Here is a 208,834-nt window from a genome sequence, read left to right on the forward strand (position 1 = left end):
GAAAACACTGAAGGAGTACACAGAGACTTTTCCTATATTTAGTTAAATGAGAAAAATCCTAACTCCTGTTACAAGTGCTTGCTTTCTTACTTCCTTTTCTCTTTTTCTAATGTGTAATCTCTCAGCCCAGACAGTAAATTGTTTGAAGAAATTACAATCTCTGATAGAAGGCCCCTCTTCTAATTTCAGAGTTACTAAGTAAATAATCTAGAAAAAAGAATTTATATAGCAATATACTAACAGAAAATGCAGCAGAAACACTAGCATAAAAAAGTTATTGATAGGATATGCAATGTTATAGCCAACTTCAGCTCTATTTTATTTTATTTTATTTGCACATAGGGTCATGAATTCAACACAAGCATTCATGCTACTTATAAAGGGGATATTTCAGAATGTTTCAAATTAAGGGAGGAACATCTTCATTACTTTCAAAATCATCAGAGCTCTTCTTAACATCAGTAATCTTCTGTGGCTGGAGCTTTATAGGTCCCTGTCCAGTTCGTTCCTTTTCTTGGATTATCTTTGTCACATCAGGGAATGAATATTTACTGGGATCCACTTCCAGCTTCTCAACTTGTCCACTCCTGAGACAAGAGGGGAAAAAATGGAAAAAACATAACTTCAGTGTCAAATAGAACAGAACTGTTTGAATTTATGATGTGATTCTCTGGTTCTATTTTGGGTGCCTGCCTATAAACACATGGTATGAGGATTGTTACTGAGTCCAATTAAACCAGGGTTAAGAGTTCTTGTAACTTGAGAATTGATTGCTAAATAAAAACCCTAAGTGCAAACACATGAAAGTAATACAAAATCTCTAGGATTTTTTTACAAAAGAATCCCTAGTCTCCAACTTCAAAAGTTAATTTTAGATCGCTGTAATTCCCTTTATATCAGAACATGGTGACTGCTGGTATCACAGTACAAATCGTTGGCTTTTGATGTAAGATTTTTTTTTAATCAATTTTTTTTTTTTTAATTCCTTTTTACACAGTTCCTTTCCACTTACTGTCTATTAACTTCTAGGTGACAGGTCCATCTTTGGAAAACAGAAATACTTTCATTTATAGAGAAAATACAATTGTAGGAACTTGTCTGCCTTGATCAGCTAATTTTTATATTTTGGCAACATGAATACTCACCATGTTTTTATTATAAAAAAATAAATTATAAGAAAAGTCAGAGTTTTAACACTATTTTCATATTCTACTGCTATTAAGGATACTCTTTCAGATGACACTTAGAAACATGTACTGGCCACTCATTAAAGTAACCTATCCACATCACATGATGATCAAAGCTTTGAAACATACTCTCTGTCTTGCAGCATTTAATCTCATTGTTTATTTCTAAAAGAGGAGCTCAATGATTAAATGGAAAAAAATCTAATCTGCTTTCATGCAATTTGTAACTGTTTACATGAAAAAATAGCAAAATGGAAATTTAATTGTACAATTATGTGTAATTTCTTCAAATTACAACATGATTTGTATATCTTCATACTCCATTTTATACCGAGTCACAGTTCCCAGCTCAGCGTTAGAAAAGACAGTGCCTCACCCTTCAGAGATGGGAGAAAACTGTTTACTCAGGAGATCAGAAAAGCTCCTTAGAAATAGAACAAACAAGGGGGGGAGGCAAAGTCACTGCGTGAAAGAATGCATTTTATGGATGACAACAAAGGCGATAAAAAGCTGAATATAAAGTAGAGTAAAAGATTTTAAATTGAAAATACACAATCTTTATTTGTTAAAACAGGGAGTTTTACAGGGCAGCTTCCAGATTCTGCCAATGCTTCTCCATCAAGGCTCTGGGAGATGAGAGCAGGCATCCCAGCCCTCACTAGTGCAGGATCTCTGTCCCATGGAAGGAGAGATGCATAGGGGCTTATGGGAGGGCTCCTCCTCTTCTCCTGTGACATGCTGAGGAAAGCAGGAGCTCCAGAAGAGGCAGTCACCAGCCTAACCACCTCTTCCAGCTCTATGCCACTAGATTTTTCTTGTACTAAAAGAATAATTTGATAATTTTTTTCTGAGCAGAAAACAGCCAGAGAAGCTAGCTGCTTTAATAACCTGCATAAATCTTTACCAAATAGTGGCATAAGCAAAAATTACTCTGAGTAGAATTTTATGGGTAATGAAAACAAATACAAGAAAATTCTTATTTCTTTACTCTGAACATTCTTCAATTTATAAAGCTAGATTTTTTTTTCCTAATATTGCACTATACTATTAAATGAAACAAAAAGTGTTCATTTGTGGCAATACTCTGAAAAATGTTCATCCCCAAAAGTAAAGGGCAATTTCGTTTCCTGCGTAACTTACAAAATGTGCTGTGACCTGGAATCAGATCACAGCACAATTATCAGTAGCTGTTGGTGAGATCACAAAGAGAGCAGACCCTTAAACTAATCATTTACCACTAATCTGAGGCACCTCAGAAAAAGCTAAAAAGCATAAACATGAGAATAAATTAGGCTCAGCTTGTGACTCCCTCACATGCTAGAAAAGAATTTCCTTCATTTGAAGTATTTCAATTAGCAGTGGTATCTCGCATTTGTTCAACAGCTCTAAAATTGTACAAATTGTCATTAATGAAAACACAGTAATGCAGTTTGAATATCTTATTGCTTAGTAGCAGAATAAACTTCAGCATTCCATAACTGAATTAACAGTGAGTGTCATAAGTAACAATCCTCATTAACAAGCTATGACAAGGTTATTGCATCAGCCATTCTCAAAATTGCAACAACGCAAGTAATCTCAAAGTACGTCAGCAACAGGCAACAGGTAAGACTGAGAATCAAGCACAGTGAATTTTTCCAGAAAGGAAGTGGTTTTCATGTACTTACATGAACATATCAAACATTCTATACTTGTTTAGTAAAGCTCCACAGTGCTATCCCAGCTACCTCAATACAGTAACTGGCTGACAGCAAGACTGCTAGGCTGAAACCAGTGCAGCTACAACACAGATCTACTGCTCTCATCAGGCAATCTATGCAAAAGAGGCTGGGTATTGATGAGGTCAAAGATAACCACCTAAACATTTTTTGAAGAAAGAACAAGTTTTCCTATGTAATTAATAGAATAAAAATCATCTTGTTGCTGAAGCTCTTCCATGAACAATGGTAAAACAGCTGTTATGGAAACAAAAATACTCTGTGAAGGACCAGCTAGAGAACATACCTGAAAATCTCAGTGTTCACAAACTATTTCAAGTTCAGGTCTAAAAACAGATGAAGTTCACAATTTTTGGCACTGCTACCTGCTGCTGAGTGTTCTCTACCTAAAAAATTATGTTCATACACTAGGGCTCCACACAAAAACAAATTAAATCCTTTATTTCCTCCTGATATTTTTTTCCCTTTGAAAGGCTATTTCTACCTCCATACAGTTTGATTAGGCTTTTAAAGAATAAAATTAGAAGACTCCACAAAAAAGAAAGTTTTGCATAACTATAGCAGCCTGCTGAACAATCTGGTGTGTGACATACGGCATATCTGATAATTTGGTATTTCTTGATAATTTACACTTTTATTTACACAGTCTTTAATCCCCATACTTGATATTTAAATGATTTGACAGTTATGTTTCCCTGTGTCAACTTATGAATTTCAATAAAATTTACTTTGCTAGAGATTTCTTGTATCTTTGATCCAGAATACATGGCTATTGATATGTGGCTGAAAGTTTCCTTTCTGGTATCAGAATATAAAGATATTTTGGAGTCACAACCAACTGCTTTGAAGAGGCAAATCTTTTTTTTTTTCCAAATCTTTTACACTGTGAATGAAACAGGACAAAAATCATTATCATCCTAGACAAAGTACTAATTAATCCTTTTCTTGAATAAGAAAATAGAGTGATTCCAGTATATGGAATGGCATCTTGTTTGAGAGCTTAGAGAAAGACGATTATTATTAATTTAGTTAGCTGTGTTAAAAACTGATGGTGAACATAGGACTTGTCATACTCTGGTCTCAATTTTTGAAATTGTAAGCTTAGAAAAAATCTGCTGGGTAATCTAAGCAAATAATTATGATTTTTAAATACCTGGAAAATTAATTCCTCTTTCATTGTTTAAGAGACCTTTTAAGTCTCCATATATGTGTGTAATCTGGAATGAAGCTGTCACTGGAGTCTTCAGAATCAGTGGGAAGACATGAAATACTGGTAGAACCAAATGCATCTCTCAGGGACAAAACAACAGTGAAGAATAACTAACAAATCAGTGGTAAATGTTCTGATAAAAAAAAGGCTGATGATATCTAGGCCATTCTGTTCTAAAAGACAAATATATTTCACGAATAGGATTCATCAGACTGAGAATATATGTATTACTAATGTCCATGTTTCTTAGAGTTAGAAAATCATAGCCACTGTGACATTTTCAACTTCACTGTTCCATCCCTTTCCTTCTTTTGAATAATCACTTCAAGATACTAAATTTTAAACTGACCTTGTCTGCAAGCAAGAAGTATGCTCCAATACCTGCAATATGCAAGTTGACTCTGAATTTCTATATGTGGCTATAATATCACCTTATTTTCTCTCCTTTCACTGTTAAATTTGTCAGCCAAACTTGGAACCCTTAAACATTTGGGAAACATATACTGAAAACACACTTTATTCTAACAATGTTTTTTCAGAGTTATGGAATGTTAAAAAGCAACTTTTAAGTCCATTTCTGCCCTCAGACTTTTGTCCTTGTCCCCTCTACAAAGATAACTTCAGACTGCAGTGATCAGGAACTAACTGAAGTGTTCTCTTGAGAATGCTTTCTCCACAAGGGCACGTTTCTGAAGCCTTTTCACCTTTATTATAGTTAAGGATTATCAGATGCCAGTGTGCAAATTAGTTTTCAAATCACTTCTGAGGAACCCCACCTCTTGTTCTCCTAATTAGTCAAATGATGGAGATGTACACCCTCTACTTTGATTAGCTCCAGGCCTCTATGAGAATGCAAATGACTCCAGTACTTCAAGATTAATTTGAGTAAAAAAACATTTTTAATATGTTGCTTAGTCATATCTGACTACAGTTTCTGGTTAAGAAGTCAATTGAATTACAGTTCCTATGATTCCTCCTTTCCCATATAATATTACTTGCATTTTAAAAGTTCTCAATGTCTTCATGACAGCTTGCAAGCTTCATTACCAGAAAATACTAATTCTGCAAATTATTGAGCTCTCAAGATTTGTGATCTAATCCCAGGTATTTATCAAAAGCTTTATATCTCAATAGAACTGATAACTGACTTGTCATTTGTGATCTTTGCACATATTTACTTATCTATCATTCAGGCCACTCTTGAGATGTACTTGTCTTTATTCACATTGAAATGTCTGTCCTTGGTTTAGACACTGAGAATTTGGGTTCTGAAAGATCACATAAATCCTCTTGCAGCTCTTTCAGATCACTTTATCTGCAACACCATTCAGTTTCTGACCTCACCTTACCTCCCCTTCCCAGTCCTGAGGAAATGACTCATTTTGTTCTACTGTATTTCTCTTCACAACAGAGTTCTCTCCCTTCCAACCCATCACACCCCTCTGTGAAAGCTGTAGGAATTTAAGACTGGGAGACATTTTCAGCCATTCATTTTGTGGAAAGGCAGTATTCTGACACTTCACAAGGACTGCTTCAAGAATTCAAATTAGAACTTCTCACTCTCAAAGAAAGATTCTTACTCTTAGATCTACAATTTTTCACAAATTTTTTTTCTTTGCCTCTTCTCCACTAAAATGAACCAAGCTCAATCAGGGTCATCCAGTAAAACAGAGCTTTGCAATATGTTTCATCTTCAGCAACACTTATATCTCAAGTGAGATGGCTGTGGAGAATTTTTGAAATAATCAGTCTTTTATTCTTTATTTGTTAATAAGCAAAGAAAAGCTCAACTAAAACCAAAGAGTTCTCCAAGAAAACTAAAGAAATGCTTGTTTATCATTGAAACTGCAAACCATAAAAAAAGTTCTGTTCATGAGTCTTATCGTTACGTGTTTTCTAGCATGTCTTATCATGCTAGAAAAAGACTGGAATTAAAATCCAATACAGTAATTAAAAACATTCAATTTTTCTCAGTCTCAAGTTCAATATAAATTACAAGGAATTTTATATATTTTATGTCTCTCACAATTAGTGATATTTCGTTGAAACTGGAAAACCTGTTCAAAGGCATTTATGGGTTCACCAGCTGATAGAGGTGGACAATCCAGCAGCATTTTTTTTTCCCTCTTTAAGAATCCAGATGAAAAAAAACCCAAACCAAACTAAACAAAACAAAAACAAAACGAAAAATTGCCAAAAGCCAAACAGTATTCACTGCCACTAAAACTGATGCCAGCAGAAGGTAAGTCAGATTTCCAACCTAATATATTACATGGTATTCTCTAGAGCATGTGGTGGCTTGCACCCAGTGCACTCCTGCAAAGCTAAGAGGGGAAAAGACACTTAAGGCAGTCAGATCTGCAATGCTGAACTACTAAGATAGGAATCACCTCTACCTTACATTCCGTATTTTAGTATAAAAGGTATGTATAGATTAGAACTTGCTGATTAGTTTTTAATTCTGCAGAAGCTCTGGCTACATTTCTCAACCTCTCTGTATATAAAGATCTACAGTAATAAAAACCAAAAGCTAAACAAGAAGACTCAAAAAATGAAAGAAAATGGCTGTATTTTCCTATGAATACTTCATTACTGGAGGAACTCAAATGTGTGTATATTTATATTTAGAGACATTTTGTGTTTAATTTTTTTCTTGCCAACACACTAAAGGAAGAATAGTCTAAAGCTGAAGGTATGAGACAAGGATTGTTGACTTCATGTAACTATTACTCTTAAGATTTCCAGTACAACTTCAGAAAAGTCAATTTCTATATACCTCTGAATTTCCTCTATGCAGCTGTGGAGAACTCAACTTTGGTATCTTACAGCTGAACTGTGAGGCCAGTTCCAGTAAGGAGTGGCACACTCAGCTACTGCATTTATAGAGGCTTTGTAAATATAATGGCTCAGTCCATTATTTTTATATTAGTCTGAATATTACAGACCAGTTTAATTCCTTCCACAGAAACTTGCCTCTTTGAAGGCTCCAAACACAGTTTTGTATACAGTCACAGAAGAAATCTCTCATACATGGCAGAAGTAATGACAGTATCATCATGTAATCTAGCTAACAAGAGTTAAAGAGATTTAGAGTTCTGCATTACAGTTTGGCAGATTATATGTCTGACAGCATTTAGCTAAGACATCTGTAGCTGTCAAGTATAATCACTGTAATGAATGTTCTTCTGTAATCTAAGAGACAACTATTCAGCAAATTTTTAACATCTGGCTAGTCAGCGACTTTTCAGCTAAAGAGGTCAAAACATACATATTTTTAGAAAGAACTGTAATTCAAAGACTCTCTACTTTTGTGGTATATATTCCTGTAATATTTTAGCCCTCAAAATCTGCAGGAAGCATATTATTAAAACTGCAAAGAAATCAAACAAAAATTTTTGGAATTTCACTATGCCACAGAATATCTTTAGTTCATCAGCTGTCAGGAAAGGGCATCATTTCACATTACTACCTCCATGCTCCCATTATTATTTAAATGTTTACTATGCAGCCAAAACGAAAGGCAGAGGGTTCTAAGGAACCTAGAACCCTAGAACCATTTTCCTAATCCACAAGTTGCTTCTTTAACTTATTTTCTTGTCATGCATTTAAAGATTTAGCTGCATTTCTGTGGAAAAGCACTCTTCCTTTTGGAAAGAAGAGTCATAGACTAGACTCACAGAACGGTTTGGTTGCAAGGGGAAATTCACAGGTCATCCAGTCCAACCCCTCTGCAATGAGCAAGGCACATCCTTAAGTAAATCAGGTAGCTCAGAGTCCCATTCAACTTGACATTGAATGTTTATAGGGGTGGGGCCTACATCTGGGCAGCTGGTGCCGGTGTTTCACCACCCTCATAACACAACAATTCTTTCTTATATATTTCACCTCTTTTACTTTAAAACAATTATGCCTCAAAATCTGTCCCCATCTTCTCTACAAGATTCTTTTTAGTGTGAAAGGCTGCTAGAAGGTCTCCCTGAAGCCTTATCTTTTCCAGACTGAAGAACACAGGGTCTCTCAGTATTTCCTCATACGAGAGATACTCCAGCCCTCTGATAATTTTTGTGGCCTTTGTCTGGACTGGCTCCAGCAGATCCATGTCTTTCCTGTACTAGGGATCCCAGAGGTGGATGCAGAACTCCAGGTGGGGTCTTGGTAGAGCAGAGCAGAGCAGAGAGGCAGAATCCCCTCCCTCAGCCTGCTGTCCATGCTGCTTTTGATGCCACCCAGGACATGGCTGGCTTTCTGGCCTGCAAGTGCACACTGCCTGCTCCTGTCCAGTTTTTCATTTACCAGTATCCTCAAGTTCTTCTCAGGGCTGCTCTCAATCCCTTCTGTTCTCAGTCTTTATTTATACCAGGGGCTGTCCTGGTCCATATATACCACCTTGCATTTCTAGTGAATTGGGACACATTGCAAAAGCAGTTGATGTTTTTATACTCCATTAAACAGAGCAGAGCTGATTAAATATATTTGACCTTGTTCAACCCAATGACATTCATGTGAACCCACTCCTCAAGCTCGTCCACATCCCTTTGGATGGCATCCCACCTTCTGGCATGGGAACTGCACCACCCAGCTTGGAGTCACCCACAAACTTGCTGAGTGTGCTTGACATGGAAATGTACTGATCCCAGTATGGGCCCCTGAGGGACACCACTTGTCAGTGATCTCCATCCAGAGATTGAGTCATTGCCTACTCTCCTCTGGATACAACATCCTCCCAATTCCTGATCCACTGAACCGTCCATCCATCAAATCCACATCTTACCAAGTTAGAGAGAAGGATGTTGGGGGGGGAGGGTACCATGACCAAGGCCTTACAGAAGACAAGATGACAGCTATAACTGTTCTCTTGTTCACTGATAAAGTCATTGGATCACAGAAGGCCACTAGGTTGGCCTTACCCTTGGTGGAGCTATGCTGGCTGTCCTGACTCACCCCTCTGTCCTCTGTGTGCCTCAACATAGCTTCTAGGAGGATCTGTTCCATGATTCCCAGGTACAGTAGAAACCCCAAAGGTGAGGATGATATTCTGTCAGCTTACAAGTTCCTAGTATCCTTCTTTCTACTATTTTAAAAACGGGTGCAATATTTCCATTTTTCCAGTCACCAGGGTCTTCACCTTATTTCTATAACTTTACAAATATAATGGAGAGTAAGTATCCTCCACTTGACCTAGACCTTCTAAAAATATTTTAAAAACTCTGTAATCAGAGTGATGCACTGGTGTCATGACTGCTGCTTAAGGAAAGGGTACAGTCCTTGGGGCTCACTTGTAACCTCAATAAATTCTTGCAGGTGCCCACTCATCTTCTCATAAGGCAGATCATCAAGAAAAGAAGTTAATGACTGATTTTTCTTAGAAATAAGAATTTAAAAGTAGAATTAATTACAACTGACTCTTGCAGAATAATTTTGCCAGTGTCCTGAATATTGAGACCAAGAACAGCCACAATCCAAAATGCCATTTTTTACTAACTGCTTAGCCTTTTTAACAAGATTCAACACAATAAAATCAAACAAAGAAACAAGTGCACCACTTCAAATATAAATGGATAAACAGCTTAAGGGACTTTGCTGTTACAATATATTATTCTGGTATGAATACCTTTGGCTGTAGCAAAAGGAAAAGGAAAGATTAAAACATGTATCATGGTATTTGTACTTAGGCCAAGTGTTCATGAACCCCACAGTCTATCTACAGTAGCACTTGCTAAGGGTAAAATCAGAAAATAGTGCATCACCGATATTCACTTGCTTTGTGCAGTCATTAATTACAAGAGCTGGAGTTGACATCACATTTAATAGGATGGATTTGTGTTACAAAACCTTGCAGAATTGTTTTTTGAACCTATTTACTAGAGCAGTAGATCAACCTGTATAACAGTAAGAAAATACATTCATGAGAGAGATTCAAAATAATTGCTTTCTACAAGGCTTCCAGAGTTGGGTTCCATAGCAAGGAGCTCTGCAGAGGCCATTCTCAGTAGGTGATTTTGTTTTAGTATATACCAGTTAACAACCTGAATGAGCTGATGGAAAAAAACTGATAGGCAAAATTAAGTGGATTTTTGGCTCTGCTATTAAAGGAGATGACTTTTTAATAAACAGCACCAGACATGTTATTTGTTCTAAAGTTTTCAGACATACTTTTACTCTACACTAATCAATATTTTTATATTTTCAGCAATAACATAAAAGAAGTACATACTCTGGCATGTGAATAACACACTCATAAAAATAAAACTGACGCAGAAAAAGGAATTACCTTCTTGTGGTTTTTTGCTGTGTATTGCAGTCAGAATGTTTAATTGAAGCTGAAACTTTTTGCTTAGCCAGGATTATTTCTTTAGCCTAAAATAAAAATAGACAAAACATAATTCTCATAAAAGTTGACACTTTTGCTTGCAAGCATTTAAATAATCTTTCAAAAATAGAAAATTGTGAGTGTCTGCATAAATTTTCTCTTGTGACATTTACTCTTTCTGTTACATTTTAACACTCTTCACTCAGCATGAAATACTGATATAAGGCAAGTTAAACCAAATTATCTGAATGGAAATATAGTCAAACATTTATAAAATTATATGTAAAAGAGTCTTTAAATATATACATCTACTTGTGTTTAAATATATACCATCTCATTTGGCACCATGTTAATAATGCACATTACTGATTACACTGTGGTTCTGGTGTCCAAGTACTTTTTCTGACATTTTTATTAAAAAATCAGATGCAATCTGGACTTCTCCTCACTCAAACAACAAGTGACCACAAACTCCCTCAGCTCCTTTGGCTAAAAAAGAAACTTAGGTTCAAAGTCCAGAGGAATTCCCCTTCTCAAAGAAAACACATCCACCATGATTTTTTGGAAGATGTGTTATTGACAAAAGGATATCTCATTGCAAAAGGATCTCTTTCCCTTCATAACAACAGCATGGGAGAGGGATCCCTTAAGCATCTGAAAGGAGGAAGAACAAGAACTACACCAAATAGTTCATGTTATTGACTGTTTCATAGTCCAGCTGATTGGAGGGCAGTCTGTTCCAGAAGCCCTGTGAATTTAGTCTCCACTCTGAACCCCAAATTATATAAAGACAGAGTCTGTAGCTTCAGTCATCTGTTTCTGGAAATCAGTGTGAAGAGGCTGAACCCCTCTGGTTCTGTATATGCTCTGATGACAGAAAGAAAGCCTTGTTTCTTTCTACCTTCCCTCTTTCCCAGTGTTTTGTTTTTTTTTTTTTTAAACAGAAATTCATTCTGCTGATCCCCTTGAGACTGTACTTCTTACTTTGTCCTCAGAGCACACCATCAATGATGGTGGAGAAACATAAACATGCTGATTCTGTACTCCTAAGAAAATACATCCTTGACAAGAACTGACCTTGGCACTTAGGGAAGGGTTTGCCTACTTTGGGCTCATTGGTAAGATAACAGTGTGAAATTTGAAGCCTGTGGTATATAAGAAAATGGACTAAATTAATACAATGAAGCTTTCTGAAAGTTATTCTATGATACTAATATTTATTATACTAATACTCTGATTTCTAATATTTACAATTTTGTGTACAGTTTTGGGCACCACAATATAAAACGACATGAAGCTATGAGAGAGCATGCAAAGGAGAAGCCGTAGGAGGAGTGGCTGAGATCACTTGGTCTCTTCAGCCTGCAGGAGATGGAGGGGAGGCTTCATTGAGGTCCTCAGCATCCTCATGAGAGGAAGAGGACAGGCAGGCAGTGATCTCTTCTATCAGGTGACCAGTGACAGGACCCAAAGGAATGCCTGGAATTGTGTCAAGGGAGGTTTAGGATTGACATTAGGAAAAGGTTCTTCACAGGTGTTTGGACAGTGGAGCAGGCTCCCCAGGGAAGTGGTCACAGCACCACACCTGAAAGAGTTCAAGAAGCACTTTGACAATGCTCTCATGCACATGGTGTGACTCTTGGGGTGTCCTGTGCAGGGCCAAGAGTTGGATTTGATGATCCTGATGGGTTCCATCCAACCCAGCATATCCTATGATTCTATGATTAATCAGAAAACAGAAAATGCAGCCCTTTTAAGATCATTATCAAAGGATTCTAAATACAGATGTTTTAAACAAATCTGGAGTATATTTGCAAAAGCCATATTTTTATTCATATTTTCAGTCTATCTTTTTCTTCCTACAATGGCTTTCTTATTCTTCAATGGAAATTCCTTTGAGTAAGAGATTTTCCCTGAAACACATTTATGGTGAAGAATTATTAGATTTCTTGGGTTCCAGAGCTGTGTCTCCACATGCCTTTGATAGTAATGAAATATTACAACATTTACCATGCCTAGATAAGTAAGAATTATATAAAGTAATTCTATCAAATAACACTGACATGCACAATACACACCACTCCTAACTTTAGATTAATTAAGGAATCTAACTCTCATTGATCTTTAAATTTCTAATCTCTTTTGAAATCCCAGGCAATAAAAAGCTGTCAGCATTCATTTGTGGCTGGTAATATAATAAAGAATTAATCAAAAGTCCAAATTTTACTCTCTGACTCACTAAACTAAGAAAAAGTAAGTTTTAAAACATGACAGAGAATGTCACAGAACCCTAAATAAAACCTGCTTGTTAATAACACTGGGGTTTGATGCTTTTACTGAGGCAGCAATTAAAATGCTGGTGCAATCTACTGATGAGATTTTATGAAATAATTTATTTAATATGCCAATTTTAGTCAAATTCTATTAAAGAATCTCCCAGTTTTTCATTTGCCTGCATCATCTGCAAAGATGATGCTGCCAGGGCATAGATGTTAGAAATCTGAGAAGCTTCATGTCACAAATATTTTTCCCAGAACACAAGGCATGTACAATGTAGTCACTGTTACCTTATTCATGTAAAATCTCCATACAAAGGATTCTTGCAGTATGAATACTACACTTTAAAAGTGTCACTATATTATTTCATTGAACATTGTGTCCTTCAGTGTCTTTTGATGACCTAACAAAAAATGTTGGTAAACACTGCCTTAGAAAGGCACCCATTCTGTGGTGATTTGCTCTGTAGCAAGTAATATGGTTAAAAATATGTTTCCAGAAATGAATGTAAAATTTATTCCTTTCTTTTACTTCATGTGGAATTTACTATCTCCAACATCTGTGATGTGAAAAGCTCATCAGAGAGGCAAGGAAAGAGGCTTTGGTTTTGTTTTTAAAGACTAGGGAACTATAAACAGGCTGGAAGATGAATGGTGAAAGGTTTATTAACCTGATCAGAAGCTCCCTAAAACAAGTGAAAAGAACTTAGAATTCAGATAGATTTCTATTGTGTTACTGAGAAGAGAGAGATATTTCTAGGATACTATTGCATGAAGCTTATTATAGGAGACTATTTTTAGATTAGTGGACAACATTTCAGTTATGTAAGGAATGTGCTAGGCCGTTTATCTCGCTGCAAAAAAAATTATTTTGATAACTGTTTTTTAGAAACAAAAGAATAAAACACAGTGTAATATAGTCATTAAACTTGTCTTGTCACTGATACAGCCTGAAAGAAATTTAATATATTCTGGTCTTCCTATGAACTTACTAAGAGAAATTCCCATTAAGTTGCACTGATCTCAAACTAGGATTCTCAAACATTGATAAAATCAGCCACAGTATTCTGCAAGAAAAGTATCTCTTGGCCTTCCTGTTGTCAATCATTATTCATTTACCTTTCTTCCTATATTGCATCCCATTAATCATAATGATAAAATTTGTATGGTTTGAGATCATTTGAAGAGGATCTATACCCCAAAAATTTCAAATGAGCACTCTATTTCAGTCCTAGGGGAAGAGAACAGACTCTGTGACTGTAAAAAGAACAGTAAACAATAGGTTAGTATCCTAGTATACACATGCAATTGCAGTGAAGTAACACAGATCCATCTTTGGTCAGCAAATCCATGAAGGTCACAGGATCACAGAATGCTGGAGGTTGGCAAGGACCTGTCATCTAATCCGAGCCCCCTGCTCAAGCCACTTGAGCCAGTTGCCCAGGACCATGTCCAGACACCTTTAGAACAAACATCTCCAGGGATGGAGGATTCACAACCTCCCTGGGTGACCTGAGCAGACACCTGGTCACCCTCACAGTCAGAGTCTCCTGGTCTTCAGAAGGAACTCCTGCATTTCAGTCTGTGTCCACTGTCTCTGCTACTGTCACTGGGCACCATGAAAAGAGCCCGGCTCTACTCTTTTCACCCTTCCTTTAGGTATTTCTGGGTATTGATAAGAACCCCTTGAGCCTTCTCTCCTCCAAGCTGGACAGTCCCAGCTCTCTCAGCCTTTCCTCACAGGAGAGGTGCTCCAGTTCCTTGATCCTTTTTGTGGCCCTTTGCTGGATTCTCTCCAGCAGGTCCATGTCTCCCACCAATCCTGAACAGAGGGGGAAGATGGCCTCCCTCCACCGGCTGGCAATGCTCCTAAGCTGCTCAGGACACAGCTGGTGTTCTTTGACAGAAGAGGGTATTGCTGACTCATGCTCAACTACATGGCAACCAAGACTCCCAGGTGCTTTTCTGCAAAGCTGCTTCCCAGAATCCACTGACAACAAAGACACCATGCAGCATTCCATTCGTGCATCCCTTGCTCTGTCCAAGCTACTCAAGCAGTTTTAATCAAACCAAGATAAGCTGAGAACATGTACCCAGTTACTCTATAGGGCTTCTCTCTCCTCATGTTTTACAAATATCTGAGAATCACAAATTCTGAGATGAAGTATGCTGCAGAGCCTCAGGCTAGGCAAAATATGTAGGTGTAGCTAAAATATCAAGGTAGGTTAAATATAAAGTTAATAATGGAATAAAGGCAGTTCTCAATCACAGTATGAAGAGAGAATATTCATTTTGCTGATTTAGGTATGATTTTATGGGTAGGCAGCAGAGTTAATATATATCCAGAAACACTTAGAAATATTTACATTTTCTAAGGCATTGATTATCCGCAAAGGGACTAGCAAGATGTGTGAGTATTAAAAGCAGGGTATGGGACAGAAAACTGCCAAGACAAGTAACTATTAAATAAAAATAAATCATATACATTTGAAAATTACACTATTCAAAATGACAAGTATCAAGGCTGCATTTTCAAACACATTTATGGAAATATAAATTTGAACATTCAGAAAACCTTAACCAAATAAGTACAATTTTCAGTATTCTTACAGTTTTTGGCAAAAATGCATGTTTGGTGCTAGAGTGACAGTTTATGATTCAATGAGGGGCTGTACACATAGGGACAGACAGATGGTATGGGATTGGAGTGTGGAAGGGAACATTGAAGGTAACAGCCACAAAAGTTATAGCCAAAAGTTATAGCCACTAGATGCATAGTCTTAGAATTAAATCAGAGCACAAAGAGAAAAAAATGACCCCATATAGCAGGTGAAGCTATTTCAGCTAAATAGTTTCTTCCTTCAGAAGGAAATGCTGCATTTGATATACTCTGGTGGACTCACACATATCCCCTGCCCTTACACAACAGAGAAATTTCCTTAAGTCCAGAAGAGTAAGGCTAGAGTAACAAGAGATTGCTTTTTTACTGTAACTATTCCTGGGCAGGATTCTGTATTCCAGAAGCCAGAAGTATAAGATATCCTACAGGGGCCTTAAAAGCAACCCAGCCCTCCCAAGGAAACAGCAGAAGATGCTGCAGTTGATTAATTTCTCCCTCAGCATCCAGAAACCCACCATACAATCCATTCTCATCTCTGGAACTCCACCTCCCTAGAACTTCCAGCTCCCTGTCTGCTTCAAGCAGTTTCAGTTGAAACACCATGTTGCCACAACCTTCTTGCTCTATGGTCACACTAGTTTGTACAGCTGGTCAGGGGATCCTTTCCAGCCAGGCAGAGCATGAAGGGTAAAATGAATTAAGCAACTCTTTTTCCAAACCCATGAGATAGGAGAGTAGTGCATCATCCCTTTATGTGAACAAATATGTAACCTTCATACATATGTGTGCCACACAAATTTTGATAAACTGATTTGTTCTTATTATTTCACAAGTGGAAAAAGAAAGCAGGCACGTGTTTATTTTCATTATTTAAAAAACCTATCTTCTTGGACATTTGCATAATACTGCATGTTTTGCCAAGTCTATTTTAGCACACAAAAAGCTGATCTTGTTTAAAGCAAAGGAAATACTAACTTCTATTAATACTGATGTTCATTATGCTCCTTTAGAGGGATTTAAATACTAAGGCTTGGCTCTGCAATTAAATTGTCTTCATGCAATGTTCCTTTTTTCGGAAAATATGCCCTGATGGGAAAGGCTAGAGCTGCATATCTTTAGCAAGCCAGATGTTACCTGTAACTCAGAGACATTCCCAAAGTACTCACAACATTTAAGGGCTTTTGTGTGATGTCTCCTATTTTACATACCTTTGGCATGGTGACAACTAAATGGCCAGTTGTTTGTGATCTTTTAGCAGAGCTGCTGTCTGGCTTTACTTCCTCAGGGAGCACAAGCTGAAAAGGCTACAAAACAAAGTGAAATTGAAGTATATCATGCTAAAATATTTTTTCTTTCTTTTACATGGACAAAACAAATACAAAGCCACCATTATCACATCCTTTGATTTTAAAGACACTGAAGGTCTCAATGCTTTCACTTTATGTATGGTATTACTAAACCTAATAAATTATGCTAAATAGCTTTTGCTTACAAGTACAGTCAGATGTATGTTCCTGAATTGCTGCCATTCCTGAAGTGGCATTTTTAAAGAAGGCTATAAATGATGCTTGACTTATATTAGCAATTAAATGAGAAAGATTATCCAGTCTATTTCAACATAAATCAATTCTCAAGTTGTGTGTATGCAGTTGGCTCAGTTAAAAATAGGGATTTTGGTTTACTGTGGAAGTACTTTGAATTTTTTTTTTTCCCTAAATGATGATAACATTAATATCACTGAGAAGAGAGAAAACTGGAATGACATTTTAAATGCCCTTCCAAAAGAATATACGTCCACTGGTTTCTGTCAGCTATAAATTCCAGATTGTGAAATTGCTAAATTCTAGCCTAGGGCAACTAGGAAGCTCTCTTCTAAAGTGAATTACAGTACACTGTGTGGGGAGAACAAAAAGAGAGGAGAGAAGGAAAGTGAAATTTTATTTCAGGCTTCGTACATCTTCTGGTTAGGACTTCCACAGTTTATGTGGTTTAAAATAATGCTGGTATTGAAAGAACATTCTCCCTGCATAGATGCAAATGATGGGTAACTTACAGAAGTCAGATCCAGAGTCCACTGAATAACTATGGCAAACATTAACTCTTGATTTGAAATGAATGTATAAGAAATCACAAACCTTTCCCTTCACCAGTACTCGTATGTAAGTTGGCTGCACATCAACATCAAGTAAAGAAGTGTCCAAATGTCTTCAGAATGAAATATAAATAAATGAATTAATCTACAATAGACAATACAGCTCTTTCAAAATTTCACAGTTTATAAAGCACAAACTTAAATTTCAGTTATTAAATTTTCAAAAATACTATTAGGATTTAATGTTTTGGGGGAAAACACCCCATGATCTTGTGAATGTCATCTATAATAATGTCTAAATTCTATCAAGTCCATGATATCAGCTATTGTATAACTGCAAGAATTCAAAATCCTTGAGGAAAACAAAAAGATCTTTCATCTCTTAGTTCAGTGCTTTACATTAATACAAAAATTAATCTACGTACTATTTAAAATTGTGAAAATAATTTGCTACTTTTCCTTCTGAAGGTTTTATTACTAAAATTATAACAGAAATTCCCTTTTTTTTGTACAAAATTTGCTGAAAAACAATGAAAATATATACTTTCCATTCCCAGAAAACACAGCAATTTTAAATCTTTCAAACAAAATTTGTGGCCATAAAAGCTCCACTTTTACGTCTGCTCTTCACTATGTGACAACTGATGTGACTCATGGAAACACACAAGTATGTATTTCCCATTTCCCTTCTTTTACAACATTACTTTACAGTAATTTTACAAATGTTTACTTACAGGAATTTTTCAAATGTTTTAGTCTGCATTCCTTACAAGTGAGCACAGACTATTAAAATATGGACTACCCAGGGTCCCAAAGTGTTCAAGAAATGACTGTATGTGGCACTTAGTGCCATGGTGTAGTTCACAAGGTCATGATGGTTCAAAGGTTGGACTTAATGTTCTTGAAGGTCTTTTCCAACCTAAATGATTCTGTGATTCTGCAGTACATCCAACAATTTATTGCACCTGAATGGATTTTCTGAGGTTTCAGAAAAAATTCTGAACCTTCTAGGTCAGAAACATAAAGCAAACCTCTTTTGAGGAAAATTAATGACTTTCAAAGGAAGCACACCTGGCATGAATAATATTTTTGTGTTATAAAACTAGTTCAAGTTTTATGTAACAAGTTTCTATTATGGATAGATAAACATGTGGGTTTCCAGCCCCTTCCTGAAGAATGGAAAAGGTCATTGTAATGCTTAGCAGTATATGTACTACTTCCTTGTCATATTTTACCTGGTTCAACCAAATTTCTTCCAAGAAATGCTCTAGTACATTTCAAGAATAGGCATGAGCTATGGACTCTTCTCACTAACCAAGGAAAATAAGACAAGTCTACTCTACTCTGTCTCAGGGAGAAGAATTTACTTAGAAGCACATGAATGGTACTGAAGCACTTCTAGGGCCAAAGCATGAGCAAAAAACCCACTCCCTACAGCCCTTATCTGCAAAGGAAGAATGGAAAAGATTTTACATATCTGTAAGAGAACAGGTGTGGAAGACACCTGCCTGTGGGCTGCAGAAAACATCAGTTCCCAGAAGGACTATTAGACACAGTGTCCATTCAGGATTAACAGAACAGTCTAAAGGGCCTTTGGCTTATTCAGCTTCACTTCTCTGGCACAGGTTTTGAGATTGGTTCCATTATCCACTACATTATTTGTTTTCTTCTTGAAAAATCCCCATTACAGAGAGCAGTATCATTGAAACACTGTGTATTTCATCTTATGAGGGGCAAAAATTATTGGGAAAAAAGAACTGACCTGTAAACAGCAAGATCCAAGATGATCTGGTTTTTTTCTTCATCATCTTTCAGAGAGAAATGAAGCCTAGTAATAATGACAAGAAACACCTCCAGGATAAATACTGCTGGAGTGAATAAGCAAACATTACAGCATAGTTCAAATGTTAGCAATTTTAGAATAATACAAACACTATTTAGACAATATGCCATGTGATCATTTAGACACAGTTGCAATTTGCCCCATGAACAGAAAAAAATACTGGCATTTGAGCCAAGGTCATTCTGTTATTTTTTTTTTGATCTCCCTACTCAAACCACAAGAAAAAGAAAAAAATCCTCTGCTGAAGGTCAGTTAAAATTAAGCTCATTCTGACAATGCAGAACGAGAGACATCTGCTGGTGAAACCTGTCTGCTCTATTACATCTTCATAGAAAAAACCAGTTCCAAAATGCATGAAAACCACTGAACTTTGTAATTCTAATCTTACTGTATGTTCAAAAAACACACACTTTTTTTCATAGTAATTAATTTGCCCCAAGTATAAAAATCTGTCTGTGCATTTCCAAAGTAAAACGTGATTTGCATAATATCCTTGATTCTATAAGCTTTATATTTGCTGAAAATGAGCCTGTAGGTTTATTAGCTCTGTGTTTGTGATCTGTTGGCTGTCTTCTTAAAATTGAGAATGAATCTTACCAGTTATAAATTGATGCCATCTATTACTACAACTGTAAGGAGATCTAGTGTAGACTTACAAGTTCTGCTCATATGCTCAAACATTTCCCATGCATGAAAGCAGAGGAAAAAAGAGAATGAAATTACCTACAAATTAGAAGCATTTGATAAATTATTTATTCGTATTATATGAAGGGATTTTGCTTAGTATAATTTATCTGGGCTATTTCAGTGACACTAAAATACTTAGGTAACATGGGTTCAGGTAATGGAAAGATGCTCAAATGCTAACAGAGTAGATGATAAATTTTTTAGCAATAAAAATATTTGGCAGATATACTTTTCACTCTTTGCTCTCCTATATTCTGGGACAGTCAATGTGAAAGGAATTTTACAGGTTGTAGTTTACGAGTATTTTTTATTGGAAAAGTGCAAAGAATACAAAACAGTTTTATTTCCTGTCTTACTGCATCAATGATCTTGAGAATCCACTAAAACATTAAGGGTGAACAAGAGGACAGAATTATAAAATTTTCCAGGAGGAATCTTAATTAGAACTGAAGTACAGAAACAGTCTGTCCTCGGCAGCAAGCAGCCATTCCTCTTGCTAACTTTCCAAAAGAACATCAGAGAAGTTTGGACATTTTTATGGACATGAGACTTCCACGTTGAAGCAAAAACTTTGGAGAACGCCATCTGCTTACTTGTATCTCTTTCTTTATGTCTTTCCAATACCCTGCCAGATTGCATTGAACAGCTGTGACATTCTTGTTGAAGTCATGACAAAAAATGCTCATTGGTCTGGCTTTATGTGGGCACATCCAGAGACTAAATTCAGAAAACTCGGGTGACACAAACAGGGATGCTACTAACAGTGAACTCTGTTTCTTCTAAAAAAGATAGCTAGAGATTTAGTCTAAATGCCTCTGCTTTTTAGAGGCACAAGCAACTTCTATTAACACAAGATTTAAATTATTTTAGGCTTGTCTTTTTGGCTTAGAAAATGACACAATTTGTTTTTTTAGTCAACACATTTTTACTGAAAAAAAGTACATCAATACAATGGAAAGTATCTCCTGCTATAGACAGACTAAACATGGCTCTACATGACACTAAACTCTTGCACTACCTTTAATTCTCTCTGTTCTACTGAAAAGTGTGCACTCCATATAATTTCTTGAATTTGCAAGGATTTCTATATTTCCAAGATTTAGAAAGCAGTCTTCATGCTAATGATAAGCATGTTCATAGATTTGGCTTTGCAGAGGTAAGTGGCAACTTTCTCATCCCACTCTGCTGCAGGAGGCCCTATAGGGAGTTGTTTATAAGGAATAATGTTTGCCTTCAGTCCTCTGCTTTCCCTAAGAAAATGAAGGTTTGATTCAAGTAAAATCAATGGCTGATATCCCTGGAAACTCATTCCAAAACACCTGAAAACCCAAGTGCCTTTGTCAATGGCAAAACACAAGACACTCCTCTGTATGCCCATCCTCTGTTGCTGGAGTCCTCACTCGGGGCCACAAGGCCTCTTGCCACAGGAGCTGATTATCCTTCCCAATTCTGCCAGTTTTACACCTGTCATCAGAGGACAGAATGATTTTGTCCAGAAATATTACTGAAAATTATTTTTTCACATTTAAAGTGGCTTCTCATACACACTTATCTTCAACAGTTAAAACTTTTTACACTATTAGCAAGATGCTCCAAGAAAGAGCCTTACTATAGCAGGAAAAAGGCTAAAATATCTTATATCTTTTACAGAAAACAAGTTTTTCAATCTTTAAAGACAAAGATGTTAAATTAAACAATCTTCAACACAACACAATGACAACTGATTATTTTTTCAGCATCAGAATATAAATTTAGAATCCAGTTTTCCCGCAAGGAATATAATACTGCAACAAGAATTTCTCAGCCCTCTTATTTTTGGATTGTCACATATGTTGAAATAGTTGCCCAAATCAGCTACAGAGAGATTAGACTGCTTAACCTCTTAATCTTACATACTTAGGCACATTCACATTCAGAACTTTTCCTTCTGCAGTGACCAATGTCCAAGCAGTCTTCTCTCTCTTTTTCGATTCCCTTAATAAAAAAAGAAAGAAAAATTGTTTATGGCTAATCATTAAAAAGCTGCATTATTATGTAAAACAGCAAAAATAAAGAAGAGGATGTCAAGAGGTAAAAATTATCTGGTATTTGATATTAAGGCTACAATTTAGATCAGGAATAAAACAGATTGCATCATGAGTCCAATTGCACACTGAGAATGTCTAAAGATGAGCAAATAATTTATAATGTCAAGACTTACATGGACAGTGACTTCTTCTGCATGTCACCATGTCCATTATCAAACAGAAATATATCAAATTATCTGGTATACCATAAGAAAACCATGGATGGGTTAAATGTATGAAATGGGCCAGTTTTCTATTTCATTTTTCTAGTTAGGAATGGTCAAACTCAACATGAGGTGTTGCCACTGATAACTGGTTTGATGTATGGGAAAGCAATTCTAAAGAATTTTTATTCATGCTCACTTGATTACTCCTACTGAACAAATGCTTGGCCTGCCTTCAAACAGCACCTGTCTCTCAATCACTATTTTGCTCTAGCAAAAAGAATTTTAATGGTCAAAAGATTGAAAGCAGCATTAAATAGGATACAGTAGGACCAAAGGGCAGACATAGAGATTATTTGTTGATGTATATATTACATTTTTTGTTATGTTCTTTGTTCAAAAAATGCAATACATATTCCTGATTTATTGATGATGTACTGATATATTACTTTAATATTCACTATCCATTCCCAGGTATTAGCAATTAAACTATATCTGACTTTCCTTTAGTACAATAAACCAGTCATGATAAATTTATCTGCCCAAACAAAGCAGATCACAGTAAGATCATTAAGACTTGTAATACTGGTATTTTCCTGTGTAAATGTTTACATTATGAGCAAGGGAAGGAAGAGTAAGGAATCATAGTAACATGAAAAAGAAAAGTCTGCTCATACTGAAGTAAAAATATGGGGTTTTCTTTAAAAATACAGCACTGTAATTGTCACGTTGTATTCATCCAGTCTTCAGCTGGTCCATATAGTGGGTATGACCACTTTAGTCAGCATATTCAAAGGGAAAACATTTCTCAAAAAAACCCCAACAACAATGCATTGCTTCTTTTCTGTTCCTGAACGTATTTCTTACTATAAATTCAAGATTAGGAGCGTGTTAAAGGTAAATCACTAATGATAGATATAAAATATTATAGATTTAGAACACCTTGAGGGAAAAAACCAATAAAAATAGATTTGGTCTATAAATACAACGAATTTGAAGAAGAAATAAAAACACTTAAACAGACCTACTGGAACAACTACATAAAACCAATTTCTGTTTAAGAACAACAACTATCCAAGTGTTAAATACTATTCTATAATATAAATAAGATTTTATGTGGGATTTGTGGGCTGCCAGTCTTCACACCTGAATTCCTAGACTTGACACTTAAATGCAAAGTGAATGAACCACCACTCTGTTCAAAAGATGTTCTCAGAAACACCTCACAAATTCTATTCTACCACCTGTTAGCCTTTAATAATCTGCTCCCAGATGAAACTGCCTGTTCATGTGAACCATTTTAAGGAGATGCTGCGAAACTTTCTCAACACCAAATCAAAATTCCCATGAAAGGATTTTTAAACTCTTTAAATGCCTTGGAAATTTAGAAAAAAATCAGAAATTATTCTATCTTTATTATAACACTGTTTTTTACTGTCCTTGAATCTTTAAAGGGAAGCATTTGGAACACATTTGCTTTTGACTAGAGCAAGGCATTTTCAAACACAGCAAAACTCAAACTGGCTAGAAACTGAGTTTCAAAGAAGTTCTTCCAGGAAAGAAGTTCCTCCACTTCTAGAACTTGAATTAATAATAGCAACAAGTTATGCCCATTTCCAGATTTCCTGGAGAATTCCCTAGGACTGAAATTCCCTAGGACTGACTTTTTCAATACTTAGCCTTGACAAAAATTTTAAAAAGCAGGCCCTTAAAAAAGAACAGCTAAAAAATTCTCCAGCACAAAGTATGTTATATAAGTAGAAGACAGAGAAAAAAGAAAAAAAAGAACACATTGTAAACAAAAATACACTGTTTATGTCTGTGGAACTGATAAGCCAGCAGCAATAAAATACTAGGGTTTTTTGCTAGTATCTGCATATATTTTGCATGTTCAGCAAAACAAGTAACAAATTTATAAAGTTTTAAAGGCTTTTCAGATTTCTTCAGATTCACCATGTCAAATAGCACAGATAAAAGAATCTCATGACTTGTGACAAATATCTTTGATAAAGTATGGGAAAAAAATTTCCCAGTTACATGGAAAAAGTGCCTGAAATGCCACTTGGGCAAAAAAAGTGTAGCATGGCCTGCTTTACCTAATGAAATCTGCAGTATGGATAAATGTTTTTGGCAGAATGTTAAATGTTGAACTACACAAAACAGTTAGCTGACAGAAAAGTGGAACTTCTAAACCCCATAAAAAGAAGTTGGAAAAAAATTTTATTTAAAAACTCTGAGGAAAAATAAAATGAGTACCTAAATGAAGTTTAGAAAACAAAAGAAAACAAAATCAACAATCTGAATATTTAGTTAAGATTGTATAAGCCTATTTTAACAGGGATTTAAGCTGTCAGTTGTCAGTAATATTTAATGTCAGGCAATCATCTGCCTGTTCTCTGCACCTTTGAAAATTTCTCCTCCAATTCATCAAAGATATTAAAACAAAGAAGTACCTTACATTGTCTTTAGCTCTCCGTTTTTCTTCCATGTATCTGTGAGTTTCTAATCTAGATTCTGGAGTGTATGGTGTAGGCTCCTCCCAAAATTTTCTGTCTTCATCATCATCATTTTCAACTGTTCTGCATCTTTCCCACTCTCCACCTCCTTCTCCGTGATTGGTTTTTTCCTGTGGGGAGTCTGGGCTATAAAAGATCACTGAAATATTATCCCAATGAAATGAAGGAAGAGTAACTTGTTAATAAATTACTGCAATAATATTTTTTCAATCCAATAATAACTGTACAATTCCTACCAAGAATGGTATCTTATGTATTTGGAGAACATTCTCTGCTCTGCTTCTTTTGTCAATCAACAAAGCATATTTTGACATAATGTTTTTCTTTTACCTGACTATAAAGTGATAGTATGGCTATACCTAATCCCCTGAAAACTCTGATAAATAGTTCAACAGATTTAATTTCAGAAAAAGAATGTTCAGATTCACCCTCACAACTTTCAGGTGAGAAAAAACCTTCACTTCATGTGTGTTTAAGAATTCCCAATATTAGGCAGCAACAGATTAGAAATTTATAACGTAGCAATGAGCATCCCCTCAAATGCCTGAATAATTTTTTCTCCATAGCTCTAAGCTTCTGTAAATCTCCATGAATAGAGAGAGAAAACTAAATTTATGATACAGGTGTGATCTATGAGGACAAGTTCTGCAGGCAGCTTCATGAAACAGTTTCTATGGGATTAAAAATAAAATGGGTAGCAAGAGCAATAGAAGATGACCCCAGACAAAAATCCTGCTGCTGTCTAGATAATGTCAGTGACGTGAAGTGGAAGAAGGAGGAAAATCAACACCAAAGGCCTGCAATACTCCATTTCAGTCTTCAGATGCTGAAGATAATGCTAATGCAAAAGCAATTATAGATGAACAGCTGCTTTCTCTGGAACCCCTGCTTCACCTTAAACAACAATTTCCAGCTGTTCTCCTGAAAGAAACTATTAATTACACTATTTTGGCACCCAGACAACTTAGCTTGGAGTTTTGGGAGAAAAAATTCTATTGAACTGTGTCTGCTGGCCAATAATAAGCTATGTTTGTAACTAATTATATTGTTCATTAGAGGTAACGTGCATGAGGAGAAATAACTCTGCTTGAATCAACAATAATGATGAACAAAAATATTTAAGTGGAATTATATAAAATCTTTAATGGAAAAAGCCAAACTTGTGAATAAAGAAAGAATTATGTTTCCTCACAAACTGTTGTTGTTCACTGTTACCTGTCACATCCAAGCTTAGAGTCCATCTGTTTCTGTTTCTCATCCTTTCTTTCTTGCATCCTTCTTTGAGCCTCTTCCTTTTCTCTGGCCCTTTTGAGAAGATAAGCTTCTTCTTGTTCTCTGATTTTCCATTTCACTTCTGGATAGTTTTGAAGTGCTTTAATCCTCTCTGAACGTTCTATTTCTTTACTATCCAAATACTTCCCAAAGAGGAAAAAAATCAATATAAATATATGAGAAATTATAAGCATATTCAAATCAATAAATCTATTCAATTGTAGTTTAATTTGGATAATTAAGTTCTGTCTATAATTAGAAATGCATCTTTCACATATCAATAGCACTATGTGAGTTATACTTTATTACAAAGAATTAACAATAACTTGCTATTCAGATCTGAAAATGGTTTTGTGTTTCCAAGATCTGCTTTTAGCATTTTCCAGGAATTTTAATTAGTCTTACTAGACTATACAGTAGAGAAGTACCTTCAGCCATTTCTGTTCTTTGTCTGATTTTGATTCAAAATTATTTCTTTTGATGTCTAAGTTTATTGCCAACTGAGGAAGCTGAATTTACTCTTAATAAGTTAAACAGTGCCTGTGCTTCTCTGAGGAAAATTGTGAGAACATCTTTCAGGCCTGAGACTGCTTCATTGACAGAAATCATTACCTCAGTTCAGTTACAGCAGAAAACCACAATCTCAAAGTGTCTATTTCCAGCCAATGCAATGTAGTGCAATTTTACACCAACTTGGATCCTTTTACTGTCTCACACTGCAGGTTTAGTACATGTTGGAATGGTACCAACAACCCACTAACTTTATGCAATCTTGCTAATAATTTAAAAATACATGGTATATAACAACCATGAGGAAAAAACTGCCAGAACTGTACAATAAACTCATGTGAAAAAAAAAAAAACCTGAAAAAACTTTTGTTTAAGAATCTCCAATAATGATGACAGAAAAGTTAATGAATAATTGTGATTCCATCAGAATAGAACCAGTTATTATCATATTATTTATTGTAGTAATTTCTTCTTGGGAATAGAATTTCCTGTGAGCATTAAGAAAAAGTCTATTAGCTTTCCAAATAAGGTGTTTATTTTGTTTAGAATAAGTATGTTCAGTCAACAGTACTCATGTTTTATTTGGATTTAAGTTTTAAAATCTTACTTTTAATTGCTGAAGAGTTGCCACTACAAATGGTCTATATCCTTCAAATTCAGTACATGGGTTACCCATTAGAAACAGTTCCTTCAGATGAATATTGCATTTTAGGGATTCAATGCTGGAGAGTTCACCAATGAAATTTGCTGTCAGGTCAAGTTTCTTTAATTCTTCACAGCCTGTTTGAAAGAAACCTTAATTCAATTTGTCCATAACATAACGGTACACAAGATGTACATACACACACACAGACACAATTGGATATAAAACTGTCTCCATTTGTGTTCTGAAAACTGGTTTCATTCTATCATCTTTTCCAAGACTCTTTCTCAGAGAGAGTGACTCACAGCTAAAGTTTATGAGCTTACAATATTTACAGGAATTAAAAAAACTCAATAAAACACAAAATACCATAACATTATTTGCTTTATCAGTATCAAAACTTTGCGGACATTCATGGACGAGCTATTTAATTTTCAGATAAGCTGGATTTCATTTTTAACAGTCTGATTGCCTTGATACCCCTTCTCAGCTAAGTCTTGATCATATGGCTAAAATACAATCCAATTGCTTAAAGACAGCAGGGTCAATTATGAGTTTTAGTTCTGAGTGTGGTTTATCTCTGGTAATATTATTCAAGTACAAAGATAAGAATTCCCAAAAACTCACTGCAAGTTAGGTTTCCCACTCTGTGGACTCAGCTGTCATTGTAAATACTTTATCGCTGGTTAAATTGCAAATACTGGAGAAAGTGTTTGTACTAAAACAATTCATTACAAACAGATACTATAAATTACATAACAAAATGTTCTAGAAAATCTGATTTTTAAATTTATTAGCCTTTCCTTTTAGCATAATGTGTCCATGAATCATAAACTTGACTCTAAGAATAAAAAGTTTAGCTGAGAGCAAGCTCAGCTTTGATTCACATCACTGTAATCACTTTCCTTTCCTAGTCTATCTGCTAATTTGTATGCACAGTTGAGCTGTAAGAAAATAAACAAAGTAGAACAATTTATTAGGGGATTTAAATAACCCAAATTTACACAAGGACCAATCCCAAAGGCTGTAACTCCTAAGTAAATGACAAATCACAGTAATAAGTAATACAGACTGACAGATGAATTTAAAATTTAGTGGCATGAAAATAAATGCAAATTTCTCAGCAAATTCCCAAATATGTACTACACTACCTACTTCTTCACCATTTTCAAATTTGTGTTTAGTCTATTTGCTTGGTTTTTATTTAAGCCATCCCCTTGAATCAGCTTGCAGACTAAAAAACACAAAGTAAACCAAGCAACCACCCAACTAAACCAACAAAAGAAAAACAAACCAAAACCAAAACCCACACACACATACAAATAACCAACCAACCAACCAACCAACCAACCAACCAACCAACCAACCAACCAATCAGTTTGTTTGTTGTTTTTTTTTTTTAACTGTTCCTTTGTCAAGATGGATATATTAAAGATTCTGGCCTAATCAGAACTGAGAAACAGAAAAAATCAAGTCATATACTATTCAAGTAATATGGAATGTGTTTATGGGTTGCTCCAAGTCTTAGATTTTAATCTTGGAAAATGCCATACTTTGCACATGAAATGTGGAAAAGTGACAGGATAAAGGATTAAACACAGATAAAACAGACATGATGTCAAGCAATGAAAGAGAAAAAAAATCCTCTGAAAACCTCTTTTAAAAAACCTCAGACCCTCAGTGCAACCTGTGCTGAGCACAAAACCTTCTTGTGTGTGACATTTGATTCCTGAAGATGAAACATGACCAGGAGACATTTAGGAAACTTCAAAGAGAAAAATTCAGCAGTAGAAAGTGCTTCTACAAAGAAGAACTTAACCCTGCACCCAAGGATCCTCTACAGATCCACAAAATACCCCCACAGGTGGGCACGCTTAATGGCTTCCACTCTCTTTTACACCAAGACACAACTTCAGTGTTCTAATATGAAAAGGCAAAATGGCTTTTTTCAAAATCTGACCTTCCAGATTTTCAATTCTTTCAATGTTGTTCAAAGCTACATTTAAATATTCCAGCTTCTTTAGTTTGCTCACATTTTCTGTAACAAAATATAGATGGATTATTTCAGTTTTCAGCACTGGAAAGTATGATGGTTTCACTTGCTTACTTTACTTTAAAGCAACAATGAAGCAAAAAAATTAGGAAAGGACAAATCAGAATATGTACCACATTACTGGACATTAATATTTTAATGTTAATAAAAAGACAAAGAAGTTTTCTGAAAACACAAAATAAAAAAGCAAAAACAATAAGGAAAGTTATAAACACATTTTTTATCACAAATCCATAAAACACATATCTAATTCAAGAGAAATGGCTCAAAAAGCATAGTGAGACATTCCATCTTGGTAACTGTGAGATATCTACAAATTCAGTGACATGAATCCTACCACAGTTCACTAAGAACTTGGAGAGGTATTTTCTACATAATTCACAAACAAATGGTGATGTCAATTTCTCAGCAAAAACTTGTGCAGCTTAGTTTGGATGTTTGTTTTTGTTGCAATATTTCTGTAAAGAAATGAACATTTCTGTATTTCTGTATGATGTGAGAGCTGTGTTGAAGCCAGTGGCACCACTCACACTCAGGGGATGCCTGAGAAGCCCCTCCCTGCTCATGAGGCAGGGCTGATCTTGAGGTTTGCTTTAAGAAGAGAAATGAAACAGCCCAACAGGGCCAATATAAACCATTTCTCTGTGATATTCAGAAGCATGCTTGGAACTGCTGTGTCCTCTGCAAGGAGATGTTGGTATCCACTGGGAAGAAAAACTTATCAACTTCAGTACTTTGTAACATAGCCCCTGTTGAGAAAGTTTTTGGCCACTACTATAGTGTGGAGAGGAGTTGGTGGTGCTTGTTTTGGTTGTTTTTTGGTTTGGGGTTGTTGGGTTTTTTTTATTTGTTATTAAGAAAGCTGTCATATTTTACAAGAATATATGAATCAGCAAGTTGCATACTTTTTCAACTCCTACAGTTAGATTATGGTAACATAAAAATTGCTAGTCTCAAAAATGAAATTGCTGAAAAAAATTTGTGTTCAAAAAGCAACAATCTGAATGTGATATCCTGTGCTAACCTGAAGGAGGCCCGAGTGTTTACCACAAGATGAAATCTTGTGCCTTATTAACGACTCATTAACAGAGAGAAAACCAACTTTTTTTACCCCTTCTTTTGATGGAGCAAAGAAGAACAAAGCAGCTTAAAAAAACTTGTACTCTCTGGGAGAAGATTCCTCCACTTTAGGAAATGCTAAATCTAAATCTCTCACTTGAAAGATTAAGTGTTCTCAAGGGACTCATCAGGAAACTCTAAGGATTTGCCTACGAGTTCTGAACACAGAACTTCCTCCCAAAACCTTAGTGTATTTGTCTTCCTCTTAAGGAACTTCAATGAGATATTCTAATATAATTTCTGAACACTTCCAACTTTTTGTTGTTCATCTACACAATATGTGTAGACTCTAAGCTTTTCCAGCCCAAGGCTTGATGTCACATCTTCCAATATGGAACAAAAGCAGACCATATGAAATTATATCTTGTCCTGTGGTGCAGGAAGACCATTAAGGCTTTGTTGAAGAAAGTTAGGTTCATGCTAATGCAGACAAGCAAATATTTTATCTCAATAAAATTGTTTCAATATTAACAAAAAAAAAAAAAGATTTGCATGAAAATGAATTTTTAAAAAGAGCCTGAAAGAGCTAATCCTGTGATATCAAAGTCCATGGTATATGCCAAACTCTTTTGACTCTCTGCTACAAGATGGGATATTTAAACTATATCCTGATTTTTGAAATTTTAAGGTGTTTAAAAGGTGTTTCACACTCATTTTCTAGTGACTTGTATCTCAGTAGTATATTTTTAATTTTAAATTTCCCTTGAAAATTCCTGAGCTTCTTAGAAATTTCATAAAGAAACCAGGAAAGCAACTCTTGTTAGGAGCCCATTCCCTTAAGTATAACAGGATACTTTTTTTTTCTGATTTCAAAATTATGCGTGTGAATACATTTTAGAAGAATCATACTGACAAGAGACTTACCAATTTTTGGAATTAGGTTATTCTGAAGATAGAGAATTTTTAAATCTCGACACCATTTGTCAAGATGCTCTAGCTTTTCTATTTCCTGCTGATGTAAAGAGATTTCTTCCAGTGAAAAAATTTCACAGTTGTTATGTTCTGCACGTCTTCTAACAAGATCCTCAGTGACTGAAAGAAACATTAGATGTCATATTTCCCTTTAATCATTTTCTGCCATCTGACTTATGAGCAAATTATAAAATCATTAAAATATTTTGTTCTGCCATACCAAATAGCCCAGTAGAAATGACAACAAAAATAAAATCTGCCAGGAAAGATATCAAGATATCAAGTAGCTTCGACCCACTCTGCCACAGTAAACATCTTTTGTGAAACACAGTCACGTCACCTGTAACATTTGGAAAGATCCATATGAAAACTGCTGAGTCTTCCATAAGAATGTGATACAACCCTTGCAGAAATTAATCCAGCAGCCACTATTTTCAGCATAGCTTGGGTTGCAGATTGATTCATGTAGACAAGTAGTGGAGTGTTTTATGCTGTTTTATTTCCAGATGCCAGATGTTCACATCCCAGACAGCAATGGGGGGTGGGGGGGGAAGCAAACTACAGTGTGTCATCATATTCTTCCAGCAGCACAGGGTGAACAGAAATAAGCATGATAAATGCTGAAAGTGGGCAGATATTTTTTATGCCATAACTAACTCCTGTTTATGAATGTTTATGTTAGAATGAAATGTATACCTGGTATTTTTAGGCACTACCAGCTCATCAGAGCCAGCAAAGGAGTTAGAGTGGCTGAAAAACACCAGAGACCTGGGTTCAGTTATCATGTTGTAATATTTAATGCCAGGCAGTCTCTCAAACTGTGAAAGGCTCTGTATAATGAAGGTAAAGAAATTCTACAAGAACCAGTGCTCACTCCTGAGCTAGATAACAGAACTTTGTTTCCAGCACACTGGACCAAAAAGTGCCAGCATTTTCCTCTCCTTGACAAGCATTGGACTATAGTGAAGTCCTGAGGAAAACCACAGGGTTTTATCAAGTTAGCATAGGTATTTTCATGATTTTTAATGATGAAAAAAAAAAAAGACAAAATGCCTTACAAAAAAGATCTGAAGAACTCAAGTAAGCTAAAAGTATATAAAGAACAGTGAAAACAAACTTCCTACCATGCATTAATTAAAAGTACTCTTTCTCTTTACTTCTTTGTCTCAGGGAGGTTTTGTGAAATCATCCAGCTTTATTAGAGGTCCTGGAATGGCTGCACACATTCCCATGGACCAACAAACTATGTACCAATACAGCCCAAACTCTCATGTGCCTGTACAGCTCCTCTATCTGCAGTCTTCAGGAAAGGGTGAAACTGGTTGTATTTATATTATTTATAAATGTCCAGGCTTAAATCTCCCTTCTGCTCAAAAGAGATTCACCTGACAGAATTAATTTACAGAATTAAATGTGGAGATACAGATACTGGTTGAAGGGGGAACCTATCTGCACATAAATGATATTGGAAAAGGTGTCTTTATCTCTTTTAAGCACATTGAGCAGGTTTATTGCATCTGAACAATAATCTTCCCTTCACTTGAACTTGATTAAAGTAACAGAGAAAAGAGGAAAAAGAAGTCAATAATTGTGACCAAATACTTCAGTATTCACAGTAAATATGAAAAAAACACTGACATTTTATTAACTTACTTGGCAAATCTGCTAGAAATTGAAAGAAAAAAAAATCTGCTTACTACTGTGTTTGGCTGCAGATTTTTCAGTGCCACTACTACCAGGTAATTTTGAGCAGGAAAACAATACTCCCCAATCTGCATATGTACACACTGGTGTTGTGAAAAATGCATTTCTGATTGGCTTTTCTCAAATATTAAAAGAATATTATTAATTTTCTTAAGTAATGTGTTAAATATCGTTCTAGGTTATAACATATTGTTAAAATAAAAACTATGCTATGTAAAATACTTTTTTCAAAGAGAACACTCGCACTGAGAGAGCAGCCACAGGGCACCTAAATCTTTCAGAGAAAGAGAATTTATTGCTCCATTATCAGAAGAAATTAACTTCTTCCTGCCTCGCTCAGCCATGAATACGCTGTTAGGATTAAGAGGAAGAAGCTTGCACTGACCAGACAGAATCCTTTGTTTGAATGGAATTTATGCATCATGCAGGAGGTGTATGAATATGCAACAGGCTGTTGTTTTTAAGGGTTAATCCTCTGTTATGATGCCCAGAAAAAGGTATCCTTAACTCTTTGTTTTTATTGTGTCATATTGTCCTAAATCCTGATTGTCCAAATTTTCATTACTCTAACTATATTACTATTTTTAAAACTATTTTATTACTATTAAACTTTTAAAATTTTAAAAACAAGTGACAGGCGTTTTTCACAGGTGGCAATATTATGCTCTATATCCTTTATACAAAAAGAAGTCATACAAACTATTCTTGAAAGTTAATTACAGCCCAATTTCCATTTGGTGATGAAAATTGAAATTATTTTTGCAGCAATTCTCCAACAATGTCCACTTTCATTAACAGATGATTTGCAAAGCAGAGACAGTCTTTCACAATAGAAGCTACAGTGAAGCTTTAGAAACCTAATTTGACATCCTGTTGTAGGGAACTGCCTGACTATTTGACATTTTTTGTAAGATCTAGTTCATTTAAGAGGAATGAGGAAAACAAGCTTGCAAGAGAAAACAAATTTTAAATAAAACTTAAATAACAGCATCTCCGGGACACTGACAAACACACTGAACTCACTAAAAAGTTCATTATCCAGATTTTCTGGTGTTGTGTGCAGTAATAGGAGACTGGAGCAGCAACCTGAGAGTTCACAGCTACTCTCAGGCTCCCATGAACACAGGAGGAAATGAGGGATGGCATCAATCAAGTAGAGAGAACAGATCTTGAAGTTCTAATGCCTGGGCTTCCAAAACTTACATGCTTTACTCGAAAAACAAAGCAGAAATGAAGGATAACATTAAAGAAATTGAAAGAATAAGCAGATGGACAGCTACAGGTGTATCAGGAGGTGGTGGGGGAAGCTGCATTTCAGAAAAGTGAAGTATGCCACCATTACTTTTAACTCAAATTCGTGCTGCGCTGTTCAGGAGGTAAAGTCATTCTCTTTCAGGCAGTGCCTGCTCCAAGAAGGCATCTGCCAGCTCCCTGCAGGGAGAAGCAGCTCCTGTCCAAAGCACTGTTTGAGCTCAGCATGGGACTGACAGTCCAGTGATAATATACAATCAAAACAGATTGCAAGAAAAATCACAGAGGAAGGGAACTCCTTTTTCATGAATAAAAGGTGTGAGCACTCAGCCTTTTGGGTCATACTGCTGTACCTGTAAAAGATGATCAATTCCTAAGTTACAGTATGGAGTGTTTTACCTCCCTTTGGGGTTTTTCCACATCTGACAGAGCTGGGCTCTGACATAAGCCATCCTATCCAGCATCCCCCCTTCAGGGGCTGCCCACCAAGGAGGGGTCCCCACCTGGGCCACCCCAGTCCCCTCTCAGAACTGCTTTGGGAGGCAAGGAACCCCTGTGCTTCACGTGGTGAGATAAAATGGGGGTTATTGCCAGGGAGGAGGAAAATCTGACAATTATCCAAGGGAGGCAGGAGGGCAAGGGGCTGCCAGGGGACTGTGGGGATGGTGGGGAAGGGAGACAACTGTGGCGCGAGGGAACGTGAACCAGAGAATTGTTTAGATTGGAAAACACCTTTATGATCACCTAGTACAACCCAGCACTGCCAAATCCACCACGAAAACACGTCCCTAAATATCACATCTACATGAGTTTTAAATAACTCTAGGTGTATTGACTCCACCAGTTCCCCGCTCAGCCTGCTCCAGTGCTTGAAAACCCCTTCCATCAACATTTTTTTCCCAACATCTAAGCTACACCTCCCCTGCCACAACTTGAGGCCATCTCTTGCCCTGTCGCACGGGAGAAGAGGGCAGCCGCCCCCTGGCCACAGCCTCCTTTCAGGGAGCTGTAGGACGCAATGAGGTCTCCCCCGAGCACCCCAGCTCCCTCAGCCGCTCCTCATCACACTTGTGCTCCAGCCCCTTCCCCAGCTTTGTCGCCCTTCTGCGAACATGAAGGAGGCGCGCAGGGCGCGGGGCCCGTCGCGGAGAGGAGGGCAGGGCCCGGGGAGGGGAGGGAAGCGGCGCTCTCCGACACTCACTGCGCACCATGGCCGCCCTCGGCAGCCGCCGCCGTGCCCGGCCGCGCCGCGCTGCCACAGCAACGGCCCCGGCCGGCGGCGCCGAGGGCGGCGCCGGGGCCTCGCTGGAGCCCCGGGCGGAGCTGCAGCGCCCAGGAGATGCCGGCCCTGCCCTCTCTCGGCAGGCACAGTGTCTTTTCCTCAGGCATAAATTTCCCGTCTCGTACTTTGCATGACACTTCTGTCCTCCTGCTGCGTATCCGTCAGCTAGTTTGCCTCACACATTTTGGGCGGAAAGCTTGTTTTCCGTGGTTTGTGAAAGCAGCCTGTTCCAGTGATTTACAGTCTTGTAGAATTTTAGAATCGTAGAACAGTTTGGGTTGGAAAAGGCCTGTAAGATCACCAAGCACACCCGTTAATTTGACACAGCCAAGTCACCCCTAAACAATGTCCCCCCAATGCCAGGTCTGCACCTCTTCCAAATCTTTCCAGGGATGGCGACTCCACCACTTTCCTGCACAGCCTGTTCAATTCTGGATCACAACCAGCATCGGGTCAAAGTGGTGACATCAGGAAAGTCATTCTGTATTTCTTACCTGTCTTCATTAACCTAAAGGTCTAATCAAACCAAAGGGTCATCTTCTACTAACAGGAAATTCACCCATACATTTAAATAAGGCAGTAGGAATTGTTATAAAGGTCAAATTCATTTATTAAGCCATTTACCTCTGATGTGAATGCAGCTCCCCACAGCCACTCAGCATCTTTCTATCCATATTGCTGATTAGAGGAGTATGAAGGTGCCATTGAGTAAGGCTCCTGAGATTTGTGGAGATGATGAGACACAAAGAAGCAGGAGTGGTTTATGCACTTTGACTCCGTTGTATTTGTCCTGGCCTATCTGACTGGGTAAGTAACAACTCCACTCCGAGGTTTAAACAGATGGTTAGATGTGGCCCACGGCCCCTGCACAGAATCACAGACATTAAAGAAGGGCCTACACATTTACCTACACATTTATATCAAATTGCAGGCCTTTTCAAAAAATAATTATTTGCTAGTAATTTTTTTTTTTTGGGAACAGAACTCACAACCAAATTACTAATTTCAAACAAGGAAAAAATCTTGTTTTCGCTGTGTACAGTATTTTAAACCCTGTGTTTATGTTGTGTAACATTGAAATGCCTATGGTATTTGGTGTAGCTAAAATCAAGGGGTGAAAGTGTTCTTCCTTTTTTCAGGTATCGTGGATGATAATTCTAAAGAAAGGAATATAAAATCTGCAATTAATTAAATTGCCAAATCAGTGAGTTGACTTGATGAGTGGGTTGACTTGGCAGAATGCCAGGTGCCCACCAGCTTTTTTTTTTTTTTCCTCACTTCCCAGCCTCAACGAAAGATGGGGAGAAAATACGATAAGAAGCTCATGGATTGAGATAAGGGCAGGGACATTAAACAATTACCATCAGGGACAAAACTGAATAAATTTGGGGAAATTAATTTAACTTTTTGCCAATTAAATAGAGTAGGATAGAGAGACATAATGACAAATCTAAATCTACCCTCCTTTTATTTCTCCCTTCTCCCCAGCTCAACTTCACTCCAAACTCTTGTAGCTCTATGTCCTTAGTTAAGCCACAGTTTGTTTTAATCAGTATGTACATAGGTCCTGTGTGACAAATCTAGTTCAGCTGCAGGACTTCTTCTTCAAGCAGGTAACTTCTCACTTGTGATGAGCACAAAAGTAGAATTATCTGTACACCATTAACTGAAGAGCTCTCAGAATATGTTTGATTTTCTCTTGTGAAGAACAGGGTTTTTTCTGACTCAGAGCTAAATTACTCAGGAAGACAGTAAGCAGCACTTTGGACAAAGGACAAAGCTAGGTGCTGAAGTATGTTATTTGCTGTGTACTTTATTTTCACACAGTTGTTGTTTTTTTTTTCTTTTTTAAATTATGTACCAAGAGTTTAGCAGCACAAGCCTGAAATCCTGGCGTGAAGCAATGTACATGCCAGAGATAATGTAAAGAACCATATTACAAACAGGACATTGAAGATGAGAAGAAAAAGTCACCTCTGCATGTCTGTCATGAAGAAATTCAGTTTATCATTTTAATATATTACAACTTTATTTGTTACATGTGTAAAACAATGCAATATGTATATCTATGTAATGACAAAAACAAACTTTATAGCATTATTATTCCAATGCTAGCATTTATAGCATTATTAATACAGAAGTATTTTGGAAATATCTTGACTTTGTCCATACATACAATCATGTAAGGTGCTCCAGCTCCAGAAAATTGATATACATGGACAAAGCTGTTGAAATGCTGCAGCTTAGAGTCTTGGCTGGTGTAAATCAGCTGATTGATACCCACTCAGAATTTAAACCTATCTATTTTTATTTATTTCCTATTGAATTACTGTTTTTTCAAATATTATTTTTTATTTTATTTTTCTGTGGTGCTAAGTAATGTAGTCACCAGTACAAAACAAGGCTTTATGTTTGCACTAAAGTACTAAAAAACCCTCCCTCAAAGAGCACACAATCTGCAGGGCAGGACATGAACTCAGAAATAAGAAATTCACTGAAACATATACAATTTCTAATAAAAACAATCTTCATTACTGAAAAACACTCTCAAATACAAGAAGAAATAAAAACAGGAAGAACTTTACTGATATAGAAATACCAGAGATAGGGGGGGGGAAAAGCAGCATGAGAAACCATAAAAATGGAAACAGCATAAATGAAGTAACAGTCTTGTTGGGTGTATATAGAAACGTGCAGAGGTTTACAAAATAGTGCAGCCAGTTCATAAAAATGTACATCAAAAAGAAGATGTTGCAGAACTGGACTAAGTGGTCATAACCTGTATTCTGTACCGTGCAGTTTATTCCATATAACTTAAATAAAAGATGGTAATCTTTGTATGGTTTGGCTTCATGAGTAATGCTTTCAGGATAACTACAAACCAGACTTGCTCACAGACCAGGAACATTAAAAATTAAGGAATGGCATCGATATTATCATCTTCCACATGACCATTCCCCCTATAAAGCACTACATGATATATACTCAGGAATGACCCAGAAATTCACCTGAACACAGCTGAAGTAAGAGTAGAAGACAAGGTATAATGATAACTATCATATATATTAAAAAAAGCAATAAATTGTAAAAAAAAATGCACGGGTGGGTTTAAATCTACATCTCAGCCCTTCTATTTGATTCTTTTCTCTAAATAAGGTGCTATGTTAAAGGGGAGTAAACGTTTAATCACTGGAGACAAAAAAACCCATAAAATTCTAGTTGTTTTCCTTGTTAGTATATGTGTCAGTTAATCACCAATCAATAAATGGGTTTACTGTGAGAGAATTATATTCCACAATTATCCTAGGCTTGATACTGTAGTTACCAGAAGCTGCAAATACTCATTACCTCTGAAAGTCTAGATTTACATGTTTAGGTTGGAAATTTTTTTTCAGTTTTTCATCAAAAAAATCCTGGCTTCAATTTTTTTATCCAACAGGAAGAATCATATGATTGTGCTTCTTTTCAGAGAAAAAAGATCAGGCCTGTTTTTATGTCCATAGGAGTATACAGAAGGGAACTGCCAAAGCCAACCAGTCTGGTATCAGACAAGAACTTTGTTAATTCAACATCCATGAATATCAGGGAAGGCAGATCTTAATAGATCCTGAGCACTTTATTTTTAGCCCTTGAACTCCAATTGAGAAATTGTCCCAGGAGTTCCCTCACTCCAGATCAGAACAATTCTGATTTACAGTTTGTATTTATTAATAAACCAATTATAGGAATTTATTGTAGACTTTTTTTTTTTCAATCTCAATCAGATTTTTCTTTGATAGTTTACAGTGAACTAAAGAGTTTACAGTGAACTCTTCTTTTCTAGTTTTCAGCATAATTGCTTTGATGATTGCAGGGTAATTACAGTCAGACTTTTCTCTCAGAATGGGATTTAAATTTCCAGATTATTATTTCAAGAGATTATTTAAACACTAAAAATCTTTATAATCCTTTAATTTTAAAATTATTTTAGTAATGAACTTTTTACAATAGGCATAAAATAGATAACAAAATATTTACATGTTTTACAGAGTGATATTTACTCTCAGTTGTCTATGTATTTTAAAGAGGAAATATTTAACCCAATATTATTCAAGTGTACTAATTACAAGTAAATATGAGGATGAGTATATTAAATACGGTTTTAGTTACATAGTAGATCAGTTATCACAAGTATTCAGCCACTGTCCAAATCCATTATCTTTGATAGCATGTTGTAACAAGAAATTAATACATAAAATATGACATCATTTTTATTAAAAAAAATATTTCATGGGAATTACGAAACACTTTTCATTATCTAGGCAAGATACTACAGATATAGCATTTCTTTTTGTGAGTTCTTTCAGGTAGTCACCAAGAACTAAGGCCTCACTCACATTTGACCAGAAGAAAAATAAAGCTAAAATTAATTGTGTTTTGGAGGGAGAATACTATCAAATCTGTTTTATTTTTTTTTCCCACAGGAACATGTAACCATGGCCATAAGGAGGTATCCCGGAGTTTGGTGCTGAAGAGCTGATGAAAATAAATTGGAGGAGGAGGAAAAATGAAAACTGTTATTGAACTCATTTCAAAATGCACAGAAGTAACAACTCTGCTTTTAAGTTTTTACAAAGTACAAGATACAAGCATGTTTTTAACTGTAGAAGGTCCTGTCTTGCAGTAACCTGTGCCAGTCTGTGTTTAGTTTAGTCCTGCCATACAACAAGTGCCAAGTTCTCTACTCCATCTTGTTGCACGTGCTTTGGTTAACACTGACAGTGGCTTTCAAAACCAGAGTGAGCTTTCAAGCTCTGGTGTTTCAGCCCTTACATAGACAGTTCCACTGACTTTAAGAAGTGCCTTATGTGGCATCCCCAGCTTGGCATGCTGTGAGTAGGACATTTTGTCACCATAGGCAAAGTGATCAAATGCCTGCACTCCTTTCTAAAATGCTTTGTTCTCATGATTAACATCCCCCTTCTAAGAGCTGAAAGAAAGGTTTTCCAGGTTGTATCTGCAGCTCTGCAGATGCCTTTAGATCTCAGAAGCTGAACGGCACTCAACCAGGAAACCGATGAAGAAGGCTGTTCTAGCCACTCTATAAGGAACACAAACTGGCTCCACTTGGTTCCTTCTTTTCATGTTTAACTGTACAAAGTAAAGATATAAAGGAAATAACAGAGCCAGGACTGGAATGACCAACTCCAAGTACAAATAAATCAGAGCTCTTCTTTTAAAGGTTTGAGCTGCAGCAAGGCTTAGAAATGCTTGTAAAACAGAAACTGGAGTGTGAGGATGAGGAAAGAGAATAGGGAGTAGAAGAATGTCTAAGTGTTTTTCAGATATTCTGGACCAATTCATGTTGGTGCTGCTTCACTGCTTCAGTGGAATGCAACCAGCTCAGAGCAGCACAGCACCTGGTCCTGCTGTTCAGTTCACACTTGGGAAAAGGAAGGCTTGTTTTGCCTGTTACTGAAAAACATGTTTTCTCTGGGCTGAAGCACAGCAATTGTTAACAGCTTACACTATTTAGACTGCTGCCAGACAACGGAAAGAAAATATACCATCCAAATGCAATAAAAAGGAGTTGTAGACATCAAAGTGGAGTAATTTGCAGTGAAAACTGGCAAGGGTCCTGTAGCTAGACCTTCTTTTAACGAAAAGTCCATGGAACCTTTCTGATATGTTTGGACCCTGTTCCATAATAGGACTCATCCCCAAAAATATGGAATTCCTTCTAAACTTAAACATGTACTCACCAACTGTTCTTTATTTCTTATAATTGTCTGTGGGGAAAAAAAAAAAGAATATATTTTTGTATGTCTTGATTTAAACCACAGTGTCCTATAATTATTATATATTATCAGTAGGTTCACAAATTCAGCTAAGCTGCAGGACTACTTGTTTGAGCAGGTAACTTCTCACTTGTGATGAGTATAAAAGAGGCATTCTCTGTATACCTGCTGCTGAAGAGCTCTCAGAGTGTTTTTTCTCTCGTGAAGAACAGCTTTGTTATGACTCAGGGCTAAGCTATTCAGGGAGAGGGAAAGCAGCACTTAGGGGCATGTGCTTGCAACACACTGGTCCTGACCTGGTGGCTTTGGTAAAACCAAAGTTTTAGGGACTACAGACATAGCAACAGACTGATACATCATCTGTCAAAAAGTGGGACTGTCATTGCACTGGGGCTGTCCAAGTTGTGCCTTGCTGTTTCTGACTTCCAATGTACCCAATTCAAAGGCTGAGGTCTGCCAGATTGTCTTGGTGCCCTTGGCATACACTGATCTCCTGAACCCTGACAGCTTCAGAAACAAAAAAGCTCCTCTTGAGCTTCACTTTCAGCCCATAAAAATTCAGATGAGCCCAAACTTTTTAGTATTAGAAGCATTTTGTATTTTAGACATTTAGAATTTTGTGGTGCAAAAAAAGGTGAAAGAATGGTAATTCATAAATCCAGCACATCCATACTTGCTTTCAGCGTGAAGGCCTATGTGTGAGCTAATGGTGCATTGGGTTAGAGAGGCCAAATTATATCAGTTCTGTAGTCCCTGGAAGTTGGTGATGTGGCAAGCATCACAATTAGCTGGTTTTATTTTTTCCAGTTAAAAAAAAAGGCTAGGTCTGGTGGCCTGGGGGTGGACTTCAGTGCAAGGCTTGAAAGTACACCTCTAGAATCTTAAATTACACTGCTTGAACTGTGTCTGCATCATGTCAAGGCATATTACGTTTGCCTCCCTTTTCTGCTACAACATTTATTGCACATCATGAAAAGGCAGGTTTTTGAATTAACAGAAAGTTTCTGTGAATCCAAATCAGTAACTGGAAAAGCCAAATGCTCCATCAGTAAATTTAGATCCCACCTTCTGTCTTCTGACATGAAAACAACAGGAGGAATCTCCTTCCTCTTCTTATTATAAAATGTCTAAATTCCTCTGTTCATCACATGGCACTGGAACCACTTACCAAAACTTAGTTGTTTTGAAAACTGTATCGAGACTGAAGAAAGATGACACAGCAGCATCTTGGGACAAAAGAACTGTAAAATTAAAATGCAAAGTGCTGTAATGGATTGAAGTCTACATTTGTCCCCATTTGACCAAATAATGCTCTTATTAGGATCAGTAAGACCCGTGGATATACATTCAAGGAAAGAATTTGTTCCTCAGATGTGACTTAGTAAAAAAAAATATATGTTGGAAATAAAGAAATTCTATACTTACAAACTAGAATCATCAGCAACAAAGTGGCAGACAGTCCTCCCAGAAAATATCTGACAACATAACAATACCCAGAAAGGTTAGAAAAAGCCAAGAGATGCATATTGGGTTAAAAGAGGTGAAGCCTGCGTGGGAGGAGGAGGAAGGGTTCTTGCAAATGAACCCTCTGAACTCTGGTAGGTGAACTGTAATTTGAAACTTTCAATTATGTAAACTATCAAAGATAATCTCCTGGAAAGAAAGACCTCAGCATTCAGACTGAGAGAAAAACTCACTTAGAAAGACATGGATCCATTCTGATTCTTCTCAGCCTGCCAAAACCCCTGTCAAAGCACACTTGGCAAAGTAGCTTTCATATCTGCATACATATTTCTTATTTTGGTGCATATCTATATAGCTCAGATATTTGCCTGCATTGACTATTATGTGAAAATACATTTTCACAGTGAGACACATATAACTTTGAAAATGTGATCCTTAATTTAAGTTTTATTCACCAGTTGAAATGAAGCAAGTACTCATGTCAGAAACAGAAAATAAAAGAAATAAAAATTACCTTGTACATACTGAAATGATTAAACACATGATCAGTGCAACCATCTGAGAAATGACATTTTGCACTGTCCTGGATTCTAAAATAGAAATCAGAAAAATAATAGGTTTTAATGAAAGTAAATATTTTACAGGAGGTGTTTGCAAAGGCTACCTTCAGCCTGTGAGACCAGTCTCTTCAGTTGCTTTCAAAGAGAACTTGCTTGGAGTGATTCAAAGCAGAAACCTAATTTTCATGCTCTGGGTGTCTCTCAGGAGTCTTTTTCCCCCACAACTACAGAAACACTGTGCCCTCCATGCTCTTAGAAAACAAGCCTTTCTGCATAATTGCCTGTTTTAGTTTTTGCTCACATGCCCTTTCCTCCATTTTCCTCTTCATTCCTCTTTTTTTTCTGAAAAACGGGTGAGGAAAAGATGTGAGCAGGGGGTAGTAATCAAATACCATTTTTATGATTTTGTTATTTTTAATCATTCATTTAAAATATATGTTTTGGTAAACAGATTCTATTCTGCAAGGGGCCAGATCCATATTTTTAATGTATTTTCACTTCACTCTAGAAATAAGGCATGCCAGAATAAGAACATAACATACCTGCATTGCTCCAATTCTCTTCATTTGCATTTATCATAAATGAAGAGCAGGATTTTGAAGCACAAAATGGTTCCTCAAAATGAAGAAAGTCATCATCTTTGGTGAGAAATGCTCCATTAGGTGCTGGAATTTGCCTTTGCGACACATGGTTATTATATTCAGAAGAAAAGTCTGAATCACCTACAAGAAATGCATGTATAACTGAGATTGCACAGAGGAAGAGCTCTGAGACTCTGTATTAATGAATTTAGGAATTAATTACTGAATCACAGGAGAGGTTGCAAATTGTTATGGGTAGGGAATCGGTGGGTTCAAATGCATGCAGGAGGAAATATGCAAAATAAAGACAAAACTGCATAGGGCATAACAGATTAAGTTATTGAAAAAGCCAGGTCAAAGCAGACAGTGCCAGGTGTTAATTACACCAGAATAAACATTCCTGGTGATGACTTTGCATTCAAAGTCAGTAAAAAAATTACTTTTTGGCACAGAGGTCTTTGCAGAGTCATACTTAGTTTTAATGCCAGAAGCTTTATTTATCCCTTAGAATTCTGTACTTCATTCTATCCTTTACCTGCACACCTTGGCAGACAACACCTGCATAACTTCCAGAAAGAGATACCCAGTTCACACTAAACACAGACTGCAATGCTGTATCTTGATTACCAGGTACCTGATCAGGGCTTACCAATATCACTGTGACTGGCTTCTAGTTTACTGCCTCCATCAGGCCAAGGATCCTCTACATGGGAGAAATCCATCCTGCTGGGAATGGTGGAGCTGAGCCATGAGCTGGAGGCACTGAGATTGAACAAGCTGTCAAGAGAGCGACGGATTTTCTTCCTTCGCCTGAATACCCTAGAAAGAAAGGATATGTTGCCAAGGAATAGAGTTAATTATTCCTGTTGAGCTGGGACAGAGCTCTAAAGCTTGCAGGAATGACATGAAAGAACAAGGTTCTGGGTCCTGCTCCCAGTCCTGTTCTTGACCCTGGGCATGTCACCAGGAATGGCTACTGCACACCACAATGTGTCAGGGAATGTATTAACAGCAGGGCTGATCATGCTGTCATGATACTGGGTACTGTGGTACCAAATGATACCACAGCTACTGCTCTCTGATAGTACTGTGAGTGCTACCTGTGATTTTCACTGATGTATCTGATTTGGGGTAGTCTAAATCCACTGAATTCAAGGTTTTTTGAACTACATTTTACATGCCTTTCTAAATTGTTGTTCTTCTGAATCATGAAATGTTTTTGCTTGAGTAAGAATTCCAGGACCAGACCTTTTTATTTTTATTTATGTGTGTGTATGTGTTTTAGATAAAGATACTTATATATATATATATATATATATACACACATTTTTTTCTTAGTCCTTATCAGAGTAACACCCCATTGGCAAAATGAGCTGCAGCTCTCTCCTTTTCCTTTATTGGACACAACTTCAATTATAGCAACAACTCTGCACTAAAGAGTTTTTATGTAGTAAGATGTGACTGAAAATCAGGTCATTTCATTCACTGCGCTCTCTAAACAATTGAGATGTTCCCAATCAGAAGTAATGCTGGTCTTATGCCGAGCAAAATATAGACAGATGCAAAGACACCTCCAGATACAGCTCTAGATAAGGCCAGAGATGTGGAGGCAATCACCAACGTGGAGTAAAATCTGCACATAGTTCACTTACCGAACTAAATTCTCTTTATATGTAACACTGGTGTGGGATGGTGTCAGTGTTATGTTGCCTTCATCAGACAAAAAACTGTCTTCTGTCAAAACATAATAACCGTTAGAAAGCAGTCGAGGGCTGCGGCGGCATGTAGGAACGGAGCCTGACAGAGGGTTTGTGGAGCACTCGTAGGCAGGATCGTCATCCAAAAAGGCACAAGCATGACTGAAAAGGAGAAATGAAAGCCTCTAATTTAGAGAAGGTCTGGACAGAGCAAACCCATGATTTAATAGTAATGATTTTACATTTCAAACTGATGGGGACTGGTAATGACACAGATTTAAAATACGCAGATGTAATGATATTAGTCCATACTGGGGGTTTCAGCCAGCTGACGTGTGCATCACAGGTTCCAGAACTTCAGATTACAGGAGGGATACGTGCCAGGGGAGCATTTCCTGAAGCCAGTTTGAGCTCAGAAGTGCTTGGTGTGTTTCTGTGGCAGTGCTCTTGGCCAAGGAGCCCTGCTGGACCTACACTGGAGCCATCAGAGGTATTCCAATATTTGGCATCTCTGAGTACCTCTACATGGCAGAATCTGGGTGCCCCTGAGCCAGGCAGGATTTACTTGCTTTTTTATAAACTAGCCATACTTGGTGAAGATTTAAGAATACAAGACTTCTAATTCTCACAGATCCTAGAATGCCATGCAGCTGGAACAACATGGGATAAAGCCCACACATTGTGATAGCACATTCCATCCAGCACTGAAACACAATTGATTTTGGGATTAAATACAGCACAGAAAAATAAACTCTTTGGTGTTTAAAGTAGAAGGGAGTAATGACAGAGGTAAAAGGATCTAAAAGTTGTAGACATTGTACTTAGTTTGACTAAAATTTAATTTATGGTTATACCTTTCCCCTTAACACCTATGAGTTCCAAATTGCCATATAGTGACATCATGGAAAGAAAGGAAGACACTGGATTGATTTAGTGTCTGACCTGTGTTTCAGTAAGAGGTTTAACTACCCCATATGGTATGTCACAGAGAGATACCATAATTTCAGTGTAGGGAAAAGCAGATGGAAGAGAGATACTCCAAAACCCTGTAATTGCAAAGCCAGTGTTTCCAACCTCCACAGCAGTACTTCTGAACTTCCATTTAGGGCAGTAATTAAATAATTATCAGCACTACATTTCTCAGTGGCCCAAAAGGGCTTTTACAAAATCTATGCCAAAACAAAAAAAAAAAATTAAGCAAGTGTAACTTTCCTTAATACCTTGGAAAAATATGTCTTGAGAGGCTGTGTCTATGCTCTTCATTAAATGGTGTTGAACCTGCAGAGGCAAAGGTGAAATAAGAAGGAATTTTTATCATATTCACTGACAGGTAGCTTGTGCATACCAGAAAGATAATAAAAAAAGCTAAAAATGAAAAGAAAAGTAAGGGAAGAATTAGAGGAGACAAAACATATGAAGGAATTGGGGAAAGACTTAATGTTTATAGGAAGCTCATTTCAACCAGGAAAACACAGAATCAGAGCCAACAGAATTCAGATTTCTGTACTCTGCCCAGATAACAGACTTGAGAGAAATAATTATGGACACAAATTTTGCAGTAATTTTAAGGTGTTTTACCAGAAATCTGCTTCATGCTAAAGCTAGAACCTGAACTGGCACTAGATACAGCGTAGAATGGAAAGGCCACCATTACCACTACATTATATTTTTCAGATGAAAATTGTAGACATAGGCCAATGAGTGCAGGGATTGCTACAGTGACAAATATTTGACAGTAATATTGTGGCAAGAGACTAAGGAAATAGGATTTGTCTGGATTACCATGGCTCAAGTGTGAAAAGTGCTGCTGGATGTTCTGCACCTGACAGAATCAATCTTACAAAATATGAGCAAGGCCTATGCATGGGGAGAATTTATGTCTATTATTCCATAAAAAGATAAAAGATATGATCTTTCCCTATATTACCTTGTCTCTCCTGAATCTTTAGAGCTTCAGACTTACAACACCATTAGTAAATGCTCATTCTTCACCTCTGAGAGGAGATAGGGCTAAGGGAATTTTATATTTTTATGTTCAGTTATGAGCTGAGGCAAAGAAAAGACATGAAGGTCAGGGTTTCCACTTTGGTAATCTTGTTTAACCTCCTTGGGAGCTCAGTTGTCAGTCACAGACTGGGTGTGAAGGCTGACTCAGACTTGGGACCAGGCAAGGTGATGAAAGAAGAGAAGTAAAACTTTCAGGGTATTTTTCACAAATCAGTCCCATTACCTTGGTCCCATACATACTGCTTCTCCTACCATTTTGGAAAAAAGAAAATAAATCACTTTACCATGAACCATATCTTTTAAGTTATTTTGGCAGCTCTAATGGCTGCCAAAATAACTTAAAAAGGAGAAAATGGAAAGAATTTGGGGGAAGGTACAGAGAGCTCAAGAAGCATCAGTCACAATGCCACAGAGCTAGTTGTACAATGGGACCAGTGGTGTATTTCATAGTTTGACATGTACTAGAGCTATTTTTAACCTACAACTACCTCCTGAAATAATTTCTCTTATTTTAGGCAAAATAATGATTCTTAAATGTGTAAAAAATCTTATATTCAAAACCAAGAAATGCATTCAAACTTTAGAAGAAAATACAGGAAGGACTCAACAAGCAGTTGGTAGATCTGGATATAAACCAAAACCAGCAAAATCCTAAGTCTTATCAGTCAAAAAAGATCCCCTTCACAAGGGATTTATTTATATTAAAACTCTCACAAATGTATCCAAATTTATTTGTGCCTGGAGTTGATGCAATATGTTCCATACATCTTGAAAAAGACTGTTTCATACACCCTAGGATAACAGGGAATATAGATTATCTGTAAAAGAGTTTAAAAAGAAATGGAAGCATGTTTTATTTTGTCTTGTTTGAAAATCAGGATGTGTAAGATAGTATCAGCAATATCCATCACAATATTAGTTATAATGTATTCTCACTTAGGCAAAAGTAACTGTTTCTAGGGCAAATTTGTTTGAAGAGGATATATAGAAGTATATGTCAGGATCAGTTATATCTATCACAACTCTTTAATAATCTGAGAGTGAAACTTTCCAGCAACTGAAACCCACAGCACAGCTGTATTGCACACAATTCTTTCAGTTATGAAAATAAAAAATAGCAACGTCTTAAAAATAATAACTTCTAGGAGTGGCAGCTTTTCTATGGGGTGGGGCTTTCACAAACTAGAAAGTGTTGACACATGCTGATCACAGTGGCAGAACAAACCACAGTCCTTCTGTTCCTCATTTGAATTCTCTCATAACTGTGCAAGGTATGTCTCTGCAGGATGTTTGTTTGCCACCCTCCAGAGAAATAAAATTTAAGATAAAATAGAGTATATTCATCTATTTCTAAAGGAAAGTCAACAATATACATATGCAGATATACTACTGGGGAGGCAAGGCATTTCCCTCTTTTCAAGAACAGTTAATAAGCAGCTGTAACTTGCTTTTAAACTATTTTAAGCAACGATAATATCAAGCTTCTGTGAACAGTCATGGAACAGACAGTCCAACAGATTTTTTGCTGCCCGTGATCAAGAAAATTTTCGGCTCATGCATAATGAAGAGAGTTCTTGAAAATAATTCAATCAATGATGGAGAAAACATGGAAACATTATGTTGTAGACAATGCTGCACAGTGTTCTGCTTTCATTTAATATTCAGTCCTATTTCTGTTCTATTAATAGCGTGAGAAGCTGTAGTAATGACATAACAAAACAAAGCTTCTCAACCACCACTGTACAATGGAGCAGTGGTACTGTGTCTGTACTCCACGAAATAAGCCATCAACTCAACACAGCACGCCTAAACTATGGCACGAGAAAAAGCCAACAGCTCTATGAAATCTCACTTAAAAGCGAATCTGAGGTGAATGTGGCAACATTTTATGTCAAGAATCCAAATAAAAATTTAAGGCAACAACCCCCCTTGGATTTCAAAACACACAAAAGTTCATGTTGTAATATAAACAAAAAGTCATTGTGCAAACCAGTCCGTTTTAACTACCTTTCCCTCCAAAAATCAAATTAGTGTTTAAGCCAATGATGCCTTCAGCGTACAATCTAAATATTTACATTAGTACCTACCACAATATAGTGCTAACTATTCAAATAGCTGAAACCCAGGCAATCAGTTTTATTCTATTTTATCTACCAAACACAAGTGTCTACAAAGAGTTTTATTTGTTCACAAATATCAGTTGTTTTTGAAGAGCAGCTTTGTCTTTTCTCCCTGCAGGTAATGGTAGCAACATTCACAAAACCGCGAAACTTCCTGAAGAGCAGCACAGAAATTAATCCAAAGCTTAGCTATTCCTCAGCTGGCAAATATATTAAGAGATAAGTAAGTCTAAAATTCTTCAAACCTGGAAAATCCATTTCACAATTAACACATGCGTGCAAAAAATTTCTCTTCATCAGCCGGAGAGCCCGTGGGGCGGCTGGTGGAGGCTGTTCCTTGAGCAGCTTCCTGGGAGAGCTCAGCCCTGACTCTTCGCAAGGGCAGGTCTAGCAAGTCCCCTGTTTCCTTTTGAAAACAGCCCGTGCAATCAGCGGCACAGAGCCCGAGTGAGGTCACGTTTCCTGTAAAGTAGCCTCACATCAGAGGCATTCATTCTAAAGAGCAAACCGAAGATAAAGATTAGCCATGAACGCTCCTGCCGGCTGTTGCAGAAGAGAAGAAGCACTACAAATAACGTCTCGCCCCAATGATCGTACAAAGAACAAAGACAGAACATTTTCTCATCAGTGACACAGAGTTTTGTTTCAGATTTGCTTTTCCATCTCGCACAGAAAACTTTCAAGTTGTGTATAGAATCATTCCATTTGTTGAAATACTTGTGAGCCTGGCAGGCTTTGATGTAAGAAAATGATCCAGTTACCAAAAAAAAAATTCATGCATTTTGCAAAAGAACTATTGTACAGAAGATACATTTGGTCAGACTTCTGAGCTGTGTTTCACAGCTGAAAACACTACTGCAAATATATGCCATGCAATGTTAATCTAAATTCCAAAGAAAGAAGAAAGGAATAAAGCTATTTGTAAACATAGTCATTGTCGCATGCTAAATGTTTCATACTCTGTAAGGTATCCATTCATCATATCTTAAAGTATAAAAAATAAAGTCAAATCCACACAAGAGAAATGGAGCCTGAATAAGATATCCTGGCAACCAAAGGACTTGGCTACAGAACTATTACATACTAAAGTAATATAAATCAGCTGCTTGACACTGAATTGTATAGCCTTAGGGGGTAACACTTCATCTCCAAATAGATAAAATGATCTAGTAGTTTTCTTTCCTGATGTCTGTATGTATCACTGACAAAAAAATGAAACCATAAATCTAGTAAAATATGATTTATCTTATGATAGTTTGTGGGGTTTTTTCCCCTTGGAGAAGGAAAAATAGTTCCACTGATAAAAAGAATGTAAAAAGCTCACATTCCAGAAAAGGAAACAAAAATAGGAATTAGGCAATTAGGATGTTGCAAAAGATCTTCTGTTTGCGAGTTAAACTAAAATGAACAGTTTATGATCCTTTTGTTTAAACATGAAAATAGGGACATAGTCCATCTTCACATCAGTTCTTTTAATTTAGTGGAGTTATGTCAATGAGGAAATTTAGTCCAGCACTATTTCCATGGATGCATGGGCTTCATCACAGCAGCATTTCCCTGGCCACCCTGCCTCTCTACAGGCAATGAATATAAATTCCCAATGATCTTTAAAACTAGGTCACTTACAGAAGAATTTCTGTACACACAGGAATTTACTCCTTGGGCATATTTTTGGTCTCTCTTCTTATTATTCTCAACAGGAAGAAGTTAATTCCAAGCTTGAACTGCTTTTCTGAAGGACATTGGCATTTCATGTTTGTCTATATATTGTGTCTATATCATCATATTCAGGCTTGGAGGTGTTTTCTTTTTTAATCACTGCTATTTGTATCTGAAACTCACTGTTCCACAAGCTTTTGATGCATAAATTTAATGCATTGGTGAATATTTTATAGGTGAGTGCTCGACTATAGTTAATACATGCACAAACAAGGGTTTATATACAGCTTTTTTTTTCTTCACCCTGTAGCTTCTCAAATTTCCCACTCCACCAACACACCCTATCTCAACAATAACCAGGTTTCAAATTTTACAATGAGCACACAACAAGCTTACTTGCAGTAGTTTTATGCCTGTGGCATACATTACCATTCAACCCACAAAAGGAAGGAAGTTAGAAATTACAATACTAAATACCACACATCTTTGTACACTTCTCCCAGGCTCACTCTGCTTTTGATGCAACAGATAGTGCAGAGTCTGACAGTCCAAGAGAAGTGGGGCTGGGGCAGCTCCATGCCTGGGGTCCCACCAGCATTGAGCCAGTACCCCTGGGAGGGACACACACAGAGTGCATTTATAACCACGTTACACACACAGCTGGCAACACAGGCAACAGGCACAGAGAGAGCACTGCCACAGCACCAAGAGCCTCATCCTTCTCACCCCTCTGGCTGAACAGTGCAGGGGTCCTCTAGTGAGGATACACACATCTCTACATGCCCCTCCAGCAGCTGGGCTCAGGAAATCTGCCCAACAGCTGCCCTTGGATCCCAGTCTCACCAGTTGCATGTACCCGGACATTTGAGCTCTCAGCCCACTGCCCAATTGGTGGTGCAGACCATCACACACACAGGTACAGCTGGCTGGGATTGCCCAGGTCCTCAGCAACCCACAGAGAGACACCCCAGCCCACGGGTGTCCCATGCCCCAGGCAGCAGCTCCTCCCAGTCCCGAGGTGCTCTGGTGTTAACTCATCTGGGTGGGTTCCATGCCTGGCCACAAGGGCTGAGACTCCTCTGGGACAGTCCTGGGAAAGGCCCAGCAGACAAAGTGTCTCTTCCTCTGAAATCTTAATTCAGGTTCCCACCTGCCTTTGTGCTCCCAGGCTCCTCTGGCTGATCAGAAAGGCTTTTGATGGGCTGATGGCTCCTGGAATGGGAACAGCTGGGTGCAGAGAATTCTTTGGGCTCCTTCCCCCACTGCTGTGCTTCCACTCCCCCTCTTCTGTGCTCCTCTGTGGGTGTGCAGATGAGCTTTTAGCACATACTGCACCATAACTTGGCCATCTCAATGGCCCACTGCAACTCAATGCAGAGTACTGTTATGCTAAACACTCAATTTTCAGGAAGGGTATTTTCTGGTAGAGTGAATTGAGTGGCCATGGTGGAGAGAGTGGAGTGCTTATTGATTGAATGTAATTGAGAGTAATGTGATGCTTCTGTAACTCTCTTTGAACATCCTGGAAACCTGACAACCTTTAATTGTCCACCAGCTTCAGTAACCATCAAATCAGGCCATTTTTTCCTATATCACAGGTCTGTGTCAATAATGTTTATATAGTACTCAAAAGTAAAAAAAAAAAAAATTCTTCGATATCTGAAAATTAATTGAAAAAAATTTTAAAATCCAGCAGGGGAAAGGCTGGTCATGAGAATCTCTTCATTTTGACCCAGCCTCACTGGTCAAAATGAAGGTCTTGCTGCAGGGCAAACTAAGACCCATTTTCATTTACCTTTGTGAATGATAACATTTTAAGCTAAGTATATTCCTTTATGCAGCAGAAACAGTTAGCAGTATTTGAGGGACTCTAGTAATTAAGAAAAAAAAATCTCACAAAACTAGACATTTTATTTCAATTTTAATAAAAGGCTAATCCTGCATTTAGTTAGAATTTCAGTGCAGGTTATAGAATTGTCACATCATATATGATTTTAATAACCTTATCAGGTCAGCTGTATGAACAAAGATTAATTAGCCTGAACAAAGATTAATTTGCCTTGAAGTGGAACAAATCAATTTTTAATGGATTTGTTATCAGATGGAAATCCCATCACACTCTATAAGGACTTTCTGAATTTCAGGATTGATTTTTTACCCCCAAATCCATTATTTTAGCTTAATTGTTCTGCAAAACAGGCAAAAAAGGGCATTTCTTGTTTGCATGGTGGAGTACAATGAATAGACCTGTAAAATTTGGACTTAGCTCTGAGCTTGCTGATACATCCACACTACTTAGAACTCAAGAGCTTACATCCAATAATGCTACATCAGCTACCTCTATATTATACCACAGACACAGTCAAGATAGACAAAAAATGTCAAAAAGGATCTAAACCAAGTAAGCCTGTGAAGTACAATGACATCTCTCTGTACAAAGCCATGACCAGGCTGTGTCGTATCTCCTTGCTTCTTGATTATATGGTACCATGGAGAAATTTCCTCGGTATCAGAACCTGATGTAGACAAGGGAAAATGTCACATCATGATACGAGAGCAGTGTAAAAATAGGCATGGGAAAAATACAAGAAATGCTTCCATTAGAATCTGTAACTTCCCCACCCTGCTTCTGAAAATACTGCTTTAAAACCTGTTCTGTCAGAGAAAGAAAACAAAAGGAAGACGTTCAAATCCATCAGCCAAAGCAGAATTTAGTCAAGGTCTCTAATAGAACTCAGGTGAGTCCTTATTTGAGTTCTTCATAAATTTCCTCACAAGAAGATCTGACTGTTACTGAAGAAGGTAGGAACACACAAAAAAAAAAAAAAAAAACAAACGCACAGATCTATACTAAAAGCTTTCTGACTCAATTCTATAAAGGATGTCAAAAGTTTATGAGTCAGCACACTGCAGTGTCTGCTGTGGCTACAAGCAGCCAGGGCAGAGTCAGCTGTTGGCCAGTTGTGCTCCAGCAGCATCTGATTTGCAGAGAATAGAAATATTAATGCACTGATCACTGGTCTGAGCAGAGAATGAGTGGGAACAGGTTTGAGGTGATGTATGAGTGGTGTACACCCATGGTTCCTAAGCTCACAGGCCATCACACTTCCAGCACACATCTACATTTTAGGACACACAGACTGAGAGGGAAAGGACGAGGGGGGGGTAGGACAGCATGGGGACAATGCTGACTCTCAGCTCTAAATGTTAAAACCCATCACTATGTGACCAACCCAGGAATAATCCATAAGACATGGAGAAGACTCAATTGCCCATACTCCTGTCTCCCATGTCACTGTAGTTAGTGCTGGACACACCACCTGCATAGCAGCACCTGGGTGCTTAAAAGCTCAACAGGCTACATAGGTACACACAGCTTTAGGGACCTTCTCAGTGCTCTAACTAGACACATAAAATCTCCTCTTTGGTTGGGGGTTTTCTTGTGACATTCTGAGTCCCAAAATAAAAATTAATAGTCCTCTGGAGGTGGCCAGGCACTGCTGCCCACTGTACCTGGAACCTGGGTGGTTTTTGTGACAGCCCTGATGTGATCTACTTGGAACAGAGGTTCCATGTAGAACAGTACATTTTACAACAGTACATTGTACTGATGTACAGTGAAGACTTTTAGCCAACAAATGATTGTAAAGAATCATAACATGCTTTATATATACTGAAAATCTGTAGCTGACAGATGTTCGTCTCACTGGTTTCTGAGTCAACAGTAAGTGGCAAAATACTGATAATTCTGGTATCATGCTAATTTCTATAATAAATCCTACTGAGTGAGGCATAAATGAAGACTAGTAACAACTGAAGTGATACTCTAATAATGTTCTTAAAAATGCTTGTCTTTACACAGCAACCTTATCAGTTGTCTCTCTGTAGTCTGACATTGACTGAGCCCCTTTCTGCCTGTATACCAGTATTTAAAGAAAGTCTGTATTTTTGAGGCTTATACTGAGTGTCCACAGGCCTTTCTGGTATTGTTTGCAATTTTTCCAGCCTTGCCCATGCCCAACTCACATTTCCAGCTAGATCCAAAGTGATGTCCTGGACTACTTCAATGGCTAGGGAGAGGCAACAGCAGAGGCAGACTCAATATCCAGTGGAAAACCACCCAGACAGAGGCAGAGTGGTTTTACAGCCTGGATATTACCCAGCATTGCATAAAGATCAAGGATTTGAATGTGGTCTACAAGGCAATTAAGGACAGAGAGCAGAACTCTGATAGCCTTCCAGGAACCTGCCCATGTGACACCAGCACAGACCCAATGGCCAAGTACCAAGAAACAAGTGACTCCTCGTGCTCCTGTGAACAAATGCATTACAGGCATTTTACAGACAGGGCTGGGCACAAAGGGCTAATCTCACAATCAACAACCATCCTTCAACCCCTGAGGACACCCCAGTTTACATGGGACCACAGAGGAGACATATATCACACTAGTTTTACAAAGTGATTGGTATTGCCTGCTGACAGAAGTGATGTGTATTTTTCATTCTCACTCCACCAGGTTGGACATGTAATTTTTGGAATTCTGTTTTCCTTCAGCACAAGTTGCAAATTCTGCCCAGCCAGAGGTCAGCTCTTAGAAATGCAGACCATGAAAATCTTCCCACTGGGATATGTTTGTTAATCAAGTGCTCTGTTGATCCACCAGAAAGTGTATACTGCATTTCAGTCTCATATCGAAATAATCTAAGAAATCAGTGCATAGAGCAGGTATTATTACTACAGCTGTTGTTCAACACTGCTCTCATCAAGGCTTTAAAGGAAAATTCAGTAACATATTTACTGATGTATTCCAATCTACAGATTCTCCTCTAAAACCAAAACACTATCCAAGACATATGGCTGCAATATGAAAGGCAGAAGTAAGTGACACATTGCACAGCACTATTTATGAGGCAAAAGCACAATTACATCTCAAGAGGTCTAACATTCACTGCAAAACAATATTCATAGTGTGGTGAATGTTTCTTGTGCCCCCAATAAATATCAAATGATACACAGAAAGTGGTTTTGTGAGGCTGTAACATGACACAGCAGAGCTGCCTGCAATCCAAAACAGGGAGCTGCTCCCTCCCAGCCATGCAGAGCATCAGGAGGTACCACTCTAGTGAGCAGCAACTTCTGCCTCAAGGCTTTCCTTTAACCCCATCAAATGCCGGTGTTTGCTCTTTCTCCTCTTTCTTTGCGTGGATTTGGGACCTTTTCACTAATGTCAGAACTACCTACTAAATGCAAATTTCATTACCCACCTGGATTTACCAGGTCTCACTCCTTAGCACTCTCACCTTACTGTACTTCACCTTAAAATACTGCAGTATTTTAATCCAGTAGGGAATCTTACTTCTGCTTTACAGCTTCATGCCACCTCTCCAGCAATGCAGTGAAACACAGCACCTGTGGGCAAACAGGCAGTTCTCTGAGAGAAACCACTGAGAGAATTAAAGGCACTCTGCAAAGAAACAGTGAGCAATTCAGTAAAAATGTCCAGTTTCTCTGTCTTTCAAAACTAGAAAAAGATGGGGTTGACGTCCCAAACCTACAGGGTTACTATTTTGTATGGTGTCCATGGCAATGGCTGTTAGTAACTTTCTTTTTTCATACAAGGCCAGATGCTTCAAAACTCATTCACTTTAGGGTATTTCCCAGCATCTGGAAAATTTAGGGCTTTAAAAGGCAAAGAGAAGTGTTTGGTGAGATAATGGAAATCTTCACAGAAGGAGGGAGGAATTTCTGGAGAGGAAGGAGTTTCTGGGATGAAAGAAGAAGGGCAGAGAAACTGAAGAGAAGGCCATAACAGCTTGATGTCAGATATGGAGCCAAAACAGACCATGGAAGTGGCAAGAGAAGGACAGATGATGACAGAACAGAGCCAGGCCACATGCAAGCTGCCTGTGCAGATGGATAGAGCAGGGCAGAGGTGCTGCTGCACATTTGTCAGACTGAGGCTTGCAGACACCATTTGAATACAAGCACCAGCAGTAATTTTAAATATACCTCTCTATTATAATAAGGGTAAAAACAACAATGAATTTTTATTCTATTGACTGTCACCTCACAATTGCAATATCTGACACTTAAAGAAGTTATTTTATGACCTAACCCAATCGCCCACAAGAAAAAACAAGTGGCAAAATAAACAAACTGATGTCTGGGTTTCTCACCATAATATCTTTTTTTCCCCAGGTGTTTGATCATTCTCCTAGACCTTTCCTGAACCCTTCCCATTTTTGGATGGGTTTTCTGAACAGTCAGTTATTTTAATAACAACGTACTGGTGCCAAGTGCAGCAATAATGTCACCTCTCTACTCCTACTCTGTGTTTCCATGTGCATGTGCTTTGCAAAGACTGCATTAGTCTTTTCAGCATCAACAGCACATCATGAGCTCATGCTCAGCTGATTATGAAATCTTCTCTCCAAGTCTCAGTGAGTCACTGACTGGCAATATAAAATCTCCCACCCAGTTTGATTTCCAATTTATGGCCTGTATAATCATGACGAAGCTGAAGACATACTTCGTGACAAGATTGAACACCAAATTGTGTGAGGAGCAGAAATAGTGAAATCTCTTTTCCTGCATCTCTGTCTTGTCATGCTCTGGTGTCTGAAGGAAAATAGTCACTGAGTCTTTCCATCGTGGAGAGGTTGACTCAGTGACCCTCCCCTGTCCAGTTGAGCATTTTAACAGAAAAGCTGGAATAATGTGATGTGTCTCTTTCTGTGTCAAGCTTGAAGTAAGATAGAAGTTTTAGGAGTAAGTGAAGAAAGGGAAAATGGAAGGCAGACAGGCTATGCAGCCATGTAGGTCTTGTTTTTCTAGAAGACAAAACTAAATATCACATATGGTTTTGTGCTAAAAGAATATAAAAATGTCTTTACCTAAATTGCTCCTTGCTGGCTTTATGGTGGAATAGTGCAGCTGAAATGGCATCCTGGGCCATGGGCAGAGCTAGGGAGGCACTGGCATAGGCAAGTCAGGGCCAGCAGGGGCTGTGGGTGCCTGTAGGCTACAGCAGGGCAGGGATGGGTATACATGGAATGGCAGCAAAGAAATGGAGACAGTGACTGGGGCTCCTTATTCTCCTAAATGTTTTGATAATAGTGCAAGGAAATGCTGCCCTGTGCTGCTGGACTTTTGCTGTTCTGAAGGCAGTGTGGTAGGAGTCACACATGGCACCCTGCATCAAGTGTCCCTTCCTCCAAGACTTTAATTTGGTTCCCACCTGCCATTTGTCACTGTGCTCCTCTGAGCTTGAGGAAATGGGCCTTTGATGGGCTGATTGCTCCTGGGAGCTGCCAGGGCTGGGGATTATATGGGCTTGTCCTCCTGTGCTCTTCTGTGTTCACAGATCTGCTTTTAGTCCATACTAATCAATACAAGGGGCTTGCTGTACCTCTGCCATCTCCTGCCAGCTCTGCCTCCATCTCCACAGCCTCAGCAGCAAAGAAATGGGGTGCCACACACTGATCTGAGCCCATCCCATGCCATGGCATAACTCAGACTTCAGCAGTGAAGAGCATGATTCAGTGACTCCCATGTACCCAGCTCCATCCTCACGGCCTTTTATCTTCCCTCATTCCTTCTCCTTGGACAGAAGCACCTCCACTTTTCTAACTATCCTGATGCTGCACATTCTTTGCCACTCAAAGAGAGCTCATTCCTTACACAACAACCTTCACTATCCTGTGGCAAACCCTCTAAACCAAAGATTGCATGAAAACTACACCATGAGTAGTAAGAGCTGGAAAATTCAATTAAATGCAATGGCAACTCTTTTACTAAAAATAAGGAAAAAACTCCCTTCCGTGCCATGCCGGCCATGCCCGACGTACCTTCCTCCCTTCCCTTCCGGCCCTTACCGTCCCGTCCCGCCAGTGCACATGCCCGGCCCTGCCTTCCCTTCCGTTCCATGCCTCCCTCAATGTCCCTTCCAGTCCCTTCCCTTCCCTTCCCGGCCGTGCCCGGCCATTCCCTTCCCTTCCCTTCCCTTCCCTTCCCTTCCCTTCCCTTCCCTTCCCTTCCTTCCCTTCCTTCCCTTCCCTTCCCTTCCCTTCCCTTCCCTTCCCTTCCCTCTTTGTGTTCTTATTTTGTTTCCTTTGTTTTTCTTCAAGCCTCCTTCTTCCTTCAGTCTCTTCTGTTTGCCACCAACTTCCAGAAAATGGTAACAAGGGAAAATCTAAGGAGGAAAAAAAATATGATAGCAAATACTCTAAAATATCCTACTGAACATTATGTCTATAAAGACTCCTCAAGTGGGAGGCAGCCTCCTGGGGACTAAATGAAGCAGATGGATTGACCTTGAACAGCAGCCAAACACCCACACAGCCACTCGCTCACTCCCCCAGCAGTGGCATAGGGAAGAGAATGGGAAGAACAAAAGTGAGAATCATAGAATCATTAAGGTTGGAAAAGAACTCTAAGACAATTGAGTCCAACCATTAACCCTGCACCATTGTGTTCACCACTAACCCATGCCTCCCACTCCCACATCCATGTTTGTTTTTGAACACTGTGAGGAATGGTGACTCCACCACTTCCTTGTGCAGCCTTTTCCATTGCCTGATCACTCTTTCTGTAAAGAATTTTTTCCTAATATCCAATCTAAACATCCCCTGGCACACCTTGAGGCCTTTTCCAAGTCCTGTCACTTGTTGCCTGCGGAAAAGACCAATCCCACCTGGCTACAGCCTCCTTTCAGGGAGTTGTAAAGAGTGATAAGGTCCTCCTTGAGCCTCCTTTTCTCCAGGCTGAACACCCCCAGCTCTCTCAGTTGCTCCTCATCAGACCTGTCCTCCAGCCCCTTCTCCAGCTCTGCGGCCACTCTCTGGACACATTCCAGCAGCTCAATGTCTTTCTTGCAGTGAGGGGCTCAAAACTGAGCATAGGATTCAAGATACAGCCTCACCAGTGCTGAGTACTGAGGGACAATCTCATTCCCTAGTCCTGCTGGCCACATTATTTCTGATACAAGCCAGGATGCCATTGTTCTCCTTGGTACACTGCTGGCTTGTTCAGTTGCTGTCAACCAGCACCCCCAGAAATGTTTGCAGATCTGGATGAGGACAGTTTAATCAATGAAGGAAAGCAAAAACCCCTAAACTAAACAACCTAACTCAAAACAAACCCCAAGCAATTCAAAGGCAAGGAGGATGCAGCACTTCCTACCAGCAGACCTATATCCCTCTATCTCCCAGCAATGGTCACCCTGGAAGAAAATGTCCCAACAGTCTTCTTCTTCTGCCCCAGATTTTCTTGTGGAGGTCAATGTTTTATGGCATGGGATATCCCTTTGGCCAGTTTGGGTCAACTGTCCCTCCCAGTCTCTTGCCCACCCCCTGCCTGCTTCCTGGGAAGATGAGTGGGGGGAAAAAAGTGAGCCCTGACACTGTGGAAGTGTTATTCAGCAGCACCCACCACACTGGTGTGTTATCAACATCACCATCAGTCATGATCCCCCTCCTTGTCCAGTGATATACGCACAGATGTCATTCCCTTAGTCTGTGGAACATCCCCCAAACATCCATACAAGTGCAATCAATTACTTTGGTCCATGACTTGTGCTCTGCCCAGCAGCTTTCCACATCAGATGGTTTTGCACAACACAACAGGAAACATTGGTAAACAGAGCATATTGCCTTTCACTTTCTGCTGTTTATTATACTTTTGGGCCTGAGCCACCTCCTCTGATGATGCTCTGGCTCAATGATGACCTCTTTCAGCATTCTGGGGCACTGGGAGTTCCTCATCTGAGTCCACTTTGTGCTCAATGCTACCCCCTTATTCCATGTACCTTCAGTTGCATTATGTGTAGAGGTGCCCATCCCTATGAACATCTGGTACACCTCAGACCCTTTATATCCTCAGCTCCAGAATCCCAGATGTCAACCTTGGGTCTTTTGAGGTTTTCTGCCAGAGGCTCCAGGTAAGCACAGAGCAGGTTTCTCATAGCTGGTACTCTCTGGACAGGTCCAAGGGCTACCATACAAACTGTCCTGTCTGTCCTGCTGCTGTTTAGTGACCTTGTCTGGACACCAGGTGCCCACCAAAGCCACTCTGTCACTGGCCTCCCCAAATGGACAGGGGAGAGTCAATATAACAAAAGGCTTCTAGAGCAAGAGGAGAGGTCAGTCCTAAGGATCACTCCTGAGATGACTCACCAGTTACCATCCGAGGCAAAACATTGTCACTGATAGCCTGAGCATTGGCCAGGGGTGGCTCTGTCTTAGACTCAGTTGGCTTTAGCTCTGCTGGACATGGGGGAAGCTTCTGGCAGCTTTACACAGAAGCACCCTACTACCAAAGTCTTGCTACAATACACTCAAAAAAGTTCTTAAAGGTCACTTAATGGAAAGGACTCACAAGCTGACTGGGATCCAGAATGTGCAGTTTCCAGAAATACACTATGCCTTTTTATTAATTGGTGGAAACTTGACATTTACTTTACTGATCACATCCATGGGGATGTGATGATGCTGATCTTGCCATTACAAGCTTGGGAACATCTGTCCTGGAGAAGAATAGAAGGAAAGACTCCATGAGATTGTTCCCTGAGCACTGGGATGGCAGCAATGCAGGGGCCAAATGTCAGACTTGGCTCATGGTCATTGTCTTTATCATAGGTCTCTCAGGCACAGCAGAACACAGTGATAAGCAGCACAGCAGTCACCACAACACTGGGTGTCACAGGGACAGAAGTGGGCTGTTCACCAGCTGCAAGGACCCATCCAGCTCTCAGCAGCATGGGGGGAGGCTGGAATGAATAACAGCAAGAAAATCTGTGGGTCTGATGAAGCTGGTTTTATGGGTAAACAACAGAGGCAAAGACAGGCCACTGTGAAACTGCTGCTTGGCTGGGGCTGTCCTGTGGCCATCAGCCACAGGCTGTGGCACCTCCAGAACCATCTCAGTGACTGCCCTGTGTCTTTTTATCCCTGTCACAGAATTACAGAACCCAGAGTGACAGAACTGGTCAGACCGGAAGGGACAGCAGTAGGTCATTTGGTCTAACCCTCTTGCTTAAGCAGGTTCATTCTAGAACACATTGCACAGGATTGTGTCTACTTGAATTAGTGGAGAGACTCCACACCTCTTTAGGCAATGTTTCACTGTAGGGTCACTGCACACCCAAGTTCTTCCTATTCAGCTGAAACTCCCTGTGCATTCTGCCCGCTCCCTCTTGTACTCGGCACCACCGAGCAGAGCCTGATCCATCCTCTTGACCCCTCCCTTTGACACTCCTGGACGAGGTCCCCTTTCAGCCGCCTCTTCTAGGGCTGAGCAGCCTCAACTCCCTCAGCCTTTGCCGAGACAAGAAATGCTCCAGTGCCTGGATTAAACACCTTCCTTTCCCTCCGCTGGACAGCACCCTCCGCTCCCCGCTGTTTCTGTGGTGGGGGCCGGCGGTGCGAGGCTGTATCGGTGCGAGGCAGTGGCAGTGTCCCAGCGCCACCGTCCCAGGCCGGGACCGCCGCTCTTTGTCTCGCTCGTCCCCCGCCCCTGCGCAGTCACGTGCCGGGGGCGGGGCGCGTCGCGCGGCGGTGACGCGAGCGGGGCGCGGGCAGGATGGGGCGGTGAGGGGCGGCCGTGCCGGACAGCCCGCGGCAGCCGCGCCGGGCCCCGAGCGAGCCGAGCGGGCGGTAAGGGCTGGCACCGCGGGGGTAGCGAGGAGGGAATGCCGAGGGAGCGCGGGCGGCGGGGCTCCGGCGCCCCCCGCACGCTGACCGGGCCTGGCGGGGCGGTGCCCGCGGCTCTGCTCCCTCCGGGCCCCGCCCGCGGCCGGGGGTCCGGCGGGGCCTCCCCGGCTGTGCCGAGCGCTGCGGCCCCGCCGGGCCGCGGCCCTCCCGCTCCCGGGCCGGCTGCGCTGCGCCCTTCGCCTCTCCGTGCTGGCGGCGCTTGCAGGGGAGCCCCGCTGGAGAACGGGGGGCCGGGTGTCGCTCCCCCCGCACTGCGGGGCTGGGAGGCTCCGACCCCGCATCCCGGCACTCCCTCTCGGCAAGTGGGCTTGGGGTGGTGCAGGGAGCACCGCAGAAAGATAGCGACAGTAGTTGCACAGAGAGGTTTTAGGGTTTTTTTCTTTTTGGTAGTGACTGAGCTGCAAAATAAAATTAGACGCCAGTTGTGACTGAAACTCAGTGCTATGAATGCCACTATAAGTGCATAGAAATACTCAAGATGGGGTTTTGTTTATTTTTTGTTTGTGCTAATTTAATCTTACTTGTCCTTTAGGCAATGTTTATCTGTTCTTGGTAAGGTAAGTTTTTCTTGGTTTGCCTTTTCTTCTCCCGAGGAGAGTACACATGTTAGCTATAGGTAAATTAAAGTTTTGCTTAAAAATTATGTGAAGGTATTACAGTCTAGTACAGTTCCAGAGATGAGCACTAGGGTTCTTATTATTTTTTGACTTATGACAGATATTTTTGAAGGGAAAGAAATCTGAATAAAAGTATGTATTAAGGTTTTTTATGCCTTTTTTTTTTGGGCCCTGACTGTATTTCTGTAATTTAAGCAGTTAATACAAAGTCAGGATCAAAATTTTGCATCTTTTCACCCTCTTTAATATATTTGCTGTCAATGACACATTTTAAACGACATAATGTGTTTTAATACAACTTTTTTCCTTCCTTCTAAGGTGGTGAAAAAGACAATATCAAGATGAGTAAAAAGCCTCCAAATCGTCCTGGAATCACATTTGAGATTGGTGCTCGTTTGGAGGCACTGGATTATTTGCAAAAATGGTATGGAAGACACTGGGTAATGTTTGCTGAGAGCATAATTACTTTGTGCAGTTTGTGTGCTTTGATAATTGATTATTAAAAACAGTGCATCTATTAATTGACAATTTCCACACGTGAATTTTATGAATTTCCACCTAAGTCTGTTAAAAGTGTTAGCTTTTAGGAAAATATTCTCACTTCAGAAATTGAGCTAAACTTTCCTATGGGTTTGTGTTTAATTGCTCTTGGTGGCTTGTGCAGCTATAGGAAGCAAAGAGCCTTTCTGGAGTATTGTGGAATTCAGTGTCATGGCCGAGGTGATCAGTGTGTCAGTGAGGCAAACTTCATGATCAAAGACTTCTTTTGTCTTCATTTAAAGGCATGCAAGGGGAGTTGTTTTGTGTTCAGTTGTCACACTTGACAGGTTCACAAAACTGATTCTAAAAAAAAAAAACCTCAAACCCACATCCTGAATTGGAGTTCATGGGATAGGCAGATACAGTTGTGTTTTTATTAAACAGCTGGAGGAATTAAGTGCTTAAAACTGTGACTCTGCAACCACCCAGGCGTATTGTGAACTCAGAGACTATAAAATGGAAATTGTGGGCACAAGGACTGTGCTGCACAGCATGTGTATTGTGAATGGAGCTATTCTGATGAAAAAATTGTTAGTAAAAATTTTATTAAAGCAAGTGAGCTAATGTGTTGATGTGTGCTGGCCATGCTAGTTGGGTCTGAAAAATCCCTGGTTTTGTTAAAGTAGGCGACAGAAGTAATTGGTGCTTCTACTTAGATGTTTTTTCTTAGCTGCTCTCTGATTTAATAGGGCTGGGAAATGTAGAGGTGTGTAGCTGCTTTTCTGTTGCATTCCTGGAAAGCGCAGCATGTTCCTGTGAATATCTGATCCTGTTAACTCCAAGTGATGTGAGAGAGAAGTCTGTGTATTATTGACATGTCTGCTCCAGTGTTTATATGCTCTGTATAAAAAGTTGGGTCAAACTTTTTATTTGTAGAGCTTTGATTTTAATTATAGGAAGAGTGTTTGTCTTAATAAATGGACTCTAAAGACTTGGTTTATAGAACTATTCTTGTTCTTACCTGTTGCTGTAGGCTGGGTTTTCAGTATACTGATTCTGTAACTGAATGGCAGGATAAGGAAAACGTCCAAAATAGAGCAATAAAACTTTTTGTAGCATCTTCTGTGACTAGAGATAATTGGTTATATAATCAGGTAAAAAAAATCAATATGTAAAAATAGCTTATTAGTATGAAAAAAAATCACTGAATATCCAGTGTATAGTTTATGTCAGACCTGCCCAGCTTTTTCCAGGGATGGGCTGCATGTCAGTGCTGGAGTTCTTGTCTAGGTTTGGATTGTCAGGCATGGCCATGTCACGAGCTCTGCAGCTGAGTTGCTGGGCATTTTCAGGAAGAGTAGAATTTATCCTGAACTTTCCAGGATTTATTTATTATCTGTACACCAGGTAGACCCAGGTCAAGTTTAAATACATGTAAACTTTTGTGCTGCCATATACAGAAGAAAGTTAATATCAAAATTTAGCACTTACAGCAACAAGGAAAACAGGACTGTATTTCAAGTGAACTAGTAATACAAAATGAACTAATAATACAAACCCAAATACCTTGTGACAGAAAATCTACTGCTGTGCTATTATTAGGGTGTCAAGGGTTGTAATGATAGTCTATGGAATTTTTTTTAGTTGGCTTTCTCTTGCATAAGGGGGTGGTGGTGGATGTTTTTAAAATACTTTCAATATAAAATCTGTATGCATTCTGCTCATTTGCATGCAGAAATACATACTTCAAAGAAAATAAACTTGCTGAACTTACATGAAATCTCTTTATTATTTTTTAACAAAAGCTAAATTGAAGAGCATTGCTATTGCTTAGCTCAGTCTTTCTGCAAGTGATAAATTGAGAACACTTGCTGAGAAATAGCCTTTAAAAGGATTTTAATTTTTTTCTCCATTTTTCTGAAAGCTTGCTGTCATCTAATGGTCATGACTAGTTAAAATGTTAATCAAGAAAGGCTTCTAGAGGATGTAAGAAAAAATACAGTAAAGTATGTTTTGGTTTTCTGAGGTACTTTTGCAGGTCTTCAGTTTTCACCTGTGTAGTAGTTGATGAAATGGAACTCCTGGCATCTGGTGTTTCATTTATATTATGTTAAATTTTGAGACATTATCAGTGTACCTTGACTACTTATTGCTTTAAAGCCCTGTAGTTTTAAATGAAGTTTTTGCACAGGGTGTTTGGATCACTGGTGTCATTTGTCATGTACTATGACAAAGTAGAAGAAAGCCTGGTCAAACTGGTCAGCAAAGGCAGGACAGGCTGTAAATGAGCATGTTTAGTTTTGCTTTATTGCTCCTTTATCAAGTACAGCAGTTATGCTGTTGCAGGGGATCATCTTGCATAAAGAACTTGTACCACTTGTTCCATTTAAATTCACTGGAGCAAGCTATGAACTGGAGCTCTAATCAAAACTGATCATCTGTCAGCAGATAATAAATGAGATGGGATTGAAAATTACAAATAGAAAATTATTAAGTATGTGAAATTATTAGGCTGGAGGAGTGTATGACCTATAAAGAGAGAGTGAGGAAATGACTTCTTTAGCTTGGAAAAGGCTTCAGAAATCCCATTGTCAGCCTTCCAATACCTACAAGGCTGTCATGAACCAGCCTTAGCCAAACCCTACAGGTAGTTAAAGAACAGAACAACCAAGACAACAGGCACAAAGTGAAATGAGATATTCAGACTAGGTTCAAGCAGAATCTTTTTCCTGTTGGGACAGTCAGGCAGTGGATCGGGTTGCCTGAAGAGTTTGTGGAGTCTCCATCATGGGAGTTTTCCAAGACTGGGGTGGATAAAACACTGGAAAACCTGGCCTGTTGCCATAGCTGACCCTGCTTTGAGTGGGAGGTTGGACTAGAGGCTTTCTGAGGTTTCTTTCAATTTGAATTCTCCTGTGATCTCATACAAAAACCGATACATGTGCATGCACCCTCTTCTGCCTCTCTTTGCTGACAGAGCAAGTGAAAAAGTGGTAGAGCTGCACTTGCTTGCAAGTGCATGTCTATGTGTAAGACAGTTCTTCAGCTGTCCGCTCCAACAAGTAGGACACTGTCCCTGCAAAGCTGATGTATTTAAAGATGCATCTCTTCCTTTTTAAAATATTTTTGTGTGGGTTTTTTTGGCTGTAACTCTCTACTGGTTGTCCTGTAAGTAGCAGATACTGATTTGAAAAAACCCTGTTGTTTTTCTGAGACCACACTCATTAATTTGCTTGATCTAAACTCGTAAGTTAGGTAATGAAGTACAGATAGATGGCCCTTCTTTCTGGAATGGAAACAGCCCTCTAAAATAGGTTAGTTGTTGGAACAACACTACTACCTCTTGGTATATTTGATTATCTGGATAGATTTCCACCCCATACCACCCACCCCCCAGTACGGAGAAAGTTTTTTCCCTTAAAGACTTTGAGAAATCTTACTTGGTACAGGCCTTGCTTTGGATTTCAGTTGACTGGTTTACCTGGCAGGTATTTGAAAGGGAAATGAAGTCTGCTTTATATTTAATACTGGATATGTATAATGAATGTGGGGACCTAAAATGGATGTTTGCAGGTTTTGCAGACACTAGAACAATATTTTTAAGTCAGTACGGAGGGTATTTGGGTTTATATCCTCTATGAGGCAGAAGGAAGCACTTTTTAAACCAGTGTTGCAAAGGCAGGAAGTATGAGTGTGTTTGTAGACTTTGTAGGTACAACTTGGGCAAATTTAGTAATGTTATTGTATTATTTTTTGAAGTTTGAAATGCCTGTTATCCCATATCACAAGGCAATTCACCACTTTTTGGTCACTTTTGAAGGGTTGAAAGGATGATGTAAAAAAAAAAAGTGCTGTCTGTGTGGTTGTTAATGTGTGTTGAGTGCACTGGAAAAAATATTCAGTGGTTTGTTTTTTACACTGTAAAGAAGTGTAGTGGGAAGTTTTCAATTATTTTTTATTGTATAAATGTTAGAACACTGTTGTTGCCTGACCAGGGCTTCATAGTATTAGTTTTTAAGCCATATCAAATTCTGAGGCTTTCCAAAAATATTGCATAATTCTAATGGGTTGGAACTGCCAAGATTGGAACCTGAGAATGGAGGGATGCAATGTGTAAACTGGGCAGGTAAATTCAGCTAACAGCAGTTCTCTTGTTCCCTCTTGGAGAAGCAAGAACAAACCCCCCTGAAATTTGGATGAAACTTCATTTGTGATTACTATATGCTCTTTCCAACTGCTTTTTGAAAAAGCACACCCAAAATTTGCAGAATAATGTTTCTTCCCATAAAAGAAACTCATTGGTTATTGAATTTCAGTGTGCTGGTCTGAGTCTTTTTTTTTTTTTTTTTTCTTTTTCGAAACGTGAAGACTTTTCCCTCAAATTTTAGAGTCTGTTTTTCTGGTTTGTGCTGATGAAGAGTTGTCAGATCCAGTTGTATATCAGTTTCATTGTGATGACTTAATGTGGCTTACTTGCTGGGAGAATTAACCTGTCTGGAAAGTTGTTTTTGCCTTAGATATTATTCTTTGGTACTGTAAAGAATTATATTTGTGTCTCCCTTTGCAGTATTTCTTCAAATACCTACTTGTAACTTTGTGATGGAAGGAACTTCCATATAAATGTTCTGAAGTGTAAGAGGTGTAATCATCTTCATATTAATCTTTTTAATTCATGAAATGGATTCTTTTCAGTTAAAGTACAAAATCACCAGAAAGATCTTTTTGTGCAGGGGATAATTTACAAGAGTAAGTTCTGCAATACATATGTTCTGGTCTTTTCCACTGTGGGATCAGTGTTGTGAAATATTACTGTTAGTACATATTTGTGGCACAATGTGTGGCTAAGTTTAGTGGATATTGAGGATAATAGTTTGTTGCTAAATACAGAGTTGTGTTTGGGTTACCTAATAACCAATTGCATATGGCTTGGGCAGTTCCATCTCTAAGGACGTATCATGGATTTTTAGAAAGATGTTAATAGCAGAAATTGTATTTAGCAAAGAGAAATTAACCTATAAATACCTTGAGCTTCATGTCTCATCTAAAGTGATCTCTAATGAGAATCAAAATTTTGCACATCTTCTTTTATTAACTAATGCTAACTTTTTCTCTTTTGATTTTTGTATATAAATGTCTTGATTCTTGGCTTGCTGAGTTTTCTCTATAATTATCTTAATTTTAAAATACTTGTCTCTAAACTCTGCTCTGCATTTTGCTTTCCCCTCTTATGTGTTTTGCTCTTTCCATGTCAGTGCTGTATTTTCCCAATTTGTCCCTCCTGTTGTCTTCTCACTGAGTGCTTGGCATGGTGTCTTGACTGCTGCTGACCAGAGAGAGCTCCTGGCCATAGCAAGGGAACTGCTATAGGGATGCACCATAGTGGGAGCAGAGTGTTTGCATTGGAGATGTGTAGGAAAAGGAGAATTCTCTTTCAGCTGACTGGCCCTGAATTTTGTGAAACTACCATAGTTTTGCATCACTGGTGGCTGGCATTCAATAAACCTAAAATTTCAGACTGTACTAGGAAAGGGCATCACCGTTCTTGGCTTCCATTTCTGGTTGCTGCAAAATGAACTTCCTCTCCTGTTGCTTTTCTGGTGGTTTTCTTCCTTTCCCTCTGTTAAATATCTGCTGTGTCGTCCTTCTACTTGGAAGTCCTGTAGGTAACATTGTTTCTCACACACTTGCTGTTGTAACAGTAACTTTTTCCTCCACTTTGCTTCTCTTTTGGCTTATTCTTGACACTTTTAGTGTCAAGTTCTAAGTCTGAAACTGGAACTCTCCAGAAGATGAAAAAAACCTAGAAACTTTATAATAAATTTTTTTATAATAAAATTTTTAAGTGTAACAGCATATGGACTTAAAAAGAAAGTGTAATCATAAGCAGGGCTTAGAAAAACAATCTCATGGCTGACTTATTTTCTTAAATCCTTGTTCAAAGTTCAACCAGAATGTTGCTGCTGGGATGCAGGTTTGACCCGAGAGTTTTACATTCTGTTTTAATGCAGTAGATCATCAGTTTCACCTTTCTTGTTAGATTGTTATGGTCAGTCTACTGTAGAGGGGGAAGAGAGGCTGATCTTGTATCTTTGAAAGACTTGAGAAAGTGACTTGAAAAAGATTTTATTAGGGGAGTGGCAAATGAGAAGCTTCAGTTTTAGACTAAGACTTTGTGGGGTTTTTTGGAAGTTCAGCTAGAAAAATATGGGGTCTTAAAGAACGGATATAAAAGTAATTAGTGTTTCTGAAATATTTGGATGAGAGAAATGCAACAAGAGCTTGGAGTGTCTCTGAATTCTGATGTGAGGGTGAAATGTGGCTGCAGTAATAACCTAGAAAATCAGAGAGATTTTCTTAATCAGTAGCTCCAGAGATACTGGAATCTTGGGAAGCTGTATACATCACTGCAGTTGAAGAAGTAGGACAGGAGAAAAGAAGGAGCAAATTGAGATTGACATCTTTTGTTTTAATGTGCAGTCCAGTTACTAAGAAATAAGGAAGGCCTGAACTTCCTGATAAGTTATATTTTAGTCAGAACATAGTGCTAGAGACTCCTTTAAGAGCACAGTTAGTATTTTGGAGAGATTATATTCAAAATTGGTGGTGTTGTCAGGTTTCCAATATATGTCAGTTGCCTTTCTAGCTAAAGAATTTGCTGTAGGATTGGAAATTGGTTGCTCAAGCTCTTTTACTATTGGTTCACAGTAGTACTTGGTTTGAAAAACTGCTTGTTGTTGTTTTTCAGCTGAAGAAATTTAAAGGCAGCTGTCCTTTTCCTGTGGTCTTTCTTTTTCATACACATTGTTAACTTTAGAGCAGCCCTAATATAAATGCTGATAAAAAAATCTGTGATGTAATTAACTTTCTTTATTTTTTAGGAAATTCTGTGCACTTTTGAATCTCTTTCAATACTTCTCTGAAGGGCAGAAGGAGCTGAATTCTGCCCGATGCTAATTTTCAATGTTGTTTATAGATTCTTGAACTAAATGTTATCCAGTCATTTCAGTTACTTAGCCTTTTTCAGTCTTAAGAGAGTTTTCAGTACAAAATGTTAATACAACTTTCTGGAAGGTCATGTAGGCACTATTGTATTCTAAACCAAGACAGAAACCTTTAAGGCTTAGCAGTTTGTGTTTAACACTCAGGTATCCATCTCGAATTGAGAAGATAGATTATGAAGAGGGGAAGATGTTGGTGCATTTTGAACGCTGGAGCCATCGCTACGATGAGTGGATTTACTGGGACAGCAACAGGTTGAGACCTTTGGAGCGACCAGCTTTGAGGAAAGAGGGCCTGAAGGATGATGAAGAATTTGTCGTAAGTGGAACATTTATTTTGTCTTAGACTTTTGTAAACTGCTCTACTTGTTTTCCTACATTAAATCTCTCTAGCACATAATACTTAATTTTTAGGGAAAAAAATCTAAATTATTTAAATATTATTTACTAAATTTGTTTAAAATAGGATTTTAAACCTGGAGAAGAAGTCCTAGCTCGTTGGACAGACTGTCGATATTACCCTGCAAAGATTGAAGCAATTAATAAAGAGGGTATGTATTGCAATGCTCCATTGGTAAGGTCTGCTTGAAAATGCTGTGCTGTAGATTTAGTCTGCGTAAAAAAGTGATATGGCTATAAAGTTTTCCTCTCTGCCCCTATATTAAGTGAAAATGTTTTTATATATCAAATTTAGTAAAATATTTGTCTTTTATCTGTATCAAATTTGAAAACTGAAATTTCTTCCAGAAGACAAAATGCTTTTTTTAATGTTTTTACTGTTTCAGTGATCAGAAGCTCCTGTGCACAGTCTTAGGACAATTTTGTACTATTGTTGATTTGAGTTAACGTTTAATTTAAATTTTCATAATTGTTTTAGTTCTCTTTATTGAAGAAAAACGATGGAAATAGGAAAATAAAGGAGCACAGATTAAATACTTCATAATGGTGATATTTCTAATGAACATAAGAAATTGACATTTTTACTGTAGTTTGGAGCAAATAAGGACTTGTATGTAAGGTGAACTGTTTCCCTAGTGTGCCATCCTAAATATTACATTGTTATTTCAATGAATTATGAATAGAAGTGACTCAAACATAGCTTAAACATACTTGAAATTTAATATCCTAAATATTACATTGTTATTTTAATGAATTATGAATAGAAGTGACTCAAACATAGCTTAAACATACTTGAAATTGCCCAGATTTAACAGTATCAAAGCAGGGTTTCATTGAGGCTGTCATTTATGGGTTTTTTGTACTTCTCTTGATCCTGTCTAGTGGTAACACCTGATTACTCTTGTCGTACAAAGTAACATGCAAAACATAAAGCTTTCATAGTAACCAAGTGGGGTTTTTTTCTTAACTACTCATGGTGATTCCATCAATCATTTCTAGGAACATTCACAGTGCAATTCTATGATGGTGTCATTCGATGTCTTAAAAGGATGCATATCAAATCTATGCCAGAGGATGCAAAAGGGCAGGTAAGAATACTTAGAGCAATTGCTTTGTTACGTTTTGTGTAGTTGTTTGGGTTTTTATTGTTTTGTTAGTTTGTTTTTTATATCATAAGAGAGTAGAAGTGTCAGTAGCACAACTAGATTTGGATTAGTCTTTCTCTAGGCACTGCACTGCCTTGCTTCACCGGTTTATGGATTATGCCTCAGAGTGTGCTGTTAAAGTGGCCTTGCCTCACTGAAATGTCTGGCTGCTGGACACTCCATTGCCAGCTAATCTCTTCACAAAGCCTTGTCTTACAGAGTTTACAAAACCAGGGGCATCCAGTGACTTTTCCCTCTGATGTCTTTTCAGGAAAAAGCCTTAGCTTGTTAGCAGTCTGTGCTGCTGATTTTTTTAAATTTATTTTTATTCCCCCATTCCCTGCCCATGTCTTTTGTTTGCTACTATGAGAGCTTTTTGTCCACATGTTCTTACAAACATGACTTGGGGGTTTTTTTCTCCCTGTATCAGAACTTTGGGGCACTCAGACAGATAATTATTTCTTGTCTCTAATAACATCCAGTTGCTGTTAAAGAAGAGATGCTGAATAGAAGCTGAGGGAGACTATGAAGTAGAGGACATGATTTAGTCACTAGGCCTATCTTTACTTGTGAAAAGGAAACATCATTGAAAACTCTGACATGCTTTCAGTGCAAATGCCATTGCATTTATTTTGCATGGTAACTGTGTGTAATATTAAATGAGAAATTACTCCACTGAAACTATTTGAGACAAAGTCTGTGAAAACTGGTCTTTGCTCTTAGTTTTCTTCAGAATACTTCTAACTTTGCAGACTTCAAATATTTCATAATTACCATTGTAGCCATCCATGTTGTGACGAGGGCAGATGGATAATTGAGTTGGCTTGAAAGCATCTCCACATCCTGGTCTCCAGGGTAAAGGTAGCTGTATGGTAGGGTTGATCCACTATGCAAGGGACACTGGAACTTAGTGCAGACACCTCTGCATTATTTAAAAGATGTTCCCTGTAGGAGATTAAACTGAAATCTATAGTCACACTAACCCTGACTTCTTACTGCAGTCTTAGAGTAACTCTGTTGAACCAGTGTGTAGTATTTCAAGGAATACTGACAGTAAGTTAGGAAGCTTGAGTGTTCCTTTTTACTTACAAAAAGCAAAACTTGGGTAATTGGGTGATTGTGAACAAAAATAAATAAGCCTTTTGTGACAGTGGAAAGAGCTCCCTTATTCTGTCCTGTGCTTTTCCTAGGAAGCAATGTTGTGTCTAGTCTTGAGTTACTACTCTTTAGGCCACAGGCAATCTCAGCTTTAAAAAAAAATAGTAAATTCATTACTTCACAACCATTATGTTGTCCAGACTTTGTTTGATGGCAGTCCAGCTCATCTGTTATTTCTAATTTTTTTCAGTAGTTGAGAGTTATGGTGCCACTTATGCATATCAGGGGTTGAATGTAGGCTGCTTCAGTGAAATCTTGAGAGGGAATTGGGAGCACAAATTTACACTTTCTGAGATGGATTTAGAATTTTAAGTTGTCTGGATACACAAACACCTCCAACTCTGATTTCTGTAATGCTGATTGATACTAGTTGTAGCATTTAATCCTGCAAAATAAGAAATAAGCATCAAAGTCTGTAGCTTTCAAAGGCAAATATATAATTTTTCCTGCAACTTCTTTTGCATATAATGCAATGGAAAAGTGTTTTTCTAAGTGTTTTTGTTACTTCAGAATAAAAATATGAACTAAGATTTGATTAAAAATCAGTTATCTCAGACTGAGCTTTGCTTAAGCCTCAAACTCCCATGGATCTTTTTGTTCTTTTTCAATATGTATTTTGTAAGAAAATATTTACTAAAATTTTGTATAGATTACAAAAATTCCAAGACTTCAAACTGATTTGAAAAATTAAGTAGAGTTGTCAGATGCAATACTTCATGCTTCATTTAAACTTATAGCTTGTATTTTCTGTGTATCCAAAGTAAAAAATACATTTCCAGAGATGAGTGTAAGCTTAAGATACTTCAAGTTCTAGTACATCAGTAAATTTAACAAATTTTAAGATCTTCGTGGAAGGTGTGTGCTAAGCATGCAGAATTCAAATTACTTGGAGGGAGATAGAGATTAGTTAATACTTTGATTTGAGCTTAGTGTGACTTGAAGGAAAAGACTGGAGGTGCTGTAGCACTCAAGCTATTTCTGAGTTGCAGCAGATGTATGTTTTAATACAATTCAGTAATGAGGATGGAAAGGCAAAATTTTTAAAGAGTGAAAAATATTTGTCTCAGTGCAATGAGTCTTGAGGCTCAGCTGTGGTTCAGATAAGCACAAATTATTCAAAATCACACAGATCTGTGACTAACATAGTACAGAGAGGGGAAAAAGGGATATTGAGACTGCCCTTGTGAGAGCACATATGAAGTATTTGGATAACTTACTTTTTCTGTTTCATGTTTTTTGTTTTATCTTCGATGTAATCAGGCGCGCGAGAGGGAGCAGATAGCGCCGGAGCTGAGATTAGTGACGGAAATCGAACCAAAAGAAGTGAGTTTTGAGGAGGGATTTGAAGGAGAGGGAGGGGACTTGGCACACAGGAAAAGGAAGCTGAGGAAAAAGCATGGATTTGCGAATGGGCCAGAGGAAAAAAGAAGATGTGACAGGAGACAATGTGAGCCGAGATGTAGGTGGGGCAGACTGTGTAGAATTGAAAGGTGAGGGTAAGGAATCCAGGCTTGATGTGGAATCAGCCAGTCAATAGATTCATGTTTTATGTATGTGTATGTATGAACGTGTGGGAGTTGGAAGTTATGGTGTGACAGAAGAGGAAAAAGCAGCAGAATCTTTAGTACTGTGGAGAAGCAAAAAGGTGGTGGTTGTAGGCAGGTGAAGGGAGAGCGATGTATGTGTGAATTCTGCTACTGACGCAAGGGTTGGATTTTGGATATTCTTCTGGTTTTGCCTTCCCACTGTTGCAGGATTATGGTTACAAAAGGAGTATTTAAAATACAAGTTTTTTAGCCAATTGATGTGTAAGGTTGTTAAGTAATTTCTGCTGATGTATTTTTTGATCATGCAATTTCCTGTGTCTTGATTTAGTGAATCTAATTAGCATAATGACAGTTTTCCTCAGTAGTCATAAAGTAATGTTTTGTTTTCTAGCTGTTGTGGGCCATTACTATTCTCCTGTCAATTTTCTCAGCTTACTGGAAATCTGAATTTTAGTAAGAAAGAAAAAGAAGGAAATGCACATTTTGGGTGTATTTTATTTTATATTTTTTTAAAGTTACATATGTAAATGAGAAGCTCACTGAGGTGAGCTACTGAGAGAAGTGGGAAATCAGGCTGGACGATGCAGAGTAGCTGGTTTAGAGTTGCACAACTACTTCCCATAGAGAGACAATGTCAGGAAATGAAAGAAAAGTAGGGAAAACTTCTCTTAGAAGGATTTTGCTTTTACTCTATTAATTTCAAATGTGTTCATATTTGGGCCCTTGGCTTTGTATGATCTGGGAAATTGTCCTACTATTAAAATTTGTCGCTAGTTTCTGTGATATTTATGATATTTAGTGTCCTGCTATTATGGTTGATAGAATAGATTACATACTATTAACCTCAGGCAGACTTCAGAATTTATTGTTTTAGGATCTATTATTCTTCAATTGTTTTGTTAATTTCTTGGTAAAAATTCTGAAAAAAACACAAATGTATCCTTTTGAAGGAGGAATTCCTGTGCTCTACAAAAGAAATATAGTCACCTTAGCATCTTAGATGCTAAATAATTCTCACTTGTCAAGAGCTGTGTTGCTGAGCAGTCACTCAGCAGTAATTCAAGGTTTAAAAGCAGGCATTAACTGTCACTTTAGTGCCTGTGTGTTTACTCCAGAGCCAAAACAAAAATGGTCCCACTGAATCACAAAATTGTTTTAAATTGGAAGGAATCTCTTGTCATAATCTTGTCCATCCCAGCTGCTTCAAGTTCTCTTCACTGAGTTTTAATTTACATGTTAATCTTGGAAAAGAGTATAACTGTCACCATAATGAATGTGTCTCTTCTCTGGTTTCTGAGTGTTCAACCTTTGTTTGCTTCATTGTTATATGTCCTGCTACTGTAAGCTCTGTGTTGTAAGAACAGTATCCAAACAGTGAAATGAAATACAAAGAAAACCACAAATCTCCTTTCCATGTAGCACCAGCTGCACTTGGACCAGGATACTTGGCTCAGCATCAACTTTTGAAGCTTGGTATCTTCTGAAAGCTTTTGATTCCAGGGTGCTTAGCTTGACTGAAAATTAGGATGCTCTTTAGAAGCTGTTTTGACACAGGCTGCACTACTTCCCCTTCCCACTTTTATCATGAGATCTAATCTCCAGCCATGTTACTGATCCTCTTCATCCCTTAGCCAGGGTACAGTGTAAGACTTCTACTCTCAGGTCTCCTAATTCCTCACCACCACAAATAGCTCAGTCCTTTTTTTTTGTCCTGGTGGATAGGCAAGGCTCTGGACAGACTGGAGCTAGTAGGTGTGCTCATTTTGGCCGGCCAAAAGAGAGGTTTTTGTGCTTTTGACTGACTATGCAGCTGGCAGTTAGACACGCTCATTTGTGCTGGCATGTTACCAAGTGGCCTCGGTAGTTGCCTGTTGTGTGAGCATTGCCAAAGTGCTTCCAAACTTTGCTGCTGGCTAGTGTGTCTGCATCTTGCACTGACAGTATGGACATGGAACACTTTATCTTAGAGGAATCAAAACTTTCTAAGTACCTAAGTTGGTGCAAAGAAGAAGCATAACCCGTGTAAAGCAGTAATTTAAAAGTGTTGAACTATGGAAAAGGAAAAGCATAATGCAAGGAGAATTAACTCTGTATTTGTGTTATGATTTCCTCATATGTCAAAGAAGGCAAAGAAACCCTAAACAGAACAGAAACTTGCAAGGCTTATAATATGTAACGAGTGGGGAAAAGGTTGCATTGAAACAAGATCTGTAAAATCAAGCTACTTTAGGTATCTTGTCTGATGACATAACAACAAGGAGATATTCCAGAATAAAATAGTCTGTATACAGTTGGGAAAAAAAAGTACTATTTGTAAAGCACTCATGGGTAACTAGACATAAAGTCTTTTTCATATTTTTTTGTGTATGGTAGTACTTGTAATTCAGAGCACTCAGATGCTTCATTCTGACTGGTTGATAATTTCTACTGCCTTCTATATTGCACAACTTCTCCATGGAAGAATTTTGTACCTCAGTGTTATAGAAAATTCAAAAAAATACTTCCGTCAAAAGGATCAAGCTACAGTTTTGGCAGTCAGATTGAACCCTGACATTCAGGAGACTTAAGGCTGGAGTCTCATTGCTCTAAACTAGTGGAAAAAGCTTGGCTCAGCCTAGGAAGTTCTCTCCATTGCCATGTAGGGTGGCTTGACTTGGTTTAAATGCCAAAAAGTAGATTAGAGTGGGATGTATTGTTCACCCCTTGAATGTTTCTGTATGGTACAAATAAGTAATTATGCAAAATGACAGTTAGTTACCTTAAATATAGATGGTGAAATTCAGTCATATTGAAGAGTACTTATTGAAGTTAATGAGGGAAACCTGTAATATGTAATACAAAAAGAGCCAAAGAGTCTGTAGCTGCTCTAGAAGCAAAGGTGTAATGAGATAGGAGTTATCCCTGGTTTATCAATGTAGTTCAGGAGGAATTGCATGCAGCTGGACACTGCTTTGAGGCAGTTGTAGCTTTGCATAATAGGTCAACAGCTATGGAATTGTGTGTTTCAGAGCCAGAAGGGTAAGGAAAATGTCAGTCTTCTGGGACTGGGAGCTCCTTGGTTTCTAAAGCAATGACACAAAAAGTAATTTAACAGGGAATGTGTACAGCCAGATTTCTGTATACAGTGGGTTTTTTGGGAAGATTTTTTTCTTTTTAGCCACATGGCATACTGATAATGCTTCAAGTTTATTTGGAAATTTGGGAAGGTCAATTTTACCACTCTGAGTAGTAACCATAAAAATAAATTGAATTTCATTTGAACGTTTCTAGATAAAGTTCACTGGGTTTACGAGTATTTTCTGTTTGAGTCTTAGGCACTTTATAATACTTACTCACCATTTTTTCCTTTTTGGAGGATTGGATAGCTTTGGTCAAAGCTGCTGCTGCTGCAGCAGCAGCCAAGAACAAAGCAGGAAGTAAACCTAGAACCAGTGCAAACAGCAATAAAGATAAAGAGGACAGAAAATGGCTAAAAGTCCCTTCAAAAAAGGAAGAAACCTCAACCTCTACAATCATGCAGGAAGTCCAAAAAAAGGAAGAGGAGCCTACATCTAGTGACACATTTGGTAAAAGCACCTTCTATAAGCACAAAATGGGTTTTTCTGTAGTGTTGAACTCCTGTTGCTAATTTTGCAGTTAAGTAATAACCAATATTTTTAGGGGAAAATGTCACATTTGCTGTTATGATAATCTTCTGGTACATAATAGTAATTGATTCAGAAACTGTTTTTATCAGTTAAATCTAGTTCAGTTAGCATTTACTGCTTGTGCTAAACTTCTAACTTCATCAAGAGCAGAACATAGCTTTTTATTAATGATTTCATTGTACAATTTGGGTGTTATTCCTGGATATTCTCTTCCCTGTGAGATAATCCCTGATCTTGTTTTAAGAAAAAAAACCAACTCCAATATGAATGAGATATCCATATTCAGGGGTGTTTGAAACTGTATCTGAGTTGATAAGATTTGTTCATTTTAAGTCTTTAATGCTTATTTCTCATAACATTCAGTAAAAATTACAAATTTTTAGATAATCTCCATGTCTTGTTTCAGTGTGTAATTCTAGATCTTCAGAATGTATAATTTTCCTTTTCTATAAACATTTAAAGTTTCTTTCAATTAGCAGTTCTGAAATATTTAAGTATTTTGGGTGTTATGCATTTATGAAATGTGAGTTAATGAGGTTTTTCTTGTGTTTAGAAGTAGGATTTCCTGTAGTGGATGTTCCAAAGATGGCCTTTGTGCAGGCAGAGAGCACGTTATCACACAAGAGGAAAAGTAATCTAGGCAACTCATTTCAGGCAAAGAGAGCTCGCCTAAACAAGATCACTGGTAAAAGACTTTTTTTGTTGTTGGCTTTGATCCTTTTTCATGTAGTGAAATATTCATGCTTGTAAAGAAGGTGCTGAAGTGGATTGCATAAAGCACATTCATGAGGCAGATGGTCACTGCAGTCACTACTTGTTTAGAATTTTAAAGGAAGTCATAAGTGGTAAAATCTACCTGGTTCATAAATTGGTCACAGACTGTACTTGGTCTTTTTAGTTTTTTAGTATAGTAAACATCCTGAATTGCTGCATTTCTTGAGCATATTTTACCTCCAGCTGTACAGTTTTCTTCATTATTGGTTGATTTTGAGTTTATACAACTTGTTAAGAATGTCATGAATTGCATACTACTGTAAATTAAAGCTAGGGTTAGCTGTGGAGAAACAGAAAATATTTCTTCCTGAAATGAAACTGTTGCTAAAAAGAGTTTCTCATTTAGAAATAAACATCCCTACAAATTGAAGTTATGAAGATCTGATTTTTTTTTTCTAAGCATTCATTCCCTTTCTTTATTGCTCTAAGATATTAATGGAAAACAGAGATATTACTGTAGAATACATTCTATACAACAGGAAATTAAATAATTGGTCTTATCTTTAAAAGCTGCAAAATGCATTTATTCCAGAATTTAATAGAAATTTACTTACCTGTGAAAAAAAATTTCAATTTATAGTCCTCCAAATAAGAAAGCTGTGTTGCTGGCTTTAATCCTGTTAGTATTTAGGACAAAGTCTTGTGTTTGCACATGTACTGGGAAAGTATCAGATGCATTTCAAAAGCTGGGTTGAAAAAAGTTGTGAAGTCCCTCCTTTAACAGAGGAGCCCTTGGACACACTCTGAGATAGAAATTAATTCCACTCATTATTCTAGTCAATAGTATTTCATGTGAAGGCTAGTAAACTTTTCTGTGCTACAAATGAAAGGGGCTTTTTTTGTTGTTTTTTTATTTTGGAACTAGATAAAAATTCTTACTTGTTCTGTAAAACAAAAATAACCTAATTTGCTAAACTACCCAGTGAGAGTTTTTTTCATACTTGTTTTGGCTTATCCAGCCTTTCATTGGGACTGCAGTGGAGGATGTTTAGTCAGTTTTCTTATGAGAGTGGTTCTGTTTCAGTCTCTCAATCAGTAAAAATAAAATGCTACAAATCATGGAATGGTTTGGTTTGGAAGGGTCCTTAAAGTTCACCTATTTCAAACCTTGGTGCCATGAGAAGGGACACCTTCCACTAGACCTGGTTGCTCAAAGCCTCATCCAGCGTGGCCTTGCACACTTCCAGGGATGGAGCATCCACAGCTTCTCTGGGCAACCTGTACCTCACCATCCTCTTAGGAAAGAATTTTCTCCTTCTATCTAATCTAAACTTACTCTCTTTAGGTTTGCGTCTGTTCCCTTTTGTCCTTTCACAACATGCCCCTCTGAAATGTCCCTCTCCAGCTCTCTTTAGACCGACCCTCTTTAGGCACTGGTCTGTAAGGTCTCCCTGGAGCCTTCTCTTCTCCAAGCTGTACAATCCCAGTTCCCTCAGCCTTTGCTCACAGGAGAGCTGCTCTAGCCCTCTGACCATTTCTGGTCCCCCACCCTGGACTCACTCCAGCAGGTCCATGTCCTTCCTGTGCTGGGACACAGGAGCTGGACACAGCAGTGCAGGTGGGGTCTGAGCAGAGCAGAGGGGCAGAATCACCTCCCTTACCCTGCTGCCCACAGTGCTTTTGATGCCGCCCAGGAGAGTGTTGGCAGCTCATGTCCAGCTTTTCATCCAAGAAAGGATGAAAAGGATCTGTTCTTTTTGTACAAAGGAAGCAATCTTTAGAAAAACCCATCTTCTGCCGCCAGGATTGTCATTCCTGGAAGGCTCCTTCTTTCCAAGTTTTGTTAATGGATGTCAGATTTATCAGCCCCATTTCTCTTCTCCTTTCCCATGCTACTTACATTTTCAGTTAAGTTCCAATTTAATTGCTGCCATGAGCAGTAGTAGTAGAAGATGTAGAGACTAGAGATGTATATTGACAGTGCTCTGTTCATTTCTTTCCAAATGCAGTTAGTAGCAATAGATTTCAAAAACAGCTGAAAAACCTTTACCTTGAGAAATTATATTTGCATGTGCTTGTGGATAGATTGCTATTACCTCAGGAGCATTATGAGAATCATACTAGTGACACAGGTTCATAGAGACTGAACTGAATAATCAAACCATGATTTTGCAGCCATTGACTGTTATAATTTTAAAAACAGTGTGTCTGTCTCCACAAGACATACTTGGCTAGCAGAGGATGTGTTACCTTTCAGTGAAAATGTATTAATCCTTTAACTGCAAGAAATTTGTCTTGCCTTGTAGATACTTCGTGTATCTGTTCTCAAATTAACACATTTCTGCAGTTCATAGCATAATAAGTCTTTTATTACCAGTACATTTTGAAAATGTGACTGCTAATGATTAAATTTTTTCTTGTCACATGTTTATTTCCTATATGTTAAATGCTTATATATACAATATACATTATATTGTATATCAGTGTACGCTTGCATTGTGACATTTTTGTCTCCAGCACAAGCTTTTAGATTTGAAGGAAGGTTGGGAATAATGCTGGTGTACCTATTGGAGTGACTACAAAATAATAAAAGAATTGTAGCTGTTAGGATAACATTTACCAGGTGTTTATGGCTGTATTGGGGAAATAGTGCTAAACACTATTGCTGGAAGCTGTATGAAGGGAACTGTTCCCTGGATTCAGCATTTGATGGAGAAGGGTCTTCTTGTCTGCCACAAGGCCCACAGCTGCATCAGGTGTTCTTTGCTCACCATTCAACAAAGTAAAGTTGCTTTTTTCGCCCTTTCTTTTGCTGCTAGCACTGGTAGCAATTACATTTCCCAAAAGTGAAGAAGATCCCCTTCTATGCACATATTAATGTCATCTTCCAATCAGTTTTTGCCTCTTTTGGAATGTTTGCTTCCACGTCTTCTCCTGCTGTGTTGGTACCTAAAACCAGATAATAGCTGCAGTGAGCTTGCAGAACAAAACTTTCCTGGTTCACTGTGCCACTCCCTGCTTTTGCTTTGTTAGGTGCTCTTACAGACAGGGTGGTGAACCTGTTATCCTGGTTTGCAGTAGCTTGTGAGGATGCTTTGTCCTACAGACATGGTGCCTGGTTAGAAAAATACTTCATGGTGTAGCGAAAAAGGAAATCATAAGGATTATATAGTGACAGATCTCACTCCAGATTGATTTACTAGCTTGAATTTCTGAGCAGGGATCATCTAGCTAAAACTAAAAATCAGAGAATCTGAGAATGATCTGGGCTTGGAAGAGAAAGGTCATATAATTCCACCATTATCTGCTAGACCAGTTTACTCTAAGCCCCATCCAGACTGGCCTTAAACTCCCCTAGGGATGGGGCACTTTTCTCTGGGCAGCCTGTGGCTTACAGAACCACAAATGCTTCCTCATAAACTGAAGCTTGTTTCTCTTTTGTATTTAAAACTGAACTTCACTTGACTTTGAAAATGATTTTACACTTTTTGATATAAACACATGATTGCAAAGGCAAAGAACACTGTGATTTTTGCAACTTGATTTAAATAGGATAATTTGAGTTTAAAATGTTTATTTAAGTCCATAAAACCTAAATCTTTTATGTAGTCTAATTCAGAATTAAAATCTTACCTGATAATCTCATTTTTATCTAATAGGACTAAATAAGTTTCTGCTTTTCAGTTAACCTAAACTATAGCATAACTTAATCTAACATAAATAGTAAATGAGATAAACCACTTGGTGTTTATTGTTGAATGCTGAATTTTTTTTTGTTTTGTTTTAATGTCTAGAGCAGTTCCTGAGAGCCCAGGCTTAACTAATTTGTAATTCCTTGGACATTATGAACCTTAAATTAATTTCGGCCATAGCTAATTTTTATGGAATGCAATAGCAATTCCCTCTGAATTTGTCAAGTTAATGTTGAGGACTTTGACTCCTCACTCCTAATATTGACATTCCCAGAGATTATAATAGAATTTTTATTCAGATTTGTTTTTTAGGTTTTATCAGTTCTGTATTTTCTTAAAGGTGTAGAACTTGTTCTGTCTCTGCATTGTTAGGCAATTAAAGTTACTCTGTGAGGTACAACTGAACCTATTGCCTTATTTCACTAAAAGAAAGCTTTCTTGTATTTATATTCCCCTTCTCTTTACAGATTCTTTGTAGTAATGATATTTTACATAAGTTGGTAAATGAAGTTACATATTCTAATATATTATTTGCTCCCAATATGGTCATTTTATTGAGGTAATTTGGGAGCTCCACTGCTGAGAATATTTGTTTGGAAATGAAATCCCTGATTATTTTATGTCTAAGAAAGATTTGCATGTGTTATAACTAAGAAGTGGTAATATAAATTCTGATGTGAATTTCTCAAAGACTGGAAAGGGGAGAGAGAAGTTTTGTAAATAATTCTGATTTCAAAATTAACTTATGTGTCATACATTTGGTTTTAAAGCTCAAGTGTTTGGGCTTTGGAAGAATGGCAAGGCTTCATTTTAGAATTGACAATTTGATTTTCTTCTTGTCAGTAAATATGCCAGAGAAATGCTTCCTATGTAAGCATGCCTTTGTTGGGATGTCCTTTAACTTTTTGCTTCTTCTAATTCAAAGTGTTCAGCTTTGTGTGGAGCCATTTCAGAAAGACTCATGTTGTAGATTTGTGCAGTTCATATTTCTTGTCTGAATATTTTACTTCTTTCTCTACGAATTGTTGTTGCAAGGTACTTCTAACTAAAAATATCTGCAACTTTTCTCCTAAGGTTTATTGGCATCCAAAGCTGTTGTTGCAGATGGTGCTGAAAAAAAGGAAGGCAACAAAGAAACAGCTCCAGTCCTGGAGCAGGTATGAAATGGTAGAGTTTGATTCTTTTGCAAAGTTCCCACTGGAGTGTGCCATGGAGATGTAGTACCTACAACATAAAAATTTTCCCCTTCAGATATAACAGGGAACTGAAAATTTATCTTATGTTTACATTTCTGGCAGAGCCAGAAGTATGGAATTTAATTGTCTCTAAACACAGTGTTAACTCGAATTTCAATAATGAGCTTTTGTGTTAGAAAACTAACAGAAAACAAAATAAAGTCTCCGTGCAACAAATATGAGGAGACCAGTGTCCCAAGGTCCAGTTTTATAGCTGGAATGATGACTGGCTTAGAAACAGGCCCTTACACAAATTTGATTTGTGTTTGAAACAGGGTTTTTGACATCACTTAGAACTTCTTTTAAAAGAAGTTTCTTTTATATTGTAAGAATTTGGTGTTGTAGGCTTGTATGTGTTTTATGAACTGCTCAATGAGCCATACATTTTGCAAGAGTGTGTATTTTAATAAATACAAAAAAGAAACTTTTAAATAATGTTAAGGGTCTGATTTTTAAACCTGCATATTGGCAGGATCTGGAGGCTGCCATTTTGTCTTTGGCTTATTGCACTGTGTTCAGGCATTGCTTGACTCTGAGTTGTGCATTATCTTGCATTTTAAAAGGGCTGAATGCCTGAGCATGGTAAAGCAAGCTAAGGATGAACAGTAGTCTTGATTCAGGACATCTTTATTTTCCAATTATTTAAATCAGAGCCTTAATGTATCTTTAATACAGCTTTTTTGTATGCATTTTCATTATTTAACAGCAGCATTTGAACGAAGTAGCCTTGCTGCCTGCAATTCTTTAACAAGCACTTCTGTTCTTTAGCCCCGGCACACTCTATGAACAGTCCCTACCCCAAACCTGATTTGCTATTTTGGTTGTACTGGTTCTTTAGAGCTGATATATTAATTGCATTGCTCTGGTTTTTCCATTGATGCTGCATTGGATGAGAGTCAATGGAACCTGATTTTCTGTTTTTGACGCTGTCACTGTCAGGGCTGGAGGAGCCACTGCGGTGCTGATGCATTGACCGATATTTTGCATAAAGGTTTACAGTGTACTGACATGACATTCCATTTCTCAAATTTTTGCATATTAAAGATGCTATGATTTTCTTGCTACTGTGTGTGATATTTTCAATGTGCAAAAAACTGTGAAATGGCTTACAGCATGTTGTTTTTGGGAGAATCATTACAATGTAAATCTTGCCATGCAGAATCCCATTGCGGTGAATGGGACTTTGTGGTTTACATAGACTGTGTATGCAACAGTATAAACTGCAGTGCATATTTACTATAACCTTTTTGTTATTTCTCAGACTTAGTAACTCGGCTGTTCCTGTTTTATTGATCAGATATAAAAAACAAGATGTCTCTGTTATTGTTTACATACTAATGGTCTGAAAAACCTCATTTTTTGGGAATAATAGTTAAGCTCTTTAAAAGAGGCATCTAAAATCCCAAATTGTCCTATTCTTTTGTGTATAAGTAAAACCAGAAGCCTCACAAACATTTAAACGATTGACTGTGGGGAGGAAATTTTTTGAGCTTAAAGCTTTTTTCACTGAGTTCCTGTGCAAACTGAAATTAAAATGGCCGAGTTATAACCCTCCCCAAAAGGTTTTCTGATAGTGAAGCTGACATTCCTTAGAGGCTTTGTCTGCTACTGCTATAAAATTGAATGGATAAAATATCTTGTAGGCTTTTTTAATAATGTAATGCAGAATATGGTAGAAATATTCAGGCCAATCGTCGAAAACTGACTCTGTTGATGCAAGTTTTTGTTTATATTTATACATTTTTAGTTTACAGTTGTCTTAAACCCAAAACCTCAGACGATTAGTTGCAGATACAGTAGTTTATTTAATTGTATTAGGGTATGTCATGTTATATTTCCTTTTGACCAAGACCTGAGTAGATGGATAACATTAATTCATTAAGGTTTTTAATGTTAATTTGTCCTGTTAAGAGGTTAAGCACCTTATCAAAATCTTAATTTAATTTTTTTAATCTTGTTTAAATAACTTTGTAATTTGAAAGTAATGGATGCTGTAGTATGTCTTTCACATCTGTGAAGATGAACAATAAAATTGTTTATTTACAAGTTACGACTCTAATTAATTTCTGGTAATACCTCTCATAACCAGCATAGGTATACTCTACAGTTCATGGAATATTTTACTTAAATGAATAAACTGCACTTAGTATGTGTGTAATGGAGTTTTGCAAGGTAGAACTGATGTCTGCTGAACGGGATGTTTTGCACTGCATCTTTACAGGATACTCCCAGCAAGCCATTCATGTAGCATTCAGGGGCACCCTTTTACAGTCTTAGAATGTGCACTTGTGGGGTTTTGTTTTACCTTTTCTTTTTTTTTTTTTTTTTTTTGGTTTTCCTCCACTGGAACATGGAAAGTTCTAGTGGAAAATAAAACTGCAATTTATAACAAAACTCAATAATACCCTCAAATCACCAGATGTTTCTAGTTTGGATAAAGTGGTGCACATGTTCTAGAAGTACCTCTCTGCTTTGTTAGTTATGGTTTTTTAGATGGTACTATGCTGTATGATGTAACTGGGATGAGAAGGGAGACAGGCCTAAGAAATTATATTCAGATATTGCCTTATTAGGCAAGTTGTAACACATGCACAGTTTTGGTAATGTAGGAAGAACTTCCAGTGAAAAATTTAAAGTGCTAATGTCTGTCAATGCATGCTAATGGTCTAAAAATAGTACTGTTTGTGTTAAGAAGGATGAAAATTGAGGAATTTGGAAAGATGTGTTATATGTTGACTTCTTTTGCTTCAAAAACTGTTTTAACTCTTCATCTGCCAGTTTTCCCCTGACAGTTAGCAATCTGTCTAACCCTGTGTGCTAGAAGCTGTGATTTCTTCTTGTTTGCACAAACATATAGTGTGGTGAAATCCAGACTCCTAGCACTGAAAGGGGTTGTACGAGAGTATTGGAAATTTCTCATTCTTTCAGACATTCCTTAAAGGAGCATTATCAACTTTTTCAGTTTCTCAAAAATCAAAAATACAAATTCCTTGTTACATACAGTTTTTCTGAGGAACTGCTTCTTTTTCTTTCTTTCTTCTTTTTTTTTTTTTTTTTTTGTTTTGTTTTTTTTTGCCTCTGGTTGGGGAAAAACCTGTTTAGGGAAAATCTTGGCATTGTTTGCTCATAGCAGTGCCAGAGTTCAAGGAGTGTCTGGACAACACTCCCAGTCATGATTCAGCAGCAGGCAGCACTGTGAGGAGCAGAGAGGAGGACTTGAGGATCCTTCTGGGTCCCTTCCAGCGTGAGATGCTCTGTGATGGTGCATCAGTGTGTGTGTTCTGGCTGGGAACAGATGCTCTCCAGGTTCTACTTGGAGAAGTAGAACTAGACTTCACTGTCTACTGCACTGACAGTGAAGATGAAAGAGAAAACTAAAAATACTTTATTGCATTTTTAAATTGGGAATAGAGGAAAAATCTTTTATTTTCAGTTTTTTTGCAGGTGTTTCAAATAGTAAGAATTGAGGATTCTGAATACTGAAAAAAATTGGTAGTGCTCCTTTTAAAAAAGCAAAATTTAATGTGATGCATTTTAAATAATTTTCATTTGTACTTAAAATAATGTTGCTTTATTATGTGTTTGAGTACTAAAATTGTTTTTAAAAAGATCAAAATAGAATACAAGAACTACAACGAAGAAACTGAAATAAAAGTATCAATTTTTTATTATTTATTCAGGAGATTTCACCTAAACCACAAAGTCAGAAAAAAAATGAAGCTGATATTAGCAGTTCTGCCAACATTCAGAAACCTGCACTGTTATCCTCAACTTTGTCTTCAGGAAAGGCTCGCAGCAAGAAATGCAAACAAGAATCTGGAGATTCTTCCGGGTGTATAAAGCCCCCTAAATCACCACTTTCCCCAGAATTAATACAAGTCGAGGATTTGACGCTGGTCTCTCAGCTTCCTTCTGCTGTGATAAATAAAACTAGTGAGCACAGACATTTTAAAAAAAATTCCGTAACTACTTCTAAGAGATATACAGAAATTTTCTTTGGTTGTAAATGGCTATTGCTTTTAAAAATGAATCTGCTTTAAATAAAATGTCCAAGCGGGAGAATTAGGGGGTAGTTCACTATTTTAAAAGTCAAGTCACATAATAAGGCATTTGAAATACTCTATCAAAAATAATACATTTAAATAATATATTGATATTTATGGAGTCATGGTTTTTAAGGGTTGGCTTTCCCTCTAGCTTAAATCTCCACACTAGCATTAACAGTCATAGAGGAAAAATCAAACCTCCCTTCTGAAAAGGGCCTGATTCATTAAAAAGAAAAGACTTACACTTTGGTGTGGACCTTTCCTTCTCTGAGAAACTTCACCTTCAGCAGGCTGATGTTCTGTACCTGTTGGCTGTGGCATTCGTCACCTTATGTGATATTTCCTCCAAACACGATGTGAAAGAGAAGATGGGTTCAAGATCTGTGGTGGAGAAAGGTTAAAAATTGTGTTTCCTTGTCCCAGAAAAATTCCATGGGTGTTCAGCTTCTTAACGTGTAACTGATTTGCCAAACACGAAAATACTATTTATCAGAAGAATAGGGAAAGCTTTATGCTGCATGCTTGAATATGCTATTTTTTTGTGAATATTAAGGTATTTCTTTGATTTGTTTTTTTGAGATTACATTAGGTTTTTAGTGTTGCTTAGTGCCAGATTCTTTGCCTAAAGAATATTAAATGCTGAGGCCAAAGGTTAATATGAATGCAGGTTTCAATAAGTCAAAAGCTACATTTTTTTTTTCACTTTAGTATTGAGATTGAGGATGGAAGATTCAACCTGCATCATGTGTTCCCCTCAACCTTGATTTTGTATTTTCACTTATGAGATAAGTTTCTTTTTAATCTTTGCTCATAGATAACTTTAAATGAGTGGGAGAGGGAGGAGTGCAAATTCAGCCTTCTTTATTCAGGACACATTGGTAAAAATTGTATTTTGTCCCTGCAAAATGTTAGCAGTCATCTATATTGTAATACGCCTTCCATCCCCACCCCTAGAGCAATGGTAAGTAGCTTTCCTGAAGCATGCTTTTATTTTGGATTAAGTTTGAGTTCTCTATAGCAGTATTTTGAAAAAAAGAGCTAATTTAAAACTTCGTTACTTAGTAGCTTAGATCTTGTTAGTGTTGTCTTTAATCTTTGGCTTCCAACTTTTTTCTACCTCCAGTGGAAAGTTAGTTAGTTTTGCTGTGTCTTAATTTTAAAATCTGTATATCTGACTCTAAAAACTGCTTACAAAAAGGAGAGAACAGTGATTTACAGTGTAATAGTAACTTAAATGTTTCTCTAAGGCAAAATTTTGTGGAACTGGGTAATATGAAGAGAGGTAGGGGAATGTGGGTTTTTTGTTTTTAATGAATCAGGCCTATATTAACCTATATCAGTCCTCCTCCCCCATTTGTGTTTTTTTAAGTATTAAGTTCTGGAGCCTTCTTACTGTGCATTGGCAGTGTGTGTTAGAATTTTTCATCTGGGGTATTGATATCAGGTTATCAGAAGGCATGAGGTGGGGTATAACATTAAACACTTTTCGATTTTTTTTTAAGTTTATGTTAACACTATCCATGACTTTTTAGATCTTTAACTGTAATAATTTGTTCTGTTTATTGTTAAATCCTTTTACCCCCCTTCCATTATAAGTAACCTGCTGCCTGGGTTTTAGGGGAGGGTTGCTTACTGTAAATACACAAAACAACAAGCTTTACCAGTGGGGAAGTAGGTGCCGTAGTAATTTATAATAAGCAAAACCCAGAATCATGTCTTGAGCATAAATCTTAATTTGCTCCTGGTAGTCACAGTTCTGTAATTACTTTTACCAGTTTGGCTGTGATTACCAGCTTTGCAAATAAGAGCTATTAAAAGCACTCCCCATCTTTAGATCTCAAATGCTGCGGTAAGATGATGGTGTATCTCTGTGCTTCATGAACATTGAAAGATCTCTTTTTAGGTCCATCACAGCCAGTGAATTCCCCTAGATCCTACAAACATAGCCAACGGAGAAGAAGATCACAGCGTTTAGCCACTTGCTCCTTGCCTGATGATTCTGTAGAAAAAGTTTCTTCTCCCTCTTCAGTTACTGATGGAAAAGTGTTCTCCATCAGTGGTCAAAACCAACAGTCATCAAAATTGGAGGGTAATGTATCTTAATCTAATAAAGAACTGCCCAAGAGAAATTGAATCATAAAAGTTAGACATGGTTTTCAACTAATGGGATATTTTGAACTGCTGTAACTAAAGCTGTTTGCTGTTCCTATGTTATGTAACGCTGCAATCCAGACTGTTGATTGTTGGACCCATGTGTCTTTTTTAATATGACATTTTTTCTTTTATGTAGTACCTGATGTTGCTCATGTGTCACTTGAGAAGCGTGGACCATGTCTCCCTCTTGATTTAAGCCGTAGTTCGGAAGTTACAGCACCATTATCCGCAGAATCCACTTTCTGTAGTGAATATTCCAGTAAAGACAAGGAAGATATTCAGATGATTACATATCTTCCTTCCAAAGCAGTAACTGATGGAAGAGTAGCTACAACAGCATCAGGTAAAGAGATTCAGTATACAACCAGAGAGATTTATAGTTGTAGGGTTCAAATGTGTGTGTATTCAATCCCACAGAAAGAGGAGATGCTTTTTTTCTTTTCTGCACACTCAAAAACCTGCCTCTCTTCTGGACTCCACTCATTTGCATATTCTTTGTCTTCACTGGCTTAGAGCTGCTTTGGCCCTCCTAACATGATTTAAGGAGAATGTGAGAGTGTGGAATGTAGTAAGCAGTATTTCAAAAATATTTTTGCTATTGCTAAAAGTTGTAAAAACAATTAACGAAGTGAAGTCTTTACTAACATACTAATTTGTGGCTTCAGCTTTAAAAGAATGGTGTTCTCAAAGAGAGCATTCTTCTGCTTCCTGTCTCTTTGCAGTGGAATTTCTGTCCTTTGCTTGCTACAAAATGTTACTTGAAAATATTTCTGAAAAATCCTCAAAAACTTTTACATAGGTTTGGTCACCCTCAGCACAGAGCCCAGTGCTGCAGCTCTGGGCTGCCACTCCCTTTGTAAGAGTTTACTGACTACTGTGCTTTACATGAAGCACTTGCATAGAGGTAACTGAGAGATTTGGGGAAGGATTTACACAATGGTTTGCAGACCCTAAGAGTGGGATGTTTTCATCCAGTGTATGCTAGGTGTCCATATAATTTTTTTATAAGACTCATATGTGGGTATCATACCATTTTTAACTGGCTTCCAAGAAAGAATTCGTTTGAAGTCTTTTTTTTTAATTTTGTTTTGTTTCTTGAGAAAATTATTCAGAAAAGTAAGAAGAGGAGAAAAAATCAAATTATTATATTATACTCGGAAAGTTTTTGATAAATGTGATTGATAGTAAGGGAGGACAGCATGACCTTAAAAGATAGAGTTATGACAATTAAACTGTATCTTGGTCTATTAATCTATGAATTTCTTAAACTAATTTGTCAAAATAAGGGTTATGGGTATCTCTAGTGAGACACCACTTAAGCTTTTTAAAATATTTAAATACTACTTAATTACTTGAGTGAAACCATGTCACAGTCTTCATTTGCCCTTGATACATGGCATAGCAGCAGAATTAGAGATTCCTGGGAAAATTACTTCTATAAAAGTCTTTTTTATGTCATGTCTTTTGCCACTAAGAGAAGCTTTTGGGAGTTTTGTATTTGCCCACTCATTGAACAAGATCATAAAAGAAATCAACAGCTTTCAAAGCCATCTGTTTCCTGTTTGGTAAAACTCATTTCAGTTACTAGAAATTTTACTGCTGGCTTTTCTGATATATTTTCTAGCTCATTTTAAGTATAGTTGGTAATGCTGGAAGTTGCCTGCTCCTGTCACGGGCCTGGCTGGGGGCAGAGTGATCTGGTTCTAAACCCAGCACTCAGGAGTGCACTTTGGACCTGTTTGTTGAGCTGAGTCTCAGTCTTGGCCACAGGTGAAGCAATGAAAGAAAGAATAAGTTTCATTTAGACCCACCTTTATTTAGTGACTCAGAATTATGTGATATGTCCACACAGTTTGTGTCAGAGAAAAATGCCATGATAACATGATCTGTTGTTACTATTGAGTCCATAGTGGGAAGCCAGAAGTGCTTGCAACCTCTACCAGACAGTAGAGTTTATACTATATATAAAGCTTAATGAGTCTTTTTTTCATATCTCTATAATTTTAAGAGTTATAAGCTCTAAAGGAACTGATTTGCCAGCTGCATTTCTTGTCTGATGAGTTTTTGCCTTCCAGGCTTATGTTTTTTGTTTCTAATTGTCATGTATTACAGTTTTCCATCATGCAATAAATGGAACTGTGTCTTGAGCTTTCATACTGACTTTTTGTCCAAATGTTAGATGTCTTCTGTAGGTTGCAGCATGTAGCCCAGCAGCTTCTTGAGTATCAGCTTTGTGACCTGAAAGACTAAACTAAGCAGTTTGATATCTTTAATTAACAGATGTCATTGCAGGTTTTGGAGCTATCTGCCTCTGTCAGTGGTATCACTAGGACTCTATAAGTAAAATTAATATGTGTTTGGAGTTCATCCCAGTCTTCTAACTCTGGTGGAACATGTTTATCCTCATAATCTTAGAAGAAAAAGAAAAATGTAAATCTAAAGTTCAGGTTTGCAACCTCTGGAATTAGTATTATTATTGAATAAATTTGTTGTGTTCTCTGCCTTAGAAGGCATCATGTTGCCTTTGAAACAGCACAGGTTGTCAAGTCATATTACTGAAGCACACATAATTACACCAAATTCTTGCGTGCTTCAGGAAAATAAATAGGATTCACTCTATTTATCAGTACTTTCTTCATTACCTCTTTAAACAATAGCAAGCAAATATATACAGGAGAGGTGCCCAAAGCTTTCCTTTCTCATTCCTGTCAATTCTCGGAATAATTGAGAAAAGTTAATTTGCATTATGGAAATTATGCAAATTATACTTAAGTGCAGTTTAATTCACTGCATTGTTTAAATGTATGCATTGTGACCCTATCCATTACAAATTGAGAACTCTAGTGTAAAATCCAAACTATTCTATAATTGTGTTTTCTTGATCTGAAAGAACTATTATAAATCTGCATCTGTTTATGGCATTTCTGCTGCTAAGACTTTATTAACACAGTCTGGACATATTTGGAGTTCTACACTTTGACATCACTACAGATTCTCTTAAGTTCACTCAAGTTAGACCTGCTGTCTTTGTAGTCATTGAAGTAGATGACTACTATATCTCTGAATAGTTTCAGAGATAGCTCACAATGGTATTTAGCCTGGAACAGCCTGGTCTGATCTCTGACCCTTCTGTAACAGAGCTAAGCTGGTTTAAGCCCAGAGATGCAATTTGTGATATTGTACATTGTGACTTCTGATGGAGGCTATCAGTTGAGTCAATTGAAAAAATGATTTGGTGTTGTTAAAATTATGCATTTTATTGACTTTATTCAGAAGGTACTGACATGGTGTTTTCAGAGGAGAGACTAGGTGCACTGAAGTGCAGATGCATAAATGTCAACTCACAGCATTAGCACGTACATTTCAAAATCATTGCTCAAAATGAACACCTTAACATTTTGTAGAGGCAAAACAAAAGCTCTGTGTTAATTCCTTCAATCCAACGGCTCCATGTAAGTACTTTGCACTTTGGTAGAGACCTGTACTACCCATTAGTTATTGAACAGAGGTACTTTACTAAACTATTGTGAGGTCCTACCTGTGATCACCTGCTAGTGCACATACATAACTAAGAATCTTTGCTTTCATTTGCTAAATTGCTTAAAATGCAGGTAACTGGCATTTGATCACTTTAGCATTTCAAAGATTTTAAATCCACAGTCAGTCAGAATACTTGCAAAGCACAGTAGTTTTGCCATTCTGAATATATTAAGTTCAGATCTTTCTGTAGTTGTGCTTCTCTTTAAATTTGTGATCTTTTCTCTTGGCTTCTGTAACCCTACACCATGTTACTTTAACTGGTAAATATTGAGCAGACATAATTTCAGCAAGCAGTCTGGGCTTTGAAGTTTAAGTAAAAGGAAAATACTGTTACACTTTCTAATCTAACAATATAATATTTGTAATGCTGATATAACAATATTATCACTGGCTCTTATTTTCTATTCTAACACCAATAGATGATTTTGCTGGTAGGGTAACATTAGGTTAACGATATGGGAGAAATTTGAATTTAAGACTAAAAGAAAAAAAAAAGCATTGCATACTTATATATAATTTCCTTGGTAGCAGTTTACTGCAGCAGGAACAAGAAACAGCTGATGTACAAAATTTTTGGAAAATGAGATATGTTGCTTTTTAAAAACTTTTGCCAGTGTTTCTGGTCTACCTTGCTTTTAAGAGGGATGAACTATTGTTCATCTTGTTACTTTCTCATGTTACTTTATGGCTGTTTTACTTCAACCATCTATTAACAGTCCAATTTACTCCCTAATTTGAATGACTACTATTCTGATCTCTGCCTTGAAGTTCCCAGTTTGGGCTGGTCATGAGGCAAGCAAGAACTGTTTTATCAGCTTATTCCTAAAGACATCATTTTGGGCAGGCTCCGGTATTAATCTGTAATACGCAATTAAAAGTCTGTTTAAATATAAAATTGTTCTATGCACTGGAAATTCAAAGCACTAAATTAAGCATGACCAGCATGATTGATATTTCTCTTGCAATATGAATTAAGTTGTTTATTAATGGAGATAATGATATTTATGATATTATTTTAAACATGGGAAGCCATGAAATAGAATACCTGTCAACAAAATAAGTTGCTTCAGATTGCTACAATTCATTTGAACTTGATGAATTGCAATAGGCAGTACCACTGCAAGCCCAGTTGTGCTGCTGTACTTGTGGCACAACATCCTGTCCTGTGCCTGTACTTGCATGAGGGGGCTTGGGTCACTTCTCTGTTCTGTAACAGGAGAAGTAGAATGGGAAGCATGTTATAAACTGGACTGGGAGTGCTGTGGTTTGCATTTCTTTTTAATCTGAAATTAGTCTTCTAGTGATAAAATTGATTCTGGAATGGTGACAAAATCAGTAGTTTACCAAGTCTAATCTCTGGTCGTCTTTCTCTGTGCTGAGTGTTAACTGCAGACCTCCCACGTTCTCTGTGTGGGAGGTGGCTGGCTAGACTCCTTAACAGGAATAAATTGCAATTAAAAGTAGCAGTTCAAAAAGAAAAAAGTAGTATTTCCACAAAGGAACTAGTATTTCCTGGTTGTATTTGTTACTTACCCTTCTGACTGACCACCTTGTCCAATTTTGTGGTTATGTGTAAATCATAGTGATTACACAGTTGAAAAGCAGATTTTGCAAGCTTTGACACTTTATGTAGGATTTGAGAATTTAAGATTCTTTATCTAAAATGATTTTCAACGAAGAAAAGTAAAAGCAAAGAATAACATTGCAATGTATACAGGCATAATAGTAGTTTCTATTTTCAAGTTAGTATAGAAGGGCAGTATGGGGAGTTCTGACTGCAAGATGGGTATTTGCTTGACTTGAGAGATTTCTGCCCAATATAAGTGTTCCCTCAAGCAGTTACTAATCACTTTGTCAAATGTGCTTGTGTTGAAAATTATTGAGATACCGAAATTTGTTGTGTTGTGACTGTTGGTATTAAATTATATTTGACTGCCAGGTCAGGATTTCTTCTCAATAATAAAGTTTAAATACTAATTCATCTAACATTGAGACTAAATTTCTCTTGAGACTATTTGGATGGAGTGTTCTCCCATCTTTTCATCAAAATGGCAGTGACCTAAATGAATTACGTGCATTTGGGTGATCCTTTTGAGCTCTTTTTAGAAATGAGACAAGACGTTGATAGCATGATGATGTGGGAAAGTGTCACTTTTTTCTTTTACCAATGTGCTAAAATATACTTATTGCTCTACAGATGGCAGAGCAGTTCAGTCCTCTAACAGAGACAAATGGTAATTAGGAAACCTAAGAAAGGAATAATTTGGATAGTATTTTGTGTCAGTGATAAGTATTTCAGCAAGCTAAATGCACTTAAAATATAGACCTAGGCAAGAGCCTGAATCAGTCTTAAAAGGATTATGGTCTTAGGTGAGCTGGTTGATTTGAGGCAGTGGAAAGACTCAGCCCCAAGTGTGGCTGCGCAGCTCGTGCTGTGTGGTGGGAGCCAGTACACAGAGCTGAGCAGCTGCTGCTGCCGGGGTTGCTCAGCACAGAGTTGTCCTGCAGCTGGGGACACCTGGCATTTAAAAGTGCTCTGTGCTGTGAGAGGTGATGCACCACTTTCTATTGTTCTTGCTGGCCCTTCAGCTGTCCAAGTAGTGGCATTGTGGTTGTGCTCCCAGGAGGGCTCAGCAGTGGGAGCAGGTGTTGCGTGAGCTGTTCTGTCCCAGTAGAATTGGGTTAGTCTGTCCCTGTTGGGAAGGCTTGATGTGTTCTTGGCTTTTCCCCAGAACCTTTCTGTGACTGATGAATTTACTAAATTATCTTAATGCAACTTATCTAATGCATTCCAGATCAGCTCCATATTTTGTCTTGTTGGATATGTTTGCCAATAGCAGATATTTTTCAGGACTTTTTTTTTTTACATGCTTATGCTTTTGTGGGGCTCTTCTGTTGAGAGACACCGAAGCTAACTGGTGCCTCCAAGATTTTACGGCTGGCACGGAAAAACCTGAGCCCTTTGTGACTTCACAGAGCTGCATTTTTGTACAGTATGTCTTTGTCATAGTCCTAAAAGGGACCAAGAGTCTGATGAAAATTAGGCTTTCCTAATTACATTTTGATGAATCTTGAAGCTGTAACAATATTGAGGGGCACAGTAATAGAGAGTTTTGAGTTACTTCAATAATGTTCTTTATAAATTAATTTTATTCTACTTTGATTATTTAAAAATGATTATAAATATTAGGAGTGAAAATTGTAATTTCAGTTTTGCTTTGTTTACAGTTTGTCGCTTCCTAACTTGCATCAGATAAAGAGCTAAAATAACTAAATATTTCACTGAATTAACTTTTCTAAATAGTACAAGATAAGAATTGTCAGTATATGATGCTGAATTCTGACAAGTCACGGTACTTTTGCATGTTATTTAAATGTGGATTAATGAAAGAAAGTGAGTTATTTATATATTATTAAATGAGCAGAAATGTTTTATACATAGGACTACAAAGATTGTACCAGAGCTTAATTTCTGTTAACATAATGGAGCATTAACTTAAATGATACTGACAGTGTCAACACCTTTAACTGTTACTCTTGTCATGGGTTCCTATTACAGTGAGAAAAAAAAAAGGAAACAAAAAGTCTTAAAAGTGTCAGCAAAAGTACATTTTAACCAGTACAGGTAGTTTAAAAGTGAATGCAAATTCCAAAATATAACAAGAAAGCTTCTGTGTCATTATTGTCTTGTATGTAAGACTAAGATCTAGGCATTCATGTGCAGTAATGACCTGTTAAACGTGATGATGGTATGAGCAGTATTGACATTTCAGTGACCTGACCCAGCCCTGGCTGGCTGCAATCCTTCTGGAATGCCGAGTAAATCCATCTTCTTGTTTTCAGCACCCTCGTCCCATGTACATGCCTTGCATCTGGAAATGCCTTTAACCAATAGTCTCAAGTTACCCAAAGGGAATAGTAAAAAAAAGAGGTCTTCCACATCAGTGAGCTCTGAAGGGACAGAGATACAGTGCTCTGTGCCCATAAAGGAGAAATGTTTTGAGAGTCTGAAGGAGAAAATATTAAAGAACGTGATTGAGAAGGACAAGCATTCAGAAGTTGGTAAACTACAATACTTTTTGTTTCCAGTGCTTTAGACAATAAAAATAATTGTAAAATGACATTAAAAATAATTGGTTTTTTGTATATTTCTTAATATTGTGTGCTGTTAGGATTTTTTACGGTCTAATGACATTTACAAGAAATTAGGTCATCAGCCTGACATTGGCCTTATGTCATACATTCTTCAATTTGCAGGTGCAGCTAGAATGGAAAGAAAAGGAAAACTGGAAGAGAAAAGTTCTTCTGCATATGGTATGTAGAAAGCAATATTATTTTTATGAAAAAAAGATAAATTCTCTAACACTTCCTGTCTCTGAAGAGCAAATGTAAAAGCATAAAATATTTCCTGGGCCCAGCTGCAAGTTTTGTTTGTTAAGGGCCTAAAGAGAGTTTTTATGCATATGACAGGTTTGTAACAGAAGAATAACTTATAAGATAAAATGAAAGTGCCCATAGCAAGGCATTTGAAGGATCCTAAAGTATCTATGAAAGGCCCCCTACCTCTGGTTTTTCATTTGATTGGGGTTTTTCTTAGTAGAATGAGTAATACTGGCTACTTCATTGTACTGTCAGATTTGAGATGAGAAGAGCAAACAAGGGTTACTAGCAAAACATTTGGCAATTCATGAAATAAAACACAGATTAAGAGGACTCTGGTTTTATCCTGTGTTCAAAATAAAATAAGTTATTAGGGACTGGCAAGAATTGAGAAGTGATTCTACTGTTTTTTTCCAGAAGGTAAAATCTTTGTCTCTGTGTTCCCCAAGAAGATAAGACTGCTCCCGTTTGTGTACAGGAAACAATCCTGGCTTTCAGGATTATTTTTTGTAACAAGTTAATTTCCTTGTTATTTTTCTCCCTTCTGATAACTTAAGAAGTTATTGTGGAGCAAAAATGTGGGATGTATTTTGTCTAGGGAGAATTAACAGGAAGAAAAAAATCTTTCAAAGTGCTTGTCCTTCTATATACCAGCAGTGGTTAAAAGTGAACTGCAGCATAAAAAATGTGTCAAATTCGAGTCAGAATCAGTTTTCTGTGAGGATGCCACTGTATAGTGCAGAGTGCTGACAGCAGCACTCTGATACTGAAATTTCCTTCAAATGTCTTTTTGTAGGCCTAATATATGTTTCTAGGACAATGTAACCCTTATAATTGGGAGTTTTGCCATTGTGAGAGCTTTTTCTCTTGCCCAAATGTTTTTGTTATAAACTGTAAGTAAAATAGAAGTTATAAGCTATTTATGTGATGCTAAATATTTTGTGTACTTTGCTGTATTTTTTCTGCCTTGATATCTTACTTGGAAATACTTAAAAGACAAAATATTATTTGTCAAATGAGATTTTTTTGAACTATTATACCAGCAATTAATAAGAGGTGTGTCCAAGATATCAAGTAAATTAACTGAATCATTTTGATCTGACTAGACAACTAGAGCACTTGATTTTGAATGCCTTATTTAGGCTAAGCTGCTTTCAATTATTTAATTTTTTTTTCAGGTAAAAAGAAAGAAAAAGAAAAGGAGAAAAAGGAAAAAAAGGAAAAAGATCATAAACCAAAACAGAAAAAGAAGAAGAAAAAAAAGAAGAAATCAAAACAGCATGGTAAGTTCAATTTATATTTTTTAACATACGTAAAACCACCCAGTGTATTTCTATCATTAGATAGTAAAACTTGTTTGTAAACAATATGAATGTAAAATTTTAGAAATGCCCAAGAGTAATTTTTAGCCTTAAATATGAAAAGGACACTTGGGACTTCTTGTTTTTCTTGCATTTATAGCCTGTCTCTCTCTATGTGATAGACACACATATTTCACAGCTTTTTTTTCTTCTTCAAAAAGATATGCTTATTGTTTTCATCTCTTTAAATTCTTCATTTGAAGCTCTGTATACATGTTATACCTATTTTGCTTGGACAGAAAAATCATTCTAGTGTCTAGTTTGTTGCTACATTTCAGTGGTTTGCTGTATGCAATGCACTCCCTCTTTAACAGTTAACCTTTCATAGTTGAGGTTGGCATCTCTGTTATAACAGCCTTGTCTGTTGCCTTGACAAATGGAGATTATATTTTGTGGATTATGTGCTTCCCTGTCCAAAATTGGTGCAATACCGTGAAAATGCTTCCACATCATGCAGTGCTTTAGTGTGAATTGCAGTATTGTAGGTTTTGTGTACTTCATCATCCTTATACTGGAGTAATATAATTTTAAGCTATAAACTTCAAATGCTTATTCCACTTAAAAATCATTGGGAGCTTCTTACTTGCACTGAGAAGGCATCTAAGTATTTGCAAGAAGATACTGATAAATGCTAGGTATATGTCCAGTACTGTTCTTTGGTTTCATCTTCTTGTCATAAGGTGGTCTGTTATGGGCTGGGGTTTTCTGTTTCTTTTTTTCATTTTTTTATTCCTTTGGTCTTTTTGCAAGCTTGTCTTGATACTTAGAAGCTTGGCAGAGGTACCATGATTAGGTTCCAATTTCTAGGAGCCTTATCCAGTGTTTGTAAATATGAGAAGAAAATATGCCCAATGTCTCAACAAATAGAAATCTTACTCCAGATACAAAAAGCAATTTGGGTAAAACTTGGATGTTTTATTTCTTTGCAAATTCATCTTGTGAAAATCTGGGTTTAACAATCCAAACATATTCAATTTGGACTTTTTTTTCACTGGGGAAAAAATTGGAAATATTCTGGTAGACTCTGACTCCAGTGTCTGACCCTGAAAAGGCCCATCTGTCAAAAGAAACAGGACTCTCTCCAGTGACACTAGGTCACTCTACTCCAGGTGTGGAAAAAAAGTGTAAAGGTGTGAGGCATTCTCCTTTTTCAAATGAAGAAGTGGGATCAGGTACATTGTGTACCCCAGGTAAGTTTTGAGCAAGGCTGTGCTGTGACACAGAACAAAAACCCCAGCAAAGACTGGTTTTGTGCTCTAGGTATGTGCATGACTTACTGACTGTATAAAGCCCATGTGTAGCAGAAAGTAGCAATGCTTGTTATTCCTGCTGCTCTGTTGCAGTGAGGCTGAAAGCCATGCAGCATGAAGTAATCAACTCAGCTGCTCCTTGAGTTGACTACAGTGCATACACTTGGGAAATGCTGGAGATGCTGTGCTTTGGGCAGAGACCGTAAAGAGGAAGGTGGCTTCATGGAAGGTGACCTAGGAGAGAAGGATATTATAGAACCCATAGCAGGAAAACTCTAGTGATAGGTGGGAGCAGGAATTCTTCCTGCAGAAGGATGGAAGTGCAGTAGTCTGATCACTTGCTTATATTTGAAGTACTAATTTTTCAGAGTAGTAAATGGGTAGCTACTCCTAATTACTGATTGAAGCCATGGGCATGCTTGGTTGGGTCCAGAGGAGGGCCACAGTAGTGATCAGAGGGGTGGAAAACTTCCCTTGGGAGAAGAAGCTGAGAGCCTGTTTAGGCTCTCTTATACAAAAGAGAATGCTGGGGAAAGACCTTATAGCAGACTTGTAGTATTTATAGGAGACCTACAGAAAGGATGGGGAGGGACTCCTGAGCAGGGAGTGTGGTGGTAGGGCAAGGGGTAGCGGTTTTAAACTGAAAGAGGGTTGATCTAGATTAGTTTGGATTAGATATTCAGAAGAAATTCTTTTCTGTGGGGGTGGTGAGCCACTGGAATGGGTTGCCCAAAGGAGTTGTGGATGTCTCATCCTGGGAAGTGTTGAAAGCCAGGTTGAATGGGCCTCTGAAAAACCTGGTCTGCTGGAAGGTGGAGGGGAACAGGATGATCTTTAAGGTCCCTTCCAACCCTAACTGTTCAACGATTTGCAATTACATGACTTTCCTAGGAAAGTCTCTCCAGTCATTATGATTAGGGACAGTCAAATATGTTTGTAATGTGTATCTTGAGAGTGTTGCAAATAGTTTGTTAGAGGAAAAGATACAATGCTGGTTATCAATACAAATGTCAGTACCACTGTGTGACTAGAAGGCAGAAATATGTGATGTTGTCTGTGCTTGTGTGTGTGCTGGACAGCCTCACCCTGCTCCTCTCTCTGGCTGAGCAGGAAGATAATACAGAGGTGTGTAAGTACAGTGGGGATTTCTGCAGCAGGTGGGCTCAGACACTGTCTGCCCAGTAGCTCCTCTGGATCCCAATCTTTCCAATTTCTGTGCCTGCAGATATGAGCTCATGGAGCAGCAGCCCCACTGCAGTACAGACAGTCTCACTTCCATGTGCATTCTCACGTGCTCCCAGTGTTGGCCAGGACTCCCTGGGTCCCCAGAGCCCCCCACCCCAGCTCTCCTGTTTAGAGAGCCACTTCTACCCAGAGCTGGCCCTTGCAGACCCACTGACCCCTTCCTCCCAGGCCATTTCACCTGCTCATCACCTGGTTTAGCTTGATCCACGCAAGCAATCAGACACTTGGACTGGCTGCAGCTGCTGTAGCATGAGCTCTTGGGCCTCTATGACAGAGATCCCTGGCATGGGGCTGGCACTGTTGTCACTGCAGTCTCTCTGAGTGCTGGCACCACAGACATGTGGACCCTTCGACCTGCAGGGCTACTCCATTTGCTGGCACACAGAGCATGTACTTGAACCCTGAATCGAGAGCCCCTTCCCTAGCTAAGGGATGGAAATGAGGTTTAATAAAAATTGCAGAATAGTTGAGGTTGGAAGAGACCTCTGGAGGTGCCGTGGTCCAGCCCTCTTGTCCTGGTTCCCCAGGATTTTATCCAGACAGCTTATGAATGTCTCCAAGGAGGGAGACTTAAAACTCTGCCAGCACAGGCTGGATGCAGGACATGGCCAGGCAAGTGTACTGGCCACAAAACTGTATGGATATGTGGCTTTTTTTGTCCTGTTATTCCTGTGTTCTGCCCATAATTGTTCTTCCCCAAATCACTTCAGTCCATCCATTTTCCCCACCTTTATTTTCTTCCCTAAACATTTCATAAAATCATTCATAAACCCAAAATTATTTCCCCCCCATCCCATAGTGTCCTCCATTGGCAACCCCCAGGCTGCAACTGCCCTTTGTCCAGGAGATGATCCAGAGAGCTGTTGTGGGTAACACATCCTGATGGGTTTCATGCAATGGAGGTGATGGCACTGCTGGGAAAGTCTGAGAGGGGCCTGGCCAGGGGCTGTTTGTTGTTTGCCTGCTCATTCTCCTCCTTTGGGCCTGTGTATGTATACTCTTCTGGGATGCTCCCTAGCCCATCCCAGGACCTGTTGGCTCATTGATGTCTCCTGACATGGACCTGGGAACTTCCAAAGACAATTTCCTTTGCGCTCCCTGTGCTCCTCTGCGGAGGTGCGGACAAGCTTTTATCACTTAAACTGGCAGAGTCATCTGTGGTTGCTTCTAGGTAGCAATGCTGGTAGTGCTGCAAGCAGACTTAAGTTGAAAGAGAGAGTCACCAGCAGCATCTCTAAGGATAGCAGATGGTGCAGGATGAATTGTGGAAAAAACAAGACTGCATAATATTCTAGGAAAAATTACCCCTCTGTACATTCAGAGATGGTAGAGTTGGAATTGGTGATGCTTATCTATCAAACTTGATTATGTTTCTTACTGGAAATTTTCTAATAAAATGTTACAAAGAGCTTTTGCCATTTCTAACTTACAGTTTCATCATCCTGATACCTCAGCATCGATAGTCTTTGCTTGTCAGCATAATGCTGCAGTAAAATCTATACACTTGAGGTTTTTTTTGCATTTGTTATAAATTTTACTTTTGTAAGAGCAATTTTTTTTCTTTCAACATTTCAGATTACTCAGATTATGAAGACAGCTCTGTTGAATTCCTGGACAGGTGCTCCTCTCCCTTAACGCGCTCCTCGGGCAGCTCTCTGACCTTGCGCAGTATGTTCTCAGAGAAGAACACCTCATACCAGTATCCAAGAGCCATCCTGTCTGTTGACCTTAGTGGAGAAAGTAGGTTGAATGAACAGCAAATTCCAGTTTGTAGGTTTAATTTGTTATGAAAGGGAATTTTAAAGGAAATAATTTGGTTTATGTTTGGGATTGTAGCTATAAATATGGTGACTGATTTATCCTTCATCTATTTAAATCAAAATGCTTACACTCCTCAAGCTGTACTCCTCAATTGTACTTGCTTTGGTTGAGTGTTGCTACTCTGCATCTGAGGAGAGCACATTAAAGGCACTTTGCAGAATTCATCTTGAAATCTCATGTATCATCAGTGTGTTTGAGAGTGATTTTTGTTGCTAGTGCAGATTAAGATTTTTATCTGTTGAAGCTCCCTGTATTTCTTTCAATTATTATGTCTCTCCACACACAGTTTCACATGTATTTATTTATTTTATTAGACCTTTCAGATGTGGAGTTCTTGGATGATTCTTCCACAGAGAGTTTGTTACTTAGTGGTGATGAATACAATCAGGATTTTGATTCAACTAACTTTGAAGAGTCTCAGGATGAAGATGATGCTCTCAATGAAATTGTTAGATGCATTTGTGAACTTGATGAAGAAAATGGCTTTATGATTCAGGTAAAGAAGTTTGGTGTGTGGAGTTACATTTTCCATGTGAATGTTTTGCTTGTGAAGGTGCCCTTTTGATGTGTCACAGACTGGAATTATGTAGAGAGCTGTACATAAGTGAACAAGAACAAAATATTTCTTTGTTCTGCACTTGGTTTGGCTCTGTTCAGTGGATGCAGAGCTGTTTCTCTAGGATGGGGTTGCTCTAATAATTTGATACATAGGACAAATTGCTGGGTAACCTTTTTCTTTATATCCAGCTGATAAATTTGGAATAAAGTATCCTTGGCCACACACAAACCATTTGGCTCCTGTTCCCCAGACCATCCTGATTTTATGAACCCTTCTGGCTTGGCCCTTGTGCTTTGCAGTACCACTTGTAGAAACCTCTCTGCTCACTGTAAATGTCCCTCCTCTGTGTGCAGTGTGTCTCCTGTGCAGACTCTAAATGCTGTCAGTACTGTGAGGTGTGTTTCATCTTTAGAACAGCACTTCTCACACTGGGTATCACTACCAGGTTTTAGAAACTGCTGAGAGTTTACATCTTAATTTGGTATAGATTAAAGGGTAGAAGAGTATACCATGTCTGCACAGCATTCAGGTGTTGATAGATTGCAACTGCTGCTTATTACTTTGTACTCCAGTTAGGAGAGTATTTCCCATCTATGAGTAATTTCAAGTATTTTTTCTCAAGCAATTTATAATGCAGTGATTAAATGTGATGCAAAAAGCAGTAAGGAAGAACTCATTTGTCAACAACTTTAAAAAGGTCATGAACCTCCTGTGTTTCTTACCCCCATTCAGGTTTGTATTCAACTTCTACTGTGGTACAGTTCCAGCTGATAGTAGGGAGCTCTTTAGTCGAGATTTAAAGGAAACAAGTAGGGCTGTCATGTGTTAGTGGACTCACTGTTCTGGAACTGACAGCCCTGGAAATGAAGGGCACACAGGCTGTCTTGGGGAGCAGACTAACAGGCTGTGCTGTGTTGGAGGAACTGAGCAGTTCAGCTGTGGTAACAATGTGGAAAAATGGACTGGTGTAACAATCTTTTGAGACTGGAGGGGACACGGTAGCTGTAGTGACAGGAGAAAAGGTGACTTCAGTGTCTTGAACAGGTTGATGCTCAAAGGCATGTCAAAGCAAAGGAGAGATTTCCAGCAGTGAGACAGCAGATATTTAAAACACTGGCAAGCACAGAGTTGAGAAAGGAAAGTATCTTTAAAAGAGGCAGTTTCTGCCGGTTTTTGAAGTCCAGTGGCAGCCTGATTTTTCCTCCTCATGCTTGTCTCACTGAGAGCAACCAGTTTGCTGTTTCTAGGCTCTCATGTCTTACCACTTCTATTTTGCTCTACTATTCTCTTGTTTCTCCTCTTTCATTTTCTCTTAATTTTCTTTTTCTTTTAGATTTTCCATTGGTGCGATATTAAAAGCACATCTTTCTAGCGCACTGGAGAGATGCTTTGTAAATATAAATAATTAAACTGAAGAGTTTTCTACTTTTCACTGTTATGCTGTAATGTATTACATTATCTTTCTACTTTACTATAATATTATACTCCTGTCTTATGTTTCACTACTAAATATGTAGGTGCTAAAATACTGAATGTTGCAATAAAATACTATTTAATATTACATCTTCAGTTTCTTTTTTTTTTTCCTCCAGTCTGGAGTTTGTGGTTGAGGTAATTTTCAGATCTAGAGCTCTTTTTTAGCTTGATGTCTTTGTCTACCCAAACACAAATTGCCCAACTAAAATAATCTTGCTCAAGCCAGCTATTTAAATTAAAGTGCTATTCTCTGCATTTTGATGATTCAAGAAGTAGCTTCTGGGGTTTTGCATCTACTCGTCTCAGTTTTAGTTTTTGCTTTTGTTGTGTTTTTTTTCTGATGTCAGTGTGAAGAATGCTTGTGTTGGCAGCACAGTGTATGCATGGGACTGTTGGAGGACAGCATTCCAGAGCAGTACATCTGTTACATCTGCAGAGATCCGCCAGGTATGGATAAACCACCTTTATCTGCAGCCCTGCTTGGGATTTTTGAGCAAAGATGTTATGAATTTGCTTAAATTGTTCCAGCTTTGTCTGTTTTGTGTTACATGTGATGCGTCTTTGGGGCAAGTGATTCTAAGTTTGGCTCTGAGCAGAAACATTTATGTTAGTAACATCATGGTCAGCTATGCTAAATCTTATCCATGAACTCAGTTATCATTGTTTTTCTTGTTGAAACTTAATTCCCCCCAAACCTTAGCACTTTATGTCAGTGTAGTCTGGAAAGCCTTTCTAAAGAAATCATTTTTGTTCAGGGATCTGTTTTGCCAATACTTGGAATCACATTTGTTAATTTAAATATTTTCTTAGAGGAAAAGGACTCAGTACCACAGTGCATTCAGACATGCTGTGAATGACATTTCATAGTAATTGCAATTTTATAATGTTTACATTAGCTCAGAACTGTGTAAACGTATGGAACTGAATATTTAAAATACAGAAAATCTATTCCATCTTATAGTAAACAATAGGGCACAAACAGCATATGCTGAATTTCAGATCGGTCAAATTCATAAGAACCAGGAAAACTTCACTTTTAAACTGAATACATTTGATTAGGAAGATGTTGATTTAAAAATTATTCTGTGATAAACCCGTTTTTCTTAACAGTTATATGGAGAAAAACTAAAGAATTTGGAAGTAAGTTTTTTTATTTTCTTCTGTCAATTGATACAAATGCACATACCTGTCCTCTGGTAAAAAATCCAGCACTCCAGCTGTTTCAAAAGGGCAATGAGACTACAACCTCAAATTTACTGTCATTCTGAATTTAGGAAGTAAAATATGAAAATTGTTTGCAGAGATTTTATTAGCTATTTTTGAGATGAAATATTAGGAAAGTAGAGCTGGCTCCATATGTCCCAGTGTGAATCAAAACTGGTGGTAGAGAGTCTTGTCTGATAGTTCTGTGTGGTGTCTCTCTGAGCAGCCCAGCTTTTTCTTACTAAATCCAGCTAATTTGTCTTGTGCTCTTTCCCTGCACTGTATTAGGTACTTCGTTTTCCCCTGCTATGCAGAGTCTGTGTCCCTAATTTTTATCTTCTCTCCCTTCCTAACCATTACTTCTTTTCTTTCTATGTCAGGAGAAAAAAGTCATTCTCAATGTCAGTATTTTAAAGTGTATTGGGATAATGGGCAAAAAGGAGATAGACAGGGTATTCTCCTGAAAGGTATGAAGGGCTTCCATCAACCTGTTCTTTGTTCTGTCTATGATGATAGTATGATTTGAAATCAAATGTAAGGTACTGTCAGTCCATCTGGGTGCCTTGTTGTAAACAATAACATTGCAATAATTAGCATTATGCATTTCTGGTTTTGGGTGGGCATTTTGGTTTTGTTTTGTTATGGTTTTTTTTTTATTATTTGTTTGGGTTTTTTAGTAGTTATTTAGCTACTGTAGAAGCCTTAGCTAAATATTCATTCCTGCTGGTTGGGTTAAGACATAGCAGGGGAGACCTGAGGCCCACATACATCAATACCCTCTCTACAAGTCTGGTGAATGGCACCTCAAAGGGGAGTGTAAGAGCTCTGCTGGCAGATAACTTTGAAATATCTGTTTCTCCTGAAGCCTTTTCTTGTCTTCTAATAAATAGATATTGACTTCAGTATTGAAGCAAAACATTTGTCTTTTAGAAACAAACTGGGTGTTTTGGATATGTCCATATAAAATTCACTTTAATATTTTTCTTGGTAACTTAGGCTTTCTTTTTTTTTTTTTTTTTTTTAAGTTGAACTACTTAGATAAATAAAATGTCAATGTAATTTTTTTTGGTTTTTTTTATTTTGATAACAGCATAGATCTTAATATCATATAGTTTGATTGCAAAGGTGATTGGATTTTAACTTCAAATGCCATTTAGAGGGGTCTTGAGATTTCAGGCTGATTTTCTTTCTCGTAAGTTTTGACTTTCTTCTTGATCCACAAAAACTAAATTCGTATATATTAATAGCAAAATCCTGAGTCATCCTTTCATGGATGTTAGGAGATATTTAGGCAAGTACAGCACATAAATAGAGCACTCTAGTTGTAAACGTAATTCTGCTGTGGCTTTAGATGTCCCTCAATTTCTTTATTGCTTACCCCAGGACAGAGGTGGAGTGCCAAATATCTCTATGACAAAGACTGGCTAAACAATGGACACATGTGTGGATTATCATTTTTGAAAGAGAACTACTCTCATCTTAATGCCAAAAAGATCGTGTCAACACATCACCTACTGGCAGATGTATATGGGGTAACTGAAATTCTGCATGGACTGCAGCTGAAGATTGGGATTCTGAAGTAGGTATCACTCCAGGCTTTATTTTCCAGCTGTATATATTCAGGTAGCAAAGACTACCATTATTGCATTTGCATTTTTCTCTCACATTAAAGTTCTTTCTTGTATAATACTTTAAATAATTCAAGTGCAAGATGTGCAGTACCCTCAGCTTCAGCAGGAGGGTGCTGCACCCAGGCAGCTCTGGTCTGTTGGGATTATTGGTGATTTTTTTGGTAAATTTTGTGCTAAATTTTAGATTTATCTTAAATAAATGAATAACCTAGGAATACTTTTTTTTTAATAATGGTGCTTTTCAGTAGTTAATATCTAGGAGAATTGGATGCTTAAATAGTTCACTGCTCTAAGTGCACTAAGTTCTCTATAACTTGCTTTCTTTCCTCCCCTTCATTGCAGAAATAAGCATCACCCAGACCTTCATCTCTGGGCTTATTCAGGGATGAGAAAAGAACAAGAACAAAGAACTGTTGGGGTAGAGAAAAAGTTAGTGACTTTGCAGGATGCTGTTAATCCAGCTGAAAGGACGTGTCATAGTCAAAACCATAAAGAGCCACCCAGTATACCCCAGAAGATGGAAGAAACATACATCACAAGTGAGCACAGTTACCAAAAACCACAGAGTTTTAGTCATGACTACAAAGCAGTCACTGACCCTATGAGCTCAGATGATGAAGACACAAGTAGCTTTGAGGAAGATCAGGAATATCACACAGAGAATAAAAACTGTTTACAATATTCTTTTAAAGATGGTGGCATGAATGAGCAGGTAAGTATCATTCTTCATCTGGGAAATTTTATTTGGAAAAGTATGTTCAATCTGATAAAACTGAAGTACATACGGGTATTTTAAAAACTTTACTGCTGGAAGTCAACATATTTATCAAATAAGTCAGCAGAAATCACTAGAAGCAAACTTGGATCACTGAAATTGTTCCAGGTGAAGTATGTTCATTTCAGCTGCTGTATGAAATAGAAGGTATGGTTTAAGGTATTGCCTGTGCTAAAAAAGTCTCAATCCAATGTTTTGAGAGAAAGGAAACCCTATTATTAAAATGCAGGGTCTTGGAACAGAATTTACATGGTTTTTACAAGGTGGGGAGAATGGGACAGGTTTCCCTTTTCTCTCAGTTTGGTTATCCACATGTGTTAGGCGGTTTTGGTTGTTTTTTTTAAACCAAGGCTTTTAAAATAGCGTTTATTTTTGTACTTTTTGTATTCTTCTTTTAATAGCAGTGCTACCTAGAATGTCCTTCACATGTGATGATTTACTGACCAACTAATCTCACCTCATGTGAAACTGCTTTTCACTCTTCTATATTGCATACTTCTTCTAATGAAACATTTTTAGTCAGGATTGTATTTTGCTGTTTAAACATCTCTTTCTCATTTTTACATTAATGGTTGAATTCATTATTTGGTGGAAAAGGTCTGAAACTTGTTAATCTGGTTTAGTGAACAGTTCTCAGAGCAAAAACCAAAGAGAACCAAGCCTTTCTGTTTTCTACAATACCAGCTGCATGAGGATAAATCATCCTACTCATCCCCCTTTAGAAGTACAGTTTCTGGTGTGGAAGAAATGAGTATGATGCATCTTTTTTCTTTTTAATTTTAGTTCTAAATGTGGCATGTAAGCTGTATAGTCTGAATGAGGAATTTTAGGCTCATTCTAATTAAAAATACCTGTTTCTATGCTAAATTTGCTACATTGCACAACTATATTCAGATTTCTAGTAAGGAGACTTACAGCAGTGTCAAATACTATTGCCTTCCAACAGTAGTTAAAATTGTCATTGTAAAGAGTATAAATAATATAAAGATATTTAGAATTAAAGGAAAATATGCATGAGCAGTTAAACAAAACTAATATTTTGTTCAGAGATTCAAACATATATCTAAAAACCTGTGTGCTCTCTGTTTGGCACTGGCCCCAACAGATCTCTTCTTGGTTTAAGAGTGTTCTTTCCTTTGGGGACACCTTGATCACCTTTCCGGTAGTCAGCCTTGATACTAAAATAAGGCTTTCTGCCTAAACATAATAGGCATGGAAAAGGTCTCCTTGGTTTCTCCATAAACCTGTTTGCACTTACCTTAAAACTGACATTAAAGGGCCATTTTTGAATCATCTGACTTCTCTCTAAGGTGCCTTTTCTCCTTTCCTTGTCAATGTTTGGTTGGGGCTTTGAATTTTCCTTTCTAGCATTCTTCAGAGCCTTTTAATATTCTGGTTTTCCATGCTATTTTGTTTTACCCTAATCTGCAGATGTGCTACATAGTTCCATTTCTCTTACAAACAGTGTGAAACGGGATAAACTGTTTTTAAGTCTCTTTTTGGGTTATGCATTATCTTTAAAATTGTATTTAGTTTCCTTGTTTTTGCTTCTGAAAGCACAAGACTTCCCCACCTGAACCTCCTGTTTTTTCTTGTCCACGAGCTGTATCCTTAACTCTTCTCCTGACATCCCTGCCTGATTACCTACATCAGTCTCATAGCTTAGAGGAAAACCTGTTGGATTTTGTGGTTTTTTTTCAAGAAGCCATTTAAATAAATATAGAGGTCATTAGAAGGAAAAAAACAAACCAACATATATGATGTTATTTAGATGTTCAGTTCTTTAGCTTTGAAATTTTCTCTATCTTGCTGAAGCAGGTTGAAAGATGATTTTGCTTTTAGAATTATGGGCTTGGATCCTTTTACAGCAAGGGAAAATGACATTCCTGTAGTTTTGGAGAGAGTCTGAAAATTGTACGGAATAGATAATTTCTTACTTATATTGGAAATATTTTTCATAGTATTACTAAAAGTTTGATTACTGCAAACACTGTGGAAGCAAACCTGATGCCTTCAGAGAAGGGATTTTAAATATCATAAAGGCATCAAAACTCTCATACCTTTCAAATAAAATCTATATCTGAAACATAATTTTAACTCCTTTATTGAACTTTATGAATATTAACAATGCTTGTCCCATCTGAGTTGCTAATAAAGCTGCCTGCAGGTCAGTCAGAGTTTTATTTATTTGGTTGGTGTTTTTTAATTGATTTTAAGTCTTAAAATGAAAGTTGGGGTTTTTTTGCTGAATTTGTAACTTAAAACCCTTCAGTTCCTGTTTTCTTCTTTACCTCTCTTCTCATTCTTCCCGTACTTGACTGGAGAAAAAATATTTTAATAACAGACCTAACACCATTTTTTTTCTTATGTGGAAAATTAGCTGAGCTCTTCAGAGAAGTGTATTAATACAAATAAAGGCATTCTTTGCTCTGGCATTTGACATGAACTGACACTGGGTGAGCGCATCTATCTGGCATTCTAGTCCTTAAAATCTTCAGTAGTGAAAGAACTTTATTGGGTATGAATTCATGGTGGATATAAAATGGAAGCTGTTAATCCTCCTAATTACCTAGATGCTGAGCATTTTTAACTCATAAAATCTGATCTACTTCCACTCACTAGCTGGAACATGAAATACAGAAAGCTTAGGAGCTTGTGTATTATCTCTGGCATGCTGCAAAGGTACTAATTATATTGCAGAAGTCAATCTTCCTCAGATACTATGTTTGCATAACTCCACATGTTAGTATAACTGTCCCCAAACATGTTCAGTTCTACCCCAGACTTGTGCCTGGAAGGTAGGTGGGGTAATAGCAGGTAGGAAGAGAAGTTTTTTGTCTTAATCAGCAAACAGAACAGATTGCTCAGGGACTATGTGAAGTCTCTCCCCTCACTGGAGATACTCCAGAACCATCTGGACACAATCCTGTGCCATGTGCTCTGGGATGAACCTCTGGGACCAGGTGATCCACTGTGGTCCCTTCCAAGCTGACCCATTCTGGGATTCTGTGAAATAGGATGTCCAGCTAATTTGTACAAAATAGTGACTGTTGACATCTGAGATACTTCTGTGTTGTAGAGAATTTTCCATGGAAACAAACCTTAGGATTTTGCTCATTCTTGGTGGCAGTAGACCCATGCAGTTCAGCACTTTATGATTTAAGTTGCTATTTGTAAAAAGGGCACAGAAGTACAATCTGTTTTACTGCATTGAAGAAAGCATTTGAACTGATAAACTTCAGTGTTAGGGAAATGAGGCAAAAGGTATAGATGCTTACTTATGTGGAATCTGCATTTTGTTTAGTTTAGTCCATTGATGTGTCATAGTATGTGGCTTTCTGAGTAAGCTTTTTGTTGTGTATACAGAAGTACAATTCTAAGCCAGCAGAGTTTATCATGTGACTCAAATGTTGAAATCAACACCAGGACTTAAAACAAAGAAAAAAAAATCTTAAATGGCAATTTTTTTCTTTCTGTTGCTCCTATGAAGAATTCTGCTGAAGGAAACACTGTGTTTGTTTGTAATGAAAGAAAAGGCTCAGAAGAGCAAGTGGATACACATCTTCAATGGCAGCTAAATCTCCTCACCCATATAGAGAATGTACAGAATGAAGTCACCAGCAGAATGGACCTGATTGAAAAAGAAGTTGATGGTAACTGCATTGCCAGATTACTTGTTGATGTACCTGTAGCAGCATCTCTCTTAACTGATGTGTTCAAAGTGATCTGAGGCACTGAGGATGGATTTTTAAGTATTCTGTTCAAATTTGGGTCCCAGAATTACAAGCAGAGCTTGTACCCTTGATCACCCCAACCCCCTTCCTCAAGTTTTCAATGCCCAATAAAGTAGATTAAGCACTCAGGCTGAGACTGCAGAAAGCTTAGATAACTTGTCTAGTCTTTGTCCAGATATGAATCTTAAAGTTGATGGCTTTTTCTACACCTGGAGTGTTTCTGCCTGATTGTTCTAGTAATTGACAATATTTAGGGGGGGAAAAAGGTGTTTATTGTGCCTTCAACTTTGTTTTTTTTCTTATTAGTAAGCAAGTGGTTTCGTGAAGACAATTCAGTCTTCATGGGAAAACTTGAATGAAATTATATTCTATGAGAATATTGTAGCACACAAGTGTCTGTGACTTGCCAGTCATAGAAACTAGTAATTAAGGGAGCTTGTAGTGTAATTCTAGGACCCCTTAATTAATCTTTTAACAAATCAAGTTGTCTTATTTCTATTTGCAGTTTTACTTTCAGTATCCCTGCTTTTCCTAGATCAGTGTTTCTAAACTAATAGGGTTGACCATTTTCCTTCTCTGTTGCTACAAGCAGAGAAATTCCTTGAAAACATTTGTTAAAGATTGGAAAACCATTCTGTGATCTGGACCTTGTCCACAGGAGCCTGTTAAAGTGGCAGAAGCAAACCTTGTGTTTAAGGGTTGCATTTTCTGTTTCAGAACTGTCAGAGTAGACCACGAACTGAAGTTGCTTTTATGTGTGGAGAGGGTAAATTGTAAGCCAAGGGTAAAATTTACTCCCAGATACATTTTTACAGCAACAATCAAATCAGAAGTTTGGATTTTTCAAGAGAAATATGGGATTAGTTGGTGTTTCCCTAACTAAATTTCTTCTGTTGAATAAAAATCACAGCCTCAGTGTACTTTCCCTTTTTTTGAAAGACAAAGTAAGAAAGAAAAGTTTAATTTTTATGGAAACTGTTTCTCAAAGAATTACTCTAATCAACTTCTTCCTTTCCCTTCTGTAGTTTTAGAAAGCTGGCTTGATTTCACTGGAGAACTGGAACCACCAGATCCTCTGGCAAGATTGCCTCAGCTCAAGCGACGTATCAAGCAGCTCTTAATCGACATGGGAAAAGTACAGCAGATAGCAACACTTTGCTCTGTATGACAGAAGGAAGAATATAGAAGTAAAAATAGGTTCTTTACAATGCATTTTCTTATTAGCCACAAGACTGACAGGAAGACAGCAAAAAGCTGAGCATTTATCTGGTTCTTTGCTGATTACATTAATAGGCTGAAGCTTTAGAAAGAAGAGAGGAAGTTTAGAGTCAGGAATCTGTTGTATTGAAAATATGAATATTCAACGTCTGGGCTTCAAAATTATATATAATATTCTTAAAAATGTTAATTTCTCAGGATTTTAACATGTTGAACAAGTAAATCCCCAGATACAAGAAAATCCAACAAACAAAAACTCTTCGAAGAGCAGTGCTCTTATTTTGAAACCCTTGGCAAACATTTCTAAATTAGCAGAATTCAGCTGACTAAAAATGCAATCCTCTTATCTTGCTAGTGAAAGATAGATACAGAGAGAGCTGTATCTTCTCTACAAGGAACGTTTTTAGATTATTTCTTTCTCTTACGAGTGTTCAGGAAAACAAACATACTAGCTTTGATTTTTGAAAAAAATTACTTGTCGTGGTCTCCCTTTTAAAGTATTTTTTTAAATAGAAATCCCTAGAACAGCACCCCTAGGCCCCTTTAAAACAGAAGTGGAAAATAGTGGTCAGATGTGCCAAATAATATTAAAATCATTGGGATAAGATTTTAATTATGACTTAGGTGAAGGTTTTTTCCAAAGTCCTACTCGGTGCCAGCAGTCCATCCAAAATTGTATCTACTTTATATTTTTTTATGTTCTATAGCAGTGTTCAGGAATCAAGGTACAATTTTTGTCCTGGGTAGCTCTATTCTGATGTTGGCCCTCTGAAAACTTCACCATCCTCAGTGGGGATGAGGAATGACACGAGCAGCAAAACTGTCTGCGGCTGTGGAAATTCTAAACCATTAGAGGCAAAAATCACAAGATACCTTATCCAAGTTGTTTTTATAAAATTTTTCAGCTTCAGTGAATGAAATGTCATGAAACCAAAGGCAACCTAACCTACTTGCTCTGTTAGCTCTTGTTGGATTTTGAGCCCAGGACTTCTCCTGTGCTGATAAGTTGCCGCTGTACCCAGTGCTACATCCGTGTCTGTGTGTGTATGTATATGTGCATAGCTGTGTGTACATATATACATGCCATACACATTTCTATCTACACATGTCTAGTTTTCTTACCATAGACTACAAGAACTGGTGGTTCATATTACCTTTTAACAAGCAGTTTCTAAAATTGAAAATAATGTATGTACAGGTTTTGAAATTTGTAAAATATGACTGTTAAAAGGAGGCTATTTAACTGAGGACATTAAGATACTTGAACATTTTATGCCTCATGTCTGTTTATCAGTTCTAGTTATCTGTATAAATGCATTTTAGAACCGATAGACAGTAAACTTGAATTTACCTTTTGATAAGAGTACAAGCCACTGTACATTCAAAAATTATTTAAATTTGCAAACACACTGTTCTATATGTAAGGTACTGTATGTAAAACTGTTTATTAAAACTATTCTGCATACTCTATATTTTCCACTTTTCTTCCTGATCTACATACAAATGTAAAAAAGAAGTGATTGTTATTATGTACAGACCATCAAAAAATCTTGGAATGCCTTTTAAGGATGCATACAACTGAAAAACGTGCCAAAGATGGATTATCTGGGAAAGACTTTGCAGCTAGTGCATTGAACTTTCATGATAAAACCATTATTGAGAAAGAAAGCAGCATGGCTGGTTCATTGCTAAAGTAAATCTACCCTGACCTTTCCTCTCTGTCATACCTGAAGTGAGTTATCACTCCTGATGGCCAAAGCAAAATGTAAACCCCTGTTACAGAGTGGTTGCTACTTAAAAAGTCTTCCCACATCAAGCTTGTAGGAGACATCACAGAGATGCATGAAAACATGGAATTATGGAATGGTTGGCAACTCCATAATGCAGAAAGAACATTAGAGCTGCGGAGTTGTTGACATTTTATAGCAACTGTTAATAAGTACTCTGTGTTATATAGGTGATGCTTAAATAACTGCTTCAAACATGAATAGTTGAGTGACCTACTTGCTTTTGGATATGTGAGACATTTTTATAGACTATTCACTTTCTGCATATCCTTGAATGTGGTACTGTGTGTACTGTATAAGAGAAGTGTAAATCCAGATGAATTACTTTGAAACAAAGTGGAGTGTATTTACAGAATTTATACAGCATACACTGTAGCAATATTATGCAATGTGTGTGCATGTGTGTCATGTAATATAATTGTAAATGTTACTGAAGGTGGAGGTGGACTTGGAAAGTTCAGGGGGGAGGACAGAGGTTTTATTCTTACTACAGAGATGGAGGAAAAGGAAATCCTGAAAAGGAAATCCTAAGGTCAAAGTTGAAGTTGCCCTTGCAGCTTTAATGTGTCTTCTGTTTGTATGTGTAATGGCCTCTTAATTTACACAAATATGTAATTTTACCCCTCAAGATCCTGCCTTGTTCAGGATGGACTGTGCTTACAAAAACAATCTGTTCAGTATTTTTTTTTAAATGTTCATTGTATAGTCATGTATTATAAAAACTCTCCTGCAATCATTCATACCTTCTAAGAAATACAATCTCAGTGTCCCTATGGACCATGCTGTGTATGATACATCGTGTCCTGCTCCAGTGTTTCACAAACTTGTCTGAGTTTGCTTTCTCAAGCTGTGGTGCTGGTCTGTAACATGTGGACATTAGTTTCTGACCCCAGTTTCTCAAGTATTCAAAGGTTTGGGATGCTTTTGAGCTTTTTCTTTAAACGCAAGTCAAGTGCCATAAAAATGCTCTGTTTTGCACAGAATGTAGCCTACAGTTGGTTGCTTTGCTTGTGTACCAGTCAATCCCAGTGTGATCTGGCTCTTACCAGTATTTCTTCCTAGTTGGCCTTATCAAGAGAATCTTATTCCTGTAGGTTTATTTTTCCATCTGTCTTCCTGCTTCCTCTCTAAATAAGCCAGGGATGTACACTCAGTCTATTTGCAACATCGTTTCTTGGGGTGTGAATTGTAACTGCATTGTTTTGATGAAGGGGACAGACCCTCTCTGAGGGAAAAGTAGTAGATGGCAATGTAAGGACTGTTTGATATGTGTGCACAGAAAGGCAAAATGTTTAAATTGAAGCCATCTGTCACTGAATAGGAGTTCTAAATAGTAATAAACAAAAGGGAAATGCCATTTTACAGAAGCCTCTTGTGATTTCACAGAGCTAAATGGCAAACTTTTGGAGCCTTTGAATGCCCAGCTTTTTGTCTGAGGTTTAGTAGGGCTTTGCCTGTTTGCTTTTTTAATGGAGGTATCAGGGTGATTTCATTTCAAAGCCTGCTCCTACTTGTGACCATACCAGACACATCTACATCAGGAATTGTGTTTCAGCTGCAGTGATGGCAGGACAGCAGTACTGCAGCCATAAACGAGATGTGGTGTTGGTGCTGTGCTCTGGTATGACATGATGGGGCTGCCACGTTCTGGTTACAAAGTGGACATACTTCAGGTCATATTGCAGGGAATAGTGCTTCCTGTTAACCCTTTTCTTGGGTAGCTGTAGGTTCAATAGTGCCCATATTTTGGATATTCTGGCCTTGGGTGCATAGATCTTTGTTCAGCTGTGGAGTGGTTTACAGTGGTAGAAGCCTGTCATTTTCTCTCAAATAGACAAAGAAGATGGGTTGCAATTTTCTGATAGATTTCTGTACTTGCTGGGTGGCAAAGAATTGAAACTATTCTTCCATGGGTGCAGTAATCTTATAGGGCTGACAGCCACCTGTCTCTCTTAATTTTATCTCTGAGCTTCTACATATGTTCATCTATTCATTCTGCAGCTTGCATCTTTTTCTCCTTTCAGTCTTCAGCTTTCTGCACTCTGGTTTCTGAGGTGCCTGGAGGGTGTCACTCCTTTGTTCTCATGCCCAGTTCTTCCTGGCTGCTGTGGGAAGCTGTCATGGGGAAAGGCCTCTTTGGCTCTTCTGTCTACAGCCTCCAGAGCATCCTGGGACTTCTGTACAGTCGGAGTGTGTGCACCGTAATCAAAATCTCCAGATGTTTTTGATGTCTTTCTTAAGTAAGCCTCCTCTGTCTTGTGCAATTTGTGGTCTTCCTCTACTCCCATCTGGCTTCTAAATAGACTTGAATTAATATTACAGCAAAACCCCTCTGGCACTGCTGGGCTCCAGCACTCCTTACCAAACTGAGGGTTGGGATGCAAAGGAGTCATTCAAACATTACAGTAAAATTATAAAAGTATTTGATGTTGTAAACCACACTATTTTCCCTTTGTATTTAAAGGGAAGCTGTAACCATTTTTCTTCACTGGAACTCTAAAGGCACAAAACAGATCCTGAACTGAACTGGAGCTTGGTGTAAAAATCAGCAAGTGGAGGATGGGCAGGACTCTGCAGGCAGGGGCTCCACAGCCAAAAGAGCAGTCAGGCTGTCCCAGCTGCCTTGCCCTGTTAGTAGCTCTGAGGAGGTGCTGGTGTGTAAAGGGGGTGTGTGCAATTATGCCATTCTTTTGCAAGCAGGATTGTTTAGAACACTGGAACTATAGGTTTTTGCTCTACTGCTTAAAAATGTTTCAGTATATGCACCTTAATTTTGGAGCGCTTATTAAAGTCAGAGGCTTAATCACTTTTGAAATACCCATTGCTATTCTCACATTTTATTAGCTCACATTTTTTTTTCTGTTGTACTGATTGCATATGGCTTGAGGTGAGGATTTTGCAGAGGCTGTTGGAAATGCTTCAGTAATGATTTCTATTATACTTTGTTATGTCTTGGGCACTGGGTGTGGGGGTCTGTCTTTAGCAATAAATATTATACACTATGTGTATATCTGTTTGTATATGGAAAAGAAATACAGAGCATGTAACAATGGTGAAAATACACTGCACCGAGTGCAGACTGTGCATTTGGCAGCCATTCTGCACCAGCCTGAACAACCCAAATGAAAAATTGGAGACCACATGCAGAAAATGAACTAGCATGAAAAATCATTCAGGACAGAAGTTCCCTTCCCTTACTCTGTGGGTGGGATAACTGAAACTAGTTCAATTGCTGTTTGCTCAAAACAGCTGTCTTCCTTTCCTGAAAACTGGCCAAGCCTCCTGTGTTCAGCTGTAGCCACGTGCATCAGTGTATTGTCACTAAAGACTCTGAGAGAGGCAGCACTGCACTATGATTAAATCTTCTGTGAGAGAAGCAAAATACTTCCTTCTGTGATTTGTTTTTTATAATAGCAATAATGTTGACTGCATTCTAATACTCACAATAAAGGTCTGTTGAGATTGTTACGTGCCTGGGCTCCCTTTCCATGGACTTCTCTTCTGGTGAGCTAGTGATTGTTTGCATATGTTTTAAAGCATTAGGGAATCTTCAGTTGCATGTTTAGCCTGTAGTCCTTAGGTTATGTGCAGTCATTGGTACTCACCTTTCTCCATTGTAAGGCTTGAGGGAATCTTTGGTTGTATTTTAGCCTGTAGGCAAATGATATAATCAGTAAATTATTCACAGTACTGAATTACCTGATGTATGTGGCAGAGTAATTAGAAGATATTTCTATTCTTGGACTGTTTTGGTGTTTTAACAATTTCAGGGTTTCAGTTTTGCAATGCACTTTATTCTTTGCAAGTCAATGTCCTTCAACAGTGTGTTCACATTGGAACAGTGATGGCATCTCTTGTGGGCAGACATGTGCCTTTGTACAATGTCATTACAAAGTAATTTTAATTTGCTTTTAGTAATTTATTTTAATATCATCCACAAGTTGTTCAAGACATTACTGTGGTAGAAAACAAATGAGCCCACAATGCTGAGCAAGTTATTTTCTTAGACATCCTGTGGACAAGGGCACATATGATAAGCAGCAGATGAATGAAATTGTGCAGAATCTCAGTAAGTTACTGACATAGAAAAATTTTTTCATCCACAGAAAAAGTAAATGCAATAATAAATAATAAACTTAAAAATTTTAATTCTGAAACATTTTAATCATTGTTGAAGGGACAGTCTCAAAGCAGGCTCTCAAACAAGATACAAGACCAGATTCAGGCTTGGAGCAACATACTGAAACACTTTTTTGAATTAGCAGACTTTCTGAAGAAGAGTTTTCCTGAGTCAGGCTAACCATCTGGCCAGCCCAGAGTCTTGTCTGCATAGAAATAGGATATCAGATCTGTACAAACATACTATGAAATATTTGTGCAAATTGCCTTTTCCTGAATGTGTCTTTCACTTCTGACAAACTGCGGGTTCCTTTACCAAAATTTTTAGGTCCATTAGTTATATCAGTCACTTGACAGAGCTGGACTCCTCAAGTTTAATCCATCTTTTCCATTGGTGGCTTATGGAATTCACAGCTTTGTTGTGTGGCAGGAGCTGTGTTTGCCCTTGAACTTCCTTTCTGACTCCACTGGCTCTGCACCGTTGCCTTTAGTTCAGAGAAGGTTAAATATTGCAGTATTGAAAAGACCCAAAGCAGTTTTGTCCCACCAACACCAAGACTTTGGCACCCTGTTGCTGTCCTTCTGTGACTGGTGGTGACTTTTCTCACTGCCTCAGCTTCTTTTTGTCAAATACTGAATTGATTCAAGTTGCAAATCCTGTGTGTCACTGTGGTTGCAGACCTAGCTCCTGTTTGGGGTTTCAAACCAATCTGCATCCCTGGTGTTGTGAGAATAAAATACCTATTTTTCTACCTGGAATCACTGTGGTATTATTGAATAGAGGAAAACTCTGTTATTTTCAATAAATAAGTAAGAAAAAAAAAAGTAATTTTATTTGTCCTAGAAATGGTCAATTCCTGCAGGAACAAATGCAAATTCAAATATTCTTACATGGGCTTCTTTAGGTTCTGTCACCAAAGACACTTTTCCAAATGGAAAGTTATAATTTAAAATTTGACAAGTCATGTGCCCACTTTTCTAGCCAAGTTTGGCATGGGGATGACTGAAACTTCCCTATTGTTCTTTAAATGTGAAGAATGTGTCGCATATATAAAGTGAATACACTGAAAAGTGCATTATCTAGGGCTGTCATCTTGTTCTCTTTTACTTTTGCATCACATGAGGTCTTAATCAGAGATGATACAGATTATTGCTTCACAAGGTCTCAGAAAGAAATGTGCATTTTAGTTCTCTATCTAAGTGTAACAAATGGTGTTAACCTCTTTTTATGTAGCTTTCTTAAAATGTGTAGAGGATTGTCCAACACTGGTGCTTTATTTAACACAGAAAAACAATTATTGTTTGAAATGAATGAACTGGTTGATGTAAGTGTAATTTCACAATGTTTTCTTAACACTTTGGCTTCCAATTTGCTGCCTCATTTGGGAAGCTCCCTCCAGTTCTTTTTTTAAGCTAAGGCTGAGTTTTCAGACTCAAATTTGTTTGGGGTAAGAGTAACTTTTCTGTGGGTACAGATGTCTGTGTATTTATATACATGAATCTTTTATCCCTGGGCCTTTCAATATGTAAAACTGCAGTTCCACAAACTGTCTCTTCTGCTAAGAAAATGTATGCAAAACTGGAACAATGAATAAATGTCTTCTTCTTCTTTGAGGTTTGTGATTTCAGTGTCTCATCCCACTGACCTTTATCTTTGCCCCAGCAGTAGTAGTTTGTAGTATAGATTGAGTAGCTTTTGCCAGTAGGTACAACAAAACAAAACCCTCATTTCCAGCACTAGAGCAATGATTTTGAAGACATGATAGTTGTAAGGCCATATTGGCCACAGGGACCTTTTTCACTTCTTTTCTGCTCTTCATTGGTGAGCTAATTTAAGATGTTACTCCATCTTTTCTCAGGTGCTAAAAATAGAGGTCAATACCATTGTCCTTTCACTGAAGGCTATGCAAGGCTTTTCTTACTTTGTATTTGATCAGCCATAGACAAGTGCCTCTTTTCTCTGATGAATGTGAATTCCACACAATGCTTTGTAAACAACTTTTTTTCCTTTTTAATCCATGGGCTCTTGCATCCCCTTGAACGTTCATGTACCAAGATGCCCACCTTGGTTTGACGCACGTCTAGAAGTGGTTTGAGTGATGCCAATTGCCAAAATTCCTTTTCTTGGTTTTTTAAGAGACTTTTAAGACTTGGCTGTTCTTCCCAGCTTGAGTAGTTCATAGGTTGTTTTTTGAGTGTTTCTAAAGGAAATAAACATCATCTTGGGAATCAGCAACACATAGATATTGTGAGTTTGTGCTTCTTTCTGATAATAATAGTCCTTTGATACTTTGTGCTTTCCTGTCTGCCTTCCTCCATTATCAGCCTTTTATAGCAAAGAATAAAGAAGGAAAGTGAATAGCCACCTTAATAAGCTCCTTTCCCCATTTTCTGTGCAAGGAACCTGAAAACACTTTTCTAACAACTTTAGAGAACTGGGCTAAATCAGTCTCACACACAGACCCCAGCACACTCTGGAGATGTTTTGTTGGCTTGGGCACATCACAGGACCTGCCAGCACCGAGCTGCTGCCCCTGCAGAGCCTGTCTGTGGCATTGGGCTGGGAACTCTCTTGTTGCTCTCCTGGGTCTGCCCTACTGTGTGGGGCTCAGACACAAACCTGAGGTTCTTGAAGTGCCCTTGGGTCAGAAATATGTTATGGTCAAACTTTTCTTCTTTCCTGATTTAGCCATGCTGGTGTTAATACTGGTTATTTAGTCTGATTCTTTTGCTCTTCATGGATGTTTCCCTACAAATGCTGTGCTAATCCAGAAATTCAGTTTCTCTCTGTGCCTACTTATCAGGGCTCTTACAGGATTTGTCATCTTTATGCTCCTAAATGTTGCCTTTTTTTGGTCTGTCACCTATGCTGGACATGTTCTTCATTTTTTCTTAGCTTGATCTTTCTGACTGTTGACTTTGAAATTTACATTCAAGCAACCTATTCTGGACTTGAGCAAATACAGTCCCACTCATTTTTAAAAGCCTAGTCATGCTAAAGCAAGCTTGTGCTGCTTTTGGAGATCATATTTACCATATCCATCAAACACTGTGGCATGGCAGTGGTCTACAGGCAGCACAGAAGGATGCTTGGATCACTGCTGTTGAGATCTTAGTCTGTGGGACAGTATCAGCAGAGTTGTTTCAAGGCTGTCTAGTACCCATGAATCACAAACAGGAGTGCTGCTCTCACTTTTTCTTGAAATCAAGTTAAATCCAGCTTCAAACATGTGCTGTTATTATTTAAGTAATGACTTGGGGCTTATTTATCCAACCACCTTTGTTACAAGTGAGGGTGGGTTCTCATAATTCCTGGTGCAAGTAAATGCTGACTCACAGTTACAAGAGGTGGTCAATTAACAAGTGAAATTCTGGAAGCAAGGAAATAATATTTCTCATATGTTTTATGTTGAGTATCTTGCATGTAATTAGTACCAAAAAGCTTAACCTAAGAAGCTTCATGGTCATACTGATCTTAACAACTGGAGGATGAAGCCCAAGGTGTGCCTGTCAGATACTTGGCTGTGTTAAAGTTCATGGTGCAAGTGGGAGTGAAAACAACAGAATGCAATTGACTCTGATCCTAAATTCACTTTAGCCAGTGAGTGCATCCATCCTGTTCTTCACTTAGTAAAAAACCACATTATCACTTATATTCAGTCCTGATGTGCAGCACCCAGAGGTCTCACTCAGGTCTGTCCCTCAGCAGGCTCAGCTCTGGGAGTTCAAAAATGTGCAATTCCACTAGGGAGCATCGAGCCTGGCTGCACCCTGGGGCAGGTGAGAGCCAGGGCTCTGCCCAGGGTCACTCCAACATCCTCAAGTTACTTGTTGGAATAACTGAGCCTCCTGCCACCTGCTGTGCCTGCTGCCCCTTGGCTCAGCTGTGCTTCCTGGAGCAGGGATGAGAGCTGCCTGAGGGCAGCCAGGAGGGCAGTTCCAGCTCAAGGGGCCTCTTGAGTTTGCTCAGAAGCCTCATGTGCGTCACTCACCCAATTCTGTGCCCAGCCAGCAGAACTGAAGTGAACCCATCCCCACGATGGGCGCTATAAAAGGGCAGCAAAGGCTCTGTGGGGTGCACAGAGCTGCCTCAGGCCAGAAGGGGATGGGGCTCCCCCATTGCAAGATGGGCTCCATCCCATTTTGCACCCTCTGTTGCTTAATTAGCATAGCAACAGCCAATATATTTGGTAAGTACACTTGTCCTTTTCCTCTGCCTGTGTCCAAGAGTGACTGATCTTTGTGCTGCTCTGTATGTTGCCCTGATGAAGTATATACTGGTCTTGAATCTTGCACTCTGAAAATTTAGCAGGCTATTTATTGTGTGCTGTGCAAACTAAGGCTGGGCTCCTGGTTGAATACTGAACTATCAGGATCGTTAAGTGGTGAGGCTTACCTGAGTTTGTACACCTACATTTTAGGGGGAAAAAAAACGGTTTTCTCAAGGGCTAGAGAAGGAACACAGGTAAGAAAAGGTGCTGCTGCAGGGTTGTAAAGTTCCTCAATCACATCTTCTACTTGTAGGTGCCTTTGTCTAATATAGGCTTGAACCTAAACATATTGGACAGTCTGAGTGCTGCCCCCAGTTCTTTGGCCTGAGTTTGACAGCCCTGCACAACCAGTGATTTGAATCACTGAATTAATTAGTCATTTAACTCAGATGTCTTGGTAGACCCTCACTATCATTGTACAAAGGGATCTCCACACATACCAGAGCAGGTGATGCTTGAGGTGAAAAGGGAGAGCTTTGCCTATGTGACATCGTCTATAGATGATATCACCTGAAATTTTGCAACCACATGAAAATTTTCACATGGTCTTAAGGGGACACAGTAAAAACTCAAGAAACAGATGTGATTGAGAAGCATTAGAAGAACAGGAATGGTCTACAGCTGCAGAAGTTCCATGAATTGCAAGTTATTTCAGGCTGAAAAGCATTCAGGATACTTATGATGTATTTGCACTACAGTGTATGATCATGCTCAGATCAAATACTGGCTTAAGCAAACATTTGGACTAAATTGCTGTGGGTTTGTTTGCTGTATTTTTATAAACTAATCTGTGGTATTAAGAGCATTACATTAATCAGATTTTAAAGGATGAGTAAAGTGTCAGATCAACTAATCTGTTCTGTAAAAAAAGAACTTATTGAATTTCATCATTCTACATTCTACATCTAAAACAGCAGCTACTGCAGCTTTGAATGCATTAAAAATTTGCTAGGTGGCTTCAGTAGTTGATCATTTGCCCATTGAAACCTGAGAGTGCTCCTAGTATAAATTAATCAAATGCTAGTGCTAGAAATTGATTGTTTTTAAATCTTTTATGAGATTAAGAAGAAATGCCTCTCCTTTTGGGGAAATAGTGAGTGACCTAGCTTCAGTAAAGGATAATTAATCAGAAAATTTAATAGTGGTGTGTGTGGTTATACAAAGGGCTCTTTTTTGGTCATAGGCACAAGTAAGTAAAGAATCCCAAGTACCAGAAAATTATAGCCAGGCCAGTAAAGAACAGAGCTGAGACTAACTAAACACAGGCCTGGCAAATGGTTTCATGATCATCTCCCCCATGTGCTCATCCTGCAGCTGGCAGAGCAGCAGGTTTGCTCAGTACCTCCCTGTGCTGTCCCACATGGAAATGCACACAGGGAGCAATGGGAAAACAGCCAGAGAGGACCCCTGAACCTGTTCCCCTGCAGCACTGGCACTAACAGGGTTCTGGTAAGAGTGGGTTTGTGGTGAGACCACCCTTAGGTGTTTATCTCCTTGCTGTTTTCAGAATATCAGACCGACGTCCAGCCCTTGCGTCCGTGTGAGCTTCAGAGGGAAGAGGCTTTTTCAGCAGGAGAAGCCTACGTTCCTCAGTGCTCAGAGGATGGCCAGTTCAGGTAATTCACCCCTGCTATTAATGTGCTGCCATATAATGTGACCTTTTGTTGCTAATGGAAGTTTTAGCCTGTCTTGAAGAGCCACTGCATCAGTGGACTGGAGGATGAGGGGTGCAGGAAACTTGAAGGGACTTCACTGAGCCATGTTGCAGATCCAACCTCTCCCAAATGAATTCCCTGTTATGGGAAGTAATCTCTGAGTTAAGAGGTGTATGTAAGATTAACAGGCCAATCTTGGCAGCATTATTTGCATGTCAAATAGTTGGTGCAGTTTGCAATGTGGTGCAGTTTGCTGTCATCCTACACGTGCTCATGGGTGAATGCATGTTCCAGCTGGCACAGCTCACCCAAATGACTGAGAACTTATCCACCCTGGTCAATGGCACAGTCAGGCTTCCTTCTAAAGGCAGTGAAGGAACTAAAAAGCACACAGGGAGCAGTGATTTAGAGAGCAGCATGTTGCTTGCAGGTGCAAGAAGCTAACAAGTTAAAGCTGAGGCTGAGTACAGATTCTAATTTCTCTGCTATTATCTTTATTTTTGCCTCTGGCAGCAGCTCTGACCATTCTAGATTTGATTTATAAACTGTCTCAAAGTGTTTGGTGAATCTCAGGTAATGAGAATTAGGGTTCTGTCCAATGTGCTTGCTTCTTCAATGACTTCAATTCATGTATCTGCAATTCCTGAAGAGTTCAGAGAATTACTAGAATTAAGTGTTCCCACTGATCAGAGTCACCAGAAATGCAGCTCTTGCCAGTTCCATTATTTGTGATTTTGATGTATTTGATGTGGTTTGCTTTGCTTTATGGGTTTTGGGTTTTTTTATGTCTGGTACTGACTGAGGATTCTGCACACACAAAATAAAATGTTACTCATGATCTTCTTCAGGACAGTCCAGTGCAGTAGGAATGGTCTTTCCTGTTGGTGTGTAGATGAGAATGGTGTTGAGGTTCCTGGCAGCAAACAGAATGGATATCCCATATCTTGTAAGTAAAAAGGTTCTGTCTTTGCTCAGATTGGGTAAAGAACCATTTCATTCTGCAATTGAACTGCTGAAATCAAGAAAAGGCTAGCCACAGACTTCAGTGGATTCTAGTTTGTGGTAATTTGCTAGGTCTCTCTATTGGAAGTTCTGGAATTTCTTCAAGGCTTAACATGGAGACCTGATACACTTGGATGTCTGTATTTATGAAGGTCCCAGTAAGACAAATTGTGAATGAAAAATTCATTTAGTGTAACAGCTTTTTGAGTTGGAGAGCTTCAACCCCATCTGTGGCGGGCTTCTCTATACCCATTTTCATAACCTCAAGTCCATCAATGACCTCATGCCACCTGCCACCTCAATGCCACTCAGAAACCTTCTGAGTTTTCTCAGAATTACAATTTTCTAAGTCTGCCACCCGGATGGCAGACTTAGAAACTTGTAATTTTGAGAAAACTCAGATGTTGGCTCAATAAAGGCCTCAGTGCCCAACAAGAACCTTCCTCTAACGTGCCCCTCTCTGGTACCACAGGCTTGTCCTTTTGCCAGCTGCAAAAGCAGAGGATCTTGGTGAGCCGATACATCAACGGCAGCAGCATCTCCTACATCCCTCAGTGCCTGGATTCAGGGGCTTTCGACCAGGTGCAGTGTGACACGGAGCTGGGGCAGTGCTGGTGTGTAGATCCAGAGGGAATGGAGATTTATGGCACCAGACAAAGAGGAAAGCCAGCACGGTGTAAGTGATATTCAACAAAATGATGGGGTTTGTGGGTTTGAAAGGTTTGGTGTGAATAGGGACTGATAAGATTATTGAGTCCAATTCCCTGCTCTTCATAAAAACAAGATGATGCACCTCAGTGTCCCTGCTCAATGTAACCCCCTTTTAAAAACAGGGGGCCATTCAGCTGTTTGGGGAAAGTTAATAAACAAATCAACATTACCTCTTTTCTTATTCTTTAGGTCCAGGGAACTGTGAGATCCGAGACCGTCGCATCCTGCACGGGTTTGGGGAGAAGAGCCCACCACAGTGCTCAGCAGATGGAGAGTTTCTGCCTGTCCAGTGCAAGTTTGTCAACACAACAGACATGAGTGTTTTTGATCTTGTTCATAGTTACAACAGGTAAGAGCTCAGGTTTCTGAATCAAGAATGTAATCCTGCATACCCCTTCAAGGCACCCTCTGACTGCTTTTTTGTGATTTGTGCTACATGGAGCCCTTATTCTGTAACTGCACATTATGATATTTCTGTTAAAGAATGGACCAAGTGAAAAAACCTTTTTCTTTTGAATTAAATCTGCTGATTTAAAAAAAAGTATATATATTCCATCCCTGCAGTCTAATTGGTATGTCCTCACACAGCACTGGATACCACATTGTGATCTGTAATTGGAAAGGTAGCCAGGGCTACTTTTGAGACAGACAACAGGAAGTGAGATAAATGTAGAAGGAGCAGAGGAATTTGGATGTATATATGAGGTAGGAAAGACAATTCCACATGGGAGATGAGAGCAGATGGACAAGTGATAACGTGCAAAGATGAGGTTCCATCTGATGATGAGAACCTCTTACCTGCCTAAATATATTAGGCAGTGCCAGGGCTGCTCACATGGGTGAAACAATAAATGATGAACAGCTGTGCTGATGCACAGCTGGCTTTAGGTGGTTGCAGAGGGTTGGGGAATGCTTCAGAACACTGGATCAAATCCTTGTCTGTGGGGGCAGGAAGCAATTGTCCTGTAGAGGTGCTGGGAATTTGCACTGTGATGGAGTCACAGGGATGGGCAAGGGGAGCTGATGGGGGAAGAGTTTGTTTTGGTGCAGATGCTCAGACTCTCCAGAGAAAACTTTCAGTGTCTCATGAAGTGCCACTGACTTGGCTCTTCAGTCAGCACCAGTTTCCCTGGTGGAAGGCAGAGCACTAAACATAACACCTCATTGTGACTTGGCTCTGTAACAGCAAAGGTGTTTTAATGTAAATGTCAGTTTTGCTGTGTGGAGGGGTTTCTTTTTTTTAATTTAAGTAAAACTGAAAGACAGGTCTGAATGCACAGTGCAAATTTGTCAGAGCTTCAAGAGAGGTTATTTTGGTGAGAGCAAAATAATCTGGATCTTTTGTTTGTTGGTGTTGAAATGCTAAAAAGCAACTACAGTGGAGAAATCAATGCTTTAAATTGACATTTTTTTCCTCGTAATGGGAGATTTGCTTGCAAAGACCTGTGAGATTGGATTTATTTTCTGTCCGTGTAATGTAATTAATCACAGCAGGATCATTTCAGTCCCAGCTGTCTACCTTCTAATTATGACATTGGCTTAACCTATTGACATCATATCTGGGTATTTCAGGTCATTAATATATTTATTTTCACACTACTCCTGCCTGAAATGTCATTATTCCTTCCCCAAACCAGAGCAGAATGTGGAGTTGAAGGGATGAGTTACACAGCAAAGGGCTGTAGCCTAACAGGGGTTTTAACCCATATTTTATGTTCATTAGGAACCAGTGGAGAAACTTTCTTTGGTTCCATAGACTGATTTTAAAAATGTAGACATATCATTGTACCTCTCTTTCCAAACAGTTTCCCTAGACCTTCATAAATATTCCAGAAAAAGACAGTATGTTAAACTACCTTTCCAAAACAAACAAATGTGGAAACTCAGAAGTTTAGAGCTGAGACTTTTCCCAAACAAAAGACTTTCAAAAAGAAAGGTGAGCCCAAATATCCTGCCTCACCTGGAAGGCTTGGCAGCTGTTACTTTTTCTGCATGAACTTTGTCCAGGTCCTGCCTGGATAGGCAGCCATACAGAACACCCTGCAGCAGATTGATGGGAATTACCAAAAAATCAAAAGCCAAGGAAGATTTTTTTTTTACTTTCTTGCTATAATCAATAATGAGTTGTTTTTGCTGGAAGCCAATAGCAGAGACTCATATTTTGAAGGCAAAAAACTTCACATTTATTTATTTCCCTGTATTTTTGAGTGTGAGCATTATTGTTGAAATACATAGAAGCACTAGAAATTTATTCATAACTTAAACGTAGTCACAGTTGGTTTGGACTGGCTCTGAAAAATGAGGAATTCTGTGTTAATGCTGCTCATCTTGATGGCTGTGGTTAAAGAGTCTGAGAAAATAATAAATGTGGTAAGAATTGGGTTTTCCACATAAGGTGAGAAAAGTTTTGCCCTCTTGTTTGTGTGGGCCTAATTTATATCTGTTTGTAATTTATTTAGCTTTACTCTCAACTTGGAAGAAAAATAAGCAGAATGACAAGATGTGACTACACATCTGCCCCATATAAAGTAGTGTGTGACTTTTTAATGTTGAAAATGAAAGAAAGCAGGATGCAAATTTTGCCATTGAATCCTGTGTCACTCAGAGGTTGAGATGCTGAGGTGATGAGCTCCAAGGACATGAGCAGCGCAGAAAAAAGATCATATTCCTGACTGGGCAGCGGACAGTGCATGATAATCCAGGGCAGCTGAAAGGTCTTATAATACCCCAAGCTGTTTATGCCTGTGTACACATTGAACACTATAAAAATATGCTATTTATATGTTTATACCTTAAATTGTATTGTTTTCATGCTGGCAAAAGTCCCTCTGTGCCCTGAAATGTGACATTTTGATCTCTCTCAGCATGCTAGTGTCAGCAGTGGAGCAGGTTTTGACAATCCAAAGTGGAGGGGGTCAGTGGTCACAGTTTCAAAGGGAGGCTGTGAACTGCTTTTCCCTAGTTAATCAGTGCCTAATCCATCAATATTCTTATTGCTGAGTGTCTGTCCTTGGTAAAAACGTAATTTGTGTAACTCTCTGGAGGTGTTGAGCAGAAAATCCCACTTCCTTGTGGCTATGTTTTTTCCAAATAAGCCACATGCAGCTGGAACACTACACCTTTATAGTATTTCAGGGTAAGGGGGTGTGTCCATAAAATAATATGATTGTTTTAGAACTTGGCACTTTGAAACTAGAACTTGAAACTTATCTTTTGCTTGGAGAAACCCTAGGATGTCTGTCAGTTAAGACCACATTTATTATGGTTTTTTTCCAACTTGGACCTTATTAAGTTTCTTTCTTAAATAATTGCTTTGCTGGAATCTGGCTGTTGTCACTCCTAGAATATTACACTGGAAACCATCTCCTTGATCTCCAGAAGCCAAAGTCAGTCTTGTTTCATATTAAAATCCCTTTCTCTTTCTCCTTAATCTGTTGAGCCATGCCTTGAAAATGAAAGATATTAGGGAGGTTTTTATCACCTCTTGTACTTAATTCAGTGCAGAAATTGTATGTGGCACGTAAGGAAGGGGAAGCAACCTGTTTTTTTAGGCATTCTGCCATCTCATGCAGATTTGTGGAAGGAGCTAATGAATGGGTGTTGTAGTAACATTAAGCCAACGCCCGTCTATTTTACACTCTTTGACAGACTTCCGAAGATGAGAATAGAATTGAAAGTGAGTTAGTTGCTTGCATGCTTAAGAGGGCTCAGAAATCGGTTTGAAGGGAGATTATCTACTGTTTGTTTAGAAAAATGACATTTAGGAGAGTTGCCATCCTGCTGAAACAGCACTCTGGATCATGTCAGAGCCTGGCTGCCAAAAGGAGACCACAGCCTTTTGTACTGGCCTTGTGCTCTGCACACATCCTTCTCCTACAAAATCAGGAAGGAAACAGCTGATTCTTTGTTGTGGTTGATGGGCCTCCCTGGGCCCTTCACAGCAGGCTGCTTTTTATTCCAGGCTCCCAAGGGCTTTCCAAAAATTCAGCTCGGTGAGGGAAGCATTCCCGGAGATCTCTGGGTACTGTTACTGTGTGGACAGCCTGGGGAGGGAGTTAGCAGACACAGGTGAGTGCCTTCCAGCATCTCATCCTCTGATCTGGGGGGTGCTGAATTCCCAAGGGAAAGGACAAATAACAACTGTCAGTCTTCAGATTCATTTGGAAGTTCAATTTCACTCTTACAAGGGGTAAGACCAATGTGACCAGTGTAATGCCCAGGGGAAGGGCTGGAGCTCGCTAATGAAATCCCACCCTTTTGAGCAGAGCTTCAGTCAGCAACGAGTGGAGTTGGTGCCTGGGAGCTAATCCTGTCCTCTTTGGGATGTGGAATGGGATTTCTGAATGTCCACTTTCTGCCCACACTAGAAAGCTGTGTCCTATTTGATATGTCCTATTAGCAAATCCAGGGGAATATAAAGGGCCTGAAGAATGAATTATTTTCTTCTTGCTTAGGTAGAATCTAGAATTGTTTGGGTTGGAAAAGACCTTTAAAGACCATCTAGTCCAACCTGTCTACAACGGGCAGGGACATCCTCTTCTCTCATAACCTCAGGATTTAGGCATGTTAATAGTTGATGGGATGCTTTAGAAGAAAGAATGTTCCTTTTTCAGCAAGGAGGAATGAGGAGGTTGAGAATTTTCAGACCTTCCTTAGGTACTGTCGTTTTAATTTTCAATTTTTTTTTAAAGGGCAGAAAATGCAAAGCACAATAGCTGGAAATTCAGATGATAGACAGACAAGAACTTCAACATTTCATTCCCAGAAAAGAAAGAAGTTTTCAAAAAATCTGTGCACTCAGAGAAACTACTGAATATCTGGTTTTTAGTATGCAACCAAAATGACTGGTAGTTGGTTTTGGTAACATCTGTTTCCAAAATTCCATCAATTTCTGTATTGCAGGCGGAACCTAACAAAATCATAGCCTATAGCCAGGTATGGGATGTTTCTCCTGCTTGTTTTGGTAGAGGTCAAGGCACAAAGGTGGTGCCTGGGCACCCAGCACTCAGTGCAGGGTGTGGTGCATTAGGGTTATGCAGTATAACTTCACACTGGACTTGTTTAGGGAATTGGATTTATTTTTCCTGAGAATCTCCCAGCTTTGTTCTTCTGGGGTAAGGGTGACTTCTGTCTTAAAAGCAGGCCCTGTGCTAAAAGTCTGTCTTTCCCAGGCCTGGAGCTGCTGCTGGATGAAGTTTACGACACGGTTTTCTCGGGGCCGGAGCCTGCCCGCACGTTCACGGAGAGCAGCATCCATCGGATCCTGCAGAGGCGATTCCTGGCAGTCCAGCTGGCCACCTCTGGCAAGTTCAGGTGTAAGTAGCACCCAGGAGATGCCCTGCAAATCAGGTGGCAGTTCTGGAGCTTTTATGTGACAGCTGCTGTTGGGGAGAGTTGTTCTAGGAGTTTTCTGCTCTAAAAACGTTTAATATGACAGTTCCAATGCAAGAATCAAGGTCCCTGAATTGCAGATGGCTTTTATCCTCTGCACTGTACATCCTTTACCAGCAGATTGTCCCTGTCCTCTGATCAGTGCTTTCCCACATGCCTGCAGGTCACATTGTTTGAAATCCCATGAACACTCCTTATCTCTGGCCCTGAGATTATAGAGATGGATTTGTTGATTTATTAAATTAAAAGCCTGAGAAAATGCTCCCTAATTTATGTAGGTACACTCAGAAACAGGAAGGATTTTACACTGACTACAACACACTCCATTCCCAGGAGGCCACACCAAAGTTTGTAGAGCCTTGGCCAGCAAGGCTGAACTTTTGGATCTGCCCTTGGGCCTATTCCTTCCCTGGTCAGGGCAGGCGTGGGGAGAGAGTTTCTCCACCTACAGGCAATGAACTCTTCAGGACAGGAGGTCAGGTACCTCCTCCCTCCTATTCCAGAGCCCAAAGCAAACTGCCTTGGCTGGGGATAGTTTGAATCTCCCGTGATACTTCATCCTCCCATCCACAGTCCCAAACTCCTCTGACATTGCTTTCTGACTCTTGCTAAGGAGTTGCAGCACCAGAAATATGAAGCAGATACTGATGTCATTTTTTTGGCCATATAGTCACACAGTTTTTCTGGCTTTGGGACAAGCTGATCCTTCTGGGGAATCTTGAAGGCATCTTCCCTCTGCACTGCATAGTGGTTCTGGCTTAGCTCTGGCTGTGGCTGGGGCTGCAGCAGCTGTCAGCACAGATGAAGCTGTACCAGCCACAAGATGGAGATGTGACCTTGTTCATCAGCCACTGAGGGGGATGCTCTGCTGACTTAGGAAGCTCTCACACTGTCACCTGAATCCACTCAAACTGGGGAAGTTGTCAGAGTCCCCTGGATGAACAGGTTGCTCTGACATGGTGGTCTCGCTGGCTCACTCAGGTAGCTGGATGTAGCTGGAAACTTCTTGAAGGTGAAAAGTGTTTAGGCTGTAGGACTGCAGGTTAATATAAACAAGCAAAATTTCTGTTCAGATGGTGAAGTCTTGTATTAGAGAGATCATATCCCAGAAAAATTAGGGTGAATTTTTGCTGAATCTTTGCTGAATTTTTGCCCAGATCGTTGCAGAGGGAAATGGAAAACTGGGGAAAAATGGAGAAATTCTCAGCCCAAATTTCTACAGTCAGGTGCAGATCTGTTTGCAGGAGCAATGCCTCATTCTCTTCAGAAACATTGATGTTTGCCTTCAAATCAGGCCCCCAGGCTGTACATCTGTCTCTGTTGACCAACTTTGCTTTTGCACCAAGGTCTAGAGCTCCCCCAGCCTCCAGCATGGTTCCCTGGGAGAAATGTTCCTTCTCTACCTACTTGCAGCCATGGCTGAAAAATGTGTTGAGATTTTATCTTCTGTTAGTTTTCAGAAACTGTCACCATTAGATTGGACATGACATGCACACGTGATCAGGGTCTAAGAAGATAATTTTTTTTTATTCTGCGTGTTCTCCAGCTTATATACTTTTAACAAAGTGTGATCTTAAGTCACTAACTACATCACAATAGCTTACTATATACATTGGTGCAAAGCAATTAGAGTCAGTATAATTGGCAAAAGTTGTACAGAAATTTAATAAGGCCCATATACACATCTACTTAGGCATGTAGCCTAGCTTACAAATATTTTCATGTATCTTTTCTAATCTAAAATTTTCATGTATCTTTTCCATGCTGACAGCCTTGTCTTCTTCCTTGCTATGGATACATTCAAAAATCATCAATTGTTATTTCTTCTATTAACTCAGCTTGGCTTGCAAGCCAGCTGTCAAGCCCCTCCATAGAAATTAATACCTACAGTAGAAAACTGTGGGGCAAATTCTTCATGGGAAAAGAGGATGGAGAATTCTCATTTTGAGCTAGTACTTGATGCATCACTGGAAGCAATCAGGAAGCTAAATTCTTTTTCCTCATTTTTTTTTCTCCCAAATCTTGGAATCTCTGCTGGTCAGAGTGACTCTGAGATACATTAGAAAGTCTCTTTTCCCAGCCTGGCAGTTGAAGGAGTCAGAACTCTTCAGTTCTTGGTCTCAAGGTTGTTTATTGTTTCTTAGCTATGGAATTCTTTCTCCTGGCCTGCCAAGGTCTGCTCAGCAGGTCAGACAGAGGCACTCTGACAGCCTTGGAGGTGGCGTTATCTTTTATACTAAAAACTACATGTACATTATTTACCATAACTTCCCAATACCTATCACCTCTGTTAGACAGTGAGTTTCTAGCCTAAACCAATCTAAAAATGCCAACATCACCCAGAAGATGGAGGCTGGGAAGAAGAAAGAAAAAGGACAAGGCATGCCCAAATTCCTCCATCTTGAGACCCCGAGCCCCCATTCTAAAAACCCCAAAAATCTATTTTTCACCCTGTGACAAACTAACCATTATTCTACTTAAACTTTCTTGACTTGTAATTCTTCATATAAAGGTTGAAAATTATTTTTCCATGGGTTAAGATCAAAGGCACAGGGGTCTTGGGCTCTGTGCCAAGGTCTCCGAGCCCCCTGTCAGGGTCTCGAGTCCTCCAGGGCAGCCAGAGGAATTTCCTGGGTTCCAACACCCAAACAGGCAAACACTGGATCAAACAGAGGTGGCTCTGAAACTCCGAGCTTTCCGTGCTTAACGCTGGCTGTTTTCCCGCAGGCCCCTCGCGGTGCGAGGCGGAGCGCTCGGCCGCGCTGCGTTTCCAGGAGCCCCTGGTGCCGTCGTGCGCGGCCGGCGGGGCCTACGCGGCCCGGCAGTGCCACCCGCAGGGCCCGTGCTGGTGCGCCGACAGCCGCGGCCGGGAGCTGCCGGGCACTCGGAGGCGAGGCCAGCCCCCGGCCTGTGGTACGTATGAGACTGGCCACGGGAAAATCTCTCCGTGTCTTTAGATGGGAACAGAGCAGACCGGCTCCTTTCTCGGCTCTGACGTGCTCTGGTGGTCAAAGGTCCTGAAACCTCCCCAGGGTTAAGAGTCACATTCTAAGAAATTATTAAATATCCTACTGCTTTTATTTTCTCTTGTGATTTTTTAGTTTTGCATGCAGCAAGGCTTTTCTTTGCGGCTCTGATATCTGGATATCATCCCCACTTGCACAAAGCCCCTTTGCCTGCCAGACTCCTGATCTAGAATCCACCCTTAGTGAAGCCGTCCCAGGGATGTTCCCGTCCAGGGAACTGGCTCGAGTGGCACTGCAATTTGCTGCCAACCCAAAGCGTTTCCAAGAAAACCTCTTTGGAGGAAGGTTCTTGAAGAACTTGATCCGGTTTAACTTCACAGGGGTCCTTGGCACTAGTGGGAAGTACAGCATTGGCCAGTTTTTCCCACAGGAGGATCTGTCAGAGATGGGTAATGGCCAAGGCCCTCTGGAGTCAGCTGAGGCATTTTCACTGGACTCCAGGAACTGAGGTGTTAAATGAGAATAACTAGGGTAATATAAGGAAGCAAGTGATGATGATTTTGTGTTTTACCTCCTTCCTTTGATGAAATGCTGTGGAATTTCATCTCCCATTCTGACTGGTTGTTTTTTGTTTTTTTTTTCCAACTCTGTCACTGTATGTTTTGCCATGAAAACTGCCAAGTCCTGTAAAAAACCACCCAACAAACAATTCAGGAAAGGTGTATAGGTTAGGGCTTTGAGAGATTCCACAGAGAACACACCATCAAATCAGTGCCCCAAATGGAAATGACAGCAGAAATGTCCAGGGGCTGGAGGGGAGGAGGAAAGTTAAAAACCTTTGCTCTGAAGTGCATTACCTAAATATTCAGGATTGTTCTGGAGGGCTGGGGTACAGGGTCTTAGTGTGGGGGCTGCCTTGGGGGAAGGCAGTTGCTGTGTCTGTGAGACACACACAGCTTCCCATGCAGCTGACAAAGGAGGAATCTGCCCTAGGTGTCACAGCTCCAAGTGCTCAGAGCGCTCTGGGCACACACAGGCTTGCTGTGAAATGAAAACTTCAGCGTGCCTTTAAGGCTGATCACCAAGAATATTACAAGGGAACCTCTGAGAGGCCTTGCCATATGTTGGAGCTGGTTGTTTTCTCTTTGAGTATGCTTTGTTGAGCCCTCCTGATAATTTTTTTTTTGGGGTGGGGTGAAGACAGGGGGCAATGACTTCAGGCTGCTTGCAGCTTTTTTTGGCAGACTCAGGAAATTTAAGCAGGGAAAAATTTCTGCAGAGGTTTCACAGATTAACTCCTGAGAAGGTATTTCATGAAGTTATGGCTGGAGTCTTCAGACAGCTACGTGCCATGTGTGTGTCTCCAGTTCTCCTCTGTTTTATTTAGTGTTCAAAACCCATGGAGATGTGGTACTTAGGGACACAGTTTAGTGGCGGGCCTGGCAGTGCTGGGTTAGTGATTGGGCTCAATAACCTTACAGGTCTCTTCAAAACTTAATGATTCTGTGATTGCTTAATGTCTTTGGCTCTCACACTCAGCAGTGTTAACACTGGAGGAGGCAGAGAACCTGGCAATCCTGATGGGGACATGCTTCTTTTCAGACCTTCTGCAGTAGATTCAATCCAGCAGTGCCTTTGGTGTTTATTCTTTCTTCCTCTGTTTTGATTTGATTCAACAGTGGGTAGGAGGGGAGAGTGTTTATGACCCATGATCCTACATTTGTTTCATATTACTGTTCTTGTGGAATTGTGGCTTACACTAACTTATTGGCCCTCTGAGGAATGTTCTTCATCCCTCCAACCACCAAGAGCCAGCACTGAAAACAGAAGGGGCCCATCCTACAGAAAGTTCTTTTACAAAGGAACTTCTGGGAAGGGGCCCTGAGCTCCTGTCAGGAACTGCAGAGTGTGACAAGGGTGCAAAAGCAGGAGTGAGAAAGGCATCAATCACAGAACATCAGATTACTTGCTTAGCTTTTTAGCAGCTTCCTAGGTTTCCAGCTTTTATCCTTATTGTTAACAGGATTTGTGACTGCTTTATCATATTGCTTGGTTGTGGAATAAATGGAGGTGGAGTGGGGAGCCCAGGGGAGCTGGTGCTGGAGCAGACTAAAGCTGCTTATCCATCTTGTCCCCTACAGGGACAGCAGTGGTACTGAGTAAGAAAGGCTTAGAAACATAGAAAATGCACATAACTTCCAAATATCCTCCTGCAGGTGGGAGACACCCCAAATTGGAGGCTGAGTCCAGATCATTGTGTTCAGCCCTCCCCTATGGAGTTATCTTCCAGGGATTTGTCTAATTGCCCTCTAACCTTTTATCCTTCCTAGCACTCTCTGGCAACAAATTTCATGATCATAATTATGTGCTCTACATCTGGACTTCTCTGTACTGTGAGAAATACTGAATAATAATTGTCTATTGTGAATTGATGTGGTGAATCCTGTTTTCTAAGACCTTTTTCATATTTTTGTCCAGGCTTTATGTTCTCTCATACTGGAAAAGCTGTTCTGTCCTCAAAATATTTTTGTCTCCCCTTCTCTATGGTTCTGCTACTTTTGCCTCCCTTCTCTATAATTCTGCTTTCCAAGGGCAGGTAACTGAGTTAAGCTGCTGTGTGTGTTCCAGAGATGCAGTCAGTGCCATAACCATGCTGTCTGTCTGATTCTTGGTGTCTTTATATTTACCAAGTCTTTCCTTATTTACTGTCTTTCGAGGCCTAAGCTTTGTCTTTTTTCACTGATGTGTTGCATCCTAACTTGTAGCTGTTGCTCCCTATGTATCAGTGCACAGATGGGGCTGGATGCAGCTACACCTGTGACACAGCTTAGCCCAGGATATGGGTGCCCAGGGCCACTGTTGGTACCCTCACTATTCTGACATTTGGCTATTTTTTTTTTAAATTCTGTCATTTTTCCCCTTAGAGCTCATTCATTAATGCCATCTGGTCCTTATCACTCTATTACTGCTAATTTTAAAAATTCATTTTCAAACCTCTTGCGATAAACACTTCACTATGAAACTGAAGATCTAGTAAGGAAACTTCCATAAATTCCTCATTGGTGGATATTGCTTAAAATAACTTTGTGTTCTTCCACAATCTATTTCTCCTTTTTAGGTTCCCACATTTCACCTGGATCGTTGGAGGTTTTTATTAGCAGCAGGGATCCTACTAGAGAGATAAAATATTTGGAAAAGACATTTTTCATTCTTTCAGCCATGGGAACAGGGATGAGAATTTCCATTGGGAAGCAACAAAACCAGTAAAAGAACACAGAGCAGAGAACTCAGCAGTGGGGAAGGAATGGTTCCTTTCATTTTGGGTCTTAACTGGAGAATTTTATTTGTAGACCATAGGCACTAACATTTCAAATTCCTTAACAATGTATATGATGCATAGTTGAGAAGCAGGATAATCTATACTTTAATGTTGTTTTTGGCCCAGCTACTTGAAAGTGAGCAATAGAATTACAGGTTCTGGAGGTGCCAAAATGTACTTTTTTCCTTTTTTAAAACTCTCTCTAGGTGAGGAGCAATCGTGCATCTCCAAGCGGCGACGTGCCTTATCAAGGCTCCTCTATGGCCCTGCTGGCTACTTCAGTCAGTCCAATTTGTTTTCCACACCAGATAAACAGTCAGGCAAAACTGATGGCTTTTCAAGGCCCTGCCCTCCCTCTTTCAAGGAGCTGTTTCTGGACTCTGGATTGTCATCTCCACTTGCACAAAGCCCCTTTGCCAGCCAGACTCTTGATCTAGAATCCACCCTTAGTGAAGCCATCCCAGGGATGTTCCCATCCAGGGAACTGGCTCGAGAGGCACTGCAATTTACTGCCAACCCAAAGCGTTTCCAAGAAAACCTCTTTGGAGGAAGGTTCTTGAAGAACTTGATCCGGTTTAACTTCACAGGGGTCCTTGGCACTAGTGGGAAGTACAGCATTGGCCAGTTTTTCCCACAGGAGGATCTGTCAGAGATGGGTAATGGCCAAAGCCCTCTGGAGTCAGCTGAGGCATTTTCACGGAAGGTATCAGAGGGGAGCTCCATTTTGAGTAAGCCTCTTGTGAGCAGCTTTGGCCTCACAGTAACTCTGCAGGACAATCAGAATCGGATGAAATTCCTTTCTTCTGTCCTGGAACTACCAGAGTTCTTTACTTTTCTTCAGCAAGTGATTTCTGTCCCTGAAAGTGTTGCTGAAGATTTAGGTGAAGTAGTGAAACTGGCACTGGGATCTAGAGACTGTGGTGAGGAGCCAAAGGACCTGTTTGTTCCAACATGCACCAAGGAGGGGAGGTATGAGGAGGTTCAGTGCTATGCAGGAGAGTGCTGGTGTTTGGACACTTTGGGTGAGGAGATTCCAGGCTCAAGACATCGAGGCAGACGCCCAAGGTGCCCCACTGAGTGTGAAAAGCAAAGGAGAAACCTGAAAAACCTGAAGCAAAGCCTGCCTGCAGGATCAGATCTCTTTATTCCCTCTTGTACTGAGGATGGAGACTTTCTGCCACTCCAGTGTTATGGAACAAATTGCTTCTGTGTTGATTTGAATGGCAAGACTATTCCAGGAATCAGGGGGAAGGCTGGAAATCCAATGCAATGTAAGTCTTAGGGACTGGGAATTTAAAGATGCTTTATTTTTTATTGGAATTCTATGGTTCTTTCTTTGTATCTGATTACATCTGGAAATAAATGTATGATATATGCAAATGTCTCCTAAGAGGAAAATAAGCCAGCTTTACAGTGTGTGTCTGCCTTGATATCCCAAGTCCTATAGGTGGTCAGGGTGTAGGGTGGGCACACTCAAAGCAGAGGAGCCTGAGGTCCTGCCTGGTTACTGAAAGTGTCATTGGCAAGTCTCTGTCTCTGTGTGCAGCTGGCATGTGTAACATCCATGATGCCCAGGAGACCTGGAGATCTGTGGAACTGAATGTGACCCCGCCTAGTGAAAAAGCCCTTTTACTTCCAGTCTAAGGCCCCTGGGCATGGTCACCAGTTCATCTTTTTATAAGAATTTAAAATTTTCAGTGCATTGAACTATGAACTTGATGTAGTCTTTTTAGTTCAAGAATATATCCTCAAATTGATAAGATATCACAGGACTCCAGACATAGGAGGGGGATTTAATGGCTGGTAGGTTTTTCATAAGTCACAAAGTCAGGCCAAAAAGGTAAGCTGCAAATGACTTCTGACATCATGTTGATAGACTATGAACTGCCTCTACTTGCCCTTTTTTAAAATGGAATATGAAGAAAGAAGGAAGCACAAAGGCAGTGAATATTTGTCTTTCAAGTTTCTGTGAACTGACAACAGCACATCATCAGGGAGAATAGACCAAGAGGAGAGCCTGCTTCTCGTTTTATGAGAAATAGCAGTGTCCTGCAGTTGAGAGTGGTGCATAGTGGGGGAGGTCCTTTGAATAGCAGTTTGCAGAAGGAGTTGGGGGTTAGTTGTAATGATCTGATTGAGAAGGGATTTATGTCTAACAACCCATCTGTAGTGAAATCCAAAATAAAAAGGTTTAGAATTCTCTGGTGTTAAAAAGAAGATGAGCTCCCATGGTTTTCTGGGTTTGCTGAGCTGCTTGGTGGCAAAGTGAAATTTGGCTCTGGAGATGGCAGAAAAGGCTTCCAAGCCAAACTCACTCCAGTATTTTGAGGGATGTTATTTTTATATTCAGCAGCAATGTTCAGTAAAGTATGGGAAGAGAGGATGCACAGTATTAAGATTCGGTTTCAGTCCAAGGGGAAATACAATTATTTCACTATTCAGATGGTTGCTTTTGCAGTGATTGGCTGAATAACAAGTAACAACCTGATTACCAAGTATATCTGAAAATACCTGATTTATGTAAACAGATTCAGGAAGGCATTTAGTGACACCTCGCCCCCCAGTAAGAACTACAAGTACCTAATGTACTCACAAATTTAAAAAAAACATATCTGTATTCATCTTGGAGGGCTCACATCCCTTTGGAAATCTTACCCTGATTCAGCATGGGACCTTATTAATGCTGATCCCTGTTAGTAATAGGAATGTTGTTGTTATTATTGGGCTGAGGGACCAATTTTTAGTAGTGGTGTTTATTGTACTAGAGGATAGGGGTATTGTATATCTTTAGTGCATTCAGAAGATGTGCATGTTTTTCTTTTCCCAGGCCCAAGTGCTTGCCAAGTCACAGCTGGTCAGGAGTTTCTCAGGGCTGTGAAGCTGCTGTTGTCAGATCCAAGAGCTGTGCCCCAGCTGTCCAGCCTTCACCTCCCTCAGTGTGATGCTGAGGGTGGCTGGAGGCAGGTGCAGTGCAGTGGCCCCCCTGAGCAAGCCTTCGAGTGGTACCAAAGGTGGATTGCAGAGAACAACGAGGGCAAGCCCTTGCCTGTTCCTGAACTTTTGGACATAATAGCTGGGTATAAAGAGGCATTCTCTGGAGACTTTTCAGCTTTTGTTAAAGCTTTGTATGAGGCTGGGCACCAGAATGTCTTCCCTGCATTCTCCATGTATTCCTCCTTCACGGATCTCCCACCTCAAGTGCTGAAAGGAAACATGACCAGTGCATCTGAGAACATTTTGCTGGACCCATATATATTCTGGCAGCTTCTGACTGACCAGCTCAGCTACTACCCAGGACCCTACACTGACTTCAGTGCTCCTTTAGGGCACTTTGAACTTCGTGATTGTTGGTGTGTTGACAGCAAAGGAGGAGAGCTGGAAGGAACAAAGGCAGGAGTGAACCAGGTTCCAGCATGTAAGTAACAATTTCTAGCATGTAAGTAGGAGTGTTTCCTGGTCTTTTATGTTATGCCACAAGAGAGAGAAGTCCTTTCAATTGCTGTAAAGTAGCCAACAGTAACTTTTCAGGAAAATCATCAGCACTGCCATTATCATTGGATGTCAGAAGTAGGGTGACTCTTTTCCAGTAAATAAGTGATGGCTGAGTTTTGGGAATAAGGAAAAATCAAGTTCCATATCAAGTTTGAGTAGATTTTATAATTTGGAGCTTGGACATACAATGCTTTTGCAGAAGATACTTACCCAGGTGGAAAAGGAATGTGTGAATAGTTGTATGGAAAAATCAGGATTCCACTGTAATGTAAATGACTTTCAAGAATGCCTTAAAATGAAGCAAGAGGGATTTTCTTTACTCTTTGTTATTATGTGGTCTAGAGTAACAGATACCCTCTAGAAGTCACTGGGAGGAGAGTGAGGCCAGCACTCAAGTTCAGTAAGTTCTCTGTCTAGACACCTGCTCCAAAGGTGCTGTCCTGCTTTGGGGTTACTCCAGCAGGTGACCTGTATTATAAATTCCATCACTGAAATTGTTCTCATCACACAGTTTTTTTTCCAGCTGTGAAGTAGAGACAGGACAATGAACTGGTGGAGATTCCAGTTCTATGGGCAAGTGGGAATGAAAGGATGAAGAAGATTAAGAGAATTATTTTGGAGGAGCAGCTTTCATGGAGCTGGTTCCACGCATTGAAGTGCCCTTTCTGGGTCAGTAGATGTGAGGAGAGGACAGGCCAAGTGCCACCTGCCACTCTAGACCCAAAGGATGGACCTTCATTTTCTTTTCTGACTCTGACTTCTGATTATCTACATTTTTAATGGCAGCAACTGAGGGGATGTTCTGTAGAGACATATTAACTCAGTTTGTAACTGATAAGGACTTAAAAACACCAAGCCTTTGGCTCAGGACATGGAGAATGTTTGTGTGACTTATGGCACTCTAAGACTTTTGCTGTTAAACAGCTGAGCACAGACAAGACTCCTTTGCTTGCTTCATTATGCAATTCAGATTTCAGAGGGGAACAGGCAATGCTAATGAAAGACCAGTTAGTTTTCACATGCAAATATTTACTGGATTTAGATGAAAGTCATTAATATACTCTTCATGTATAAATTTTTTATACAGGCCCTGGTATATGTGAAGGTGTGAAGCAGGAAGCCATGAAATTTATGGAGGAGGCAGAGCAGCTCATCCTGGCCTCAAATAGGTCCCAGTTTGCCTTTGGAGAGAGTTTCCTGCTGGCAAAGGGGATCCAGCTCACGGACAGGGACCTCCTGCGCTCCGCTGGGCCCTACGGGCCGGGGGCAGCGATCTCCCAGAAGCTGCTGTCAGGCAGTGACTCTGCTCTCCAGCTGGCTGCATGGTCAGGTGGGTGGGAGGGGGAGGAGGGCTGAACTGAATGGAGTCATTCCCAGAATCTGTGCAAGAGCACTTGATGTCAAATGCATCTTTGCTGAAAAGCAGGTGGGACTCAGCAGATGTAATTAATCAGGGTCATTAAGCTGCCACGCCAAGAACTGATTGCAGTTGTCTCGTATGCATGACACTGCAAATATTAAATCTGGGCACTTACTGGCCTTTATGTACTTTAAAAATTTCTTAATTTGTCTTCTGAAGTACAGGGAACATTCAGATTTTTGCAAATGTGTGCATTTTATATATCCTTTATGGGTACTAGAGCTTTCTTTCACTTCTCTTTTATAGTCCTGCACTTCTACTGGCAGAGCCACTTTACTTCAAAGAGTTCTGCTGGGGAAGCAGCACAGCTGGGATTTTTCCCTTACATCCCTCAGTGTGATAGCCTGGGAAACTGGGAGCCAACTCAGTGCTATGAGAGCACAGGTGAGCAATTCCTAACAAGACACTCTGGGCTATCTAAACAAAAACAAACCCAAAACAGCCCAAACAAAACAAAAACCTAAAAATTCTAATTAAAAGATAGAAAACCAGGAGTAGTCAGAGTGGAGGAAGGTGATGTGGTCTGCAAGATGTGTGTAAATTGGCTGGACTCAAGTGGTCGCTGGCTGGGGCTCAAAAATCAGTAGATATTCAGTAGATATTGCTGCTACTTGTGTTCCTTGGGAGTTGGTCCAGGGGCTGGTATTGCTTAATGCCTTCTCTCATGACCAGGATGATGAGATGGAGCACACCCTCAGCAAGTTTGTGGACGATGCCAAATTTCTGGGAGGAGGTGATAGGGCTGCAGTGGGGGAGTGTCACCAGAGCTGCTACATTTCCATTTGTACCACTGCTTTCAGGTGTGGTCTACTTACCCCTGAATAGCTGTGACTTGGATTTACTGGTCCCTTTCTATAGAGCTGCTGAGGGTGAAAATCTTCCTAGTATGCAACAAAGCACACAGCAGTACCACATCTAAAATAAAGCTGCTTTTCTTCCCTGGCCAGGTCATTGCTGGTGTGTGGATGAGAGAGGCCGTTATGTCATGGATTCCTTGGTCTCACGCTCAGCAGAACTTCCCAAATGTCAGTTGGGTTTTCTTCCTAAATATTTATCTTTACTTGTTCTTGCAAATTTTAATATTTATTGGAAATTCTAATATGATACGCATAAAGTAAAGCTTGCTTCTAACCATTCCAAGAAAAGTAAAAATAATTATATTTTTATTTTACTAATTCATTTAATTTCATTGTGTGTGATCTTGGCTTGCATGATTTGAGAGTGGACCCTCTACTGTTGGTGTCCCTGCCTGAGACTGCAGCAGTGCCTAATGCAGATGTGTGAGGGAGCTGGTGATGTAACTCTTTCTCTTGCTTGAGCCTGAAACTTGATTTTATTTTAAAAATGTTTTTTCTCTGACAGGCCAGACTTCATGTCAGCGATCTCGAGCCAATGCCCTCATTTCCAGCTGGAGACAGAGCAGTGCAAAGCTGGACACTTCTACAGCTGATCTGTTCATCCCCAGCTGCCTTGAGGTGATTTGACATGACTGAGGGAGGAAGCAGTTTTGCTTACCATGCACACACACTTTCTGTCCATGCTCCTTAATCACCCCTTGTGCATTTCCATTAACCTGAAAGAAAAGACAAAACTAAAAGCTGGTGTTGCCCTGCAGAAGGCAGAATTTAAATAGTTTTGAGACAGAGACTGGGGATTGGAAGCTCTGTGCCTGCCCACGCTTCCCTCCCACAGGCTGGCTCTGCCTGGTGCTCTTGTAGAGCTGTGCTTTAAAGGCACATCTTAATTGACTAACATTTGGGGGCTCTTTCTTCCTGAGCTGTGAGAGAATGACAGTGTGAGGGGGGAGCTGAGTGCAGATGTCCCAAAGATCCAGGGTCTGTGATGCTCTCAAAATGTGGCAGTGAGCAAGGGAGAGACAGGCAAGGAATAGCCATGTTATGTAATAGTCATTATCATATAGAATCAGGTAATCATTTAGGCTGGAAAAGACTGCAAAGATCAAGTCCAACTGCTACCCCAGTATTGCTGAGTCCATCACTGAATCATATCTTGAAGCACCACATCTACACATCTTTTGAAAACACTTCAAGCTAGGATTTTATCAGAACTTTATCTCAATGGACTTCTAGTCTACATCCTGCTTAATGGTTGGACTCAGTGATCTTAGAGGTCTTTTCCAACCTAAATGATTCTTGATTCTCTCAGGGACTATCTGTTAAATTAGTTAGACTGTATTTTGTGTTTCTTTTCAAAATGTTTTAATAATGGAAAAGTGTAAATATAATAAAGCATTTTAACCAATCTTTGGAGTATGGATTTCAGTGTGTCTGTATTAAAACACATTGCTCTGCAATGACAGCTCCTTGATTCTTTGTAGACAGGAGAATACACTGTGCTGCAGAGATCAGACACAGATATTTGGTGTGTGGATCCTGTGTCAGGAGAAATATTCCAGCGTGGCAGCAAAGACTTGGATGGCAATCCTGAGTGTGAGTAATGTTTTGCCCCCTGCCTGTGATCCCTCATGCTTTGCAGCATAGGCACTTTCCTTTTCAGAATGCTGCCTGTGAAACATGGGAGGCTCATAGTTAAATTCCTCAGTGACAGGATACATACAAAGCACAGCAACATTGAAACAGTATCTGAGAATTGTTACCCTTTACTTTCATAACGCCAGAAATAAAACAGTCTAGACAAACTTATGAATGAACTCCTATGCATTTTTTAATCTTTGATTTCTTACCACAATTTTAACTATTTAAAAATGCAAATGATCATATCATTACATTTAAAATTACCTTGATCAAAAATTTTTGCAAAAAGCTAAACTTTTCTAACTTGATTTTTTTTTGTCTCCTTAGTAGGAGCACTAAATGATGTACCATCACATTTGGAAAAAAAAATATATAAATGAAAAATAAATTACATCATTTTTGCAACTATTTTTCTAAAACAGTACCACTTGCACTTCAATCTTTAGAAGAAAATGTAGGTTTTTTTCTAGTAGAAGTAAATTCCCCATTTCTAGACTCAAACAAATTACTTGTTTTCGAGGTCACTCGTCTTTCTTCCTACTGACAAAACAGGCTGGAAGCACTGCTGGTCAAGTCTTTAGGTCAATTTGTTGTCTTCTATTGTGTATCTTGCAAAGAATCTCTCTCTTTGAAGGTCCCAGTTTCTGTAACCTGCTGAAGTCCAAAGTGGTTTCCCGGGAAGCTGCCAGAGGAGACATCCCCCAGTGTGAAGGGGACAGGGGGAGTTTCTCCCCTGTGCAGTGCAGCCAGGAGCAGGAGAGCTGCTGGTGTGTCTTTGGCAATGGAGAAGAGGTGCCAGGGACACGAGTGAACGGGACAAGACCGGAATGTGCAAGTGAGTTCTTGCTTCAAGCATCTTGTGAGCAAATCCAGGCCTGAAATTAACCCAGATCCTAAATTTTTCCACTCCCTAGCTGAATTTAATCTTATTTCTTCAGACCTTTAGCAATTTTTTTCTCAAGCAACATGCTTATCTTTGTTTTATAGCAGATTTCAGACCTGCCAGGGCATGCTGTCTGGTTTTCTTTAGGTGCTTTGTGAGGGAAAAAGGAGAATGGAATAGATCCTTGACTTTTCGTGATTCATAAAATTGGTTGAATCAAACCATTTGAAGTATGAAACCCAGCTATAAGGCCAATCTGAAAAGCTTGCTGCAAACTTGAACCTGCTCCAGTGTGAGCTGGCTCTGGGATTAAAACCCATTCAGCTGACTAAAATAAAATTTAAAAAATGTATGCTTCTGCCATTCTGACTCTTGGCTTGTGACCAAAATTGTGTAAAAGATGTGCCAAAACATTGCATATTCACAGAGTATTTCCTGAATGACCAGGGTTGTGAAGCACTGGAATTCACTCATGGCTTCCAGTGAGACATCCAAATGGAAGACATTTAGATAAATTTAATTTGCAATGTCCTTTATGCATTTTCCCATCACTGAAGTGAAGCAAAATTAATTAAAATTTCTGCAAGGCTATGTTCCAAAATGTAATGATTAACGGGAAGTAGAGATCTAAGAAGAAAACCTTCAACAGTTGTCTGCAGGGCACTGCTGTTTGCAGTTTTTTCTTGGTTTTGGGGGAGAAGGGTTGAAAAAAAATAGGGAAAGAAGACCACATAATTTGCTTCAGTTTCCTTTTGTGATTCTGCTGGGTAAAGATCAACACAGGCTTGTGCTCACTGACCAAACAGAAGATGTGACACTTGAGGACATGGTTTAGTGGTGGAGCTGACCGTGCTGGGTTAATGGCTGGACTCAATGATCCTACAGATTGTTTCCAAACTTAATGATTCTACAATTCTATTGGAAAATACTGAATGTGTCAACCCAATTGCCTGCAAGGTTTTTATCAACTAGGGAACTGCTCAGCCAACTTGGAAATAATTTTCTTTGCGCTCTCTTTTATCAATAGAGAGTTCTAAGGATGGGATTTTATGAGAAGCCAGAAGGAAAACCCATGGCTGTTTCTGCCCCATGCTTATGGTGTTGTGTGAAGATGCCAACTGAGCTCTGAGGAAATGAGCTCCAAAGTAGGGTGGTGTAGTCACCTGAACATAGCCATCCAAGGCAGGTTTTTAGCTCTTCAGAGAAGCAGAGCTGACCACAAGTACAGTGCTGCTGCCATCCTGTACTTCTCCTAGAGAAAATAATGACTAATTGTGATTAATGGCCTTTTTAAAATACTGAGCTGAGAAGGAGAACTGCTTTGAAAATATAGGGGATGCCTGGTTTTACTGATAGCTATTTGTTTTTTTCTGCATAAAGACTGAAATAATGGTTTCCCTGGATTTTGAAAGAGCGATGGAACTTTTCATGATACACAACTTAGTTATTGTTTAAAAAAAAAACAATCAAAAGTTAGTTTTCTCTAAGTCTACCCAGCCTTATGCCTCTAGTCCTGGGAATTACTAATAATTGTTCAGGGAAAAGGAGTACTATCCTGCTACTCTGGAGATCTTGCCTCTCAGCAAAATAAACTGTTGTGGTGGGAAAATATGATAAATTTCTCCTCCAGCATCAGAACAGACAGCTGTAAACAGAAAGTAATAACTCAGAGTGCCCAGTACATGCCAGGAGGTTTTCATTAGTTTAATCACTTCCATCAGAGGTAGAATCCAGCTTCTTCTAGCTGACATGCACTGGAGAGGTGATGCCAAGTACCCCAGCAGTCCTCATGCATCTCCCATCCTCATGCCCACTTCCCATAATTCTGAGTAGAGACAGAGGAGAGAGGTTTCCAGAGAAGGTCCTTGGAGTTGTTAATTTCCTTGTGAAAATCTTTGGAAATACCTATGAAAGAAGTGTCAGTATTCAGCTGGATTCTGATTCACTCCTGCAGGACCAAGAAACAGGACAATGGACAATGACAAAATGGTACAGGCTTAGTAAATAGTAGATGAAGTGTTTTCTCTAGAGGGATAAATGAGCAAGTTACTGATGGTGAATTGAAACCTCTGAACCACACCAGGAAACCATTGATCACTTCTGTTTTGGGGCCTGGGTATTTCCCTGGTTCACACAACAAATCTCAATGGAACAGGCAGTAAGAGATTGTAGCCCCATTCAGCTGAGACTGGATACAACTTGCTGGATATAGAAATGTGTTAGAGCAATTAAGAAACTGCAGACTGATTTTTACATACTCTGTATAAAGATTATATTATTGTGATTTAACAGCCAGGATGAGTATTACTATCTCTTTTACAGAGATGCCTTCTGGTCCTAAAACCTTGGGAGATTTATTTGAAGTTTGTTAAGCAAGGATTCCAGGTTTCCACCTTTACCGAGAGAGTCTGGCTACAGAGTCAATGAGTGAAGAGAAGGAATGCAGTGGCCCCATTTACAGAGTTATTGCAAAAAAGTTGCTATAAAGGAGACTTGGATAAAAATATGCATTTGGCAATTCAGAGAGGCAGATATGAAAGCTTTTTTTTGTTGCCATTGACATGCTCAGGGTTGGAAAACAAAGATGTACTGCACACACTATATCCCAGATTCATCCTGCAATATTTTAATACTTTAACTGAAAGTTTAATACAAGGTTTTCAATACTTTAAATGAAGTGGCTGCTTAGTTATGGAATTCATCTCCATCAGAGGGGGAGAGGGAGGGTGCTCAGACCTGAACCATCATCAGTGTTTGCCTCCCTTCACCAATCAGGAAATTTAGGTCTGATCTGAGCAATTTCAATTTGGAAAATGATCTATTCACACCAAGCAAGTGAATTGTATGATATGATAATATCTTTTTCTTTGTATTTATTTATAAATGAGGAAGTTGGTTTTTTCTTCTTATGTTTTGCAGCTTTGGAACTAATAAGTGTTTAACTATTACTGTATGTATTTAGTAATTAAGTTGGTATTTGGCTAATATTGAATGAAGTAGTTGGCCTGTACTGATTAGTAAAAATTAATTATCACTGTAATTAGTCTGTTACAGTGGGCTAGCAGGGTTTGTGACTGCACTCATACTGAGTGAGTTGATAGGGAAAATTGTGCTCCAACTCTAGAGCTGTACACTACTGGTTTTATATATATATATATAATGTATATTTTGCCCTGCTGGTTGCTACAAACATCTTGGTGGTGCTGAAGACACCACAGTCATGAGTTCCTGATCTCAAACCTTTCAAACTTCAGAGGAACTGAGGTTTGTTTGGCCCTGCCTGTTTCCACTAGATATCTTCTATAAAGTTTTGTTCTGCTGTTGGTTAGAAATCTCCTTCTCATTTCCTGCTGAAATGTATTCATGACTGTTCAAAATGTATCTGTTCCTAGAAACCACACACGTCCATTTCTGGGCCTGATGCATTACCCATCACAGTCAATATGTGTCTTTCCATCAGCTTCAGTAAACTGAACCAAGCTGCCCTCCAACCAGGTCAAAGCTGATGAGTGGGAAGGGCACAGGGTGCTGTGTAGGTTTGAATCTGTGGATGTGAGAGGTTTATGGACTTTGTCCTAGAAGTCATCGTAGCCTCTAACACATTTCCCCTTTCTCCCGTGCCTGCAGGTCCGCAGTGTGCTCTGCCATTTGGTGCCTCAGCAGTTGCCAATGGGGCTGTACTTTGTGAAAACATCCCTGGACAAGCTCCAAGCATCCAGCAGTGCCAGCTCGTGTGTCGCCAGGGCTTCTACAGTGCCACCCCCAGCACCTCATCCCAGTGCGACGCGCAGCAGCGGCGCTGGGTCTCGGCTGCCCCTCTGCTGCAGGCCTGCCAGAGTATGTCTGATCTGATCTGATCTGCTGTCATCTCATCTCATCTCATCTCATCTCATCTCATCTCATCTCATCTCATCTCATCTCATCTCATCTCATCTCATCTCATCTCATCTCATCTCATCTCATCTCATCTCATCTCATCTGCCAGGGCCTTGGAGGGCTCAGAGCAGTGTAAACAGTGCAAAAATCAGCTTTTATCACACAACTACTGTGTGAATAACAATCATAAGTTATAGGGGAGTGGCTAAGCTGAGGTGCAGAAGATGTGTTCTGTCTTCTGCCATCTTCACCTCTGGCTCTTGGCTGGCCCCTGTGCCAGAAACTGTCCCTATTGCCTGTAATAATAGAGCTATAAATAGCTATTCAATCTATATGCAGATTTTTCTTGTTAGTTAAAAGATTCTGGCACCATAAGTGATTCTGATGGAACTACTTAGCCCTGGAAGAACAGATGAGTGCCAGATGTTTGAATTTGGCAGAGCTTGACTGTTTATTTGCATAGTCAAGTCACTGTTACTTCTGCATCTATTTTGCAGCAGTCTATTCTTAAGGATTATTGTTGTATTTTTTGGCTGACTTCTGGTATTTTTCAAAACATTTTGCTTTCAAGAAAAAAATAGCACTTTACATCTTGGAAGAATTGGATGTCCATTCAGAATAATTTGATATTAATGTTGGCCTTTTCAATTATTTTAAAAAGACATACATTTTGATCAAAATGACAATTTGTAGCAGTGCTGAACTTTGAGAAATGCAGGTGTTCCTGCCAAATTTGCCGCTACTTTTCACTTCCAGAAGAGGTTACACCCATTAATCATCAGAATGGGTTAAACTCTTCGAAATGCAAAACTTTTAATTCAGACTGAAACTTTTGTCTGTTTGTGATGGTATTTGTGAGGTTTCTCTAACATGTTATGAAATGTTTGCCTGATGGCAGTGGGATAACTTTGTAGGAACAGAGGGGAGTGTGTGGCAATCTGCTATAAAGTTTACTGTAAGCCAAGGACTTCCCCCAGTAATCTGTGTTTGGAATAGAGCATGGTTTAAGGAGAAAGAAAAAATTCCCGACACATGAGAAGGTGATTGAACAAACTTCCCAATAATGGAGAATTCACCAAAACACTTAGTAATTTGTTCCAATGGATAATTACCCTCACTCTCAAATGTCATGTTTCCTGTTCTCTATGTAGACATCTAGAGACTGTGGTTAAATCAGCTCTTTAAATACTCTCTGAGACACTAAGCAGAGAGAGGGCTTTGTGCCTTTCAGGAAGAAGCAGGGGTTTGTGTCTATCTGCCGTTCTCCTTGGAAGCTCTCCAGGCTTTCTCATGCTCGTTTTTGGGGTGAGGGATGAATAATTGTGCTCTAGCAGTGACACCTGTATGTGATTCAGGGAGGGCCTGCAGAGGAGCTGAACGAGGGAGAGCTCTGCTGCTAGTCAAGCCTGGTGGGGTAAGAGCCAGCTCCACTTGGAGGTGGAATGACAGCATGACTGTTATGCTGAACCTGAGATAAACCCTCCACGGGGCCTGGGATCAGTGTTACTCCAGGGGAGACAAAAAATTTACATTTTTTACTTGTTAAAAACTGATTAAATAGATTTTGGCTTTCTGACTGATGAGCTCACAGGTTTGTCATCAATTTGTGTGATTAGCATCACTTGGGTTTGCTATAAAAAATTCAGAAAGCACTTGTAGACATCCAAAGCAATGCCATTATTCTGCAAATTTATTCTCTCCTAAAACTTCCTCCCAATTAGTTTGACAAGCTGTGTTTCCAAAAGCCCATTTACATTAGTATTAATTGCTTTAATCGTTTAATTCCTTTCTTAATTGAAGTATTTTCATGATTGCATGTAAGAGAAGTGAAAATCGACAGGTCAATTATTCTTGTCTTTCTGATTCTTTTTGAAGTATTGGCATACTGTCAGCTTTCATGTAGTTCTCTGGAACTTCCTGTTTGCTAAGGCTTAAGAAAAATTATCAGTAATGATCCAGATTGTCCTTATCCTTCTGTGAGCTAGTGTTCGAGTGTAAAATAGCTCTTCATTATTATCTAAGTGTATCACTTGTTTTTTTCTCTAATGCACAACATTTATATTTATCAAGCTTGTGTCTTGCTGCTTGTTATTTACAATTGACAGCTCTACTGCTTTCATCTAAAAATGGGGAGATGTTTTTGATGCAACATGAGAATATCAAATCAATGTTGTTTTTTCTCAAAGTAACTCTGAAGGTCAGGTTCCCCATTAGTGAGGTTACTAAATGCCCTCTCTGCTTCATTTTTAGAGCTCCAATTATTTCAGACGGTCCAAGCTCAAACACACTTTCAACTACGCCTGCCTCCTGAGAAAACATGTAGTTCTGACTACTCTGGATTACTCCAGGCATTCCAGATATTTATTTTAGATGAATTGAAGGCTCGTGGTTTATGTCACCTCCAGGTAATTTAAATTTCTGTTGGTGGATTTTGTTTGTTTGGTTTGGTTTTGTTTTCTTTAGTTGGGTTTTGTGTTGCATTAAAAATAATAATAACTAAATAAACACAACATAGACCTTTGCCTGTTTGAGAAATGTGTAAGAATGGAATAGGCCATGAAATCTGTCAGGATTGTCAGCACTCTCATATGGGCGAGTGGAAAAATAGGTTTAGTCTCACACCACATCATCAGATCAGTTTAGTTCCAGCCATAAAAGTCATATCATGCCAGCCCAATATTTGTTAAAAAATTGTTTCAATGGAAGAGAATATTTTGACTATTCTTACAGTGAGTGTATGGCTTGCTAAAATTATATTTTCTCGCTTCTGTTTTTACAGCCCCTTTTGACAGTGTTACTTCAAGTATAGTACAGTGCAAATGAATAGGGCCAGGCAGGAATAAGAAAGTTCTCAGGCTGTCTAACTGTGATTTCACTTAATTCTGAATTCAAGGTAAATGCATTTGGAACAACTGCCTCAGTTTCCATGTGTGATGATTCCACTGTCTATGTTGAGTGCCTGAGCGTGGATCGCCTGGGAGTGAACATCACGTGGAGGACTCAGCTGGAAAACATCCCCACAGCTTCTCTCCCTGACTTACATGATATTGGTAAATTTTCTTTCTCTGTTTGCTCTGTGGATTAAACCTGATTTGCTTTTAATCAGTTTGCTTCCCTGTCTTTATAACAGTGGTGATGTGTTTTTGAGCTTTCGGTGTTCATATATTTCCCCTCTCAGGCTGTGACCACATAGTGGAAAGAAGCTATAATTGAATGTTTCTTTCAGATAGGACTGCAGCTGCCATAACTAGGATTGCAAATTACTTTATCAGGCATGAGCTGAACTGTCCCAGATGTTAATTTCCATTGGACAAGTCCTCAGTGGTGGAAAAGTGTTTATATTCATTGTACTCAGAAAAACACAATTCCCACATTGTCAAAAACTCAACTAATTTCTTCCAAATTATTTTTTTTCTTTTTTCCCCCCCTTTTCCCTCTATTTCTATTAGTTGCATTACCTTTGACACTAAAGAATGATCCTTACTTCTGACACCCTAGAGCAATTATACAGAGACCACAGACTGGCAGATGTTTGCTGTGGTTTCCGCAAGAGTTAGGGGTGGTGTAAGGAAGTTCTTTCAAAGCAGTCAGTATATTCCTTCAATATAAAATATATTAAAAATATATCTCAAGTTCAAATGCTCTCTGTGGGCATATCAAGGATGTATCAAGAATAATGTGGCCAGCAGGACCAGGGCAGTGATGACCCCCAGCACTGGTGAGGCCACACCTCAAATCCTGTGTTCATTTTTGGACCCTTCACTTCAAAAAAGGACGTTGAGGTTCTAGAGCATGTCCAGAGGAGGGCAAAGGAGCTGGAGAAGAGTCTGAAGCTCAAGTCTGATGTGGAGCAGTTGGGGGAGCTGGGGCTGTTTAGCCAGGAGAAAAGGGGAGATCTTATTGCTCTCTACAGCTGCCTGAAAGGAGGTGGGAGTGATACTCTTCCCCCAGGTCTCAAGTGACAGAACAAGAGGAAATGGGCTCAGGTAGTCCCAGGGGAGGTTCAGATTAGATATTAGAAATTTTTTAATTGAGAGAATGGTCAGGCATTAGAATAAGCTGGCCAGACAAGTGGTGGAGTCACCATCTCTGCCAGTGTTCAAGGGGCATCTGGATGTGTCACTTGAGGATGTCATTTAGGGGTGATTATGATGCTGCTGGGTTGGTGGTTGGACTAAATTATCTTGAAGGTCTCTCCCAACCTTGGTGTGACCTTTTCTCCAGTTTTACTGCTTTGAAAAGCACTAAAAAGAAATAGCTCTGTCTGCCTGTATTCTTCCTTCTTGCTTTGGGGCTTGGAGGTATGTGTCCTACAGCAATTTTGCTTGACCAGAACTGAATTCAAAATCCTTTAGGACACAGATGGCAGCTGCAGTGTTCCTGTAACTCCTGGCTCTACAGTTTGATATTGTTTACATCCATCCAGTTCCATATTCTAAGGGAAACACAAAACACAGAATAATAGAATGGTTTGGCTTGGAAGGAACCTTTAAAGGTCATCTAGTCCAACACCTCTGCCATGGGCAGGGACAACATCAACTCAGTCAGGTTCCTCAGAGTCCCTTCCAATCTGACCTTGAACATTTCTAGGGGTGGGGTATCCACTGCCTCTCTGGGCAACTTGGTCAAGTGTTTCACCACCATCACTGTAAAAAAACTTCTTCCTTTTATCTAGTCTAAATTATATCTAATCCAAATTATATCTTATCTAATGTTCCATTGCCCCTGGGAATATTCAAGCAGTTTGCAGAAAGTGAATCAAAGTATGTGTGTTTAGTTTTATATTAAACTTTTATTTTGGAAGTGTTCCTCTTTGAGAGAATTATCTTTTTGACCCTCTCCACACTAAAAATTCCCTGTAGTACAAAAATAGCTTTTTGAGGGAATGATTTTACAATTTCAGAAGAAACAGAGCAGAACCTGCTCTCTTTGTATGGTCATGGCACCATCATGTCCCATTAAGTTCCGACTTCCATTACCTATTAAGGAAGCTTTGGGGCCTTCTGTTTGAAGTGGTTTTGGGTGTATTTAAACAGAGTAAAGTAAGACTGTAATTTTATAGATGCTGTACAGATTAATTAGGGTCTAGTGTTTGATAACATGCTTGTATTCCTGCATCTGCCTCTGTTTTTAACTTCAACCCATCAGTTTCTGTGTGGTTATCCATTCCTGTACTACAGAAATGTCTTCCATGCTGTTTTGTTGTATTTTTTTCTTCTTCTTTAGAAAATGCAATTGTTGGGGAAAGTCTAATTGGAGCATTTATAAAAGAGATTAAGGATGGTGTTTTTCTGCTGTATTTGGATTCCAAGCAGTTCCTAGCAGATTCTGTCATTGATTTTCCCCGGGATGAAGAGTTTGATCTGTCTCCCCGTGTGCAGCTCGGATGTAGAATTGGGTTTAGAAGAATTTCATCTCCTGGGAAAGCAGGCCCTAATTCACAAGGATGTGGTAGGTCTCATTTTTAGCTTTCCATTCTTAGATGTTGTCAGGAATCAGTATAAAGCTGAAATTAGAAAGTCATCAGTGAACTTGTGTTTAAGGTTCATATTTGAAAAGTGTGAGGCACCAATGTGAATGGGAGAGATGGGATTTAGTGCTTTGCTTACTGTTCATTCCTTGTGTTGAACCAATGATTTGGAAATAGCCATCATAGCACTGACATTGTGTAGAGATTTTTGTAAGCATTTTAGATATGTCTGGTAATAGAAGGTCATTCTGTAATGCACATGATCGTTCATAAGAGGATTTCACAAAGATTATGCAGCCAGAGCTTCAGATCATGTTCCATTACCTGGAATAGAAACCTAGAGGCAGAAATATCAAAAGTCCTGAGATTGTGAATTCTGGGCCAAGTCTAGCCAGCTCAGATGGAAGATTTCTTTGATGCTGGCCAACACCCAGACCTAACTGCACTTCTGCCCTCTTTTCTTCTTTCCTTCTGTTTAGTCTGCTTCCCTGGAACAGGCTGCCTTTCTGCCAGCATCCTGCTTAGGGCTGCCAAACCAGCCTTTTCCACAGCTCCCTGTGGCTGTGCCAACCTCTCCTTGGTACCAGGCCATGCTGCCAAAGTGCCTTTGCCTTACCAGCCCCACTCCTGTTTCTATCAACACCAACCTTCCTTCATTTCCTGGTTGTTCTTGTTGGCCAATTGTCCTCATTGAGTCCATGTCTCATTTATGCCACTTTGGGATTTATTCACTGTCTGTAGCCTTTTTTAATCTAGGGAGCAGAGGACAGATGAACCACTTGTAGATATGAGATAACAGAGGTTGGTTTTGGATAACTTTTCTAATGGAAATGTTTTCAGATAGTCATCACTTCATTTCTATGAAGCACATCAGAATATGGGAAAAAACTTATCTCCCTGCTTGGTGTGGTGTTTCTGTTTAAGTTCAGAGAGTATCCTAATGCCTGGGTAAGCTAATCAAGTGCTGAACACTTTTGAACTGCTGCAGTTTCCAGCCTGGACCTTTAAGGGTAAATTGTCTGCAGGTTCAGTTCCTCTCCACAGTCTGAAACACTTTAGATATGGGTTATTTAAACACATGCAGAAAAAATATGAATTCCTTCTGAGTCCAGAGTCCATAGCAACTTGCAGCTACCTAACAAGATATAGTGTTGTATTGCTTAAAGGTATCATTATTTTTTAAGTAGAATCCATCACTTGGAGCAGAATTAGAAAGAATTGGATCTTCCTGCCAAGTACTGCCTGCCAGGCATAAAGGCCTCTAGGAAGCAGTGAATTAACTTGCGTTGTGAGTTAATTCATACATATTTGAACCAGCTAGCTGTGGAAAATGTCACTCAGTAAAACAGACATCAGATATGTGGAAAGGAGACAGTTTCTGCTCCAGCCTTTGACAGAGATTTCAGACTTCAAGCTGTCATAGTGTACCTGCTGCTGGATACTGGTTTGTGTTGCAGGGCTGCTTATTTTATTCTGAACAGGGAACTTAGGAATCCAGGTTCTGGTTCTTCTAATAGATAGACAGATAGACATAGACGTAGACATAGACATAGACATAGACATAGACATGGACATAGATAGACATGGACATAGATAGACATGGACATAGATATAGATATGCTCATTCATCCTGTCTGGGTCTGTTTCCCCACTAATATAATGACAATTAGTAAGAAGCATCACCTATGACAGCAGAAAATGAAATTGTGTGAGGGTGGCAAAGATTCTTTATTCTCTTCTCTTTCCTGTTCTGGCTTGTTCTTGAAAAAAAAACTGTGTTTTCAGATCCTGGTCCTTTTGATTTGTTTGGTTTTATTTCATTGTCAATGTCATTGCTTTTCCTTCAGGAAGCTCAGTAGCATCAGGTTTCTGGTGTTCTCAATGGGCTTAATATATTCATTAATATATGAACATGCAACTTACATGGATCTGCCTCTTTTTCTCTTCTATTTTCCTTACAGTCATCTGTTTATTTGCATCTAGTGTTGTGTTGTTTCATGTTTTCCTGCTTGTCAAATGGGGAACATTTATCATATATTAATTTTTCTTATATGACATTTTTTCTTAGTCTCAGCCTTACACTGAGCTTGGTTATGTCACAGGTATCTATGAATACAATTCCTTAAGAGTTTGGTATAACAATATTATTTTAGCTAAATTTTAATAGTAGAAAAGGCACTTTCTTTTGATAATGTATGAGTTAAAACTAAGAGAGTTAGAAACTGTCCAGGGAGACTTTAGGAGCATAACCCTTCTCCCCTGTTTATTTCAGGTGAAAACTAAAGGCTGTCTGTAAATTAGCTTTGTCTTATTATACATTTTTTACGCTAGTTCTTTTTATTTAAAATGCTTGGTGATTCTATTAGTTTGCTTTAAACATAACTCAAATGAAAGGGCTAGATTTATAGCTGATTGACTGCTGAAGACTTAATTTCTAATAATCTATATCAAGAATCTGATATCTCAAAGTTTTCCAGTGTCCCTGGAGGGAAGAAGGAGCAGTGTTGCCCTGATTTTTTAAGATTTCCTAAGCTTTCTGATGTTGACATTCTTGTCGTGAACTTTCTCACTCACTTTCTTTAAATAACTCATTGTTTTGCATTCTTTTATGGAGGAGGAGAAATTTGATGGACTGTTGGCTTGTCCAGTGTCATTGGAGAGGTGGCACTGTCACCCTCCAATCCACTGTCACTTTTGGAAAACTATAAATGTTGGAGTCAGAAAATAAACGTCCCTTTTGCTCTTCACCTTGAGAACAGCAGTGCGTGCGTGTCATGTTGTTTCGTGTCCTGTAGTGACAGAGCAGGGCAAGCACTGGACAATGATCAGCTGGGACAGTTCTTGAAGTTGCTCACTGTAGGGAGAGCTGAGGCTTTAATGAAGGGCAGAGTCCCTGTGGAATCACTTCAGTGAGCTGCTCCTCAGCCTGGATTTTGCACCTTGTTCCCCTGGTACACAGAGGCCCAAGTCCAGTTAGAAGTGAGACCAAATTGTTCCAAATTGCATGTGCAGGAGCAAGGGGTTAATTTTTTTTTCCTTACATTTTAATTTTTTTCCCTGCTTTTGGCTTACACAGTTTGGTCCCACTGGTAACACTTAGCTCTGATATTTTGGTTGAAAGTTTCTTGTGGTGTTAAAATGTATTAATGTCAGTGCTTGAAAGAGTACAATATTGTGGTTTGTCTCACGTGTAGGGTCAAACTGAACCTACATGGGACTGTATTAGCATGGTCTGTAGCTGAACTGATAGGTCCCTCCAGGAGTTAAAGAATCTAGAAAACGTGGTTCTGCACCAACATTTTTTACTGTTCTTTATGCTCTTTTTTCAATCCAACATGTGAAAGGCAATTTTTCCTGCTCAAAATGTGATAGGAGACACAGATGTTTCTTTCACCTTGTGACTAAAACTACAAAAAAAAAAAAAAGCAGAATGCTTTGAAAAGCTTAATTTGTTTCTTTTTAAACTTGAATTGTTTAATTAGCCTCTTCATTGTTTTGTCTTCAATTTAGGCATGGATTTCTCATTTCACTTCAATTTCTACAATTGTTCAATGAGTATTATGCTTTTTTGCATATGTTGGAAATTGTCTTTAAAACATATCAGACACTTGTGTATTAGATGATGGGTTTTTGAAAGGAGAATTCTGACTGATCCAGGATTTTTTTCATTCTGTAATTGATTTTAGATATGTGTTTTACCCAGAGTAATTGCCTTGATGTGTACTAGGAGAATTTCAGTCTCACAGTTGAATCCTCCCAGACCTTCCCACTGGACTATTTACAGATGATGAAGGAAGATATGATAATTTTCCTACTAGCTGTCTTTTTAGTCTATTATAATTTAGGTGGTCCCATGAGCGAAATTAATTTACATTCTGGTGTGTTGGCCAGAACAGCAATTCATCATATGGGTTGTAGTGAGAATGGCCAGTTTTCCATTGCTATTTCTCTCTCATGCAAACTTAAAATTCTGTCAGCATGCAGGGCAAGAACAGAAATAAAGTTTTGCACCTTGTCAAAATCCCAAAATATACATTTGATTGTGTTTTGAAGGAAATCTACATCTGGGAAGCAGCTGTGAAATAACAAGCTGGGGTATTGTCCTGCAAATATGTCTGTGACTCTTCTGCTTTAATGTTCATTTGAATGCTCTGGAGGGAAAGACAGTATTCCATGATATCCCAGAAGACAAAGAATTTTCTCTGTAATATGCAACAGGTCAGCTGGAAATATTGCTCCTGATTGTACTGAAAATTATTTAGATACAGACCAAGAACATCACTGAGAGCACCTTTTTGTTTTGTGTTTGGGTTGTTGTGTGCACAGTTAGTGGCTTTTAATCCAGCCCTTACTGTTTAGTTTGGAAGTGCTTAACAAAAATTTCTTTACCAGGAATTCTGAATAAAAGTGTTACCATATGGTGGATTTTCTGTGTGATGGTTTTTGAGTTTCTGCTCCTCAGAACCTTCCTGTTTCTGTTTGTAGTGTTAGATGTTACTCTTTTTGTAGCTTGTCTTCCTTTGTTTTCTTTCACAACTCATCCACCTGCATTATCTTATTACAAATGGATTTGACAGTTGGGAATCAGGCCTGTACTTGGCATTTCAAAGGAGCTTCATGTGCTCTAATTCAAGAAGAGATTTTGGGTGATCTGAGAAAACATATCACAGCCTACATTCCTGTCTTTATGAGTTTAATGATCACTTAAAGGGTGTTTACTTTGTTATACCACTTAGAAATACATATATCAAGAGCTTGAAGCCTATGGCAAATCTATCAGCATATTTATATATATACACATATATATAGTATGCATATATATATATTTATATATTTATATTTATGTATTTTTAATATATATATACACACCCACATGTGTGCAAATGCCAGAAGTGGTTGAATTCCAAAGGAGTAATAAGGTTATTGTTCTCTTTGCAGTTGTTTGTCCTCCAGGCAGTTATTTCCAGAACAATGAATGCATTCCCTGCCCTCTTGGCTACTATCAGTATCAGACAGGACATTCCTTCTGTATCAAGTGTCCTGTGGGCAAAACTACCAACTCTTATGGAGCAATCAGTGCTGATCACTGTAAGTTGAACTCACTTTTTCCATATCTTTTTTTTTCTGGCTTCAAATATCGAATGATTTTTTTTTTATTCATCTCTAAGTTAAAAAAAAAATAATAATCCTCCCTCTGGGGGTTTTTGGATGGAAATGACACCTTCTGCATACATTCAAAAGCATTTTACAAAGTACAAACTGTCTGGTTTTTTGACCAAAAATGCATGAGAAACAAGTGGTCAGTCTCATCCAGGATGTTGTGGTTCCTCTAGACATGTTCATTGTCCTCAGGAATGATATCTGGGTGTTCAGTATCAGTAAGAAACTTATTATGAAGTGAATTTATTGTCATTTCCACGAACACTAAAATATCTTGTTTTGTGCAGCTCTTTCCCCTGCAAACACAAACACTTCTCACAAAAAACTATTGAAATGTTCACTAAAGCTGGTGAATTCAGCTTAAATGATTTGTTTTTTTTCATGCAGTTCTATACAGAAAATCAGTTATTAGGTCCAAATTCAGTTTTGTCTACAGAATTATATAAAATAAGATATAAATAGGAGTAACAAGATTGGGCTTCTTGGGAAGTGTCATTAAGTATATGGTCTACTTTGTTCTCTTTCAACCTAATTGTTCTCTTAGGTGGGATAAACCTCCCATTTTTATTGTAATATACCCCAACATCAATTAGCTTTTGCCTGTGGCTGTCATTCTTCTTTTCTATGTGTGCTCCCTGGATAGGTATTGGACTTGTGTCCTTAGGATTTAAAAACTTGCACTTGCAAATTTCTTTACTAAACCTATTCCCTGCCTGGTTTCCACTTTACCTTTGTGCTGCTCCTAAATTCCAGCCCTCTCCAAAAGGCCAGGCTACACATTACCTCCCTCCTTTCTTTCAGTCCCTGCTGTGTCCTTACAGAGTCTTCTGACTTAAAAAAAGTTCTTCTGGATGTATTGGTGTGATAGCTCTTCTTGTTACTCACAACATTCCACAGATCCACTGCAGCAGTCACTGAACAAACCTGCAGGAAAGTGCAGATCCTTCTCCTCACTTTGCTTTACAGTACTGGAAATACAGCAACAGAGATTTGATGCATGACAGAGCATCCAAAAAATGTTTGAAACACAAATTGAAGTAGCAACAAAGCAGTGAGACTACCATGCTTCAGAGTGTGCAAATACTGTGCAAATCTTAGCTTAATTTTCAGTGAAGTCAGTGCTGTGCTAAGGAGACTTTTGTCCCACAGCTCTGAAACATTGTCCTACTGCATTGGCAGGACCAGTGGCTGCACAGGAGGTTCCCTCTGAACATCAGAAAATGGTTTTTTGCTGTGAGGACAACCAAGATGTCACTCCCAGGTTGTCCAGAGAGGTTGTGGAGTCCTTGGAGATGGGTGAAAGCCATCTGGAGAGGGTCCTGGGCAGCCAGCTCTAGGTGGCCCTGCCCAAGCAGGGGGCTCTCACCTTACAATCTCCAGAAATTTTGTCCAGTCTCTAAACTCTGTGAAATCCTATGTGACCATTATCTAAGAGCCTTTTTTCCTTCCCCTGCTCCCTTGTACCAGGTGTCACCCCCTGCCAGAGCAGGGAGCAGGGCCTGCAGTGTGATGAAGATGGCCAGTACAGACCTTCCCAGCAGGACCCTGCCACCAAGAAATCCTTCTGTGTGGACAGCTCTGGGGCAGTCCTGGGCTGGACTGAAACAGAGGATCTCCTGACAGATGAGCAGTGCTTGGGTAAGTGGCAGAAGGGTATTTTGGATATGCTTTGACCCCACAGAGGTGAAACTTCCTTATGAAGAGACTAAGCACTCCAAAGCTGATTGGCATTCACTGTCCCATACTTGTGGCCTCTGCCTTAAGCCCCATTCCTCCTTAGTTTTGTATTTCTTGACTACACTGGGGAAGTTATTTCTGGTAAGGGGAGAGAAGCAGGTTTCCTGCACTCTTAGATGGCTGCCAGCTTTTGATGTGGGCAGACCTTGTGCTCTCTGCTTGAAAACCCAAAAGAATAATGAGAGGGCTAATGAGATAGAAGCAGAATTATTAATTTCTTTTTAAAATTATCCCTCATCTGTGTATTCATGGGAAATAGAATATTTTCAGCAATGACCTCACAGACACAACATAACATCACCCTCTGGGCCCCTGCTGTAAGGTATCTGACTTGGGGAACACATCCTAGCAGGCTGGAGGAGGTTACTTCTGCTTGAATACAGCTGCAAAATGCTGGTTTTCAAGGATGAAAAACTTGAAAAACAGAGAAAGTCATCTATCAAACAGTCCCCAGACTGCCTGCAGTAAGGTCTAATTACACCTCTCAGCCTTAAAGCTTTTGCTTTTCCCCAGAAGTTCTTATGTGCTCATCATATGATTGGTATTGAATTTAATGGAATATTCTGTTTATAAACTGATGTCATGGTGTGCTTTGAATTAGACAATGTCTTATGACAAGTGTGGTCAGTGGAAGGAGTGTGAAAAGTAAAGTCCTCAGTTGTGAAGAGGTTGCAAAACTATCTCCAGTTAAAATAACTTTTCTTCCTGTGAGCATACTCAGAGACTGCTCACAGTTATGAATGTGAGGGGAAAGCCTCTGTTGCTCTCAGTCATGGGGTTGGGATGTTTCTCTGCAGAGAGGGGTCAGGATCTTAATTCTTCTGTTTCCATGAGCCTTTCTATTTGGGCATTTCTGACTCTGGGCAGGATGAAGCAGTTGTAGATATTTGTGCTTGGTTTTGTGGGTCATGATAGAAGATATCACTACAAATATTTGTGACCATTGAAAACTCATTTATGACTGTTTATAAGCACAGCAACAATGTGTCATGGAATCACAGAATGGCTTGGGTTGAAAGGGATCTTAAAGATCCTCTGCTTCCATGCCCCTGCCATGGGATAATGTGCTGTGCTCTCTCAGATGTACTGGTGCATCAAGCTGTGGGCACACTGTGACCAACCCCCTGGTAATAGAGGTAGCAGCAGCCTCAGAAGGGTGCTGGTGGCACTGTGTGTCCTCTCACCAGCCTGTAATCCTCTGCAGGGCACAGACAGGGCCAACCCTCTGGAGCCTGGATTAGATTCCTCACCCCATTTAGTGACCTCTGGGATTTGCATCTCTAGAGCCCATGAGCTTTTCCCAGTGTGTGAACAGTGCTGCTTGTCAGACTCCTCACACGTGGGCAGGTCCAGTGCAGAGGGAGCAGTAAAAGGGTTTGGTCAGTAAAGTGACAATCAGGTGTGAAAAGTGGAATGGAGGAGTAATAAAGCAGCATGTTAGGCATACTGTCTTGGATATAGCCTTGGGCCTGAAGACAGTGGGTGTGAGGAAGTTTTCTCTTTTCACAAACAGAATGGGACTTCTGGAGTACATTCCTTGAGCTTTTATTGCAGCATCAGCCTCATTACATGGTTGAGGCAATAGAAAGATGACAAAAGCTCACTTACTGCTAGCAACAGCTAAAGATTTCTTTGTTACAGAGCATTTTAAAAACTTTCTAGCCAATAGCATATCACCAAAGCTTATAGACAGTTGTTCTAGCCAGTCACTAAAAGCACATGTACACCTGCTTCACACAATATTAGCTTGTCTCCTTTCTGTTAACAATACACAATATTTCATTACTAAGCTTAAAATCTTCTACTGTCTTGCTAAGCATATTTTTCTGCAGTCTTAAGGTCTATCTTAGCCAAGCCTAAAACTCAAGCTATTGTTTCATGTCTTGCTTGCTGTACTATTGTAACATTTTCTACTTTCAGACTTTGCAGCTACAGCTAACTAGCTGTATTAGTTAGCTCTAGTAGAACTAGAGTTCTACTTTCTCTGCTCTTTCTGTGTCTGAGGCCTGCTTTCTGAAAATCTTCTTACCTTTACTATTTACCACAGCTGAGATCAGGCTGTTGTGTTTCTGGATTTCCTGTCTAACCAAGTGCTGCTGGAGCTGGCTCTTGTTTCTGTGACTGATGTGGAGAAAGTTGGTTCCCCCTTTGACTCAATAGTTGGTTCAGTGCCATTAACAAGTAATGAGAGATGGCAGGTCTGCTGCTGCAAGAAAAGCCTCACTGGAAAGTAAAATCCCAGCCCACTCCTGGCTAACTGGTTTTTAAAACATCTTGTGACACTTTTTATTTCAAAGCAGAAATTCTACCCTCACGCCAGCTGTCTCCTGAATTATCTGTGAGGTTATGGTGCATCATTTAATGAGCAAAGCTCTTTCCCCACAGAATTCTTCAAGCCTAATTTCTACCTAAAGTCTTTGTTTGCAGCATGGGAACTGATAATACTACTTGGTTGGGGTTTTTTGTTGTCTTTGTTTTAGTGCTCAGAAAATTTGAAAGTGTTCCTGCCTCCAACCTGATTTATGGATCAGAAGAAGCTCAAATTCTTCAGTCTCAGTCCTTTGGGGGAGACCTGCAAAGCACATATTTTCAGTGCATTTCAGGTGAGAAAACTGAGAAAAGCTGTAGAGGCAACACTAACAATTGTGGAAAATACTAATATTTTCATGTGAGTTTATTGTTAAGTTCCTGGATGAAATATATGTTCTGCAGTTTGGCACTAATCCTCTGCACAATATTTACAACTTTCGGTGACCTTGGTTCAGATGTGTTTTTCAAAAAGAAGTCTTCTGACTTTACATACTACTTCAGACAAGTCATCTGACTTTAAAGCCAGTTGATGTAGTTTGCAATACGAATAAGAACTGAGATTTAAACCAGGAAATATTCATCAGACTGTGCAGATGTGCAGATACAAGAAGAATTAGGTGTTCAGAACATATGAAAAGCCAGCTTTTACCTCTTCACAAATTACCTGACTGGCACATAAAATAGGAATAATCATCCTTGCTTACGTCAGAAGGGCATTATAAGGGTTCAGAGATATTCCTCTGCCAAGTCTTGCAGTTTATATACCATACTGCATCTGGGTTAAGTTGGTTCAGAATCACCTAAAACCCAGAGGAACCACCACACTGCTTTCAGTGCTTTGAGTCAGCCTCACCTTGTATCTCCTAAAGCTCAGGCTGTAAAAGGAGGCAGAGGGATATGTTCAAAGTAAAAACTCTCTGTAGTAACAGAGATGTCCAAAATTCTGACAAATCAGTGGCTTTGTGTCACATGCCACAGTTTAGGTGGAGCAATCACCTCTCATGCTTAGAACTGAACATGTGAAGCCTTTTATTACTAGAATGATTTTCTCATCCTATAGAACTCATCCTGGATCTATACTGTAAGATTTCTTGTACCTTCCTCTGAAAATGGAGATCTTCAAAAGCAAGACACTGAACTGAGAGAGCCTGAGAACAAACCTGGGGAGAAAATCATGACCCTTTGCCAACCAATCTGGTTCCATCTCTCTCATAGCTGTATTTTCTTTATAAGCTATGTAAACAAATGGCAGCACAACTACAAAATATCATTGCTGAAGTTCTCATTGAAGGATGAGGGTTAATCTTTCTCTCCCTAAGTCCCTGTAAGGTCAGATAGCTCAGCTTGCATTTCAGCTGATGTTTTGATCTAAGTTGGTTGACTTTATACTAAAGATTTGGAAAGTGTTTCACCTGGGCTAGGAGCAGAGTTGTGGGAGTAAGTTAATGGTGAATGTGTAAGGGCAGAAGGATCTTCAGCCCCTCCTAAATCTGGAAGGGATGGCTTTTTCTCCCTTACAGTGGCCAGGGGATTGCTGCAAGGGCAGCCAGCATGATTGAAGAGTTTGAAATATCATGTTTCCCTCCTTCCTATCACTCTGCTATTTGTCACAACCTCTTTGCCATGGGGTTACTGTATCAGGCAGATGTGATGTGCTGGTGAAGTGGTTCATGAGAGTCCTGCCTCAGGCAAAATTATCCAGCAGACTTTAAATATTTGGGTGTGTGGTCAGATCTGTCTCAGCTGTTTATATCATCAGGTGATGAACAACTTTCTGCATTAATTTAATTCAATTTAAAATTCTTAAATCTCTACTTAAGTAGTTGAGTACTAAAGTTCATTTGGCTAATAAAATTCATGTCTGATAGACATAAGGAAATCTACATAAGTAGCTGTAAGCAGTTGAATTTGTAGAACCATTTTGCATGTGAAGTGCTTGGAAACCTAAAATTTCCTTGCTGTTTTTCAGGCTGTGAGAGGGAAGATGCCTGTGGCTTTGCAGCTGTAACTCCTGCTGGTACTGAAGTGCTCTGTGAGTTATACAGTGCTGCTGAAACCAACTTCAACTGCACCACCTCTGGATTGGTAAGAATGATCATATTTAAAAATATATGTTTATCACAGTGCTGTGTGTTCAATATAAATAGACAAGATCACAGAAGAAAGGCAGGCTGTCACCTGACCCCTTGGACATTGCTCTTCCCCATGGCAGGGATAAATCCCTGCAAGCTGGTAAAGAAGCTACACCCAGATGTTTCCAAAACATCTGAATACCTCAGTGTTTGAAACATCACACAGCACTGTTGTCCCTAAAACATGCTGAGCACCTGCAGATAGGAGATCAGGTTAGTTTAAAAAGAGGGTTAATCTGGGTTGTCCAAACTAGAAGTAGCCAGGTTGGTAATCAGGCCACCAGAAACAATCCTACTTTCTGAGTCCCTTCCTCTAGCCCAGGCTTTGAACTGTGTGCTCTTTATCACTGTGCTATTTTCCTATTCATTACTTTAAACACCAATGTGGCATTGAGGAGCTGAGATCTCAGTTTGATAATGTAAAAATTGTCTGTATGAGAAGGAATAAAAAATGTCCCCGTGGAGTTGTGCTGTGATAACCTTTGTGTTGCTCATTGCTCCTCCTGAGTTTTTAAATAAAGAAAATGTATTTTAGTAGAGGAAATCCATCAGGTTGTATTTATTTTCTTGCCTGTTTTCTGTCTCAGGTGCAAGGTGTCTTGGGGAACCCTGCTGCCACTAGCATCAGTGGTCTCAGCTGCTTGCTGCGTGTCAGGAACCCAGAGGGAGATGCACTGATGGCCTTTTTGAAGAGAGGTAGCGGATGTGAATCCCATCTAAATCTGACTCTCGGTCCAAGCTGGTAGTTACTTCTGTAGAGGATCATGAGGAGCATCTTTGTTTAAGAAGACACAATACTTTAAAGAGATCAACATTTAGTGGCAGTCCAGAAGCTTCAGCAAATCTTTCTTTCATATCTTGTTCCCTAGAAATCAGGAATAATTTCGTAAGCCATTTTGATGCTTTTTGCCAGCAACTAGTCCCATAAAAGCTCAAAATCTAAATGACTTCTCTTAACTAATCAGTTTCTTATTTGAATACATAAGGCATTATTAATGACCAGCCTGTACATAATTTAATTTCACTTTACTTTTGATTGTGAATTGTTCTAGCAGTATACCAGCCAAGAAATAAACTGCTCTCCATTAATCCCAAAACCTTTCAGCTGAACTAATGAATGCATGAGACAAACTTTATTTATTTATTTATTTATGGCCTGAATGTGGCTGATAGCACCACATCCATTGTGTGTCCAGCTTTAATTGTCATGCCAAACTGGAAGCAAGATAACCAAATCTGCAGGGTTTGAGTCAACACTCTCTGGTTTTACCATGTTCTTGGTACTTCTATCCAAACCTCTGAGGCACTATTTATTAATATTAATAAAAATAGAAGATCTAAGTCTCACCCAAAAATAAGTCAAGTCCCCTGAGCTAGTTGTGATTGGTATAATCTTTTAAAGACCAGATCTATTCTAGTTTTCTAAATCCAAAATTCTATGAATGATGTCCTCCTAGTTAGCAGAAGTCTTAATTGCAGATGCAGTTATGCTGGCCAAATGACATATTTTACTTTTAAAATGAGATAAATTTGTTTTGTTTTTATCTGGGAGTGTAACTGAGTGCTTGAGGGTGGAATATTACCAATCTTACTGCATAGATCAGTTTAGGAGCTCTTTGCTGGCAGTGCATTACAACCAGCTACTCAGGAATAATGGCACCACATCATTTGATGATCTTATCTTGCTTCTGAAACTCAAAATCCAGAAAAAGACTTTTAAAACTGAGTTATGATCATAAAACTTTCAACCAGCTCCAGTCTGCAGGCAATTCAAACACATTCCTTGAGCTCCTTTCCTTTTCTGTCTCCCCAGGACAGGAATTCAGTTCCTCTGGACTGAAGACCTTTGAGAGGACTGGCTTCCAGAACGTTCTGTCGGGCGTGTACCGCTCCCTGGTGCTCCCAGCAGCCAGCACATCCCAGACTGATGCTGGGCTGCTCTGCAGGCAGGAGTGCAGCCAGGACTCCTGCTGTGATGGGTTCATCCTGAGCCACCTCCTGCTGGATGCAGGTACTGCCTGCCTGCCCAGGAAAGAGTCCTGCAGCAGGAAACCAGGGCTAAATGAGTAGGAGTCATTGTTGGACACAGTACACCTTTATATCATACCTGTGTGAGCAGCCTTTCTCTACATCACTAACTTTTCCTTGGTGTTGGGAAGGTTTGAGTAATGCCCAAGACCTGAGGTAGCAACCTGCTCTTGGAACAAAATGGGCATCTTGAAGGGAAAAGCCTGACAGAGTTCCAGCAGTGTTTGGGCAATGCTCTTGGGAGCCTGGTGTGACTCTGTGCAGGGCCAGGAATTGGACTCAGGGATCCTTGTGGGTCTCTTCCAACTCAACCTGTTCTCTGTGTGTGTGACATCTCCATCTGGATGAGACAAATTGTTCTGAAAACACCTCTCTTCATACATAGATAGCTTGGTTACCAGAAGTTGGTGCTTTTCAGCTGATGCAGGCACTAAGAAGGTGCCTCCAGACAGAGTTCTTGTGGTGCAAATAAAAATCAGCTTCCTTTTAAAAGCAGGATAAAAAGGATGCTTGACAGAATTATGTTAATATTATTGCACATAGAAATGCAAAAATCTCCCAGGTCTGGATGTCTGTCCAGGAGAGCAAGTGGTAGTGGGATGGATGGAGTCTGGCAGAGGTGGGACTTTGGCACAACCAGATTTTTGCCAACAAGTTCAAGCACTTTATGCCAGTGCTTAATTTTTGCAGTTTAGTTTCAAGCTCACATAGTATAGACTTTCCTCCTGGAGATGCATTTCCTGTAGGAAATGTGAAGTTTTAAAAGGCATGCCTCAAGGATTTAAAGACAATTTCTATCAGCAGCCAGGAGTTGGACTTGATTCTTGTGTGTCTCTTCCAACTCAGGATATTCTATGATTCTGTGAAATCCAGGCATGTGCTAGTGGCTGATATGTGACAAGCACTTCTCCAGTTTGGACTGGAAACTGATCCTAGATTTAAGAAAATCTGTGAAAATCTGTCACAAATTAACTGTGAAAGTTTTCAAGAAAATATTTCCAGAAAATTATTCTCTGTTTTGGCATCTCTTTTTTTCTTTCTTTTTCTTTTTTTGCATCACAGAATTCTAGATGATCTTGTAAAGTCCATTTCTCTATACACTTACAATCAAATTTTGGGTTCTCTCTACTACTGAGTGTAGAAGGTGAATATCTCTTTGGTTGGGGTGACTACTTGGATCAGTTCTATAGGTAAATGCATTAGTTGGACTGGCATTTTGCTTAAAAAGAAAGAAAAAAGAAGGAAAAGGTAACATGTTCAATATCTTTTGTACCCAGTCCATAAAAACAAACTAGAGAGGGCATTTTAAAGCCTTAGAAATGCCTGAACTGTGATACCAAGTGCAGAGCAAGAACTGAGTATTGTCTAGAAGTTATGGTAACAGATTGATGCCAGAACATGTGGCCTTAAACACTTTGGTCCCCCAGCTGACATCACAGTGCTGGGGGCACTCAAGCCTGGGATCACTGAAATCAGGCACCAGTTCAGGAAACCATGGCAGTAAGAATATGTCAGTGCTTTATTTTCAGTTCAAAACCTGAGATTTTAGGACCACCAAAGGACTGGATGTGTCTCTGTGGTGCTAAGAAGTGCTGAGAACATTGTTGGGTATGATCAGATAACAGTAATATTTTATTAGGTGATAATAGTATGTGCCTGAAATCCCTAAAAAGCAGGCTATAAATGTTTAGTTTGGGTATAAGTAGCTAACCTTAGCACTCAAATTTGAACATATGATTCTAATTTGCTTATTTAGTTTTTTGGGAGTTTTTTGGGTATTAATACTGAAGGGTACCTCTCAGTGACACAGGTTCATTTGGAGCTTAGAGGAAGTATTGGAGGGCTTGGGTAGGTGCAAAGCCTCAGTGCAGTGATGCTGCTTTGTCTTTTCCTGCCCCCAGGTACCATTCTGTGCAGTTTGCTGAGCTCCCCAGATGTGCTGATCTGCAATGCCAAAGGCTGGAGTCCAGCACCAACCTCAGCCATAGGGGAGGTGTGTAAAGGTGTGAGCTATGATGAGGAGGAGAAGAGGTTTTCCTTCACCCTGGGAGGACAAGTGTTCAGTGGAAGTAAGTGAATTACTTCAATTTACATCAATTCTCCTTAACTGTTGTTTAGACACTGTCTTATTCACCAGCCTGCCCTTGTTCTCCAATGCTTTTTTCAAGTAAATCCATCTCACAAGAGAATCAGAATTCTCTGGCTGGATGTATTGCTGGATAGATGGACCTCTCACATTTTGCCACAAGAATTTTGATGAGACTATGTTTAATATGTCACTCTGTAATACCTACAGCATTTAATTCAGGCAGATTCAAGCCAATAATCTGAAAGAAAGGTAAAGTCTGTAGCAAAGATAAAAAGGGAGATGTTCAGACCTACATGGCAGAAGCAATGATAGGAAACTGAGTAAAGTTTGGCACCCTGGATCCAGACTAGCCCCTTGACACCTAGGACCTTCTTCCTTAGACTTTTGTTTTGTAATGATGGTGATGCATAGTTAAGTGATGTGTTTTCTATGCAATTTCTGAGCATTGAAAAAACATGGTTAATTTAAACAGCTGTTCTAACATAACTTTTTCATTATTAGCTTCTCAGTTGATGGAAGAGGCAGAAAGAAATTTCACTACCTTTCAGGAAATTTACCTGTGGAGAGGTAAGTTATCTCACAGAATTTCTTACAAAAGCTTATGATGAACTGGAGGGTGTGGCAGATGTCAGTTCTATAATGGAAATGGCATTGTCACTTCATTTCAAGCTATCCAAATTAAGACACAACTCAGAAGCCTATTTGGGCAGGGATGTGTACTCTGCAGTAATTCTTCTACTGCCAGTTTAATGAAATTTGGGTAAAATCTTCTGTCTGAGGACATAATTTACAACTTTTAGTACCCTTGGAAACAGTATTATGAAGACACCTGCCTTTGTCCCATTAGTGTCCAAGTACCATAATAATTTGGTATTTTATGCCTAATTACAGGGGTTATGTTTATTTGAGAATAGTTGTATTTTTTTCTTTCTGAATCTCACCATGTACACGGCAGGACTTGCACACATGATTTGTAATAATAATTTGTGCTTTGTAAGTGCACAAAGCCTTCAGAGGGCTGTTGCTGAATACAGAGTGGCTGTGAATATGGTATTTTTGTCATCCCAACAATGCATTTTGGTTTAGGTGTTCCCCAGAGCTATACAGAGATGGTTTTACTCATTCTTGATTCAACATTTGGAGGAACTACCAAAGGAATTTTCCTAAGTGGTGCACTTTATATATTTGTTCAGTTTTGGGAGTTCAGGATTATTTTGTCTTGTGAAAGAAAGATAAAGTGAATTACTCTGCTCTTTGATTTCTGTTTCATTCCAGACTCTGATATGGCCACCCGGATGAAAACCTCTCTGTGTGAGGCTGCTGCTTTGGAGACAAAGGATGATTTGGTGTTATCAGGTATTAGAGCAATAGCAGACAGAGCAGGCAGCAGAAGAGGGAGCAGGGAGGTGGTGCAGAATTTAACCAGAAAATATCATATAATGCTATATATATATGTTCATTATGATATAGGTATTGTAAAGTCCAGAGGATTTCCCTGAAGCAGGATGTCTGATACAGGTTTTGAGGAAGATGTTCAACATGTAGGCCTGGCTTTATGATTCTTACCTTGTCAGGACAGGCTGCAAATTAAAGTGTTAAAATGTTTGATGTGAAACTTGTTCTTTCAGACTTACTGAGCTGAGGAAGTACAGGAAATATCATTTGACTGAGAAAAATATTTCACATAAGCCCAGGAATGAAATCCTTGGCCTGGATACCTGGGCATCTTTACTGCTACTGACAGTATGATTGTAAATACACGGCATGGAGAAACCCAGGATGAAATGCAATCACAAGTGTTTCTTCCATGCATGATGACAGTGAGGGACTTGTGAACTTTTCTTAGCTCCTTTGTTATTCCAGGGTTTGCTCTTTGTTTTATGAAGTCATGTATAGGTCCAAAATAATTTGTAGGAGTTACTGCAATTCATTTGGGCCTTCAGAATCATAATCCTAAGAGAAACTGAGTAGTGGAGTTTGCTGAGAGCACCTTGATTTCTTTTTAATGAATTATAATCTTTGCTGAGGAGTCTTGATGAATGTCTGAGCACATGATTTAATATGTGCAAAATCTTAAAGGGAAGTGAATTGCTTGTGGTATTGGAAAGGAATGTAAACTAAACTAATTAAAAACCTAAAAAACACCCATTAACCTAGCAGAGCTCCTATACAGTTAGGGGTTTTTTTAAAGTCTAGACTTAAAAAGTGAGAGAAAAAAATGCACTTACTATGGTGGTTGAAATTTCTTGCACTTTACCTGCCAAGGCATGAGTGCAGCCCTCAGGGTTCTCCATTTACCTTGCTGGGGCTGATGATATCATTAAAACCTGCAGTTATGCAAGGAATGCAGTTTTTACCTCCATCCTTAAATCTTAGTCTTGGCACCAGCTGTTCAAGAGAAACCGAAGGTTGAAGTTATGACTTGAGAGGTAACAGGAATTATAGGTTACCTTTTTTGGGAAGTCATGAATGCATCTGGGAAAATGTCTACAGAGCTGTTATCACTTGATAAACATTTGTAAAACACAGGGTAACATATCTTTTCCAGTTTCTTTTTTTAGTTTCTGATAAAAAATTCAAAGCTACAGTGCATTTTCAGCATTTCAGTCAGTCGGTGCTTCAGCACTTGACAGAATCATCAGCATTTCTTTACTTCTTGTTTTCATTATGGTCTGATTATTTCACTGCATGTAAGATTAAATAATAACAATGTCTCACAATGTTGGAACTGGGTATGAGATCTGCTGATGATATTTGATAAATAAGAAAGTGTTTATGAAGAAATTTTTAAGAGATCAGAGAAGAATGTCCATTTCTTTTTATACTGGACCCTTCTTTAAGGGGATGAATTTGGGAACCAGAAAATAGCTGTGATTGATTGTTTCAGAGGGAGCTCAGGAGAAATAAATCACTGCATACATGTCTAAAGGTCACAAGCAGGTGACAGGAATGTGTTATTTAATGTGGTCTATGGGAGCATAAATTCAGATAAATTAGCTCAAATGACTGAAATAGGTATTAAGCTTGTCAAGAAAACTTTTAAGACTGAGAGGTGTAAAAGCCTCTCAAGGGAATATAAGGAAACTGCTCTATTTTGATTAACAAAACATCAATTAAGGAATTACAAACACCCTTTGAATCCTCATACTTCACTGTTAGGATATTTGTTGCATGACAGAGTAGAGCAAACCCTCCAATTTCTAGGAACAGGAATTTTCATCTAGTTTTTGGGTGTTGGAAATAGTCTGGCAGTGCTATTTTGTGCAGCTCAGTGAGGAGGCACTGCCTACAGGAGAGGCACTGCGTGGACAATTCTGTTATTAAAAGCAAGCTTTGGTATATTCTAACCCTAGAAAATGATTGCAGCTGTTTACTGAGAAAGGCAGAATTTTATATATAAATAAATTTAATTCATTCCAGAACACATTAATTTTTTGGGGATTCTTTGTTTGTTTGTATCTCAGATTCCACAAAGGATCTTTTCTACCTAATGGACAACAGCCAGATACAAAGTGACCAGAACTACTCCCTCCCTTACCAGCAGTATTGGGTCTTCAGGCAGAAGTACTCAGCTGAGGAAGCTCTGCTTTGGTGTCTCACACGTAAGGCATCATGGAGGCTGTTATTCTGTAGGGGATAATAACTAACTAAAATCTTTTAACAGGTGTTATTATAATGATGAATAGAAACTTTAGACTTGGAGATATTTTTTTTATTCAATTTTCATGGAAATTGCCAGTGGGGCCACCTTTTTATTCCTTACAGTCTTTGCTTGCCATGGCAGAAAGGATGCCCATAATTCACCATCAGGGTGCCCCTGTCATGGGCAGAAGTCAAAGGTACAGCTTGGGCAATGCCCTGCTGTTCTTGAAGTGCACCACTCCAAATAGGGAGGTGGAATAGTGGTAAAAGAAGGTAAAATGCAGATAATTTGGGTTAGTGATAAATTACATTTTAATGCAGTAAATGGAGAAGAGTTTCTAGCTCTATCAGGACGTCAGAACTAAGAGTACTAAACAGTGCACAGACAGCACTGTAAGAGGTCAGTAGAGCTGTTCCTGTTTAAAATCAAGCATTGACACACATGTTTACAGGAGCTATTGACTGGTAATTGAGAAATGGGTTTGACAGCTTTGGTTCTTTTCTGAAGGTGTGCTCTTACCCTGGTACAAACTTCAGAACAAATTGCTATGAGCAAATGTCTTGAACAGTTGGTTCTAGGAAAGTTGTGTTCAATTTTGTGTGATGCTTGAATGCATCAGAAATATTTTTTGTAAAAAGTTACTAAGACATAGACATTATTGTCCTTTTTATTTGTTAGAGACCATGATGATGCAGAGTTCTCTTATGATTATACAATTTATATGTCAGTTTACTAAAAAAGAAAGAGATATTTATGAATTAAAATATTAAAGAGAGACCAGTGCACTGGAGAAATACTTGTCACAGCTGGGGAATTTATCTTCCCAATTAGCTGTGCTGGAGCTCCTTTACTGTGCTCTCCAGGTAGACCTGCTCTTCAGTGCCACTGGCACTGGGGACAGAAAGTGTCCCTCTTTCTCTTTCATTTTTAATTAGTTAAATTAATTAATTTGCAGATTAGTAGGATAATATTGAAATTCACCCTTTTAGTTGTTTGCTGATGGATAGCTTTGCTCTGAAAACATGAAGGAGAGCAGAGAGGGAAAGGAACTCTCATGTGTGTAACTGTTCATGGCTTTGCTTCCCAGGTTGTGCCCAAGAGGAAGAGTTCTGTCGAATGGCAGATCTGCATAGTGCCACAGACAAATACTTTGTGTGTACCCTCTACCCAGAGGCACAGATTTGTGACAGCAGCATCAACCAAATACCAGGAAACTGTGCAACTGTGCTACCCTGGCAACCACAGACACTGTACCATAAAATAGGCAAGTTTTGATGTATAATGTCTGCTCTAACCCTGGGAATGCAAGCCATTGTTTTGACTCTTGGTTCTGAGATAAAAGTCTGCATGTATAAATGAGTCTTGGGATGTGATGGTGCAAGGGAAGGTCAGGCTGTCTGGGATATGGTTTTTCATTTTCAGTTCAAAATGGAAAGATATCAACCATGAATTTCACTCTGTCCACCTCAGCCATTCCCAAGTCAGAGAGGCCAAGTGGATCTCATATTTGTATAGCAGATTTTAGCCCTTTTTATAATATGAGTGAAATAGAAATGTCATTGGAATGTCATAATCTACTATTAAATTTCTATGGTAGCTAAATAATGTAAAAATTGAAAGCAGTGAGTGTAGTTTTTATTTTGTTTTAAGTATTTTTAGCAAATGCAGAGCTGTAGATGTGAATTTTAACCTTTGCTCTTTGAATACCTGAGAAGTTCAATCTTTTTCTCATAGGGCACATGTAAGGAAGCTGGTCAAACAAGCCTGTTTTCACTGTACAGGAACTTGTAATTTTGCTGTGACAAATGTAAAGGTCCACTGAACTGAGCTATTCAGTCATGTCATTTTGGGGAGCCCAAAGGGCAGCATGGGCTGAATAATGCATGAGCACACTGGAGTCTTCCAGTCTGGAGCTGTATCCCAGTTTAAGGCCTTGTGGAAGAAGTTGCATCAATACAGGTCTCAGAAACAAAAGGCCTGGCTGGAAGTCTTTCCTTGGTGATGTAATTTGCTAAGCTTTCAGAGTCTTTGATTGGTGAATTTTTGTTCATCTTCAGGTTTAACAATCAAAATTTTCCGTGATAGCATAAATTTATCTTTTAATCAATCAGAGCTCAGCATAAAAGCACACACTGGACCCCTACCATTTGATTACTTGGCCAGTATTTGTATATGACAAAGTTAAATGGATTATTCCAATTTTGTTTTTCTTTTTCCTTCCAGTGACTCTTAAAAGTTCTGTGAAGAGCTTCTACACACGTGTACCATTCCAGAAAGTAACAGAAGTCTCAGTGAGGAATAAGACTGACATGAGCAGAAAAGCTGTTTCAGATGGGTAGGACATGAATGTTCCTTTATTCTCCTTGGAATTTTAACCATGTCTGGAATTCCAAGGCTGTGTATGCAGATACAGGAAATCAGATTTATTGATCCAAGAATTTCATTTTTTGAGAATATTTAATGAAGAAAAGATAAAATATGGTTTAAAGGAGATTTATAATCGAGTTATAAAAATATAATTATTAATTATAGACATGAAAATTGTTACTTATAATGCTACTAATTACCAGTTTGTCTGTTAAGTCTCTTACCAGTAATACACCAAATCAATTTAGGGTGATGTTTTTAGGGCGGATATCAAAATAATCATCTAAATTAATAGATGAAGTCTAAGTATAGTAATCAAGCATAATTTCATCTACATATGGAAAACGTATGGAAGAGTTTGTGTATACTGGTTCTTCAGCCAGATTGTGAAAGGCATCTCTACAGGTTCTCAGTGTCTAGTGACAGCTTGGATGATGTTTTTCCTTTCCCAGGTTTTTTGAGTGTGAGCGTTGGTGTGATGCTGACCCCTGTTGCACAGGATTTGGCTTTTTTAATGACTCACAGCTGTCAGGTATTTCCCCCCTGTTTTTGTTTTTAAAATAACTTCAGTCTTTCTTCAATATTTACATTTTACCCTTTTGCTCTGCAGTGCACTTTAAAAGCCCTTTCAGATTTTGTGCACCTCTCTTCAGCACCTTTTTGGATAACCATAACTATTTCTAGAGTTCAGCCTAATGACACATTCCACATTTCAGAAATTAAGACAACTTCATGAGAATGAGTCCTTAACAGGCTGCAATTCCAATAGCATAAAATTCAAACTGATAAAACTCCAGTTTTTTCTCATTCCTCCACCTCTCTTCAAATGTGTTGCTTGATTTCTTTTAGTTTTTCTTTTCTCCTTTTATGTTGTTTCAGTTTTTAAAGCCTAAAGGACTTTGAAACCTAAATGTTATTGAAATTTTGTGCATGCAAGCATATAATGTCTGTGGATATACTGGGGCAGTTTAGCCTTTTGGCTTGCTTGGTTGTCTGACCTTCTCTGCTCCCAAATTTTAGTCTTTTGCTTGAGGAAGAAAGTCTTCAGCTGGTGTTTGAAATTGGATACCACCCAGCTCAAAGTCAATGAAAAGGATTTTAATATGTTATTGCAAATTCAGATTTGGGCCACTGAAATGTGTAACTTTGTTTTTGGTGGTCATGTGCTAATCAGCTCTCCCTGAGGTCATTAAATGGGTTGGCTTTATGATGTATTTCAGAATTTGAAATGCTTCAGAAATACATATTTTTGATTATTTTTTTTGTTGAGCAGGCAAAGTTTTCACTTGGTCAAAAGTGAGTGGCTTAGAAAATTAATCCAGTGTATTTTAGATAAGAATTAATATGAAAATAAAAAATAATTGATAGTTTTCATGCCTCCCTATGATCACATGAAATTTGAAGTCTTAACTAAAAATGACTTTGAGTTTCTTAAAATACTTCTAAAATAAATAAAAAATGTTAAGGCGCCCAACATGCAAAATGGACTAATTTTTAGTTTATCTGATTAATACTTAATATCTATGACATTTCAGACATCCAGTCTTGGCACTCATATAGTCAAGATAATTAGTAGTGATTTTAACATGAGCTGAAATCTTCAATGAAACTGTGTTGCAAACCCTCCATATTTTTCAGGAACAAAATTATGTACACTGGGGCTTTGAAAGAATTTTTATTTTGATGCAAGTAGGGGACATGTTTCAACATACATGCAGATTTTAAATTGCATTACCATGAAAGGGCTCCTTGCTCAGACTTATGACCTTTGCTCAGTGAAATTCTCTATGACTTTGATTATAATGGATTTTAATGCTGGTACTCACCTTCCCTCACAATGAATTCAGTGGGATGGTTCAGCACTAGTTTCAATCACTTGGCTCATTTCAGGTATTTCCTTTCCTTTGATTTCTAAGTCAGTTGAATTTCACTTAACACTCAGTGGAGCCATGATGTGTTCTTTTTCCTCACAACACTATCTAGAAAAGGAAAACCTTCCTCCTTATTTCTATAACCACGTGCATCCTTGGCAGGTGGGACGATCGTGTGCGTGACTCTGAACAGCCTTGGAATCCAGACCTGTGCTGAGGAAACAAGAAGTGCTTGGCACATTTCAAACTGCACTTCACCAGATGCTGAAGTCAAAATACACCCATTTGGCTGGTATCAAAAGCCTGGTAAGTGATGCAGGACACATGACCTTTCTAATGGATTTCTGCACATTGAAATTTATTATTTGGCTTCAGTGTGTAAAAATTCCAGCTTCCAGCTGTAGGACCCATTTGCGAGGACCTCAAGCAAACAAGGCAAACAAGTATGTGCAAAGGAAAGAAAGGTGCAATTTAATGTCCATTTTAATAGAAAAGGAATAGCAATACCTCAAAGATGCATAATTTAATTTCTTATATTCTATCAGAAACTTTTGGCCAATGTCAGAATTCAAATATATTTTGCCTCACTGCATGGTCCTGATCTGGAAATCATTCTTTGTTTCTCATTCCTGGGCTTATGGTTTTACCATCCATGAGGATGCATAACCTCAAAAGGTTTGGATTTGCTACAGAATTTAAAATTCCCTTCTGGTTGTTTTGGTAAAGAAAGGACCAAGACCAAATTCCAAAGCAGACCTATGTTTTTCAAGCAGCAAGAAGCCATAAGGTGTTTAAACAGAAGAGCAGTTATGAGATGTATTGTTTCCTGGGGAGGAGTCAAAAACACTCCTAGTCAAGATGGATGTTAGTTTCTGTGGAGAAACAAAAGCTTCATTGCTTTGTTAAAAACTTTAAATGGGTTTCCCGTTTGTCACACTCCTTTTGGGCAGGTCTAGTTCTACTTTGTTAAGCTCTGATTTCATATGACTGAAAGAAAAAGGAAAACAATTGCCCACCTGAGTTTGTCTCACTTTATGGGAGGATAGCCTGTTTCTTGGTCACACAGACACAACTCCTGAGCAGAGAGCCCCCACGGGGGCAGGTCTGGTGATGTTGATAGAATCAGAGAAAATTTTTGAATAAGGAATACTTTTTTCTGCTTTTATGCTGGATAATACCCCTAGATCTTGCAGAGTAGAGAAGGGCTGATAGCAGAGAGGGGGAGCACAGAGCATGGATCTAAAATGTTCAGAAAACATGAGAGAAAGATAATTCAGTTAAAGCTGTGTAGAGATAGATCAGATATGGTGAGAATACCTTGTATTTAACAGTATTGATAAATAAAACCTTCTTTCACACTCTTAAGTGTCTGAAATGTGAACTCAATCTTGAGCTTTTCAAGCCTTGCACTGTCCCTATGCCCACAAAATGATCCATGTCCTCTTGTGGGGCAGCCCTTGTTAAAGGCAAGAGACAGCACAGAAACATTTTGGAAGCTGGGAAGGGGTGGGCTGAGGGTCTGGCACTGAGAGGGAGGGAACAGCACCCTGATAAAGCAATGGCAGCATCCTGGTGGCAGGGAGAGTTGAGATGCAGACAGGGGTAAGAGTGAAGAAAAGAAAATTGGAGCGAAGAGGGACAGCAGAGGTGTAGATACACTTCTATTTCTTGGAATTGTTTTCCTCTTGTTGGCAAAGAACCAACAGAAAATAAAGGCTGTTTCTCATGTGCCAGACAGAGGGATGATGAAGAGGAGCCCTGGTGTATGCAAAGTAGGGAATGTTAAGAGAGACAGTGGCATTTCCTTATGCATTGAGGGAGCTACAGATGTGTTTCCACCATAACGCACAACAGGGCACAGATGTTTATGCAAATGGTGATATATTTACAGACAAAAATTTGTATCAGTTCTGCTGGTGTGTTGAAGGCATGAGAACCAGGAAAAGGAACAAAAATGTTCTGAAGCTAAAAAGGAAAATGAGTAAAATCTGAAGGAGTGATTTACTGTAGGCAGTGGGATATTAGCATGATGCAGGGTCTGTGGCTGTATTCCATAGTTTGGTTTGAGGAAGGTACTTCTGTCTCTGTTTCATAACAGGCTAAGTTGATGTGTGATCTGTTTGCTGCACAGCCCTGTTCAGGAGTTATTTGATTTTGTACAGTCAGAGCTCCAGCTGAAGTGAAAAGGAACATAGAGCAGCATTTTAAAGACTTTTGGATAGGCCCAATCCTTCACTGCTGTGAATGGGAAAAGCTCTGAGTTTTTAAAAATATCTATTGGTTACATGCGTGGGAAATACATACTGGAAGAAGTTAACAGAAAATCTGATCTGTCTTCATTTTCTGTAGGGATGGTCATTTATTATGTCTTAGTGGAGAATTTATGACTGGTTTGACTAGCCAAAGTGTTCTACAAAATGTGAATGCACAGGGAAAGCTTCATTTTTATTATTTGTGATTACAATTTTTTTATGGGAAGTATTAGCAAATGAGAAGTTTTTTGTATGGAAATGAATATGAAGTTTTGTGTTTGATGAATTCTTATTTGAACTTCAATTTGGAAAGGGTTGTGCTAGAAACTGCCTTATTTCTAATTCATATTTCTGAGAAGTTCCAGTTTGCTGGAGGCAGAGAGAATCTCATGTCTATCCTGGTACACAAACCCGAAGAGGGATATTAAAAAAAACAGAGGAATACTGAAATTAGTTGTTTATAACTGCATCTCAAAAAGCATATGTAGAAATGTTTTTAATACAGAAATTTAGGAAAGTCTGGTTTCATGTGCAAGCTCAAAAAGATTAGATAGCAAAGCAGCCTTGTATCCTTACTCTTGGTGTTTTTGGAGAGAAGATGCATCATCCAGGTTTGAGAAGTAATGCTGGAAATATTATCAATTGCATTTTAAACCTTTAAGTATTATTGTTTTCAATTGTGTTGTTGTTTTTCTGCTTTTAGCTGACTTGAAGAGCACCATTCCCAACCTGTGTCCACCTGTTGATTTACCTTTCAGGCCAGAAAGTGGTAAGTGTATTTATGAATTGAACAGAAACAAAATCAAGCACCTCCGCCCCACTTCCCCCACCAAAAAAACCAACCCATAAAAATCCCTCCATCCTCTATTTTGTTCATGTTGCTGAAAAATTGCACTATAATGAAAGTATTCCCCATTTAGATCACTCATTTAGGTGCTTACTCATTTTCATTAATTGTGTATTATTTAAAAGAAAGACCTGTCATGTCCACAGTGCTGACCTAAATTCTCACACTTGCTGCCATATGAGACAAAATATTTGACAGGACTGATGAAAAAAATTTATTTAGGAGTGTGGGTGTTGCTTCACTTTCCATAAATCTTATGGCACTCACATGTGTTATTTTAAAAGTGGGTGGATCTTCTTAGTAAATGAAACTTAGCTGCTCTCTTTCAGGGCTTTGTGTCTACTGACCCCTAAAAATATATGCAAATTGTCAGCAGCTACAGGCTTCCCTGAAGTGTCCTTTCCAGAAATACACTGCATAGCTGCAAAATGCTGTGTGTAACAGAAAGGAAGAGAATGGACTGCGTATTAGAAAACTCAATTTAAACCTCCAGTTATACGGAAATTGAGAAGTCACTTCCATCTCTGCCTTTGATTTTCTGTTTGATTTGAACAAATATTTAATCTGTTTGAGTCTTTAAACCTTATGCAACTGAGCATGCAGGAGACTTGATATTTACAAAGAATTTTCAATACTCAGTTCAGAATTTATTAATTCATTATGATTTGTCTTATCCTGATATCCATAATCACTAGTCATGATCAAGTTTGGTCTATTTTTTAGTAGAATTTGTGCTTTTTAAATGATCATTTTAATGCAATAGAAGGAAAACTCCTGTCTTTGTTTGTGAGCAGTAATAATTTTTGTGTGAAACACTTTGAGGAGGTGGTGTAGTGGAAGGGTAGGCCTGGTGTGTAGGTCGGGCAGTTCAACTCCTTTGCAAACTGTTTTTCCCATGGGATGTGGAAAACAGCTTCACTAAAGCTTTCTTCCTCCCAGAGTGAAGCTTGGTAGTAATTTTGTAATTTTCCTTTTATGTTTTTCTTGCTTGCTTAAATCTAGGAAAACAGTGCCCGAAGCAGCACTTAAGAAAATCAGGAAATTAGGTCTTTCTGCAGTTTGCTTTTGACTCTAAAGCTGCCCAGAGCAGCAGCCCTGGCAAGTGAGGTGCTCATCCTTTTTAACAACCCTGATCTATCGCACCCATTTCCAGGCCATCTTTCCAAATGCAGAGCAACTCAGGATATCACTGGTTTGCAGGGATCTGGTTGAGCAGCCCAAGCCAGCAGAGCTTCCCACAAGGATGCAGGATTCTGGCTTAAAGTGTTTGTCCTGGGGACTGATGGTGGTTAAGAGAAGTCACTCAACTACAGAGCACAACAAGGCTGGAAGTCAAATTAGCACTGATTTCCTGGATATTTTGGGGCTCTGACACCACGGGAGCAACACACTCAAAATGCACCTGGACACCATCTGTCCTTATGTTCTGCCTCATTTTAATAGTAAAAGTACCAGACTGCTTATTTTGGTCAGATTATTAACTGGGCTGTGTTGTCAGAGGTTTTAGAAAATTTTCAAAAACATTGTTTCCAAACACTTTATGGTTGTATGTTATATTAATATGTGCCATAGAAGACTAGTTGTTTTAGAGCTGGGCATCACACAAAAGCTAGCATTTCCTGAATTTTGTACATTGTGGTAATGCTTGTACATGGGGATAAAAAATTACTGTGGCTGCTCTGTGGTAGCCAGATGGTGAATGTGAGAAAATGTCACTGATTAAAGGGCACTGCCATGAGTAGATATGTGTGTGTGTGAATGGAAGTGTATCTGTACTTACAAAAAACAGAAATTTTTCCATCGAAAGATCAGAAAAATACTTAAATTTGCATGCTTTGCCAGAAGGCTCTGTGAAGTTGTGAATTAATGTTATGTACAATCTAGAGCCTGAGTTAACTGGAGCTCTATTGAGGCTTCCATTTCATTGAAAGTTAATGCACTGACTGACCCATTTCTGAGTCAGCCAGTTTGCAGTGCTCAGGACAGAGTGCCCAGCACTTTGCTTCCTCCCATTTGCAGCCAGGATGCTGCTCCATTCAAAATCTGTGGTGTTTGCAGCCCCAATGTGCTGTGAAGATACCCAGATGAGCAGACTTATTTTCAGAATGGTGGGAAGTAGATACTTTGCCTATTTTACTCATTGTTCTTCTCAACAGAGAGGGTGGAGGCACTGTAGGACCATTAAACGACAGAAAGAGCTCAACAGGTTTTTATAAGCATATGGATAGCAAAAGGCAGGGTAGGGAAAGTGTGGGGCTGCTGAATGGGGCAGGAGACCTGATGAGAAAGGAGATGGAAAAGGACAAGGTGCCTTTTCACCTCAGTCTTTCCTGGCAAGTCCAGCCTTCAGGATATTCAGACCAGGGGGAAGACTGCAGCAAGGAAGTTTTAGCCTTAGAGAAGGAGGATCAGGTCAGGGACCAAGCTGGACATAGAAATCCAGGGATGCAGAGGGAGCTGGTAAATGTCATTCTAAGGCCACTCTCAAATACCTTTGAAGGTGATGGGGGAGATGTTTATTTTCCTTCTGTTCCCTGGTCTGGGCTTCTGAAGAAGTTCCTCAGCAGTAATCATCATAAAATGTCTAGACCTTTGAATCTTTGTTGCCTTTACGGCGTGGTGACCTGGTTCCGAGTGTCCGGCACGGTGACCCAAAAGCCGACAGGGTCACTCGGTCCAATGCTACATACACCAATGTGGTGGACCGCAAAATGGCGTTTATTGAAGGGTCTCAAGGGTATTTATGGCTTGGGCAGTCTGTGTCACTTCCCTTGCTCGTGTCCGGCTGGGTGCGGCCAGGTATGGAGCAATGGTCAGACTGCAGGGTGAGGAGGGGGGTTCCTGTCTCCCCGTACAGCCCGAGATCTTCCGCACGCCTGATCCCTAACTCTCCACAATCTTCAATGACAAAAATCATTTTCAAGGGCAACTTCTTTTCATGTCTTGTCTTAGAGCAGCCTGCAGCCACTAGGGAGATGCAAGAAAAGACCCTATGTAAGGCCAGTCCTGGGAGAGACACAGCAAAAGGAGAGGGTCAGGGTTCTTCCTGTTCTTTGTCTTGTCCCAGAATGTTCATCCAGCAGCCCATTGCAGCCCTGGGATTTCTCTCAAAAGTCTGAGGTTTCAGTGGGCTTTTCCCAGATTATTGCCCCTACAAACAACACTGCTATGTATTTCTAACATTCCCCAGATACCCCATTAGCCTGTGAAAAAGAGGAATTAGTGCCCGGTAATGCCTGTAGCCCACTACTCTCTAGCAGGTGAGAGGTGAACTGCACAATGGCTTTCACCTGAATTCTCACTGATTTGTTGTTGCCTCAGCAAGTTTTGCAAAAGCCTTTCTGCTATAAGGCTGAAGTCTCCAAGTCATCTCACCTCCAAGCTGTAATGTGTTTAACTCAATGTATGGTTTTCATCTTTTGTGGTAATCCGTGGTTTTTCTGGGCCTTATATGAGTCCAATCCAGCTAGCTTAAGACTCTAGCCCACACGGACCCGCATAGACGAAAGTAAGAGACAGGAGGCGCTCTTCTCCACATGGGTGCAAGTATCCTGTTTATTGGCTTGGTGCAGACACAGGTGATGGGTCACCCAGGTAGAAAAAGAGGGTGTGGAACTCTCACACAGGAGGTTTTATACCCTAGGGGGTGGGGGCGGGGGAGAGAGAACTGGAGCCAATGTGATGCCATTGGGGAGGGGCGAAGTACCTGTGGGACAGACCAGGTGTGAGGGGGGGAGACCATGTGATGAGGCAGGGGGAAAAACCCATCCACTTGACCCAACATGCTCAGTAGAAATTTCCCATCACCAGTGCAACAACAACAACTAAATAAACTATTTAGTGCAATACAACACCTCCACCTTTTCTGTTAACTAAAATTGAAAGGAGATGTGTTAGACTATTTCTGCTGCTGATTATAAATTTTTCCACCACCCCGAGAGTCCCCAGTCCTTGAATAGTCCTCGGATTCTTGCTTGACTTGTCCAATCAGGCTTTTCATTTCAATACAGCAATCTTTAACTGAATGAACACTTCCATTTCCTTCTGTACATCTGTTGCATGGAGCAGAGCAGGCTCCTGCTGGGCTGTTGTGATTTCCTCATTGTTTCTGTGATCTCACAAGTGGTGCTTGAAAAATTGATAGCCTGATCTGACTGGGAAAGTCCAGCTTGTTAGGTTTGGAGCATTTTTTTCCCCTGTAGAAGTTCATGTGCTGTGATGACACTGAGTATGGAACCATCTGTGGGGAGTTTCAGGTACAATCTGTGACCTTTAACAATGGGAGAACAGATGTTATTTTAAGACTGCCCATGCTGAAAATGCTCATATGTCATCCTGCAGTCTTGGTTTACTTAGGCTGGTATTTAAACAACTCTGCTCAGTTGTGTGAACATCTTGGACTGTCTTATAAAGAGAGAACAGCCAAGTCTCATAATTAGGTTTGAGATGGAGCTTCCTGCAGCCAACTGTAAACTAGGGGAGATAAAAAATGGCGTTTTTAATTATAATTTTCCAAATATGCAATGCTGTTATTCAAGCAGTTTATGCACAAGGGTTTGAGTTTGGAAATTTCTATGTGTTTGCAAATTAGTCTGAAAGAAGCAAAACATATTACCTGAATTGCTAGAAGGAATATTTGTGCTTAGAGCACACTGGAGAGCCGAAAGCACTCTCGTGTATGTGGGAGAACAACCTTGGTGACTTTTGACTTTGTTATGAGATTTATTAATTGCATACAATAATTATCTAAACTTTAATGAATATTTTTGTCTTCAGTTCTAACTGGAGCATGTCCATCTGTCTTAGACTTGGCAGCTGTTAGGAGGCAGTGGCCCTTACAGGGTGGCTCCTGCACGGCCCTGTGGATTACAGACAGATCATGTGGGCTCTGTTCCCACTCCATGCAAATCAAGTAATTAACTGAGAAACCACCCAGGCTTGTGGATGTAATGATCTTAGGCCCTTCCTGTTCCTGCCTGCTATGATCCCCTGGTGATTTATAGTCATTCCCTTGAGGCAGGACTGAGCGGAACAGTGGCTACAGGATATTCCAACATGGGAGTAAATTTCCCATCAGGCTGTGTCTGCCCATGGGGTATTTCCATTCTCAAGAGAGATGCTGATGGTAGTACAAATGCTGATGTAGCTGACTGTGGTGATTAATAGCATCATTTATCTTTCTGATTTCCCATAATGTTGAGTATTTGTCAGAAACATCCTTAGTGTGAAACAAAACTTTATTTGATCCATTTTTGAGAACTGATTTATTGTGCTCCCACACAGCAAATTTGATCTCTGATATGGAATTACTCTATCTTTGGTCTTAAGTATGATTTTTATTGTTTGTAAATATGAGGATTTTAGCCTTTTGAAAACTGCCTATTTTAAACCTGGGTAAATACCTAGTACATTTTTAATATCCCCTTACTATATCATTTGCTGTAATTGGCACCCCTAGAGGAGACAGAAAGCTTGTATTTAACAGGAACATAGCAAGATTGCTCCCTGCTAAAGGCCATAAATACACAGTTGTTATTTTTGAGACTTGTCTGAGGTGTGATTACAGTTATTATGCAGCAGTTTAAAGAAAATAATTCATTTTGAATTATAGAAATCTCAATGAGTCAACAAAAACAAGACGTAGTTCTATTTTAGGAAGAGTATGTTTTCTGCAGGTCCACTCTGAGTTGATGATTTGCTGGCTTTGAAGATTGTTGGTATACAGACAGGTTAGCAGGCTGTTGAAAAAAACCTCTGAAAACGAGGAATATAAAGCACTGAGTTCAGTCTGTAAGCATGTTTTGGGTTTGAGTCAGGGGTATTAAATATGGCTCACAAATTTCAGAATTAAGATCAGAATTTGTTTTTCAAATATAAATCAGGCGTACTGAACCCAGAGGTCTGATTTATGTACCTCCTTAACCTCATATTGACCTCAACTTCACAAGTTTTCTTTTAAATGTAACTTGTTATTTTAATGCACTTTGGTACCTCTCTTTCCTTAGATCAAGTGTTAAATTTTGGAGCAAACTCATAACTGATGCCTCTTTTCTTCCACTGAAGTCAGTGATGAAACTTTTGTTGACTTTATGGCAAGGATTTTATAATCTCTTTGCCAGGAAATCTATTCCAGTCTTGTGACTGCAGTGGGAGCAGAGTAAGGCCAGTGTGAGTCTTTTTGCAAATCCAGTCTTAAACCTTGCCTACCCAAACAAGAACATCTGGAAGAGAGAGGCTCTCTATATGGGACATCTATCATTTTGAAATAAGAGTTACAGGGATGGCTGGATTCAGAGGGCTGTAATTATCCAATGAAAGCCTTTGCCAAAATGTGGGTTGGAAGGTCAGCTCTTAACCTATTTATAAACCAGAAATGTCGTCCAGCCCATCAGGTGCACTGTGCATTGCCAGGAGCACAGGGCCAATCTGCAGCTCTGCCTTGTGAGAGCAGTTTCTACATGAGGCAAGTTGAGATCAGCCATGGAAAGTTGTGTTTTGCTCACAGAATGAAGTGGGTGTCATGGCTGTGAGTGTTGCTGGATTTACTTTCAGGAGAAAAGCAGAACCAATATCCAAAATCTCTTTAGCAGCTCACTGCTGGCTGTCAATGTCCACAGTGGTGCCATCCACGGCTCTGGGTTAAAGAGTTTTGCTCTGTTGTTAAAATAAGAATTAATGTTTCTGTGTCTCTCTGCATCTGGGGTCAGCTGGGCAGAAAAAGAGGCAAATAAAAAAACTGTGAGTCTCAGCATTTAAATCTGATCTGAGATCATGAATACTTTATCCAGGATGGAGGATAAAAAAAAAAAACAAACACCTAAACTAATCTAAATCCCAACCCAAGTCAAAGAACCTCCCACGTGGGAGATGGCAAGGGTCACTTCTGTGAGATTTGGGGCAATGAATAATCAGTTTAGATAGGAGTGTATGAGCTGTGGATGTTTGCTTCATGAGTGGTCACTCTTCCATGCCTAGCACAGGCTGCAAAGTGCCCAGTGTGCCTCATATGTATGTATACAAAAGTTATGCTCCTGACTTGACTGTATCTCACATAAAGGGACAAAAGAAATTTCTAAAGCTGAAAGTTTAGCTTGTGAAATTAGGTACAGGAGGCAAAATTCAAGTGTCAGAGGTGTAAATCCAAAAAGTTTATTTTGTTTTTTGTGGATTCATTTTGAATTTCCTTCCTGAGAGAGCGAGGACCCCTCTGAATGTTTGGCCTGTGGGAAATGGAGGCGAATGAGGATGGTGAGACTTGCCCGAGGTCACTGGGTGAGTCAGGGAGGAGAGTCTGGGGAAATATCTTCCAAAACCACTGGTGCACCCAGACTTTCTGTGTTGCAGTGGAATCCAGACAAGGCTCTCTTTTGAAAGAACCACAGCTGGTAATTTGAAGCTTTTGTTTGAACCTAGAGAGATTTTACTTGTTCCAGTAGTAGGACCTCAGCTGCTGGTACTGTAAACAGCACAGGATGGCAACATTGCTCTTAGGTAAAAACAAACTTTGAGTTGTATTGATAAAAGAAATCTTTTCTTGTTCTTCAAAAAGAAAAAAAACCCCAAACAAAACACAAACTGAAAACATAAATTTTAAAATTCAATCTGGAAAAGAAAGAGCTGGGGAATCTAGTAATGCAGGCAGAAAATCTCTGGAGATGTAATGGTTAATTCTCCATCACTTAAAATTGATGTTTATTTTTAAGCATCTTTCTAAATAGGTGCCACAAACTGTCACCCTAGATGAAGAGGCTGAAGTTTTCTAACACAGGTTATGCAACAGCTCATAGTGGATGTTTTTAAAAAGAGAAACCATTGACAGTACGGAAAACAGTCATTTCCACATGACTAAAATATCTCTGTTCCTCTAAAATAATTGAGTAGTCAGTCCTTAAAGGGAAGAAAAAATCCAGTGCAGTGAGTCTGTCACACAAGTCAAGCTGTGACTGCAGGGTCACTGCTCCTGACTAATTCAGATCCCTTCTGATGTAGCACTGGTGATGACTTTGCCTCTCTGTGACTCAAGCAAGCTTGTGGTGTTAACATAACACAGTGCAACACCACATTAACCTTTATTTCATCTTGAGTGCTGTGGTCAAACTGTCTTTCTGAGAGGGGGAGAAAGGAAATTTGGCCATCTTTGCCAGTCACTGATTTCTCAGTAGAATAAAAGAAATGTTTAATGAAATTACAGGTCAAGACTTTGTTATCTGTGTGGTTGAATAAACTCAAGGGCAAGACCTGCTCACTAGGAATAGCAAAGGAGCAGCTGACTCTGCTCTGTCCTCACCCTACAATTACATGGACAGGCCAACACCAAGCTGCTGTTTAGGACTCAGTGGCCACAGCAGAACCTTTTGCTTTTGAAACATATTGAGCTTCTGAAAAGAACTAAAATAATTAAAGGCCCATTCTGTCCCAAAACTTCTGTTTTGTCTTCTGTGTGCAAAATTGAGAGTTCTCAGATATTTTTATCTGTTTGTGTATGAGAAAAGAATGTTTGTGGTATTTTTTAAAATATAGTTTGGGACAGTCCTTGAGGAATACCACAGTTAGTACATGTATGTGTGTATATGCATGCTCACACAAGAGCATGGATGTTAAATGTGTAGATGGGAATATACATATATGTAATACTCATGATTATATTTACACATATGCACATATTTGTAAGTATATATATATATATGCCTGTGTAATTGTGTGAAATCTTATTATGTAGAAGTTACATGACATTAAAACTGTTAATAGAATTTAATATAATTCTTTCCACCAAATCAAATTAAAATGGTCAAACTAACTTCTATTTACTTTCCAAGAATTTAGTGGCTATATCTGTTCAGGAACTTGTGTGCAAGCATTAGAACCCATGGCCCTCAATGTAATTAGGGCTGTTCAGAAATCTTTTATTTAAATAAGTTGGATTTACCTTCAAACCTGGATAAATCTTCTCTGGATTTACCTGTTTCTTTACTAAACACCTTTGTAAGCCAATTAATATCTGACCTCTGAACATGGGAACAGACCTTCAAGTCAATTAAAGGCCTTTGAATATTTAATTTATTCTCAGTTGATGCAAAGAAGATGACACTTCTTCATTGAGGAGCTCTCCAATGCTTTTAACTCTTTATTAGGTGCCTCTGAAATTTTTACTTCTCCTTCTAGTCATATTATTTTTTATGGTTCATTTTACAGAGTATATGGATGCATGGCAACCCTTAAATGTGTCATCTGTTCTCCTGGATTCAGCCATCTCATACTTTGAAGTTGTGCATGTTAGCAGAGATATATCTAATGACTTCTCCACTGCCAGAGATTTTTGCCTATCTGGTAAGAAATGGTCATTCACAGCTTTACAGAAAATACTGTGAGCTTGAAAACCAAGAACAGCTTTCCCACTTCGGACCTAGATGCACTGATTTTACTTGTCTTTAAAGACTATCCCAGTGTTTCCTAGTCTGAGACAGGGGGTCTGAAGTAGTTTAGAGAGACATGCAATAGATATAAATGCTCTAATATAATACAGTAATTTGGTAATTTTGACACCTCTTGGGCACAGAGATCTCTAACTTCTCCAGGCATTGTACAGCTGGGAGAATATTATAGCAAATAATTAAAGCAATGATGTCTTGCTTTTCTAAAGAACCACTGCCATTTGCTAACCCCACCTGCCAACACCTAAAGCAACCTGTGGCAGTGGTGTGAGAGGGAGGGTTAACTGAGGGCTAGGAGGAAGCAGAGATTGAGCTGCAGTGACAGAAAAGAGAATTGCTTTAGTCTACAGCCTGACCAGACAGAAGAGTCCTTTAATTTCACATGACTGGGGAATCCTCAATGCCAGAGAGTGGTAGAAATAAGGAAAAGTTCCCACTTACTCAGTGGGGACAGTTAGAATTCGGATGACGTTATCAGCACTTTACTAGATTATGTTTTTCTCCTTCTAAGACCTGTGATAATGGCTCTTTTGCTGTATTATTCCATTTTAAAGCCAATATAAGCTTCTGTACTTTGGATATTTTGGAGAATGTTATGGGCATTTGGGGACATTTATGTCCCATTACTCTGAATTACATCATATCCTTGTAGTAAAACCTTTCTTTTAAGAACAGTGTAACACTGACATGCAAAATGTGAGAACATTTTTTACCTGCTCTTTTTCTTCATGCTTCACCTCACAGCTTGTTCAAAGAACCAGTCATGTTCAGTGGTTACACTGGAAATCCAGCCTTCAGCCATAAGGTGCATTTTCTACCCTGATACACAGATGTGTGCACATGGCCTGCAAGGGCACAGCTGCTGGGTGCTGCTCAAAGAACCTGCTACCTACATCTATAGGAGACAAGGTAAGAACAGGTCAGAGCTGTGGAGGAAGGACCTCAACTGTGGTGCTCAGTTCTTGTGAATGGAGGACTGAGGAATTCCTCACCTCGTAAAACAACATGGATGTCTCCTAGACACTTCTTCATGGCTGCTTCAGAGGAGTTACAGCCAAGAGGATGTGAAAAATATCCCCAAATAGTGTTTTAAAAATGCATGAAATCATTCCTGGTGCTGAAGCAGGCATAACAGAGAAAGTCTAGTTTATGAAAGATGTTTTGAAATTGCAGAGTAGTGAACCCAAACAACAACAGTAATGCAAGTCCAGCTCTTAGCTTTTCATCTGCAGAAGATGCTTTGATATGCTCTTCCTTTAAAGCTTGGAGAATAACAGTAGGGGTGTTGAAAAGTCACTGCCAATTGAAAGTATTAAGGACAATCTCTAGAGAAAACAAAAAACCCAAACAGATATCGCTGCTCCCTAAACAGGATGAAATATTTTAAATAAATGAAAAATATTTAAGAGAGAAAAAGAAGTTGTGTAGACAGTGTAGATAAGTAAAAATTTTGTTATCTAGTTATGTGCTTGTTTGAAAGTGTAGGTTTTGGTGGGTTTATTCTCCTTGATTTTTAAAGAGGCTGTTTTCTTTTTATGTAATACTGATTATTTTATTTATTTAAGGTAATTAGAACCCAGGCAACAATAAGCGGGAAAGGAAGAAAATTTTCCCTTTTACTGAAATTTTGTGAAGTCAGTGAGAATCTTCTAGGCTGAGACTCAATGAGAGAAAAAACAGTTTATTATTGCCAAGTAAAAAAAAAAACCACAAACTGAGACACAAAAGTAGACTTGTGTTTTTATTGTTCATTACAGGTTTGGTTTTAGTCCAATGACTTTGAATTTTGTTCCTGCCTATCTAATACATCGTTTAAGGAGAAAAACAGCAGGAGGTGTCCCTTCACTGTGTTTTAATGAACTGTTTTATAGGAAAACAGTAACAGTAAACAGTAAATTTAGCTGTGTTTCATTTAAAGAAGAGATTTTAAACATAACAGAGTTACAACAGTTTTAAACGTAACAGTTTAAAGCTGTGGGAAATGGGACTAATTTTCATTTCTTAAATCATCCTAATTTGAAAAAACAAGTTATTTTTCCTCTGCTCACCCTCTGGCAGATTTACTCCAGCCCATTTCTGAATCGGATTCAACCCCAAGAGTGTACATCCCATCCCATGGGTACCTGTTGGGCAAATCCCAGGTGATCCACGTGGGCTCAGGATGGAAGAGCATCCGCCAATTCCTGGGCATCCCCTACGCTGCCCCTCCCCTGGGCGAGCGGCGCTTCAGCCCCCCGGAGCCGTTTGCCTGGCTGGAGAGCTGGAACGCCACGGTGGCTCGGTGAGGAACCCCCAGCACCTGCAGTTATTTTCCAGCATCAGTCTCATTACATGGGCATGACAGTGGGAAGATGCCAGCAGCTCACATCCCAGGCAGCAGACCAAAAACTCAATGTTACAACTTACTTTAAAAGTTTTCTGACCAATCACACAAAGCAGAAGCACATTGACAGTGGTTCCATCCAACTGCTATAAGCACACGTACCTTTGGTTAAAACAATGCCTGCTTATTTTGAATACAATACCTGCTTGTAAGCCTTGAAAAACAATGCACAGATTATTAGAAATTTAAATAACCAACATTTCAGCAAAAGAGTGGATTTTGTAGGTGTGCAGGGGAGACTGCCTGTAAGGCTCAGCCCTGCTCTCTTTACAGCTGGTGGCAATTTTGTGCAGTTTATGTAAAGTGTGGGGTTTTGAAAGCACATTTTTAAGTTTTAAGGTTTTTAAAATGAGGCAGGGTTTCTGAGGACGGGTTCAAGGCACACAGTAATGGTTCTAGGTCTCTTATTCAGCTTAAAACTTCCTAATATCTCGCTAGATATACTTTTCTGCAGCTTAGGGAGTTATTCTAGACAAGCATTAATACACAGACCTATTTGTTCTATTTGTCCTTACTTTTCTACTTCTTACATAATTTTTCTGCTGACCAATCTTATGGTTACTGCCTAGGTCTAATCACAGCTCTGCTGTCTCCAAGGCCTGCCTTTTGCAGCTTTCCCAAAACCCTCTGATTTTACGGATTCCAACATGCAGGAGTGCTGGTCCAGCCAGGACTGGGGAAGCTGCTGGAGGGATGACAACAATATTCATGTCCTTTCTTGTAAAGCAACTTACAGAGTACAGATAGATACTTTGATTAGCAAAGAGAATAATTTCTCCATCTGTATGTTAAAGAATGCAAGCATCTCAAAAGGCAAATTCCTGTACACTCTGTTGAATTTCTGCATAACTCCCCATCAATTGTCTGCTGTCAGTCCATTTTCACTCTGAATAGTATTTATACAGGTATTTATAATATTTATACAAGTAGTTTTGCTCCTGCTGAGCCGTATGTTTTTACCCATTTAGTCCAACAGGGGCACTTCAGCACTGATGTAACCAGAAGCTGTGGACCTCATCTAGAAATTCTCTGCCTGCTGGTGTCCAAGAGATCAGGTTGAAGGGCCCAGAAAATCAATCTCTTCTGTCCAAAACCTAATGAAAGGCAAATACTTGGGGAGTTGAAAGTTGGCCTTTGGTTATCCCACCCTTCAGGATGCTCCTGAGCTGTGCAGGTGTGAAGCCACAGCCTTGAGTACATTGCAAGGGATCCAGTGGGATGTGACTTTTTGTTCCTCAGGTGTTATTTTAGCACACACAGCACCAGCTCTTGGTTTCTGAGCCATTGTGAGATGTCTTGTAGGGCTTAGGGATCACCTGCCTCTGTGATCTCCCCTTGAAAACCCAGGGTTTCAATGAGCAGCCTGGTTGAGATTTTCAAAACAATATGGGGACCTTTGTCAATCTGTTCCTGTCTTTTGAATCCACAGTTCTTGCTTAGTCCAATGAAGAATTTGGCCATTATCTTCTGTTATTCATTTAAGGTTAAAAAAACAGTTATTTGAGTTTACACTTGGGGAATTGGAGAGGCCTCACTTTATGTATAGAAACTGTTGATTTTTTTTAGGATTATATATACATTTTATATTGATGCTAAATGTTTATATACAAGAAGTTCACATTAGCACAGGGCCATTACTGATGGAAGAGATATATTTATTTATCAGCTTGGACTTGATAAAAGACTTAAAAAACTTGAAAAAACCAACCCAACCAAAACCACCAGCCAGCTATTGGAGTCTCCAGCTCCTGTGCTTCAGCAGGTGGCAGCCTTTCTCCTGCGAGCTGGAGAAAAGAAGCTGTGATCACAGGTGATGATCTCTGCTGCCCTGTGGAAAGCTGTATGATTAATAATGTAATACCTATTGTCCTGGCAGGTCTCCTGCCTGGGAATTTGTACTTTTTCTGCCAAAAATGGCTTCAGCATGTTTTGGAGATGATGTGCTCCACGATGTCAGTGTGAAAGTTGTTGAGTGGCATCACCATCCTAGATGAATCTCCCCCTTATGGAAAAAAAATAATTGTAGAATTCCATTAAATCTGGTCCTTTTCCTTGTAGTTTTCTAATAATTTCTTTACACCTTTAGGATAAAATTTTACAAGGGCATTAAAAATGATAATTTAGAAATAATTTTCTGAGCTATTACCATATTTTCTGAAGCACTTTTGGCTTCTTCACTAAGAAGTTGTGAGTTTTTTCTAAATCATTGTGTGCTATGGATAAAGCTGTGAAATAGAGGAACTGGCTTCTGAGTAGGTTATCACTGAACAGCAAGAATCATCCAAGCTTGATTCAAGCTTGATAAACTTGAGCAGATTAATCTCAGTCAGATGATGGCCAAAAAATAATTTTCTCTATGTGGCTGGCTACTGAATTCTTATTGAAAGGGTAATTTTAACATTAATTGATGCTGTTAATGGTCTGCTATGATGCTTAGAACAAAGAGATTTTAAAAATGCATTAAAATTTTGAAGTTACTAAATTTTCCCACAGACCATTAGAAATTAAATTGAACACCATGAAATGTAGCACACAGACCACTGGGAAATAAATCAAAATGTACCTAGCCCACAGATTATTAGAAATTTAAATAAATAACCAGGATTTCAGCAAAATAATGGATTTTGTAGGTGTGCAGGGGAGACTGCCTGTGAGCCTCAGCTCTGCCCTCTTTACAGCTGGTGCTAATTTTGTGTACTTTATGTTAGGTGTAGGTTTTCTAAAAGCATATTTTTAAGTTTTAAGGTTTTCAAAATGAGGCAGGGTTTCTGAGGAGTGGTTCTAGGCACACAAATGCAAGGCATTATGTGCAGGTATACAAACCAATATTGCTGTTGTTAACTTATAGGTGGGCACAGTTTTAAATAAGATCAAGATTTACAGATTTCAAGGTTTTATTAACTAGTGCATCAAAATATAAGGAAATAGCAGCAGTGGAAGAAGAGTAAAAAACTTTTTTATTGTGACTTTCTCAATCTGTGTCTCTAGGGCAGCATGTTGGCAGCCAGGAGATGGAGAGGCCCCACCACAGTCTGTCAGTGAAGATTGTCTGTATCTGCACATCTTTGTTCCTGACACCACTGTAAGTATGAGATGTAATTAAAATCAATTATTTTTTGTAGCTGAGGATTGTGCTTTTAATTGGCATGAGTGGCTGTTTTGCCTGGGTTGTCCACAAAGCCAAAGTCCACTCTGGTGTCTTTACTGGTACAAGAGTATTCCCTAAAGGCTTTGTGTGAGCTGTGTTGGGTGACTAGGAGGACAGCACTCTGAAAAGCTAGAAATAAGACAGAGACAGAGAGGGAAACAAAACACCAGAAAAAGGTGACAGCAGAGGAAGAGAAATCAAGGACAGAGATGGCAGTGCTCCTGCAAGCAGACCATCTGTCCCGGAGACAAGAATGCAATACAATGCATCATTTACCTCCAGACAGGGGGCTGCTGATGGGTTGTTTCACCCTCCTCTTTACTGTTCCCCTGTTGACATCTGTGGGAGTGTGTTGGGAAATGAGAGTGGCAAGCAATGTTAGATTTGTGGCCAGCTCACAGAGCTTAAAAATAGATGTTTCCAAAAATGACTGGGCCACTGGTACAGTGTGATGAATTGTCATTTGAAAGTTCTTGATTTTCTCATTCTAAAAAGATATAAAAGAAAGCTGCAAGTTAAAGCCAAGCTAAAATGATTGGCCAGCCCCTGGAGGCTGGGGATGAAGATGCTGAATAACATGTGAATGTCATTGAGGAGTGGGCCCTGGGACAGGAACTTTTTCTTTTCACAGTACTGGGAATTTTCAGAAGGTGGTGGTAGTTGTAATAGAAATTTATGAATCTGTCACACTGCATGTCTGGAAAGAGCTGGTTTAGCAATCTGACAGCAGCACAGAGAGTACCTTGAAGGCCCATTTTAATCATCAGAGAGACCAGCACTCTGTCTTCTCCCTGCAGCATGAGGCTGTCATTTTGCCTTGAGTGCAGTCACCACTTATTGAAAACATCAGGTCACTGTCCCAGGCAGTTTGCCATCATGCTTAAGAGCTGCTTTCAAGATACTTTATTTGAAAGCATTGTATTTTCCACCTAAATAGGCTTGTGTAGTCTCCTTCTCAGTCCTGTGACCTTAATCTCTCCTCTCTTTTGTAAAATTGTAAGGTAGAAGTAGGTTCAATCAAGAAAATCAGTTTTACATGCTTAAGTCTAGTCCAGGAGAGAACTAAAATTTCTGGTTTTGCAGAAGTAACTGGGAACAGAAGGCATTGAATTTTCCTGTCTCTTTTTGTGGCAAGCTCTATTTTTTACTCACATGCAGATAGATAGTTATATATTTTCAGACTGTAGAAAGTTAAATTAGCTAGTAAATATGGAATATAAATCTCCCAGAGAGCAGTGAATGCAGAGGTCATTCGGGAGCATTTTGAGCCTCAAAAAGAGCACAGTGCAGGGACTGCTGCCTGTCACCAAAGGACTCTCAAAGTGTCAAGCACAGAAGAAGGTGAATGACATCATTTTGCTTCCATAGCTACATGTACCACAGCTAAACTGTCACTTCTGACTTTTTTCCACCTATAATCATCACCACCTGTCACACTAGCTCAGCAAAGCTGTGCTTTGCCTTTATTTAGAAAGGGTTTAATTGTAAGATCAAGACTTAAAAATCTTCATTAAATTGGAATAGAAACTCTCTCCTTAATCCATTTCCTGCATGTTCCCATCATTATTGTGTCATCCCCATTGCACTCAATTCTTTACAGAGCAATATTGTACAGTGTAAAAGCACTGAAGGTTTCCTGTCTTGGTGGAGCTTAAATCTGTTTCTGTCAAGTAGTTCATCAAGTGTTTTACAGGAGGATGAGCAGGGAGGTTGGACCAGATGGCCCCAACAGTGTTCCCTTCCAAGGTTAACCATCCTGTCATTCTGTGATGGAGAAGATGCTTATGAATATTATGAAGCTTCTCAGACTTCCAGCTGAGCTGTAACATCCTGGTGGCTGCTGAACTTCATTATCCCATTAGGGTTTGCACATGGGACCTAAGCCCCTGCTCTCAGTCCCCATGGGACCATGATGGAGCTGCTGGGCTTCCCATTGCTTAGTGCAGAAAAAGAAATGGGAATGCTGCATCCAGACACTTGGCTCTGTGCACAGTCCCAGTGCTAAATCTTCCCCTGAATTACTCCATATCTGTGGCAGCTGTTGTAAATGGCTTTACTTTGCAATTTCCATATTTTACTGCCCATTCTTTGCCCTTTGTAAGCTTTTTGTTGTGTAAAGTCACTCAGAATAAGGTAATATGTAATTTACAGGGCAGCTGGAGGTCATAGTGCTGTGTAGACTGTGGACATGTGGGAAATGCTTAGTATGAGCCTCAGGATTACCCATGCTGGGTTGAGGAGATGGAGCAGGCTAAATATAACTGTTAATACCATTTTAGCTGACAAAACTTGATGTGGTTGTATTTCAGAATGAATTTCCATGTGAAAACAGATGATTTCATTTTTTTCTTCACCCCCATCTCTCTCTATGTTGCACGCAGTGCAGAAATAGGAACCAGGGACAAGGCACTGCAAGTTATGCAGTTTCAGTTCAAGAGAACTTCATGAGAAAAACCAACTGTCTCAGTGCTTGTAATGTCTTGAGTTTTCTTGGCAGCATTGTTATCTTCACAAGAAGCCCCTGAACTGATTCCTCAGAGAGATAAGTGAGGAGTGCACACAGATATCTGTAATTTTGCAGGATGCTGCAACCATCGCCGCTCTGCTGCTTCTCCCAGTGTTTTCTCCTTAATGTTTTTGCTGGAGACATTCTTTGCCAGAACAGATGGGACTGCTGTGTTTAGCTAAGCTCCATCCAGAAAATTACAGCAGCAGAGCCCATTACCCTCTAGGTGCAGGGAAAACCAGCCCCAGATGTACTTTGATGCTGCTACAGGAAAGGGGAAAAAACAAACCAACCTCCCCTCTTGTGTTCACTGAAGGATGTTTCTACTGAGTGTCTGTAACCTGCTGGTAAGTGCTGAGGTGTCCTGGGGCTGTTCTGCCTTTTTCCTGTTGATGCATCAGCAGCCTGGCTGCAGCCTTGCTGTGTGTGCAGAGAGGGTCCATATCTGGTGCTGCTTTGGGAAAAAGCTTCTGTTTCTGTGAAAAATCATGTAGCTCTTCCAGGAGTGTTAACATGGGTGCAGATTGGCACTCCTTGCCATCCCAGGAAGCCTGCTGGGCTGTTTGAGGCAGAGTCCATCTGTACTTTGTAAGATGTGGGTCTCTCCTCTGCAGAGAAAAAAGTCCTCTCTGCAGGATCCCTCTATTTATCTGGCAGGGGAAAATTTCCATGGGCACTGAAGGAGCATGGAGTGTTATCAATATCAAGTGACATTTTTGAGATTAAGCAGTGTTTGAGTGCTGAAGACTTGAGAGCAGGAAGCAGCTGTGCACAGCTGTGAGTTAGTCTTACTCAAGATGGAGCAACCCAACAGGCCTTTTCCTTCTCCTGTTTCCCACTTGTTTGAACTTTTCCTGCATGTTTTTGTAAAGCAGATGTGCTCAAGCAAAGACAAGCACACCACATGCTCGGTGGCCAAGGCAGCAGGAGCTGGCTTAGAGGAGATTTTGGCTGGTGGAATACTGTGTACTGTTAGATCTACTTTATACTGGAGATAGTGCTCTCTTTGTGATATACAGGTCATTGCAGACAATTTGTGAACAATTGTGGACAACACCCTTTAAATTCCAGACAGATAGGCAGGTATTCCCTCTTTTTGGTCACTCTTAAAAAGCTACAAATGGCTTAGATAATGTTCATGAGGAAGCTGCTTGTTTTCTTATCAGTGACCTACCAAAGCGGTTGACAACAGGAATATTAATCTGGTCATTGTCATGGCAGGTCAAAAACATGTCAGTGTTGCTGTTCTTCCACAATGGAGGGAGTTACAATGCTGAGGAGGGAAAGACAACCCTGGACGGGTCATACCTGGCTGCCATCGGTAACGTCATCATTGTGACGGCAAACTACCGGGTCGGCGTCTTTGGCTTCCTGAGCACTGGTGAGTCATGGGTTTCCAGGGCAAACACAGTTATGCATTCTGTAACTCTTCTGTTTCTGAGTTTTATTTTTTCAAGTTATTTTTTAACTCAAGTAACCTATATCTTTCTCAGATTTTTTTTTACATTATTGTGGGGAAAAAAATGGCCAAGAAGTAGTGGAGACTTGATCTAAAGGGAAAGGAGAGAGGCTGGGGGAACAGGGACAGCAACAAACCAAACCCAATTTCTATATCAAAGCACTGGCTAGACTTGTGCTTGCAGATGAGATTCTGGATACTGAGTTTTGCAGATGTATGTGAAGATAGGTTAGTACCAAAATTCCAGTGGCCTATAATTTTGGGTAGTTTTCAATGATTCCAACTTCCAGCCTGTTCCATCCATGAAATGTTGCAGATGCTCTCTTGTGTCCATGTCAGAGTTGGGAAGAGGCAGAGACAGATAACTTCAGGTTCATGGTAAGAAGGATGTGAGAGGATGGAAAGTAAGGCACAAAGGTTCCTTAACAATTCAGCCTGACTTCTCTGAAGGACTTGCCACGTTTAATCTGGATCTGCACTGGCATGGATGTGACTGAACATTTGCATGTTCTGTGTTGCTACCCTTCCCCACGTTCCACTGTAAAGGATTTTTTGCTCTCCTAATGCCAAGTGTCATTAAAAATTTTACAAATTCTCATTACAAACAGGATTTGTTTTCTTGTATAAAGAGGTATGAAAACACTCATTCAATCTCCCTAAATCTTTGGGGAAGTGCCATCTGGTCTTGGGGATTTTTTTTTTTCATTTTGCCTTTTTTAAGCCTTGCCTTTTTAAGCAAGTAGGGAACACCTTTCTACCCTCTTTCACTTCTGCCTGGGGCAGGGGAACTCAAGGTAGAGGTCCATTGAGAGAAAATGCAACAGCTGCAAGTGGAGCTCTCTTTCAGTCAAGGTGGCAATCCTTGTTCTCTTTAGTGGGCATTTTAACACACTTATAACTTTTAGGATGTCATATTTGCCATGTTTGCAAGTATCTGACCTACATACTTGGCCTCATGATCCTTTTTAGTGTTCAATGCTAGTGATGTTGGGTGGATTTTGCTGGTTTGAAGTTATTGCTGTAGTTGTTGGTTATTTTTTCCCTTCTCTGTTTATTGTTTTGTCCAAAGCTCACTCACAGCAAAGTCTCTTTCATTCTGCAAACAGAGAGCTGTGACTATAAGATCCTTACTTATTTAGATAAGAATTTGGTCATGGGTGTATCTGGAGAAAAAAAAAATCCCTATATATCAGTGCAAACCCAATGTTTATGAAAGTGATGCAATAATTTAATTTTGTCTAGAGCCAAATGCAGTGTGAATATGTGCTGTGGGAGCTTCCAGAACAAAACACTGCCTACACCTCCCTCCTTCAGCCCTGTGAACCTCACCTAGGTTTTCTCCCAAGTGGAAAATGCTGGTTAGGCTGAATATGATACAGTAGTATTTATATGATGATGAATAATTTAGGAAAATTATTTGGTCTTTGTTTCACAGGGTTCTGCCTGCATGTCCCAGAATGTCAATACACGGGCTTGGTGCTCATGGTTGGCATTCCTGCAAACCTTCAGATAGAGGTGGTCCATTACATGACTTTTAGGGGACCTTCTCCTGCTCTCTGTACTGTGGAGCTGTGGTCAGGGAAAAGTTCAGTCTTTCCTGGCCTCTTCCTCTTTGGGAAGTCCATGGTGTGGATTTGGGAAAATCGTACAGTCCTAGAATCACAAAATGCCTGAAGCTGAAAAGGATTCACAAGAATCATTGAAGTCCAGTTCTTGGCCCTGTACAGGACACCCCAGGAATCTCACCATATGCCTGAGAATGTTGTCCAAACACACCTTGAACTCTGTCTGGCTTGGTGCTGTGACAACAAATGCATGATTATTTAAGTCATTAACCATTAACATTCCAGTCTCCTGCCCCGGTCCTTTGGAACTTTTGCCGTTGGTTTCAAAGGGAGCAGGAGTTCACCCTTAGAGCTTCACAGCAGGGCTGTTAGAAGGCCCTACAGTTAGAAATAAAAGTTACGAACTTGTGAGTAATATTACTTTGATTGTCCAACTGAGCAAAGTCCTGAATCCTCTCAAGTTGATTTGTTGTAAATTACAAAACTAGAAAGGAAGGAGTTAAACGGATTTTTAAGGAATTGAAGGGTAGTGAAAACAGAAGATTTCCTTTTGTTTGGATGGAGTTTTTGTTAGTTCTATAGTTCTATTGGTCTCTCAGTGGCAGGACTTTTGCAAAAAATGAAAGAGCTCCCTTTTTTCTAAACATAAAAGATATTTAATTAAATTTGCTATCACCCATTAATGTTGCAAAAAGTGACCCATATTCTTACTAATGCTTTCACTTCTTCCTTTGTGTCCTGAAAAATTAAGGTGATTTGCCAGTGATATGGATGGCAAGAGTTTGGAGAAGACAGTCATGTTTTTAGGTTTTATTCTTTAAAGATTCCATGAAGTCATATAAACCAGAACAATTTTCATGCTTTAATTTAGCACTATTGTTCTTCTTCTGTTTAGTAATAACAGAAGGAAGCACACAAGGACTCTGGTTTCTTTTCAGCTTCCTGTGGTCCTTAGGAATTTGATCTTTTCAGACAAAAAGGCAGTGGAAAAGATTCCTGGCAGACATGTTTCTTTCAGTCTAACTCCTATGAAGGTCCATGCATTCATCTGTTCTCCAGTGTGGTACATTTCACAATCCAGTTGTGGTTTTTTCCAGGGAGAAAGGAACTGGTTATATTTCCCTCTTTGGTCTTTTTGTTTAGTGAAAGCAAGGCAGATTGTGTGGCTAAAATATTTACATGGATCTGCACATAAAAATTTCTTCACCAAAGGGGTTGTAAAACATTGGAACAGGCTGCCCAGGGCAGTGGTTGAGTCACCAACCCTGGAAATATTTAAAAAGATGTAGATGTGGCGCTTGGGGACATGGTTTAGTGGTGAACTTGACAGTGCTGGGTTAGCAGTTGGGCTCAATGATCTAAGGGTCCCTTCCAACCTGACTGACTCTAGGATTTCACTTTCTTTGGAGTGGTGTCAATGGGGATGGAGCAAGTCCTTAAAATGAGATTTCCTTTTTAAAGAGTGGGTTTATTGCTGGATTGAGAACTCTGAGAACTGGTCATGGTATGCAGAACAAACTAAAAAAAAAAACCAAAAAACCAATCACAAAACTAAAAAACTAAGCAGGGAAAATATTTCCTCCATTGCTTCACTGACATGGCTTGGACTGATCATCTGAAGCAATGGCTAAAGGTCATTGCTTTTTGGGCCTTTCACATTTTGGCTGCCCAGAAAGGCTGTTCCTAACAATGGCTGTTGTAGTGTGGGCACCTCTAAGATCTGCAAGGTTATCATTAATCTGTTCTCCTCTGTGTTTATTCTGCTGTGTAAACTGGTGTGTTTGATGCCTCAGGAATTCACTACAGGATGTACTCTTAAACTGCTCCTTGCCCAAGACCTGTCCATAAAGCAGCATCTTTTTATTCCACTCTCTGTTAATTTTAATTCACTAGTTTCCAAACCTATCCTTATTTTAAACTTGTACTATTTGGTCTTGGCAATAGAAGAAACAAATAGTTTCAGCTGTGTTTCTATTCACAGCTTTTCTGTTTTATCCTGTGGGGTTTTGGATTTTTCCAAGTTTTAAATGTGAAGAATTTTAAAACTTTGAAATGAATGGTTCATTGTGGATTAAAAAGAAGCAGACAGTGAATAATAATTTTCTGTTCCTTTTTTTACAAACCATGGAGGAATTACTTATTTCTGCTTTTGTTGACATAAAATCAAGCTTACCTACATTCTTGCATCATTAGATGCTTTCAGCATTAGTTTCTTATTAAGAAAAATATCAGGTTACCACTTTCTGGTGTTGAAAAGTAGGTGGTCATACTTAGGTATGAGAAGCACATGATTAATTATTTGGTTTTATGTTTACAAATATATATATATATATATATATATATATATGTATATATATATCAGATTTGTATTGGATAGTCATAGGACAATCTCAAAGAATATAGACAGAAATATTATAAATTTTAAAATATATCTGGAAGAGTGTAAAGAAATTCAAGATGTTGTGATTTATAACTGGTCAGGCAGGGCAAGTATAAGAGGTATGTAGGAAGGAAACATGCAATCAGGTATACTTCAGGAAAACAGTAATTCTTATAGATCCCTTCCAACTTGTGAACTTGGCAAACACACAGATTTCTTTTGTTTGTTTTTAATTCATTTTAAGATTGAGCTACTTATGTAGAAAAAGAATCCTATCTCTAAATGTATGGACACTTGAGCCTGGATTCATCTCCTTCCATGATGTGTTCTAATGAAGCTTAGAAGTTCATGTGTTAATTTTTCTATCCCTGGGACAAACCAGCACCCCAAGGGCCAGCCTGTGGAGTGGTAAAAACTGGAATGGAGTCACAGTATGAAGTGATTACCTTGGAAGAGACCACCTCAGACTTTTAAACCCTGGTATCAGTTTTGTCAAGTTTCATCTGCAAGAGCTGCAAAAAATGTAACATTTACCCCAAACTGCAATGTTTCCAGCTTTCTTTTCAGCCGTGTTTTGTCTCCTCCACCAGGCTCTGCCGAGGCGAGAGGGAACGCCGGCCTTTGGGACCAGCTGGCAGCTCTGAGGTGGGTGCAGCAGAACATCGCCAGCTTCGGGGGCGACCCCGGCCGCGTCTCCTTGGGCGCCGCGCGCGGCGGGGCCGACGTCGCCAGCGCCCACCTGCTCACGGACACGGCGGGCACAGAGATCTTCAGGAGGCTGCTGCTGATGGTGAGTTCATTCCTGCTTCAGCTTCACCTGCACTGGGAAAGGATGTTGCTACAGAGATGAGGATGCTGCAGTGCGTGGGTGCTGGTTTTATTTCATCCATACCCTGCCAGGGCTGTTGTTGCTGTAGTTGTTTTTCATCTCACCTGTGACTCTTATCTCCAGGAGCTGGATGCTTCGCCAAGATGTACAGGAGATGCACTTTGGTGTTTGATTTACTCATAGTAAGAATCCAGTTTTCGTCACTGTGGTTTTTTGTGTGTTATATAAATAACCTTGTTTCGTAACCTGGAGGTACAACAGCTTAGTTTCCATTCCATACATTTGATGTTGGTCAGCAGCTTTTAGACCCTGAAACTGATGAGCCAAACTCCCACATGGTAAAGTATCCAGTCTTTTTATCAGATCTTAAGACAGATTTCATTTAAAAGAAAAAAAACAAGTTTCAGAGAGTAAAAATCAGTTTACAGATGGGCTTGTTTCCTGTCAGCTTAGACCATTTTCTCAGTCACTCCAAGTGATCCATATCCTTACAGCCTTTCCTGTGTTGAGTCTCAGGACTCTGATATTAGTTTTGTCAGCATAAATACTGCCATTTATCTTCACAGCCTCAGTGTGCTCTGAATTGAGGCTTAATCACCAGAGGAAGTTTATCCATCAGAAATGGTACTTGGACAAAATGAGCTCTGCTAGCAGTGCTGCCTTGGAACAGTGAGCAGTGGAATAGAATTCTTGGTTGAGGAAGCTGAGGGCCCAATTAAATAAAATGCTGCCTTGAATATAATGACATCTTAATTCAGTACCTAATTGTTGTTCACTGTGTCCTGGCTTCTGGAAACATAGCTTGC

At 39.1% G+C, this 208,834-nt stretch overlaps 3 protein-coding genes across 9 annotated transcripts in view; 2 read left to right on the forward strand and 1 right to left on the reverse strand.

Moving 5' to 3' along the window:
* Positions 1-400: 400 nt before the first annotated feature.
* DNAAF11 (dynein axonemal assembly factor 11) lies at positions 401-50,052 on the reverse strand. Its single transcript, XM_050970855.1, has 15 exons — positions 49,887-50,052; positions 46,735-46,792; positions 45,470-45,676; positions 44,467-44,636; positions 31,151-31,318; positions 29,075-29,152; positions 27,079-27,251; positions 25,905-26,104; positions 24,627-24,815; positions 21,840-21,917; positions 19,176-19,241; positions 17,457-17,526; positions 16,530-16,625; positions 10,387-10,472; positions 401-587 (listed from the first exon to the last, which is right to left on the reverse strand). The coding sequence occupies exons 1-15, from the start codon at positions 49,936-49,938 to the stop codon at positions 401-403; spliced, it is 1,878 nt and encodes a 625-aa protein (XP_050826812.1). The 5' UTR covers positions 49,939-50,052.
* A 12,786-nt stretch (positions 50,053-62,838) lies between these two features.
* On the forward strand, positions 62,839-122,554 carry PHF20L1 (PHD finger protein 20 like 1). Of its 7 annotated transcripts, none has more exons than XM_050970845.1 (22): positions 62,839-62,952; positions 63,945-64,050; positions 71,252-71,423; positions 71,571-71,655; positions 72,503-72,591; positions 75,067-75,129; positions 78,709-78,919; positions 79,554-79,685; positions 84,481-84,563; positions 88,322-88,574; positions 90,591-90,776; positions 90,978-91,184; positions 98,225-98,443; positions 98,639-98,695; positions 99,940-100,044; positions 104,193-104,357; positions 104,753-104,934; positions 106,821-106,920; positions 109,060-109,255; positions 109,650-110,019; positions 113,573-113,735; positions 114,842-122,554. In XM_050970845.1, exons 2-22 carry the CDS (start codon positions 63,968-63,970, stop codon positions 114,982-114,984), a joined length of 3,264 nt encoding a protein of 1,087 aa, XP_050826802.1. In that variant the 5' UTR covers positions 62,839-62,952; positions 63,945-63,967; the 3' UTR covers positions 114,985-122,554. The 7 variants fall into 7 exon arrangements, with proteins under 7 accessions (XP_050826802.1, XP_050826804.1, XP_050826805.1 ...); XM_050970847.1 differs by having other exon boundaries at positions 62,893-62,952; positions 79,557-79,685; XM_050970846.1 differs by lacking the exon at positions 62,839-62,952 and adding an exon at positions 63,542-63,566.
* Positions 122,555-125,066: 2,512 nt separating this feature from the next.
* Positions 125,067-208,834, forward strand: part of TG (thyroglobulin) — a 146,380-nt gene continuing 62,612 nt past the window's right edge. Inside the window, exons 1-41 of the mRNA XM_050971044.1 lie at positions 125,067-125,130; positions 126,719-126,827; positions 127,715-127,812; positions 128,341-128,544; positions 128,769-128,928; positions 132,541-132,647; positions 133,751-133,894; positions 136,698-136,883; positions 140,462-141,526; positions 143,083-143,670; positions 144,835-145,077; positions 145,414-145,551; positions 146,115-146,192; positions 146,530-146,642; positions 147,506-147,617; positions 148,297-148,497; positions 152,173-152,382; positions 154,672-154,826; positions 155,315-155,471; positions 157,648-157,872; positions 162,830-162,979; positions 164,519-164,689; positions 167,269-167,391; positions 169,068-169,183; positions 169,818-169,926; positions 171,044-171,241; positions 173,160-173,327; positions 173,849-173,914; positions 174,623-174,703; positions 176,812-176,949; positions 178,078-178,254; positions 179,214-179,325; positions 179,810-179,889; positions 181,391-181,534; positions 184,184-184,249; positions 193,520-193,654; positions 194,503-194,667; positions 195,817-196,039; positions 199,130-199,223; positions 203,017-203,176; positions 207,790-207,989. Of these exons, the coding sequence (XP_050827001.1) occupies positions 125,067-125,130; positions 126,719-126,827; positions 127,715-127,812; positions 128,341-128,544; positions 128,769-128,928; positions 132,541-132,647; positions 133,751-133,894; positions 136,698-136,883; positions 140,462-141,526; positions 143,083-143,670; positions 144,835-145,077; positions 145,414-145,551; positions 146,115-146,192; positions 146,530-146,642; positions 147,506-147,617; positions 148,297-148,497; positions 152,173-152,382; positions 154,672-154,826; positions 155,315-155,471; positions 157,648-157,872; positions 162,830-162,979; positions 164,519-164,689; positions 167,269-167,391; positions 169,068-169,183; positions 169,818-169,926; positions 171,044-171,241; positions 173,160-173,327; positions 173,849-173,914; positions 174,623-174,703; positions 176,812-176,949; positions 178,078-178,254; positions 179,214-179,325; positions 179,810-179,889; positions 181,391-181,534; positions 184,184-184,249; positions 193,520-193,654; positions 194,503-194,667; positions 195,817-196,039; positions 199,130-199,223; positions 203,017-203,176; positions 207,790-207,989 (7,233 nt within the window). The remainder of the gene's footprint in view (positions 125,131-126,718; positions 126,828-127,714; positions 127,813-128,340; positions 128,545-128,768; positions 128,929-132,540; positions 132,648-133,750; positions 133,895-136,697; positions 136,884-140,461; positions 141,527-143,082; positions 143,671-144,834; positions 145,078-145,413; positions 145,552-146,114; positions 146,193-146,529; positions 146,643-147,505; positions 147,618-148,296; positions 148,498-152,172; positions 152,383-154,671; positions 154,827-155,314; positions 155,472-157,647; positions 157,873-162,829; positions 162,980-164,518; positions 164,690-167,268; positions 167,392-169,067; positions 169,184-169,817; positions 169,927-171,043; positions 171,242-173,159; positions 173,328-173,848; positions 173,915-174,622; positions 174,704-176,811; positions 176,950-178,077; positions 178,255-179,213; positions 179,326-179,809; positions 179,890-181,390; positions 181,535-184,183; positions 184,250-193,519; positions 193,655-194,502; positions 194,668-195,816; positions 196,040-199,129; positions 199,224-203,016; positions 203,177-207,789; positions 207,990-208,834) is intronic.

Source organism: Serinus canaria, chromosome 2 (genome assembly GCF_022539315.1).
Source record: "Serinus canaria isolate serCan28SL12 chromosome 2, serCan2020, whole genome shotgun sequence".
Taxonomy (NCBI): domain Eukaryota; kingdom Metazoa; phylum Chordata; class Aves; order Passeriformes; family Fringillidae; genus Serinus; species Serinus canaria.

Coding starts and splice junctions, on each gene's coding strand:
- DNAAF11 (XM_050970855.1), bottom strand. CDS start 49,938: ATGAAGAGAAATTTTTTGCACGCATGTGTTAATTGTGAAATGGATTTT. Junction 16,626..17,456: donor GAGTACTGGTGAAGGGAAAG/GTTTGTGATTTC, acceptor TTTGTTTTGTAG/CCTTTTCAGCTTGTGCTCCC. Junction 10,473..16,529: donor TAGTTGTCACCATGCCAAAG/GTATGTAAAATA, acceptor TTTTTATTTTAG/GCTAAAGAAATAATCCTGGC.
- PHF20L1 (XM_050970845.1), top strand. CDS start 63,968: ATGAGTAAAAAGCCTCCAAATCGTCCTGGAATCACATTTGAGATTGGT. Junction 91,185..98,224: donor AGTAGCTACAACAGCATCAG/GTAAAGAGATTC, acceptor TCTTGTTTTCAG/CACCCTCGTCCCATGTACAT. Junction 109,256..109,649: donor CTGAAGATTGGGATTCTGAA/GTAGGTATCACT, acceptor CCTTCATTGCAG/AAATAAGCATCACCCAGACC.